General features: G+C 40.5%; 1 pseudogene; it reads left to right on the forward strand.

Moving 5' to 3' along the window:
- Positions 1 to 242,933: 242,933 nt before the first annotated feature.
- Positions 242,934 to 245,921, forward strand: LOC147450467 (uncharacterized; annotated as a pseudogene).
- The last annotated feature ends 42,437 nt before the right edge of the window (positions 245,922 to 288,358 follow it).

The following is a 288,358-nucleotide window of genomic DNA, read 5'->3' on the forward strand; positions in this document are numbered from 1 at the left end:
AGAGAGAGAGAGAGAGAGAGAGAGAGAGAGATTGAATGGATGAGAGATGGAATAAGGGAGAGAGTTGGTGATATAGAAAATATATAATATTTTGTTTAACTTATATTACAATTTAAATCCAGTAATATGTTTTTCCTTCACTATCCCTAAGTATCTCTATCCCCTTAGACTCTCTCTCTCTCTCTCTCTCTCTCTCTCTCTCTCTCTCTCTCTCTCTCTCTCTCAACTATCCCCACTTACTATCTCCGCTTTATCTCATCCCCCTCTCTATCTCCTCTCTCTCTCTCTCTCTCCCCTTCTCCTCAGACTCTCTCTCTCCCTCTCTCTCTCTCTCTCTCTCTCTCTCTCTCTCTCTCTCTCTCTCTCTCTCTCTCTCTCTCTCTCTCTCTCTCTCTCTCTCTCTCTCTCGTGGGGGAGAGTGAATAAGGGTGATTGTGTTAGATTATGGAAGGTGAGGTAAAGCCACAATTTTTTCCAAATAAAGCGTCTCTTGCAATTATATCTTTAGACTTGCCCTTGGTCTCTCTCTCTCTCTCTCTCTCTCTCACTTTCTCTCTCCTATCACTAATGGGCGCTAAGCACCCACTGAGGGCATGAGAGAGAGAGAGAGAGAGAGAGAGAGAGAGAGAGAATAGAGGATTTGAAGAGAGAGGGATAGAGAGATAGATAAAGACTAAAAGCTATTGAAAAAAAGATATTTTTAAATAAAAGAATTGAAATGAATAAAAAAATCTTCCTTGACAAATAAGAATGGTAATTCTCTATTTCTCTCTCTCTCCCTCTCCCCTTCTCTCTGTTTTGCTCAAGCCCGTGACTCTCTCTCTCTATCCCCACCTCTCTCTCTCTATGAGAGAGAGAGAGAGAGAGAGAGAGAGAGAGAGAGAGAGAGAGAGAGAGAGAGAGAGAGAGAGAGAGAGAGAGAGAGGTTTTTATCGTCCTTGGAGGTCAAATATGACCTATGGGACCAAAGTTACATATGATGTAGTATGTGTGTGGTTGATGAGTGACTCTCGATGCTCCAAAATTGTGTTGAAGAGAGTCGCAATGGAGAGCCCAATAGGTCTAAGTCATGGATAAAAATTTGAGGGAAGCAATTTCGGATGTGACCAAAAGCTGAGGACTCTAGTAGTGTGTGGTACTTAGATTCTCGAGCTTGCAGTGAGTATAATGTACACAATTGATTTGACTCTTCTCCATTGCCCCAATGCCTTGTCTCACATCGAAGGGAGTGGGAGCTAAGCCGAATTGTTGCAATAGTGCATATTGCTAACAAGAGGATAGGCTCACGTATGTAAGTGTGAGTACGGTTTCCTCTTTTAGCGAAGAACATGGTTTCGTAGTTGGGGGCAATATGGGTGGCGTAATGTTTGAAGCATGACCCACCAGAATCCTCCCAAGCTGTAATACATTGGCATTTTAGAAAAGCTTCATTCACTTGCGAGTCAATTGAGGCATCTTGTAGCAAGTGTAATGCATCCCATGTCCCAAACCACTTCGTTATGTCGGGCCATCTTCCCTTGGCGTGCAATGCCCCATAAACTACTTTCGTGATCAGCTCACCCGGCACAATGTAGGTGGGGTTCTTGTTGCCCATCTTCACCAGATTATCATGGATATAGGCAACATAGTTGATCACCTTCGGCTTGCTCTTCTGCATTGCCCAGATGAAGGTTGTGGCAATTGCGCCAGGCGGCATTCAATACTTCTGTGGCCTCTTTGTACACATGTGGAAATACTGGTTCTAAAGCTGGCTCATGATCGCTACTTTAGGTTTGCAATGTCTTCAAAGGTGTAATTGCTTTTCTTTTCTGTGTACACCTTGACCTCATCTCTTCTTTTGGTCACACTATCCCCTTTGTTGGAGAGGTCTAGTGCAACTGCCACTACTTTCTCTGTGATTACAATCACAGTGTCTGGATTGCCCTGTAGATCCGTGACTCTGGCCACTCCATCTTCTTTGATTGTATTCACAAACTCCCATACTCTTTTTATGTCAATTCTTGCTGGCATAGCTTCGAAATAGTTATGGAGATCTATTTTCTCCAGGTACTCTGCCATCTTACTTCTGACAAACTCATTGATCTCTCGAGGTAGCATGGGTAGCTCTATTACATTTCCTTCGGTATCCTTGAACACGCCTTGGTAGATCTTTAGATCATTTGACTCTAGCAAGTCCTCTTGAATCCACGTGCTAGTTGGCTTCAGAGTTCCTTCTGGGATGACAAACGGCTCTACTTCTTCCAAGTAACCTTTTATGGTCATCCTCTTCTTCTTTGCCGGTGATTTGCGGCTGCCATAGATCCTGTTGCACTCAATAGTTCGAAGTTAGCGTTTTTTCCATATCAGCTGAGAAACTGAGTTTTAACTATCCAAATGACTTGAAAATTGAAAATAAAACTTAAAAGGAACTTGGGAAACCCTACATGTGCTCATAGTATAATTCTGGCCAAAATTTATCATTTAGACATCCTACGCGTAGGATATCTTTTTCATTAGTTTTTGGTGAAACTTGACATGCTGGTGGTCCTTGGCCTGTGCAACATGGCTATATGATTGGAATTGGGTTTGGGCATCAAAATATGCATTTTTGGACAGATTCAGAATTTAGGTTCACAAATTGGGTAGGATGTCCACAACAGGTGGCAATTGATATTCAAATGGGTTGAAACTTGATATATGGGCTCCTTGCACCGTGGTATGGCTCCCCTGATGTCATTTCTTGCACAGAAGGTCAAACTTATGCTGGAGACATCCTACGCGTAGGATGTCTATTTCATCAAAATAGCTTGATATTGGTTTTGTAGGTAGCCCTTGGCATGTGGAGCATGGCCATGCTCTTTGATTTTGATTTGGACAAGAATTGGTGTTGATAAGAGCATGTGTAGTGTTTTTGGGCTCAAAAAGTGTATCTTGGAGGTGTTGGGGGTCAAAAATGATTAGAATGGCTTGAAACTTGATATATGTGCTCTTGAAGGTGATATGAATAGATCTAGAATTGAAAAACACCCTCTGTAGGCCAAAAATGTCATTTAGACATCCTACGCGTAGGATGCCTATTTCAACATTTTTTGCATGCGACCACACAGATTGGTTGGCAATGTGCCCATGAATGTATTGTGCAAGTTTCATGTGATTTGGTCAAGTTTTGGTAGGTCTATGATCCATTATTGCCTCTATGCCCTGACTTTGCGTTTTTTCATGCATATGAGGTCAATTTTGGTCCAAATGTGATGAAACTTGGTGGCTAGCATGTAAAGGCTATTCAGAAAATGTGTGTGATGAGAAATGTTGGGGTTTGTGCCTAGAAATGGCCTTGAGACATCCCACGCGTAGGATGTCTCCTGCCCTGAGCCCCTTTGAGTCTCTTTTAAGCATTATTTCAACAAAAAAATCAAATTGATAGAAAGAAACTCCCTGTGTGGATTTTCAGAGCCTCCGAGCCTTTTTCTGACGTTTGGAGTGCTTTTCGGCGATGAAATTTCTCGCTGTTGGTCTCCATAGCTTCACGGTCCCTTGGGGATCCTAGCCATATGGTTTTTGTCGACTTTGGCTTCACCGGAGCCCCCTTTGGCAATTTGTCCCTCTAGAAGCACCCGTGGTTGCGTTTTCATGTCATCGATGACTTGTGGTGGTCTACCACCATCGTACTTGGTTGTTGATGGTTTAGAAAAGCCGCTCGTGAAGTTTGGTGGCAAACGGACATGTGGTTTGGCCGCGAGAGCTATTTGACGCTTTGTGTGTCTGATGCCGTCTCTGAAGTTTAGTGCCACTTTGGGTCACATTTTGGTCATGTGGGCTACATAGACTTGTCGAGCATGTCGAGATGCTCCTACCCATGAATTTTGGTAGAATTTGGGGGCCTTTCTGCCAATTTTCCACTTGGTGGCCTCTTGCAGGGCTCTAGGAATTAGGGTTTTTCCCGATGGTTTTCTACTACCTTTGGGCATCCAAGACTGGTCTCCTATTCTAGGGTAAGCTGCCAATGAAGTCTTATTGCTTTTGGGTTAGCCGTTAGGTGGCCACTTCTACATGTAGGTCTCTACTTCCCGCTTTTTGTGTGAACCCTACACTAGTTTTCACGACAAAATGACAAACATGCGCGAAAAGCTCAAGGTGGTGAGCCTACCTCTCATGTCTAAAGTCCGTCGGGTAGTCGTGCGAATCGTAGAAGCTGCTGGAAGTTCCGTTCGCTCTAGGTGGTAGGAGCTCTCTCTCAAAGGTCAATAGTGGAAATGAGCTTAAATATGAAGTGAAAAATTCTTATAATGGGGTCCCCGAACCACTTTTCATGAAATTTGACATGTGCTCCCAACTTCTTGCGAGATGCGGTTTAGGCTCAAAAATTTCTTGATTCGGACTTCATTTGCCCAGTTTCCGAGAAATTTGATGTTTCTGTCAAAATCTGGCCAAAACACGCTTTTTGCTGCAGTCTCATAATTGCACCCCCATTGTACCATAGGTTTTCCTATAGTCACTGATCATCCCCATATTTTTTTTTTCATTACGACCGTTTTTCACCTGCTTTTTGTATTTTTGAAGTTTTTCTGCCAAAAATTAGTAAAATTAAAAAGAAAATAGAAAATTTAACCCAGAAAGTCCCCAAAAATCATAATAAATCAAAAACATCACCGCAAAACAGTATATACACTCACATGCAAATTTTATGGCCGGATTTCTCTGTTTTACCAATATTTTGTCCGAAAATTGGCTATTTTTACTTATATATACACACCTAGGGGCTTGATTTGGTGTTTGACCCCACATAACTGTAGATTCATGTTGTATAAGGGCATATGTACTTGGGTTAGTCCAGAAAATTTTGCAATCAAACAAAAACCCTTAAAAATTAGTCGAAAAACCTGCCCTTTTTTGCTCTTTCTGCCATCGGGTCCACATTTGAGAATGCCTCCCCCCCTCCTAGCTGGAGTCCTCCCGGACGACAAGGTATCGCCTCGGTATATATGCCGTGCACGGGTTGAAAAAATTGTGCTAATGCTTGGCCGTGTAATGTGGCCCAATATAATGTATACTCGGTCAATGCATTGGAAAATTAATGCTGTGCACGAGAAGGGTATAAGCAATATGCTTATTGGCATTCGCCGTCGACGTTTCCTGTTTGTTGTTGATTTGGTCGACTGATTTTCTTTGCAAGTAAAAATTGTAACTCTACTGCTCTTTGTTTGATTGTCTTTCTTGCAAAAGTCGCTTGCTTTGCTGCTACTGTTGATATGGCCATGGTTGTCTCCTTGGAGAGAATTGGCTTGGTTGAAATGGCCGTAGAACTTGTCTCTTTTGCTTTCCATTTGTAGCTTTGTTTTGCCGGTGTTTGTAGGTTTATGGCTACTTTCGCGGTTGTCATTGTTTTGTTGTGGATTGGCACCCACATAAATCGGTTTGCCGGTGTCATATGCTGTTGTCTGCCTTCCGTTGTTGCTTGTACTGAAGGGAGTTCCTGTTGCTTCGGTTTCGGGTACCAGATGCAAGTCGTATTTGAGTTGTTGTTGAGTATTTTCTTTGGGATCCATATTTTTGTTATTCCCTTGGTTTTTGGTTGAACTATCTGTTTCTGTTGAATTCTTCTGTTGTATTTTGGTTTGTCTGCCATGTCACTTTTATCCTTCCGCACCCATACTTGTTTTTCTCGTGTTGGAAATCTTGATCTTTTCACTACGGCGGTCGGTGACTTTTTATGCATGTAGTGAGCATGGTTGGCAGTTCCCTGTTTTTTCTTTAGTGGCACCCTTCCTTTTGGCTCGTTATCCGGTGATCGCATTGCTGGCAGCTGACTCTTCTGGGGTTGCTGAGCAAAGGCTACCACCTGTTGTTCTTGTGCATGCTGAATTTTGACTGCATTCACATTCCAATCTATCTGCACATTATACTCTTTTTGCCAAGGTTGTCCCAACAACATGGGGTGTTGTGTGCTTTCACTTTTAACCACATAAAACTTGTGTGGGTAAATATATTGATGTACTTGTACATGCAATATAGTCTAGCCCACTATCTTTAATGGATGTGATGTACTACTTTCCAGCAGTTGTGGAGTAGGATGAAGTTGACCTGTGGGCTTGAGCTATTTGTATAATCTGTAAGAGATCAAATTTTCTTGAGCTCCAGAATCAAGCAATGCCGTCGATTCAACTTGATTGCTACCCACTTTGACTGCAACTATTGGCTCCACTGTGTCTTCATCAAAATTCGTTAGTCGAATGGCATTTATTCACAATGGTGATCCATATTGTTGTTTTTGTCGTAGAAGCCTTCTTTTTGCAATGCGTTCTTTTGCTTCTGCTTGGGCTTCTTCTCGTACCCTCTGTTTCTCCTTTATCTGTTGTTTTTCTTGATGGATTTGTTGAAGCATCTCCTGTGTTAGTGGTAAATGATATTTCTTTAATAGACACCCACTAATCCAACTTGGCATTTCTTCACCTGCTAATGTAGCAAGCTTGATAGCTCCGCTTTGTGAGAGGTCATTAATCACAAAGGGTCCCATCCCTTGCTTTTTAAGTTTCTTGGCATGTTGCTTCAAGGTATAAACAAGTACATAATCACCTGTTTTGAACTCTTTCGTGCTCACATGCTTGTAAAAAAACTCCTTTTGTCTTCTTTTTTTTGCATAGATTGAAGCTACAACCCTCAAGCGAAGTTCATCTAGCTTTTCAAGATCATCTATTCTTGAAGAGAGCTCATGCCCTGCCCATTCTAAGCGTTTCACTACTCGTAGAGTTGGGATTAAAAACTCTATGGGTAATATAGCATTTAGGCCAAACACCATGTTGTACGATGTTGTACCTATTGATGTTTTGTAAGCTACCCTGTATGCCCATAGTGTTGAGTGTAGCTGCTGATCCCAGTTTGTTCTTGACTCTGATACAATTTTAGTGAGAACCGTGCATAGTGTTTTATTTGTGGCCTCAGCTTGTCCATTTGCCTGTGGATGATATGGAGCAGATTTTCTATGTATGACCATGAATTCCTCTAGCAGATACTTAATGATTTCATTAAGAAAATGTGTTCCTCGATCACTGACAATTTCTATTGGTAACCCGTATCGTACAAAGACATTATCATATAGAAATTGTGCAGTGGTTCGTACGTCTGCTTTTTGTGTTGCCTTGGCTTTCGCCCATTTTGTGAGATAGTCCGTAGCCACAATGATATATTGGGTATGGGTGCAATATGCAGGTGGTGAAATAGGTCCCACAAAATCAATGCCCCATTTTGCAAATGCCCTTGCTCCCATCATTGGCCGTAGTGGCATCTCGTCTCTCTTTATCGGCATCTTGGTGCGTTGACAAGCGTCACAAAGCTTTACAAACTCTTCAGCATCCATATGCAATGTAGGCCACCAGATTCCTGCGGTTAAGAAAAATTTTTCCGTCTTATGCCGAAAAAATGGCCTCCACTTATGCCTCCATGTGCATGTTTTAGAATCAGCAAGTATTCGCTTTCACTTGCACAGATTCTAAGTTGATTGTCCTTTCCTCATTTATAGAGTTGGTTTTCAATTAAACTAAAATCGCGAGCCTCCAGCTCTATAGCCCTTTTTTGTGCTTTTGTTATGTTTTTAGGAAACGTCCTTGTGGTTAAGAAATCAATGATATATTGACTCCATGCAGGTGCAATGTTTACCTGAAACAATGTCGCGTGATCCACTGGTTGTTTGGAATTACATATAGTACAATTGTTAACATAAACATGTGTGTCAGCGTACATAGTTGGCCAATAAGCCCCCAACTGTTTCAGTCTCTGGTGTGTTTTCATTGTTGAACAATGAAATGCACAATCCTGGACATGTGCTTCTTCAAGATAACACTCGAACTCCTCCGGATTTATACACAATCGTAGAATCTGGTCCGAGCCTAGATGATATAGCCTTCCTGCAATTAATTGGAAGTTTTTTTTTTTGTCGAATTGTTTGTTGTTTGGAGCTGTCTTCCCTGTTATCAAATCTACCTCCAAAGGAAAGAATACTAACAATTTCTTGAGACCATTTGGGTATCATTTCAATATTGAAAAGATAAGCATCTGATATGTCATCATCTACTCCTTCATGAGATTCCCCGTTGTGTAGCCTTGAAAGATGATCCGCCCGTAGATGAGTTTTACCCTTTTTGACCACTACCGTGAAATCAAACTCTAGCAATATAATAAACCAACGTACAATTCTCTCGATATTGCATGGTTTATTTACCAGATACAAAAGAGCTTGATGATCTGTGAAGAACACAAATTTGTTTGTGAGTAAATAATGCTGAAATTTCTTTACAGCATAAATCATTCCTAACCCCTCTCTCTCAGTGTGGTTGCGTAGTTCTTTTTTGCATTGTTTAATTGTCAGCTTGCATAACAAACTGGGCAATCCAGTGTTCTGTCTCCAGGTTGAGCAAGAATACTCCCAATTGCATATGCAGATGCATCAATGTGAACATGGAATATGTTTTCCCAATCTGGTGCTTTAAGCAGAGGTGCTGATACAAGGTTTTCTTTCAACTTTTGGAATGAAGTTTCACACTCCTCAGTCCAGTCAAAACTGATCAACAAACGATACAGAGTTTGTGCAATGACTGCATACATATATATGAATCTTCGATAATATCCGCAGTGTCCCATGAAGGATTACACTTGTTTCACATTAGTAAGCCTGGGTAGGTCTACTATGACTTTGATTTTGTCTAGGTCTGTGGTTATGCCATTTTTTGAGACAATGTGTCCTAAGATGCGGCCTTGCCTAACCATAAAAATACAATTTCCCTGGTTAAGACACATTCGATATGTTCGGCATTTTTCAAATACCTTTTGCAAATGGTCAATATGTTCCTCTCGTAGAAGAGAGTGTACACAAAGATCATCCATGTATATTTCTAAGAATATTCTCAGGTATTCCTTAAACGCATGAGTCATTAACCTTTGAAAGGTAGCTGGGGCATTAGTTAAGCCAAAAGGCATAACTCTATACGCATATATTCCCCATTCTGTGGCAAACGTTGTTTTGTGTTGATCCTCTATTGTAATTTCCAGTTGGTTGTATCCTGAAAACCCATCTAGAAAGGAATAAGCCCATTTTCCGGCCACCCTCTCAAGTACATGTTCTGTGATCGACAAGGGATAATTATCCCTTATGTGGCTGCATTTACCTTTTTGAGGTTCACACACACTCGCAAATTTCCGTTCTTTTTGAGGACTACCACAATGGGCGACACCCAATCTGTATGTTCGATTTCGTAGATGAATTCAGCATCCATCAGCTTGTCAATCTCCTCTTTGATTTGTTTAGCAAATGTGTCATTATATGTATAAGGACACTGTTTGCTAGGTTTGGTATCTGATTTCAAAGGAATTGTATGTTGGCATATCGATGGATCAACTCCTTTGAGGTCTTTGTAGGACCATGCAAACACATCTTTATACTTCTTGAGAATTTGTGTTAATCGTTCTTCTTCTTCAGGCTCTAAATCAGTTGCTATATAGACCTGCTGAGGTTTTTCTCCTGGTTCAGCGAGGTCTATCCGTTTTGCATTTTTCGGTCCATCGTAAGATTCCTGGTGTATTCTTTCCCTGACTGGTGGTGTCATGATGATTTTTCTGTCCTGGATGGTGAATTTTCGATAGTGTGATGGTACATTCATGTTTCCTTTTTCCGACTCCTCCTTACCATCACTTTCTCCCTCAGTCGTCCATACCTCTCGTAAAGACCGTTTTAGTTCTTGGTATTCCTTTTTTCGCTCCAATTTGGTCCACTCTAGGTATTTTATTTCTTGTTTTGATTTTTGTGATTTTGTTTCTGTTTTAGCTTTCCGTATTTGTTTTATTTCCTCCTTCGTTCTTTCCCTTTGCCCTCTCGAGAATCTGCCTGATATTTGGTCTTTTACACAATCCTCTGCTTTGACAAGCATTAGATAGTGAGTTTGATCTTTTACCCTAGGCATCGGGTTTTCTCTCATTTTGTTTTCTGCTCGTTTTTTTCTATAGCGTTCTTGGCGTCTAGGGTGCTAATTGGCAAAGTCATAAAACTTGATATTCGCTGTTTTCTCCTCACGCTCGCTTGAGCTGTCTGAACACTCATTGTTCGCATCGTTATTTTCTTCCAGATTCTCAGAGGAGTTATACAACTCTTGTTGTTCTGGTGGTTCTACCATCTCCTCTCCTCCTGGTATAAGGCTCATGGTAATAGGGTAGCACATCATAGCCATCCTTATCACAAAATTTTGTTGTTGGGCTATCTGTAATGATACAGACATCCAATGTTGCTAGTATGTGTTCCCATTCCAGAGGTTCCAAGGAATCTTCAAGAAAAGGTTCCGAAATATAATCCTTGTCCTCAATTGCTCTTTATAAGATGCATTCCTCTCTTTTTAAGCTCCCACAATGTGAAGCTCCGCACATCCATAGCTCTTTTTTTGCCCTAACCATGTTGGGAGTTCTGATCGTGCCACTGTAGCTGAATCAAACTCTTCCACTGGTGTCTGGTTCACATCCTTGTAAGTATGGTCTTTTAGGTGTATTTTGGTTGTTGTCTCGCCATGTCTGAGGTATATGTGGTCGTAACCCCAATCCTAGACCATCTTTAATTGTCGCATGAATGGTCTTCCCAAGATGATCTCGTAATTGTTCTTTTTGTCAAAATTGACTATTGCAAATGTGTGCTCATACTCGATTCCACACGAAGTGACAATTACTTTTTCTAAGAGTCCTAGAGGCTTCTCCATGAACCCATCTGCCAATTGCAATTTCATTCTGGTAGCTCTCAAAGCTGGTTTTTCCCATTTTTTCCAGATTTCCTTGGTGCCGATAGCGACTCCAACTCCACTATCAAGAATAGCTTTGGAAACTACTCCTTGGTCACTACCCTCCTCAATAATCGGTGCTAGTGGATCTAGCCTTGCCCGAGTTACACTCTCCTCGGTGGACACTAAGCTACCCTGATCACGTGCCACCTTTTGGCCTCTAAAAATGTATCTTCCTGATCTTAAATTCATCAAACTTAGCAATGCAATTTATACAAATCCAACCACTCACCTGGCAAAGGATCAGTCTCCGCACAACTTCTTGCTTTGCTGCTGAATATACCTGTACACAAGCGTTTAGTTTTGGCAATCGAATCAAAGCATCTAGCCGCTAGAGGTGATTTTAGTAATGATTGGTATAACTGGAGAGTTACCCTCAATCACTACTATATTTTATACACTTCTAATGTTATGGATTAGGTCTGCTAGTCTGGAACTGTACTTCCCTCGGATGTTGGTCAATTTACCTGAAAAGTCTTAATTCTGTCTTTGCTCCATCAAAAGGTCAAACAAGGTCCAAATTCACTTCTGAAAGAAGTTTTGGAATCCTCAAGTCAAATAGAACATCGCTGTAGAAGCTCAATCAAATTTTCTCTTCACTAAGCCTCAGTAGACATCCTACGCGTAGGATGTCTCCTGTTTTGTTTTGCTTGGATTTTTTGCACTTTGGATTCCCCTTGATGTGCTGAGTCCACGACTGTTTTTACTTTTTGATTGGACACCTAGAAGCTTGTCAATGGATCAGAAACCTGTTCCGACAGCCTACTCCTGGTCTGATCAGTCAAATCAACTCCAATTTGGACCAAAATTGACTAGGAGGCTTGCCTCAGGCTATACAACACCCTGCTATGCCTACAGTCAATATCTGGCTTCAATTTCTTGCTTAAGACATTCTACGTGTAGCATGTCTTTTTGCTCAAAAAGGCTTCAAACTCACAGAATAGACTCCTCTTGAGGGGTTGATCACTTTGGTATGCTCAAATCTGGATTTGGAGTGCCAAATCACCCAAAACACATCCTACGCGTAGGATGTCTTTTTGGCCTGTTTTACCCTAGGCTTGACCCACAACTTCCCCTTGATGTCAGCAACCCAGTGGTATGCTTAGATTTTGGTTTGGATTTCAAAAGTCACCAATTTTAGCTATTCTAGCCTTTTTCAATCAAAAGTGCTAAAGTCTGCTTAGAACCCAATTTTCTCACCCAAATGAGATGAAACCTCTCTCAGTCACTCAATATATCATGCAGATCATGCTCATGCAGGCATCCTATGGTTTTGGTCTTAAAATAATACCTTGGCACAATTTGGATAGGATGTCTGGCAATTTCTTTCTATCTGGCCTTATCCTGTCAAGATATGGTCAAATTTCCACTTTCCAGGTGAAAATAGGGTAAAACCTACCTTCTGGACACACTGGTCAACTCAAAATTCCAAAATTCCCACCAGATTAGCATGTAGACATCCTACGGGTAGGATGTCTCCTAGCTTAAAATTAAATTTTTTCCTGATAGAAATGCTCCTGATGCTCTGCAGCTCTATCAGAAACACTCACAGTAACTTTTGAACTTCACTTCAACTTTCAAACACACTTTTGCATCTTTTACAACCTTGTGATGAACCTAACAGAAACTATAACATGCATGAAGTGCTTTAGATCCTGAATCATGATGTCCTACTTACTCTACTCCTACTCCTCATGTGAAATGGTGATAATGGTGTTTTGGTTGCTTCCTGACCTCTCCAGACTCTCAATCCCTCCTTTCACCACTTCTACCATTCCAACTCCTACTCATCAACACAACTCAACTAAAACTACCTAAGTCTACCTAAGTCGAAGGATCTAGGCAAGACACACGCTCCCTGGACTCCCTTTGATCTTATCTAAATGTAAAATGAGACTCTTGGCAAGCCAAAGAATCCCTATCCTCAAGGATTAGTCTCGATCACCTACCTATGGTTTTCGTCCTCGACAGCGGCGCCAATTTTGGACGGATACACCGCGACGGGCGTCAGCATAGCGAGAACTCACCTAACAAGATTTGTCAGCTAAGGACGAAGTTCGACCCGCAGGCGCGTGGAAGCAAGCATAGGGTGTCAACCTACACTCGACCGACTCCTAACTAATTCCTACAGAAGTCTCTACCCAATGTCTAATCTACAGTCTTCAGGAGTGCGTAAGAGGAGATTTCCTACAACGCTTCCAAGAGCCAAATGTTGAGATGTCGAGCTCTACACCTTGAGCTGGCATCCACTACGGGTCTTGGCCGCTTATGGCATTTACTCACTGGCGCGTTAGGTGATCGACACGGAGGATCTCTGCCAGTGATTCTACAGCTGGACTACACTTATAGTGCCAGCCTAGTACGCTTCTAGCGAGTTCACACTTAGTGACCCCATGTACATATGTGCTACTTTTCAGCTTTAGCACTTAGTCATTTTGTACTCTCTTTTCTGTGAAGAAGAAGAAGAAGCTTTCCATCTTTGTGTGCTTTGTGCTTGTCTTGTGTAGCTCTCTTGCATCCTCCTTCTTTACATGGTATCAGAGCCTGGTGCAGGCAAGAGAGACTAAGAGAGCAAGAGCATCACAATCCCTTCGTTCGCAATCCACGACCAGATGCCGAAGGCGCCTCGCGCAACGAAATTTTTTTTAGGGGTTTTTCGCACAAGTTTCTGAACAGGTCTCCAAAGTGCAGTATACAGAGATTTACTGTACAAGTATAGTGGTTGTATGTACGCTTGATTGTGGACACTCGTTGAGTGTAGGAAGCGTTACAGGTACCACGATAGCAGGGTCAGCAGATTTGCAGGTTTTTGCAGATTGCAGCTATTTTGTCTTAGTGCTTCAAGATGTCTGACGGTTTCAGTCAGATTGTCATTGAGAAGCTTGAGAAAAATAACTACCTTGCATGGAAGTTCAGAATAAAAAATTTCCTAAAAGGAAAAGGTTATTGGGACTATGTAGAAGGAGACAATGAAAAGGAACTAGAGATTCCCGAGGCAAATGCTACAACAGAACAAAGGAAAGCCTTGAGGGACTGGCAACAAGGCCAGAGCAAAGTGATGTATTGGATTTCTATGAGCATCACAGATGGCATGATGGGCTATCTAGAGGATGCTGAAACCCCCGCCATTGCATGGAGAAACTTAGGCAGAGTGTTCGAGGTGAACACCAAGGCCAGGAAGCTTCAACTAAAGTCGGAGCTAAATCAGGTTAAGAGGAACAACCTCTCAATCAATGATTATGCCTTGAAGATCAAGAGTATCATTGAGGCTCTTGGATCTATTAAAGTCTCAGTGGAAGACGATGACATTGTCCGTGCATGCTTGGATGGTCTAGGAGATGAGTATGTACATTTTAGGTCTTCCATGAATACAAGAGACGACATCCCCGTGTTCCAATATTTGATTTCTATGCTTCTTTTTGAGGAGAAGAACCTTGACACATCTTCTTCTCATGGCATAAATAATTCTGAACAGGCCTTCTATTCTAACTCCAACAGAGGTAGAGGTAGAGGTCGTGGTCGAGGCCCAAGGGGTTGCAGGGGCCAATTTCTGGAAGGTCAATCAAATCAAAACAATACAGGTGGCAGGGGAAACCAGTCTCAAGGCAGGGGGAGTCAAAGAGGTCGTGGTGCAAGATCAAGCAGGCAGCAACATACTCCAGATAGAAGAGAATGTTGGACTTGTGGTGAAAGAGGTCACATGTCACGTGACTGTCGAAAGGGAAAAGCAAGTGGAAAGAGAGAACAGGGCAACTATGCATCTACTGGTACAGATGCAGATGACAACAAAAACGAGCGCATGTTTGTTATGCAGCATGTAATGAATACAATGACTGCAGAGAATTCCACCCAAGATGATGTTTGGTATGTGGATTCAGGTGCCTCTAATCACATGACGTCTCGTGGAGAGTGGTTTAGAGATATGCGCAAACCAGATGTGTCAGGCTATGTGCAGACAGGAGATGACACAACTCACCCCATTGCTCATGTAGGAGACATACCTCTAAATACGAAGAGTGGCAAATCAAAGTACTTAGCAGATGTACTTCATGTCCCAAACATTACAAAGAATCTTGTTTCTGTTGGACAAATGGTTGAGCAGGGTTTGCAGTTTCGTTTCAATCCAAATGGATGTTATGTAGAAGATTTCCAGAATGGCTGTAAGCTGATCACAGAGGGCAAATGTGTGGGCAGAATGTTTACGCTGAATGTAGACATGCCTGAGGTAAAAGATGCATTATTTGCACAGGGCACAGGTGTTGTGGCTGATGTTGACATTTGGCACAAACGCATTGGCCATGTCAATGAGCAGAGATTGCGTAGCATGCAATCAAAACAGATTGTAAAAGGTTTGCCCAAATTCAAGGTGGATGGTATGCATAAAGTGTGTGCAGCATGCCAGTTTGGAAAACAGTCAAAGGGCTCATTTCCACATGAGCACAATGTATGTAAAAAGCCACTTGAGGTGGTGCACACAGATGTTTGGGGTCCAACCGATACTGCAAGTATACATGGTTGCAGGTATTATGTCTCTTTCATTGATGACCATACAAGGAAAGTATGGGTCTACTTCATGCGTAACAAAAGTGAAGTGTTTGGTCACTTTCAAGACTTCAAAGTCATGATTGAGAAGGAGACATATATGAAAATCAAGACATTGAGGTCAGATGAAGGGGGAGAGTACTTCTGCAATGATTTTTCAGATTTTCTGCGAATGCATGGTATACGCAGGCAGTTTACATGCAGATATATTCCACAGCAGAATGGGGTCGTAGAAAGGAAAAATAGGCACATTGCAGAGGTTGCACGTGCATTGATGAATGAGAAGAACATGCCTCATCATTTCTGGGCTGAAGCTGTAAATACAGCTGTGTACATTATGAACAGGACACCTACAGCTGCAGTGCATGATGTAACCCCCGAGGAAAAGTTTACAGGTACAAAGCCTGATTTGGCACACTTGAAAGTGTTTGGCTGCATAGCTTACGTGCATGTACCAGATGAATTGCGTAGGAAATTGGATCCTAAAGCAGAGAAATGTATTCTTGTGGGATATTCCCTTGAACAAAAGGGGTACAGGTGCTACAATCCTACTACACGAGAATTACGAGTGAGCAGAGATGTAGTCTTTGATGAGATGAGCAGTTGGTACAGTAATGCACATGGCACTATTGGGGCTGATGTAAAAGATGATGTGGTTGTACAAAATGTGAGGCCACCGTCACAGGTTTTGAGTGGACCACAAGAGTCCTCTTCTTGTGGCTCTGTTGAGAAACCATGGAATGGTAGACTACGTACACAGGTTACTCCACCAACAGGTACAGGGAATGTATCACGAAAAGGAAAGGAAAAGGTTGATGAACCTCCCTTTATGGCTGATGCATCATCAGGTTTTTCACATGTAGATATGGATTCAGATGGTTCTGAACAAAGTCTTGATGAGGAATTTGGAATTCCGGCTGTCAGGACACCTGGTGTAAGGAAAGTACAAGAAGATGCTAGAGGGCAAAGGAGTGACCCAGGACTGCGCAGATCTAATAGAGTCAGAAATCCAGTTCAAAAATTGACTTATGATGGGTATCTAGCCCATCACCAAGCCTACATGGCTAAGGTGATACAGGATGTGGAGCCCACATGTTTTGAGGATGCAGTTGGAAATGTGCATTGGGATGATGCAATGAATGAAGAGATGGCTGCATTGGAAGCAAACAACACATGGGAGTTGGTGCCATTGCCGAGTGGCAAGAAAGCTATTGGATGTAAATGGGTGTATAAAACCAAGAATAAGGCTGATGGTAACATTGAGTGTCACAAGGCAAGGCTGGTCGCAAAGGGTTATGCACAGACGTATGGCATAGACTATGAGGAGACCTTTGCTCCAGTGGCAAAAATGACGACTCTGATAGCTGTCATAGCAGTGGCTGCATCTAGAGGATGGATTATGCATCAAATGGATGTAAAGAATGCCTTCTTGAATGGTGAGTTGCAAGAGGAAGTGTATATGGATCAACCACCTCGTTATGTCAATCCAGGTTACCGAGATTATGTATGCAAACTTCTCAAAGCTTTGTATGGTTTGAAGCAGGGCTCTAGAGCATGGTATGACAGGATTGCCAAGTATCTTGTCAGTATTGGTTTTAGGAGAGCTCATGCTGATCATTCACTCTATGTACGTGAGAGTGATGTGGGGATTGTGGTCATTACCATATATGTAGATGACCTTATTATTGTTGGTGACAATGCTATGGAGATTGACCATGTGAAGGGTCTTCTCAAACAGGAGATTGAAATGAAAGATTTAGGCGAGTTGTGCTACTTTCTTGGCATTGAGGTGATCAGGACTCCAGAGGGTGTATGACTATCACAGAGACAGTATGCTTTGGACATGTTGTCAAAGTATGGTATGACTGATTGTAAGCCAATTTCTATTCCCTTGGATGTGAATGCAAAGCTGAGTGCAGAGAAGGGTGATGTTGTTGAGGATGTCAACATGTTCAAGAAGATTGTGGGTAGTCTAATCTACTTGACTATCACGAGGCTAGACTTGAGATACACAGTAGGCTTGGAGAGTGAGTTCATGCAGCTTCTGAGGAAGCCACATTTGGATGGAGTACGACGCACACTTAGGTATGTGCAAGGTACTCTTGACTACGCATTGTTCTATGCAGCAGATGCACCATTAGCATTGTATGGGTATACAGATGCAGATTGGGCAGGTAGCATTGTTGATAGGAGATCTACGAGTGGCTTCATGTTCTCTTTTGGGAGTGCTGCTGTTACTTGGAGCAGCAAAAAGCAGCCTACGGTTGCTTTATCAAGCACAGAGGCCGAGTACAGAGGTGCAGCAGTTGCGGCGTGAGAGGTAGCTTGGCTACGCACATTACTTGAGGACTTGGGAGTGCAGGTGGACCAACAGATTGTCATCCATTGTGACAACCTCAACAGCATGCAGTTGGCTAGAAACCCAGTGTTTCATGCCAGGACCAAACACATAGAGGTCCATTACCACGACGTTCGAGAGCGAGTGTTGGCGGGCGACATCGACTTGGTCTACGTCAGCACAGAGGAGCAGATAGCGGATATCTTTACCAAGGCCCTCGGAGCTGAGAAGCTTCGACGTTTCCGGACTATGCTTGGACTCTGCGACATGCAGAGCTCGAGGGGGAGTGTTGAGATGCCAAGCTCACACCTTGAGCTGGCATCCACTACGGGTCTTGGCCGCTTACGACATTTACTCATTGGCGCGTTAGGTGACCGACACGGAGGATCTCTGCCAGTGATTCTACAACTGGACTACACTTATAGTGCCAGCCTAGTACGCTTCTAGCGAGTTCACACTTAGTGACCCCATGTACATATGTGCTACTTTTCAGCTTTAGCACTTAGTCATTTTGTACTCTCTTTTCTGTGAAGAAGAAGAAGAAGCTTTCCATCTCTGTGTGCTTTGTGCTTGTCTTGTGTAGCTCTCTTGCATCCACCTTCTTTACACCAAATACCCATCAAACGGTCTCGAAACGCCACAGAACTTGAAGGAGACCCTACTAACACCAATAGGTCGCTCTCCCTAAGGTCCATGAACCAAAATATCAACCCAGAACACCTGGTACAAAATCACGTAGGATGTCTGGCCGTAATTTGCAGGTCATCGTTTCCAAAAACTAAAGTGCCTAATGTGTAGCTCTACTCAATGTGAACGCATGGATATGCTGAAATGCAAAAACGAAAAACATATGCTCACTGAATCACCAGATGAAGCTCGTAGGTCGAGCTCGCAAAACCGGACTGTACGTGCACAATGTAGGTATCGGCGCGTAGCTCTCGTCGGGGGCAACACGCTGCACTTCTTCGCACTCAATTCTGACCATCGGTGCACGCGTAGCGTCAAGATAAATCTCCCACTCTCTCTCTTAAACAGTACGCTCACTCACAGACTTCAAACTTTTTAAAATGACAAAAGGTTCTTCATTAAGGTCAAAAAGGTGGTATATATACCTTACAATTCTCAAACCCTAATGTTCTAATTTCACCATCTTCTCAATCTAAATGTCAAAAATGGGATACAATCTGGAAACTTCTATAAGCGCCAATAATTACAAAGGTGAAAAGTCGGGTTTTCTCAATAAATAAATAATTACAAAAAATAATCTTCCGCCGAGCAATCTTTGTCCGTAGGGTGTGTCCAGCTTCTAACAACTAGCTAGTGCAATGAAGATAGAAACTTCAAGCACTAAGAAAAACACTTATTAAACACAACATCAATTCCCTCATGGTCTTAGACCCAAGACCTCACACACCTTCGAAGATGGTGAGAGCTAGCGGGGTATCAGAGTAGATTGAGAGGAAGAAGGGGTAGTCTTACGAGAAAGACGTACATCTCCTCACATAATTACTCATATTAGCATAGCTTAGATTAGTAATTAGCATGGTAGAGGAGATGAGCATGCATTGAAGCTTGGCTCTTGGTTGGATTTTCATCACAAAGCCAAGGCCTCCCTTCTCATAAGCTTGGAGTAGGTGATAAGCTTTCACTACAAGAGGTTGTGTGCTCTTGTGACGCTGTTAGCGACGGAAATACACTGGGTTTTTATAACCCCCGGCGTCGCTAAAACCGTCGCTACGAGCGTCGCTATGAGAGCGTCGCTATAAGCGTCGCTATATAGAGACGCTCATAACGACGGTTATAGCGACGTTTACACAGAAGACTATAGCGACGCTTATAGCGACGCTACAGAGCCATAAATAGCGACGATTATAGCGACGCCCGAGAGATTTTTTTTTTGGTGACAGGGCATTGAATGCCCTGCCACCCATCAACCATATTGTACTTGATTCACTTTTTAAAAAAAGTGCAAGGGTAGATAATAGACCCAAAATAGTCACCCACAAGACGCATTGTTTGCAAAATTGACAATTGTACACATCATAGGCAAAATGAATTGATTGACAAATGTAATAATGATAATTGTACAACATCATAGGCATAAAGAATTGATTGGCAAAAGGAACTGCGGTGACAAATGTAATAATATACATGGTTCAAAAAGACGTATAAAATCCGTCTCATGATACATAAGCTATGAGAAACCCTAAACTAATGCTATCTAGCTACGGCTAAACTGACGGCGTCTAGTCAGACGTCTCATCGCGTCCAAGCGGCGTATCTGTCGGATTCTGCAAAAAAAGACAATAAGATAGCTTTCAATAAGTATAAACATATAACGACATTTATAAAACAATACAAAAAATAGAAAAGAGTAAACCCTAATGCTAACCATGCCGCTGCGAGAACTGAGAATGTCCATCAGGGCGTTTAAGCACTTCCTGCCTGCGTACTCGCGCTCGTACGGTGTGGGATCACGTCCTGTCATCGACCACTATCCAAACATACAAAGATTTCATTATGTTAGAATTAAAAAACTCATAAACCCTAAACTATCGAACATAAAGAGCAATGCGAAAACACTTACAAAATCGGCCTCAAATGATGCCCATCCACCGCTCCCCAAGTGGTGCGAGCTCCCTGCCTCTACTCGCGCTCGGGCTGCATCCTTTTGTTGCTTCCACTTGTTGGGATTCTCGTGCGCTGCTTTCTTCGCATTCTTCCAATCTTCTTTGGCCAGCCAATCTGGCCTGTTCCATCCATTCTTGATTGATTTTTGCACTTTGGAACGCTTGTGTTTGCAGTATTCGCGCATTCGAATCTTCATCAGGTCTTCATTGAAGTGCCGATCCCGTGTTGGAACGGGAAACTCATCATGAAGTATGTTGATGACTCTGTTTTTTAAATCACTTGGTACTTCACTCCATTTGTTTAGTATGTAGTGTCTAAACAGCTGAGAGCAAAGACCACGCATGCGCGAGATCACCTTCTTGCCGTCATCATCCATGATGATGCCACCGTTGAAGTCGACGGAGTAAGACAAGCCCTCTGGCCGGTGACGCGTGAACCTGGGTGTCCGGGCAGGGGTCTCTAGCGGCGTGTCGATGGGGGTACGGACGTCAGGTGTCTCCACCGGCGTCTGGGCCCCGAAGCGAGGAGTGTCGAGTGGGGTGGCTCTTGGCGGAGTAGGTAGAGGTGTGTAGCTTCTAGGAACAGTCAGCCATGCAAAACCTGGCATAGATGGCGATGCTGTGGCTGGTGTGGGGGCGGGCAAAGAAGGGGGGGGGTAAAGAGCCTCATGGAACACGAGGCGGTGTGGAGGCATCGGTGGCGGAATCCCCACAACAACCGCCACCACCACCACTAGAGCGCCGGTGTCTAGACGAGTGTGAAGCTTGTCTCGTCGACGCCGAAGCTTCGGAGCGCGCCGAATGCTTCGAAAGAGAGGGAGATGCGGATGGAGTAGGAACGCGCGATGATGCGCCAGAGCGATGAAGCTCCACGTACCACTGTCTCTGCTGCGGTGACAAAGAAGAAAGAAACTCCTCATCATCCATACCTGCATTAAACACACGAATATTTAAACTTAATATTGAATGAATAGAGTAGACAATGACACAAAGACCATTAAATACAATGACGTAATGACGCATATAAATACAATGACGCAATGAATTGAGTGATAGAAGAGGCAAGTCGAAAACTCAGAATTTTCAATCAAAAGATGTGAGCGTGAGTAGAAAAGAGCGTTATATACCATGGAAGGTACTTAGAGAGCCAGAGCTTTTACAACACGGAGCAAAATTGTTCAAATACAATATTTGTGGCTTTAAGAGATCCCTCTCTCATCCTCGCATAACTCAGCATAAATTCCTATATCTATATAGAGCTCTCCGTTTAAACACATATCCTCTGTTTCATTTTGTAGCTCCTCTGCATGCACCCCATATAGAGTAGTAGCATCTTGATGCTCGTCTGGCACCACCGCAGCGGCTTCTGATTGAGCATCTTCTCTGATCTCCTCCATTGATGCCGTTGTGATTGGCACATGGTAGCCTTCATACGTCCTTGCACTACGAGGGGCTACCTCTATGACGTACCACCAGTTTGATGTAGACTTTGTAGGATGATATATTACCTGCCAGAGCCACATAACTTACATGAGAGCTTTCAAGCACATAACTTGTAAAAGGGGAATGTTAACTATTTACATACTTACTTGTTCACAATGCTCGGGTAGTACGAAAGTGTCTCTTAGGTCAGTCCATTTCTTAGTAGAATCCACCTCAAGAAAACCAGACTCTCCTCTACGCACAGTAGCGTTGCGACCCTCCATGATTATCTTGAACCATTGCACGTCGAACAAGTCGACAAAAAATCCTCTGTAATCGATCCTCAAAATCTCTTGCAACGTGCCGAAGTAAGTGAGTTCCGCCACCACAGGATCTGCATCAGAGGAACGTCGTCGACTAGACTGTTCAAATTTTTCCATGATTCCACAATCTTGAGTAAAACTCTTTTTGTCGATTCGTTCCACCCTAAAATGTCGACCTTTACACCATGCTGCTGTGTATGACTTATACTACAACGAACAAAGATTATGAGTGGCCGTTCAAACGTTTATAAATAAAGTCACTTGCTAGTCGTACATTGCAAACTTACCTTGGTCGCGCAACCCTGAGAGTACTCCCACTCTTCCTCAGTCACTTCGTCACTGCATTGTTGTGCGCTTTTCAATTGGTTGTGCAACCATCTTAAGCTCATGAAGGTTGGTAGGCTCTCCAGAACCGTCGGATAGTGCATCGGTGGTCGTCTTCCCCGTCTCCACTCGATTCGTGCCCTTTGTCGCTCTTGCTTTGCATCCTCATATTGTGAAATCCACTTTTGCATCACTGGATTGTGAAGCATGCAAAATCGGTTGATTTTAGCCTCTAGATCTTCCGTCATCTTCTTCTCAACACCGAGATTGCACATGACAATCCCAGATATGCGCTCATCATCTATGGTTCGCCATAGCATGTCCCGGGCTTTATCAAATCCGTCTAGCCACTCTCCAATGTACACTAGGGACTCTGATACCAACCAACCTTCTGCCATGCTACCCTCCGGACGTGCCTTTTGACGCACATATCCCTTAAGAGTTTTCATGAAACATTCTAAGAAGAACATCCATCTGGAATGAACTGTGCCAGCTATTTCCACCTCATCAACTATGTGAACAAGAAGATGCACCTGAATGGTTAGCATGGTAGTAGGAAAATGTTTCTCAAACATGCACACAAGCTTCGCAGCATTTAGTTTGGCGAATGGTATGGAGTCTACGTTGATCTCCTTTTGTGAGATCCATTGCACCAGCTTTGCAAGTTTGTAGATTGTGTTACGGATGTCGAGAGACAAACATCCCTCAATGGCAACCGGTAAAATAAACTATAAAGTATGTGCAGCAATGATATTAAAGTCCACATTTTATGCAATGATATTAAAGTCCACTATGAACGTACCTGACACATTTTATGCCAATCGTGTGACTTCAAACCGGTAAGCTTTCCTTCTTTAGTAAAACACGTTCGGAGCGAGTGCATTACGCCAGTGGGGGTCCGCAAAGATCGAATGGTCTCTTTTACTTTGCGTTCTTGGGCTCCTGTGAAAATCCATGGTGCTTTAGGGAGTTTTATCGATCCATCAGACGCTGTTTGCGGCCAATATTGCTCCATACGATCCACATTTCTAAGGTCAACTCTGGCTCCCAAAGTATCTTTCTTGCCGGTCAGATGGTCCCATAGTAGATTACCCACATTCTTGAATATGTGCATTGGATCGAGCAAGTGATTGATCATGAGTCGGGGCCAGTATGGTAACTCGTACCATAGAGATAGTCTCTTCATCCCTGGAGGCAATCCGTCATCACACATCTCCTTCTGCTCTAACCATGCTTGTGCAGACATCCTTGGTGGCTCTCTTCCCAAAAAGCCGTCGCGTAACACATGATTCTCTGGAAGATACGCTTGATGACCTTCGTAGATTTGCTTCTTCAGTGAGGGTGCCCTACGTGCATCCTATGGCAAGAGTTGGCATTCTCATCACTAAAGATGTGAGAGTTAACTTCCGGCGGTGATGCTGCCTCATCTCCATCCACATCTGACGACAGCAATTGGCCCTTTAGACCGTTCTTGCTCTTGTTACTAACTTTGAAGTTAATGTTGAATGACTAGAGGTTGTCTAGATGGTCATTGTGTCGGGGATGTAGTGACTCTTGCCGCCCTGAAGATCCACCTTCTTCCCTATCTTCTAAAGACATTTCACCAGTACTTTTGGATCGACGGAGCCCACCATGAGTGAAGGCAGCAATACCCTATATTCCATTGAGGGCTTTCTTCACCCGCTTCATGCAGGCATCGCAGTCTATGGAGACCTAAATCTAATCTTATATAACGTAAATCTAAATCTAGCGTAAATAAACGTAAATCTAGTTAAAAATAAACCTAAATCTAATCTAATTTAACTTAAATAAACCTAAATCTAATTTAACGTAAGTCTACATCTAACCTAATCTTTAACGTCTTTTAGGATAGTTTCCTACGACGTTATAACTCTCTTCTTCTTGTGTGTGTGCGCGTGTGTGGATGTGTGTGCCAATAAAAAGAGATAAATGGTATAACCTTTCTATCACCCATGCCAAGTATGATAGATTGATTATGCCATTTCCCTCTTGAATAATAGGTCTTGAGTTCAACTCCTCGTCGGCTAGATCTTTATGTCTTTTAATTTTAATTAGTTTCCTACGACGTTAAATTAGTTTCTCTCTCTTTCTCTCTCAATGTGTGTGCATTTTTTTGGATCGTATGCATGTTTTCTCTCTCTTTTCCTCTCTCAATGTGTGCGTTTTTTGTTTATGCATGTTCTCTCTCTCTTTTCCTCTCTCAATGCGTGCGTTTTTTGTTTATGCATGCTCTCTCTCTCTTTTCCTCTCTCAATGTGTGTGTGCATTCTTTGTTTATGTATGTGTGTGTGCGTTTTTGTTTATGTTTGTACTCTCTCTCTCTCTCTCTCTCTCTCTCTCAAAAACACTATGTGTGTGTGTGTATGTGTGTGTGAGAGAGAGAGAGAGAGAGGGAGAGAGAAAGAGGGGAAGGGAACATGAGAATGAGGAGAGGGAAGGAGCATACCTGGCTCTCCTTCCTCTCCTCGTGTGTGTGTGTGTGTGTGTCTGTGTGTGTGGAGAAGAAAGAGAGAGAGAGAGAGAGAGAGAGAGAGAGAGAGAGAGAGAGAGAGAGAGAGAGAGAGAGCGTTACCTGCTCCTTGCTTGAGGGCGCCGAAAAACTCAGATCTGAGATCTGATTTTTTGGGCGCGCTTGGTTATTTTTTTAGCCCAACCGGCGTCGCTATGAGCGTCACAAATTACAAAGAAATTTGCGACGCTCATAGCGACGCCGGGAATTTTTTTTTTGAGCGTCGTTGTGTGAGCGTCGCTAATATGAATAGCCTCTTGTAGTGTTTCCAGTAAAGCTTGAGAAAGAGAGAGAGAGTCTTCTTACTCCACACATGAGCTAGTGTGAGTGTGTAAGTGATAATGCCTTGTAAAATATAGCCCCCTCTCTCTCTTGGTCGACCCCCCTTGCTATTTGCTCTTCCTGACACCCTATTGGACCTCCCGAAGCTTAGCCAATAGGATTTCAGGAGCATAAGTGATAGCTTTCTGACATGTGTCCCCCTTTCCTCTTTTGTGAGAGCTTTAGGTAATTAATTAATGCAACTAAACTCTCATTGGACCCCTTTGCCTCCTGGCCAGGCAAGCCATTGGGCTGCTGAATGCTCATTGGACCCCTTGGGAGACTATCCAATAGTCTTCTAGAGAGCTTAATTCCTATTGGTTCTTTTATTAAGTGTTTTTAAATTAATTAAACTAGATTTACTCTAGCCTAATTCTCATTGGTCCACCTCCATGGCCATCCAATAGGATTTCAGTACACCTTGTGGGCATCTGGGCTAGGGAGCTAACATGTGTCCCTCTTTCCTCTTGTGTACAAAGGAAGCTTGTGAATGTGTGTGCGTGTTTCTCTCTCATCCCCTACTTCTTGGGCTCGCCCCCTCCTATGTAGGAGTTGTGAAGACTTTTTGGGACACACACAAAGCATCCGATTTTCCTAGACTTTTGACCATTGGACACAACCTTTGAATTTTAGAACCTTAGTATTTTGGAAGTCTTAATGGGCTGAACCTTAGGGTCTTTTAATCCCATTGTTGCACATTACTCTTTTGCAGATGCCCCCCCCTTTGGATCCCTATTTTTCCTCCTTTGGATCCCTACTGTGGCCGATCTACCATCTTAACCAATATTCTAGCTTTTTCTCCCATGGTACTTCCCCATATTAAATGATTAGTTTAACATGAGAAAATCATTTAGGAGAATTAGATATTAGTTATTATGACACACATTACAGCCCAAGAAGTGGCGAAGTTCATATTTGAGCACATTTGTTGCTGTTTTGGCACACCTCTGGAGATAATATTTGATAGAGGGCCAGGATTTAGAGGCAATCTGGTGGGAGAACTGATGAAAAAGTTAGGCATTACACGCCGACATTCCACCCCATCCTATCCACAATGCAATGCCCTAGTGGAAAAGGTAAACGACATGATTTGTAAGATCATCACAAAGTAGGTGAATAACCACACAGGTGATTGGGATAAACATCTCATGGACGCTCTTTGGGCTTACTGTAGGACATTCCGAACATCACTAGGTTTCACCCCGTTTCATCTGGTATATGGAAAGGAGGCCATTCTACCCATCGAGGTACAGATAGCCAGCTTGTGAGTCATGGGTAGCCAATTACAGTGCCCAGTTGCCCATCCGCAACCACATCCTGGATCTAGAAAGGCTTCAGCTAGATAGAGAAGATGCAATCAATCACTATGCAACGCAAGCAGAGAGACGTCTACTCACATTCAATCAAGGGCTTAAGGAAAAGGGTCTGGAAAAAGGCATGTTAGTATTGAGATACGACAACAGATTTGACACTAGGAAAGACAAGAAATTTCAACCCAGATGGGAAGGGCCATTCATTGTCAAAAGGCGATACGTCAGTTACGAATTGATGGAAGCAGATGGTAGAATTCACAAGACTAGAGTCAATGGATGGAGGCTCAAGAGGTACTTTTTAAGGTTTGACCCAGAATTCATGCTAGATTTTCCAGAGGAGAGAGAACCCTCCAACTCCACTGCTAGGGAATTAGAAGCACAGCTAGAAGCATAAATGCCTCTAGTCAGAAGGGAGGGCTAATGACGGTCGGTTTTCAAAACCACGGCCACAAGAACCAACCCCAATCGGGGAGGAGCACAATACCAAGAAAACGATTTTAAAAAAAATTGTTTTTTACATTCACCACCACCCCTTCTATGCTTTCCCATAGCGGGCCACCTCTTAGTTTGGCCACACCCGTCCATTATCACACCACACGACACCTCCTCTCTCTCCTGCTCGGCTCCGCCAACTCACCATCTCTCTCTCTCTTGCCTTGCTTCTGTGTCACCTAGCCCAATGGGTGCATAAAACAAGCCTACACCCTCTTTCTTCCACTGGCGGGCTGCCATGCTTGGACAAAAGTCTCCCTCTCTCTCTTTCATTATTCATACTAACTCTCTCTCTCTCTCTCTCTCTCTCTCTCTCTCTCTCTCTCTCTCTCTCTCTCTCTCTCTCTCTCTCTCACCCCTCGTTGCTCGTCCATACTCCCTCTGGCGGGCCGCCGTACCACCCTCTCCTTCTCCCCTCTTGTCCACACTCCCTCGACCTCACCAAGCCCCTCTCCTCCCCTCTTGTCTTTCTCCCTCAAGTGGGCCGCCACTCACCCATGCCCTCTCTCTCTCTCTCTCTCTCTCTCTCTCTCTCTCTCTCTCTCTCTCTCTCTCTCTCTCTCTCTCTCTCTCTCTCTCTCTCTCTCTCGTTCTCTGTGTAAGAGGCCCGCGGGCGGATCCAAGTTTACTCTCTCTCAATCCTTTTCGTTACCTACACCCAACCCACACCCCCACACCCCTCACCCCTCAACCTCACCCTCATCCCCCCATCCCCTCTCCCCCCCCCCCTTGGCCCGCTACCTCTCTCTCTATCCCACCCCGTTGACCCCTCAAGCCCTGACACTAGCGCAACAGATAACAATCTCTCTCTCTCTCTCTAGCTAATCCACACACACACACACACACACACACACTGTGTCACAACAACTAACCATAGCTACACACACACACACACACACACACACACACACACACACACACACACACACACACACACACACACACACACACACACACACACACACACACACACACACACACACACACACACACACACACACACACACACACACACACACACACACACACACACACACACACACACACAGAGTTGGTCATGACTTCTGACCTAGATAGCATCTATGGGGCTCGCTTAAATGTTTGATTGTGGATTTAGGGGATTTTACCTTATGTTTTACATGCTAAATTACTGCCTTGGAGCTGTGGTGACTCTAGTACTTCATCTGGAGGGGGTGGTAGACTATACTCCGAATCACTGTCTAAGCTCAAGCGGTTAAATTGAGCTGTTGCCGGGTAAGGGACTACCCTGTGTTGTACAATTGCTTGATTTATTATCACATTGGTTGATATTAGAGTGTACCAAAAAATTAAAACCCTCCATACTTCTTGTGTTGGCTACCCTATGAAGACTATCTCCTAAAGCTTTAGTCTTTAAAGTTAAAAACCTAATGTCTAGCCCCTCAAAACCTGGGCGGCTTTCATTGTCTTAGCTTTTTATCATGGTGTCGTGACTTTCTTACTGTAGCACCGCCCCGCTCTGATGGAAAGCTGCCTGCCTTGGCTTCCCTACCTACCACTCATGAATAGAATCCTACCCGGATTACCTCGTATACGCATCAGGCTAGGCGGCCGCGGCACCACCTCTAATGAGCATCTGACGGAGTGCATCCGTGCCTCCTCCACTACAAAAGGTGAGGGTATTTTCGCCCCTCACTTAGGCTTGGTCTTCCTTAGCTGCTTGGAAATTTACTTGGCATGGCGACTGCTCACAGGTTTTGTTAAATCTCATAAACTCAAATTTTTGCTGTGATATCTGACTATAAAACAGGAATGTAATAAGAACCTTATTGGAAAAAACTGGTCTTTTGTGGAATCTTTTATCTTCTCACATTGGCAAAGGAGCTTGTTTTGGATGCTTGACTGATACTAATTGCATAAAAGTTGACATTAAAAAGCTAGTAATGATGCATCTCTTGATTACATGGGGTTGGACGCTCAATGCCTCACAGGTTGGGACCATTTTTCTGATGGCTTTTCTACTAGAAAATGACATAAAAACTTTCATACATATGGTTATGATTTTGGTGTTTTGACAACTGATGGTGAATATAAAGCTTGAATACCTGGTGGATGTGCTGGTTATACATGTTTTTTTCTGTTTAAAGGAAGATACTGGTCATTTTTCTGATGATTGCACTGGGTTATGTTACATTCGTTATTAAAAAAGGAGGGGAGCTTATACTAGGCCTGGTCTAGCTGGACTCTACATCTTCAGGCTTAAAATCAGGTGGGATTAAATAATAGATGGTTCTGGTTCTTCCATTGAACAGAGCTGGGCTATAATACATGATTTTTACAAATAGGGTTTTCTTTCTGCATGATACTGATTACATATATTCACTCCAGTTGTTTGGTTGCTACTGTGCTAGAATATCACATCAAATTTATCATACATAGGCTATTTTGATTTTAAGCAGATGGTAAGTATAAAGGCTAAAAGCCTGGTGGTGGTGTTGGTTATGCATGGATTTTTTGGTTACTAGAAAGCTGCCATATTCTGACAGTTATAGTTGTATCTGACTGGATTTTTACCTAATCTTAGCTCCTAGGAGACTATTGTGAGTTTACTAATGCTCACTAACTCCACATTCCTTCAAAATTTCAGGTGGTCTAGAAGTCTAGTGCTATATTGAGAATGATGGCAGGGTTTTTACTACGGCATAATGAAAGAAGAATATGATTATTTTTACTGGCTCCAGTCCTGCTCACTGAATGTAAAAAATTTATTTGTTAACAAGATCCTTATCTCTTGGGTATGGTTGGGGATAGCCGGATCGGGCTCTGATGCTGACTTACAATTACGTGGTTTTTTCCTAGCTTCTGTTTATCACCTAGTTGCCTTGCTTAGTTCTGTGATTCAGACCGGTATGAGTATAATAAGACTTGGGCTGATACTTCCCGGGTTACTTCTCTGGACTAAGGATTCAAATCTTACTAAAGTTTCAAAAGAAACTCATTATAGAAATATTTAATAATGCATTACCTCCTGCATACTATTGATTAACTTATTGACACGAGGTTTAAGTATCGGATGAATGATAACCCTAGTTAATGTCATGTTGATAGCTTGGGGGCACTGCTGTTATGCTACCAAAAGGATATGGGTCACATTATGGTAGGTTCAGTATATGAGGTTTCTTTGTCTTCTTTTTCTGGTACTAACCGATCCTCTGCTACTGGGCTGAAGTATAGCAGATACAAGTAGATTCCCGATACTAGGGTTGCTCGATATTTTAAAGTGTTGACAGTCACTCAAGCTTACTTTATGGTTGTTGGTTTGAGTATTGCATACTAGATCCTACTTGGATCTACTGCTCGGTTTTTTTACTGGTTCTGACTGGATCCTACTTTGATAAACTTAGTTAAAATCTGATGTTTGAAAGCTTGGTAGCTGTACTGGTTCTGGTACCAAAATGGGACTCTAGCAAAATATATGAATAACTCTAGCAAAAAATAAGGATGAAAAATCCTCGAGACTTTAAATATGCAGGACAGTAGCTAGTTTAAATTGTGTAAGTTCGACATGGATAACAACTGATAGATTCTTTGAAGCCTACCATACGTAGACAAGTCTAACATGTCTGTTGTCTTGACTATATGGATGCAGGTGAGAATTCTATCTTGGCTTAAAAAGGTTAAACCTGCTATGCAGTCCGACTTTGGAAGCATTTGATGCTGCAATCGGGATGGTATCATCACAAAAAGAAAAATTCTGTACAGTAGGCCACGTCTGCATGTCAGTGAAAAAAAAACCCCGTAGACTGTGCAACATCAGCCTGGCATCACAATGAGATTTGTATGGCCTACCATGTCAACATCCGTACAATCTGCCACATCAGCATCCGTACTTTGTCTACCACGTTAGTAGTCTGCCACATCACCATTTTGTGACACATTTCTTATTTCAAATTCTAATTCTAAATACTCACAGTCTTAATTCTGGACGTGTTCCTTAAATTGAGTTTAGAATCCAAAAAAATGGCTTGTCAAGCTCGATGCAAACTAGGCTCCAGTGGTGGTTGCTCTCATATGGAAAAATTATGGTTATGACTTTCAACATCGAGCAATGGGCAAGCCACTTCTCGAATGTGCCTTGAGGGATGTTGTTTATTCTGAGAAAGATAGATAGTTGAGGATCCATGATATTTATTTTTGGTTGACCTTGTGCAAGTAGCTAGCTCTTGATCAAACTACAAGATATTTACTGGAAGTCATTCTCTAATCTAAAGACTAAATAAAAGTATGCTCAAGCTAGTGAAAGCATCTTACTTTAGGCATATAAAGACAACTGAATCTATTATTTGATCTTCTGGATCTTGCAATATATTAATATCAATAGAGTCTAGTGCAAGTCTCCTTGAACTATCTGCTAGTGGTACATGTGCTATTAATCCTTCCTTAGATGATAAAATTTTATTGTTGCTGACAACAACGATTTCATGAGTAACAGTGTGGTAGCTCTTAATCTCGTCTTTTAAAGCATTTGCTACTTTTTCTTTCTCTTTTAGTTTCTTCATCTCCCTTATACGCTGGTTTTCTTAATGAGCTCTGGCCCTGTTATTCACATCATGGATGACCTCCACAATCTTCACCTCTGACTGTGGCCTTCATGGAGAAATAAGCAAAATTTCCTTCATTTTCTTGTCTATAAAATTGTTGGGTTGAAGAAGTTTATCATATCTCCACTTTACTCTTGAGGACCGCTTTTCAAATTTTGCTCCACCTCTCTCTTGGTATGCACTTGGTGGTAAGAATTCAAGGACCCTAAGAGGAGGAATGACCCGATGCATGAAAATCACAAAAAATCTATGTATTTATTTTGTACATAGCTATGGTTTTGACACATTTGGATCTCGGAAATAAGGAGAGGTAGGAACAAACCTGATGAAAACAAAAAAAAAAATCACTGGATGTTGATTCTACCTGACGGTCACTATAGGTGAAGAATAAGAGTCAATAGTGAAAGGGAAGAGAATCTTATGCATTATGGAGTTGGAGTCAACAAAATATTATTAAATTCAAGCATAATTCACTTGTGGACACAAGGCTTGCACATGGAGTCAAGAGGGGACCACCTGGAAGACTTTTGGAAGGAAAAATACAGACACATATTTTTGTGGGATTTTCTCTATTTTTTTCATTCCGAATTGGAAAAAGTTTTCAACAGCAAAGTTGTAGGCGTTGAGCCGATCTTTCTGTTCTTATTTTTTTAATAATTTTTACAGCTATGATTTGGGAGATATGGATGAAATGATGGAGCCTATTTGTCCACATGGGAAGAAGTCATGATTATCCAACTCCACATACACAATTTCTTATAGGTTTCTCTCCATTATTGCTATATTTTCTCTTATTCTATCAAGATTCTCTCAAATATTATAAGAAAGCTCTTGGACTCAAGCTATGGAAGGTGGCATGGAGACAAAGCTCGCCATGATGAAGGCGATTAGGAGAAAATTGGTCAACAAGCAGGGCACACGGAGCTTTCTCATTGGGGAAATGCCTCTAACTAAGGTTACTTTGTAATTACTCCTTTTACTCATAATCTCTTCCCTAATCACTCTCTTGGCCTATAAAAGGAGGCCTCCTCTTTTGTAAACACACATTGCACACACACACACACACACACACACACACACACACACACACACACAATCCCATATGCACACTATCCCATACCCACATACCCACACACCTACACATATACACCCTTGTGCTACATGCTAGTAGCATGAACCCTCATCACATAATCACAACACCATCACCATCACCATGGAAAAAATGAGCACCTTGTCTCCACACACTTGTAATGAAGGATTGAAGGCACGATTTCAAGAAGAAGAATGATGGTTACACTCATGATATTCCTCACCACATCAACTCCCATCTCTCCATTATGCATCCTACGGTCTTGTCCCCTTATCATGTTCTTGCCCTATGCTACCCATTGTATTCATTTTTTGCAACCAATCAACACACTCCATCTTGGTGCCATACCTTGTGTTGTTTGGGATACACTTCATTGTGACTATGGTTTATGCTTGTTTCTTTCCATTTTGCTTATGTTGAGGTGTGCGGATTTGCCACCATACACACAATCTCTCTCTCCCTTGCATATTCCTATCATCTTGCTACTTGCATCTTAAGGTGTGCGGACTCACCACTTGTGGTATGAGAAGTGAGCATACTTGCATGTTTCTCTTACCTCATTATCTTCCTTATTACATGCACGAGTAGCAAACCCATTCTCACTCACTCACCATTCCTCTCATCTTGTTTTTCCACCACCGCATCCCACACTTGGGCGTGGATTTTGAAATTGTTTTCCATGGCATGTTTGATTGTGTATATTGATAGCCATTTTCTGGCTCTCCTTAATTTCCATAGTGAGCTACCTCACCCTACCAAAGCACTCCCTATTTGAGTCGCCTTATACCAAAGGATCTACCAAAGAACTGTGAAAGAGAGACTATCTCATGTAAGTTTTGTTGCATGAAGCATGAGTGTGACAAGAAGCCACATAATGAAAATCCTGTCAAGGGACCAGATATCATAGAGGACTCAGAACCACTCTATTTGGAATATATGTCTTTTGATGGTACATGAATGTACCATCATCTTGAGGGAGGGCTAATGATAGCCATTTTTTGGCTCTCCGTAATTGCCATAGTGAGCTACCTCACCCTACCAAAATCACCTAAACACTGTGGCTATCCCTACCTTTTCATTGTACATAGGTGTGTGTGAGTTAGGGGACTTTTCCCATATCTTCTTAAAACTCTCAGCTAGCTGGTCACTGGGCTAGTCGAGCCAAAAAAATATATAAAATTAAAAAATAAATAAATTATGGCCCATTTGTGTGTAAATATTTCATTGTACATAGAGCCTAAATATAGGGAATTTTCATAATTATTTTGATATTTATTTAAATATTTCTACCTAGGTGTGCGTTATTTGCCTATGTATGCTATGTACATTGACTCACCATTATCACAATTTTTCTTACCATTTTACACACTCTTTATTCCATATAGATATATTTTCATGCAAGCTTCTCTTATTTTTTGTGTGAATCCACTCCTAGGAAAAAAACCTCAAAAATACCTTTCACCATCAGTCATTGCCTTTCACTAAATTTCTATTTCCCACAGGTATTATTTCTTACCTCTTGTAAATAGATATACATCAATAAAAAAAAAGAGGGCCCTCCTCATTTGATTCCTTATATTTTCAAATATTTATTTTTATATATAGCCCACACTATTCTAGATTCCATGAATTGTTTATGTATACTAGCCTCTTTTTTCCATCATATCCATTTATTATATTTATGCATAATCCACAGCCATGCATATTTTCAAACCCCTAAGAATCAATTAGGTCATGCTCTAATGCAAGGAGGGGCTCACCTTTGGATTCTTATGCAAATTCAACAAGAAGGGGGTCACTGAAGACTTTTTTTGTGAAGAAAAATAGGTTTTTTGTTGGGATTTTTTATATTCATCTCCACTCCAAATTTGAAGCGGTGATTAGAATACAAAATGTGGACCAAGAGCTGAATAATCATCCCAAAGTTTTTCATAATTTTTGGAGCTACCAAGAGCGAGGTATAATTTTTTGATTGGATCCCAGTCTACCCACTTTTCTCACAAGTAGCCCATAGTCTTCTCTCACCTCTTTCCACACTTCTACACACACACACACACACACACACACACACACACACACACACACACACACACACACACACACACACACACACACACACACACACACACACATTCCTCTCAATCCCTCACTCAAACCTGCACCTTTCATAGTTTCTCTCAGCTTCTTCACCATTAACCTCCCCTCGATCTTACTTCCATAGCTCTCATATGAGCTCTACATGTACATACACCATCTCTATGCCTCTCTCTATTACTTCCAAAGTACAATTCCATCTTATCCCTTCTCTATATACATAAAATTCAGCATGTAAACCATGCTAAACCTGTGCAAATTGAGAGATCAAATCAACCGAATTGCCATTTTCATCGCAATAATCAACCTTGGCGGCGGTGGCATAAAGAAGAGAAGAAGAAGAAGAGGATCGATAGTCATTCTGAGAACCTATACAAGTAAGTCCAAAACTTCTTCAAGCTTCACCATCACAAGGATTTCCTCACTTCATTCAACCATCTTACTTTAACCATCCACCTCATTCTACCCATTGTAAATATATCATTAACTTTCTAGTGATTAATAACACTAACCACTAACATACTAACACAAAATAGCCATTGACCTAACCATAAAAGACATGTCACCTCAAGACATGTGCATAGTAGCTCTCTCTCTCTCTCTCTCTCTCTCTCTCTCTCTCTCTCTCTCTCTCTCTCTCCTTCCTTAAAACTCTACTTTTACCTTATCTACCATCAGTAATGCTCTCTTTTGAGCCCACATCCATGACTCAAGCAGACAAAGAAGGCCCGCAATGTTTTGATATTCACAAAAAATCATAATCCTGATTTGTTAGCTTGTAAATTATGATTTTCAAATAATCTTAATTAGGGTCTCCAACCTATAAATAGGCCCCTCTCCTTCTTATTAAACAAGCCCCAATATCTCACATAGCACCCCAACACTCTATGCATGAGGAGAGACTTAGGCGTAGCAACCACTTTGTGAGCTTCACTTTTGGTGTGAGAGAAGATTTCAAGCTACACATTGCAAGTGAGAGAGAGTGAGTTCCAAAATCTCAAAACCACTATTGTATATGTTCCTCCATCATCAATAAATTGATGTTTGGTGCATCAAAGGTGTGAGTCGACATTCAAATCTTCGTCCTTCCACTTATGCAATACAGTTTGGTGACTTGTGTATTTTAAGTTTGTATCGTTTGATCTTGTTTGAGAAAGTGTTTTAGTGTGTTTTCATTGCCAATTTTGTACGTGTCCATTGTAAGAGGGTATTGTGGTGAGAGGTCTCCCACACCCTAAGATAGTGTGTGTATGCTGGCAATGTTTAGCATTCACTAAGCATTAAGTTATCTTTGTACAAGCTCTACGATAGCATCATAATAAACCATCTCCATTTGCAAGTCACAAAAAAGGTTTTACACAACTTCCATTCCTCTCTCTCTCTCTCTCTCTCTCTCTCTCTCTCTCTCTTCCCTTTGCTCCAGCTCTCTCTGGTCCATTTTGTGTGTGAGGTTGCTTGTGTGTGTTTTGTGGCGCATCTTCTTGGTTGTGACAAAATATCTCTTGCGTCCTAGTTCGCATACCATAACTAGGTGGTGCCCCTATCTTGTTTGGGTTTGGTTGTGGGTTTGTTGTTATGTTGTGCTTGTGGTTACCCCAGCCTCAATTGAGCAGCACGGGAGCCTTGAGGGGTGTTTGGAGGTCGCCTCTCTTGTCGCCCGCCCCGGACCGCCTCAATATGTATGCGTCCTAGCCGCATATCTTGCTAGGTGGTGCCCCTATTGTGTACCTCCCATGATGAGGCTATTGTGCATAGTCTTGGTGTAGAGGCCACCGGGTCTATTTTGCGCTTTCGCCTCTCACTCTTTTCAAGGTTTCACTGTCCTTGTCCATAATGGTTACCTTGTGTGCATGTGTTGCAATAATAGTTATATCATTGAATTATTCAAACAAAAAATCTTTAGCTACCTCTTGAAGTGCCAATAGTGCAACAGGTTTTCACCTCATTGTGCTAAAACATGCCTCCTCACATATTGACCTAACTAGCCTCTGAAATGGAAGCTTTGGTACAAGAAGCCCAATGCATTTCTGAGCCTTCCTAATTTCCTTAAACAGCTTGATGTGTCTTTGTAGCCTCTTCATCCTTGGAGATTTTAAAACCTTCATGGACTTTCCAGGTCTCTTCTTCTTACTGGCATACCTTCCCCCTGCTTTAGCAACCAAACCAGGACCTTTGCCTACCTTCCTAATAGCCTTTGTTCTTGCCATTTCCCTGTAAGACTATAGCCTCTCTCTCTCTCTCTCTAATTCAATCTCTATATCTCTCTCCATGTGACTCTCTCTCTCTCTCTCTCTCTCTCTCTCTCTCTCTCTCTCTCTCTCTCTCTCTCTCTCTCTCAGGACGTGGAAGTATGGCGCAGGGGCGGCTTTTTGAGTCTATCTAAGTTTTCTCAGTGCACCATTCATACAATTTTATTTTTCTAAACTATAGTCTCTAAGTCTCTCTAACTCTCCCTAATTGAGTCTCTCTCTCTCTCTCTCTCTCTCTCTCTCTCTCTCTCTCTCTCTCTCTCTCTAAGAAAGTAGCACTATGGCACGTGCGCTACTTTTTGCGATCGATTGAGTTTTCCCAATGTGCCATAGTGATACTTTCTGCGATAGTTTAGTCTTTCCTCTCTCTCTCTCTCTCTCTCTCTCTCCCCCCCCCCCCCCCCCCCCCCCCCCCCAAACTCTGATTCTCCTCCCTTAGATTATCCACCTCTCTCTCTCTCTCTCTCTCTCTCGTTCTCTCTCATACTTGCAAGTATATGTAGCCTCTAAGTTACTGTGAAGGACAACAAGACCTTCCTCTGTAATTGTCTAACCTCTTGGAATGCAATTGTAACCCTCTTTGGGATGGACCTGTAGTCTCTCATTCACTCTCTCTCTCTCTCTCTCTCTCTCTCTCTCTCTCTATTTGAGTCTCTCTCTGTTTGACATGTCAATAACAAATGTTCTTCTCCCAAGGCATGACCAGAGCGTGGCATACATGGCTCGAATTAGAACTATGATGAGACACATTCATGACCTTAGATAACTTGAGCATTTTAACTTCAAATTTGTCGAACAATAGTGCATTTGGAGCGCATTGCAGAGCTCTTTCCATATATTTTTTACATGATATAGTTTTGAGGTACGTAGATATGGGCAATCCATGCCCCCCCTTTTATGTCCTATTGTTGACTCAAATCTGATTGGTTACTCTTACAAGGCCCCTTTGGGGTTCATATTTTTCCTAATGAAAGAGGATTTTCTCACCAATTGGGGTTTGAAAATAGTGGTAGAAGTGGCAAAGATACCCATAGACATGTCAGTAATCTAGTAGATGGTGGATACCTTTGATGTAGACATAACCACAATCACCATCAATAAATAGCAGATACATATCACTAGTGCTCTGATTGCACACATATTTTCACAAGAAACTCAAGGTTTCAACTACTAAAGAAATCAATACCTTTTTGAAGGAAATCCCAAAGAGAAAGTCTAAAGGGCAAGTAATTCTAGTATCAACTCTCAAATATAAGGTAGCACATAAGTTCACATGAGAAGCTTTGAGCTTAAGAAATAATCCAATTATGTATATTTAGTGTGCTATTGGCTAGAGCCCTCAATAAGAACTTGTTCCAATAATCTAAGCATTATTATGTACACCAGTGTGGTGGCTCAAACAAGTAAGGTCAAAACCCAACATTTTCTTAAACACTGGTAAACCTGAAACTTTTATATGTGTGCCTACCCATCCTAGGATCATTGCACTGGTGCAAAAGAGTGAAGACTAGAAGGCTAGTTTGATTAGTCTGCTTTAGCAACAACTAAGAAACATGGTATGGTAATTGACCAAGTAGGACCATCTAAACCACCCACTAAGAAAGTGAACGTTTGAACTAACCAAAAGGAGTTTTGGGACGTGCTAAAGAGAAAAAAAAAGAAAACATCAAGAACATCTGAGGAAAATCAGGTTGAAGGCCTAGTTGATCTAGTAGGTGGAGCATTAGCCAACACTACCATAGTACCCCTGCTTGGTACTACTCTTAAAACAACTATTAAATTGTATCAAAACCTTAGAAAGCCAACCTAGACAAAAGCCACAAAGCTATATGACAATTCACGACTTTACCAACACGATAGGAGTAGGCACATCTCAATGGAGACATACCTTGCTTTTAGACACCTCCCTAATAGGCTGCAAGTTTTACAGATTTTTCCTCCTATGGGAAAATCTAGGCTGACATATTTAGGAAGTTGGATATACCCTATACTGCTCTAGTTATGAGGTTTCATGGGTGATAAGATGGGTATAGACTCTTTGACAGAGGGATACATTGCTACGATACAAACTAGCTAAAATACTATTGTTAATGCAATTGCCCAAATGTCTGAGATCTAAGGACAAAGTGAGTATACTAAGTTGGTCCAAGTAAAGCAACATCTGACACATGAGAGTAGTACACAACTAAATGGAAACACAAATTACAAAAGCTTAAGAATCTACTAATGGAAGAACAAGAACATGGAGAGCACTATAGGAAATCCATCAACGAGTGGAAAGACAAATATGAAGATTTGGAAGTAGCCCACTCCAATCTGTTTGCTCAAAATAGGAATCTAGTTAGGGATCTTCAAATGAAAATTGTCGAATATGAATCCATTCTCATCAAGAAGCAAAAAAGTACTGATAGCTTGAAAACAATAAATTTTTTAATAAAGCAAGCTATTTAGGACCAATACATCTACTAATCTCTAGTTGACATTACTAATTCCGAAGGGAATATAACTATGAATCTCAAAGAGTTAAGAAGTATAGTGGAGAAATAACCTAGAGAATTGTACTTCCAACTACATCAATGCACTAGCTAACCAGACACTTATTGAACACCTACAAGCAAGCGAGGAGACTCACAATGGTTTAGAAAATGAAGATAGCAAAGATGAAGATGAATCCATTGAGCAAGCGTGATCTAGATTCTTTTCCAAAGTCTAATGATGATGATGATACGGATGCTCTAGATCATAGACAAGTCATTGGTGAGTAGGCTGAGCAAACATCAAATCAATCCAAGGATAAACCTGATCAAAATCTAGATAATCAACATGATTAGACTCTAGATAACCAACATCAGCAAACCCATGAAAACTAGCAGATTGATAAGCTTCTCCTTGCTCATGTGACTTGATTAACACTAATCAAGGCTTAATTCTCTTTCACTATGTCTCTCTCATACTTCTTTTGATTGCTAATGGTGCTTTGATTTGCTAGATCGTAACTAATTAGTGGTTAATAACTCTCTAATCTTGTGTGATTGCCCTTTAATCTTTGTGTGTGCATGTAGATTTGATTGGAGTGTGGATGCTATATAGATCTTGTGCTTGTGATTAGTGTGTTGCATGATAGGATTAGTGATGTGTGCGTCTTGCAATCGTTAGTGTGTGTGATTGGGTTGATTTGAGGTGAAGAGAAGTGGATGTGGAGATTGCCAGACATCGTGGCTTAGCTCCTCCATAGACCAAGAAGCCCACTTCATAGAATTACCGTTTGTGTTGCCATGATTAGCTTACTAATCGGTGAGTGTTTCCATGCCCTAGCCGGGTAGCTCATTCCTCCCGATTGACAATTATTGTTGGTCATTGGAGCTATGCTACGATGGTACCCCCAACATTTGGTGGCATTTTTGGGGATCGATGGCCTACGCTAGTGTAATTGTGGCATAAACGAATGGTTTCCTCACTGATTTCCTCACTAATTCTCCTTGTGTGTTTATGGTTTTGTGAATTTTGGATGTGTGTGTATGAAGCAATGTGTTCAATTTCTCCTAGTTTGTCACCATATCTTGCTAATTGTGTGCCTACACAGTCTAATTTCACACTAATCCCTTGCTAATTTCACTAATTTTTGCTAACTTACACACTAATTTTCTACTAATTGCACTAACATTTTGTGCTTATGCTTTGATATTTGCCCAATTAGAGGATTGGATTGCAGTTTAACATTTCCGGTTTGTGCTAATTGCTTATGATTTGTTGATTTTGGAATGCAAGATTAGGGCTTTGGAGCATCGACCAAAGCGGCTGCACACTGTGTAATCGGCGGTCGGATGGTGCTATTGGACTCAAATCTTGTGCGGTATGCTTCGCCGTTGTCAATTTGATGATTGAGAACTTTTGATTTTGCACATTTGCATGTGGTCATAATGATGAAATTTTCATAGAATTGAATGTGCAAATTGATGGTTTCATGTGCTAATGTGCATTGTGAATTAGCCTAATTGCATGCTTGGATGGACAATTTCAATTGTGTACACTAAAAAAGTGTGTGCATTCTAATTGAGTGTGTGTATTCCTAATTTTATGTGTGTGTGCACTATTTTGCCCTTGTATGTGCACCAAAAAATCAATGTGTGCATAATGATTTTGTTAATTTCATGATTGATTTGTATTGTGGTCATGTCCAATTAGGGATTTGTGGATTCAATTTGTAATTTTAGCAAGATTAACCCTTGTATGTGCGCACCTAAAAGTTGGTAAAAATTGCCAATTATTAGTGTGCGTGCGCCTAAAAAGTGATTAATGTGCATGATTAATTCAAATTTTTATTGAAAATTTGAAGTGTGTAATGGTTAATTGCTGCATTTTTGAGCTCAAAATAGGGTTTTACACACTCCAAATGCGTCAATGTTTGACCTAATTTTACCGGTTTCATTGCCTAGTTTTGGATTTTATTGGTGAAATTTATTGGCAATTGAATCGATGTGATTATTGTGATTTGATTTCGTGGCACTAATCCTCTATGTGTGGGTTTTTTAAAGGATATTTTTCAGATATTTTTTGCAAATTTTGGCATTTTTGGTTAATTTTTGATTAATTTCATAAAAACTAATATCTTACGATCTTGACAAGCTATTTTGTGTGCATGATTATGGCTTGATTTGGAGCACTTGGGTGCCTCCGTTTGTCGTGTTTTGTGCGTTTTGCGATTTTCGTGGGTCAGGTTGTTGATTTTGTTGTAATTGGCATTTTCGACAAAATTGCTATGTTTGGTGTGTTCATGCGTGTCAAAAGTGTTTGTTTGTGATTGCTGATAAGTTTTTGAGATTTATACATTTTTTTGAGAATGTTCTGTAAATTTTTGTTAATTTTTTGGATTTCTGGGTGTTTTTAAGCGTTTTCGGCTAATTTAAATTTGCATTTTCGAGCATTTGAAAATTACAAATTGAAAAATTTGCGTCGACATGAGCGTTGGCGGTTGATCATGAGCTTGGGCGTACGCTAAAACAAGTTTTCAATGTTCGTGCGGACTCAACGAGCAAGTTTCGTATTTTTTGGCGCAAAAAATGAACTCCGACTGTTTATGTATTATGTGAGAATCACCCCTTGCGGTGATGAAAGGTTAAGTAATTTGAAAAAAAACCCTTCCCAACCCATCTTGGGCACGCTCAAGATACCCTCTCTCATCCCCACCCCACTCTCTCTCTCTCTCTCTCTCTCTCTCTCTCTCTCTCTCTCTCGTCTCCTCCCTTGGTCTACAAGCGCTTAAGATAGTCTTCTAATCTCTCCTCTGTCTCTCTTCCTTTGGTTCACACTGAATATACTCTCTCTTTCTCTCTCCTCACACTTTCTCCCTCTTTCTCTCTTTTGATTTGCCTTTCTAGTGTCAACCTCTCTCTCTCTCTCTCTCTCTCTCTCTCTCTCTCTCTCTCTCTCTCAAAACTGCCCCGCCATCAGTGCAGTGGACCCCTTGTGGCATGACCCCACCCACACACACACACAGAAACCCACTCTCTCTCTCTCTCTCTCTCTCTCTCTCTCTCTCTCTCTCTATCTTATTCTCCTCGAGTCCCCGCCATCTGTGTCTACCATCACGCCATAATCTCCTGCTCTGCGTGCTGTCCACGGCCACTGTCTTGTCGTCATCGTGAGGACCACGTGCACCAGTGTCAGCTCTCTCTCACTCTCTCTTCGCGTGACTACCACGTCGGCACTGGCAGCCATTAACGCACTCTCTATTTCTCCGTCTCAGTCGCTGACAGCCCAGTCAACGCCCATCGACTCTCTCTCTCTCTCTCTCTCTCTCTCTCTCTCTCCTCTCTCCTGCCTCGCTTCGCGTGCAGCTACCACGCCATCACTACTATGCCTACCCGCCATACCTTCCACGTCATCGTTGACCACTGACTAGCTCACAACAAGTTTTAGAACTTTTCTCAACATGAGAAAAAGGGCTATTTTCATACCTTGATTCTCACTTTGTAGCGTGGATGTCTCGAGAAGTGAGAAAAATTGAAGACGGAAATATTCGCTACTCAAAAAACGTGAGGGGGTAAATATTCGCTACTTAAAAAAAGAGAGGTGATAAATATTTAGTATCGAAAAGAGGCGATAGTGGAAATTATTCTCTCTTTGAAGCATGAAAAACACTTTTCTCACTTTGAGCAACGACGGTGCCGTCTAAAAATACTTTAAAAATAGAAAAACAAAAAAAACTCAAAAAATGGAAGAATTTTTTTTTACCAAAATTAGATAAATTAAAGGCTTACAAATTGATTAAAAAAGTGGGGAAAAATCCTTAAAATTCACAAAAAAAGAAAAGTCAACCAAAATTCATAAAAAATAATAAATAAAAAACCTTAAAAAATTCACAAAAAACATTAATAACGTCACCAAAAACTCATAAACAAATAAAAAATTACACAAATAAATCACAAAAAACTTAGAAAAATCATAGAAACACTCAAAAAATCCATAAAAAATGGAAAATTCACAAAAAGGTCCTTCAAAAGTATTTTTTTTTCAAAAAATAGAAAATTTAAAAAATCTCACAAAATATGATAAAAATAAAAGGGGAGAGGTCGAAAAAGGAAAAGAGAGCAAAAAAGCCAAAATGCCATGGAGGAACTCATGAGCCACGAGAACCCGAGAGAAACGCCTGAAAATCCCGCAAAATCGAAAAGTGCAAAAATAGCCAAAACGAGCCGTGAGCCGCAAAATTTTCAGAAACTGGGAAAAAAAACGAAACTATGCAAAATTGAGAAATCATATTTGTGTCAAAAGTTGACCGATTAGGAGGCGTTCACACAAAGCTCAGTTTGAAACTAAAATTTGAGCAAAATTTGGCCGTTAGGGCATTGTTCACGCACCGAAATTGCAAATTAGAGTTGAGATGAGCAGGTTTTGGACAAAATTAGCAAAAATTGAGTCGTAAGTCTTTCCAAAGTCTTAAATTTGACCTAGAGTCACGGAAAAACCTTGGGAACCGGGATTTAATCATTTCGGCCAAGAACATCATTGTTCTAACCCAGTCTCGGACAATGTTCCCACAATTCAGTCAAGGAATGCCAGAGGGTATAAGTCATTGTGCACACCACAAATTGACAAATGCAAGTAATTGCTTCGCAAGTTGGGTCTAGAATTAGACAAACAGGAGCACAAATCACATTGGATTGTAGATTAGGCTATTCAAAGCCCAAATTTTCATCATTTCAAAGGAACTGCAGTCAAGTTTGATACATTCAAGCTAGAGTTAACCAACTCTTGGAGTCTAAGGAGCAATCAACTTCCAAGATAGCTTTGACAAAAGCAATCTTGTCAAGCTGATGTAGGAGAAATTCTATTGTACAACATTAGAATCTACTAGAAGATATTTCTTACAGATTAAGCACATAATGGATTCAAGTCAAGCCGAGAGTTCGAGTGCACGAGAACCATAGCTAAAATGTAATAGAGCATATTTTACACCTCTATGGCTACAATGAAGACAAGGTTTTATATGCAGATTCAGAAAGACATAGGTACCTAATGAGCAGCAAAAGCAACAAAGGAGCCAAGATCCTACTAATCACAGTAAAGCTAGATCCAGAGAACTCCAAGGTGTTCACATATTTCAGTGGAGCTGGGTATCACAAGCTCAAAGATGAAGTGCAGATAGAAGTGTAGAAAATTGACCCAAGTGGTTATCCAAACATCTGCACAAGTCAGCAAACCATACAGTTGGTGCATATGCAATCATGATCATTGTACATGGATTACAGTGGTCAGATCTACAGTCGAGAGCCAGGAATGGAAGATCCAATAGATCAGCCAATTGAAGCCAGTCTAATTGGAGAACCAAGTCAAAGAAAACATGAAGGGAAAGATGGAGCAATCTACAGTCTGATGCTCAGAGTTTTAAAAGAAGATGCTGACAACTTGGCAAGCACAAAAGTTGAAACTTCTCAACGAGAGCTTGAGATAGACGAGCCAGTTGAAATACCACTAGTCATGGAATATTAATCGGATTGTGGAAGAAAAAGTGGACATTTTCTTGAAGATTGTCCAAGAAATCCAGACAACATGGACACATCAATTTCCAAGCAAAGTACATAGCAAATTGGAAATATGAATCCCGATGTAAGTGCATCCAACTTGTCACTTTTGATGCAAATAGACGTTCATGCATTACCATTAGAAGCACCAGTAAAAGCACTACAAAGTCAAAATTTACATGAAGATGCACACACACACGAAAAGCTTAAAATTGACTCTTTGAACAACAAATTCCTGCGAATTTGGTCAAAGTGTCCAGTTATCACCGAAGGTCGAAAAGAGTGTAAGGTTTGCAAATGATTCTACATCCACTGCCTCTAGTGTGCAATAATTTACGAGTCTAAGGGACACATCAAAGCGAATACTTTTAGCATTGTATGGTACACATAATTCATATGCACACTATGTAGACCAAAAAGGGAAAATGTACAAAAAGGATCAACCAATGTTTGAATGTCCCACATACCAATTCATAGAATTGTGCCAGTGATAGATAAAAAAGGATGGTTCATTTCAGAGGATAGAATCTATTACAATCCATCCTCTCTAAAGCTGAAAGAAATCACCCAAGTGAACCCATAAATATGTTCAGAGCTAAACTCTCCTCCATAAAAAATCAAGCTTCGACATTGTGATCAAACGAGCATATACTTTGACCAAAAAAACCATAGATATAGATTAGAGTTTAAGATCTATGATGTCTTGGGTCCTAAAACCACAGAAGCTCATATTATAGGAGACCCATGTGATCGACAATATCAAGGTGAAGATAATGCTATCTACATCTTGACTTGGGAAATCATATGTCATGTTTCACGAAGGTACATAGGAAACTATGCAGAAGGTTTACAAATGCCAAACATCAATAGTGGTACCCACAGTGTGCCTTCACAGTCTCAAAAGGTGAGATCAAATCAAAGTCAAATATTCTTGAGCCCAACTCATGGAGAAAGCTTTAGTGATCACCCTAGGAAGGGGGGAGCTGCAAATCCATCAAACTTAGCTCATGTACCAAGAAATGCGACACTAGTTAGAAGCCCTAGATCGTCTAGCCAACAGACGCCTTCAAAGAAAAAACCATTGAAAGATCATATGGTTGTTGGAAGTTTCCAATTGACCCAGATTCCATCAGAATTTGCAGAAAAATGCATCTATGAAGATCATCAGGGACAAAAGTTTTAGCTAATCTCTACAAGTTAGAGGCAAAAGCGAAGCAACCCAATAGTGTTCAAGCATTTTCATGTGACCAAGCTCACATATGCATATTGAAATGCAAATGGCAATGGATATCAGCAGGTTCATGACCTTGTACAAACCCATATAGATGGCTTGACCCAAATCAAAGCCTTATCTGAAGATGGTGCAAAGCCTCAAACTGCCAGAGCAGGAGACAAATTAATAATTCAAAATCAATGGAAGCTAAAGTCCAAAAAGCTACAAAAAATTCAACACCCAAATATCCTCCGAAACAACAAATTCTTCCAGGAAAGTACAATGGATCTTCTAAGATAAAAAATTACTCTAATGCAAGCAGCAGATAATGCTCAACAATTGTAATCAAAAGGTGCAGTAACACCACAAAATGAGCCAACATTGACTAAAATAGGTAGTCAAAGCAAAGAAGATGCAGATCAAGTTCAATCTAAGGACACCACCACAAAAAAATAAAGCAATTTAGAAAGAAATCCTGAGAAGATCAAGTGCAACATTATTGGTGAACATGAAGAAAAGCTATCAAGTGAAGTAAAGCTAGATTTGCAGCTAGACAAGAATCTCATGTCTTTTCGCACTTGGAAAGAATGTGGCAAACCACATCTAGAAGATGCTCCTGAATTCATTAGCATATCTGGAGACAAACTAGCAAAATGCTAGGGAATCATTTTCACCGCCCTTCAAATAGGGTCACAGATCATCATAACCCAATTCCATGTGAGCAGAAGACAAAAGATATAATAGATAACATTATATTGGGAATGCCACTAGCCTCGAAGGTTCTAGAGATACAGAGTTCAATGAAGATGTAGTCATCAGAGACAACCAAGAATGAAGACCAAGACTGGTCACCCGTGGATGATAGCACAAAGTCCTCAAGCACAATCCAAATGGAAACTGATACCAAAGAAGAGATGATTGAAGATGAATCATCTACATCTAGTAGAACTTCAAAAGAGCTTAAAGCAGATCAAGCATCAAGAAGTGGAGACCAAGAGGTAGCCAACAATAGTTACATGTACCATTAATTCCAGATTTAGAGTTGGAAAAGTCACAGGAAACAAAGACAAAGCTTGCACAAAAAGGTAAATCTAAAGTGGACCTTCCACCGACTAACACTGATGGGAGCAAAGCGAACCCCGAACCCCCGACGGCCTCTAAAACACCGGGGACCGAATGGCGCGCCTCGAGCCTGTCATGGTAAAGCAAACAGGGGGCACCACCTAGCTTCAGCGGCTAGGACGCAAACAACACACCACCATAACAAAGTTTTCATCCAAGAGAGATGGATGCTTGGGAGTAATGATGAAGAGGAAAGGGAATAAGATCAAGTGTGTGTGTGTGAGAGAGAGAGAGAGAGAGAGAGAGAGAGAGAGAGAGAGAGAGAGAGAGAGAGAGAGTGAGGGAGGGGGTATAGCGGCTTAGTACTTAGGCACCACAAAAGGATGGCGAATCCGCACACCCTTCACACATACACAAGCTCACTCCAAACACAAGACTAGGTGGCGATTCCGCACACCTCACATGGGCAAAACATTGCAAGAAAACATACTCACAAAACCTCAAGCTTTATTTAGAGAATAAGGCGATGAAATGGGGAGCATAGGGTAGGGGAATGAGAAGGGAGAGCGTGGTAGAGCACATGGCGGATAGGTGGGAGTTGATGGCGAAGACTCGCACGAGGGTTATGGCCATCATCCTTCATTTAGTTTCCCTTCATCTTCCATAGCCCAAGGGTGTAGAGGTCATGCTCAAGACGAGCATGGTGATTGCGGTGATGGTGATGGTGTGGGTGTGTGTGTGTGCACTAGGCACACACAGTGCATAGTGTGTTCTTTGGTGATGTTGTGTGTTTTTGTGTGATGGTGACCCCTGTTTATATAGGGGAGGAGGGGGGGGGGAGAAATTCTAGAATTTAGAAATAAAGAAATCATCATCTACATAGGCCATGTGACTGTGGACCCCACTTGTCTGGCTGTGTGTATATGTGCCAGAATAGCAGTCTCATGAGAGAGAGACTAAGAGAGAGAGATGGGTTGATGAAAAAAAGTGAGAGGTGACATGGAGAATAAAGTAATTACAAGAGGGGAGAGAGAGGAGTGTGTTCAGAGGTGAATCTGTGTGCAGATGTGTGTGAACATAAGAAAAATCAGGTAACCACCGGGTGGGAATGGGTCTGTGGGAACCTTTTTTAGTGAAACTGAGTGTGTGTGAGTGTGGGGGAGGTTATTTAGCTACAAGACAAGAGACATGGCGCCCTTTAGAGAGAGGGGGGGGTATTTGGGTCATGGGATATGATAGGAGAGAGAAAGGGGGGGTGGGGTATACTATTTTGGAAGATAGGGTAAGTTGCATGTGAGTTAGGGTGCATTATTGGTGAGTTAGAATGCATTATTGGTGAGAGGTGGGGTAGCTTGAGGGGAGAGAGAAAGGAGAAAGGACAAGGGGAAGAGAGAGGGGGTTGACCTTTTGAGTGGAGGAGAGGAAAAGGGACACACGGCGGGGCAACAGTGAAGAAAAAGGAGTCAAGGTGGGGATGGGCTGCCCCGCAGGCATGAGGTGGCCTATTTTACCTTTCTCATATATTTACATAATCATACTTTATTTTTTTTCTTACTTTTTCCAATGTCTTTTATCACTCCCTCCCTAAGAGGGGGTTTTCATGGGGTGGGGACGAGAGAAGAGGGGTATGGGAGCTTGGCTTGTGAAAAGCCCCCATCATTAGCCCTCCCCTTTTGGCTAGAGGCATTCATGTCTCTAGCTCATCTGTTTGATCATTATCGTCGGAGGTGGCGGCTGATGGTGTGTCCTCATCTGGAATGTCAATAGGTGGAGCTTGGTCAAATCGAAGAAAATAAGGTTTAAGTCGCCAACCATTACCCTGGTTTTATGAAGTTTTCCATCAGCCTCCATAAGCTGGTAGCTTCCATTGGCATACTTTTTCTTGACGAGGAAAGGACCTTCCCATCGGAGTAGAAGTTTCTTATCCTTGCACGTGTCGAAGCGATTGTCGTAGCAGAGCACCAACATTCCTTCCTTTAATTCTTTTTTCCGGAGATGCTCGTTAAAGCTAAGCCGTCTATGCTCTGCTTGTGCTGCATAATAATTTATTGCTTCTTCTCTGTCCAGCTGCAGTCTTTCCAAGTTGATGATGTGATCTCTCAAATGCATGTTGGGCTGTTGAAGCTGGCTTGCCATTACTCTGAGACTTTGTAGTTGCACTTCAATGGGCAAGATTGCTTCCTTACCAAATACTAGATGATACGGTGTGAATCCCAAGGATGTACGAAATGAAGTTCTGTAGGCCCATAAAGATGGTAGTAGATACTTATCCCAGTCTCCAGGATGATTGTTTACCTGCTTGGTAATAATTTTAGAAACCATTCCATTTACCTTTTCAACTAGGCCATTACATTGAGGGTAATATGGTGAAGAGTGCCTCCTTGTAATGCCCAGTTTCTGCATTAATTCTCCTACCAAGTCTGCTCTAAAACCTGGCCCTCTATCAGAGATGATCTCTAAAGGTGTGCCAAACCTACAGCATATGTGCTCGTAGATAAATTTAGCTACCTCTACCGCTGTGATTCTAGTGGTGGCTGTAGCCTCTGCCCATCTAGTCATGTAGTCGACCCCCATGATAATGTAGAATTTTCATGAGTTGGCCCTAGGTAATGGCCCAATGGCATCGATACCCCATTTTTCAAATGGGCCATATGAGAGAATAGGTGTCTGTGGTTCAGGCATAAGTGACCTAGTGCCGGCCTTTTGACACAACTTACATGTTTTGCACTAGTGGTGTACATCACGGTTGAGGCTAGGCCATATGAAGCCTGCCTGCAAGATTTTCCTACTTGTTATGTCTAGGGCAAAGTGACCACCACAAACCCCGTCGTGACAGCTAGCAATTACTCCCGTGATTTCCTGAGAGAGAGGGACCTTCCTGAGTATTTGGTCCTTACCCTTACAGTACAAACCGTCATTGATGAGTCGATACCTTGTGGCCTTCTGCGTCAGCCATTTCTTCTGTCCCTTTGTTAAATCTGATGGGCATTCCCCTGTTTCCAAAAAATTCATGATGTCAGGCAAGGAATCACTTCCTTGAAATAGAGGGAGCTTTAGTTTTATTGCTCCAACCACCACTTCCTGTAGTCTTTCACTTGCTAGGGCATTTGCTTCTTGGTTTTGAGCCCTTGGGATATGGTGTATTTGAACTTCTTCAAACTTACCCAACAAGGTTTTTACACCACTTAAGTGAGTCCTTAAACTAGGATTCTTGCATGTCCATGCTCCATTTACTTGCCTTACCAGAAGTAGAGCATCCCCAAATACATTAAGGCGTTGTACACCTTGCGAGACGCAGCATTGTAGACCCTTGGTTAGTGATGCATACTCAGCTTCATTGTTAGAATGTGAATCTAACAATTGGCCCAACGAAAATACCTTTGTCCCTTTGTCATCAAAGACCACTATGCCTGCAGCTGCTTTGTCGGACGCTCGCTTGTAGGCTCCATCAAAGTAGAGAGAGTATGCTCCTTCTACCATCGGTGGTACTGGAGGTAATCGGACTTCTCCTTCCTTAGATTTCTTCTCCTTCCTTTCAAAGACTTGATAGGTCATGAGTCCCCCCAAACTTGCCCTTGTCGTGCTTTCTACCTGTACCGTGTAGTCAAACTCTTGCAGACGAACTAGCCATTTAGTAATTCTAGCAGACACATCCATGTGTTGTACAACATAGGGAAATATTTCATCCGTGGTTAGAATCACAAATTTCTTAGGCAGCAAATATGACCTAAACTTTGTAGTTGCAAATCTAAGAGCTAGGACTAAGTGTTCCACATGGGTGAAGCCTTTCTCTCCTGCTGTCATCATTCGACTAGAGAAGTAGATTGGCCTCATGAAAGATGTTGTCGTATCCTTTTGGAGTAGCACAGCCCCCAATGAGTCATCACCAACACTTGAGGTGACATAGAATTTTTTATCCCACTTAGGTGGTGAGATAGTTGGCAGAGTGGCTAAGACCTCCTTTACCTTGTTGTAGTGATGTTCGCTTTCCTCGTCCCAAGTGAAAGTTGATCTTTGAGTGAGTTGTTGCAGTGGTAGAACAAGTTGTGATAGTAGATGTATGAATCTACTTAAGTACCTCACCTTCTGTAGAAAAGAGACCAGTTGACGTGCGGTCGTTGGTGAAGGTAGGGCTATGAGTGCGGACACCTTACTTGGGTCGGCGTTGATACCTTTTGCTGAAATTTCATGGCCTAGTAGAATGACTTTACTCTCCCCAATGTGGCATTTATCCACATTTAATTGCCCACCTAGGCTCTGCAACCTGGCCAAACCTTCAGTTACCTTTTCTAAATGTGAAATACTAGAGCTATATATATACAAAAATCATCAATGAACACTCTTATGGATGTTCCAAAGAACGGTTGAAAAACATATGTGACATATCTCTGGAATGTGGCAGGTGCATTTGTGAGACCAAATGGCATAACCCTGTATGAAAAACAACCCCATGGCGTGATAAAAGTGGTTTTTAGCTGATCTTCCAAGGCTATGCGTATTTGAAAGTATCCAGAATAACCATCACAGACGGTATAGCATTCAAAACCCGCTACTTCATTCAGAATTTCATCCAAGAAAGGGAGAGGAAAGTGGTCTCTCTTTGTAGCTGCATTTAGTGGTTTGTAGTCAACACAGACCCTCCACTTACCATTCTTTTTAGGCGTCACCACTACGGGTGACACCCATTCTGAGTTTTCTACAGGATAGATGAATCTCGCCTCCAGCAGTTTCCTTACCTCGGCCAAGAGTGCCTTTTCTTGTATGACCCCCAATCATCGTAGCTTTTGCACAACTGGTTTTACCCCTTCCTTCAGCTTAATATGATGTTCCACCACTGTAATGCCTGTGATTCTTTCATAGTTGTCAATGAACAGGTTAGGAAATCCCATCAACATTTGCAAAAAACTATCTTTCTCCTCAAGTGTTAATTCTGTAGACAACATACCCTTCAACCTACTTCCTCCTAGGCCAGGTGATTTGCTCTCCTCTTCATTGGGTTGCCCTTTTGGTGATGGATCACCAGTTGTGCTTACCCTTTGTGGATCCTTCATAATGATACCCATCACATCAATGGAACTGTCACTTTCGTCGGTGGATGTGGTCTCCTCCTCAGAACTGGAAGATTCGCTAGTGGTTTCATCTGCCGATGTTTCTAGATTCATTTGCTTCTGCTTGCCAATCCTCATGTCGTAGTAGATTGTCTCCCCTTTCTTACCGGTCATGCGTAGAAGGCCAGTACCCCAGTCCTGTTTTGCCTTCATGGCCATCAACCATGGACTTCCCAAAATTAGTGGATAGCCCTCCCCCTTAGTAGGCATTACAAAAACATCTACCTCTACCTCAGTGTTGAAAGCTTTGATTTTCACGGCACTTACCACACCCACACACTTTACTTTTGCGTTGTTTGCCATCTTTGCCTTGCATGGAGAAGGCCTGTCAACCTGGAGCCCTAATTGAAGCATCATAGCTTCGCTCATTACACAGATTTGTGCACCTCCATCAATGTAGGTGTTTCCAACCCTCTTTCCTTTTATATTTACGTCGACAATTGGAAGGATGTCATCCATGTTGCATCCCGAAATTGCTCCGGCTACCTTTGTTTTGGAGCGTCTTGTACTTACCATTTTAGACCATTGTCACCTTACTTTTGGTGCAAGATGTAGCAGCTGTGGCCATGTAATCTTTGGTCCTTGCTCTGCCACATCCAATGTTAGATCATAGGGCTTTGAACTTTCCCCTAGCTGGAAGTCGGTGATGCCCAATTTCCGTCGTGGCCTGGATGGCCTCTTGCTAGTTTCTCCTCTCATGCTTCTCTCATCATCTGATTGTGTAGCCTTCTCCCTCCTAGCTCTTTTCATAGTCATGGCCTCAAGTGGTTCTAAAAAGGTTACCTTCTCCTTACCCTTGTCCCTCTCCTTTGCTCTGGGTGGATCCACTACTATGGCTTTTCCTTTCTCTTCTAGCCTTATGATGTTTACAGGGTGATCAGGTGGTGGGCTGGTGGAAGAGGTGGAATGGATGCTTGTAGTGGTGTCTGGGGTGCACGTAGAATTTTTGTTGGTGGGGGTGGTGCTCGGGGTGGGGGTGTTCTTTCTGTAGGGGGTGAAAATTGGTTCCTCCTACCTCCTCTATTATAGTTTTGTCGTGGTTTGGGACAGTAGTACATACCGTGACTGTCTTCTCCGCAGTTGTAGCAATGATACTCCCTGTTTTGTTGTCGTGCTCTTCCAGGGTCTTGATCTCTTTCTTGACTCCTCCCTTGTTGTATTAAGTGGACAGACAAATTCTGCAGTTGGTCAGTAATATGGGCCAACATATCTTGTTGGTCATCTCTTACCCCAAGAGCCGGTGGTGGTGGTGGAATGGTGGTTGTCATAGTTGTTGGTCGACGCGATGTTCCTGATTCTGTTGACTCGGTTTCTTTGGCTTTTATTCGCAGCTTCTTGTCTTTAAGGCGAGCAATCTCAACGGCTAACTCGTACGTAGCTGGGAATCTACCTTTCACCTTCTCCTTGAGAAGCGGCCATAAGCCATGCGTGAACCGATCTTTTTTTAGGAAATCGGGTGCAGCTTCCGCCCTAGCCAGTGACTCAACCCACCGTTCCCACAAATCCACAAATTTGGACTCATAGGTGGAATATTCTAAAAGACCCTCCTGCTTCAAGTCTCTCAACTTGTCCCACAACTTTTTTGAAGTGGTACCTCCCCCAAAGCGCCTCTTAGAAGCGGTTTTTAAGGGTTCCCAGTCATCCTTGGTTGCTTGTGGAAGTGCATTGTACCATGATCTAGCTTCTAGCTTCATGAGATGCTTAAAGATTCTAACCCGGGATTCATCCGTATCTTTGTTGCTCACTACACATGCTACTTCAAAGTCATCTAGGAAGTTTGTTACCAAATCCTCCCCCTTCTTTCCTTTAAATGTTGGAAATACTACACTTGCCATGATTACTGAGAGAGAGCTAGAAAGACACACTGCTTAACTTGCAAAAGTTTTTTTCTTCTTTACAAGGAGGCGTGTATACCCTCTTATAGTAGGACATAGATTAAAACTTCAAACGGTACATTGCCTTGTACCAAAGGTAAGACAAATGGTTGATCTGATGCCAGAATCTCCAAAAACCGCTCCCCACCCGGCATGGTGTCAATGACGTGCTGGTAGTGAGCCTTCAAATCCAGTATTACCTTGATTGAGCATACACGTGTTGGTATGTGTGATCTGTCTTGAGGTAGGTTGTACTGATTCATGTGAAGCTTAGAGGTGCTTAGTCACTGTCCAAGCTTGTGGGAGAGGGTGGTGTTCTTTCCTGAAACAAACTCAGTAGATCCCTAGTTTCTCTAGTGCGAGTGTGAACCAATGCTTCCGTTATCTGTGCTGCAGCATCATAGCGACGCTCATAGCGACGCTACAGAGCCATAAATAGCGACGCCCGAGAGAATTTTTTTTTGGTGGCAGGGCATTGAATGCCCTGCCACCCATCAACCATATTGTACTTGATTCACTTTTTAAAAAAAGTGCAAGGGTAGATAATAGACCCAAAATAGTCACCCACAAGACGCATTGTTTGCAAAATTGACAATTGTACACATCATAGGCAAAATGAATTGATTGGCAAATGTAATAATGACAATTGTACAACATCATAGGCATAAAGAATTGATTGGCAAAAGGAACTGCGGTGACAAATGTAATAATATACATGGTTCAAAAAGACGTATAAAATCCGTCTCATGATACATAAGCTATGAGAAACCCTAAACTAATGCTATCTAGCTACGTCTAAACTGACGTCGTCTAGTCAGACGTCTCATCGCGTCCAAGCGACGTCTCATCGCGTCCAAGCGGCGTATCTGTCGGATTCTGCAAAAAAAGACAATAAGACAGCTTTCAGTAAGTATAAACATATAACGACATTTATAAAACAATACAAAAAATAAAAAAGAGTAAACCCTAATACTAACCATGCCGCCGCGAGAACTGAGAATGTCCATCAGAGCGTTTAAGCCCTTCCTGCCTGCGTACTCGCGCTCGTACGGTGTGGGATCACGTCCTGTCATCGACCATTGTCAAAACATACAAAGATTTCATTATGTTAGAATTAAAAAACTCATAAACCCTAAACTATCGAACATAAAGAGCAATGTGAAAACACTTACAAAATCGGCCTCAAATGATGCCCATCCACCGCTCCCAGAGTGGTGCGAGCTCCCTGCCTCTACTCGTGCTCTGGCTGCATCCTTTTGTTGCTTCCACTTGTCGAGATTCTCGCACGCTACTTTCTTCGCATTCTTCCAATCTTCTTTGGCCAGCCAATCTGGCCTGTTCCACCCATTCTTGATTGCTTTTTGCACTTCGGAACGCTTGTGTTTGCAGTATTCGCGCATTCGAATCTTCATCAGGTCTTCATTGAAGCGCTGATCCCGTGTTGGAACGGGAAACTCATCATGAAGTATGTTGATGACTCTGTTTTTTAAATCACTTGGTACTTCACTCCATTTGTTTAGTATGTAGTGTCTAAACAGCTGAGAGCAAAGACCACGCATGCGCGAGATCACCTTCTTGCCGTCATCATCCATGATGATGCCGCCGCTGAAGTCGATGGAGTAAGACAAGCCCTCTGGTGACGCGTGAACCTGGGTGTCCCGGCAGGGGTCTCTAGCGGCGTGTCGATGGGGGTACGGATGTCAGGTGTCTCCACCGGCGTCTGGGCTCCGAAGTGAGGAGTGTCGAGTGGGGTGGCTCCTGGCGGAGTAGGTAGAGGTGTGTAGCTTCTAGGAACAGTCACTCGTACAAAACCTGGCGTAGATGGCGATGCTGTGGCTGGTGTGGGGGCGGGCAAAGAAGGGGAGGGTAAAGAGCCTCGTCGAACACGAGGCGGTGTGGAGGCATTGGTGGCGGAATCCCCACAACAACCGCCACCGCCACCACTAGAGCGCCGGTGTCTAGACGAGTGTGAAGCTCGTCTCGTCGACGCCGAAGCTTTGGAGCGCGCTGAATGCTCCGAAAGAGAGAGAGAGATGCGGATGGAGTAGGAACGCGCGATGATGCACCAGAGCGATGACGCTCCACGTACCACTGTCTCTGTTACGGTGACAAAGAAGAAAGAAACTCCTCATCATCCATACCTGCATTAAACACACGAATATTTAAACTTAATGTTGAATGAATAGAGTAGACAATGACGCAAAGACCATTAAATACAATGACGTAATGACGCATATAAATACAATGACGCAATGAATTGAGTGATAGAAGAGGCAAGTCGAAAACTTAGAATTTTCAATCAAAAGATGTGAGCGCGAGTAGAAAAGAGCGTTATACACCATGGAAGGTACTTAGAGAGCCAGAGCTTTTACAACACGGAGCAAAATTGTTCAAATACAATATTTGTGGCTTTAAGAGATCTCTCTCTCATCCTCCCATAACTCAGCATAACTTCCTATATCTATATAGAGCTCTCCGTTTAAACACATATCCTCTGTTTCATTTTGTAGCTCCTCTGCATGCACCCCATATAGAGTAGTAGCATCTTGATGCTCGTCTGGCACCACCGCATCGGCTTCTGATTGAGCATCTTCTCTGATCTCCTCCATTGATGCCGTTGTGATTGGCACATGGTAGCCTTCATACGTCCTTGCACTACGAGGGGCTACCTCTATGACGTACCACCAGTTTGATGTAGACTTTGTAGGATGATATATTACCTGCCAGAGCCACATAACTTACATGAGAGCTTTCAAGCACATAACTTGTAAAAGGGGGATGTTAACTATTTACATACTTACTTGCTCACAATGCTCGGGTAGTACGAAAGTGTCTCTTAGGTCAGTCCATTTCTTAGTAGAATCCACCTCAAGAAAACCAGACTCTCCTCTACGCACAGTAGCGTTGCGACCCTCCATGATTATCTTGAACCATTGCACGTCAAACAAGTCGACAAAAAATCCTCTGTAATCGATCCTCAAAATCTCTTGCAGCGTGCCGAAGTAAGTGAGTTCCGCCACCACAGGATCTGCATCAGAGGAACATCGTCGACTAGACTGTTCAAATTTTTCCATGATTCCACAATCTTGAGTAAAACGCTTTTTGTCGATTCGTTCCACCCTAAAATGTCAACCTTTACACCATGCTGCTGTGTATGACTTATACTACAACGAACAAAGATTATGAGTGGCCGTTCAAACGTTTATAAATAAAGTCACTTGCTAGTCGTACATTGCAAACTTACCTTGGTCGCGCAACCCCGAGAGTACTCCCACTCTTCCTCAGTCACTTCGTCACCGCATTGTTGTGCGCTTTTCAATTGGTTGTGCAACCATCTTAAGCTCATGAAGGTTGGTAGGCTCTCCAGAACCGCTGGATAGTGCATCGGTGGTCGTCTTCCCCGTCTCCACTCGATTCGTGCCCTTTGTCGCTCTTGCTTTGCATCCTCATATTGTGAAATCCACTTTTGCATCACTGGATTGTGAAGCATGCAAAATTGGTTGATTTTAGCCTCTAGATCTTCCGTCATCTTCTTCTCAACACCGAGATTGCACATGACAATCCCAGATATGCGCTCATCATCTATGGTTCGCCATAGCGTGTCCCAGGCTTTATCAAATCCGTCTAGCCACTCTCCAATGTACACTAGGGACTCTGATACCAACCAACCTTCTGCCATGCTACCCTCCGGACGTGCCTTTTGATGCACATATCCCTTAAGCGTTTTCATGAAACATTCTAAGAAGAACATCCATCTGGAATAAACTGTGCCAGCTATTTCCACCTCATCAACTATGTGAACAAGAAGATGCACCTGAATGGTTAGCATTGTAGTAGGAAAATGTTTCTCAAACATGCACACAAGCTCCGCAACATTTAGTTTGGCGAATGGTATGGAGTCTACGTTGATCTCCTTTTGTGAGATCCATTGCACCAGCTTTGCGAGTTTGTAGATTGTGTTACGGATGTCGAGAGACAAACATCCCTCAATGGCAACCGGTAAAATAAACTGTAAAGTATGTGCAGAAATGATATTAAAGTCCACATTTTATGCAATGATATTAAAGTCCACTATGAATGTACCTGACACATTTTATGCCAATCGTGTGACTTCAAACCGGTAAGCTTTCCTTCTTTAGTAAAACACGTTCGGAGCGAGTGCATTACGCCAGTGGGGGTCCGCAAAGATCGAATGGTCTCTTTTACTTTGCGTTCTTGGGCTCCTGTGAAAATCCATGGTGCTTTAGGGAGTTTTATCGATCCATCAGACGCTGTTTGCGGCCAATATTTCTCCATACGATCCACATTTCTAAGGTCAACTCTGGCTCCCAAAGTATCTTTCTTGCCGGTCAGATGGTCCCATAGTAGATTACCCACATTCTTGAATATGTGCATTGGATCAAGCAAGTGATTGATCATGAGTTGGGGCTAGTATGGTAACTCATACCATAGAGATAGTCTCTTCATCCCTGGAGGCAATCCGTCATCGCACATCTCCTTCTGCTATAACCATGCTTGTGCAGACATCCTTGGTGGCTCTCTTCCCAAAAATCCATCGCGTAACACATGATTCTCTGGAAGATACGCTTGATGACCTTTGTAGATTTGCTTCTTCAGTGAGGGTGCCCTACGTGCATTCAGTCTAGGTCCACATGTGACACATGCTCTGTATCCGCTTGTTTGAAGCCCTGCATGTATACACATGATAATAGATCAACTATGGGAAAAAACAAGATTTACAGTGTCTGAGTGAGGAGTGTCAATAGATAACCTGAGCATTCTGTTAGCCCGGGATAGTCATGCATGGTCCACATTAGAATGCCTCTGATCAAAGCATTATGTCGTCCTGTGTGTCGGCTCATATCCACCACCTCTATGCCAATCCACAATTGTTGTAGCTCTTCCAATAGTGGACGAAGATACACATCCATATTCCCCACTTTATATCGCCCTGGCACAATCAAGCTTAGCCATAGGTGCCCCTTCTTCGTAGTCAACCACGGGGGAATGTTGTAGTTGACGATGACAACGGGCCATACACTGTAAGATGTTGATCTTTGAACAAATGGATTTACGCCATCCATAGCCAGGCCTAAGCGCAAATTTCGAGCTTCCCTGGCAAAATCCGACCATGTTCCATCTATATGTTTCCAGGCTACGCAATCTGCAGGAATTTGTAGCACACCATCCGAAGATTTATTCTCCTCATGCCATGATGCTAGGGCGGCCATGGACTTACATTCGAAGAAATGCTTGATGCGAGGAAGCAGAGGGAAATGTCGCAAAACCTTTTGTGGAATTTTTGTCCCGTGGAGATCTACTCGATATCTTTCAGAATCACATTTCGGACACTTCTCCATGTCTATGTATTCCCCTCTGAAAAGAATGTAGTCATTAGGACAAGCATGGATAGAATTGTAATACATCCCCAAGTTTCGCAAAATCTTTCTTGCTTCATCTTGGGAATCTGGCATCACATTGTCAGCTGGTAGTATGTGCTCTTTCAGCAATCTACACAACATAAAAATATGATACAGTCCTGTAAAAATCTATCAGATCATTATACATTTAGAGTTTTATTAAAGTAAACTAATTGTAATAGATCACCTGAAAAGCGCTGTGACGCTAGTGTCACTCCATCCAAACCTTGCCTGCATGTTGAGAAGAACCAGGAGTGCTTTCAATCTAGACATACGTGCTCCATTATACAATGGCGTATCGGCTTCACTTTTCATATCATCATAGATAAGCCTTTCTGAATCCATGATCGTCTCGATCATTTCATCAATCTCGGGCTCAAACATTGCCTCGTTGGGAATGTGCTCTGCATGATCATCCCCCGAGCTATCAAAGGCTACATCTTGTGGGCTCACATATGCTGCTTGACCAAAGCGCCTGCGAACATGTCTATTGGGTTGCAAGATTGCTGCTTGTTGGCCAGCGTCAGAGTCCGACGAGTTATAATTGGCAACAACTCGATCTATAATAGATGGATCGAACTCGCCAAATTTGCGAACGTGCTGCAAAGAAACACGTCTTGTCCGTCGCACAGCATGCTTGCATTGATTACAAGGACATAAGACCCTCATTGAGAGATAGGTGTTTCGGTTGGACGGTCCCACATCCTCTTCACTACTCATAATGAGGATAAAAAACTTATAACCTCGACAACAAATTTAATATTCTATTGGCATTCTTCGTCTTATCTCTCTCTCTCTCTCTCTCTCTCTCTCTCTCTCTTTACCTCACATTCTCTAGTCATGTCCAATCCCCGCACACCTCGGTCTAGAGGTGCACGGATATCAGAACCACCGGGTTATAATCTCGTCTTTTTTGGTCAATACCTATATTTGTGGGTACAAGAAATCTACACACCCACGTCTACATGATACTGCATGTAGTGGACAAAACCCCTTTGCCTCTTCTCTAGCTGTAGCACTTCACAGCATCTTAACATCTTTTCATAGTAGATCTTTTCATTGTTCGTCTAACTCTAAACCCTAAACCGTAAGTAATTCTTGCGTGGACTCGATCTAACGTAAATAAGCGTAAATCTAAATAAACGTAAATCTAACTAAACATAAACCTAAATCTAATTTAACGTAAGTCTACATCTAACCTAATCTTTAATGTCTTTTGGGATAGTTTCCTACGACATTAAAACTCTCTTCTTCTTGTGTGTGTGTGTGTGTGTGTGTGTGTGGGTAAACCTAAATAAACCTAAGTCTAATCTAATATAACATAAATCTAAATCTAACGTAAATTATGTTATATTAAAAACAAAGAACTAAACTAACAGGGATTATAAGAACCTTAAAACTGATTTAACACATAATTTTTCACATAACTCGGCAAGAGTTGGCATTCTCATCACTAAAGATGTGAGAGTTAACTTCCGACGGTGACGCTGCCTCATCTCCATCCACATCTGACGACAGCAATTGGCCCTTTAGACCGTTCTTGCTCTTGTTACTAACTTTGAAGTTGCTGTTGAATGACTAGAGGTTGTCTAGATGGTCATTGTGTCGGGGATGTAGTGACTCTTGCCGCCCTGAAGATCCACCTTCTTCCCTATCTTCTGAAGACATTTCATCAGTACTTTTGGATCGACGGAGCCCACCATGAGTGAAGGCAGCAATACCCTATATTCCATTGAGGGCCGGGCTTTCTTCACCCGCTTCATGCAGGCATCGCAGTCTATGGAGACCTAAATCTAATCTAATATAACGTAAATCTAAATCTAGCGTAAATAAACGTAAATCTAGTTAAAAATAAACCTAAATCTAATTTAATGTAAGTCTACATATAACCTAATCTTTAACGTCTTTTAAGATAGTTTCCTAGGACGTTATAACTCTCTTCTTCTTGTGTGTGTGCGCGTGTGTGGATGTGTGTGCCAATAAAAAGAGATAAATGGTATAACCTTTCTATCACCCATGCCAAGTATGATAGATTGATTATGCCATTTCCCTCTTGAATAATAGGTCTTGAGTTCAACTCCTCGTTGACTAGATCTTTAGGTCTTTTAATTTTAATTAGTTTCCTACGACGTTAAATTAGTTTCTCTCTCTTTCTCTCTCAATGTGTGTGCGTTTTTTTTTGATCGTATGCATGTTTTCTCTCTCTTTTCCTCTCTCAATGTGTGCGTTTTTTGTTTATGCATGTTCTCTCTCTCTTTTCCTCTCTCAATGCGTGCGTTTTTTGTTTATGCATGCTCTCTCTCTCTTTTCCTCTCTCAATATGTGTGTGCATTCTTTGTTTATGTATGTGTGTGTGCATTTTTGTTTTTGTTTGTACTCTCTCTCTCTCTCTCTCTCTCTCTCTCTCTCTCTCTCAAAAACACTATGTGTGTGTGTGTATGTGTGTGTGTGAGAGAGAGAGAGAGGGAGAGAGAAAGAGGGGAAGGGAACATGAGAATGAGGAGAGGGAAGGAGCATACTTGGATCTCCTTCCTCTCCTTGTGTGTGTGTGTGTGTGTGTGTGTGTGGAGAAGAAAGAGAGAGAGAGAGAGAGAGAGAGAGAGAGGGAGAGCGTTACCTGCTCCTTGCTTGAGGGCGTCGAAAAACTCAGATCTGAGATCTGAGTTTTTGGGCACGCTCGGTTATTTTTTTAGCCCAGCCGGCGTCGCTATGAGCGTCGCAAATTTACAAAGAAAGTTGCGACGCTCATAGCGACGTCGGAAAAAAAAATTTTGAGCGTCGCTGTGTGAGCGTCGCTAATATGAATAGCCTCTTGTAGTGTCTCACTGCAGAAAATTTGTTCCCTTGGGTGTCATCTCAAATGAATCTTAGTACTAGGATCTCTAAGTGGATTATGGAGTTGCAAGAGTTCCAATACTCTTTCAAGGTAGAAGATAGTGTGCGTGCACAATTGGTTTGAAGATGTGTATTAGTCAAGGCATACAACGTCTCATGGTAAAGGGGGATGCACTTCTCATTGTGAAGCAAATCTTAGGCATTTGGGCATGCAAGAATGAAAGCCTCAGGACAAAGGTTCATGCCATTTGTAGGTTGTTTAATCAATTTGAAGAAGTGCAACTATATCATATTCCTAGGAAACAAAATGAAGATGCCGATTTACTTGCACAACAAGTAGTTACATGTGTTGAGAAAGAATTGCAGGTCATCACGGTGGCAGCAGTTGTCAAGCAACCGAGATACCAAAGGTTGGAGTCATTGGCTCAAATTATTGGCTACATTTTTTAGGGTGAGTTTCCACAAGACTTCACTAAAGCTCAGAAGAGGAGACTCATGAAGAAGGCAAGTTTCTATCTCTTCCTAGAAGGATCCCTGTATCAAAGAGGGAAGGATCAAGTGTGCAGGAGAGTACCAACTACCGAGGAAATTCCATCCATTCTGAAAGGTTTGCATGAAGAGGCATGTGGTGGTCATTTTTCCCAAGAGTTAACCGTGAAGAAGATTTTGCTTGCGGGGTATGTTTGGCCAAGCTTACATGTAGATGTCCAACATTGGTGTAAAAGCTGTCACAATTGTCAAGTAAATGGAAATAGAAGGTTGGTGCATGGTCCGAGGCAAATAGTTCTTGCAAATGGACCCTTTGAAAAATGGGGCATCGATGCTATGGGTCCTCTGCCCAGAACAAAAAATGGTAAACTCTACATTCTAGTGGTTGTAGACTATATGACTAGGTGGGTGGAAGCACAAAGTGTGGCAAAGGTAAACGAGAGGATAGTGAGCAAATCTGTCTACACTCACATCTGTTGTAGATTCGGCACACCTTTGGAGATTGTTTCTGATAATGGTCCAGGGTTTAGAAAGGGCTTGCTCACAGAAGTCTGTGAAGAACTTCACATTCTACATCGTCACAGTACACCCTACTATCCCCAATCAAATGGTTTGGTAGAAAAAGCTAATGGTGTCATTGCAGGCATCATTAGAAAGATGGTGAAAAACAAGACAAAGTTGTGGGATGACTTCTTGGACGGTGCCTTATGGGCGTATCGAACCACATATAGCGAAGCCACAGAGTTCACACCATTTCACTTGGTCTATGGTCAAGAGGCTTTGCAGCCTATCGAGCTCAACATCCCAACGATACGGCTTCATGGAAGAGGTGCACAAGATGATCAAGAGGTATGGATGGATAGACTTCTTACACTAGTGGATCTTGAGTGGAAAAGAGAAGCAGCCTATGAGTGCTACAAGAGGAAATCCACACAAGCGAAAGAAAAGCTCGACAAGAAACTAAAGGACAAAGGCATCCATGAAGGAGATCTTGTGCTAAGGTATGACAATCAACTTGAAAATCATTTTGATGCCAAGTTTGAAACTAGATGGCAGGGGCCATACTTAGTCCACAAAGCTTTCAATTCAAGTTACTATCAACTTATGGACTTGAATGGGAAAGAGCACTCCAGGAAGGTAAACAGGTATCGCTTGAAGCCTTATTTGAGTCGCCTTCTACCTAAGGATCTACCAAAGATCTGTCAAAAGGCAACTATCTCATGTAAGTATTGTTCTATGAAGCATGACTGTAACTCGATCAAAAATATCAAGGGGCCAAACAATAAAGATCTTGTCAAGGACTCTGAAGCACTCTCTTTGGAAAAGATGCTTTATGATGGTACATGAATATACCATCATCCTGGGGGAGGGCTAATGATAGCCATTTTTTGGCTCTCCATAATTTCCATAGTGAGTTACCTCACCCTACCAAAATCACCTACACACTATGGCTATCCTTACCATTTCATTGTACATAGACGTGTGTGAGTTAGAGGACTTTCCCTGTATCTCCTTAAAAAACTCTCAATTAGCTAGTCATTGGGCTAGTTGAGCCAAAAAAAATAAAAAAATAAAAAATAAAAGTATATTATGGCCTTTTTTGTGTGTATATATTTCATTGTACATAGGGCCTAATTATAGGGAATTTTCATAATTATTTTGGTATTTATTTAAATATTTCTACCTAGGTGTGCATTATTTTTCTATCTATGCTATGTACATTGACTCACCATTACCACAATTTTTCTTACCATTTTTGCATACTCTTTATTCCATATAGAAATATATTCATGCAAGCTTCTCTTATTTTTGGTGAGAATCCACTCCAAGGAAAAACCTCAAAAAACACCTTTCAGTCATTGCCTTTCACTAAATTCTTATTTCGTAGAGGTATTTTTTCTTATCTCTTGTAAATAAATATACTTCAATAAAAACAAATGAAGGTCCCCTCATTTGATTCCTTATATTTTTATATATATATTTTTTCCATTTTATATTTATATATAGCTGACACCATTCTAGATTCCATAAATTGTTTATATATACTAGCCTGTTTTTTCCCATCATATCCATGTATTATATTTGTGCATAATCCACAACCATGCACATTTTCAAACCTCTAGGAATCAATTATGTCATGCTCTCATGCAAGGAGGGACTCACCTTTGGAGCCATATGCAAATTCAACAAAAGGGGGGCCACGGAAGACTTTTTTGTGAAGAAAAATAGGTATTTTGGTGGGATTTTTAATATCCATCTCCACTCCAAATTTGAAGCGGTGGTCAAAAGAAAAATGTGGACCAAGAGCTGAATAATCACCTCAAACATTTTGGTGATTTTTTGAGCAACCACCGGTGAGCTAGGATTTTTTGAGTGGACCCCAGTCTTCCCACTTTTCTCACAAGTAGCCCATAGTCTTCTCTCACCTCTTTCCACACTTCTACACACACACACACACTCATTCATCTCAATCCCTCACTCAAAACTGTACCTTTCATGGTTTCTCTCACCTTCTTTACCATTAACCTCCCCTCTTACTCCCATAGCTCTCATATGAGCTCTCCATGTACATACACCATCTCTATGCCTCTCTCTATTACTTCCAAAGTACAATTCCATCTTACCCCTTCTATATATACATAAAATTCAGAATGTAAACCATGCTTAACCTCTACAAATTGAGAGATCTCATCGATCGAATTTCCATTTTTCATCGCAATAATCAACCTTGGCGGAAGTGGCGTAAAGAAGACAAGACGAAGAAGAGGATCGATAGTCATTTTGAGAACCTACAAAAGTAAGTCAAAAACTTCTTCAATCTTCACCATTACAAGGATTTCCTCACTTCATTCAACCATCCACCCCATTCTACCCATTTAAATATAACATTAACTTTCTAGTGATTACTAACACTAACCACTAACATACTAACACAAAATAGCCATTGACCTAACCATAAAAGACACCTCACCTCAAGACATGTACATAGTAGCTCTCTCTCTCTCTCTCTCTCTCTCTCTCTCTCTCTTCAAAACTTTACTTTCACTTTATCTACCATCAATAATTCTCTCTTTTGAGCCCACATCCATGACTCAAGCAGACAAAGAAGGCCCGCAATGTGTTGATATTCAGAAAAAATCATAATCCTGATTTGTTAGCTTGTAGTTTAGGATTTCCAAAGAATCTTAATGAGGGTCTCCAACCTATAAATAGGTCCCTCTCCTTCTTGTAAAACAGCCTCCAAGATCTCACATAGCACCCTCTTGTATATGCTCCTTCATCACCAATAAATTGAGGTTTGGTGCATCAAAGGCGTGATTCGACATTCAAATCTTCGTCCTTCCATTTGTACAATACGGTTTGGTGAATTCAAGGTGACTTGTGTATTTTGAGTTTCTATCGGTTGATCTTGTTTTTAGAAAGTGTTTTAGTATGTTTTCATTGCCAATTTTGTATCCATTGTAAGAGCCTATTGTGGTGAGAGGTCTCCCACACCCTAAGACAATGTGTGTGTTCTGGAAATATTTAGCAATCACTAAGCATTGAGTGAGTTTGGTACAAGCTCTACGATAGCATTATAACGAACCATCTCCATTTGCAAGTCACAGACAAGGTATTACACAAGTTCCATTCCTCTCTCTCTCTTCCCTTTACTTTAGCTCTCTCTGGTCCATTTTGTGTGTGTCTTGGTGTAAGGCTTCTTGTGTGTGTTTTGTACCACATCTTCTTGGTTGACAAAATCTCTCTTGTGTCCTAGTTTGCATACCATAACTAGGTGGTGCCCCTATCTTGTTTGGGTTTGGCTGTGGGTTTGTTGTTGTGTTTGTGCTTGTGGTTGCCCCAACCCCAATTGAGCAGCACGGGAGCCTTGAGGGGTGTTTAGAGGTTGCCTCTCTTGTTGCCCGCCCCGGATTGCCTCAGGAGCTACACATGGATGCCTCTTACGAGAGAGGACAGCCCTTTTAGCCTATAAAAGGAATCCTCTTCTACGCATAAAATGTATTGTGGTGTATTGCAAAGTTGATGAAGCAAGGTGTATGTGAGGTGGTGAGAGTGAAGCAAGGCCGGAATTCCATTAAGGGTATAATCCCTTTGTAACCTAATTCTAGTTTAAAGTAGGCTACAAGGATATAATCCCTTTGTAGCCTACTTCTAGTTGGAAGTGCTAAAGCCATTGAGTGGCTGCTTTCCCGTGGATGTAGTCCACATAAGCCAACAAAGTTACCCACACGTGCCACTGAAGAAAGCTTTGTGACGCTTTCAAACACACAAAGGAATTGCGAATGAGCTCAACTCCAATGATGAAATGGAATGGAACTCGAAAGATATTGATCCGTGTTCAGATGTCGAAGAAATTGATGAAATGGTGCTTGTGATTGAGAGGATGGATGAGCTATAAAGTTTGTACTATATTCATAGTTAAATTTGTTATGTAAAAGCTGTGTGGAGTTTAGCTTCACAATCTCTCTCTCTCTCTCTGTCTCTCATTGTCTCTCTTTCTCTCCATCTTCTTTCTATCATTTTTGGAGAGGGAAGGAGAGAGAATAAAACTTACACAATTGCAACAACATCCGACATGTTCATTTGTTCCAACAAATAGAGATTTACTTATCAAAAAGAGGTTTTAGTTACAAATCTTGAGATTTGAGATACAAAAAGAGCTCATTATTGTTTGAGAGATTTAATTTAGATCATGGGTTGGCTCCCCTAAAAGATCAGATATGCAAAATTTTGAATTTGCTGAATGAATCGCTTGGACCAACATTTTCTATCTCTTCTTCGATTTTACAGGCCCATATTTTGCCTCGTATCATGCCAACTTTCTTTTTAGCTCTGCTATACGAGCGTGCAACATGGTTGGTGTCTCTCCTTGACTTGTCAAATCCACACCTTGGGTTGCGAGCTGCTCAATGACTGTTGTTTCTTCAGGCAAATATGTGTAACCCCTTTTGTGAGGAGGGTCTTCTTGATTGGCTTCCTAGACATGAATCTTCTCGATGGGGCGTCCTTTGTCGACGCCTCCTGTAGTGGGATCATCATTCCAATCTACTTTGAGCTGCAATGCATAATAACAATAGCATTGTTGCACAAAGTAAATTGCCACTTGATTATTATTTGGTGGTGATCTGTATATTTGGATAAATCTTGAAAGCATATTTCTCATGAGTACAGTGTGTTGCAAATATGAAAGTTTTAAGGGAGAAGATGCCTTAGCATTTCCACTAACTCGAAACAATGTATTGAGTAAAAAATGATTTGGGCACAGCTGCCTGCATTGCCTGTAATTCAATGGCTCCCCTTGAAGTGCTAATTCGTCCTTGTGGGACGCATCCAAAGTGCTAAGATCTCCTTGATCCACCCGGATCTCTTCCTCTTTGTAAAATTTGTTGTGACAATGCGTGATTAAGTAAAGGATCATCAGGCCGCTTTGCATTCTTGTCGAGAGAAATATCTTCCATATCTGAAATGCAAAACAATAAACTTTAATGAGAAAAGTCTATATATGCACTTAGAAAAGAGAGATGGTTTACAAGATTTTGGCCATCTAACTTGAAATACTTTAAAACCCTAACTTGAAGAACTTTAAAGACTTAACTAAAAATACGATTAACGATCTATTCTAAAATAACACCACACATTGCACACCATCAATGGAAACAAATATTGTTATTGGTATAATCATCAACATGTCTCAAGCCAGATTCGGTTACAACGTGATAGCCAACAACATGGGCTCCATTCAAACGAAGGCTTAAATCCCATATTTTAGGCCTATCTAATAGTTTGGTGAATTTTCCACTCGCAAGATGTGTGTTTATATTTTACAAAAATTTGAGCTTGGGAACCTCAGAGGGCTCTAGAATACACGCAACCAAGCATTTAAGAATATATGACAGACTATATATATCAGATGCTTTGGTGAAAGGAGGAGCATCAGGGAAAATTTGGACTCACAAAGGGGCCTTATAAGGAGTTTGACTTCCTCTCTCATGTCCGAAACGGGCGTGCAATAAAATTTTTGCAAATCAACTCTAAACTTGGCAGAGATTTGGCAGTTAGAATCTACTCTTCAAGCTCTTTCTATTGATATATAGCACTCCATGAGATTCCTCATATTTTGAAAGATTCTATTTTTTATTCTCTAGATTTTAGACGGAGTTGTCACATCACAAGAGAATAAAAAATAGAATCTTTCAAAATATGAATAATCTTGAGGCGTTCTGTATATCAATAGAAAGATCTTGAAGAGTAGATTTTAACTGTCAAATCTCCGCCAAGTTTAGAGTTGATTTGCAAAAAAATTACCGCACGCCCGTTTTGGACATGAGAGAGGAAGTCAAACTCCTTATAAGGCCCCTTTGTGAGCTCTAGTTTGAGGGTTGAGATTTGAGAGCGTGGAAAATGTTGCCAAAGTGTTCGATTGTTTACTTTGTCCGCAGTCCGCGATCCCAGCATACACTCCTCGCTCACCAAAATGTAGTAGAATATTTCTAGTGTGTAGGTCGTTGTGAATGAAATCGTGACTATGCACGAATTTCATTGTTTGCAAAAGAGCGTTGCAGATTGGAAAAATGTTATCTATGAACTGTTGTGCAGTTCCAGATGTGTGTTGAAACTCTCTGATTGCAGGCTTGCTTCCATCATGATGACAGACTTGAATCCACTGCTCAAGGTGACCTCCATTTCAAAGCTTGAAGATCAACATGGGCCTTTTTCTATAACGAACAAGAGCACGGGGCAATATCATTCCACGGTGTTGGACAGTAGTAGCTATTGCTTCCTCTAGCACTATTTGTAAAGTCGGCTTGCTTCCTATCTGGTCCTTGTAGATCTTTGCTGCATAGACAGGATCTCTAAAGAGCGGATGGGCCACTGAAACTTGTTTCCCATTTGCAAAACATCCTTCACCTAGTTGGGGTGCTTGCAGGTGAAAGATATAATGGTCCCCAAGTAAGTGTAGGACAAGAGGACATGTAGTATGATCCAAGTGTATAGCTAAGGGATCGGCACATGAAGGAGGAGGCACATCCTCGTTTGTCCTAGGACGTTTAGAAGAGCCTTCAACCGTATCCTTGCTCTTCAGTTCTAAATGTAGTTGTGACACAAGCTGAATTCACTCTCTGATTCCAAGTTTGGCTTTGATTTTTGGATGAACCATACTCTCAAAGCTTCTAGTGACCTGCCCAATAATTGATTTATTGTGTTGTGCATTACTCCCTTAGTGCGTAGAGCTGGGTCAAATGAAACAGGGAATGCACTGCATAGTTTCAGCCAACACTGCTCCACAAGTTCAATCACAAAATCATCAAACTTTGCCTAAAGTGGATCAAATGCCTGACGCAAATGATCGTCTGAAGCTTCGTAGAGAGATAAAATTAGAGCATCACAAATGATTTTGTGCTACTGACGTGTTAACTTTGTCTCTACCATGACTGAAGCCTAAAAATGCATGAAGCAAATTAAACTAAGGTGGATCCAGAATAGATATAACTTTGACTTATATAATTGTAAATAGAAAAATATAAAAACATTTCATGAACGTTAACAACAACCATCAACGAAAGATCTAAAAATACATAACCCCTCCCTGCAGTGTGACGGAATGCTTAGCAACAACCAGAGACAAAGAATTTATTTAATCAATCTCCTTGCAAACCGATGTGGTAGTCAATAGTAGTCAGGGAAAAAGGATTTAAAATACTTAGCCCCTCCCTGCAGTGCAACATGGTGGTCAGCAACAGTTAGAGACAAGAAATTTATTAAATCCAATCAACCTACAATGCAATGTGATGGTCAGCAATAGCCAAGAGCGAAGGATGTAAGATACCTAACCCCTCCCTGCAGTGCGACGCGGTGGTCAACAACAACCAGAGATGGGAAATCTATTAAATCCAATCTTCCTGCAATGTGATGTGGTGGTGAGAAACATCCAAGAACAAAGGATTTAAAATACCTAACCCCTCCCTGCAGTGCGACGCGGTGATCAAAAACAACCAGAGACGGGGAATCTATTAAATCCAATCTTTCTGCAGTGCGACGTGATGGTCAGCAATAGCCAAGAATGAAGGATTTAAAAACCTTAAACCCCTCCCTGCAGTGCGACACGGTGGTCAAAAACAACCAAAGACGAGAAATCTATTGAATACAATCTTCTTGTGGTGTGATGTGATGGTCTGCAACAACCAAGAATGAAGGATTTAAAACCCCTAAACCCCTCCTTGTAGTGCGACATGGTGGCCAGCAAAACAGACAAGGTCAAGAATCTATTAAACCCAATCTTCCTACAGTGCAATGTAGTGGTCAGCAACAACAACCAGGAATAAAGGATGTAAGATAGTTAATCCCTCCCTACAGTGTGACTCGGTGGTCAGCAACAACCAGAGATGGGAAATTTAATTGCACATCCTAAGCTACTCCCTGCAGTGCAACACGAAGGTCAACAATAGTCAAGGTGAAAGCATCTAAATTCTAAACCCCCCTTGTAGTGTTTCACGAGGATCAACACAGCCAAGGACGGGTGTTTAAACTCTCTCTCTCTTTGCAGTGTGACACGGGGGTCAACACAACCAAAGAGAACGCACTAACCTGCAAACTAACATTGAGGTGGGAGAAATGCTCCACAACAATAGTGCTAGCAAATACATCAGAGAAAAAAACAAAAAATGAAGCAAAAGTGATTACCTGACTACTTCCTCTCTCTCTCTCTCTCTCTCTCTCTCTCTCTCTCTCTCTCTCTCTCTCTCTCTCTCTCTCTCTCTCTCTCTCTCTCTCTCTCTCTCTCTCTCTCTATCTATCTATCTATCTATCTATCTATCTTTGTCCTAAACGTCACTATCGCGGCAGTTCAAACAAACTGTCGTGACGCCTTTTTTTATAAAGTAAAACATATTTTAATCAAAATATATTTTGATTAAAATATGTTTTATTGGATATACGCATATAATACGGATATACAACATATAATATCAAATTATACGAACAATTTTTGTTATATAGACGTTTAAATGTAACTTAGAGGATGATGTGACCTGATCAAAAAATTGAGAAACCTATAGGTCACTCTAAAGTGAGAGGTGTAGCATCATGCCTACTGCACTCCACGAGTTGACCACTAAATTCTAACTCAGCTCTTTGGTGAGAGATATACTACTGCACCACATGAGTGAGAATCTAAGTCTATCCTAAAATCCTTCCCTGCAGTGAGCCAAGTGGCTACACAGCACAAGAAAATCGATTAGATTCTACTCACTTTTGGAGTAGATGGCTACACACTACGAAGTGGCCTATAACCTGCAAGCTAACTTTGTGGTGAGAGAAAAACTAATACACCACACGAGTGTCGCACAACACAAAAAAACAAGTTAGTACACATAAACAAGTTTTAAATTATACCTCAATAGTCTCTATCTGTTGGTAAACGTACTATAGCTCTCCAACTATGCAATCTCTCAACTCCTAGCAAATCAACAAGCAGTCGCTAGTTTTGATCAAAATTGGCGACGATTGCTATTATATAAGTAGTTTTTTTTATCGAAAGATATTTCGATCAAAATATCTTTTGATCAAAAATAAAAAAATACGGCTATTCGGTGATTGTTTGGGATTTTGACATATAATGACGTTTTATACGTATATTTTTTCCAGTATGGGCATATAAATGCAACCCAAAGTATTTGTCCCAACTATCCAGTAGAGATGATAGTATAAGGAGAGCTTGCACTTCATCATCAAAATTGACTTTCACCAATCAAAGTTGACATATGTTGGTGTTAAAGTTGTTTAGGTGTTCTGCAATTGAACCACTCTCTTCCATTTTTAGATTGAATAAGCGCTTCATGAGAAATACCTTATTGGATGCTTTTCTTGTAGAGGCCTTCAAGTGGCTTCATCAAGTCCTCCATGGTCTTCATCTCCAAAATGTTCAAGGCCACCATTGATGCCAAGCTTAGCTGGATTGTTCCTAATGCCTTTCGGTCAAGGACAATCCATGCTTCATCTACCATTGTTGCACGCTTCTTTGCAAGACCGCCTAGTGGCAAATAAAGGGCCTTCTAGTAGAGAGTTTATCTGTGGAGAGAGAGAGAGAGAGAGAGAGAGAGAGAGAGAGAGAGAGAGAGAGAGATTTCCATCTCTGGATGCTCAAGATTGAGAGTCTTTTTGGTGAAGGGGTTTCTTCTAAATATCCGACCAGCGTGTGTGTTTGGGCTATGGGAAAGAATGTGAGGATTGGCTCTGGGTGTGTTTGCCTGAGCCTTGGCCTGAGCCTCATCAACGTTTATTGCCTACTCCTTTGCACACTTGAATCTCGCAAGAACAACCAGCACCAATGGGCATTAACATCTATGGTTCCCAACTCGACTCTAGAAGAAATTTTATCAATATGGATGATCAAGGGATATTGATATGCTTCCATTGCACACTTATGGGCATGTTCGAATGGCTTGTAGGAGTTGTCAAAATCTTTGAACGAAGTGAAAAATTCAAGACATATGGTATATTTCACCCCAGTCCACAAATTAAACACATCAAAAGAGGCAGTGCTAGACTAAGGAATCACATTTATTCAATTATTGGACACTTAGTAACCTTGTTAGATTTTCCATTTAGAAACAATACACCCATATTTGTCTTTTTTGGGCATAACAATACCTTGTTCCACCCACAAACTCTAACCACAATACTTTTATTTTGGAGGGGACAATACAACATGAGTGTCATGTCCTTCCTATAGTTATCTTACACTTTAGTGCAACTCGTTTGGCCTAAATAAAGCTAGAGGAGACCTTTCACAAAAAGTAGTGAATTAGTATTGCTCCTCTTTCTTTTGCAATAGGTTTAACATTATCATGAGTGGAATCAACCAATCGGTATTTTCCCAAGGCTACATTCTCCATTAAAGACATATTTTGTTGTGCAATCTAGATGAGCCTTAAATTTTGTTGATTTCAAGTAACTTAACTTAGTTAATCTATAATGTCTCTTTGCATATAACTTGCCTAATCTTACCAATTGTTTGTGTTAGTTTTGGGTAGAAATATGGCCATGGTAGCTTGTCCTATTAATCATGGGATGCTCTTTTTGCCAAAGACTGTTTTTTGCACCCTTGTGACTTGAATTTTTACATTCTTGAGCTTACTACAAACACTTCTCCTGGTAAAAGTAAAGCTTAAATCCTCAAAAAGAGGATTATTGAAGGACCAAGTTGGCATTGAAGGTTTCTTTTGCCATACCTATTTTATCTTGGAATCTGTAGCTTTGTCAATCAAATTGTCCTTCTTTGACTATAAAGACTCCATTGTCTGCTTGATTATCCAGTTAGGCCTGTTGAAAGGAGTCTATGATGTTGTTGTAGGCCTTTGTTGATAGTTAGCATCTAGCTATTGACTCAAAACATTGAAAGACTTAGGAATCCAAATCTCTTGATGACCTTTGGAACTCCTTTGTTGACTTTTCTTAGCTCTAGGTCTTGTTGAGCTCTTGAGATCTTCATGCAATTTTGTTGTAGTTACAATTGGCCTTTGGTTGAGTGGTAGACATATCTCTATATAGCCTTTATAGAACCTTTGTGCAAGAGGAATATTCTTTGAGATCCGTCTTTTTTTGTATCCCCTTGAGAGTTATGGTAGACTTTAGCATCTAATGTCATTCTATTATAGACTTTCTTCATAGGTATCATAAGATATTGTCGAGGTTGATACCTAGTGAGCTTTCTTTCTTGGGAGGGTCTTGAATTTACTTCATATGCCCTTACCTATGGTTTTGGTACCCATATCTATATGTTACCTCTAAAGTACTCCTGTTATTTTAAGCTCCATTGTGATGCTATCCATCCCATGTGTTTGTCTTTCTGTTCTAATTTGTTGTCTTCAATCCACACTGGATCACTGACTTTTACTGGACTGCTCGGAAAAAACACTTGATTGAATTTCCTTTGCTTTCTTGAGTACTTGCGTTGATATACCTTTGCTTTTTTGGGTGTCTCCTAAGAGGTTTCAGTTGGATCAGCAATTGACTCAAATTTTTGAAAGCCTGACTTGCTTGAAGAAGCTGATCCATGAGGGTTCTTTGATGTAGAGGCATATGATGTCACACCTTATGTGTTGATGGGGGCTTTTCACAAGCCAACCTCCCATACCCCTCTTCTCTCATCCCCACCCCATGAAAACCCCCTCTTAGGGAGGGAGTGATAAAAGACATTGGAAAAAGTAAGAAAAAAAAAAAAGTATGATTATGTAAATATATGAGAAAGGTAAAATAGACCACCTCATGCCTGCAGGGCATCCCATCCCCACCTTGCCTCCTTTTTCTTCACTGTTGCCCCGCCGTGTGTCCCTTTTCCTCTCCTCCACTCAAAAGGTCAACCCCCTCTCTCTTCCCCTTGTCCTTTCTCCTTTCTCTCTCCCCTCAAGCTACCCCACCTCTCACCAATAATGCATTCTAACTCACCAATAATGCACCCTAGCTCACATGCAACTTACCCTATCTTCCAAAATAGTATACCCCACCCCCCCTTTCTCTCTCCTATCATATCCCATGACCCAAATACCCCCCCCTCTCTCTAAAGGGCGCCATGTCTCTTGTCTTGTAGCTAAACAACCTCCCCCACACTCACACACACTCAGTTTCACTAAAAAAGGTTCCCACAGACCCATCCCCACCCGGTGGTTACCTGATTTTTCTTCTGTTCACACACATCTGCACCCAGATTCACCTCTGAATACACTCCTCTCTCTCCCCTCTTGTAATTACTTTATTCTCCATGTCACCTCTCACTTTTTTTCATCAACCCATCTCTCTCTCTTAGTCTCTCTCTCATGAGACTGTTGTTCTGGCACATATACACACAGCCAGACAAGTGGGGCCCACAGTCACATGGCCTATGTAGATAATGATTTCTTCATTTCTAAATTCTAGAATTTCTCCCCCCCCCTCCTCCCCTATATACACAGGGGTCACCATCACACAAAAACACACAACATCACCAAAGAACACACTATGCACTGTGTGTGCCTAGTGCACACACACACACCCACACCATCACCATCACCGCAATCACCATGCTCATCTTGAGCATGACCTCTACACCCTTGGGCTATGGAAGATGAAGAAAAACTAAATGTAGGATGATGGCCATAACCCTCGTGCGAGTCTTCGCCATCAACTCCCACCTATCCGCCATGTGCTCTACCACGCTCTCCCTTCTCATTCCCCTACCCTATGCTCCCCATTTCATCGCCTTATTCTCTAAATAAAGCTTGAGGTTTTGTGAGTATGTTTTCTTGCAATGTTTTGCCCATGTGAGGTGTGCGGAATCGCCACCTAGTCTTGTGTTTGGAGTGAGCTTGTGTATGTGTGAAGGGTGTGTGGATTCGCCATCCTTTTGTGGTGCCTAAGTACTAAGCCGCTATACCCCCTCCCTCTCTCTCTCTCTCTCTCTCTCTCTCTCTCTCTCTCTCTCTCACTTGATCTCATTCCCGTTCCCCTTCATCATTACTCCCAAGCATCCATCTCTCTTGGATGAAAACTTTGTTATGGTGGTGTGTTGTTTGCATCCTAGCCGCTGAAGCGAGGTGGTGCCCCCTGTTTGCTTTACCATGACAGGCTCGAGGCGCGCCATTCGGTCCCCGGTGTTTTAGAGGCCGTCGGGGGTTCGGGGTTCGCTTTGCTCCTGTCATTTGGTGCACCCACTGAGGATCTTTTCATGAAACCCTTTAGTTTACAAGACTGAAACCCCTAAACTATTGTGAATGGATGAATGGCTAGCAGGATTTGCTAATTGGACGACAGAAGAAGAAGAGCTCCAAGCACAACTAGACGAACTTCGCATCTCCATCGAAGCTCGAGTGCCAGGCGTAACGGTAATCGATTTGCAGTGGGAGAGTCAACCAACACGCCAAACCCAGTGGATATACATAGGCCAAGTGCCAAGAAGAAGAAGGAGAAGGTCAAAACCATGTCCGCAACCTACAACCAACCAACAACAACAAAATGGAAGGAGCTCTACAAAATAGAGAATCAACACTATTCTACTTTGAGAATCGGGTAACTCAAGTCACCGAGGTAATTACCACAGTCAGTTTTCAAGTCGCACCATGATTTCTCGTTACTCATGTCAGCATTCTCACAATTCTGCTAAGCCGGGCGAACTGGTAAAAGCGACGCATATAGCGACGCTTATAGCGACGCATATAGCGACGCATATAGCGACGCTCGTAGCGACGGTTTTAGCGATGCCGGGGGTTATAAAAACCCAATGTATTTCCGTCGCTAACAGCGTCACAAGAGCACACAACCTCTTGTAGTGAGAATTACAAAAGGTTTTGGTAGCAAGTAGGATCTGAACTTTCTCACCGCAAACATGAGAGAAAGCATCATGAGTTCTGCCTTCGTGTATCCTCTCTCCAAAGCATTCATGACCCTACTAGCAAAGTAGATGGGTCGCATCCTGGTACTGTGGGGATCTTGTTGTAGCAAAACAACACCAATTGTTTCTTTCCCAACACTAGAGCTAACAAAGAATGTGTACTCCCAACAAGGAGGCATAAGTGGTAGTTCTGAGAGAATGATTTTGATGTTACAAAAATATTCTTCAAGCTCATCAGACCAAAAAAACTCGAGTTGTTGTGTCAACTTTTGCAAAGGGTGAAGTAACTCTGAGGCTAAGTGAATGAATCGTGACATATAATTCACCTTTTGAATGAATGAGATGACCTCTTTGAGATTCTTGGGTGATGGGAGCTCAATAAGAGCCTTTGCCTTTGAAGGATCCACTTCGATGCCTTTATAGGAAATCTTGTGACCGAGCAAGATCACTTCATCCTCACCTATGTGGCATTTTTCCGGGTTCAGTTGACCTCCCATGTCATAAAGCTTCTTCAATCCTTCTTCTACCCTCTGTAGATGCAATGATGTTGAGCTATAAATGCAGAAATCATCAATGAACACCCTAATTGACTTTCCAAAGAATGCTTGAAACACCATGTTCATGAAACGTTGGAAGGTTGCAGGAGCATTTGTCAGGCCAAATGGCATGACTCTAAAACCCTAATTGACTTTCCAAAGAATGCTTGAAACACCATGTTCATGAAACGTTGGAAGGTTGCAGGAGTATTTGTCAGGCCAAATGGCATGACTCTAAAACCCTAATTGACTTTCCAAAGAATGCTTGAAACACCATGTTCATGAAACGTTGGAAGGTTGCAGGAGCATTTGTCAGGCCAAATGGCATGACTCTAAAAGCATAACAACCCCAAGGAGTGATGAAGGTGGTTTCAACTGATCCTCCAATGCGATACCTATTTGAAAGTAACCTGAGTAGCCATCACACACAATGTACTTATCATGACCAGCTACCTCATTTAGTATCTCATCCTAAAATGGAAGGGGAAAGTGATCCCTTTTGGTTGCCTCATTGAGTGGACGGTAATCCACACACACCCTCCACTTGCCGTTTTTCTTGGGAGTGACAACAATGGGAGAGACCCACTCTGAATTCTCCACTGGATAAATGAAACCTGCTGCTCGAAGCTTTCTTACCTCCTTAAGTAAAACCTGCTCCTTGATGACTCCTAGCTTTCGTGGCTTTTGAGCTTTAGGTTTGGCCTCTGGCTTTAGCTCGATCTTGTGTTGAACATCATCTACTCCACGCACGTCGGTGTAGTCTTTAGCAAAAAGCTTAGGAAATTTCCTTAACACACCTTTGAACTCCTCTCTTTCATCCTTTGTAAGTGTTGTAGAAAACATTCCTTCTAACATTCCTTCATCTTCCACATTTTGGTTCTCTTGGGAACCTACCTCCTCCAAACCTTGACAAGAGGTCTCTTGGTTGGTTGGCTTAAAACTTACCCCCATGACTTTGATGGAAGACTCCTCTTCAGTAATGCTGTCGCTACTTTCTTCTTCTGAAGTGTTATTGGTCCAATCTTCTTCCGTCTCACTTTGAGATGATTCTTCATGGAGCTCCTCTTGGAGTTGCTCCTTCATGTCAAAGACAACCTTCTTATGATTTTCATTCCTGCAAATTAAGTTTCCACTCTCCCAATCTTACAAAGTTCGCATTTTCATTAGCCATGGTCTTCCTAGGATAAATGGATAACCACTTCCCTTGGTCAACATAGCATAAAAACCCACCGCCTTCTTAATGCCAAAGGCCTCCACAAAAACATTTTTACAAATGCCTACACACCTAGCTTTGCTATTGCTTGCCATCTTGACTTTGATTTCAGGTGTCTCATGGATGTGCATGCCTAGTCTTTGCATGAGTCCCTTTGTCATGATGCAAATTTGTGCACCCCCATCCACTAGACCTTTCCTAACCAATCTTCCCTTGATGTAACAGTCTAGCACCGGTGTAATGTCCTCATTCATTTCAGCTTGTGCACTTTTTACAACAGGGACACTCTCTTTTACCTTTCTCCTAGTGCTAACTACCCTTGTTAAATCCCTCCTAACTTGTGGACATTATGCAAGAAATTGAGGCCATGAGATATCAGGACCCTTACCTCTCATGTATTCCAACAATTTGTACAGAGCCATACCATGTCCAAGAGGGAAGTCTTGGAGGTTGATACAACGTCGAGTACTCTTCGTTTCCTTGGCCTCCTTTGACTTCTTTTCTCGTCCATGGTCACTTTGTGACACGACTCCTTCTTTTTCCTTACCTTTTCCACGGCCACGCTTAATGCCATTTGCTTCCATATCCACCTCATTGGAATTTTTCACCTCTACCACATGCACATTTGGGTCTGGAAAGGGTGGAACTCCTTCCACTCCTCGTGGAGGTGGTCTTGCTCCATTTTGCCTTTGTAGAAGCCGTGGTTGTTGACTGGTTCCTTCACCTGCATTCATCACTGGGTAATTCAAGTTAGGTCTCCCTGGCTCCCCACGGGGCCAACAATTATACATCCCATGTCCAGACTCTCCGCAATTCCAACATTGCAAGACTCTCCTAGGTCATGGTGGCTCTTGCTCTTCTGACTTCTTTGCTTGTCCCTTGGGACCTACAGCTTGTGCAAGGTGAATTGACAACTTACTTAAGGATTCATTTAACTTTTCAATTACCTCTGCTGTTACCTCCGGAATCTCTCTAGATGTTGATGCTTGCAAATTTCCTTTAGGTCTAGGATCCTCTATTGGAACCTCTCCTCTTAAACACTTGAGTTTCCTATACTTCTCAACAGCCCTAGTTTCAGCTGCGTCAAAGGTAGCAGGTGCACCCGCCTCAACTTTTATCTTGAGTGTGGGAAAGAGACCGGCTATGAACTCTCCTTCTTTAGGAACTCTGCACCATCACCAGGGTTAGCGAAATTTCTCACCCATAAAGCCCAAAGACGTAGAAACTCTTGTTTATACATGTACTAGTCATCTAAGTCTTTTTGTTTGTGAGAAACAATGTCTTGCCATAGCTTTTGAGTGTTTTGGGGATCAAAGAAGTATCTCTTGAAATGGTTCACAACTTCACTATAATTCCCTTTAACTTCCTCAGGCAAAGAGTCAAACCAAGTGCTAGCATCCTTCCTAAGGACTACCTCAAACATTTCTACATGTTCTTGATCAGTTACTATCCTCTTGATATGACAAGACATCTTGAAATTCGCTAAAAACAATTTTCCTCTCCAGGCTCTCCAAAGAAAAGAGGATACCCAAACATTTGGCGTTGGCTTTCCATTGAATTGATTTCAAAGTGACACACGTTTTTGTTTTTCTTTCTTAAAAAGATTTACACAATAATGTTTTCTAACTTGCAATCTATTCTACAAAAAAATAAAGATATTCACATCAAACGACTATGATAATCAATAAGAGGCAGGATGACAGGGTTTGATGATGCGAGAATTTCTCATACTCTTTGAGAACCAAACATGAATACCATACGTTGTTGAAAATGGATTTTTCTACTAATTGCAATGTTTATTCTAATGTGTGGAGTGAAATGGAAGGAGAAAACCTCTATTCCTGGGCCATTATCCATTGTCTATGCATGATTCTATGCATTGGATGCATACTCATTTCCAAGCCATTGCAGCTTGCTAGGAGTAGGCAATATGGATACATGAAGCATCGTGGAACACACATTGATATTCATAGCTAGGAGCGGAATGCAATGTTGAACACCATATGACTCTTCACAATGCCAACTTGTCAAGCAAAGGTTGCTTTGATCAAGCAGTATCGGACAATCGCTAACATTGGATAGTTCAGCTGTAGCTGATATCTCTCTCACTGTCGAGCAATCTTATGATTCTCAATCAGTAGAAAAATTTGGCAAGGCCAATTCCCTATGAAATTTTGACAAGGTCAATCTTTTTCTGCTCGAACATATGTATGTCACCAAGAGCATTTGTTGTGTGTCACCAAGAGCATCTGTTAGCTATGAGCTTTCAGGTAACATTCTTGTATCATTCATTTGATGAACTTAAGTGAAGCAAGGCTTCTAGTTATGTATCTTGCATTGAAACTTCCCACGTTTGGCATATGCTATGAGCAAGCCAAATGTTTGCAGATTATTTCATTCCATATACGACGGATGTATATGATACAAGAGGGCGAATATACATATGCGACAACTCTCTCTCACACGGCAGCTTTGGCTATGAGTCACCTTTATGCGAGCAACAGCTACCAGGTTAGCCAAGTTTAAGTTTTTCCTGTTTTTTCTATGTTTACACTTTACTTGGCAATTACTGTCATTGTGCAAAGCAAAGTGCTTTGGTAATTTTTTCCCTTGTGCCAAGGTACTGCCCTATGACTTGGCATCAAAGGAAGTGGCACACAAGTTTGAAGAATTGGGAAAATAGGGAATATCAGCTCACAGACTCCCGACTAGTTTAGATTGTGCAAGGCAGTTACAGTTTTGGCTCTCACGTTTGAGGCCATCACTTTTTGCCAAGGGCTTCAAATTCTGTATGCACGGCATGCTAGCTAGGTGGATTCACTTTTTCCGCCTCATGAAACACTGGAGGCGGTCCGGGGCGGGCAACAAGAGAGGCGACCTCTAAACACCCCTCAAGGCTCCCGTGCTGCTCAATTGGGGCTGGGGCAACCACAAGCACAACACAACAACAAACCCACAGCCAAACCCAAACAAGATAGGGGCACCACCTAGTTATGGTATGCGAACTAGGACGCAAGTGAGATTTTGGCACAACCAAGAAGATGCACCACACAACACACACAAGCAACCTCACACCAAGACACACATGAAATGGACTAGAGAGAGCTAGAGCAAAGGGAAGAGAGAGAGGAAATGATCTTGCGTAATACCTTATTTGTGACTTGCAAATGGAGATGGTTCGTTATGATGCTATCGTAGAACTTGTACAAAAATCACGCAATGCTTAGTGATTGCTAATCATTTCCAAAACACACACACACTGTCTTAGGGTGTGGGAGACCTCTCACCACAATACCCTCTTACAATGGACACAAAACTGGCAATGCAAAACACACTAAAACACTTTCTAAAATCAAGATCAACCGATAAAACTCAAAATACACAAGTCACCTTGAATTCACCAAACCGTATTGCACAAATGGAAGGACGAAGATTTAAACGTCGAATCACGCCTTTGATGCACCAAACCTCAATTTATTGATGATGAAGGAGCATGTACAATAGTGGTTTTGAGATTTGTGGAACTCACGCTCTCTCACTTGCAATGTGTAGCTCGAAGGCTTCTCTCACACCAAGAGTGAAGCTCACAAGTGGTTGCTACACCTAAGTCTCTCCTCACGCATAGAGTGTTGGGGTGCTGTGTGAGATGTTGGAGGTTGTTTTACAAGAAGGAGAGGGGCCTATTTATAGGTTGGAGACCCCTCATTAAGATTATTGGAAATCCTAATTTACAAGCTAACAAATCAGGATTATGATTTTTTTGAATATCAAAACATTGCGGGCCTTCTTTGTCTGCTTGAGTCATGGGTGTGGGCTCAAAAGAAAGCATTATTGATGGTAGATAAGGTGAAAGTAAGTTTTAAAGAAGGGGAGAGAGAGAGAGAGAGAGAGAGAGAGAGAGAGAGAGAGAGAGAGAGAGTTACTATACATGTCTTGAGGTGAGGTGTCTTTTATGGTTAGGTCAATGCTATTTTGTGTTAGTATGTAAGTCGTTAGTAATCACTAGAAAGTTAATGTTACATTTACAATGGGTAGAGTGAGTTGATTTGATGAAGGAAGAGGGGTGAATTAAAAGAGAATCATTGAGATGGTGAAGCTTTGAAGAAGCTTGAACTCACCCTTGTGTAGATTGTGGAAAAAATGACCGCTGGTCTTCTTCTTCTTCTTCGCTTCTTTACGCCGCCGCCACGGTTGACCACCACGATGAAAAGAGGATTTGTTGATGAAAAATCCTCAATTTGCAGAAGTTATCATGGTTAAGATGCTGAATTTTAGATATTTTAGGAGAGGTAAATGAAATTGTAACATAGAAGTAATAGAGAGAGACATGGAGAGGGTGTATGTATGTAGAGGTTCATAAAAGAACTATAGAGATGAGAGAGAAGGGTAATGGTGAAGAGGGTGGGAGAAGCCATGGAAATTGCAGGTTTGAGTGAGGGAAGGAGAGGGAGGGATGTGTAAGAGTGAGTAGGTGTGTGGAAGGGTGAGAGAAGACTAAGGGCTACTTGTGAGAAAAGTGGGCATGCTTGCATTGATTACAAGGACATAAGACCCTCATTGAGAGATAGGTGTTTCGGTTGGACGGTCCCACATCCTCTTCACTACTCATAATGAGGATAAAAAACTTATAACCTCGACAACAAATTTAATATTCTATTGGCATTCTTCGTCTTATCTCTCTCTCTCTCTCTCTCTCTCTCTCTCTCTCTTTACCTCACATTCTCTAGTCATGTCCAATCCCCGCACACCTCGGTCTAGAGGTGCACGGATATCAGAACCACCGGGTTATAATCTCGTCTTTTTTGGTCAATACCTATATTTGTGGGTACAAGAAATCTACACACCCACGTCTACATGATACTGCATGTAGTGGACAAAACCCCTTTGCCTCTTCTCTAGCTGTAGCACTTCACAGCATCTTAACATCTTTTCATAGTAGATCTTTTCATTGTTCGTCTAACTCTAAACCCTAAACCGTAAGTAATTCTTGCGTGGACTCGATCTAACGTAAATAAGCGTAAATCTAAATAAACGTAAATCTAACTAAACATAAACCTAAATCTAATTTAACGTAAGTCTACATCTAACCTAATCTTTAATGTCTTTTGGGATAGTTTCCTACGACATTAAAACTCTCTTCTTCTTGTGTGTGTGTGTGTGTGTGTGTGTGTGGGTAAACCTAAATAAACCTAAGTCTAATCTAATATAACATAAATCTAAATCTAACGTAAATTATGTTATATTAAAAACAAAGAACTAAACTAACAGGGATTATAAGAACCTTAAAACTGATTTAACACATAATTTTTCACATAACTCGGCAAGAGTTGGCATTCTCATCACTAAAGATGTGAGAGTTAACTTCCGACGGTGACGCTGCCTCATCTCCATCCACATCTGACGACAGCAATTGGCCCTTTAGACCGTTCTTGCTCTTGTTACTAACTTTGAAGTTGCTGTTGAATGACTAGAGGTTGTCTAGATGGTCATTATGTCGGGGATGTAGTGACTCTTGCCGCCCTGAAGATCCACCTTCTTCCCTATCTTCTGAAGACATTTCATCAGTACTTTTGGATCGACGGAGCCCACCATGAGTGAAGGCAGCAATACCCTATATTCCATTGAGGGCCGGGCTTTCTTCACCCGCTTCATGCAGGCATCGCAGTCTATGGAGACCTAAATCTAATCTAATATAACGTAAATCTAAATCTAGCGTAAATAAACGTAAATCTAGTTAAAAATAAACCTAAATCTAATTTAATGTAAGTCTACATATAACCTAATCTTTAACGTCTTTTAAGATAGTTTCCTAGGACGTTATAACTCTCTTCTTCTTGTGTGTGTGCGCGTGTGTGGATGTGTGTGCCAATAAAAAGAGATAAATGGTATAACCTTTCTATCACCCATGCCAAGTATGATAGATTGATTATGCCATTTCCCTCTTGAATAATAGGTCTTGAGTTCAACTCCTCGTTGACTAGATCTTTAGGTCTTTTAATTTTAATTAGTTTCCTACGACGTTAAATTAGTTTCTCTCTCTTTCTCTCTCAATGTGTGTGCGTTTTTTTTTGATCGTATGCATGTTTTCTCTCTCTTTTCCTCTCTCAATGTGTGCGTTTTTTGTTTATGCATGTTCTCTCTCTCTTTTCCTCTCTCAATGCGTGCGTTTTTTGTTTATGCATGCTCTCTCTCTCTTTTCCTCTCTCAATATGTGTGTGCATTCTTTGTTTATGTATGTGTGTGTGCATTTTTGTTTTTGTTTGTACTCTCTCTCTCTCTCTCTCTCTCTCTCTCTCTCTCTCTCAAAAACACTATGTGTGTGTGTGTATGTGTGTGTGAGAGAGAGAGAGAGAGGGAGAGAGAAAGAGGGGAAGGGAACATGAGAATGAGGAGAGGGAAGGAGCATACTTGGATCTCCTTCCTCTCCTTGTGTGTGTGTGTGTGTGTGTGTGTGGAGAAGAAAGAGAGAGAGAGAGAGAGAGAGAGAGAGAGGGAGAGCGTTACCTGCTCCTTGCTTGAGGGCGTCGAAAAACTCAGATCTGAGATCTGAGTTTTTGGGCACGCTCGGTTATTTTTTTAGCCCAGCCGGCGTCGCTATGAGCGTCGCAAATTTACAAAGAAAGTTGCGACGCTCATAGCGACGCCGGAAAAAAAAATTTTGAGCGTCGCTGTGTGAGCGTCGCTAATATGAATAGCCTCTTGTAGTGTCTCACTGCAGAAAATTTGTTCCCTTGGGTGTCATCTCAAATGAATCTTAGTACTAGGATCTCTAAGTGGATTATGGAGTTGCAAGAGTTCCAATACTCTTTCAAGGTAGAAGATAGTGTGCGTGCACAATTGGTTTGAAGATGTGTATTAGTCAAGGCATACAACGTCTCATGGTAAAGGGGGATGCACTTCTCATTGTGAAGCAAATCTTAGGCATTTGGGCATGCAAGAATGAAAGCCTCAGGACAAAGGTTCATGCCATTTGTAGGTTGTTTAATCAATTTGAAGAAGTGCAACTATATCATATTCCTAGGAAACAAAATGAAGATGCCGATTTACTTGCACAACAAGTAGTTACATGTGTTGAGAAAGAATTGCAGGTCATCACGGTGGCAGCAGTTGTCAAGCAACCGAGATACCAAAGGTTGGAGTCATTGGCTCAAATTATTGGCTACATTTTTTAGGGTGAGTTTCCACAAGACTTCACTAAAGCTCAGAAGAGGAGACTCATGAAGAAGGCAAGTTTCTATCTCTTCCTAGAAGGATCCCTGTATCAAAGAGGGAAGGATCAAGTGTGCAGGAGAGTACCAACTACCGAGGAAATTCCATCCATTCTGAAAGGTTTGCATGAAGAGGCATGTGGTGGTCATTTTTCCCAAGAGTTAACCGTGAAGAAGATTTTGCTTGCGGGGTATGTTTGGCCAAGCTTACATGTAGATGTCCAACATTGGTGTAAAAGCTGTCACAATTGTCAAGTAAATGGAAATAGAAGGTTGGTGCATGGTCCGAGGCAAATAGTTCTTGCAAATGGACCCTTTGAAAAATGGGGCATCGATGCTATGGGTCCTCTGCCCAGAACAAAAAATGGTAAACTCTACATTCTAGTGGTTGTAGACTATATGACTAGGTGGGTGGAAGCACAAAGTGTGGCAAAGGTAAACGAGAGGATAGTGAGCAAATCTGTCTACACTCACATCTGTTGTAGATTCGGCACACCTTTGGAGATTGTTTCTGATAATGGTCCAGGGTTTAGAAAGGGCTTGCTCACAGAAGTCTGTGAAGAACTTCACATTCTACATCGTCACAGTACACCCTACTATCCCCAATCAAATGGTTTGGTAGAAAAAGCTAATGGTGTCATTGCAGGCATCATTAGAAAGATGGTGAAAAACAAGACAAAGTTGTGGGATGACTTCTTGGACGGTGCCTTATGGGCGTATCGAACCACATATAGCGAAGCCACAGAGTTCACACCATTTCACTTGGTCTATGGTCAAGAGGCTTTGCAGCCTATCGAGCTCAACATCCCAACGATACGGCTTCATGGAAGAGGTGCACAAGATGATCAAGAGGTATGGATGGATAGACTTCTTACACTAGTGGATCTTGAGTGGAAAAGAGAAGCAGCCTATGAGTGCTACAAGAGGAAATCCACACAAGCGAAAGAAAAGCTCGACAAGAAACTAAAGGACAAAGGCATCCATGAAGGAGATCTTGTGCTAAGGTATGACAATCAACTTGAAAATCGTTTTGATGCCAAGTTTGAAACTAGATGGCAGGGGCCATACTTAGTCCACAAAGCTTTCAATTCAAGTTACTATCAACTTATGGACTTGAATGGGAAAGAGCACTCCAGGAAGGTAAACAGGTATCGCTTGAAGCCTTATTTGAGTCGCCTTCTACCTAAGGATCTACCAAAGATCTGTCAAAAGGCAACTATCTCATGTAAGTATTGTTCTATGAAGCATGACTGTAACTCGATCAAAAATATCAAGGGGCCAAACAATAAAGATCTTGTCAAGGACTCTGAAGCACTCTCTTTGGAAAAGATGCTTTATGATGGTACATGAATATACCATCATCCTGGGGGAGGGCTAATGATAGCCATTTTTTGGCTCTCCATAATTTCCATAGTGAGTTAACTCACCCTACCAAAATCACCTACACACTATGGCTATCCTTACCATTTCATTGTACATAGACGTGTGTGAGTTAGAGGACTTTCCCTGTATCTCCTTAAAAAACTCTCAATTAGCTAGTCATTGGGCTAGTTGAGCCAAAAAAAATAAAAAAATAAAAAATAAAAGTATATTATGGCCTTTTTTGTGTGTATATATTTCATTGTACATAGGGCCTAATTATAGGGAATTTTCATAATCATTTTGGTATTTATTTAAATATTTCTACCTAGGTGTGCATTATTTTTCTATCTATGCTATGTACATTGACTCACCATTACCACAATTTTTCTTACCATTTTTGCATACTCTTTATTCCATATAGAAATATATTCATGCAAGCTTCTCTTATTTTTGGTGAGAATCCACTCCAAGGAAAAACCTCAAAAAACACCTTTCAGTCATTGCCTTTCACTAAATTCTTATTTCGTAGAGGTATTTTTTCTTATCTCTTGTAAATAAATATACTTCAATAAAAACAAATGAAGGTCCCCTCATTTGATTCCTTATATTTTTATATATATATTTTTTCCATTTTATATTTATATATAGCTGACACCATTCTAGATTCCATAAATTGTTTATATATACTAGCCTGTTTTTTCCCATCATATCCATGTATTATATTTGTGCATAATCCACAACCATGCACATTTTCAAACCTCTAGGAATCAATTATGTCATGCTCTCATGCAAGGAGGGACTCACCTTTGGAGCCATATGCAAATTCAACAAAAGGGGGGCCACGGAAGACTTTTTTGTGAAGAAAAATAGGTATTTTGGTGGGATTTTTAATATCCATCTCCACTCCAAATTTGAAGCGGTGGTCAAAAGAAAAATGTGGACCAAGAGCTGAATAATCACCTCAAACATTTTGGTGATTTTTTGAGCAACCACCGGTGAGCTAGGATTTTTTGAGTGGACCCCAGTCTTCCCACTTTTCTCACAAGTAGCCCATAGTCTTCTCTCACCTCTTTCCACACTTCTACACACACACACACACTCATTCATCTCAATCCCTCACTCAAAACTGTACCTTTCATGGTTTCTCTCACCTTCTTTACCATTAACCTCCCCTCTTACTCCCATAGCTCTCATATGAGCTCTCCATGTACATACACCATCTCTATGCCTCTCTCTATTACTTCCAAAGTACAATTCCATCTTACCCCTTCTATATATACATAAAATTCAGAATGTAAACCATGCTTAACCTCTACAAATTGAGAGATCTCATCGATCGAATTTCCATTTTTCATCGCAATAATCAACCTTGGCGGAAGTGGCGTAAAGAAGACAAGACGAAGAAGAGGATCGATAGTCATTTTGAGAACCTACAAAAGTAAGTCAAAAACTTCTTCAATCTTCACCATTACAAGGATTTCCTCACTTCATTCAACCATCCACCCCATTCTACCCATTTAAATATAACATTAACTTTCTAGTGATTACTAACACTAACCACTAACATACTAACACAAAATAGCCATTGACCTAACCATAAAAGACACCTCACCTCAAGACATGTACATAGTAGCTCTCTCTCTCTCTCTCTCTCTCTCTCTCTCTCTTCAAAACTTTACTTTCACTTTATCTACCATCAATAATTCTCTCTTTTGAGCCCACATCCATGACTCAAGCAGACAAAGAAGGCCCGCAATGTGTTGATATTCAGAAAAAATCATAATCCTGATTTGTTAGCTTGTAGTTTAGGATTTCCAAAGAATCTTAATGAGGGTCTCCAACCTATAAATAGGTCCCTCTCCTTCTTGTAAAACAGCCTCCAAGATCTCACATAGCACCCTCTTGTATATGCTCCTTCATCACCAATAAATTGAGGTTTGGTGCATCAAAGGCGTGATTCGACATTCAAATCTTCGTCCTTCCATTTGTACAATACGGTTTGGTGAATTCAAGGTGACTTGTGTATTTTGAGTTTCTATCGGTTGATCTTGTTTTTAGAAAGTGTTTTAGTATGTTTTCATTGCCAATTTTGTATCCATTGTAAGAGCCTATTGTGGTGAGAGGTCTCCCACACCCTAAGACAATGTGTGTGTTCTGGAAATATTTAGCAATCACTAAGCATTGAGTGAGTTTGGTACAAGCTCTACGATAGCATTATAACGAACCATCTCCATTTGCAAGTCACAGACAAGGTATTACACAAGTTCCATTCCTCTCTCTCTCTTCCCTTTACTTTAGCTCTCTCTGGTCCATTTTGTGTGTGTCTTGGTGTAAGGCTTCTTGTGTGTGTTTTGTACCACATCTTCTTGGTTGACAAAATCTCTCTTGTGTCCTAGTTTGCATACCATAACTAGGTGGTGCCCCTATCTTGTTTGGGTTTGGCTGTGGGTTTGTTGTTGTGTTTGTGCTTGTGGTTGCCCCAACCCCAATTGAGCAGCACGGGAGCCTTGAGGGGTGTTTAGAGGTTGCCTCTCTTGTTGCCCGCCCCGGATTGCCTCAGGAGCTACACATGGATGCCTCTTACGAGAGAGGACAGCCCTTTTAGCCTATAAAAGGAATCCTCTTCTACGCATAAAATGTATTGTGGTGTATTGCAAAGTTGATGAAGCAAGGTGTATGTGAGGTGGTGAGAGTGAAGCAAGGCCGGAATTCCATTAAGGGTATAATCCCTTTGTAACCTAATTCTAGTTTAAAGTAGGCTACAAGGATATAATCCCTTTGTAGCCTACTTCTAGTTGGAAGTGCTAAAGCCATTGAGTGGCTGCTTTCCCGTGGATGTAGTCCACATAAGCCAACAAAGTTACCCACACGTGCCACTGAAGAAAGCTTTGTGACGCTTTCAAACACACAAAGGAATTGCGAATGAGCTCAACTCCAATGATGAAATGGAATGGAACTCGAAAGATATTGATCCGTGTTCAGATGTCGAAGAAATTGATGAAATGGTGCTTGTGATTGAGAGGATGGATGAGCTATAAAGTTTGTACTATATTCATAGTTAAATTTGTTATGTAAAAGCTGTGTGGAGTTTAGCTTCACAATCTCTCTCTCTCTCTCTGTCTCTCATTGTCTCTCTTTCTCTCCATCTTCTTTCTATCATTTTTGGAGAGGGAAGGAGAGAGAATAAAACTTACACAATTGCAACAACATCCGACATGTTCATTTGTTCCAACAAATAGAGATTTACTTATCAAAAAGAGGTTTTAGTTACAAATCTTGAGATTTGAGATACAAAAAGAGCTCATTATTGTTTGAGAGATTTAATTTAGATCATGGGTTGGCTCCCCTAAAAGATCAGATATGCAAAATTTTGAATTTGCTGAATGAATCGCTTGGACCAACATTTTCTATCTCTTCTTCGATTTTACAGGCCCATATTTTGCCTCGTATCATGCCAACTTTCTTTTTAGCTCTGCTATACGAGCGTGCAACATGGTTGGTGTCTCTCCTTGACTTGTCAAATCCACACCTTGGGTTGCGAGCTGCTCAATGACTGTTGTTTCTTCAGGCAAATATGTGTAACCCCTTTTGTGAGGAGGGTCTTCTTGATTGGCTTCCTAGACATGAATCTTCTCGATGGGGCGTCCTTTGTCGACGCCTCCTGTAGTGGGATCATCATTCCAATCTACTTTGAGCTGCAATGCATAATAACAATAGCATTGTTGCACAAAGTAAATTGCCACTTGATTATTATTTGGTGGTGATCTGTATATTTGGATAAATCTTGAAAGCATATTTCTCATGAGTACAGTGTGTTGCAAATATGAAAGTTTTAAGGGAGAAGATGCCTTAGCATTTCCACTAACTCGAAACAATGTATTGAGTAAAAAATGATTTGGGCACAGCTGCCTGCATTGCCTGTAATTCAATGGCTCCCCTTGAAGTGCTAATTCGTCCTTGTGGGACGCATCCAAAGTGCTAAGATCTCCTTGATCCACCCGGATCTCTTCCTCTTTGTAAAATTTGTTGTGACAATGCGTGATTAAGTAAAGGATCATCAGGCCGCTTTGCATTCTTGTCGAGAGAAATATCTTCCATATCTGAAATGCAAAACAATAAACTTTAATGAGAAAAGTCTATATATGCACTTAGAAAAGAGAGATGGTTTACAAGATTTTGGCCATCTAACTTGAAATACTTTAAAACCCTAACTTGAAGAACTTTAAAGACTTAACTAAAAATACGATTAACGATCTATTCTAAAATAACACCACACATTGCACACCATCAATGGAAACAAATATTGTTATTGGTATAATCATCAACATGTCTCAAGCCAGATTCGGTTACAACGTGATAGCCAACAACATGGGCTCCATTCAAACGAAGGCTTAAATCCCATATTTTAGGCCTATCTAATAGTTTGGTGAATTTTCCACTCGCAAGATGTGTGTTTATATTTTACAAAAATTTGAGCTTGGGAACCTCAGAGGGCTCTAGAATACACGCAACCAAGCATTTAAGAATATATGACAGACTATATATATCAGATGCTTTGGTGAAAGGAGGAGCATCAGGGAAAATTTGGACTCACAAAGGGGCCTTATAAGGAGTTTGACTTCCTCTCTCATGTCCGAAACGGGCGTGCAATAAAATTTTTGCAAATCAACTCTAAACTTGGCAGAGATTTGGCAGTTAGAATCTACTCTTCAAGCTCTTTCTATTGATATATAGCACTCCATGAGATTCCTCATATTTTGAAAGATTCTATTTTTTATTCTCTAGATTTTAGACGGAGTTGTCACATCACAAGAGAATAAAAAATAGAATCTTTCAAAATATGAATAATCTTGAGGCGTTCTGTATATCAATAGAAAGATCTTGAAGAGTAGATTTTAACTGTCAAATCTCCGCCAAGTTTAGAGTTGATTTGCAAAAAAATTACCGCACGCCCGTTTTGGACATGAGAGAGGAAGTCAAACTCCTTATAAGGCCCCTTTGTGAGCTCTAGTTTGAGGGTTGAGATTTGAGAGCGTGGAAAATGTTGCCAAAGTGTTCGATTGTTTACTTTGTCCGCAGTCCGCGATCCCAGCATACACTCCTCGCTCACCAAAATGTAGTAGAATATTTCTAGTGTGTAGGTCGTTGTGAATGAAATCGTGACTATGCACGAATTTCATTGTTTGCAAAAGAGCGTTGCAGATTGGAAAAATGTTATCTATGAACTGTTGTGCAGTTCCAGATGTGTGTTGAAACTCTCTGATTGCAGGCTTGCTTCCATCATGATGACAGACTTGAATCCACTGCTCAAGGTGACCTCCATTTCAAAGCTTGAAGATCAACATGGGCCTTTTTCTATAACGAACAAGAGCACGGGGCAATATCATTCCACGGTGTTGGACAGTAGTAGCTATTGCTTCCTCTAGCACTATTTGTAAAGTCGGCTTGCTTCCTATCTGGTCCTTGTAGATCTTTGCTGCATAGACAGGATCTCTAAAGAGCGGATGGGCCACTGAAACTTGTTTCCCATTTGCAAAACATCCTTCACCTAGTTGGGGTGCTTGCAGGTGAAAGATATAATGGTCCCCAAGTAAGTGTAGGACAAGAGGACATGTAGTATGATCCAAGTGTATAGCTAAGGGATCGGCACATGAAGGAGGAGGCACATCCTCGTTTGTCCTAGGACGTTTAGAAGAGCCTTCAACCGTATCCTTGCTCTTCAGTTCTAAATGTAGTTGTGACACAAGCTGAATTCACTCTCTGATTCCAAGTTTGGCTTTGATTTTTGGATGAACCATACTCTCAAAGCTTCTAGTGACCTGCCCAATAATTGATTTATTGTGTTGTGCATTACTCCCTTAGTGCGTAGAGCTGGGTCAAATGAAACAGGGAATGCACTGCATAGTTTCAGCCAACACTGCTCCACAAGTTCAATCACAAAATCATCAAACTTTGCCTAAAGTGGATCAAATGCCTGACGCAAATGATCGTCTGAAGCTTCGTAGAGAGATAAAATTAGAGCATCACAAATGATTTTGTGCTACTGACGTGTTAACTTTGTCTCTACCATGACTGAAGCCTAAAAATGCATGAAGCAAATTAAACTAAGGTGGATCCAGAATAGATATAACTTTGACTTATATAATTGTAAATAGAAAAATATAAAAACATTTCATGAACGTTAACAACAACCATCAACGAAAGATCTAAAAATACATAACCCCTCCCTGCAGTGTGACGGAATGCTTAGCAACAACCAGAGACAAAGAATTTATTTAATCAATCTCCTTGCAAACCGATGTGGTAGTCAATAGTAGTCAGGGAAAAAGGATTTAAAATACTTAGCCCCTCCCTGCAGTGCAACATGGTGGTCAGCAACAGTTAGAGACAAGAAATTTATTAAATCCAATCAACCTACAATGCAATGTGATGGTCAGCAATAGCCAAGAGCGAAGGATGTAAGATACCTAACCCCTCCCTGCAGTGCGACGCGGTGGTCAACAACAACCAGAGATGGGAAATCTATTAAATCCAATCTTCCTGCAATGTGATGTGGTGGTGAGAAACATCCAAGAACAAAGGATTTAAAATACCTAACCCCTCCCTGCAGTGCGACGCGGTGATCAAAAACAACCAGAGACGGGGAATCTATTAAATCCAATCTTTCTGCAGTGCGACGTGATGGTCAGCAATAGCCAAGAATGAAGGATTTAAAAACCTTAAACCCCTCCCTGCAGTGCGACACGGTGGTCAAAAACAACCAAAGACGAGAAATCTATTGAATACAATCTTCTTGTGGTGTGATGTGATGGTCTGCAACAACCAAGAATGAAGGATTTAAAACCCCTAAACCCCTCCTTGTAGTGCGACATGGTGGCCAGCAAAACAGACAAGGTCAAGAATCTATTAAACCCAATCTTCCTACAGTGCAATGTAGTGGTCAGCAACAACAACCAGGAATAAAGGATGTAAGATAGTTAATCCCTCCCTACAGTGTGACTCGGTGGTCAGCAACAACCAGAGATGGGAAATTTAATTGCACATCCTAAGCTACTCCCTGCAGTGCAACACGAAGGTCAACAATAGTCAAGGTGAAAGCATCTAAATTCTAAACCCCCCTTGTAGTGTTTCACGAGGATCAACACAGCCAAGGACGGGTGTTTAAACTCTCTCTCTCTTTGCAGTGTGACACGGGGGTCAACACAACCAAAGAGAACGCACTAACCTGCAAACTAACATTGAGGTGGGAGAAATGCTCCACAACAATAGTGCTAGCAAATACATCAGAGAAAAAAACAAAAAATGAAGCAAAAGTGATTACCTGACTACTTCCTCTCTCTCTCTCTCTCTCTCTCTCTCTCTCTCTCTCTCTCTCTCTCTCTCTCTCTCTATCTATCTATCTATCTATCTATCTATCTTTGTCCTAAACGTCACTATCGCGGCAGTTCAAACAAACTGTCGTGACGCCTTTTTTTATAAAGTAAAACATATTTTAATCAAAATATATTTTGATTAAAATATGTTTTATTGGATATACGCATATAATACGGATATACAACATATAATATCAAATTATACGAACAATTTTTGTTATATAGACGTTTAAATGTAACTTAGAGGATGATGTGACCTGATCAAAAAATTGAGAAACCTATAGGTCACTCTAAAGTGAGAGGTGTAGCATCATGCCTACTGCACTCCACGAGTTGACCACTAAATTCTAACTCAGCTCTTTGGTGAGAGATATACTACTGCACCACATGAGTGAGAATCTAAGTCTATCCTAAAATCCTTCCCTGCAGTGAGCCAAGTGGCTACACAGCACAAGAAAATCGATTAGATTCTACTCACTTTTGGAGTAGATGGCTACACACTACGAAGTGGCCTATAACCTGCAAGCTAACTTTGTGGTGAGAGAAAAACTAATACACCACACGAGTGTCGCACAACACAAAAAAACAAGTTAGTACACATAAACAAGTTTTAAATTATACCTCAATAGTCTCTATCTGTTGGTAAACGTACTATAGCTCTCCAACTATGCAATCTCTCAACTCCTAGCAAATCAACAAGCAGTCGCTAGTTTTGATCAAAATTGGCGACGATTGCTATTATATAAGTAGTTTTTTTTATCGAAAGATATTTCGATCAAAATATCTTTTGATCAAAAATAAAAAAATACGGCTATTCGGTGATTGTTTGGGATTTTGACATATAATGACGTTTTATACGTATATTTTTTCCAGTATGGGCATATAAATGCAACCCAAAGTATTTGTCCCAACTATCCAGTAGAGATGATAGTATAAGGAGAGCTTGCACTTCATCATCAAAATTGACTTTCACCAATCAAAGTTGACATATGTTGGTGTTAAAGTTGTTTAGGTGTTCTGCAATTGAACCACTCTCTTCCATTTTTAGATTGAATAAGCGCTTCATGAGAAATACCTTATTGGATGCTTTTCTTGTAGAGGCCTTCAAGTGGCTTCATCAAGTCCTCCATGGTCTTCATCTCCAAAATGTTCAAGGCCACCATTGATGCCAAGCTTAGCTGGATTGTTCCTAATGCCTTTCGGTCAAGGACAATCCATGCTTCATCTACCATTGTTGCACGCTTCTTTGCAAGACCGCCTAGTGGCAAATAAAGGGCCTTCTAGTAGAGAGTTTATCTGTGGAGAGAGAGAGAGAGAGAGAGAGAGAGAGAGAGAGAGAGAGAGAGAGAGAGAGATTTCCATCTCTGGATGCTCAAGATTGAGAGTCTTTTTGGTGAAGGGGTTTCTTCTAAATATCCGACCAGCGTGTGTGTTTGGGCTATGGGAAAGAATGTGAGGATTGGCTCTGGGTGTGTTTGCCTGAGCCTTGGCCTGAGCCTCATCAACGTTTATTGCCTACTCCTTTGCACACTTGAATCTCGCAAGAACAACCAGCACCAATGGGCATTAACATCTATGGTTCCCAACTCGACTCTAGAAGAAATTTTATCAATATGGATGATCAAGGGATATTGATATGCTTCCATTGCACACTTATGGGCATGTTCGAATGGCTTGTAGGAGTTGTCAAAATCTTTGAACGAAGTGAAAAATTCAAGACATATGGTATATTTCACCCCAGTCCACAAATTAAACACATCAAAAGAGGCAGTGCTAGACTAAGGAATCACATTTATTCAATTATTGGACACTTAGTAACCTTGTTAGATTTTCCATTTAGAAACAATACACCCATATTTGTCTTTTTTGGGCATAACAATACCTTGTTCCACCCACAAACTCTAACCACAATACTTTTATTTTGGAGGGGACAATACAACATGAGTGTCATGTCCTTCCTATAGTTATCTTACACTTTAGTGCAACTCGTTTGGCCTAAATAAAGCTAGAGGAGACCTTTCACAAAAAGTAGTGAATTAGTATTGCTCCTCTTTCTTTTGCAATAGGTTTAACATTATCATGAGTGGAATCAACCAATCGGTATTTTCCCAAGGCTACATTCTCCATTAAAGACATATTTTGTTGTGCAATCTAGATGAGCCTTAAATTTTGTTGATTTCAAGTAACTTAACTTAGTTAATCTATAATGTCTCTTTGCATATAACTTGCCTAATCTTACCAATTGTTTGTGTTAGTTTTGGGTAGAAATATGGCCATGGTAGCTTGTCCTATTAATCATGGGATGCTCTTTTTGCCAAAGACTGTTTTTTGCACCCTTGTGACTTGAATTTTTACATTCTTGAGCTTACTACAAACACTTCTCCTGGTAAAAGTAAAGCTTAAATCCTCAAAAAGAGGATTATTGAAGGACCAAGTTGGCATTGAAGGTTTCTTTTGCCATACCTATTTTATCTTGGAATCTGTAGCTTTGTCAATCAAATTGTCCTTCTTTGACTATAAAGACTCCATTGTCTGCTTGATTATCCAGTTAGGCCTGTTGAAAGGAGTCTATGATGTTGTTGTAGGCCTTTGTTGATAGTTAGCATCTAGCTATTGACTCAAAACATTGAAAGACTTAGGAATCCAAATCTCTTGATGACCTTTGGAACTCCTTTGTTGACTTTTCTTAGCTCTAGGTCTTGTTGAGCTCTTGAGATCTTCATGCAATTTTGTTGTAGTTACAATTGGCCTTTGGTTGAGTGGTAGACATATCTCTATATAGCCTTTATAGAACCTTTGTGCAAGAGGAATATTCTTTGAGATCCGTCTTTTTTTGTATCCCCTTGAGAGTTATGGTAGACTTTAGCATCTAATGTCATTCTATTATAGACTTTCTTCATAGGTATCATAAGATATTGTCGAGGTTGATACCTAGTGAGCTTTCTTTCTTGGGAGGGTCTTGAATTTACTTCATATGCCCTTACCTATGGTTTTGGTACCCATATCTATATGTTACCTCTAAAGTACTCCTGTTATTTTAAGCTCCATTGTGATGCTATCCATCCCATGTGTTTGTCTTTCTGTTCTAATTTGTTGTCTTCAATCCACACTGGATCACTGACTTTTACTGGACTGCTCGGAAAAAACACTTGATTGAATTTCCTTTGCTTTCTTGAGTACTTGCGTTGATATACCTTTGCTTTTTTGGGTGTCTCCTAAGAGGTTTCAGTTGGATCAGCAATTGACTCAAATTTTTGAAAGCCTGACTTGCTTGAAGAAGCTGATCCATGAGGGTTCTTTGATGTAGAGGCATATGATGTCACACCTTATGTGTTGATGGGGGCTTTTCACAAGCCAACCTCCCATACCCCTCTTCTCTCATCCCCACCCCATGAAAACCCCCTCTTAGGGAGGGAGTGATAAAAGACATTGGAAAAAGTAAGAAAAAAAAAAAAGTATGATTATGTAAATATATGAGAAAGGTAAAATAGACCACCTCATGCCTGCGGGGCATCCCATCCCCACCTTGCCTCCTTTTTCTTCACTGTTGCCCCGCCGTGTGTCCCTTTTCCTCTCCTCCACTCAAAAGGTCAACCCCCTCTCTCTTCCCCTTGTCCTTTCTCCTTTCTCTCTCCCCTCAAGCTACCCCACCTCTCACCAATAATGCATTCTAACTCACCAATAATGCACCCTAGCTCACATGCAACTTACCCTATCTTCCAAAATAGTATACCCCACCCCCCCTTTCTCTCTCCTATCATATCCCATGACCCAAATACCCCCCCCTCTCTCTAAAGGGCGCCATGTCTCTTGTCTTGTAGCTAAACAACCTCCCCCACACTCACACACACTCAGTTTCACTAAAAAAGGTTCCCACAGACCCATCCCCACCCGGTGGTTACCTGATTTTTCTTCTGTTCACACACATCTGCACCCAGATTCACCTCTGAATACACTCCTCTCTCTCCCCTCTTGTAATTACTTTATTCTCCATGTCACCTCTCACTTTTTTTCATCAACCCATCTCTCTCTCTTAGTCTCTCTCTCATGAGACTGTTGTTCTGGCACATATACACACAGCCAGACAAGTGGGGCCCACAGTCACATGGCCTATGTAGATAATGATTTCTTCATTTCTAAATTCTAGAATTTCTCCCCCCCCCTCCTCCCCTATATACACAGGGGTCACCATCACACAAAAACACACAACATCACCAAAGAACACACTATGCACTGTGTGTGCCTAGTGCACACACACACACCCACACCATCACCATCACCGCAATCACCATGCTCATCTTGAGCATGACCTCTACACCCTTGGGCTATGGAAGATGAAGAAAAACTAAATGTAGGATGATGGCCATAACCCTCGTGCGAGTCTTCGCCATCAACTCCCACCTATCCGCCATGTGCTCTACCACGCTCTCCCTTCTCATTCCCCTACCCTATGCTCCCCATTTCATCGCCTTATTCTCTAAATAAAGCTTGAGGTTTTGTGAGTATGTTTTCTTGCAATGTTTTGCCCATGTGAGGTGTGCGGAATCGCCACCTAGTCTTGTGTTTGGAGTGAGCTTGTGTATGTGTGAAGGGTGTGTGGATTCGCCATCCTTTTGTGGTGCCTAAGTACTAAGCCGCTATACCCCCTCCCTCTCTCTCTCTCTCTCTCTCTCTCTCTCTCTCTCTCTCTCTCTCACTTGATCTCATTCCCGTTCCCCTTCATCATTACTCCCAAGCATCCATCTCTCTTGGATGAAAACTTTGTTATGGTGGTGTGTTGTTTGCATCCTAGCCGCTGAAGCGAGGTGGTGCCCCCTGTTTGCTTTACCATGACAGGCTCGAGGCGCGCCATTCGGTCCCCGGTGTTTTAGAGGCCGTCGGGGGTTCGGGGTTCGCTTTGCTCCTGTCATTTGGTGCACCCACTGAGGATCTTTTCATGAAACCCTTTAGTTTACAAGACTGAAACCCCTAAACTATTGTGAATGGATGAATGGCTAGCAGGATTTGCTAATTGGACGACAGAAGAAGAAGAGCTCCAAGCACAACTAGACGAACTTCGCATCTCCATCGAAGCTCGAGTGCCAGGCGTAACGGTAATCGATTTGCAGTGGGAGAGTCAACCAACACGCCAAACCCAGTGGATATACATAGGCCAAGTGCCAAGAAGAAGAAGGAGAAGGTCAAAACCATGTCCGCAACCTACAACCAACCAACAACAACAAAATGGAAGGAGCTCTACAAAATAGAGAATCAACACTATTCTACTTTGAGAATCGGGTAACTCAAGTCACCGAGGTAATTACCACAGTCAGTTTTCAAGTCGCACCATGATTTCTCGTTACTCATGTCAGCATTCTCACAATTCTGCTAAGCCGGGCGAACTGGTAAAAGCGACGCATATAGCGACGCTTATAGCGACGCATATAGCGACGCATATAGCGACGCTCGTAGCGACGGTTTTAGCGATGCCGGGGGTTATAAAAACCCAATGTATTTCCGTCGCTAACAGCGTCACAAGAGCACACAACCTCTTGTAGTGAGAATTACAAAAGGTTTTGGTAGCAAGTAGGATCTGAACTTTCTCACCGCAAACATGAGAGAAAGCATCATGAGTTCTGCCTTCGTGTATCCTCTCTCCAAAGCATTCATGACCCTACTAGCAAAGTAGATGGGTCGCATCCTGGTACTGTGGGGATCTTGTTGTAGCAAAACAACACCAATTGTTTCTTTCCCAACACTAGAGCTAACAAAGAATGTGTACTCCCAACAAGGAGGCATAAGTGGTAGTTCTGAGAGAATGATTTTGATGTTACAAAAATATTCTTCAAGCTCATCAGACCAAAAAAACTCGAGTTGTTGTGTCAACTTTTGCAAAGGGTGAAGTAACTCTGAGGCTAAGTGAATGAATCGTGACATATAATTCACCTTTTGAATGAATGAGATGACCTCTTTGAGATTCTTGGGTGATGGGAGCTCAATAAGAGCCTTTGCCTTTGAAGGATCCACTTCGATGCCTTTATAGGAAATCTTGTGACCGAGCAAGATCACTTCATCCTCACCTATGTGGCATTTTTCCGGGTTCAGTTGACCTCCCATGTCATAAAGCTTCTTCAATCCTTCTTCTACCCTCTGTAGATGCAATGATGTTGAGCTATAAATGCAGAAATCATCAATGAACACCCTAATTGACTTTCCAAAGAATGCTTGAAACACCATGTTCATGAAACGTTGGAAGGTTGCAGGAGCATTTGTCAGGCCAAATGGCATGACTCTAAAACCCTAATTGACTTTCCAAAGAATGCTTGAAACACCATGTTCATGAAACGTTGGAAGGTTGCAGGAGTATTTGTCAGGCCAAATGGCATGACTCTAAAACCCTAATTGACTTTCCAAAGAATGCTTGAAACACCATGTTCATGAAACGTTGGAAGGTTGCAGGAGCATTTGTCAGGCCAAATGGCATGACTCTAAAAGCATAACAACCCCAAGGAGTGATGAAGGTGGTTTCAACTGATCCTCCAATGCGATACCTATTTGAAAGTAACCTGAGTAGCCATCACACACAATGTACTTATCATGACCAGCTACCTCATTTAGTATCTCATCCTAAAATGGAAGGGGAAAGTGATCCCTTTTGGTTGCCTCATTGAGTGGACGGTAATCCACACACACCCTCCACTTGCCGTTTTTCTTGGGAGTGACAACAATGGGAGAGACCCACTCTGAATTCTCCACTGGATAAATGAAACCTGCTGCTCGAAGCTTTCTTACCTCCTTAAGTAAAACCTGCTCCTTGATGACTCCTAGCTTTCGTGGCTTTTGAGCTTTAGGTTTGGCCTCTGGCTTTAGCTCGATCTTGTGTTGAACATCATCTACTCCACGCACGTCGGTGTAGTCTTTAGCAAAAAGCTTAGGAAATTTCCTTAACACACCTTTGAACTCCTCTCTTTCATCCTTTGTAAGTGTTGTAGAAAACATTCCTTCTAACATTCCTTCATCTTCCACATTTTGGTTCTCTTGGGAACCTACCTCCTCCAAACCTTGACAAGAGGTCTCTTGGTTGGTTGGCTTAAAACTTACCCCCATGACTTTGATGGAAGACTCCTCTTCAGTAATGCTGTCGCTACTTTCTTCTTCTGAAGTGTTATTGGTCCAATCTTCTTCCGTCTCACTTTGAGATGATTCTTCATGGAGCTCCTCTTGGAGTTGCTCCTTCATGTCAAAGACAACCTTCTTATGATTTTCATTCCTGCAAATTAAGTTTCCACTCTCCCAATCTTACAAAGTTCGCATTTTCATTAGCCATGGTCTTCCTAGGATAAATGGATAACCACTTCCCTTGGTCAACATAGCATAAAAACCCACCGCCTTCTTAATGCCAAAGGCCTCCACAAAAACATTTTTACAAATGCCTACACACCTAGCTTTGCTATTGCTTGCCATCTTGACTTTGATTTCAGGTGTCTCATGGATGTGCATGCCTAGTCTTTGCATGAGTCCCTTTGTCATGATGCAAATTTGTGCACCCCCATCCACTAGACCTTTCCTAACCAATCTTCCCTTGATGTAACAGTCTAGCACCGGTGTAATGTCCTCATTCATTTCAGCTTGTGCACTTTTTACAACAGGGACACTCTCTTTTACCTTTCTCCTAGTGCTAACTACCCTTGTTAAATCCCTCCTAACTTGTGGACATTATGCAAGAAATTGAGGCCATGAGATATCAGGACCCTTACCTCTCATGTATTCCAACAATTTGTACAGAGCCATACCATGTCCAAGAGGGAAGTCTTGGAGGTTGATACAACGTCGAGTACTCTTCGTTTCCTTGGCCTCCTTTGACTTCTTTTCTCGTCCATGGTCACTTTGTGACACGACTCCTTCTTTTTCCTTACCTTTTCCACGGCCACGCTTAATGCCATTTGCTTCCATATCCACCTCATTGGAATTTTTCACCTCTACCACATGCACATTTGGGTCTGGAAAGGGTGGAACTCCTTCCACTCCTCGTGGAGGTGGTCTTGCTCCATTTTGCCTTTGTAGAAGCCGTGGTTGTTGACTGGTTCCTTCACCTGCATTCATCACTGGGTAATTCAAGTTAGGTCTCCCTGGCTCCCCACGGGGCCAACAATTATACATCCCATGTCCAGACTCTCCGCAATTCCAACATTGCAAGACTCTCCTAGGTCATGGTGGCTCTTGCTCTTCTGACTTCTTTGCTTGTCCCTTGGGACCTACAGCTTGTGCAAGGTGAATTGACAACTTACTTAAGGATTCATTTAACTTTTCAATTACCTCTGCTGTTACCTCCGGAATCTCTCTAGATGTTGATGCTTGCAAATTTCCTTTAGGTCTAGGATCCTCTATTGGAACCTCTCCTCTTAAACACTTGAGTTTCCTATACTTCTCAACAGCCCTAGTTTCAGCTGCGTCAAAGGTAGCAGGTGCACCCGCCTCAACTTTTATCTTGAGTGTGGGAAAGAGACCGGCTATGAACTCTCCTTCTTTAGGAACTCTGCACCATCACCAGGGTTAGCGAAATTTCTCACCCATAAAGCCCAAAGACGTAGAAACTCTTGTTTATACATGTACTAGTCATCTAAGTCTTTTTGTTTGTGAGAAACAATGTCTTGCCATAGCTTTTGAGTGTTTTGGGGATCAAAGAAGTATCTCTTGAAATGGTTCACAACTTCACTATAATTCCCTTTAACTTCCTCAGGCAAAGAGTCAAACCAAGTGCTAGCATCCTTCCTAAGGACTACCTCAAACATTTCTACATGTTCTTGATCAGTTACTATCCTCTTGATATGACAAGACATCTTGAAATTCGCTAAAAACAATTTTCCTCTCCAGGCTCTCCAAAGAAAAGAGGATACCCAAACATTTGGCGTTGGCTTTCCATTGAATTGATTTCAAAGTGACACACGTTTTTGTTTTTCTTTCTTAAAAAGATTTACACAATAATGTTTTCTAACTTGCAATCTATTCTACAAAAAAATAAAGATATTCACATCAAACGACTATGATAATCAATAAGAGGCAGGATGACAGGGTTTGATGATGCGAGAATTTCTCATACTCTTTGAGAACCAAACATGAATACCATACGTTGTTGAAAATGGATTTTTCTACTAATTGCAATGTTTATTCTAATGTGTGGAGTGAAATGGAAGGAGAAAACCTCTATTCCTGGGCCATTATCCATTGTCTATGCATGATTCTATGCATTGGATGCATACTCATTTCCAAGCCATTGCAGCTTGCTAGGAGTAGGCAATATGGATACATGAAGCATCGTGGAACACACATTGATATTCATAGCTAGGAGCGGAATGCAATGTTGAACACCATATGACTCTTCACAATGCCAACTTGTCAAGCAAAGGTTGCTTTGATCAAGCAGTATCGGACAATCGCTAACATTGGATAGTTCAGCTGTAGCTGATATCTCTCTCACTGTCGAGCAATCTTATGATTCTCAATCAGTAGAAAAATTTGGCAAGGCCAATTCCCTATGAAATTTTGACAAGGTCAATCTTTTTCTGCTCGAACATATGTATGTCACCAAGAGCATTTGTTGTGTGTCACCAAGAGCATCTGTTAGCTATGAGCTTTCAGGTAACATTCTTGTATCATTCATTTGATGAACTTAAGTGAAGCAAGGCTTCTAGTTATGTATCTTGCATTGAAACTTCCCACGTTTGGCATATGCTATGAGCAAGCCAAATGTTTGCAGATTATTTCATTCCATATACGACGGATGTATATGATACAAGAGGGCGAATATACATATGCGACAACTCTCTCTCACACGGCAGCTTTGGCTATGAGTCACCTTTATGCGAGCAACAGCTACCAGGTTAGCCAAGTTTAAGTTTTTCCTGTTTTTTCTATGTTTACACTTTACTTGGCAATTACTGTCATTGTGCAAAGCAAAGTGCTTTGGTAATTTTTTCCCTTGTGCCAAGGTACTGCCCTATGACTTGGCATCAAAGGAAGTGGCACACAAGTTTGAAGAATTGGGAAAATAGGGAATATCAGCTCACAGACTCCCGACTAGTTTAGATTGTGCAAAGCAGTTACAGTTTTGGCTCTCACGTTTGAGGCCATCACTTTTTGCCAAGGGCTTCAAATTCTGTATGCACGGCATGCTAGCTAGGTGGATTCACTTTTTTCGCCTTATGAAACACTGGAGGCGGTCCGGGGCGGGCAACAAGAGAGGCGACCTCTAAACACCCCTCAAGGCTCCCGTGCTGCTCAATTGGGGCTGGGGCAACCACAAGCACAACACAACAACAAACCCACAGCCAAACCCAAACAAGATAGGGGCACCACCTAGTTATGGTATGCGAACTAGGACGCAAGTGAGATTTTGGCACAACCAAGAAGATGCACCACACAACACACACAAGCAACCTCACACCAAGACACACATGAAATGGACTAGAGAGAGCTAGAGCAAAGGGAAGAGAGAGAGGAAATGATCTTGCGTAATACCTTATTTGTGACTTGCAAATGGAGATGGTTCGTTATGATGCTATCGTAGAACTTGTACAAAAATCACGCAATGCTTAGTGATTGCTAATCATTTCCAAAACACACACACACTGTCTTAGGGTGTGGGAGACCTCTCACCACAATACCCTCTTACAATGGACACAAAACTGGCAATGCAAAACACACTAAAACACTTTCTAAAATCAAGATCAACCGATAAAACTCAAAATACACAAGTCACCTTGAATTCACCAAACCGTATTGCACAAATGGAAGGACGAAGATTTAAACGTCGAATCACGCCTTTGATGCACCAAACCTCAATTTATTGATGATGAAGGAGCATGTACAATAGTGGTTTTGAGATTTGTGGAACTCACGCTCTCTCACTTGCAATGTGTAGCTCGAAGGCTTCTCTCACACCAAGAGTGAAGCTCACAAGTGGTTGCTACACCTAAGTCTCTCCTCACGCATAGAGTGTTGGGGTGCTGTGTGAGATGTTGGAGGTTGTTTTACAAGAAGGAGAGGGGCCTATTTATAGGTTGGAGACCCCTCATTAAGATTATTGGAAATCCTAATTTACAAGCTAACAAATCAGGATTATGATTTTTTTGAATATCAAAACATTGCGGGCCTTCTTTGTCTGCTTGAGTCATGGGTGTGGGCTCAAAAGAAAGCATTATTGATGGTAGATAAGGTGAAAGTAAGTTTTAAAGAAGGGGAGAGAGAGAGAGAGAGAGAGAGAGAGAGAGAGAGAGAGAGAGAGAGAGAGTTACTATACATGTCTTGAGGTGAGGTGTCTTTTATGGTTAGGTCAATGCTATTTTGTGTTAGTATGTAAGTCGTTAGTAATCACTAGAAAGTTAATGTTACATTTACAATGGGTAGAGTGAGTTGATTTGATGAAGGAAGAGGGGTGAATTAAAAGAGAATCATTGAGATGGTGAAGCTTTGAAGAAGCTTGAACTCACCCTTGTGTAGATTGTGGAAAAAATGACCGCTGGTCTTCTTCTTCTTCTTCGCTTCTTTACGCCGCCGCCACGGTTGACCACCACGATGAAAAGAGGATTTGTTGATGAAAAATCCTCAATTTGCAGAAGTTATCATGGTTAAGATGCTGAATTTTAGATATTTTAGGAGAGGTAAATGAAATTGTAACATAGAAGTAATAGAGAGAGACATGGAGAGGGTGTATGTATGTAGAGGTTCATAAAAGAACTATAGAGATGAGAGAGAAGGGTAATGGTGAAGAGGGTGGGAGAAGCCATGGAAATTGCAGGTTTGAGTGAGGGAAGGAGAGGGAGGGATGTGTAAGAGTGAGTAGGTGTGTGGAAGGGTGAGAGAAGACTAAGGGCTACTTGTGAGAAAAGTGGGCAGACTGGGGTCCACTCAAAAAATCATAGCTCACCGCTGGTAGCTCCAAAAATCATGAAAAAATTTGAGGTGATTATTCAGAGCGTGGGCTACATTTTCTCTTTTGACCACCACTCCAAATTCGGAGTGGAGATAGGTGCCAAAATTCTCACCAAAAAGCCTGTTTTTTATGCCTGCAAAAGTCTTTTAGTGGCCCCCTCCTTTGTTGAATTTGTACAATGCATCCAAGAGTGAGCCCCTCCTTTGTCATATTATAATACAAAGCATTCAAGCTGCCCTTGACCCATGCATGGAGGAGGATTATTGGTGAAATAAGAAATATATACATGGTGGGACTAGTGTATGGACTATTCATGGACTTTAGCTCAATGAGCACATGGTGTTAGAATAATGAGTAAAAATAATAATACAAATATGGAGGAGTTATGGATATGGAAAGATATTGGAATCATATGATATGGTCCCTCCTTGAATTATTTTGGGTGAAAGAGGAAAAGGTATGCAAGTAAATAATATAATAAAAGTAACCAATGAGTAGAAATCAATTTTTTGTTTTCACGAGGGTGAGGGTGAAAATGTGGGAGTGATTTGTATAAAAGAAAAATCTGAGGTTAGAGTATGTACATATTGGCAAAAAATATAATTATGGTGTAAGAGGATGAAAGAAGGTGTACATAGGTTTAATAAAACACACACCTAAGTAGAAATATTTAAATAAAATACCAAAATAATTATAAAAAATCCCTATATTTAGGCCATATATACAATGAAATATTTACACACAAAGAGGCCATAATATACTTTTATTTTTTTATTTTTTATTTTTTATTTTTTTTTGGCTCACCTAGCCCAGTGACTAGCTAGCTGAGGGTTTTTAAGAAAATATGGGGAAAGTTCCCTAACTCACACACGCCTATATATAGTGAAATGGTAGGGATAGCCACAGTGTTTGGGTGATTTTGGTAGGGTGAGGTAACTCACTATGGAAATTACAGAGAGCCAAAAAACGGCTATCATTAGCCCTCCCCCAGGATGATGGTATATTCATGTACCATCATAGAGCATCTTTTCCAAAGAGAGTGCTTCAGAGTCCTTGACGAGATTTTCATTGATTGGCCCCTTAGAATTTTGGCTGGAGTTACACTCATGCTTCATGTAACAATACTTACATGAGACAGCGGCCTTTGGACAGATCTTTGGTAGATCCTTTGGTAGAAGGCGACTCAAATAGGGCTTCAAGCGATACCCGTTTACCTTCCTGGAGTGCTCTTTACCATTCAAGTCCATAAGCTGATAGTAACTAGAATTGAAAGCCTTCTTGACTATGTATGGCCCTTGCCATCTAGTTTCAAATTTGGCATCAAAACGATTGTCAAGTCGATTGTCATACCTTAGCACAAGATCTCCTTCATTGATGCCTTTGTCCTTCAGTTTCTTGTCGTGCGTTTCTTTCGCTTGTGTGGCTTTCCTCTTGTAGCACTCGTATGCTGCTTCTCTTTTCCACTCAAGCTCCACTAACGTAAGAAGTCGATCCATCCATACCTCTTGATCATCTTGTGCTCCTTTGCCATGAAGTCGCATTGTTGGAATGTTGAGCTCGATAGGCTGCAAAGCCTCTTGACCATAGACCAAGTGAAATGGTGTGAACTCCGTGGCTTCCCTATATGTGGTTCGATACGCCCACAAGGCACCATCCAAGAAGTCATCCCACAACTTTGTCTTGTCTTTCACCATCTTTCTAATGATGCCTGCAATGACACCATTAGCTTTTTCTACCAAACCATTTGATTGGGGATAGTAGGGTGTACTGTGACGATGTAGAATGTGAAGTTCTTCACAGACTTCTGTGAGCAATCCCTTTCTAAACCCTGGACCATTATCAGAAACAATCTCCAAAGGTGTGCCAAATCTACAACAAATGTGAGTGTAGACGAATTTGCTCACTGTCCTCTCATTCACCTTTGCCACACTTTGTGCTTCCACCCACCTAGTCATATAGTCTACAGCCACTAGAATGTAGAGTTTACCATTTTTTGTCCTAGGCAGAGGACCCATAGCATCAATGCCCCACTTTTCAAACGGTCCATTTGCAAGCACGATTTGCCTTGGACCATAAACCAATCTTCTATTCCCATTTACCTGACAATTGTGACAACTTTTACACCAATGTTGGACATCCACATGCAGACTTGGCCAAACATACCCCGCAAGCAAAATCTTCTTCACAGTTGATTCTTGGGCAAAATGACCACCACATGCCTCTTCATGCAAACCTTTTAGAATGGCTGGAATTTCCTCAATAGTTGGTACTCTTTTGCATACTTGATCCTTCCCTTTTTGATAGAGGGAGCCTTCTAGGAAGAGATACATGCTTGCCTTCTTCATGAGTCTCCTCTTCTGAGCCTTCGTGAAGTCTTGTGGAAACTCACCCTCCAAAATGTAGCCGATAATGGGAGCCAATGACTCCAATCCCTGGTATCTCGGTTGCTTGACAGCTTCTGCCACCATGATGACCTGCACTTCTCTCTCAACACATGTAACTGCTTGTTGTGCAAGTAAATCGGCATCTTCATTTTGTTTCCTCGGAATATGATATAGTTGCACTTCTTCAAACTGATTAAACATCCTACGAATGGCATGAACTTTTGTCCTTAAGCTTTCATTCTTGCATGCCCAAATGCCTAAAATCTGTTTAACAATGAGAAGTGCATCTCCTTTTACCATGAGACGTTTTATCCCTTGGCCAATGCACATCTTCAAACCATGAAGTAGTGTGTCGTATTCTGCTTCATTGTTGCTAGTTGAACCTGGTAGATTGACCTTCTCTTTCATGACCACCTCTCCACTTGGGTTGAGCAACACTAGCCCTCCCCCTGCTTTCCCTGTGTCTCGACGAAAAGCTCCATCAAAGAACAAGGTAAAAGCATTGGGAATACTTTTTGGTGGTGGCAATGGTAGGGTCTTTACTTGAGGCACCTTAATTTCCTTCTCATGTACCCTATAAGTGAGAATCCCTGCCAATTGTGCACGCACACTATCTTCTACCTTGAAAGAGTATTGGAACTCTTGCAACTCCATAATCCACTTTGAGATCCTAGTACTAAGATTCATTTGAGATGACACCCAAGGGAACAAATTTTCTGCAGTGAGAATTACAAAAGGTTTTGGTAGTAGGTAGGATCTAAACTTTCTCACCGCAAACATGAGAGAAAGCATCATGAGTTCTGCTTCTGTGTAGTCCCTCTCCAAAGCATTCATGACCCTACTAGCAAAGTAGATGGGTCGCATCCTTGTACTGTGGGGATCTTGTTGTAGCAACACAGCACCAATTGTTTCCCTTCCAACACTAGAGCTAACAAAGAATGTGTACTCCCAACAAGGAGGCATGAGTGTTGGTAGCTCTGACAAAATGACTTTAATGTTACAAAAATACTCTTCAAGCTCATCAGACCATGCAAATTCTACTTGTTGTGTCAACTTTTGCAAAGGATGAAGCAACTCCGAGGCTAAGTGAATGAAGCGTGACATATACTTCACCTTCTGAATGAAAGAGATGACCTCCTTAAGACTCTTCGGTGATGGGAGCTCAATAAGAGCCTTTGCCTTTGAAGGATCCACCTCAATGCCTTTATAGGAAACCTTGTGACCGAGCAAGAGCACTTCATCCTCACCTATGTGGCACTTGTCGGGGTTGAGTTGACCTCCCATGTCGTAGAGCTTCTTTAAACCTTCTTCTACCCTTTGTAGATGCAATGATTTTGAGCTATAAATGCAGAAATCATCAATGAACACCCTAATTGATTTTCCAAAGAATGCTTGAAACACCATGTTCATGAAATGTTGGAATGTTGCAGGAGCATTTGTCAGACCAAATGGCATGACTCTAAAAGCATAACAACCCCAAGGAGTGATAAAGGTGGTTTTCAATTGATCTTCCAATGCGATACCTATTTGAAAGTAGCCTGAGTAGCCATCACACACAGTGTACTTCTCATGACCAGCTACCTCATTTAGTATCTCATCCTGAAATGGGAGGGGAAAGTGATCTCTTTTTGTTGCCTCATTGAGTGGACGGTAATCCACACACACCCTCCACTTTCCGTTTTTCTTAGGAGTGACAACAATAGGAGAGACCCACTCTGAATTCTCCACTGGATAAATGAAACCTGCTGCTAGAAGCTTTCTTACCTCCTTGAGTAGAGCCTGCTCCTTTATAACTCCTAGCCTTCGTAGCTTCTGAGCTTTAGGTGTGGCCTCAGGCTTTAACTCAATCTTGTGTTGAACAACATCTACTCCACGCACATCGGTGGAGTCTTTAGCGAAAAGCCTAGGAAACTTCCTTAGCACACATTTGAACTCCTCTCTTTCATCCTTTGTAAGTGTTGTTGATAGCATACCTTCCAGCATCCCTTCATCTTGAACACCTTCGTTCTCTTGAGGACCTACCTCCTCCAAGCCTTGACAAGAGGTCTCTTGGTTGCTTGGCTTAAACCTTACCCCCATGACTTCGATGGAAGACTCCTCTTCAGTAATGCTGCTGCTACTTTCTTCTTCTGAAGTGCTATCGGTCCAACCTTCTTCCGTCTCACTTTGAGATGATTCTTCATGGAGCTCCTCTTGGCGTTGCTCCTTCATGTCAAAGACAACCTTCTTATGATTGTCATTCCTGCAAATTAATTTCCCACTCTCCCAATCCTGCAAAGCTCGCATTTTCATTAGCCATGGTCTTCCTAGGATAAATGGATAACCACTTCCCTTGGTCGACATAACATAAAAATCCACTGCCTTCTTAATGCCAAAGGCCTCCACAAAAACATTTTTACAAATTCCTATACACCTAGCCTTGCTATTGTTTGCCATTTTCACTTTGATTTCAGGTGTCTCATGGATGTGCATGCCTAGTCTTTGCATGAGTCCCTCTGTCATGATGCAAATTTGTGCACCCCCATCCACTAGACCTTTCCTAACCAATCTCCCTTTGATGTAACAGTCTAGCACCGGTGTAATGTCCTCATTCATTTCAGCTTGTGCAATTTTTACAACAGGCACACTCTCTTTTACCTTTCTCCTAGTGCTAACTGCCCTTGTTAAATCCCTCCTAACTTGTGGACATAATGCAAGAAATTGAGGCCATGAAATATCAGGACCCTTACCTCTCATGTCTTCCAACAAGTTGTACGGAGCCATACCATGTCCAAGAGGGAAGTCTTGGAGGTTGATACGACGTCGAGTCCTCTTGGTTTCCTTTGCCTTCTTGCCTTGTCCATGGTCACTCTGTGATGTGACTCCTTTCTCTTTACCTTTTCGTCGGCCACGCTTAATGCCATTGGCTTCCATGTCAACCTCATTTGAATTTGTCACCTCTACCACATGCACATTTGGATCTGGCAAAGGTGGAACTCCTTCTACCCCTTGTGGAGGTGGTCTTGGTCCATTTGGCCTTTGTAGAAGCCTTGGTTGTTGACCAACTCCTTCTCCTGCATTCATCACTGGGTAATTCAAGTTAGGTCTCCCTGGCTCTCCACGGGGCCAAGGACAATTATACATCCCATGTCCAGACTCTCCGCAATTCCAACATTGCAAGACTCTCCTAGGTCGTGGGTCTCGCTCTTCAGACTTCTTTGCTTGTCCCTTTGGACCTACGGCTTGTGCAAGGTGAATTGACAGGCTGCTTAAGGATTCATTTAACTTCTCAATCACTTCAACCGTTACCTCAGGAAGCTCCTTAGATGTTGATGCTTGTGACTTACCTTTGGGTCTAAGACCTTCTATTGGAACCTCCCCCCTTAAGCACTTGAGTTTCCTATATTTCTCAGCAGCCCTAGTTTCAGCTGCATCAAAGGTAGCAGATGCACCCGCCTCAACTTTTACCTTAAGGTCAGGAAAGAGTCCGGCTATGAACCTCTCCTTCTTTAGAAATTCTGCACCATCACCAGGGTTAGCAACATTTCGTATCCATAGAGCCCAAAGACGTAGGAACTCTTGCTTGTACAAGTAGTAGTCATCTAAGTCTTTTTGCTTATGAGAAACAATGTCTTGCCATAGCTTTTGAGTGTTTTGGGGATCAAAGAAGTATCTCTTGAAATGATTGACAACTTCCATGTAATTTTCTTTAACTTCCTCAGGCAAAGAGTCAAACCAAGTGCTAGCATCTTTCCTAAGGACTACCTCAAACATTTCTACACGTTCTTGATCAGTTACTATCCTCTTGATACGACAAGACATCTTGAAATTTGCCAAAAATAATTCTGCATCCTCTCCAGGCTCTCCAAAGAAAAGAGGATATCCAGACATTTGGCGTTGGTTCTCCATTGAATTGATTTCAAAGTGACGCGTTTTGTTTTTTCTTTCTTTAAAAGATCTACACAATAATATTCTCTAAATTGCAATCTATTCTACAACAAAATAAAAATATTCACATCAAATGACCTATGATAATCAATGAGAGGTAGGATGACAGGATTTGGTGATGCGAGAATTTCTCCTACTCTTTGGGCACCAAACATGAACACCATACGTTGTTGAAAATGGATTTTTCTACTAATTGCAATGTTTATTCTAATGTGTGGAGTGAAATGAAAAGGGAAAACCTCTATTCTTGGGCCATTATCCATTGTCTATGCATGACCTTATGCTTAAAACAAAACAAAAATATAGACGTCCAAACTAAGGTCGTACCTAATGAGAGGCAAAATAAAAGGATTTACTGATGCGTTTATCTCTGCCAACCTAAGAGGACCTAAAATTCTACGAATTACACGTTGAAATTGCAACTTAGTACTAACAATTATGTGTACCTTTTGCCTTGCAATGGGAATGAAGGGATCATACAAATTCTCGTGATTCATGCAAGCTACTTGATTATGCTAAAGGTTGAGCCTACACAAAACATACACAAGCCTGTTCCTCCGTGGGGGCACCAAAATTGGAGGCGGTCCGGGGCGGGCAACAAGAGAGGCGACCTCTAAACACCCCTCAAGGCTCCCGTGCTACTCAATTGGGGCTGGGGCAACCACAAGCACAACACAACAACAAACCCACAGCCCCAAACAAGATAGGGGCACCACCTAGTTATGGTATGCGAACTAGGACGCAAGTGAGATTTTGGCACAACCAAGAAGATGCACCACACAACACACACAAGCAACCTCACACCAAGACACACATGAAATGGACTAGAGAGAGCTAGAGCAAAGGGAAGAGAGAGAGGAAAGGATCTTGCGTAATACCTTATTTGTGACTTGCAAATGGAGATGGTTCGTTATGATGCTATCGTAGAACTTGTACAAAAATCACGCAATGCTTAGTGATTGCTAATCATTTCCAAAACACACACACACTGTCTTAGGGTGTGGGAGACCTCTCACCACAATACCCTCTTACAATGGACACAAAACTGGCAATGAAAAACACACTAAAACACTTTCTAAAATCAAGATCAACCGATAAAACTCAAAATACACAAGTCACCTTGAATTCACCAAACCGTATTGCACAAATGGAAGGACGAAGATTTAAACGTCGAATCACGCCTTTGATGCACCAAACCTCAATTTATTGATGATGAAGGAGCATGTACAATAGTGGTTTTGAGATTTGTGGAACTCACGCTCTCTCACTTGCAATGTGTAGCTCGAAGGCTTCTCTCACACCAAGAGTGAAGCTCACAAGTGGTTGCTACACCTAAGTCTCTCCTCACGCATAGAGTGTTGGGGTGCTGTGTGAGATGTTGGAGGTTGTTTTACAAGAAGGAGAGGGGCCTATTTATAGGTTGGAGACCCCTCATTAAGATTATTGGAAATCCTAATTTACAAGCTAACAAATCAGGATTATGATTTTTTTGAATATCAAAACATTGCGGGCCTTCTTTGTCTGCTTGAGTCATGGGTGTGGGCTCAAAAGAAAGCATTATTGATGGTAGATAAGGTGAAAGTAAGTTTTAAAGAAGGGGGGAGAGAGAGAGAGAGAGAGAGAGAGAGAGAGAGAGAGAGTTACTATACATGTCTTGAGGTGAGGTGTCTTTTATGGTTAGGTCAATGCTATTTTGTGTTAGTATGTAAGTCGTTAGTAATCACTAGAAAGTTAATGTTACATTTACAATGGGTAGAGTGAGTTGATTTGATGAAGGAAGAGGGGTGAATTAAAAGAGAATCATTGAGATGGTGAAGCTTTGAAGAAGCTTGAACTCACCCTTGTGTAGATTGTGGAAAAAATGACCGCTGGTCTTCTTCTTCTTCTTCGCTTCTTTACGCCGCCGCCACGGTTGACCACCACGATGAAAAGAGGATTTGTTGATGAAAAATCCTCAATTTGCAGAAGTTATCATGGTTAAGATGCTGAATTTTAGATATTTTAGGAGAGGTAAATGAAATTGTAACATAGAAGTAATAGAGAGAGACATGGAGAGGGTGTATGTATGTAGAGGTTCATAAAAGAACTATAGGGATGAGAGAGAAGGGTAATGGTGAAGAGGGTGGGAGAAGCCATGGAAATTGCAGGTTTGAGTGAGGGAAGGAGAGGGAGGGATGTGTAAGAGTGAGTAGGTGTGTGGAAGGGTGAGAGAAGACTAAAGGGCTACTTGTGAGAAAAGTGGGCAGACTGGGGTCCACTCAAAAATCATAGCTCACCGCTGGTAGCTCCAAAAATCATGAAACAATTTGAGGTGATTATTCAGAGCGTGGGCTACATTTTCTCTTTTGACCACCGCTCCAAATTCGGAGTGGAGATAGGTGCCAAAATTCTCACCAAAAAGCCTGTTTTTATGCCTGCAAAAGTCTTTTAGTGGCCCCCTCCTTTGTTGAATTTGTACAATGCATCCAAGAGTGAGCCCCTCCTTTGTCATATTATAATACAAAGCATTCAAGCTGCCCTTGACCCATGCATGGAGGAGGATTATTGGTGAAATAAGAAATATATACATGGTGGGACTAGTGTATGGACTATTCATGGACTTTAGCTCAATGAGCACATGGTGTTAGAATAATGAGTAAAAATAATAATAAAAATATGGAGGAGTTATGGATATGGAAAGATATTGGAATCATATGATATGGTCCCTCCTTGAATTATTTTGGGTGAAAGAGGAAAAGGTATGCAAGTAAATAATATAATAAAAGTAACCAATGAGTAGAAATCAATTTTTTGTTTTCACGAGGGTGAGGGTGAAAATGTGGAGTGATTTGTATAAAAGAAAAATCTGAGGTTAGAGTATGTACATATTGGCAAAAAATATAATTATGGTGTAAGAGGATGAAAGAAGGTGTACATAGGTTTAATAAAACACACACCTAAGTAGAAATATTTAAATAAAATACCAAAATAATTATAAAAAATCCCTATATTTAGGCCATATATACAATGAAATATTTACACACAAAGAGGCCATAATATACTTTTATTTTTTTATTTTTTTATTTTTTATTTTTTTTGGCTCACCTAGCCCAGTGACTAGCTAGCTGAGGGTTTTTAAGAAAATATGGGGAAAGTTCCCTAACTCACACACGCCTATATAGTGAAATGGTAGGGATAGCCACAGTGTTTGGGTGATTTTGGTAGGGTGAGTAACTCACTATGGAAATTACAGAGAGCCGAAAAAACGGCTATCATTAGCCCTCCCCCAGGATGATGGTATATTCATGTACCATCATAGAGCATCTTTTCCAAAGAGAGTGCTTCAGAGTCCTTGACGAGATTTCATTGATTGGCCCCTTAGAATTTTGGCTGGAGTTACACTCATGCTTCATGTAACAATACTTACATGAGACAGCGGCCTTTGGACAGATCTTTGGTAGATCCTTTGGTAGAAGGCGACTCAAATAGGGCTTCAAGCGATACCCGTTTACCTTCCTGGAGTGCTCTTTACCATTCAAGTCCATAAGCTGATAGTAACTAGAATTGAAAGCCTTCTTGACTATGTATGGCCCTTGCCATCTAGTTTCAAATTTGGCATCAAAACGATTGTCAAGTCGATTGTCATACCTTAGCACAAGATCTCTTCATTGATGCCTTTGTCCTTCAGTTTCTTGTCGTGCGTTTCTTTCGCTTGTGTGGCTTTCCTCTTGTAGCACTCGTATGCTGCTTCTCTTTTCCACTCAAGCTCCACTAACGTAAGAAGTCGATCCATCCATACCTCTTGATCATCTTGTGCTCCTTTGCCATGAAGTCGCATTGTTGGAATGTTGAGCTCGATAGGCTGCAAAGCCTCTTGACCATAGACCAAGTGAAATGGTGTGAACTCCGTGGCTTCCCTATATGTGGTTCGATATGCCCACAAGGCACCATCCAAGAAGTCATCCCACAACTTTGTCTTGTTTTTCACCATCTTTCTAATGATGCCTGCAATCACACCATTAGCTTTTTCTACCAAACCATTTGATTGGGGATAGTAGGGTGTACTGTGACGATGTAGAATGTGAAGTTCTTCACAGACTTCTGTGAGCAATCCCTTTCTAAACCCTGGACATTATCAGAAACAATCTCCAAAGGTGTGCCAAATCTACAACAAATGTGAGTGTAGACGAATTGCTCACTGTCCTCTCATTCACCTTTGCCACACTTTGTGCTTCCACCCACCTAGTCATATAGTCTACAGCCACTAGAATGTAGAGTTTACCATTTTTTGTCCTAGGCAGAGGACCCATAGCATCAATGCCCCACTTTTCAAACGGTCCATTTGCAAGCACGATTTGCCTTGGACCATAAACCAATCTTCTATTCCCATTTACCTGACAATTGTGACAACTTTTACACCAATGTTGGAACATCCACATGCAACTTGGCCAAACATACCCCGCAAGCAAAATCTTCTTCACAGTTGATTCTTGGGCAAAATGACCACCACATGCCTCTTCATGCAAACCTTTTAGAATGGCTGGAATTTCCTCAATAGTTGGTACTCTTTTGCATACTTGATCCTTCCCTTTTTGATAGAGGGAGCCTTCTAGGAAGAGATACATGCTTGCCTTCTTCATGAGTCTCCTCTTCTGAGCCTTCGTGAAGTCTTGTGGAAACTCACCCTCCAAAATGTAGCCGATAATGGGAGCCAATGACTCCAATCCCTGGTATCTCGGTTGCTTGACAGCTTCTGCCACCATGATGACCTGCACTTCTCTCTCAACACATGTAACTGCTTGTTGTGCAAGTAAATCGGCATCTTCATTTTGTTTCCTCGGAATATGATATAGTTGCACTTCTTCAAACTGATTAAACATCCTACGAATGGCATGAACTTTTGTCCTTAAGCTTTCATTCTTGCATGCCCAAATGCCTAAAATCTGTTTAACAATGAGAAGTGCATCTCCTTTTACCATGAGACGTTTTATCCCTTGGCCAATGCACATCTTCAAACCATGAAGTAGTGTGTCGTATTCTGCTTCATTGTTGCTAGTTGAACCTGGTAGATTGACCTTCTCTTTCATGACCACCTCTCCACTTGGGTTGAGCAACACTAGCCCTCCCCCTGCTTTCCCTGTGTCTCGACGAAAAGCTCCATCAAAGAACAAGGTAAAAGCATTGGGAATACTTTTTGTGGTGGCAATGGTAGGGTCTTTACTTGAGGCACCTTAATTTCCTTCTCATGTACCCTATAAGTGAGAATCCCTGCCAATTGTGCACGCACACTATCTTCTACCTTGAAAGAGTATTGGAACTCTTGCAACTCCATAATCCACTTTGAGATCCTAGTACTAAGATTCATTTGAGATGACACCCAAGGGAACAAATTTCTGCAGTGAGAATTACAAAGGTTTTGGTAGTAGGTAGGATCTAAACTTTCTCACCGCAAACATGAGAGAAAGCATCATGAGTTCTGCTTCTGTGTAGTCCCTCTCCAAAGCATTCATGACCCTACTAGCAAAGTAGATGGGTCGCATCCTTGTACTGTGGGATCTTGTTGTAGCAACACAACACCAATTGTTTCCCTTCCAACACTAGAGCTAACAAAGAATGTGTACTCCCAACAAGGAGGCATGAGTGTTGGTAGCTCTGACAAAATGACTTTAATGTTACAAAAATACTCTTCAAGCTCATCAGACCATGCAAATTCTACTTGTTGTGTCAACTTTTGCAAAGGATGAAGCAACTCCGAGGCTAAGTGAATGAAGCGTGACATATACTTCACCTTCTGAATGAAAGAGATGACCTCCTTAAGACTCTTCGGTGATGGGAGCTCAATAAGAGCCTTTGCCTTTGAAGGATCCACCTCAATGCCTTTATAGGAAACCTTGTGACCGAGCAAGAGCACTTCATCCTCACCTATGTGGCACTTGTCGGGGTTGAGTTGACCTCCCATGTCGTAGAGCTTCTTTAAACCTTCTTCTACCTTTGTAGATGCAATGATTTTGAGCTATAAATACAGAAATCATCAATGAACACCCTAATGGATTTCCAAAGAATGCTTGAAACACCATGTTCATGAAACGTTGGAATGTTGCAGGAGCATTTGTCAGACCAAATGGCATGACTCTAAAAGCATAACAACCCCAAGGAGTGATAAAGTGGTTTTCAATTGATCTTCCAATGCGATACCTATTTGAAAGTAGCCTGAGTAGCCATCACACACAGTGTACTTCTCATGACCAGCTACCTCATTTAGTATCTCATCCTGAAATGGGAGGGGAAAGTGATCTCTTTTTGTTGCCTCATTGAGTGGACGGTAATCCACACACACCCTCCACTTTCCGTTTTTCTTAGGAGTGACAACAATAGGAGAGACCCACTCTGAATTCTCCACTGGATAAATGAAACCTGCTGCTAGAAGCTTTCTTACCTCCTTGAGTAGAGCCTGCTCCTTTATAACTCCTAGCCTTCGTAGCTTCTGAGCTTTAGGTGTGGCCTCAGGCTTTAACTCAATCTTGTGTTGAACAACATCTACTCCACGCACATCGGTGTAGTCTTTAGCGAAAAGCCTAGGAAACTTCCTTAGCACACATTTGAACTCCTCTCTTTCATCCTTTGTAAGTGTTGTTGATAGCATACCTTCCAGCATCCCTTCATCTTGAACACCTTCGTTCTCTTGAGGACCTACCTCCTCCAAGCCTTGACAAGAGGTCTCTTGGTTGCTTGCTTAAACCTTACCCCCATGACTTCGATGGAAGACTCCTCTTCAGTAATGCTGCTGCTACTTTCTTCTTCTGAAGTGCTATCGGTCCAACCTTCTTCCGTCTCACTTTGAGATGATTCTTCATGGAGCTCCTCTTGGCGTTGCTCCTTCATGTCAAAGACAACCTTCTTATGATTGTCATTCCTGCAAATTAATTTCCCACTCTCCCAATCCTGCAAAGCTCGCATTTTCATTAGCCATGGTCTTCCTAGGATAAATGGATAACCACTTCCCTTGGTCGACATAACATAAAAATCCACTGCCTTCTTAATGCCAAGGCCTCCACAAAAACATTTTTACAAATTCCTATACACCTAGCCTTGCTATTGTTTGCCATTTTCACTTTGATTTCAGGTGTCTCATGGATGTGCATGCCTAGTCTTTGCATGAGTCCCTCTGTCATGATGCAAATTTGTGCACCCCCATCCACTAGACCTTTCCTAACCAATCTCCCTTTGATGTAACAGTCTAGCACCGGTGTAATGTCCTCATTCATTTCAGCTTGTGCAATTTTTACAACAGGCACACTCTCTTTTACCTTTCTCCTAGTGCTAACTGCCCTTGTTAAATCCCTCCTAACTTGTGGACATAATGCAAGAAATTGAGGCCATGAAATATCAGGACCCTTACCTCTCATGTCTTCCAACAAGTTGTACGGAGCCATACCATGTCCAAGAGGGAAGTCTTGGAGGTTGATACGACGTCGAGTCCTCTTGGTTTCCTTTGCCTTCTTGCCTTGTCCATGGTCACTCTGTGATGTGACTCCTTTCTCTTTACCTTTTCGTCGGCCACGCTTAATGCCATTGGCTTCCATGTCAACCTCATTTGAATTTGTCACCTCTACCACATGCACATTTGGATCTGGCAAAAGTGGAACTCCTTCTACCCCTTGTGGAGGTGGTCTTGGTCCATTTGGCCTTTGTAGAAGCCTTGGTTGTTGACCAACTCCTTCTCCTGCATTCATCACTGGGTAATTCAAGTTAGGTCTCCCTGGCTCTCCACGGGGCCAAGGACAATTATACATCCCATGTCCAGACTCTCCGCAATTCCAACATTGCAAGACTCTCCTAGGTCGTGGGTCTCGCTCTTCAGACTTCTTTGCTTGTCCCTTTGGACCTACGGCTTGTGCAAGGTGAATTGACAGGCTGCTTAAGGATTCATTTAACTTCTCAATCACTTCAACCGTTACCTCAGGAAGCTCCTTAGATGTTGATGCTTGTGACTTACCTTTGGGTCTAAGACCTTCTATTGGAACCTCCCCCCTTAAGCACTTGAGTTTCCTATATTTCTCAGCAGCCCTAGTTTCAGCTGCATCAAAGGTAGCAGATGCACCCGCCTCAACTTTTACCTTAAGGTCAGGAAAGAGTCCGGCTATGAACCTCTCCTTCTTTAGAAATTCTGCACCATCACCAGGGTTAGCAACATTTCGTATCCATAGAGCCCAAAGACGTAGGAACTCTTGCTTGTACAAGTAGTAGTCATCTAAGTCTTTTTGCTTATGAGAAACAATGTCTTGCCATAGCTTTTGAGTGTTTTGGGGATCAAAGAAGTATCTCTTGAAATGATTGACAACTTCCATGTAATTTTCTTTAACTTCTCAGGCAAAGAGTCAAACCAAGTGCTAGCATCTTTCCTAAGGACTACCTCAAACATTTCTACACGTTCTTGATCAGTTACTATCCTCTTGATACGACAAGACATCTTGAAATTTGCCAAAAATAATTCTGCATCCTCTCCAGGCTCTCCAAAGAAAAGAGGATATCCAGACATTTGGCGTTGGTTCTCCATTGAATTGATTTCAAAGTGACGCGTTTTGTTTTTCTTTCTTTAAAAGATCTACACAATAATATTCTCTAAATTGCAATCTATTCTACAACAAAATAAAAATATTCACATCAAATGACCTATGATAATCAATAAGGTAGATGACAGGAGTTGGTGATGCGAGAATTTCTCCTACTCTTTGGGCACCAAACAAAACACCATACGTTGTTGAAAATGGATTTTCTACAAATTGCAATGTTTATTCTAATGTGTGGAGTGAAATAAAAGGGAAAACCTCTATGCTGGGCCATTATCCATTGTCTATGCATGACCTATGCATAAAACAAAACAAAAATATAGACGTCCAAACTAAGGTCGTACCTAATGAGAGGCAAAATAAAAGGATTTACTGATGCGTTATCTCTGCCAACCTAAGAGGACAAAATTCTACGAATAACTGAAATTGCAACTTAGTACTAAACATTATGTGTACTTTGCTTGCAATGGGAATGAAGGGATCATACAAATCTCGTGATTCATGCAAGCTACTTGATTATGCTAAAGGTTGAGCCTACACAAAACATACACAAGCCTGTTCCTCCGTGGGGGCACCAAAATTGGAGGCGGTCCGGGGCGGGCAACAAGAGAGGCGACCTCTAAAAACCCCTCAAGGCTCCCGTGCTGCTCAATTGGGGCTGGGCAACCACAAGCACAACACAACAACAAACCCACAGCCAAACCCAAACAAGATAGGGGCCCACCTAGTTATGGTATGCGAACTAGGACGCAAGTGAGATTTTGGCACAACCAAGAAGATGCACCACACAACACACACAAGCAACCTCACACCAAGACACACATGAAATGGACTAGAGAGAGCTAGAGCAAAGGGAAGAGAGAGAGGAAAGGATCTTGCGTAATACCTTATTTGTGACTTGCAAATGGAGATGGTTCGTTATGATGCTATCGTAGAACTTGTACAAAAATCACGCAATGCTTAGTGATTGCTAATCATTTCCAAAAACACACACACACTGTCTTAGGGTGTGGGAGACCTCTCACCACAATACCCTCTTACAATGGACACAAAACTGGCAATGAAAAACACACTAAAACACTTTCTAAAATCAAGATCAACCGATAAAACTCAAAATACACAAGTCACCTTGAATTCACCAAACCGTATTGCACAAATGGAAGGACGAAGATTTAAACGTCGAATCACGCCTTTGATGCACCAAACCTCAATTTATTGATGATGAAGGAGCATGTACAATAGTGGTTTTGAGATTTGTGGAACTCACGCTCTCTCACTTGCAATGTGTAGCTCGAAGGCTTCTCTCACACCAAGAGTGAAGCTCACAAGTGGTTGCTACACCTAAGTCTCTCCTCACGCATAGAGTGTTGGGGTGCTGTGTGAGATGTTGGAGGTTGTTTTACAAGAAGGAGAGGGGCCTATTTATAGGTTGGAGACCCCTCATTAAGATTATTGGAAATCCTAATTTACAAGCTAACAAATCAGGATTATGATTTTTTTGAATATCAAAACATTGCGGGCCTTCTTTGTCTGCTTGAGTCATGGGTGTGGGCTCAAAAGAAAGCATTATTGATGGTAGATAAGGTGAAAGTAAGTTTTAAGAAGGGGGGAGAGAGAGAGAGAGAGAGAGAGAGAGAGAGAGAGAGAGAGAGTTACTATACATGTCTTGAGGTGAGGTGTCTTTTATGGTTAGGTCAATGCTATTTTGTGTTAGTATGTAAGTCGTTAGTAATCACTAGAAAGTTAATGTTACATTTACAATGGGTAGAGTGAGTTGATTTGATGAAGGAAGAGGGGTGAATTAAAAGAGAATCATTGAGATGGTGAAGCTTTGAAGAAGCTTGAACTCACCCTTGTGTAGATTGTGGAAAAAATGACCGCTGGTCTTCTTCTTCTTCTTCGCTTCTTTACGCCGCCGCCACGGTTGACCACCACGATGAAAAGAGGATTTGTTGATGAAAAATCCTCAATTTGCAGAAGTTATCATGGTTAAGATGCTGAATTTTAGATATTTTAGGAGAGGTAAATGAAATTGTAACATAGAAGTAATAGAGAGAGACATGGAGAGGGTGTATGTATGTAGAGGTTCATAAAAGAACTATAGGGATGAGAGAGAAGGGTAATGGTGAAGAGGGTGGGAGAAGCCATGGAAATTGCAGGTTTGAGTGAGGGAAGGAGAGGGAGGGATGTGTAAGAGTGAGTAGGTGTGTGGAAGGGTGAGAGAAGACTAAGGGCTACTTGTGAGAAAAGTGGGCAGACTGGGGTCCACTCAAAAAATCATAGCTCACCGCTGGTAGCTCCAAAAATCATGAAAAACTTTGAGGTGATTATTCAGAGCGTGGGCTACATTTTCTCTTTTGACCACCACTCCAAATTCGGAGTGGAGATAGGTGCCAAAATTCTCACCAAAAGACCTGTTTTTTATGCCTGCAAAAGTCTTTTAGTGGCCCCCTCCTTTGTTGAATTTGTACAATGCATCCAAGAGTGAGCCCCTCCTTTGTCATATTATAATACAAAGCATTCAAGTTGCCCTTGACCCATGCATGGAGGAGGATTATTGGTGAAATAAGAAATATATACATGGTGGGACTAGTGTATGGACTATTCATGGACTTTAGCTCAATGAGCACATGGTGTTAGAATAATGAGTAAAAATAATAATACAAATATGGAGGAGTTATGGATATGGAAAGATATTGGAATCATATGATATGGTCCCTCCTTGAATTATTTTGGGTGAAAGAGGAAAAGGTATGCAAGTAAATAATATAATAAAAGTAACCAATGAGTAGAAATCAATTTTTTGTTTTCACGAGGGTGAGGGTGAAAATGTGGGAGTGATTTGTATAAAAGAAAAATCTGAGGTTAGAGTATGTACATATTGGCAAAAAATATAATTATGGTGTAAGAGGATGAAAGAAGGTGTACATAGGTTTAATAAAACACACACCTAAGTAGAAATATTTAAATAAAATACCAAAATAATTATAAAAAATCCCTATATTTAGGCCATATATACAATGAAATATTTACACACAAAGAGGCCATAATATACTTTTATTTTTTTTATTTTTTTTTTATTTTTTTTTGGCTCACCTAGCCCAGTGACTAGCTAGCTGAGGGTTTTTAAGAAAATATGGGGAAAGTTCCCTAACTCACACACGCCTATATATAGTGAAATGGTAGGGATAGCCACAGTGTTTGGGTGATTTTGGTAGGGTGAGGTAACTCACTATGGCAATTACAGAGAGCCAAAAAACGGCTATCAACACGTTTCCGCTATCACCCCAGATACTTTGTCAAGGACAAGATAAGTTCTGGATTGTTTACCATGATTTTTGGGTTGTCACAATCACATATACGGTAAGTGAGCCACTTTGTGACTTGCTTGTGTTTTCCTGCTACCTCTCTCGATGAGAGAGTCATGAGAGAAAACCATTGCATGCTTCTAGGATACGCTTCATGTTCGGCATAAGATGCACAAGAGCATGGCAATCAACTATACACGTCATAGTCGTTCAAGGAAAGTTCCTTAGCCCAGCATGCTCTTCTTTTCTCTCTTTCTTATTTCTCTAGAAGAATAATGAAAACTTTAAGAATATTTTGCTACATGTGTTGCTAGTGAGTCAGCTTGAGCCAAGGTGCTCTAACTCTCAGCTATTAAGTGGCTAAGCCGCCACTCCAATTCGTCTTTATCGGTTCCTCAATTGAATACTCATTTGTTATTGGCATAAGGGCTATGTGCCACACATGCTAAGAGCCATTGTCGGGCCAAGGGTACGACCCATCTATTGGCATTCTTTGGGTGATTGTTTTCAAGAGTAAACATATCTACCCAGGGAAGTATACATCGACATTAATGGACAAGCAAGGGTCTTGTCATTCAGGATGTTTATGGTGTCATGTTTGCAATACATGATTTCAGTGCGACACTCAAGTTGAGTTTTTGATAAATCTTCAACTCACAGCAGTTGATCTCTACAAGGACATATAGATGCAGCAATCATTCGAGACAGCATGGCTGTCCACACGAGCTACGCAGTTCACTTGTGTGGATTTCTTGCTCTCTCTATAGCACTACGGAGTGCTATGGACATACTGTTTTGGGGTACGACCCGGCGGGTGGCTGTTAAATCACCCCGAGGCATTGAGGATCACAGTTTGATCTCTCCCAGTTAGTCTTTCAAGGAAATAATTCTGCAATCTACCACGTGGTAGCGTACAAACTCAACTTTTCAAGTTGATTCCAATCATTATGTACACGGTTAACTATGTTGGTTACCATTACCTGCTAGTTGAGCAGTTTCTACAAAGAGCCTTACCAAGAGGTTTGACTACGTAGATTTTAACCAAAGGGGTTGGATTGAGAAGGCTACACCTATGGTTCCCAGTGCAATACTGTTTGTTTTTTCAGGTAGGAGACGTGCTCCTCTCCGTTTGAATACGGGTAGGTGAAAATTACGTTCAAATCTCCAGGTACGCATCTATTGATTTGGTGTTATTCCTTTTTCAGTATGCTTTACTTGGTTTTTCAAGACGTATCAGTACGCTTTAATGTTACAGAGCCATGCCAAGGGCATGTCGGCACAAAGTATTTTGGGCCAAGTGTCCAATCTATTTTTCTGCCTTATGCTGTTACGAACCTACTTGTAGGGTTCAATTTGGCACATGTTGTCACATGGGATACAGCATTGTCTAGGAACTCCAGGAGTTCAGTTTAGCCAGTGTGGAGCATGATAAAGAGGGTCCCTCTCACTCGCATCGCAGAGTGTTTGTAGTTACCTCCACACACAAGTACATCCTGTACTTGACGAATGTTCTTTTTTAGACATTCTTACATGAGACATATTCCACATGTGGAGGATATCAGTCTCTGGGACTGACAATGGCACCCAATTCTTAATGATGTGTCACGACAAAGTCCCTAGGTGCTGGTCGCATCCATTCATTAAACCAATCGAAGCACACAGTATCAGGTACAATTTCAGTGGCCAGCAGAAATTGTCGGGTACTAAGTATAGACTTTTTGTGATTACAAGTGCTGTGAAACCACCTTAACGGAGGGTTGTTTCTACATATAGAAAAGTCTTCTACGTTCATGAGAATGTCTCATGGTTGGTACCTAGGTGTGACTGGGTTGTCACATTCTATTATGGTCCAACTTTTGCTGCAAAGTATGCTACGCTCATGAGAAGGTCTCATGGTTGGTTCCTAGGTGTGACCGGGTTGTCACATTCTATTATGGTCCAACTTTTGTTGCAAGATTTTCACGTAAGTATAGTGGAAAGTCTCGTCATGGAATTGTGGTTCGGATATCTTTGTGTTAAATGCATGCACACTAGGTGTTGTGGGCCCTAGTGTTTAACAAAAATTTATTCGGAGCGGCATGCAAATTCATGGACTTTATTGTTTCTGCAATTTTTTGCAATGTCAGTGCAATTTCTCTTGCAGATTTTGTATGAGTTTACACCCTGCCATACAAGGTGATGGCTACGTATGGGTGTTTGTGATTGGATGCTTGAAACTCCAATCTGCTTTCAACCTAGTTGGTTGTCTCCATTCCATATCAAGTATATGGCTGGATACTCAATGATTGAGTTATAGTTTGTCGCCAGTCGTGGGCAGCTGTCTGTAAGTGGTTGGGGGCAAGCACCTCACTCTTACTGCTGCTACTCATCCGCGTAGGATGGGCAGCTTACAAGCATTCTATTTAGTACTAAAGGATATACAAAGTGCATATGTTAGTAAAGAACGCTAAAGGATATGCTAAGTGCATACGTTAGCAAGAAGTGAAACAACTAGATCGGTTACCTTTCTGGTTTGGAGTTTGCTTCATATGATGAAAGGCATGTTACGGCTAGTTCTAGTCTCTGCGTGTTATTCTCAAGTTATCAACCTTCATCATCAGTTTGGATGAGGTTGACTATTGGCAAGAAACCACCGCAAGTCAAGGACTTGGTTGCTGCTGATGAGTATGTCAGCATAGTACTTTCATGGAAAGATGAGCCGAGGTTATATTGCACATTCCAGTACCTTCAGAAGTCTGAAACCGGGGTATGCATTTAAACACCTCGACATTGTGATAACTCGTTTAGCATTCTCAAGTGAGTTCTAAATGGAGCCTTCACGCTCTTTTGATTATGGGTCGGTTAACCAAGACGGTTGTACAGGGACAACAATGTGGAAAATCAAGATGTTATTCTTGATTTCATTGAACCTCCCAATGAACCGGGTTCCGATTCACGGGTTCCGATTCAACAAACCGTTGGATCCATGAGGGATGCCTGTTTTGATGAAAATGTACTGGTCCATCAACTTTGGAGGCTTGGTGTGACCAAAAGATGAGAAATTTTACAAGTTTCTTATTTTTCCATGTGTAGTAGGCCTTGAACTATAACCTCATGAAAGGATTTTACAAAATGAGTGGATCTACTATGGTTTTGGAGGTTTTATTCAAAACCCTGAAAGGACACTTTTATGTCCTGTTAGGTTACCAACCTAGCGTTAAGAGAGTGATTGGGGTGGCTCGTCTTATGATGTGTTAAGGTGTAATTTACTCAAGCTATATTCAACAAATGCTAATCTCACTTTGATTGGTCATGACAGATTTGTAAGAAGATATTAGTGCAACAAGTACCCCCTTCTCTCTCTTTCTTACGTATATATTCGTGTTTTGCTTGATCACTATTGATACGTTTCAAAGCAGCCTGAGCACTCTCTCTCTCTCTCTCTCTCTCTCTCTCTCTCTCTCTCTCTCTCTCTCTCTCTCTCTCTCTCTCTCTCTCTCTCTCTCTCTCTCTCTCTCTCTCTATACACGTCCTAGTTCGCATCCAAAACTAGGTGGTGCCCCAAATTTTTGCAGGGTTAGGTTGCGGGTTTGTGTGTGTTTGTTGTTTTTTTCCCACCCAAACCCAACTGAGCAGCACGGGAGCCTAGAGGGGTGCTTAGAGGCCACTCTTCTTGTTGCCCGCCCCGGATCGCCTTAAATTGGTGCCCCCACTGAGGATCAACTTGTGTATGTTTTTGTGTAGGATCAACCTTTAGAATAGTCTAGTAGTGTAAGGTTTCCAGTTTCTGAAAGCTTAGAAATTGTACAAAGCCTGATCAAATTAACTTGGTTGTTAAGAAAACATTGTAGAATGATCCAATTATGGAAAATATTGGTATTTTTGAAATGTAACCAGAGCTTTACTATGGTTAGAATTTTCAGAACCGAATTCTGATAAACTCTGAAAAAGTTTCGGGCTCTGAAAGGTTACACTATGAAATTAATTAGTTAACTAAAATTGAATGGTTTCAGTAATTATTACTACTAAAGACTGTTTATCCTAAGGTTCTAGAAATTGCAGATATTTCCAAGTTTAATAATTAAAAGTCAAGAAAAATAGCAGAAATCGATTTTGGAAGCTGAGGGGACTCTGTGGAGCTATGTGGAACCTGCCTAGGACAGATTTAGCACTAGGTGACGCTAGTTGGAAGCTGGGGGCTTGCTTGAGGTGCCACGACCTACCAGAAACATCCCAGGGACCTTGAAAAGCTATAAATAAACCCCCCTTATTCACAAACAACTAAGACTCTGAGACTTGGAAAATTCTCTCTCATCTAGAGAGACCTCTTCTCAGAAATCACTAGAGAGCAAAGCTCTAGTTGGTTAATCAACGGTAATTAGCACTAACCCTTTTTAATTAGTAGAACTATGTTAATATATTTACATTTTCTTAATTAATTGAAGATTAAACCTATTTATACTCTACTGATTATTGAGATTAAGCTTAGGAATACTAATCTATTTAGTTATTATATTATATTAGGACTGAAATTACTCATTTTAACCATAAATTAATGATAATTATACTAATTAAATTTAGATTGAGATGAGATAATTATCATAGCTGTGTTAGATTGTCAATATGCTAGAAAAATTACCCTTTAATTTTTTGATTAATTTTTGTAATTATTTAAGCAGAATTACACTATTTTTAAGGAAAAAATAAAGGGGAAAATAATCAAACTAATCCAAAAATCTTTGAGATAATTATTAGACGTAAAAATCATCTTAAGAAACCCATGATAATTATCTTAACCTCAGATAATTAGTCTAACTAATTATCTCAGCAGAAAAATATTATTTTTAAGGGAAAATAGAAAACTAATCTAAAAAGCTTTCAGATAATTAGCAGAGGTAAAAATCATCTTAAGAGACCCATGATAATTATCTTAACCTCAGATAATTAGTCTAACTAATTATCTCAGCAGAAAAACACTGTTTTTTAAGGGAAAATAAAAAGAGAAAAATAGCAAACTAATCCAAAAAGCTTTGAGATAATTATCAAAGTTGAAAATCATCTTAAGAAACCCGTGATAATTATCTTAATCTCAGATAATTAGTTTAACTCATTATCTCATCAGAAAAAAAATGTTTTCAAGGGAAAATAAAAGGGGAAAAATAGCAAACTAATCCAACAAGCTTTGAGATAATTATCACAGGTAGAACTCATCTTAACAAACCCATGATAATTATCTTAATATTAGATAATTATTCTAACTAATTATCTCAACAGAAAAATACTATTTTTAAGAAAAAATAGATGATGGAAAATAGCAAACTAATCCAAAAAACTTTGAGATAATTATCAGAGGTAGAATGCATCTTAAGAAACCTGGGATAATTATCTTAATCTCAGAAAACTAGTGTAACTAAGTATCTCAGCAAACAAACTCTATTTTTAAGGGAAAATAAAAGATTAAAAAAAAGAAAAGTAATACAAAAAGCTTTGAGACATTTATCAGAGTTAAAAAAACATCTTAAGGAACCCATGATAATTATCTTAATCTCAGATAACTAGTTTAACTAAATATCTCAGCAGAAAACCACTGTTTTTAAGAAAAAATAAAAGGGGGAAAATATCAAACTAATTCAAAAAGCTTTGAGATATTTATCAAAGGTAAAAAACATCTTAAGGAACCCATGATAATTATCTTAAACTTAAATAATTAGTTTAACTAATTATCTCAGTAGAAAAACACTATTTTTAAGAGAAAATAAAAGGGGGAAAATAGCAAACTAATCCAAAAATATTTGAGATATTTATCAGAGGTAAAAAACATCTTAAGAAATCCATGATAATTATCTTAATCCTAGATAATTAGTTTAACTAATTATCTCATTAGAAAAACATTGTTTTTAAGAATAAATAAAAGGGGGAAAATAGCAAACTAATCCAAAAAGCTTTGAGATATTTTATAAGAGGTAAAACACATCTTAAGGAACCCATGATAATTATCTTAACCTCATATAATTTTTTTAACTAATAGTAACCGATTTTGTGTATAAATCGGGGAAAGGAAAATAGTAAGTTAATTTATATAATTACCCAATAATTACCAAAGGTCAGAAATAACTTTTGAAGGTTGGAAAAATTATCTTAGCCCAAATAATTAATATAACAAATTACCATCGGCCAATATTGCTTAAATTAGACCATAAATCTAGAAGAGAAAAGTTATAAATCAATTTTATGAGTTAGCCAGAAAATTCTTAGAGATATAGCATATCAAATTCCATCTAGGGTAAATAACCCACCAGAAAATAGGTAGCTGATAATTTACTAAGGTCAAAATAGGATATTTTTGGAATATAAACTAAGGAGAAATTTAGTAAAATAGCTCCAATAATTATATGATAATTATGGGAGAATACTAATAGTACTAGGAAGTTATAGGAGAAATATCTCATCCAATATTTAACAAGGATACCTATTTACTCCAAAAATCCTTATTTTTGGATAAAAGGAAGAAAAGAGATTTCTCTGATCGATAAGTCATTTTATAAAGGCTGCTAATATGGCTCCAAAAAGAACGAGAGGAAATCCTCTTTTCGATGAAGAGGATACAATCAACAAAAGAAATAGAGCAACTCATGACCATGAGGCTGGGCCTAGTCATAGGCCTATGGAGGAAAGTCTGCAGACGCCAACGCAGTAGCAAATGGCTGACCAGTCGGGTGGATTTCCATTTTTTTCACTTGAGTCTTTAATTAGATTAAAGTTCATTTATAAATTAACATTGCATACATAAGGATTAGGAAGGATTAACTCGCCGTAAATGGAAGGTGACTTCCAAGAAACCAACAAGCAATGGTTATAAATAGGAAAGAAATGATTGGGCTACGATTGATTGACCTAGGAAAGAAATGTTTGATCATCCTTAAGACAGCTTGTCTCAAGACACCTCTAATTCCTTGGAATATTTTACTCCAGGTAATGAATAATGATGGCAACTCCGCCATGGATGAGTCGGTTTCCTCAATGCGCGTGGAGTCTTTACCCTGTGCTTGTTTTTGCTTGTGGATATTACTTAGGATATCGAGTTTATCATAGAGGAACTGCCCGGTTGTATGGGCAACCGGTTGGCGTATGGGTGTCCGGACTATGGGTGATGGCTTTTTCCATCCCGATTTTTATAAATAAAGAATGGGTGTCCTTTTTTCACCTTGTATAGGTGGTCTTGAAACAAGCCAATACTGGTCAGAGTTACTCCAAAATGACAGTACCTTGTCTTAAGTCTAAAGATGTCTATTTGCTAAAAGAATGTTTTCAATATTGTTTTCAAGGGCTGTTTTAATGAAAATTCAGTTATGAAAGTTAAAAGAAATCGTTATTTTAATTGTGACAAGAATGTGGTAGTAAATAAATAACAAAGCAACATGTGTGAGTGTGGGGTGGTAAGTGGGGATTGACTAAGGTTGTCAATCATGGACGGGTGGACCTGATTAGTCAGGTAACTATCCATTTTCGCGCACTAAAAACATCTAGATACTTCTCCACTTGGAAGAGGAGTCCACCAATGGATGTGCCCTCACATATGTTAGGGGGGGGAAAAGCGTTGGATAAGGAAACCTTAATCCAAATGATGGAAGTTATAAGGCCGAAAAAGTTTTAAAAATTCAAAAAAATTGTTCCGTTTCCACTACGAGACAGGACTAGGTCTTCTTTTAGGGCTATAGACCCAAACCATTGTTAATGGTAAATGTATATTCCCTAGATTCTTCTTGTTTAGAGACTCTGATTTTATTAGGCCTAGAGACCTGCCAAGGATTCCATCCCGTTTTTTGGTGTCGATAGGTTTGGAGTCCTCACAAGTAGTTTGAATGAATCACGAGAATTTGTATGATCCTTTCATTTCCATTGCAAGGAAAAAGGTGCACATAATTGTTAGTACTAAGTTTCAATTTCAAAGAGTAATTCATAGAATTTTGGGCCCTCTTAGGTTGGCCGAGATAAACGCTTTAGTAAATCCTTTTATTTTTCCTCTCATATGGTACGACCTTAGTTTGGACGTCTATATTTTTGTTTTGTTTTAAGCATTAGGTCATGCATAGAGCATGGATAATGGCCCAAGAATAGAGGTTTTTCCCTTCCATTTCACTCCACACATTAGAATAAACAATGCAATTAGTAGAAAGATCCATTTTCAACAACGTATGGTGTTCATGTTTGGTGCCCAAAGAGTAGGAGAAATTCTTGCATCACCAAACCCTGTCATCCTGCCTCTTGTTGATTATCATAGATCATTTGATATGTATATTTTTATTTTGTTGTAGAAAAGATTTCAATTTAGAAAACATTATTGTGTAAATCTTTTTAAGAAAAAAAAAATGTGTGTCACTTTGAAATCAATTTAATGGAAAGCCAACACCAAATGTCTGGATATTCTCTTTTCTTTGGAGAGCTTGGAGAGGATGCAAAATTATTTTTAGCGAATTTCAAGATGTCTTGTCGTATCAAGAGGATAGTAACTGATCAAGAACATGTAGAAATGTTTGAGGTGGTCCTTAAGAAAGATGCTAGCACTTGGTTTGACTCTTGCCTGAGGAAGTTAAGGGGAATTACAGAGAAGTTTTGAATCATTTCAAGAGATACTTCTTTCATCCCCAAAACACTCAAAAACTATGGCAAGACATTGTTTTTCATAAGCAAAAAGACTTAGATGACTACTACTTGTACAAGCAAGAGTTTCTACGTCTTTGAGCCCTATGGATACGAAATGTTTCTAACCCTGGTGATGGTGCAGAATTTCTAAAGAAGGAGAGGCTCATAGCCGGACTCTTTCTTGATCTTAAGGTAAAAGTGGAGGCGGATGCACCTACCACCTATGATGCAATTGAAATTAGACCTTCCAGCAAGAAGTATAGGAAACTCAAGTGCCTAAGGGGAGAGGCTCCAATAGAAGGTCTTATACCCAAAGGTAGGTCACAAGCATCGACATCTAGGGAGCTTCCTGAGGTAACGATTGAAGTGATTGAGAAGTTAAATGAATCTTTAAGCATCCTATCAATTCACCTTGCACAAGCTGTAGGTCCAAAGGGACAAGCAAAGAAGTCAAAAGAGAGAGAGCCACGACCTAGGAGATTCTTACGCTGTTGGAATTGCGGAGAGTATGGACATGGGATGTATAATTGTCCTTGGCCCCGTGGGGAGCTAGGGAGACCTAACTTGAATTACCCAGTGATGAATGCAGGTGAAGGAACTGGTCAACAACCAAGGCTTCTACAAAAGCCAAATGGAGCAAGACCACCTCCACAAGGGGTAGAAGGAGTTCCACCTTTGCCAGATCCAAATGTGCATGTGGTAGAGGTGACAAATTCAAATGAGGTTGACATGGAAGCAAATGGCATTAAGCGTGGCCGAGTAAAAGGTAAGGAAAACAAAGGAGTCACATCTCAGAGTGACCATGGACAAGGCAAGAAGGCAAAGGAGACCAAGGAAGCCAAGAGGACTCGAGGTCGTATCAACCTCCAAGACTTCCCTCTTAGACATGGTATGGCTCCATACAACCTGTTGGAAGAAATAAGAGGTAGGGGCCCTGATATCTCATGGCCTCAATTTCTTGCATTATGTCCACAAGTTAGAAGGGATTTAACGAAGGCAGTTAGCACTAGGAGAAAGGTAAAATAGAGTGTGTCTATTGTAAAAATTGCACAAGCTGAAATGAATGAGGATATTACACATGTGCTAGATTTTTATATCAAAGGGAGGTTGCTTAGGAGAGGTCTAGTGGATGAGGGTGCACAAATTTTCATCATGATAGAAGGACTTATGCAAAGACTAGGCATGCACATCCATGAGACACCTGAAATCAAAGTCAAGATGGAAAACAATAGCAAGGCTAGGTGTGTAGGCATTTGTAAAAATGTTTTTGTGGAGGCCTTTGGCATTAAGAAGGAAGTGGAATTTTATGTTATGTCAACCAAGGGAAGTGACTACCTGTATATCCTAGGAAGACCATGGTTTTAATGAAAATGAAAGCTTTGTAGGATTGGAAAAGTGGAAAGTTGATCTGCAGGAATTACAATCATAAGAAGGTTGTCTTTGACATGAAAGAGCAACGTCAAGAGGAGCTCCATGAAGAATCGTCACAAAGTGAGATGGAGGAAGACTAGAGTGATAGCACTTCAGAAGAAGAAGGTAACGGTAGCACTATGGAAGAGGAGTCTTCCATTGAATTCATGGGGGTAAGGTTTAAGCCAAGCAACCAAGAGACCTCTTGCCCAGGCTTGGAGGAGGTAGGTCCTCAAGAGAATGAAGGTGTGCAAGACGAAGGGATGCTAGAAGGTATGCTATCAACAACACTTACAAAGGATGAAAGAGAGGAGTTCAAATGTGTGCTAAGGAAATTTCTTAGGCTTTTTGCTAAAGACTACACCGATGTGCATAGAGTAGATGATGTTCAACACAAGATTGAGGTAAAGCCAGAGGCCACACCTAAGGCTCAAAAGCTATGAAGGCTAGGAGTCATCAAGGAGCAGGATTTACTCAGGGAGGTAAGAAAGAGTGGGTCTCTCCCATTGTTGTCACTCCCAAGAAGAACGGAAAGTGGAGGGTGTGTGTGGATTACCGTTCCCTTGGGTGTCATCTCAAATGAATCTTAGTATTAGGATCTCAAAGTGGATTATGGAGTTGCAAGAGTTTCAATACTCTTTCAAGGTAGAAGATAGTGTGCGTGGACAATTGGCAGGGATTCTCACTTATAGGGTACATGAGAAGGAGATTAAGGTGCCTGAAGTAAAGACCCTACCATTGCCACCACCTAAAAGTGTCCCTAATGCCTTTACCTTGTTTTTTGATGGAGCTTTTCGATGAGCCATAGGAAAAGAAGGGGGAGGGCTAGTGTTGCTCAACCCAAGAGGAGAGGTGGTCATGAAAGAGAAGGTCAATCTACGATGTTCAAGTAGCAACAATGAAGCAGAATATGACACACTAATTCATGGTTTAAAAATGTGCATTGGACAAGGTATACAACGTCTCATGGTAAAAGGGGATGCACTTCTCATTGTGAAGAAGATTTTAGGCATTTGTGCATGCAAAAATGAAAGACTAAGAACAAAAGTTCATTCCATTTATAGGTTTTTTAATCAATTTAAAGAAGTGCAATTATATCATATTACTAGGAAACAAAATGAAGATGCCAATTAACTTGCACAACAAGCAGTTACAGGTGTTGAGAAAGAAGTGACAGGTCATCATGATAGCAGCATCGATCAAGCAGCTGAGGTACCCGGGATTGGAGTCATTGGCTCCCATTATTGGCTACATTTTGGAGGGCGAGTTTCCACAAGACTTCACAAAAGCTCAGAAGAGGAGACTCAAGAAGAAGGCAAGCGTGTATCTCTTCCTAGAAGGATCCCTCTATCAAAGAGGGAAGGATCAAGTGTGCAGAAGAGTACCAACTATCGAGGAAATTCCAGCCATTCTAAAGCGTTTGCATGAAGAGGCATGTGGTGGACATTTTTCCCAAGAGTTAACTTTGAAGAATATTTTGCTTGTGGGGTATGTTTGGCCAATTCTACATGTGGATGTCCAACATTGGTGTAAAAGTTGTCACAATTGTCAGGTAAATGGGAATAGAAGATTGGTATATGGTCCAAGGCAAATCGTGCTTGCAAATGGACCCTTTCAAAAGTGGGGCATTGATACTATGGTCCTCTGCCTAGGATAAAAAATGGTAAACTCTACATTCTAGTGGTTGTAGACTATATGACTAGGTGTGTGGAAGCACAAAGTGTGGCAAAGGTATATGAGAGGACAGTGAGAAAATTCATCTACACTCACATTAGTTGTAGATTTGCAACACCTTTGGAGATTGTTTGTGATAATGGTCCAGGGTTTAGAAAGGGCTTGCTCACAGAAGTCTGTGAAGAACTTCACATTCTACATCACCACAGTACACCCTACTATCCCCAGTTAATCCCCAGTCAAATGGTTTGGTTGAAAAGGCTAATGGTGTCATTGCAGGCATCATTAGAAAGATGGTGAAAAACAAGACAAAGTTGTGGGATGACTTCTTGGATGGTGCCTTGTGGGCATATCAAACCACATATAGGGAATCCATGGAGTTCACACCATTTCACTTGGTCTATGGTCAAGAGGCTTTGCAGCCTATCAAGCTCAACATTCCCACAATGCAGCTTCATAGCAGAGGTGCACACGATAACCAAGAAGCATGTATGGATCGACTTCTTACCTTAGCTAAGCTTGAGTGGAAAAGAGAAGCAGCTTACAAGCGCTACAAAAGAAAAGCTACACAAGCAAAGGAGAAGCTTGACAAGAAACTCAAGGACAAAGGCATCAAGGAAGGAGAGCTTATGCTAAGGTATAACAATCGACTTTGAAAATTGTTTTGATGCCAAGTTTGAAACTAGATGGCAGGGACCGTACATATTCAAGAAGGCTTTCAATTCAAGTTATTATTATCTTATGGACTTGAATGGTACATATTCAAGAAGGCTTTCAATTCAAGTTACTATTAGCTTATGGACTTGAATAGCAGGGATGGTACATAGTCAAGAAGGCTTTCAATTCAATTTACTATCAGCTTATGGACTTGAATGATAAAGAGCACTCCAGGAACGTAAATGGGTATTGCCTAAAGCCTTATTTGAGTCGCCTTCTACCAAAGGATCTACCAAAGATATGTCAAAAGGCAACTATCTCATGTAAGTTTTGTTACATGAAGCATGAGTGTAACTCAAGTCAAAATTCCAAGGGGCCAAACAATGAAAATCTTGTCAAGGACTCAGAAGCACTCTCTTTGGAATAGATGCTTTATGATAGTACACCATCATCCTGGGGGAGGGCTAATGATAGCCATTTTTCGGCTATTCAAAATTGCCATAGTGAGCTACCTCACCCTACCAAATCACTCAAACACTGTGGTTATCCTCACCCTTTCACTGTACATAAGCGTGTGTGAGTTAGGAGACTTTTTCTATATCTCCTTAAAAACCCTCAATTAGCTAGTCACTAGGCTAGTTGAGCCAAAATTTATATATATATATATATATATATATATATATATATATATATATATATATATATAATATATATATATATAATATATATAAAATAAAAGTATATTATGGTCTCTTTGTATGTAAATATTTCATTATATATAGGACCTAAATATAAGGACTTTTCATAATTATTTTGGTATTTATTTAAATATTTCTACCGAGGTGTGTGTTATTTACTTATGTATGCTATGTACATTGACTCACCATTACCACAATTTTTCTTACAATTTAGCATACTCTTTATTCCATATAGAAATATTTTCATGCAAGCTTCTCTTAGTTTTGGTGTAGCTCCACCCCAACACAAATCCAAAAAACTAGTTTTATTTGTGTGTATATATTTTCACTATTGTGATTTTTCCCTTCCTACAATAATTCTCTTTTACTCTCATAAATTAGAACACAAAAAATATTCATCTTTTTATGGTAGCCTCATAATGAGAGATATTTACTTTTAAAGTTGACCCGTTTATATTTTTCCACCTATACTATTTATATTTTGACATATACATATTTTTTGGACCCCTCAATATTTGGTTTCCTTAGTTGTATAATTCACTTATATCATGATCTCAGCAATATCTTCAATTATAGACCCACAAATTAAGGTCAAGGATATGTGACATGCATCACTTTTAGAGACATTCAAAAGAATCATCCAAAGAGGGACCCCACAAGGACTTTGTGCAGTGGAAGAAAACAATCAATTTTGCTAAACTTTTAAAGGCCACTTGCTCTCCGAATTTGAAAAGGTGATAAAGATAAGAATTGTAGTTCATGAGCTGAACTTTTACCTCAAATGTTTTCATATTTTTTTGAGCTACAACCTATGAGCTATGATTTTATTGGTGGATCCCAGTTTGCCCATGCCATGCAGCCACACTCCCTCTTCCACTTTATCATTTTTCTCTTTCACACACACTTCTCCACTCATCATCCCCACCTCTCTCACCTCTCCTCTCTACACCCTACTCACCTTCTCCTCAACCTTTAAGAATAAGAGAAACCATGGTGAACCCATGCCTCCTACACACACTTCCATTCCAAAATTGACCACCTAGTCTCATTTTTCCTCCTCCAAATTACCCATATCTGTCAAAAAAACCCGCCAAAAAACCACAAAATTCAGCCTCTTCTCTTGAAGAACAGCATCATGGTGATTGATTACTCATCTTCAATTGCCTTGGCTCCCAAGGAAGGCCAAGAGTGGATTAAAAACATAATATCAAAGCTAGTGGACCATCAACAAGCGTCAAAATCGGCCCTACTCAAGACACTTGGAACATCAACATTGTAAGAAATCTATCTTTTCTTACTCCTTAAGCATTTTTCTTTCTTATTTGCATCCTACATGGATACTCCCATTGTAAATATCCAAATCCATTTGTAAATCAATAAAAATACTAACTCTACTAATCTACTAACACTAACCCACTATGAAAAGTCCTATCACCTCCATTTCTCTCCTCTCTCTCTTATTCATCTATCCCCACCAACTTCTTGATAATTCCAAGCAAAAAAAAGATAAAATGCTTAAAATCTAACCCAACCATGGTTAGAGGAGTAACCCTAGTCCTCAAAAATGCTATAAAAGGAGGGTGTAGCTAGCACAAAAAAGGGGGAAGCCATAAGCAAGAGCACTATGGTATAGCTTTAAAAGCCAAGCTCAATCTCTTGAAAATGAGCGCTTGAGTGGAATCTCATTGGCTTACGCACATGCATGTGTTGTATTAGGGGTGATTAGCAAGGGAGATCTATGCCATTGTAAGAGAGAGTGATCATTTAATTGAGAGTAGGAAGCCTATATTTCTCCCACAAGTGTAAGCCCAACTTTTGTTGAATCAAGGAGGGTGGATTTGGACTAATCATGGCTACTTTGTCTCTCTTCCAACGTGAAGTCATGGACAAAAATGATGTGTAAGTGTCTTGGTGCTTTATTTAAGTTCTTGATAGCTTGTCTCTAGGTGTTGTTATCAATTTGACCATAAATCCCACATGTTGTAAGAAGGCGACAAGGTGGAGAGGACTGCCCTGGCCTTAAGACAGTGATTGGGGTGGCTTGTCTTGTGATGTGTTGTGGTGTAATTTACTCAAGCTATGTTGAAAAAATGCTAATCTCACTTTGATTGGTCATTACAGGTTTGTGAGAAGGTATTAGTGCAACAAGTACCCCCTTCCCCCTTCTCTCTCTTTCTTACTTATATATTCGTGTTTTGCTTGATCACTGTCGATATGTTTCAAAGCAGCCCGAGCACTCTCTCTCTCTCTCTCTCTCTCTCTCTCTCCTCTCCTCTCTCTCTCTCTCTCTCTCTCTCTCTCTCTCTCTCTCTCTCCTCTCTCCTCTCTCTCTCTCTCTCTCTCTCTCTCGCTACGCGTCCTAGTTCGCATCCAAAACTAGGTGGTGCCCCAAATTTGTGTAGGGTTAGGTTGTGGGTTTGTGTGTGTGTTTGTTGTTTTTTTCCCACCTCAACCCAATTGAGCAGCACGAGAGCCTAGAGGGGTGCTTACAGGCCACTCTTGTTGTTGCCCGCCCCAGACCACCTCACTAGATAGAGATTACACCATAAAGGGGAACACACATACCCCATTGGGATTCCTTGTTTTTGATAAAAAAATGTAATCTCCTAATTTAGATACACAATTGTCTAATAAAAAATGGTTCAAAGTGATGAATAATTCAAATGACCATGTACTCTCTTTATGTTTTTTGTGAGAACAGTATTTTTACGAGATTTTTTAAACCCTTTATAACCCATTCCGCTAAGTAATTTAATAATACGTTCCAGTGTGTCAACCAATCCAAAATATTATATATTTTTGACCAACCAGTAATCATTTCTTTTTCCAGTTTAATAAGGTCTAAAGGGAGCATAGGAATAGGGTTAAGTCCTTTACGAAAAAAGTCTTGTAGCATGACATGTCTGCCAATGCTAGTGTCAGTTGTAATAACGTGTATTCCAAAGGGTAAAATATTTTTTTTAAATTTAGCAAACCTATTAAGAAATGGTTTATATAAAATATTGTTTAAATTTCTAGTGTACTTACAACCAAATTTAATATTGAAGTATGCTAAAGTTCTAGGTATGCCAATAAATTTCAAGACCTCTTGGTAAAAAACAAAAGGTTCTACAAAATCCAAAAATTTATTACAAAAAACTATATGTATGAATCTTACTTTTGAATTATAGTTTCTAATCATATGTTTGAGTGAGTTAGCTTTAATAAGGATAGTCCAAACCTATTCCTCATTTGAAAAGAACTCCAAAGTTTTCGATGTATCCCCAATATCTTTAGTAACTCGAAATTGTCGAGGTTTCTTATGTGCAGTAGAAGATGTGCTACCAGATGTATGTAGAATCTTCTTCGTGGGTTCCTTGCCTTTCAGAGGTCTGAGGATATTCTTTATGGTATTGGCTATGGGTGTGTTGGCAAGCCTGGGTACCAGAGAATTTCCTAGAGAATATAAGACTAGCCCACGTGTAGCCTCAAGCATATGTTCATGAAAATGATAGTAGACTAGAATAGCATGTCGTACTTCCAAAAGTAAAGTAGCCACCCATGCTATAAATGCATATACTTGTGCAAGCCCGGATGTGAAGGGAAAAAACTTCGGTGAATTTTGAAACACATCCACAATAGATGGTCAACCCACAATATAGATGCATTATAGGTTGAATTAGGGTCAAGTTTTTTGCATGCACACTTGACAAACGGTCTCTAACCCGATCTGCAAGGGATAGCCCTTTTGTTCTTGCCACTAGAGATGAATTAGAGCACTTGTTCGAGTCTACGAGAGCCAAAGAGATCTATTGAAGCTCAAAAGATAGATCAGTAGACAAAAGATATTTAGCTTGTGAAGTTGTGGTTCTACACTATTCCACCAGTTCTATAGGAATACTGTAGAGTAAGGCCAAAGAACTAATCTAAAAAGGTGCACAATGGTTGATAAGCTCAAAGTTCCAAAGTTGGTTGTCGAGCCAAATAGAATCCAACTCAACTTGTCTAGGGGGAATGAGAGGGACAACACAGAAAAGATATGTGAAATAAACTTTTTAGGCTTAAAAGATGTTGGAGTGCATGCAAGGGCAAAGAGGTCTTCTTGTTCTTGTGGATCAAGGAGATCAAAGTCTAGTAGGAGAGGGTTGATCACATTCTCAGATTGTTTTATTTCTAAAGGCAACACAGGGATGTTATTGATAAAATAAATTTTGTTTACAATAGTAGGGAGAGATGAAAAGTAAAAATCAAAATCAGAGCTATCTTGAGCATGAATAAATGGAACATTAAGTAAGAAATTCTCAAATAGATAAAGAAGGCTAGCAGGATCTTTTCTAGAGGATACAAGATGAGAGATCCAATCATTAACTGAAGCATTGTTAAGTACCACTAGATAAGACTTCAAATTCAAACTCTAAAAGTCTTTTATGGAACTCTGGTGCTTTGAAACATGAGAGAATACATTGTGTGGTAGTAGGTGAAATTGGTATCCTCTGCTTTCTAGTATAGCCCAGTTTTGTTAGAGAGGAGATCCATCCTACCTACTATGATGACATTCATATTAGTAAGCAATTAGGCAAAGATTTGGTAATTAATATAATTTATTTATACACGATCAATCGGCCAAGAGTGATCAGGGAGACAGTATGGTGTGTGTGTTTATTATGAAAATCCCCTTTGATATACAAACTGTATAATTAAATTACATTAAATACCAACAAAGTACAAAACACTTGTGATATATGACAAACCATTTTTATTAATAATGATCCAAATACAACAGTTTGGTAACAAGGTTGTGGCGACGAATCCTCTAAGGACCAAGACTGGGGTTTATAGCTGCCACAGTCCAACAAGACAGATGTATTAGAACACACCATGGCATTGTGGGAAGACAGGTACAAGGCAACATCAGCCTCTTGTCATCGCATTGTCAATCCCATAAAGCATCCACCGCACACTAAAATCTTAATACAATGAAATTTATTCAAGATATTGTACAACATTCTTGGATTTTCGGACAAGAAATGGTCTAGTCCTAGAGATGGTTATGTCATTTGTATTGTGAATAACTACCAAGGGGTTTTGTTCCTACCTACTACATTCTAAAATCATTTTCTCATTGATAATTTCCTTCTTGACAGGATCCGTACAAACACTCAATCTAGCAATGCATTTGTAATTGATTTCCATGCCTTTGGCTTGGTCCTGAAATACATACCTATTTATGAGATATTGGTAACAATTGGAAAAAAAAATTCCATTTAACATTTAAGTCAAAATTCTCAAACAAATTCAAATGATTATTAAAAATTTGTATTCGTCTACTTAAGTATGTCTATGCTGCTTATCTCCTACCAGATATAGTTTTCAGTTTTTGAGACTCTTGGTTCAGATTAGGAGACATATGCTTTAAAAAATTCAAGTCATATGTTTACTTTAACAGAAATGTTAATAATAAGATTATCTCTATGTGAATAATGTCCAGCTAACGCACTTGATCCTCTACTTGGTTGGGAACCATTATCACAAAATGTTAGAAAAACCAAATCAAAACAAAAGCGAGGAAGCGGTCTATCAGATAATGATAATTATAGCCAACATATTATACCCAATTGTCAGCATTAAGAGTATTTGTATGTGGTAAATGACCAGCTTACATATATGACCCGCAATGCGGTTGTGATCCTTACCATATTTATGTACTAAAATAGTTATAATAACAAATTCTAAAGCAATGCACGTATCATAATATTCAAGTATTTATTCTCCAAACGAAGTAGAAAAAATCAAGGGCATAATAGACAATGAGACCATATCCAGCATAATGGATATATGTTGCAAAAAACAAAAATCATAATCAGAGAATAGCAGATATAACGTTTAGACAGTACCACAATGTTTTCCCATAATCATCTAATGTCAGATAATACCATATTATCATAAGACGTCTCCTGCAAAAAACTTGACAGAATTTTGTTTGTTTTTCGAGTCTATTTTAAAAAAAAAACATATCTCCACATATAATCACTATGTATACATCTCATTTCAAGAGGATTCTTCACTTTCCTCCAATATTACAACCCAAATAGAAACCATATACCATGTTATTTTCCAACCTATCATTACACAAATCAGGTTCGGATTAACGAGTACCAAGAGTATGCCAAATCTCAAAACCATTTTTCAAATTGTATCAAGTTTCCAAATCATTAGATCACTTCAAGCAAACAAAGTGTTTTTGTTAGAGACGTATCATTTTTAGTTTTTGTAGGTTAACCTGCTTTTTTAACAAAACTGTATAACCTACTAACATGATGTATAATGAAAAATATATATCAGCCAATAAAATTACCAAAACCGCCAGAAACCAAATGATCTTAGTAGGTATATACATCCTACCTGATGAGTTGGAGCAGAAGCCATATGAAAGTGCGCTACAATATATTTCGGATGGCAGAGATTTTTCCCTTCCTGATTCAGCAAGAGACACGACTGCGCTTGCCAAGACCTGAAGGTGAAGTAGAGATAAAACGGAGACTGTGCAGTTGTGCGTGTGTATGTATGTGTGTAGATTGGTGACTGAAATGGAGATAGAACTCGCTGGCAAAAATTGTTGAACGTGCAAGGGGTGTGTGTGTGTGAGTAGGTGTGTGTGTGTGTGTGTGAGACTGTCATTTTAGAACGCCAATGCTGTGAAAAACAACTAGCAATTAACTATGCAGATGTGAGTGTGTATCCTTTGCAAGGCTCAGTGCATGCAAATACTCGATTATTCATGTGTTTATATAATACCAAGCAAAAAATGCATCCGTGCCTACGACCCAAATGGGTAGCAATAACACTAATATGCTATTTTTAACTTGGACAACCACTTCACCCAGTAGCCATCTAGCTTGGGAAAGCCGAGTATAAGGAATATGGTAAGCATTCAATAACCAAGCTATATTAATTTGAGGAAATCCAAAAAGGTAATCCATCTAAATATCCAAAGTCATCTCAAGTGAATTACAAGCCCAGTAGGGAATAACATTTTAGGGATGAAATTAAAAACCGTTGTATTTATTGGAAAGCCCATATTCCACTCTATTTACAAGGTGGGTAAAGTTTTGCAAATAAGTAACCATTTCTCATGATATATCGTATCTCTGATCCCAGTAATTTTCCGATCATATGCTGCCCAAAGGATTTCCTGTGGACCCCATACTTCTTTAATCAATTTCTGTTTGTATCTGCAATTAATTAATCATGTTAGATTTAGACTCCCTTATGATACAAGGTATCCAAACAATTCCAGCATATTATATTATATTTTTATCTGGCTTTAAAGGTCAAAACATGTATGGTACTATGCATAAAAGTAGTTGGTTTTCTTGTAACCATTCAAAATCCACCAGTGCTATGAGTGTTTGTATGTGTGTGCGCGCACGCATGCTTGAATATTAGGGTCTGACTTTTGTCAGGATATGCATTGTGATTACGCAAAGGGTTGCTCTTCAGATAAGAAATCAGGACCCACCAATGTAATGAGTGTGTGTGTGTGTGTGTGTGTGTGTGTGTGTGTGTGTGTGTGTGTGAGAGAGAGAGAGAGAGAGAGAGAGAGAGAGAGAGAGAGAGAGAGAGAGAGAGAGAGAGAGAGAGAGAGAGAGAGAGAGAGAGAGAGAGAGAGAGAGATTCCATTATCATCCTCGGAGGTCAAATATGACCTATGAGACCAAGAAAATGTGTACAATAGAGGCTCCTCTATCTAAAAGGGTACAATGTCTGCAATGACACATATAGATGTGGTGGGGGGAGGGGCTAGGGGGTTGATACAACAAATGTTGCTTATGGGGGTAGGGGTGGCTAAGGGGGAGGAAAGGGATGTCAGGTGGGTTTTTGTGTTCGAAACTCCTCAATCATGGCTCTATCACCACGATAGATGACGTAATTACATGCGGCTCGTACATCTCGTACCTCTGCAGCTCTTGCTTGTTTATCTTGAGTTGGGCAGGGGTTAGAGCCTCACTAATCCATATGGTTGTTCCCTTGAGAAGATGTTGATTTCATGACAACTAATTGCAGACGGAAGCCTAGGTTAGACAATTCTATGTTTTTTGTTGTTTTTCCATGTTTACACTTTACTTGGCAACTATTGTTGTTGTGCAAAGCAAAGTGCTTTGGTAGTTTTCCACGAAACAAGGCTTCTCCCTTGTGCCGAGATACTACCCATAGACTTGGAATCAAGGGCATTGGCACATAAGTATGGGGAATCAAGGGCATTGGCACCTCACAACATCCCTACCAATCTAGATTGTGCAAGGCACTTATGGTTTTGGCTATTACGTTTGAGGCCATCACTGTAACCAAGGGCTTACAATTCTGCATGCAAGACATGCTAGCTAGGTGGATTCAATTCTACCGCCTCATGAATTACGCTTCCGCTATCACACTCGTAACGCTGTGAGGGACAAGATACACTATGGATTGTTTCACATCATTTTCATTTATGTTTTCTCAGTTGTTGTTCATGCACAACACCACAAAAAGGAACCTACATCTAGACTTAATTCACCGGCAAACTACCATATTTAATTCCTTTTCGTACAGTCACGATCCCATACACGGTAGGTGGGTCAAGATGTGACTTGTGCTTTTTGTTAGCTCTCTCGATGAGAGCGTTACACAGGCAGATTGTTGCATGCTTATAAGATAAGTTGCATGCTAGGCATAAGATGCAGAAGAGCATGGGAACAGACTTTACACATTCATTGTAGTTTAAGGAAACTTCCTCAGCCCAGCATTCTCTCTTTCTTTATTTCTATCTTTCCTAAATTCTTTAAGGGAATAATGCAAACCTACTAAATAATATTTTGATATATGTTTTGGTTGTGAGTCGTTCTGAGCCAAGATGCTCTAACTCTCTACCAGAAAGTAGAAAAGACACCACCCAAGGTTCGTACATTGACCACTAAGTGGCATAAGGGCTATGAGCCACAACGGTTAAGAGCCATCGGTTTTTTCAGTGGGGTAAGACCCAACTGTTTGCATTCCTTGGGTGATTGTTCTCCAGCTTGAATAGATTTACCCAGGGGAGTACCCATCGATGATAATGGACAAGCCAAATTCTTGCCATTAATATTGTTTTGGGTGTGACGCTCGAGTTGAGTGTCTGATCCTCTTAAACTTACATCAGTTGATCTATACCATGAAGTATAGATGCAAGAAACATTTCAAACAGCATGGTTGTCCATAAGATTTAGGAGTCCTGCTCTACGTGGACCTCTTGCTCTCTCTATAGCACTACGAGTGTCTATGAAAGCACAGTTTTGGGGTAAGACCCAGCAGGTGATTACTAAATCACTCCATAGGCATTGAGGATCACAACTTGATCTATCATAGTTACACTTTCAAGGAAAGAAGTCCACAATCTACCACAGGGTAGTGGAAAAATTCAACTTTTCCAGTTGATTCCAATGGGATGTTTCAGCTAGAAGGATTTCATCCAACTTTCTCTTTAGCCACGTGACAAGGTCATGTAAGAGCTTGAGCAAGTGTTGTTACTTTCTCCTTTCATTGTTTAGCAGATACCATGCTAGGTTTGATTGTTTTTGAAACAGTTACAGACCTACATGGTAGGGTTCTGTTTGGCACATGTTGTCGCATGGGACACAACATGGTCTAGGAACTCAAGGAGTTTGGTTTAGCCAGTGTGGAGCATGGATAATGAGGGTCTCTCTCACGCACGTCGCATGCGTGTTTATAGTTACCTCCACACCCAAGTACATATTGTACTTGCATGATGTTCTCTTTTTAAACATCCTTACATGAGACATATTCCACATGTGGAGAATATGAGTCTTTGGGACTGACAGTGGTGCCGCTACTTCAATTATGTGTCGCGACGATGTCCCTCGGTGCTGGCCACATCTGTTTTCTAGACCAATTTTAGCACCACGTATCAGGAGCAATTTTGGTGGCCAAAAATTGTCGGATACTTAGAATGACTTGTTAAGGTACAAGTGCAACATGCATATTCATCAAGTTGTTGCTTATGAAGCATTTTGCACTCTATGTGCAGTATCTCTATGAGATTAATTTTGGGTCTACCGATCACCAATAGAGGTCATGGCTCGGTTTGGGTGCTTATGGATTTTTCAAGTTACCACGATGGTTATTCAGGACATTGTTGATTCCCCATTTACTAATCATCTGGGATGATTGTCTGTAAACCGTGGGGAAAACACGCCTCAGTATTGTCAGTTATCCAAGGGGATAGGCAGATTACGAAGTGTAATCTTGTGCTAAAACATATGCAAAGCGCGTATATTAGCACCAAGCAATCCAATTAATAAGCATTTATTGCTCTACTTGGAGTTTTCTTACCATAAGTTAAAGCATGTTAGCGACTAGGCTTAGTATTTTCATGTATAAGTCAGATTCTCAACCGTGAACACTAACTATAGTGGGGTTGTTTACTCATGAAATTTGAGAACAAGTCAAGGACTTAAACTTGGCCGATGAGTTACGTCAGCAAGTTACTTTCAAGGAAAGTGAAAAGAGGTACTCTTTGGGTACATCTTAGTTGTGATTACTCACTTAGCTACTCAAGTGATTTCTACATGGAGTTTACACGCTATATTATCTATGCGACGCTTACACCAAGACGGTTGCAACAGGACAACAATATGGAAAATCAAGATGTTACTCTTGGTTTCATTGAATCTCCTACTGAAATGTGTTCTGGTCAAGCAAATAGCTGCATCCCTGCAGGATGCCCCTTTGGAAAGCATTAGTGCATCATCACTCTTGTTTTCGAGGACAAAAACACTTCTCCAAGGGGGGAGTAATGTCATGCCAAGGGCAATGCCCGGTGGTGAAGGACCAGGCCCAAGGGGCCGGCTGCAAGTGTGGATAGGGAATGAGGCCCAAGGGGCTATTTAATGGGAGGTTGGGAGGTTCATTCCTAGGAAGTCCCACCAGCGGCCTTTCAATGGAGATCCTACTTCTGTGCATAGTGACCATTGGAGTCAGCGTGTGTGCATGACTTCTCTTTCAAGTGCTCCCCCTGATAGTGACTTCTCAGTGCTCTTTTATAGATGCAGGTTGCATTAGTTTAGTATAAATTGATTAGGTTTAGGGCCCTAAGCTAGAGAGACAAAGCACGCACCTCGATCTCGGATGGTTGGTTGGTGCTTTGTTTTGGGAGAAATAAGAAATGATATTCTCCTAGGTGGGCCTTTGTGACCATCACCTAGAGAGAGGTGGAATATACCAAATGTTTCTTTTACAAATTTTTGGTTTGGAAAATGAAAAATGAATTACCCTACGGAAGTTTACTGAGGAAATGCGTCATGGATGAGATGCCGACAAATCGCAATCTTTATTGGTGCATTGGTGTAGCGCGCTCGTCGATTTCGGTTCTGGCTAACATGCCTTTGGCGTCATTCTTTGATTTGTTATCGCCATCGCATGTTTTGGGTCCGTTTGTCGATGCGTCAATGTCCATTCCCTTTGTTTTTTTGCTTCATGTGCGTGCTATGTGTGTGCGTTGGTTGTGTATGTGTGACTGCGTGCGTGCGCTTATGCGTGTAGTGTATGTATATGTGTGTACATGTACGTGTTTGTGAGTGTGGGTGTGTGTGCATGCAAAGAGAGAGAGAGTGTGTAGGTGAGTGTGTGAGTGTGAGTGTGTGTATGAGGATTTGTGTGTGTGTGTGTGTGTGTGTGTGTGTAGGAGAAAGAGAGAGATGAATTCTACTGGCTGCTGAGAGAGAGAGAGAGAGAGAGAGAGAGAGAGAGAGAGAGAGAGAGATCTGATGGACAGAGAGAGAGAGGTGTGTGTGTGGGTGAAGGTGTGTATAAGGGTGGGGAAACGAGAGAGAGAGAGAGAGAGAGAGAGAGAGAGAGAGAGAGAGAGAGAGAGGTTCCAAGCTGGGGCGGCCCCCTCTGTGAACGCAAGAACAAAGGGAGGGGGGGGGGGTGGTAGCCTTCAACAAAGAAAAAAATTGGTTTTTTTCTTTACTCTTATTAAGCTCCCCTCTTGGGGGTTTGTTCCCATGGCCAAGGCTTTTGAAAGCCGGCCATCATTAGCCCTCCCCTTCTGGCTAGAGGTATTCATGCCTCTAGCTCTGCTTCTGATTCTCTAGCAGTAGAGTTGGAGGGTTCTCCCTCCTCTGGAATATCTATCATGAACTCTCGATCAAACCTTAAGAAGTACCTTTTGAGCCTTCATCCATTGAGTCTGGTCTTGTGAATTTGACCATCTACCTCCATCAACTTGTAGCTACCATTGGTGTATCTCCTTTTGAGGATGAATGGCCCTTCCCATCTGGTTGAAACTTCTTATCTTTCGTAGTGTTGAATCTGTTGTCGTATCTCAATACTAACATGCCTTTCTTCAGACCCTTTTCTTAATCCCTTGATTGAATGTGAGTTGGTGTCATTCTGCTGGCGTCGAATAGTAGTTGATGGAATCTTCCCTGTCTAGCTCAAGCCTTTCTAGATCCAAGTTATGGTTGCGGAGATGGGCAATTGGGCTCTGTAATTTACTAGCCATGACTCGCAAGCTGGCTATCTGTACCTCCATAGGTAGAATGGCCTCTTTTCCATATACCAGATGGAAAAGGGTGAAACCTAGTGCTGTTCGAAATGTCGTGCGCTAGGCCCAAAGAGCGGCCATGAGATGCTTATCCCAATCACTTGTGTGGTTATTCACCTGCTTTGTGATGATCTTACAGATCATGCCATTTACCTTGTCCACTAGACCATTACACTGTGGATAGTATGGAGTGGAGTGTCGGCGTGTGATGCCTAACTTTTTCATCAGTTCTCCCACCAAGTTGCCTCTGAAACCTGGCCCTCTATCAAATATTATCTCCAGAGGTGTGAAAAACGACAGCAGATGTGCTCAAATATGAACTTCTCCACTTCTTGGGTTGTAATTCATGTGGTGGTTGCTGCTTCCGCTCATCGGGTCATGTAGTCTACACCAACTAGAATATACAGTTTACCCAATTGGGCCCTTGGTAAAGGACAAATTGCATCTATCCCCTATTGGGGTATAAAGCCCAATGTTGTTGCCCAGGTAAGTGGGTGGTCTGCCAGGTATGTACACATATTCTTTTGTTAAAACCTAATAAGAACTCACTATGCTCTACACATGACAGTAGAGTGAGTTCACCATATTGTCGTGCTCTTCTTCTCGCACTCTCTCTTGTGTCGCACTTCCGGTCATACTCCTTCAACTGGTATCAGAGCTCAGATCGAGGCTCGAGGCAGCATTGTAGAAGGCCAGAGTCACCTGCTCAGATTGGAGTGAGATTCGACAGGAGAAGACACGGCCCCAATTTCATTCTGAGGTCATCTCGGCCACCGTTCGGCTTCGACAAAGTTCTGCGCAGGCCATTTTCGACTACGTGGTCTCAGGGGGTGCAGATCCAACTCTGCGAATTTGGGGTTTCGGCCTACGACTACAAGTGCTGAGGATATATGCACTTCCAGAGTGCTGATTTGTGGCTATCTACACAACGAAATACAGCTCAGTTCTCGGAGGCGTGTCACATACGACATGGGCACATCTACACACAGACTGTAGGCGACATCCACTAGATCATCAGGTAGCTTGTGTTTGCTGCTTGATATTCTAGATTTCATCCTGACATTGCAGGTACTTCCACATGGGATGTATTGTCAGAGATGATGTATGTCTGTTGAGGGTTTGTTGGCTGTGAGTCACGAAGCAAACAACCGCCGCAGCGATTACAGCATACAGTGGGAAATTTGTGGATGTATGACTTTGTGGGAAGTCTATGTACTGTCAAATTTACTGCAGATTTTGTTGAGGGTCGAGTGAGGTTTTATTGAGTTGGGGGATTCTCGAATGTTGAGATCCTTTCGGTGATACAGGTCTTGGAGCGATCCCTCGAGCACCCTTAGATAGGCAACTAGGATGTATTGACTGTGAGTTAGACAGTTGGGATTGCATCTTTGCTTTACTGCTGTTGAGGCATTGTCGCAGTCTATGCTTACAAGAGAGTGACAGGACAGTGAGAGACAGTATAGGTGCAGGATAAGTTTTACCTTTAGCTTACAGTGTTAGAGAGACAGTGTTTTTGAGTTGTTTTTTGGTATGTTTTTAGTACACTAGAGCCATTTTACAAAGGAGACTCTGCCGAAATTTCTGCAAAATCTGAAGCTTTCTTGGTTCATTTGACAGGTTAATATTGGTTCAGAGGTCAGTTTACAGGGGAAACTCTGCCGAATTTTTCCCAGGAAAGTAAACTACTGTGAAGCGTAGCTATGGCTGGATCACAGTACACTTCTCTTTACAATATCAAGAAGCTGGATGGAACCAATTTCCCATTGTGGAAGAAGCAGATTTGGCACGTGTTGGTACAAAAGAAGCAGATAAAACCTATAAAGCTCAAGGGGATAAAACCAGAAGATATGGACGAAGATGAATGGAGCGAAATGGATGAATTGGCACTTTCTACCATTATACTGACTTTGGCAGAAAGCGTTTACTTTAATGTAGCAGACGAGATGTCGGCTTATGAAGCATGGACAAAGCTGAGTGATCTTTATGAGAAGCAGAGTGCAGCTTCACAGGTATACTGGCTTAAGAAGCTTGTTGACTTGAAGATGAAAGAAGGGACACCTATGTCCAATCATCTAAATGAATTCAACACTATCTACAGTCAGTTGTCAACTCAAGGTGTCAAGTTTGATGAACCTGTTAGAGCTATGTTCCTATTGATCACATTGCCGGAAATTTGGGAAACTTTTCGCACAACTTTGAGTAATTCTGCACCTCCAGATGGTTTGACCATAGCAGGTGTAGAAGGCAGTCTGCTTACTGAAGAAACCAACAGAAAGACAATGGACAAAGGCAAAGGAACAGCCTTTTTTGTCAGGGGAAGGACCAAAGACAAGGACAAGGGTGGAAAGAGGAATCAGTCTCGTAGCAAGTCCCGCAGTGCTAAAGGCAAGAGTGACATAGAATGCTACCATTGTGGCAAGAAGGGTCACATGAAAAGAGACTGCAGAGAATGGAAAGCAAAAAAAGGCAAAGAGAAATCCGAATACCATGGTGAGAAGAACAAGTCCTCAATGAAGATTCAAAAAATAAATGTGACAAACATTGTTGCAGAGGATGACAGTCTAGTGGCAGGAGACATCTACTTCTTGAAGAATACAATGGACTCAGCTCTTCTTACAGCATCTGATGGACATGCACTGAGTGACTGGATTATAGACTCAAGGGCATCACTTCATGTGTCTCGAAACAAGGAGTGGTTTACCTCTTATGTGACCACTTAAGATCATGTTCGGCTAGGCAATGGGCAGATATTTGAGATCTTAGGTGTTGGAGATGTTCAATTAAAGTTTCAGAATGGCTCTTCTTTCACGTTGAAGAATGTGAGACATGTTCCCGCAATTACAAAGAGCTTGATTAGCACAGGTTTACTTGATGATGCTGGCTACATCACCACTTTTGGAAAGAACATGTGGAAGATATCCAAGGGTTCTATGACAATAGCACATGGTGGGGGCAACGTTTCAGTAAAACACCATTCAAGTCCAACAAAATCGTCAACATGGACTTCTTTGACATTATTGGGCTTGAGCTAACGGCATCAAATTGATCATCTTGCACTTCTTTTTCAAGTTGTAATCCATCATCCATTGGAGTGGTTGAAGTCTGGACGACTTTACATGATTTATGTATCAAATGTCTCTAAAAATGTAATCAATGTAACCGAGCAGCCGAACATTTCTTTGTGGCATAGCCCGTTAGGACATATGTCCAAGAAGGGAATGGAAATCTTGTCTCGTTCTGGTTATTTGCTTGACTTTTCATTTAATGACTTTGAATTCTATGAACATTGTTTGTATGGTAAGCAAACACAGCAGCCACATAAGCATAGAAGTAGTAGAAGAGATACACAATTGGCACTTGTTCATAGTGATTTGTGTGGACCTATGCCTAACCTATCTCTAGGGGCAGCTTCTTACTTTATGACATTTATAGATGATTACTCGAGGAAAGTATGGGTTTACTTTCTCAAGCACAAGGATGAAGCGTTTAGTGTTTTCAAAACGTTTGTGACACTTGTGGAGAATCAGAGTGGTAAGAAGCTTAAATGATTATGCACTGACAATGGTGGAGAGTATGTTTCAAAGGCCTTTCAGGACTTTTGTGAGTCAAAAGGTATAAAACGTGAACTTACTACTCCTTACAATCCTCCTCAAAATGGTGTTGCTGAGAGGATGAATAGGACCATACAACAGGAGGTCAGAAGTATGTTGTCTAATGCACAGCTGCCAAATGGGTTTTGGGCTGAAGCTGTATCAACAGTTGTTCATCTTATAAATAGATCTCCTAGCAAGGTTTTGCAGAAGGATTCAGTGGCAGAGATGGTATGGTCAGGCAAAATGGCCTCATACAAGCATCTGAGAGTATTTGGCTGTGAGGCATATACTCATGTTCCAAAGGAATTTAGGAACAAACTTGAGCCAAAGAGTAGAAAGTGCATCTTTCTATAATGAAGCCAAATATCATTCTAAACCAGAGAGGGTTGAGGAGATTAGAAGAGTTGTCTTCCAAGAAGATGGACCTGCACGTGCAAGACAAAATGTCAGGTCTCAAGAGGAGCAAGGACAGGATAGAGTGGAACCACAGGTTGTGGCAGCCTTAGCCACCTATTTTGCGTAAATCGGGACGTATCTCATGACCTCCTGATCGGTTTGTTCCATCTATGAACTATGTCATGTTGACTGATTGCAATGAGCCTTCATGTTACAAGGAAGCAGTGCAAATAAAGGACTCCGGGAATTGGCAATTGGCCATGCAGTCAGAGATGACAGCTCTGCATAAAAACCAGACATGGAAGCTAGTTAAATTACCACAGGGAAAAAAGGCTCTACCTTGTAGATGGGTTTACAAGTATAAAATCACCACTCATGATAGTCAGCCAAAGTACAAAGCAAGGCTTGTTGCCAAGGGCTTTAAGCAAGAACAAGGCATTGACTTTGATGAAGTCTTCTCTCTGGTGGTCAAGATGACTACATTGAGATTCTTTCTTGCATTGGTTGCCATATTAGATTTGGTGTTGCACCAAATGGATGTCAAGACAGCGTTCTTGCATGGTGATTTAGATGTGGAAATTTACATGCAGCGGCCAGAAGGGTTTGTTGACAAAGGCAAGGAAGATTTGGTATGCCAGTTGTTGTTAAAGAGTCTTTATGGCTTAAAACAATCACCGAGGACGTGGTACCATAAGTTCCACAAGTTTATGCTTTCTCAAGGCTACAAACGTAGTGAGTTCGATCACTGTCTATATACAAAGAAGGCTAAGGATGGCAGTTGGCTGATCCTTATTTTGTATGTGGATGACATGCTGATTGCTGGCAAGCACTTGGAAGAAATTTCAGCTTTGAAGTCAAAGATGGCAAAATCGTTTGACATGAAAGACATGGGTGAGGCAAGTCATATACTTGGTATGCGCATTGAGAGAGACAGATCACAGAAGTTGATTTGGTTATCTCAAACAGAGTATATTGACAAGGTTTTGCAATGTTTCAATATGGAGAAGGGAAAGGCATTCAGTGTTCCATTGCCCCATATGTAAAACTTAGCAAACAAGATTGTCCCGTGTCTGAGAAAGAACAGGCTGAAATGGATAAGATTCCATATGTGTCTGCAGTGGGTAGTTTGATGTATGCAATGATTGCTACTCACCCAGACATTGCATTTGCAGTGGGAGTAGTAAGTCGATACATGTCAAACCCAGGCAAGAAACATTGGGAGGCAGTGAAAGGAATATTGAGATACCTGAAAGCTACAAAGAGTATGCGTATATGCTATGGGAGTCAGGAGCTAAGTGTAAAGGGTTTTACAGACTCAGATTATGCAGGTGACTTACACAACCGAAGGTCTATGTCATGGTATGTCTTTACATTGGCTGGTGGAGCAGTATCATGGCGTTCTAGATTACAAGATTGTGTTACTCAGTCTACTACAAAGGCTGAATATGTTACAGCATCAGAGGCATGCAAAGAATCAATTTGGCTTAATTGACTAGTAATAGATTTGGGAATCAAAGAAGAGATGCCTGTGTTATGTTGTGATAGTCAGAGTGCTATACAATTGGCTCGCAATCCAGTTTATCACTCAAAGACAAATCATGTGGGTGTGAAATATCATTTCATCAGGGAAATGCTCGAGGGTAAGAAAATTCAGCTTGTCAAGGTTCACACCACAGAAATCGTGTTGATCTACTTACAAAAGGACTTACCTCAAAGAGCTTTGCGCATTTCCACAAGCAGTTAGGTGTAGGGTAGTACATCACTTCTCTACATCTCTTGTATATTAGCTTGTATAGTAGATTCTATCACACTTAAAGTACCACATTGGACTTTAAGTGGGAGGTTGTTGGGGTATAAAGCCCAATGTGGTCACCCAGGTAAGTGGGTGGGCCACCAGGTATGTACACATATTCTTTTGTTAAAACCTAATAAGAACTCACTATGCTCTACACATGACAGTAGAGTGAGTTCACCATATCGTCGTGCTCTTCTTCTTGCACTCTCCCTCGTGTCGCACTTCCGCTCGTACTCCTTCATACCCCACTTCTCGAACGGGCCATACGAGATGATAGGAATTTGTGGCTCATAGGTTAGTGTCCGATCACTGGATACTTGACAAGCTCTGCATGTTTTACACCAATGATGCACATTCCTGTTCAGACTAGGCCAAGAGAATCCTGCCTGTAGAATCTTCCTACTAGTAATATCTAGAGCAAAGTGGCCGCCGCAAACACCATCATGGAAACTTGAGATCACCTCCATGATTTCACTAGAGATTGGCACTCGCATGAGGATCTGGTCTTTGCCCTTGCAATACAAGGTGTTGTTTATAAGGCGGTATCTTGTTGCCTTTTGGACAAGCCATTGTTTTTGGCCCTTGGTATACCCTTCAGGACATTCTCCTATATCTAAGAAGGTAATGATCTCAAGCATAGCATCACTACCCTGAAACAGGGGCAACTTCAGTTTGATTGCTCATATGGGAGCATCTTGTATTCTTTCCTTGGCTAGAGCATCTGCTTCTTGACTTTCTGCCATCCTAGGGACATGAAATAATTGCACTGCTTCAAACTTCCTTAAAATATCCTTAACTTGGCATAATTGGCCAATCAAAACCTGATTTTTACAAATCCAAGTGCCATTTATCTGCTTTATCAAGAGCATGGCATCACCAAACACATTTAGGCATTGAACCCCTTGCAAACACATTTTTCTAATCCAAGAATTAGGGCCACATACTCTGCTTCGTTGTTGGAGTGGGAGTGTAGTAACTTCCCAATAGAGAAGGTCTTTTCCTTTTGCTCATTGAAAATGATGATGCTAGCTGCAGCTTGGTCTACTTTCCTTTTGTAAGTTCCATCAAAGAAAAGAGAGTGAGCTCCTTCTAGCTTAGGAACTTCTACCATTGGTGTCACTCCCTTGCCTCCTCTTTTGACCTTTAACTTCTTCTCATAGTGACGATGAGTAAGAATACCTGCTAGACTAGCTCTTGTGGAGTTCTCCACTTGCATAGTGTAATCAAACTCTTGTAATCTAATGAGCCACTTGGAGATACTATATGAGACATCCATGTTTTGCATTACATACGAAAAGACTTCTTCCATTGTTAGAATTACAAAGGGTCTAAGCAATAGATAAGAGCGGAAGTTTGTAGTGGCAAACATCAATGCAAGAACCATGTGCTCTACCATGGTGAATCCTGTTTTTGATAGGGTCATGACACGACTAGAGAAGTAGATAGCACACATGAAAGAGGTTTGGGGGTCCTTCTGCATTAGTACAGCCCCAAGTGTATCACTTCCTACACTGGGGTTAACATAAAATGGCAACTTGTTTCTATGGGTGACTTGTTGTAAAGGGAGAACCACTTGAGAGAGCAAGTGAATGAACCTGCTCAGATACCTTACCTTCTGAAGGAAAGAGACCAATTTCTTAGCTGTTGTGGGTGATGACAAAGATACTAAATCTTGAACCTTGCTTGGGTCAGCCTCAATTCCTTTGGCTAAAATTACATGGTCGAGAAGAGTGACCTTGCTTTCACCAATGTGACACTTATCTATGTTAAGCTGGCCACCCAAGGCTTGCAGCCTAGCCAGGCCATCATAGACCTTGCTCAAATGGAGGGAGTGAGAGCTGTAGATACCGAAATCATCTATGAAAACCCGTATTGACTTACCAAAGTATGGCTAGAAGACAAAAGTTACATAGCATTGGAATGTGGCCGAGGAGCATTGGTGAGGCCAAAAGGCATCACTTTGTAAGCAAAACATCCCCATGGTGTTATGAAGGTTGTCTTTTTCTGGTCTTCTTCTAGTATACTAATCTGGAAGTAGCCTGAGTAGCCATCACATACTGTGTAGCACTCATGACCTACTACCTCGTTGAGAATCTCGTCTTGGAATGGGAGGGGAAAATGATCCCTCTTTGTTGCTGCATTGAGAGGTTTGTAGTCTACACAAACTCTCCACTTACCGTTATTCTTTGGCATGACCACCACTAGAGAGACCTACTCTGAGTCTTCAATGGGGTAAATGAAACCTGCCTGTAGCAAATTCCTTACCTCTTTGAGCAATGCTTCTTGCTAAACTACCCCAAGCCTTCTGAAATTTTGCACTATAGCCTTGCTTCCTTCCTTGACTCTCCACTTACCGTTCTTCTTTGGCATGACCACCACTGGAGAGACCTACTTTGAGTCTTCAATGGGGTAAATGAAACCTGCCTGTAGAAAATTCATTACCTCTTTGAGCAATGCTTCTTCCTAAACTACCCCAAGCCTTCTGAGATTTTTCACTATAGGCTTTCTTCCTTCCTTGAGTCTTATGCGGTGTTGCACCACTGTGATGCCTGTGATCTTGTCATAACCATCAATGAAAAGTGTGGTGAAGTTACCGAGCATAGAGATGTATTCTTCTCTCTCTTCACTAGCTAACTCATTGGAGAGCATCCGATGTAACCTACTTGTATCCACCAAGGGTAGTGTACCTGATGGTCCCTCTTTGTTATCCGGTGGTGCTTTAGACTCTATCAATCTCTTTAGATCTCTGAGGATGACTCCCATCACTTCGATGCTACTGTCGCTCTCCTCAATTGTTATCATCTCTTCTCTCGAGGTGGTCAAAGAGTCACTGGTGAATTCATCTTCCGATTCTTCCAAGATCATGTTGCATTGCTTCCCAATCTTCATGTTGTATAATATGGACTTCCCATTAGCATCCTTAATCTAGATCATTCCGATACTCCAGTCTTGCTTAGCCTCCATAGCCATGAGCCATGGTCTTTCGATAATGATAGGGTAGCCCTCCCCTTTGTGTGGCATGACAAAAATGTCTACCTCCACTTCCGTGTTGAATGCCTTCACCTTGACTACATTCACAATGCCTATGCATTTCACTTTGAAGTTATTTTCCATTTTAGCTCGGCAGGGTGCCAACCTACTTACCTCTAGGCCTAGATGGTGCATCATTTTCTCACTCATGACACATATTTGTGCACCGCCATCTATGTAGATGTTTGAGATGCGTTGCCCCTTGATGTGGGCCTCCATGATAGGTAGGATGTCATCTAGATTCCTCCCAGAGATAGCCCCAACTATCTTTGGTCTTGACTTTCTACTACTTACCATCTTCGTCCATTGCCCAGGGGATTCACTATTAGTAATGGGGGGATGTCACCTGCGTGCATCAAAAGTAGAGAAACCCTCCTATGTACGGTATCTTACATGCTAACCTACCCCTCTACATACGGACAAGATACGGACGTTCTCGCAATGACCCATCTCCCCTCATACGGACTTCGTACGGAATGCAATGACCCACTATTTTATGTATGCTAGCAACACAACAATTTTAGAAGCACATGCTTTTGCAAAAATACACTAGTATGGCTGGCCGCCTCCAGGGGCTCTCTCTCTCTCTCTCTCTCTCTCTCTCTCTCTCTCTCTCTCTCTCTCTCCCCTTGTCCCTGGCTGTGTCTTTGAGATCCCGACGCCCAGCTTAACTCGAGCAGCAGGCGGCCATGTTGGGCAACATGGAAGTTGGAAGGTCTAGGAGGCTCAAGTGTGGGAACTGAGAAATGGAGGTCGAGAAAGAAAGGAGAGTGGGAAGCTAGCAAGCAGCTCTTGAGAGGGAGGTGGGCCAGTGAGTAGCTCCTTGCACAGGTGCATACTGGTTGTAGTTACTGATAGTGTGAAGGTTGAGAGGGCTTACGAAGAAAGGATCGGATGCGAGAGGAGAAGTTGCAGCCCATTACCAACTTGCACACATTGCTAGCTCACTTGCAGACAGGGTGCTACTGGCGAGCTTTAAGACAGAGAGGCCAGGGTGCTGTTGGCAACCTGTGAGAGAGAGAGAGAGAGAGAGAGAGAGAGAGAGAGAGAGAGAGAGAGAGAGAGAGAGAGAGAGAGAGAGAGAGAGAGAGAGAGAGAGAGAGAGAGAGAGAGAGCGCTTTAAGAAAACCTACTGCAACATCGTCCAAACACTCATCCCATTTGGCTTTTCTTATTAATATAAGATAAGAAGTGTTCTGCTACAGTATCCCGCATTTCAAGGGACCACTCACCCGCAACCCGAGACCTGCTCACTCAATGTATCATCAACCCAAGGTCGTGCAGGGCAACGATGAGGATGGGGGAGAGAGCCAGGGAGAAGAAATGGGAAAGCAGATAAGCAAGAGGGGTAGGGTTGAAGTAGCCTCTCACCCCGCAGTTCTATGGAGGCCACCAACCTCTTCCCCACAAGCCACACCTCAATATTAGTGAGCATTAGTGTGCGCGTAGGTCAAGGAATGGGTTGTTATAGTATTGCAAATTAATAGACCATTGGCCTCTAATCAAGGCATAGGGATGGGGGGATGTAGTGGCTAATAGAGCCTCTACAAAATCTATCACAACTCAAGGCAACAATATAGGCATAGGTTGTGCCTGCAAAGCAGTGATGCATCAGTAGCAAGGCCTACATGGGCGGAAGCCAACACTATATTGGCCATAGGGTAGTGCTTCCATAGCCCATGTTCAAGGGAGGGGTGCCATGTTAAGGAGATGAAAGGGATGGGGTAAAGACAGACCTTTCATCCCATGATTGCAAGAAATTACCCAATACATATCATTTAGCATTTACTAATTTCCATCACTTTTACTTCTCTGCATCTATTCATACGGCCACCAGTGCCCAACAACTATGTCACAATCACATCCTTTTTTCGCGGAAGCCTTTGCTTTGGTGTTTGCCAGCCACTCCATTCGAATGATGAGTAGCATTCTTCCTCTGGTTTAGGCTGATGTTTATTACATGGAATTATACCAGGGTCCCTACCAGATGACACCAGATGTAAAAGCTATTGTAACCACCAAGATTGATATACCACCAAAGTGTGAAAATTCTTTCACCAGGTGCCTTCCAACAAAAATACCAAACACCAATACAGGGACTAGGATGAGAACCAAAGTCAGCAGCAATGATGCAACATCAGGCCCAAAAATCAGCCTTCCACCAAATACGAACCCATTGCTGCCCTTCCAAGTCTTATAGACACACTTAACATCAACTGAAGTTTTGGTAGGGCTGGGCAAGCCTTTGAACGTCTGCTGCGATCTTGTTTGCATATCCATTCTGAAAACATCAAGCAGAACCTTGTCTTGCTAACTCTCCAAAGTGGGCATTTTTGCATGAAGAGGCCGTGTCCCATGCATCAGGCCCTGTCCAACAGCTGCATGCATTCATCTTAACGAGATTCCCTTGGAACAATGCCTCCAAACTTCATTAAGAAGTTAGACATGCAAGCGGTACCTATGGGGATTTGACCTCCCTTTTGTTGTTCAATGTTGCAAGCGCTACCGCGACAACGGCGCTGCAGTAGGTGAGGCCCAACTCAAAAAAACTGAGCTACCAATGGCCTATCCTTTGCAGACTCTCTCTCTCTCTCTCTCTCTCTCTCTCTCTCTCTCTCTCTCTCCAATGAAGCAAAAACAAAGAAACTCTTGCAACAAATTGAAAAACAACAGAAAAAAAACAGAGCAGGGGCTGACAAAACAAACAGCGCGAGAGGAAGAGACAAAAACCTCAAGCAGCACAACGATTTTGACTTCGATGACGGCTCTCGCAATAGCAGATCCTTTGCGTAGCTATAGCAGAGGGAAGGATGGTGAGAGAGGGGACGGGTCTCTCTCTCTCTCTCTCTCTCTCTCCCCTCTCTTGCAGGAGGTGAACATTGCCCGTGCTGCGCTTGTTGCTCGCCTAAGTTCTCTCGCTCCATCATTTCTCCCCTGCACAGAAAGCGACCAGGTTTGCAACGTTTGCCTTCCCTCACAGATTTTCAGGATAAAACACTAAATGAGTCCAGATTCACACATAGGGCAAGGCAAATTCAAACTAGGGACCTGGGCGATAGCAAAAAATATACAACGAGTGAGGTTTTGTGGCTTCACACATCAAAGACATGAACTAGCCTCCAATATAGTGGACACGTCGACTCCAAATAGATCCTCAATCACTAGAGAACAACTACAATGCCACATACATATACAAGGCAACTAGGAGATCACTGAGGTACAGAGAGACATGACATGAGAGAGAGAGAGAGAGAGAGAGATCTTGGAAAGGCTCCCCATACTGATAAAAAACCTCAAATACAAGTGACCAATGGTGGTATTGCATAGATTTGGCATGCCCTTGATGGATAGACCTTGATCATACATCTTGAGCATCTAGAGAACAACTACAATGCCACATACATATACAAGGCAACTGAGAGATCACTGAGGTACAGAGAGACATGACATGAGAGAGAGAGAGAGAGAGATCTTGGAAAGGCTCCCCATACTGATAAAAAACCTCAAATACAAGTGACCAATGGTGGTATTGCATAGATTTGGCATGCCCTTGATGGATAGACCTTGATCATACATCTTGAGCATCTAGAGAACAACTACAATGCCACATACATATACAAGGCAACTGAGAGATCACTGAGGTACAGAGAGACATGACATGAGAGAGAGAGAGAGAGAGATCTTGGAAAGGCTCCCCATACTGATAAAAAACCTCAAATACAAGTGACCAATGGTGGTATTGCATAGATTTGGCATGCCCTTGATGGATAGACCTTGATCATACATCTTGAGCATCTCCTCCTAGCAAGAGAATTGATCTAGATCTCAGATGAGAAACTCGGTGACTACATGACCACAAAGCCTATATAAGGTTGTCCGGAGGAGGGAATTGCATTGTAGAGAGGTCGCCCAAGATTGCCCCTATTGCCCAACAAAAATGCTAGACAAATTTAGAAAATGCCACAAGGCTCATCAAAAATGCTAATTGCTTGCCAAGTGCGCTAATCAGTAAATTGCCCTACGCAGACTTTGATAAATAAGTAAAACAAATACCTAAAATCCAAAATAAATAGTGGAATCACTTTGAGTAGTTCACTTGAGATGCCAAAACTCTAACACCCTCTCTGCAGCTCATAGTGGACATAAGAGACCAAGTCAATGAAGAAGCTATGCCCTTGTGCCATGATTACAAGTATTTTGTAATGTTTGTACATTTTTACGAACTCCCTCCCCCTTTGTCTATAGTGTAGAGAGAGATAACATTTACTTATCTTTTCTACATTGGGAAGCTTTCTCTACCGTTGTTGACCATGGTGCAACGTAACAACAATATGGCGATCAACCCCAAGATATTTTACATAGGGTAGCCGATAAAGTTCTAGTTGTCCTTAAGAATGACAACACCAAGGATCTAGATGAGAAGAAAGAGTGTGGAAAGCTACTAAACAATGCACGCATAGGCAAAGATTGGGAAACTTATTATAGATTACAATGATGGTTGTAAAGTTGGTACAGTGGGTGCAGGAGAAGCTCTTGATCATGCCATTGGTGTTTCTTATGCTTCTTGTCTTTCGCCTTTCCCTTAGCTTCAAGGCTGATGACACTCACTGCTTGGTTTCCAGTAGGTGGTGGGGGTAGAGGTGGAATTAGAGGTTGCAATGGTGGTGGTGGTTGTACGGGCGGTCGTAGGATTTGGACCGGTGGAATCAGCTCTGGTTGCCTGGGCAGTGGCGGCCTCGCCCTTGGTGGAGAAATCTGATTCTGCCTTACTCCTCTATTGAAGTCTTTCCTTCTTGGATGAGGAAATTAGTACATACCATGGCCGTCCTCTCCACAATTGTAACAATGGTAGTCCTGATTCTATCTTTGCTTCCCTCTTTCTTGCTCTAGATTTCTGGCAGGTACATGCACTTGCTGCACCAGATGTACTGAGAGATTTCCTAACAGGTTGGTGATCCGGTTGAGCAAGTATTGTTGATCTTCAGTCGGTTCATATGACTGATTCCTCTGGACAGCTGTTGCAAGTGCGGCTAGTTGTGGTCGGGCCCTACCCGGTTCCTCTTCCTCGGTAGTTTTGGCTTGTAGATTCAATTTTTTATCTTTAAGGCGGGCTACTTCAACTGCTACCTCATATGGAGCAGGAAACCTTCCCTTCACCTTCTCTTTAAGAATTGGCCATAAACCAGCCACAAATAGGTCTTTCTCTTAGCGATGCAACCCATCGTCCCCATAGATCCACGAACTTTGATTTGTATGCTACATATTCAGCCATACTTCCTTAATTCAACCCCATCAGCAATTGCCTTAATTTCTCGGATTTAGTGCCTTCTCCAAAGCACCTTAGAAATGCTACTCTTAGCAGGTCCCACCTCTCCTTGGTGGCTCGCACCAAGGCTTTGTACCATGAACTTGCTTCCACTTTCATTAACAGTGGAAAAATACACAGACGCGAAGCATCGTCATCCCTTCCAGAGACGACACATGCTATTTCAAGATTATAATCCAAAGCATCTTCCCCCACCTTACCCGTGCAGGTTGGGAAGGAAACTTTTGCCATTGCAAAACACGATTTTCAAACTCTTTTTTTTTTCTTAAACACAAGTAGCCTAGTGGCTTATAGCGGCTTCTTACAAGGTTGGGTGGATAGATCAAAATAGGATGAAAATTGAAACATTAAAGGAGTGATGGTAGTCCAACACGGGGAGGATAATGGGATTTGAGGAGCTAAGGATCTCTCCTAGCACCACAGCACCAAACAAAAACACAACCTTCTGCTGATAGAAGATCTTCCTATCTACATATATATGTATGTGCATGTGTTGCACAAATCTAAACGAAAAAGCGGTTGGTCCGTTATCCATGATGCACAGAGTGTAGAGTACTCACTTATACCCTTACCATGCTAGTATTGACAAGTCGGCACATCCACAAGAGGCCATTGCCCTTCATAGGCTCCACCTTCCCTTCATTGCTCAGCACGTATAGATACAAGCAAGACAATTGTGTCTTGTACAGTGATAGTCAAAGTGCCATTCATCTTGCAAAACATTCAGCCTTTCCCTCAAGGACAAAACACATTGAGGTGAGATATTACTTCATACGTACTCTTTTGGAAAAGGGATAGCTAAATCTACGAAAGGTGCACACAAGTGAAAATCATGTAGACATGTTTGCAAAGGTGGTCAACAAAAGGAGAAGTTGGGCTTTTTCTTATCTTCAATCGGCATTCAGGGATAAGAAGCCAGGATGGAAATCAATCACAGGTTTGGTGTGGAGATCAGTCGCCAAGTGGGAGATTGTTAAGTATGGGGCCTGATTTACCCCTGGTGATTTTTAGAATTAAAATGCACATTTGTAAGGCCCCGTTATGGGGAGAAGCCATCGTGCGTGAAGAAAAATCACTCACTAAAAAACCAAAAAGTCACGCCTTGAGACATTCGTATTGCAGTTTTAGAAGCATATGTAGCTTTACCGGTAGTAAAAGATTCTATTTTTGCAGTAAAAGAGTTTGCCAAAATGTCCCTTTTCACTGGAATATTATGGTCAGACGGTAGCCGAAAAATGGTCGAGAAACGGCCATTCGGTTGGCCGGGTGGCCGATGGCCGGTAGTCAATGGTCGGTGGCCGATGGTCCGAAGTCAATGGCCAATGGCCGATTTCAAGGCGAACTTGTCTTCTCAAGAGAGCCCACACATGGGTGCATTGGTGAATCTACACAAGGGAAGTGATAGCTGTTTTTCGGCTCTCCATAATTGCCATAGTGAGTTACATCACCCTACCAAAATCACCTACACACTATGGCTATCCTTACCATTTCATTGTACATAGGCGTGTGTGAGTTAGGGGACTTTCCTGGTATCTCCTTAAAAAACTCTCAATTAGCTAGTCATTGGGCTAGTTGAGCCAAAAAAAATAAATAATAAAAAATAAAAGTATATTATGGCCTTTTTTGTGTGTATATTTTTCATTGTACATAGGGCCTAAATATAGGGAATTTTCATAATTATTTTGGTATTTATTTAAATATTTCTACCTAGGTGTGCGTTATTTTTCAATGTATTCTATGTCACTACAAGAGATTGTGTGCTCTTGTGACGCTATTAGCGACGGAAATACACAAGGTTTTTATAACCCCCGGCGTCGCTAAAACCGTCGTTAATAGCGTCGCTACGAGAGCGTCGCTATAACCGTCGCTATATGCGTCGCTATGAGCGTCGCTATATAGAGATGCTCATAGCGACGATTATAGCAACGGTTACACAGAAGTCTATAGCGACGCTACAGAGCCATAAATAGCGACGGTTATAGCGACGCCCGAGAGAAAAAAAAATTTGGTGACAGGGCATTGAATGCCCTGCCACCCATCAACCATATTGTACTTGATTCACTTTTTAAAAAAAGTGCAAGGGTAGATAATAGACCCAAAATAGTCACCCACAAGACGCATTGTTTGCAAAATTGACAAGCGTAAAATTGACAATTGTACACATCATAGGCAAAATGAATTGATTGGCAAATGTAATAATGACAATTGTACAACATCATAGGCATAAAGAATTGATTGGCAAAATGAACTGCGGTGACAAATGTAATAATATACATGGTTCAAAAAGACATACAAAATCCATCTCATGATACATAAGCTATGAGAAACCCTAAACTAATGCTATCTAGCTACGGCTAAACTGACGTCGTCTAGTCAGACGTCTCATCGCGTCCAAGCGGCGTATCTGTCGGATTCTGCAAAAAAAAGACAATAAGACAGCTTTCAGTAAGTATAAACATATAACGACATTTATAAAACGTTACTTGCTCCTTGCTTAAGGGCACCGAAAAACTCAGATCTGAGATCTGAGTTTTTGGGCGCTCTCGGTTATTTTTTTAGCCCAGTCGGCGTCGCTATGAGCGTCGCAAATTTACAAAGAAATTTGCGACGCTCATAGCGACGCCGGGAAAAAATAAATTAAGCATCGCTGTGTGAGCGTCGCTAATATGAATAGCCTCTTGTAGTGTGTACATTGACTCACCATTACCACAATTTTTCTTACCATTTTTGCATACTCTTTATTCCATATAGAAATATATTCATCCAAGCTTCTCTTATTTTTGGTAAGAATCCACTCCAAGGAAACACCTCAAAAAACACCTTTCACCATCAGTCATTGCCTTTCACTAAATTCTTATTTCCTAGAGGTATTTTTTCTTATCTCTTGTAGATAAATATACTTCAATAAAAACAAATGAGGGTCCCCTCATTTGAATCCTTATATTTTCATATATATCTTTTTTTAATTTTATATTTATATATAGCTGACACCATTCTAGATTCCATAAATTGTTTATATATACTAGCCTATTTTTTCTCATCATATCCATGTATTATATTTGTGCATAATCCACAACCATGCACATTTTCAAACCCCTATGAATCAATTATGTCATCCTCTCATGCAAGGAAGGGCTCACCTTTGGAGCCATATGCAAATTCAAGAAAAGGGGGGCCACGGAAGACTTTTTTGTGAAGAAAAACAGGTATTTTGGTGGGATTTTTAATATCCATCTCCACTCTAAATTTGAAGCGGTGGTCAAAAGAGAAAATGTGGACCAAGAGCTGAATAATCACCTCAAACATTTTGGTGATTTTTTGAGCAACCACCAGTGAGCTAGGAGTTTTTGAGTGGACCCTAGTCTGCCCACTTTTCTCACAAGTAGCCCATAGTTTTCTCTCACCTCTTTCCACACTTCTACACACACACACACACTCATTCATCTCAATCCCTCACTCAAAACTGCAACTTTCATGGTTTCTCTCACCTTCTTCACCATTAACCTCCCCTCTTACTCCCATAGCTCTCATATGAGCCCTCCATGTACATACACCATCTCTATGCCTCTCTCTATTACTTCCAAAGTACAATTCCATCTTACCCCTTCTATATATACATAAAATTCAGCATGTAAACCATGATTAACCTCTGCAAATTGAGAGATCTCATCGACCGAATTTCCATTTTTCATCGCAATAATCAACCTTGGCGGCAGTGGCGTAAAGAAGACAAGACGAAGAAGAGGATCCATAGTCATTTTGAGAACCTACACAAGTAAGTCAAAAACTTCTTCAAGCTTCACCATTACAAGGATTTCCTCACTTCATTCAACCATCCACCCCATTCTACCCATTGTAAATATAACATTAACTTTCTAGTGATTACTAATACTAACCACTAACATACTAACACAAAATAGCCATTGACCTAACCATAAAAGACACCTCATCTCAAGACATGTGCATAGTAACTCTCTCTCTCTCTCTCTCTCTCTCTCTCCCTCCTTCTTCAAAACTTTACTTTCACTTTATCTACCATCAATAATGCTCTCTTTTGAGCCCACATCCATGACTCAAGCAGACAAAGAAGGCCCGCAATGTTTTGATATTCAGAAAAAATCATAATCTTGATTTGTTAGCTTGTAATTTAGGATTTCCAAATAATCTTAATGAGGGTCTCCAACCTATAAATAGGCCCCTCTCCTTCTTGTAAAACAGCCTTCAAGATCTCACATAGCACTCCAACACTCTATGCGTGAGGAGAGACTTAGGCGTAGCAACCACTTTGTGAGCTTCACTCTTGGTGTGAGAGAAGCTTTCAAGCTACACATTGCAAGTGAGAGAGCATGAGTTCAAAAATCTCAAAACCACTCTTGTATATGCTCCTTCATCACCAATAAATTGAGGTTTGGTGCATCAAAGGCGTGATTCGACATTCAAATCTTCGTCCTTCCATTTGTGCAATACGGTTTGGTGAATTCAAGGTGACTTGTGTATTTTGAGTTTCTATCGGTTGATCTTGTTTTTAGAAAGTGTTTTAGTATGTTTTCATTGCCAATTTTGTATCCATTGTAAGAGGCTATTGTGGTGAGAGGTCTCCCACACCCTAAGACAGTGTGTGTGTTCTGGAAATGTTTAGCAATCACTAAGCATTGAGTGAGTTTGGTACAAGCTCTACGATAGCATTATAACGAACCATCTCCATTTGCAAGTCACAGACAAGGTATTACACAAGTTCCATTCCTCTCTCTCTCTTCCCTTTACTTTAGCTCTCTCTGGTCCATTTTGTGTGTGTCTTGGTGTAAGGCTGCTTGTGTGTGTTTTGTACCACATCTTCTTGGTTGACAAAATCTCTCTTGCGTCCTAGTTCGCATACCATAACTAGGTGGTGCCCCTATCTTGTTTGGGTTTGGCTGTGGGTTTGTTGTTCTGTTTGTGCTTGTGATTGCCCCAGCCCCAATTGACCAGCACGGGAGCCTTGAGGGGTGTTTAGAGGTTTCCTCTCTTGTTTTCCGCCCCGGACCGCCTCAATTTTGGTTCCCCCACTAAGGACGGCTTGTGTATGTTGTTGCGAATACTTAGCTTTTAGAGTAATCAAGTAGCGTGCATGAATCACAAAAATTTGTATGACCCGTTTGTTCCTATTGCAAGGCAAAAGGTGCATATCATTGTAAGCGCAAAATTAAAATTTCAACGAGTAATTCATAGAATTTTAGGTCCTCAATAAATCCTTTTATTTTGCCTCTTATTAGGTATTGGAATGTCGCTATAGAAAGCCTTGCTCCTGGAATGTAGCTGATGGTAAACAATTACTTGAAATGATAATTACCGATCGGCCTTGCCGAATACAGTGATCGGATAGGTCACAGGCCCTACCTGAGTTGCCTTTGTATCAACAATCAACCTCCGATGAACGTGTGTTGTCAAAGTATTGTGTACTCAAGCCGTGCTTGATGTTGATCCCTCAACCAAACAGTGGTTTGTGGGAAACAAAACAATCAACAAAAGTTGAATGCTACGGAACTGTCACAAGACATGCACATAGCATGTGTGAAAACGTGATCAAACCAAAACAAAAGCTACTGCATACCTGGTTGATCATGTGATTCGACCTGTCAGTCAGTGTGTCCATGGACCTCAAAGCGCAGCCGAGCTTACGAAGAAGCTTTTCAGCACCTGCCGATCGGTTACAGCTCGCCCTTGACGACACCCTTGCTGAGTCTGAAGCCATGCTCGAGTGCCGAGAACCATAGCTGATAGATCTCTTGCATATTGTCATGTACTGCAAAACCTTCACAATGTTGCACTCACAATCATTGCTCAAGTCAAGAAGGCCGAGCGTAGACACAAGCTCTTGGTTTTTAGGAAATTGGGGATGTCCAACTTTTGGGTACTTTAATGTGAAACAAAAGAAAGAAGCTATGGCGGTTTGCTGCAAACAGCGCAGATGGAGAAGAAATGCTCACACAGCTCCATGTAGAGCTTTTCGGCCCTACTCGCAGAAACGAAACATGATGTACATGCTGGGGCGATCCCATTTAGATTTAGTCCCGCTTCGAAACATGCAGGCCACGCTCCTCACTTTTGCAGACAAGGGTCGTTGCCCACGGAAATTTCCGTCATCCTCTCCCCGGCTTGTGCAGGCTGCCGCTTCCATGGCCCTCCTCTTGCATGCTTCATGCATGGCGCCCATCTCCTTCCTCCTTCCTCCAGGCAAGAGCCATGCTGAGCATACATGAACGAGAGAGAGAGAGAGAGGGATTTCCTTCTTCTTTGATTGAGAGAGAGAGAGAGAGTCCTTTTTCCTCCTCCATGGCTCTCCCCTCCCCGTGAGCTCTGATACCAGTGTAAGAACCCCAGGAGCTAGAGATCTGGATCCACCTCCCAACCACCCATACCTATAGGCTCTTAGCCCTAGGATCCCCTGTCCACACTACTAGCTGGTCTGTGGCTGGGGTCCGTGACCCCCCTTAGGGTAGGGCCCTGCCCGTAGGACCCGTGTCCTGACAATCTTGGGGACAAAGATGAAGTGCTAAATACAGCAAACATGAAAAAACTGGGTTCAACATTATGAGTTGTAGAATCCCATAGAAACTATTCGATATCTAGCCAAATTTGATCCTTATGACTAGATATGGTTACTACCTACAAAATGCATGTAGTTGTCACAACAAACTAACAATATTGACAAAGCTATACTTGATATACTAGAATATTTTGTTTTCTTCTATAATTGAAAAAATCAACCATCGTTGTCTACTATGCAAAATAGGGTATTAGGTGCCCCAAAACTCAAGGAATATTAGCTTTATCTTACAATATGCGACATAGAAAATCAAAACTGCATTTGGATATCATGAAAGCCACCAAAAAAATCATAGAAGAGCTAAAATTGGCTAAAAAACAGGATTTGACAATTTTTGTAATTTCGTCATAACTTACAACTTTAACATTTATTTCTCCCTAGAAGCATCAGGACATGTTGAGGACTAATAAAGATAGTTCTCTAGCATTATAGACCTCACAAACATGAGTTCTAGAGTGGTATAGTTGCAAAAAGTTGAAAAAAGCCAAATTTGGGATCCGTTTTTTCACACAGTTTAGGTTGTGAAATGTTGTGCAAGGTCAAGATTAAAGATGGAAGTGATATTCCAAAAAAATGTCGAGTTTTTTTCAGCTCATGAGACAACTTTCTAGACAGATAGCACCTCAAAATCCATTTTGAAACTCTTGACATAATTCAAGTAAAATGGTCACTTAACAGGACATAAAAGTGTCTCAGGACATAAAAGTGTCCCATTACCAACCTAGTGTTAAGGCCAGGGGAGTCCTCTCCACCCTGTCGCCCTCTTACAACATGTGGGATTTATAACTAAATTGATAACAACACCCGGAGACAAGCTATCAAGAACTTAAATAAAACACCAAGACACTTACACATCATTGTTGTCCATGACTTCACGTTGGAAGAGAGACAAAGTAGCCATATCCACCCTCCTTGATTCGGCAAATGTTGGGCTTATACTTGTAGGATAAATACAGGCTTCCTACTCTCAATTACACGATCACTCTCTCTTACAATGGCATAGAGCTCCCTTGCTAATCACCCCTAATACAACACATGCATGTGCATAAGGCAATGAGATTCCACTCAAGAGCGCCTTCGCAAGAGATAAAGCTATAGCATAGTGATCTTGCTTATGGCTTCCCCATTTTTTGTGCTAGCTACACCCTCCTTTTATAGCATTTTTGAGGACTAGGGTGGACTTTTCATAGTGGGTTAGTGCTAGTAGATTAGTAGAGTTAGTATTTTTATTGATTTACAAATGGATTTGGATATTTACAATGAGAGTATCCATGTAGGATGCAAATAAGAAAGAAAAATGCTTAAGGAGTAAGAAAAGATAGATTTATTACAATGTTGATGCTCCAAGTGTCTTGAGTAGGGCCAATTTTGACGCTTGTTGATGGTCCACTAGCCTTGACGGTATGTTTTTTATCCACTCTTGGCCTTCCTTGGGAGCCAATGTAATTGAAGATGAGTAATCAATCACCGTGATTCTGTTCTTCAAGAGAAGAGGCTGAATTTTGTGGTTTTTTTGACAGATATGGGTAATTTGGAGGAGGAAAAATGAGACTAGGTGGTCAATTTTGGAATGGAAGTGTGTGTAGGAGGCATGGGTTCACCATGGTTTCTCTTATTCTTAAAGGTTGAGGAGAAGGTGAGTAGGGTGCAGAGAGGAGAGGTGAGAGAGGTGGGGATGATGAGTGGAGAAGTGTGTGTGAAAGAGAAAAATGATAAAGTGGAAGAGGGAGTGTGGCTGCATGGCATGGGCAAACTGGGATCCACCAATAAAATCATAGCTCATAGGTTGTAGCTCAAAAAAATATGAAAACATTTGAGGTAAAAGTTCAGCTCATGAACTACAATTCTTATCTTTATCACCTTTTCAAATTCGGAGAGCAAGTGGCCTTTAAAAATTTAGCAAAATTGATTGTTTTCTTCCACTGCACAAAGTCCTTGTGGGGTCCCTCTTTGTATGATTCTTTTGAATGCCTCCGAGAGTGAGTCCTCCATAATGCATGCATGCATGCCACATATCCTTGACGTTATTTCGTGGGTCTATAATTGAAGATATTGTTGACATCATGATATAAGTGAATAATACAACTAAGAAAATCAAATATTGAGGGGTCCAAAAAATATGTACATGTCAAAATAATATAGGTGGAAAAATATAAAGGGGTCAACTTTAAAAGTAAATCTCTCTCATTATGAGGCTACCATAAAAAGATGAATATTTTTGGTGTTCTAATTTATGAGAGTAAAAGAGAATTATTGTAGGAAGGGAAAAATCACAATATAAGTGAAAATATATACACACAAATAAAACTAGTTTTTTTGGATTTGTGTTGGGATGGAGTTACACCAAAACTAAGAGAAGCTTGCATGCAAATATTTCTATATGGAATAAAGAGTATGCAAAATGGTAAGAAAAATTGTGGTAATGGTGAGTCAATGTACATAGCATACATAGGAAAATAACACAAACCTAGGTAGAAATATTTAAATAAATGCCAAAAATAATTATGAAAAATCCTTATATTTAGGCCTTATATATAATGAGATATTTACACACTTTTTTGTTTTTTGGGCTCAACTAGCCCAGTGACTAGCTAATTGAGGTTTTTTAAGGAGATATGGAAAAAGTCCCCTAACCCACATACGCCTATGTACAATAAAAGTCCCCTAACCCACACACGCCTATGTACAATAAAAGGGTGAGGATAACCACAGTGTTTGAGTGATTTGGTAGGGTGAGGTAGCTCACTATGGAAATTTTGAATAGCCGAAAAACGGCTATCACTATCATGGTTTGAATTGGATTATATCAGAAAGTTATCAAGACATCAAAAAAACGACATGTTACAAGCATTTCTATATTCATGCAAATTCTTGGACGATCTTCTCTTCATTAATAATCGATTTATATTGAAATGCCTAAACCATAATAGATCTCTTTCAGATGAGGACCGCTTTTCTATTTACCCACTTGATATTATCAATATCAAGCCCACTTTTGACAACCACATCACTTCATACTTAAGTACTACTATCAAGTTGGTTCGTCCCTTTATTGGGGAATTTGAAACATTCACATGCTGGAAAAAAGACATATTACAAGGTGACCATGTGAACTTTATTCATGCACATAGTAACATACCAAAATGAATGGCTGAAAAAGTTTGTGGAATAAAAAAACAAACAAAATGTTGTCGAATGTTTTGGAGGAGACGTCTTATGACAATATGGTATTATCTGACTTTAGATGATAAGGTTATGGGAACAAATTGTGGTACTGTCTAAATGTTATAGCTACTATTCTTTGATTATGATTTCTGTTTTTTGCAACATATATCCATTATGCTGGATATGGTCTCATTGTCTATTATGCCCCTGTTATTTCCTACTTGGTATAGAGAATAAATAATTGAATATTATGATATCTTCTTTTCTTTAGAATTTGTTATTATAACTGTTTTAGTACATAAATATGGTAAGGATCACAATCGAGTTGCGCCTCATATGTGTTAGATGGTCATTTACCGCATACAAATACTCGTAATATTGAAAATTGGGTATAATATGCTAGCTATAATTATCATTATCTGATAGAAACCTTCTTTGCTTTTGTTTTGATTTGGTTTTTCTAACATTTTGTGATAATGGTTCCCAACCAAGTATAGGCTCAAGTGCATTAGCTTGACATTAACCACATAGAGATAATATTATTATTAATATTTTTGGTAAAGTAAACATATGACTGGAATTTTTTACAGCATATGTCTCCTAATCTAAACTAAGAGTCTCAAAAAATGGAAACTATGTCTGGTAGGAGATAAGGAACATACACATACTTAAGTAGACGGATACACATTTGTAATAATCATTTGAATTTGTTTGAGAATTTTGATTCAAATGTTAAATGGAATTTTTTTTCCAATTGTTGCCAATATCTCATAAATAGGTATGTATTTCACAACCAAGCTAAAGGCATGGAATTCAATTATTCAATTACAAATGTACTACTAGAATGAGTGTTTGTACCGATCCTGTCAGGATGGCAATTATCAATGAGAAAATAATTTAAGAACGTAGCAAGCAGGAAAAAAACCCCTTGGTAGTTATTCACAATACATATGACATAACATATCTAGGACTAGACCATTTCTTGCCCGAAAAGCCAAGAATGTTGTACAATATCTTGAATAAATTTCATTGTCCTAACAATTTATTGTGCGGTGGATGCTTTATGGGATTTGACATCGATGACATGCGGCTGATGTTGCCTTGTACCTATCTTCCCACAATGTCATGTTGTGTTCTAATACATCTGTCTTGCTGGATGGTGGTACGTATAAACCTCAGTCTTGTTCCTTAGAGGATTCGTCGCCACAACCTTGTTACCATACTGCTGTATTTGGATCATTATTAATAAAAATGGTTTGTCATATATCACAAGTGTTTCGTAATTTTTTGGTATTTAATGTAATTTAATTATACAAAAAAGGGATTTTCATAATAAACACACACACACACACACACACACACACACACACACACACACACACACACACACACACACACACACAAGGATAAGTGTACACCTAAATGAATTTTCATCAAGGTTAGTGATAACAAAAAGAGATATTAAAATATTTATAAACCAAGATAATCCAAAACATCTTTGTCAAAGGTCTAATTCCTACCCAATCTATATCAACTTCGCCAGCTACAATATGTGGCAAAAAATGTGTCACAAAATTGTACAATCATGGAATTTACTTTAAGTTTGGATATGTGTGTTCACGGCTAAGAGCAATGTAGATGTTTTCATGAAGAACTCTCAAGAAAATGAATTACAAGTGCTTGCAAGCCAGATAAGATTTTTTCTTGGCCTCCCTATCGGCGGTGAAATCAGAGCATGCGCAGTAGGGCTCATCCTTGATGTGCACCTCATACACCCCCACATGTCCATCTTCTGTGTGATGATCAACCTTGAAGACTTCATGTGCTTTGACTACAATGCCTTTCTCTTCAATCACCTTAGCCTTTAAACAAAGAGCAAGACCAATTTTCTTAGTTGCTTCCTCTAAATGGAAGTCCAAAATTCAACTCTTATGCCATTTCTTAGTATTGAACCACTGCTACTTGCTTTTGTTGAAGCAAAAGAGGAATCACCTCCACCCCTGGGAGGATTTTGCATTGTTGTATCACTCTCTCAATCATTTCCAACTTTCTCCACTTGAAAAGTAGTACCTGAACTTCTTCATCAGTGAGATTTGTTCCTAGATTAACTGGCCAAGTTGTTGGAGGAGGAGCTGGCCTTGGTTCTTTATTATGATCCACCACATAGAAATATATAACATGTCTGGATAGAGCAAAAAAAAACCACTATCTCAGTATCCCATTTGGATGTTTTCTATACCCCTCAAAGGATGGTGCAAGAGTCCCTTTTCTACATGCCACAATATTTTATCCACATCTTTTTCCACCGCTGGGGGTGCCATTGCATGTCACACGACTTCTGAGAGGGGTTCTTCGGATTGCCCACATAGCTTCATTGAACTTTCGTTCCAAAACACAAAAAATTGTCTTCTCTTCGGAATTCTCACTCCCATCTACTAAATTGAATCTTCTGTGAAAATGATCTTCCTTGGCCTTCCGTGTGTTGTGTGGTCTTGTTTTTTTGCATTGTACTCTAGCCTAGGTGTCAATTCATCCTCAACATCAATCAAAATCGATGGCCCTTGCTTTTGCCGAACGGTTTCTTTGTCTCCTTCAAAAGGGTTGTGAGCTTTATGCATGGGTTCTAGATGTAGCCTCATTTACTACTCTTATCACTTGTGTTAGACTAGAGGAAACTCTTTCCTTGAGCCTTCCTAGTGGAGGACCTGTTGGGTTCCAAGCCCAAAATTTGGTTCAATGGTATCATCCGGTGGGAACATCTTCCAAACACATGCAGTTAGCAAAGTTAGTTTTTCATGGAAGGTTTACTCTATATATATGTAACTCCTTTTTTAATCAAGAATATACAATAGCGTGTGTTTTACTTACTGTGTCGACTCTCTCTCTCTCTCTCTCTCTCTCTCATTCACCTCCTTCTTTTCTCTTCCTCACCTTGCCATGGATTCTTGCCGCTGGAATCCACCCTAGCCACGCTACCCCATTAACTGGTATCAGATCATCATCGTCATCCCACAATAGTCTAGGTGGCACCTCCAAACGATATCAAAATCTGGAGGTGCCATTGTCGTCATTACGTAGGAATTTTAGGTGAGCAAAGGCCCCTGTCAAAGAGTATTACCTAGTGGTTGCATGCTAGCGTTCTAAAACGCAGAAGAAAAACGAGGAGACGTTGTTGAGCGAGGCAGTCATCTCCTAGGAAACATATCAAAACACCTACAAAATGAAGGCAAAAACAACCATAGTATTCTAAAACGCTACCCAAAGTAGTGACGACCAAGAGAATTGCATCAAGAAAGCAAAGAGGATCCCTACACATCAGCATCTTAGAACGCCTTGTAGGATAGCTACTTGAACTTGGCTAGCTTCTAGGCATCTCAAAACGCTGTCTACAGTGGGCAGAACAAGACAAGGTACAAACGGTGGTAGGAAAGCTACATGTAGATCAAAATGTTGCATACTATAGAGGTTGAAGTAGTAGCGTTTCAAAATGTTTGTATGCAAGAAACCTGTAGGGGTTAGAACTTCAAAGTGAGCATAGATTTGGACTAAAAACATCAAAGAGAGTGCATGGTTCAAGTTTGAGTCATTTCTAAGAAATTAGACATCATACACGTATGATGTCTACATACCAATTTTAGTGCTTAGATTGAGAATTTTCTTCTCGAGAAGCCTTTCTGGTTATCCTAGCATTTCATTTGTCTTATCAGATCAAGGTTTGGATCTCATATAAGGATCTTCTCTAAAAATACAATAATAAGTTAGGATTACTGATTTGACAAAGAATTGCAAAGTCAAAGTTTTATACAGATAGCCAGAACCAAGGACCTTGCAAGTTGGTAAACACTTGAAATTGCAAAGTATACCAATTCGAAAAGAGGCTTAGAAGCAAACGCGGACAAAGGAACAACTGCAAGTAGACTTCTAAGGTAAGAGGTTTGGGTTGATAGTTGTTTGTGTAATGAATTTGATGAATTTGAGATCCGGAAGTTATATTCAAAGAGAACAGAGAGTGGCCAGAGATCAAGTAAGGTTAGTGTTGATAGAAGAGAGTGTAAGTCAAGAAAGGATAGATCCCTTAGCACCAATCATAAGAGAGGGAACTGATACAGACACCTCTTCCGAAGGATCATATTAGTGAATGGATAACCAAAAACTTGGAGGTTTCTAGTAGCAAGGGACCATGGGGGGTAACACTTCTTAAGGGAACCAATGACCATGGGGACCTGATGTATGTTGATGTTCGAGGACGTCAATGCATTTGTATTGAAGAACGACTAGTGAGAGGATTAAGAGTAATCATGGTAACTAGCAACGGTGATAGGCTTCGCAATGAGGAGGGAAACCACTATCTCATTGTGGAAGACCCAAAAAGTTACAATCGATATGGAGACAACATAACAAAAGGGAAGATTGCCATGGAGAATCAAGAGATACTTCCTAAACTCACTCTTTCCAGAGCCTGCTACATTCATGACAATATTGGGATTTACGAGCACGAGGAAGGAAGAGTCACCTCTTACTACCAATGCATGGAGCCCCAAGTGAATGAGTTAAGCATGGACAAAGTCCTGTACTTGTTTTCATATGAGTTTATAACAGGAAACCATATTATTTTTGTCGATAAGTACAAACGAGAATAGGAGCCAATTCACCCAAACGACGTAGGGAGAGTGATAACGCCAGAATTGATGGCACAAGCTTTGGTAGGGAAGCAAAAGCCCATAGAAGCCCCAATCAAGTCTACAAATCCCTTCTCAAATGATTATGACACCACATCACAATTGAATAAACAAACCCTACCTAACCCTCAGAACTCACAAGCATTGCCCCTATCATTTTAAGCATAGCTCGAGCAGTTTGCAACACCAAACATGAACACAAAGGGGGGTGGATAACATGCCGTGTCTCGGCTAGAAGCACCACAAAGACCACCACTTCATTGGAAATACTAGGATGAGAGTAGAACAAGAACGCTAAATATGATCAAGACTAACGCATCACAACTAGGACAAGAAGAAAGAAGCCAAGAAGAAGAACGAAAACTTGCTAGACCAGTCATGAACTATGTAAGAGCCAAAGAATTGGATAGAAGTTCTAGCTCCCACACCGATAATCCCACCAAGGCATGAAACTAAAGGGATCATCGAGAATCCGCAACTCAAATAGAAAATCCAAGGGTAGTGATGAATACCACATATCAGGCATCTGAGGGTTTTCATCCTATGATACTATAGGCCTACAGAGAGGATAATGGAATAGAAGAGATCTAGAGACAAATACGAGAAGAAAACGATGAGAAAGAGTTGAGTCAAAGAGTCAACCAAACCAATAAGGAGAGGGATGTTTTTATTCCACCTATTGAAGAGTTTGAGGCAAGATCTCAAGCAGAGTTGGACATTCTCTCATATTGGGGGGATACGGGATCATTACTATCCTTAGAGAGTCAACCCCAATTATTGAAAACCTTACCCTCATACATGGGAGAGTATGAAACCAAGTCAGATGTGAAGGTGGTGCCATCACAAAGACTCTCGTCAAGTGACTTATACTATTATGCTAACAGAGCTCCTCTGGATAAGACCAAACATGTGGGTGGCTGTTGGAAAATTCTTGAACAAGTTTGGGGTAAAAGATCCTACATCACAGATTCAAGAAAAGATCTGAGATCTCGAAAAACCTCAATTGAACACAAGACATGTACCATTAAACAAGGTTGGTGAGTATTGCAAGGGTGAAGATCGGAAAACTATGCTTCCAGTAGAATTCCAAGGTGTAACAACCATGGAAATTCTCAATAGTGGACCTGGTGTTGCTATCGCCAACAAGAAAATTTGGAAAAAATGGGGAAAACCTCCCTTGAGAGCTACCAGAATGAGATTGAAACTAGCAGACGTGTACATGAAGAAACCCCTGGGACTTCTAGAGAAAATGATTGTTACTTCTTCTAGCATTGAATATGAGCATACCTTTGCTATAGTTGAATTTGACAAGAAGAACAATTGCAACATCATACTTGGATGGCCATTTATGAAACAACTTAAGATGGTTCAAGAATGGGGATATGATCATATATATACCTCAGACACATGGAAACTATGACGCGCATAAACCTTAAAGACCATAGCTACAAAGAGGTGAACCGAACCCAAGTAGAGGAGTTTGATTCAGTTACAATAGTAGGATCATAGCTTCTAGCTTGGTTAGGCAAGCCCAAAGAGCTATGGATGTGCGGTGCATAACATTGTGGGAGTTTGAAACGAGAAGAATGTATTCTAAAAAGGGTCCTTAAAGATAAGAAATATGTTCCTGAACCTTTTCCTGAATAAGTGAGCCATTATAATGGACTCACATTCTAGCAACTCTAGATGTGTGTGCTATTTTAGATGGCCCCACAACAAATTTTTGTGACACAAACGGTTATGACGTGGTTCCATACTATATGGTCAATATAGTAAACGCGAATGATGAGAAATTAGCCCTAGAAGAACTTGAAGATGATCAATTGGCAAGTGTTGAAGATGAGGAAGAAGAGTTTTATGACTCCCTAGAGCATTTTGAATGAGAGGATGAAGTGGATAATGAATGATCTTACAAACCAAGTGAGTAGGAAGAAAGGATAGCATATGTCAGGCTTTATGAATTTTCAAATCAGAAACCTAGACATCAAGAATGCTACAAGAAAAGAAGAGCTGAAACCAAGTCAAGGGAGAACCGTATGCCTAGAATAAGGGGAAAAGCATAGTTTTTGATGCTCGTAAAACCTGAAGATTGTGTTAAGGACAAGATATCTGGAAGGTTCTCTAAATCTTAAGATCCAAAAACAAAAGAGAGCATAAAGGACCTTTGAAAAAAAACCAGAAAGTCAAAATCTGAAACAAAACCCAAACAAACAAAATAACTAGCATTAAACAAGTTTAAAGAAACTAAATGAACCAAGGTGGAGAGAAAGAATAAATACTGAGAGCTTAAGAAGAATCTCAAGGAGGTATGGAAAAATTAAGGGATGTGATGTGTGTTAGCATACCAAAGTACCGATATGGAGAGATGAGATGCCTCTAAGGCCAATGATGGGAGCCAATGGCTAAGTAGGGTATAGATTTAGAAAAATATATATTTGTGAACACTAAATTCTAATTGAATTAGAATTTAGTGAACACTAAATTCTAATTGAATTAGTGTGTAATCTAGCAAAAATATATATTTGTGAACACTAAATTCTAATTGAACACTAAATTAGAATTTAGTGTTCACAAATATATATTTGTGAACTAGATTTAGTAAAATATATATTTGTGAACACTAAATTCTAATTGAATTAGTGTGTAATCTAGCAAAAATTAGTAAAATTAGAGAGTGATTTTTTAAAAATTAGAGTATATAAATACAAAACTAAAGAGAGGAATTGAAATCAAAAAATTAAACACATTGAATCATGCACACATATCCAAAATCCATAAATCAACCAATGAACATACCACATTAGGTATGTAATTAATGAGAGGAAATATTTTCTAGAATACCAAGATTATCCCAGTAGACAATGACGTTGAATGTTAGAATCTTAAAGAAAGATAAAAAACTATTACAAACAAAGTAATTAAGGAGAATTTAGTTATGTGGAGAGATAATCCCACTGAAAACGCTACTTGGAAACTTGAAGTTTATTGTTGCAAAGAATTCCCTAACTTCGGTTGAGATGGGGACATCTCAAATTCTTAAGTTGGGGTGATTGTAAGGTTTCCACCTTTTTGGGAATTAGAAAAAGAGCTTGATTTTTAATTGAGAGTATTGTATATCAAAACTAGCAAATCCTTAACCTGAAACTAGTCAAAAATGGTATTTTTGGAATCTCAAGCATGACAATAGCACGGTTTTTCATCACTCTTAAGGGGTATTGTATCTTGAAAAATCTCCAGGTCTATTCCCTTAAGGTCTTTATATGACCATGCAAACACATCCTTATATTGCTTGAGCATGGCTATCAATAGTTGTTCCTCCTCGTTTGAAAGAACCGTGGCAATATAAACTGGTTTTGGCTCTTCTCCAAGTTCAGCTAAATCAATTCTTTTGGAATTTTTTGGACTATCATAAGATGTTCTTGGTTCCCTCAACTCTCGTATAGGTTGTTGAACAACATTCTTTCTATCTTGTATTGTATACCTAGTGTAATGTAGTGGTGCATCAAATTTGTCCGTGTTCGAGTACTGACCACTTTTACTATGGTGGCGGTGTCCCTGGGTTAAAATTTTTCTACATCCTCTTTGCTTTGACCACTTGCTTCAATTGACGTTGATTTGTTCTGCTGTAATATTGCACATTTTGATTGAAAAAGTTGAGCATTGTCTACATGTGTTTGCATAATCTTTGATCTTAAAAGATCCACTGTACTTTTTGGTAGTATTTGTCTCTTTGGGGGAGATTTTGGTGGTGACCTTTGTGTAGATTTTTGAACTTTAGCTTCATTTGTAGGGGTTTGTACAAAGACATGGAATTGCTGATATTTAGTGCCATCTACATCTCGATATGTACATGTGAGTTTGGTCACTTGCGATTGCTTGAATACTATGGGATTTGTAGGCTTTTGACTTTGACTTATGGAAGGCAACTGAAACTTTTGTCCTTGGTGATCTTCATAGAAGCATTTGTCAATAGATTCAAATGGAATTTGGGTCAATCAGGAACTTCCAACAACCATATGGTATTTCAATGGTTTATGATTTACAGGAGTCCTGGCTAGAAGTTCTAAGGATTGTAACTGGTGTCGTGTTTCCTGGTACGAGAGCTGAGTTTACTAGAGTTGCAGCTTCCCCCTTCCTAGGGTGGTTACTACATGAAACTGCAATTTGGCTTATTTTGGGCACTACTAGTAGATTAGTTTATCTCTGCTTCCAGGTTTGAATTTTTGTGGATGTCCAAGGGGTTTCTTGGTTCTTGACATGCATTATAGATCCCCCCTTCCTAGGATTCTCACTAGGCCTTTGTTCAAGAATAGGGTTTAACCTTATATTACTAATGTTTGGCATGATTAGTTGATCTGGCATTAACATGTTTCCATCAATGGAGCTTATATATCTCCTAGCAACATGGCATATCTTCCCTTTGGAAAAACTATAGGCAGCATTATCTCGTCCTCAATACACTCTTTCTTGTGGATCTCCTATGATTTGAGCAATAGTGCTATCAAGACCAATGACATTATCAATTGTGGGCTCACTCCGATACTTATGGTCTTGTTGATCAAAATAGATATTTGTTTGGGAAACATGTCAAAGCTTGACCTCGCTTGGGTAGTTGTTTGGATTTTGTATACATTTATGGACTCAATGGGGTGACACCACTCAGCCTAAGTGGGGTTATGAAGAAACTTTTATATTCATCACATCTAAACCACTTGATCTCGTATAGGATACACTTCTACTATTTGGAAATTTTTCCCTTCATATATGAAAGGTTTCTTTTGGTACAGGCTTCCATCTTGGTCCAGATAGATGGCATGATAATCATGTCTACCATACAAAAATAGCAACATTCATGTCTATGTGTCTTTTGTCCCCATAGGTGATAACAAATAACCAGATTTTGATGCAACATCATTTGCAAACCTTACTATTTTAGTGCTTTCTTGCGCTTTTCCAATGTTGAGAATCAAGTCATGCACAAAATGATTGATTTGTGATTCCATTTTTGACCCTCGAGGAGTTGGTGAGCTAGCATGCAACTGTGGTGCCTCCTGTGCACTTAATGATGCTCTTGGATCTGGTATCTGGATGTTGTGGTTGGGTTAGGTGCACTTATCTGTGGACTCTCGCTTCCAATTGGGTCTTCTTCTTGAGCATTAGGGAACTCAAATAATGGTTTGGTGGTAGTTTTCTTTGTTGATTCTACTCTTGGCTCTGAGTGTGGTCTGCAATGACATTTTCCCTATTGATTGGATTCTAGGACAATCCTTTGAAAAAATTCCACCTTTTCTTTCAAAATCTGAGAAATACACCATGACTAATGGTATTTCAATCAGTTCGTCCATCTCAAGATCTTGCTGAGAAGTTGTCGCTTCTGTGTTTGCCAAGTTGTCAACATCTTCTTTCAAAACACTTAGCATCAGGCTATAGACTGCTTTGTCTTGACCTTTATAATTCCTTTGACCTGGTTCTCCAATTAAACTGGCTTCTATTGGATTTTCCAATCGTGGCCCTCGACTGTAGATTGGACCATTGTAATCCATGTACAAGGATCCTAATTGCATATGCACCAATTGTATGGTTTGCTGGCTTGTGCAGATGTGTGGATAACCACTTGGGTCAATTTTTTGAACTTCTATATGCACTTTATCTTTGAGCTTGCAATACCTAACTCTGTTGAAGTCTGTAATCAATTATGATAAAATCGGCCTCCAAAATTGAAAAACACACAAAACTCAACCATTGAGGGTAGAGAAGCGCTCAAAATCATGCCATAATCATGCACACAAAACAACTCATCAAGATTGCAAATTATCAATTTTTTATGGAATCAATCAAAAATTAATGCCAAAATTAAGAAAAATGTACAATAATTATCCAAAAAATTCTCTACACATAGATGAATGGTGTAGCCAAATTAAACACATCGATTCATTTTCTAATTAATTTTACTAATGAAAACCAAAACGAGGCAATTAAAACAGACAAAATTAGGTTAATAATTGACACAATCGGAGTGTGTGAATCCCTATTTTGAGCTAAAAAATGCAGCAATTAACCATTACACAGATCAAATTTTGCAATCAAACATCGGATTAATCATGCACATTAATCAAAATTTATGCACACACACTAATAATTAGCAGTTTTTACCAGTTTTTAGGTGCACATACACAAGCGTTAATCGTGTAGAAATTGAAAATTGAACACACAATTCTCTAATTGGGCACGACCACATCAAAAATCAATCATCACATTAGCCAAATCCTTGTGCTCACATTGATTTTTAGGTACACACACAAGTGAAAATAGTGCGCGCACACCTAAAATTAGGTATACACACACTTAAAAGAGTGCACACATACTTAATTAGAATGCACACATTTGCAATTAGATCAATTAGGTATACAATTAGCAATGTAAAATCAGCAATTAGCAAATGAACTTATCAATTTCATGCGCATCCAATCTGGAAAATTTTGGCATTACGACGGCATGAAATTGGACATATAAAAAATTTCCATAGCATCAACATGGTGTTGCATCATCATCATAGCATCTCTACACATGTCTAGCATACTAGGGAGGTTGAGGATACCACCTTGTTTACCTTTCCAGTGAAGATATATTGATGAATGGTTGGACTCCTTGGAAGCTCCAATCCCTACACTTGCCCTCAAAATTTTTTAAAAATTGGTAGTTGATTAGCACAAAATAATATGATTAGAGTGCAATTGAAGCCTCTAATTAGGAAAATATCTATGTGTAGACTCCAAATGCTAATCCAATTAGTAGAAAATTAGTGTGTAAATTAGCCAAAATTAGTGAAATTAGTAAAAGATTAGTGTAAAATTAGAGTGTGTAGATACACAATTAGCAAGATATGGTATCAGATTAGGAAAAATTGAACACATTGTCTCATGCACACACATCCAAAACCCACAAAACAAATACACAAGTGAAATTAGTAAAAACATTAGTGAGAAAATCTATCCAATTATGCCATAATTACACTAGCGTAGGCCATTGATCCTAAGCAACGATGCCAAATGTTGAGGGTACCATCGTGTCATAGCTTCAATGACCAACAATAATTGTCAATCCAGAGAGATGAGCTACCCGGCTAGGGCATGGAAACACTGACACGATTAGTGAGCTAATCATGGAAACACGAATGGTGACTCTATGAGGTGAGCTTCTGGGACTATGGAGGAGCTAAGCCACAACATCTGACAATATCCACATCCACTTCTTTTCACCAAAAAATCAACCCAATCACACATACTAATGATTTCAAAGACGCACACGTCACTATTCCCATCATGCAACACATTAATCACAAGTGCACATACATAGATCCATTGAGCATCCATACTCTAATCAAACCTACATGCACACACAAATAATAGAGGTTAATTACACAAGATTAGAGTGGGATTAACCACTAATTAGCTAAGATCAAGCAAATCAAGCATCATTAACAATCACAAGGGAGTATGAAAGAGGCATAGTGAAAGAGAATTAAGCATTGATTAGTGTTAATCAGATCACATGAGCAGGAGAAGCTCAAGGACTCCATATCCAGATATCTCATGAGCTCTCACTAGAGAGTGGTCTCAACAATGAGTTTGAGAACCCTAATTCCATTTACACGCTCCCTTATCTCCCCTTGCATGAGAACCATGGGCCACCATGTGCACACAAAAAAACTGACCAGGTTCAATGTATCTGGCCTTTAAGGCTTGCATGCCACTCATTTTGGGTCAAAAAGAGGTGGTTGAGGAGTCCAGAAGCTCCATAGACATTCCTTTGTGTTGTGTGAGAGCCTCTCTACCCCCAGAGCCTATATAAACACATGTCGAACTTCATTTTCTACACAATTGTTGCAGGTACCAAGATGCTACTGAAATCTGTAGCTGCATATTTCTTGAGCCAACAAGTGAGAGTTCTCCAAGAATCTCAAGGCTACACATTAGGTCTTCTCTAGGGCTCTAAAGCTAACCCTAAGGGCTTGACCTAGCCACTCTCATCTTCTCTAGGATGCTCGACTCTCCCCTTAGTATCCCTATCATCTACGTGTGACAACGGGGCTTGGGAGAGCTAGATTTCTTCTCTTCTCTATTCACAAGCAACCAAGAAACCAAAGTGCCAATTCCTAAGTGGCATAAGCATCCAATGAGTTGCAAAGAGGGCCTGTAATCTACATATTTTTAATACAAGTTCCTTTTGAGGGGGGGTCGGCCTCATATATCCGGCCCTCAACAATGTGTCGTTGATTTTTGTTATTCAATTGCTCTCTCCCTGTTATTGATGTTGCTAGTTTGGAAATTAAATTCCACTTAATTGCCAAGTTTATTTCCAATTTAGTTTCATTGGTATCAGAGCATCAATGCTGTCTTCTCTTTCTGAAGGAGAGAGCGGTTTACCACACAATGGCAAGGAGTGTTTGTCGATAACTTAGCCTAAGGGTATAAAGGAGTTATTATCCATCTCCGCCTGTGCAAAGAGATTGTGGGGAGCTGTTGACTTAATAATGCACTCTTACGGGAGGTATCTATGGTTTTAGCACTATTGAGAAATCAGAATAACCCTCGTAGCTCTTACCGTCAACTGGATTCAACACTGTTAACCCTCCTAGTCTAGCCTAAGTTACTGGATTAACAACCGCAAAGGCCACAAGTGTGTTTGATGGGACAAGAAACATGGGAGAGCCATCATCATCTTGGAAAAATTTCAATTTCCATGATGATGAGGGGAGCGCACAAGGCATGCACAACTGAAGTTGCTTCTCGCAAAGTTACAAGAAGCTCAATCTAATCCTCATCTTAAGTCCTCTTTCAACAATTTATTGATGATAGAGAACTTGGTGTTGACACCTGCTCGAAGGTTTCCTTTCAGTATGGAACCTTTCAATATGGAAACTTTCTGTATGGAACCTTTACATACAAATTTTATGGAAGGGATTCCGATGGATCATGGACCTATGCCAGATGTTGGTAATATCAACGAGAATTCACATGGTTATCCAAATCATAAAGGCAAGGCTCTCAAGGAGAGAGAATTACCAAAGGAAGATGAACCACCTACCTCTCGAGGAAGGAAGAAGGAACATTCTCGAGAGCGCCATATCAGGAGGGCGAAGAAGAGGATTTTCTGATGATTCTTCATCCTCCACAAGTGGTCGTAGCTCACATGGTCGATTTCCTAAGAAGAGGAGAAAATCACCCTCTCCTCCTTGTAGTCTGGCTTCAACATCGGCCGATGATGAACACTCTTCTAGTGATGCTACTTCATCTCGCAAAGGCAGGCACCCACGGAAAAAGCGGCATGACTGGAAGAGATCAAAGAAGCTTCGTAAGTTCAAGGAAGGTGGGAAGAGCCTCACTTTCAAAACCTATGATGGTACATATGAGAATGTGGACAAGGTTCTCACTTTCATACAACAATTCGATGAGGCTTTTGAAGGTGAAGACTTTACGGAATCTTCCAAGCTTCATAACGTCGAGATGCATCTCACAAAGTCGGCTCGACATTGGTGATGTACTCTGCGTGCCTAGAGAAAAGATTCAAAGACTTGGAAGGCATGTAGAACCACCATCATGAAGCAATTTCTTGATGATGATGTGGAGGACAACGTACTCACATCTTGGCGTGGCCTTAAATTTCATGAAGGTGAGTCCCTCCAGAGTTACACAGAGAAGTTTTGGGACACATGTGTCAAAGCTACAGTCTATATAAAAATCAATTTTGATGAGAAGAAGCAACAACTTTGTGCCCATTTATCCGAAGATATGCGCACCTATGTGCATGCACTCTGACCTAAGACTATTGCTGCAGTGATCCACTATACAAGAGTGGCTCACAAGATCTTCAAGTCAAAGACTCCTCACAAGGGAGACAAGGGTAATGGTAGCTCAAACACTAATTCAAGTGCAAAGAAGCAAGCTACCCCAAAGACCTATCAAGGAAAGAACCGTCGTCTCTCACCTGAAGAGATGGAGTGTTATCAAAAAGAGAATCGTTGTTTCAAATGTGGAACTACATGACACTCCAATCGTGAATGTCCACAATGCAACACAAACTGCGAGCCTCCTAAGGTAAGCAATGTTATAACTACTCCTCATGATGATTCTCTAGATGCTAATCAATTATGCTATGTGTGGGGTAAGATCTGTGATCAAAACACTTTGATTTTAATGGATCCAAGTTCAACACACAACATAATTTCAAGGGAGTTAGCAGAGAAGCTAGGAATAAAGGCAGGAGAGATTGAAGAAGCTCAAGGTGCATTCAAAGGACAAGAAGTGCTAGTCACTCCATTGATAGGAAAACTTAGAGTTCATATACAAAGTTATGTAGAGCCAGAGGAATTTCATATCACTCCTCTTTCATCCCAAGATGTTATTCTAGGTGCTCCATAGTTTTATATGATATCTGCTAGGCTTATTTATCCTGAAAGAGTTATTACCTTTTCTCATAAAAGCAAACATCATGTTATCCGTACACAGAAGAAAGGGGATACCATACCCTTAATTAATCATGTAGGTTTCAATAAATCAATGAAATCATCTCTTTTCACTTATATGATTTTTGTAAAAGATCTTAATTCTACATTTGATGATGCTATTGAATCTCTTTCAAAGTCAGATGCTATTTTTAAGTCTTTCTTAAATGAGCATGCACACTGGTTTTCTGAAACCATACCTGTTGAGTTACCACCGAGGGCCGTTTTTCAAATTTTGCTTTAGCTCTCTCTTGGTATGCACTTGATGCATGAAAATCACAAAAAAACATATGTATTTATTTTGTACATAGCTATGGTTTTGACACGTTTGGATCTCGGAATAACGAGAGGTAGGAACAAACCCTATGAAAAGCAAAATCACTGGATGGTGATTCTACCCGATAGTCACTACTTGATGGTCACTACAAGTGAAGAGTAAAAGTCAATAGTAAAAGGGAGGATAATCTTATGCATTATGGAGTTGGATTCAACAAAATATTATCAAATTCAAGCATAATTCACTTGTGGACACAAGGCTTGCACATGAACTCAAGAGGGGACCACTTGGAAGACTTTTGGAATGGAAAAGATGGACACATATTTTTGTGGGATTTTTCTCTATTTTTTCCATTCCGAATTGGAAAAAGTTCTAAACAGCAAAGTTGTAGGCGTTGAGCTGATCTTTTGGTCCATATTTTTTTAATAATTTTTGGAGCTACGATTTGGGAGGTATGGAAAAAATGGTGGAGCCTATCTGTCCACATGGGAAGAAGTCATGATTATCCAACTCCACACACACAATTTCTTATAGGTTTCTCACCATTATTGCTCTATTTTCTCTTATTTTATCAAGATTCTCTCAAATATTATAAGGAAGCTCTTGGACTCAAGCTATGGAAGGTGGCATGGAGACAAAGCTTGCCATGATGAAGGCGATTAGGAGGAAATTGGTCAATAAGCAAGGCACACGGAGCTCTCTCATCGGGGGAATGCCTCTAACTGAGGTTACTCTGTAATAAATCCTCTTTCTCATAATCTCTTCCCTAATCACTCTCTTGGCCTATAAAAGGAGGCTTCTCTTTTGTAAACATCAGACACACTACACACACACACACACTATCCCATACCTACACACCCTTGTGCTACATGCTAGTAGCATGAACCCTAATCACATAATCACAACACCATCACCATCACCATGCATAAATGAGCACCATATCTCCAAACACTTGTAATGAAGGATTGAAGGCACTATTTCAAGAAGAAGAATGATGGCTATACTCATGATATTCCTCGCCATCAACTCCCATCCCTCCATTATGCTTCATACGGTCTTGTCCCCTTCTCATCTTCTTTCCCTATGCTACCTATTGTATTCACCTTTTGCAAGCAATCAACACACTCCATCTTGGTGCCATAGCTTGTGTCATTTTGGATACACTTCATTGTGACTATAGTTTAGGCTTGTTCTTTCCATTTTTCTTATGTTAAGGTGTGAGGATTCGTGACCATATACACACACTCTCTCTCCCTCTCATATTCCCATCATCTTGCTACTTGCATCTTAAGGTGTACGGATTCACCACCTCTGGTATGAGAAATGAGCATACTTGCATGTATCCCTTACCACATTATCTTCCTTACTACAAGCACGAGTAGCAAACCCATTCTCACTCACTCACCACTCCTCTCATCTTGTTTTCCAACCACCCCATCCCATTTGTGGGAGCGATGGGTTGCCTCATTGGAGGAAGGTGAAGGAGCACCTAATTTTATGAAGAAAGACCGTTTCATTGTGGTCACAGCTTAAAGAGAAGGTGAAGGGGAGATTCCCTGCAACATATGAGTTGGCACTGAAAGTTGATCACCTTAAAGACAAGAAGTTGCACATGCAAGAAAGATTAAATGAGTAGGAGGAATCAAGCTTAGTCCGACTAACCCCAGTGAATGCAACAACCGCTCAGAGAACACAACCACAAGAGGCATCAAAAGAGCCGCAAGACCTGTTGAGTCGCATCACTACTCAGCTTGAGAATCTATCTGTGCATTTGGTGCAACAAGGGCATACACACAATCGCAATCAAGAGCAAGGGAGAGGACAACAAAGGCAAAACAAAGAATACCACTGCTACAATTGTGGGGAGAATTTCCATGGCATGTATTACTGCCCACACCCAAGAAGGCAAAATTTCAACAAAGGAGCCAAACAAAACCAGGTTTCACCACTGAGAGCAAGACCACCACCACTGAGGGCACCACAACAAGCACCACCCGTGAAAATCCTACAACCACCCATTCAACCACATCCACCATCACCACCACAATCTCTCATTTCACCCTTACCCCCACCACCAGTTGACAATCAGGCAGTAAGTGTCATCAGTCTTGAAGGTAAGGGAAAGAAGAAAGTGGAGGAGGATATCAAGGGAGTGGCAAAAGGTAAGACCAAGTTTAAAGGAGTAGATGCCATGGGGGTAAAGCATGCTAGGCATGGTGAATCTTTCCAAAAGGAAGAAAATATGAAAACTAAAGGGGAATCTAGCAAAAAGCCGTCCAAGTCACAACGTAAAATTGACATTGTAGATTTATCTTTGGGTGAATGTTCTAAACCATATGATTTGGTTCAAGATGTTTCTGTACAAGGCCCAAAAATTACCTGGCCCCAGTTATTCCACCTAGCACCTAGGGTGAGGAGACAATGGACACAAGATGACCAAAGCCAAGAATAGCTGGGGCTATCTCTGGGAGGAATCTAGATGACATACTACCAGTGATGGATGCTCACATAAAATGGCAACACATCTCCAATATCTACATCAATGGTGGTGCACAAATATGCGTCATGAGTGAAAAAATGATTCACCGTTTGGGTTTAGAGGTGTGTAGGCCGGCATGATGCGGAGCCAAAATGGTAAATAATGTAAAAGTTCAATGTGTTGGTGTTATGAATGCAGTTAGGATAAAGGAGTTCAACATCGAGGTAGATGTGGGCATCTTTGTCATGCCACACAAAGGGGAGGGCTATCCTATCATTCTAGGGAGGCCTTGGCTTATGGCTATGAGAGCTAAGCAGGACTGGGACACCGGCATAATCCAAATGAAGGATGCCAAAGGGAAGCCAATACTTTATGACATGAAGACCGGTCGGCAACGCGACATGGACCTAGAAACCTCTATGGATGAGTTTTCTAGTGGTGACTCTTCAACCACTTCAGAGGAGGAGTCAACAGTAACTGAAGAAAGAGACAATAGAATTGAGGTGATGGGGGTCATTCTCAAGGACCCTAAGAGGATGGATCAACCTTATTCCTCATCATCAAACCAAGGGGAAACACCAGGTATACAACCTCTGGTAGAAGCAAGTAGGCTACATCGAATGCTCTCTAGTGAGTTGTGTGGGAAGGAGCGTGATGATTATATTTTGATGCTAAGTAATTTTACCACATTGTTCATTGATGAATATGATAAAATCATTGGCATCACAGTAGTTCAACATCACATTAAGCTCAAGGAGGGTAGTAAACCTGTAGTGTAGAAGCTCAAACGGCTAGGAGTAATTCAACAAGACGCCTTGCTCAAAGAGGTAAGGAAACTCATAGAAGAAAGTTTCATCTATTCTATTGAAGACTCAGAGTGGGTTTCTCTGGTGGTAATCACACCAAAGAAGAATGGTAAATAGAGGGTTTGTGTTGATTAAAAGCCCCTTAATGCATCCACAAAGATGGACCATTTTCCTCTTCCTTTTCAAGATGAAATTCTCAATGAGGTATGTCATAATAACTAATATCTAATTCTTATAAATGATTTTATCGTGTTAAATTGATCATTTAATATGGGAAAGTACCAAGGGAGAAAAAGTTAGAATATTGGTTAAGCTGGCAGACCGGCCACAATAGGGATCCAAAGGAGGGAAAATAGGGATCCAAAGGGGGGGCCATCTGCAAAAGAGCAATGTGCAACAATGGGATTCAAAGACCCTAAGGTTCAGCCCATTAAGACTTCCAAAATGCTAAGGTTCCAAAAATCAAAGGTTGTGTCCAGTGGTCAAGCTTAGAAAAATTGGATGCTTTGTGTATGTACAAAAAAGTCTTCATGATTCCTAAATAGGAGGGGGCGAGCCCTGTAAGTAGGGGATGAGAGAGAAACACACACACACACACTCACTCACAAGCTTCCTTTACACAAAGGGAATGAGGGACACACGTCAGTTCTCTAGCCCAGATGCCCACAAGGTGCACACAAATCCTATTGGATGGCCACGGAGGTGGACCAATGAGAATTAGGCTAGAGTAAATCTAGCTTAAATAATTTGAAAACACTTAATAAAAGAACCAATAAGAATTAAGCTCTCTAGAAGACTTTTAGGAGACAAAGGTGTCCAATGAGAGTTTAGTTGCATTATTTAATTACCTGAATCTCTCACAAAAGGGGAAAGGGGGACGCATGTCACAAGGCTATCACTTATTATGCCTCTTAACTCCTATTGGCTAAGCTTGGAAAGGTCCAATGGGAAGCCAATAGGAGGAATTAGAAAGAGGGGTCGACCAAGATGAGAGGGGGGGGGCTGATTTGTAAAGGCATTATCACACACACTCACAGAATCTCATGTGTAAAGCAAGAAGACTCTCTCTCTCTCTCTCCTTCTCAAGCGTTAGTGGAAAGCTCATCATCTACTCTAAGCTTGTGATAAGGGAGGCCTACACCAAAAACTCTTGGCTTTGTGATGCAAATCCAACCAAGAGCCAAGCTTCAATGCATGCTCATCTCCTCTACCATGATAATTACTAATCTATGCTAAGCTTTTATGAGTGATTATGTGGGGAGATCTATTTCTTTCTTGTAAGACTACTCCTTCCTCTCATTCTACTCTCATACCCCGCTAGCTCTCACCATCTTCGAAGGTGTGTGAGGTCTTGGGTTTGAGACCGTGAGGGAATTGATGTGTGTTTTATAAGTGTTTTCTTAGTGCTTGAAGCTTCCATCTTCATTGCACTAGCTAGTTATTGAAGGAACACAAAGAATTGTATTGTAAAATGTCTCCCTTGATGGGGGAAACCTATAATACAAAGCCTTTTGGAGGGGGGGCCGGCTCCATGTAAATCCGGTCCTCAACTGTTGTCAATAGATTAATTTCTCTCTCTTTTGAAGTATTGTTCATGCCTATCTAACTAGGTGTTATGCTTTTTGTTGCTCTCTCCACCCAAGCACTCTTGCTATGCTCATTAGGAGTTTATTCTAATGAAATGCTCACTATGTTCATGTTATTTTCCGCTACACACAAGTTACTAGGCCATTAAATGTTACAAGGTAGAAGGACATGAGCCCTACATGGTATGTGATGGCTACTCAGGCTACTTCCAAATTAGCATCACTCAAGAAAATCAAAAGAAGACAACCTTCATCACACCATGGGGATGTTTTGCTTACAGATTTATGCCTTTTGGTCTCACCAATGGTCCAACCACTTTTCAACGCTATGTGACATTTGTTTTTCAACCATTCTTTGGAAAATAAATCTATGTTTTTATTGATGAGTTTTGTATCTATAGCTCCGACTCTCTTCATTTGGAGAAAGTTTATGAAGGTCTAGCTAGGTTGCAAGATTTGGGTGGCCAACTCAATGTGGAGAAATGCCACATTGGTGAAAGCAAGGTTACTCTTCTTGGCCATGTGATCTCTACCAAGGGCATTGAAGCTAACCCAAGCAAGGTTCAAGCCTTGGTGGCTTTGACCTCTCCCACCACAACAAAGCAGTTGGTCTCTTTTCTTCAAAAGGTGAGGTATTTGAGTAGGTTCATTCACCTACTCTCTCAAGTGGTTGTCCCTTTACAACAAGCTACCCATCAAGAGATCTTCACTTGGAGTGAAGAAAATGAACAACAATTCAATGAGGTAAAAAAAATTCTAGCCTCACTTCCCACCATTGCACCTCCAAAGTGGGACAAGCCATTTTATGTAAACCCTAGTGTGGACAATGACACACTTGGGGTGGTATTGATGCAAAAGTATCCTCAAACTTCTTTCATGTGTCCTATCTACTTCTCTAGCCACATGATGACTCCATCAAAAAAGGGATACACGACAGTGGAGCACATGGTGCTTACATTAATGTTTGCTACCACCAAATTTTTCTCTTATTTATTGTCTAGACCATTCATAATCTTAAAAATGGAATAAGTATTTCCTCATGTAATGCAACACATGGATGTTTCTTCTAGGATTTCCAAATGGCTCACAAGGTTGCAAGAGTTTGACTACACAATGCAAGTGGAGAGCTCCACAAGAGCTAGTCTAGGAGGCATTCTCACTCATCGCCACTATGAAAAGAAGCTGAAGATCAAGACAAGTGACAAAGAAGTAACACCCGTTGTCAGGAGTTTTTTGGAGCAAGGGATTGCGCATATGTACATACCCATGCATGGTGCATCGAATAAAGGATTGCCCATTTTCCAGAGCCAAGTGGTTACGTGGGGCCCACATGTGTACAGGTAGGACAGCATGTACATAGTGCAGTGATTTTACTATTATCAATACTAGTGTGTTTTTTCTACAATAAGGAGGAGTTGGTAGCGCGTAAAACTTCTCGAGGAAGCTATCCGCGGGCCGACGACGTGAGGTCAGCAGGTGCGTCAGATGGCATCTAGTGGCGTCAGGAGGGCGAACGAGGTCAATATTTGCACGCGGATGAGGACGGACACAACGTGGGTGTTTTCTGGTGAGAGTTATGCAGAAAATTCATCATTAGGATCACTTTTTGGGGCCACTTCACGTGGTGGCGAGATGCATTATTGGAAAAAAGCTGAGTGCCAGGTGTGCGAATGATGCAAAAAGGTGACAACTATGCACTGTGAGGTCAGTTTTTGGCCTGCTGTTCAGGGTCCGTTTCAGGTCATCTAAAAGGCCAAGGGTGCCCAACGAAAAAAGCTAAGTGTGGGAACTGAAAAAACTGAGAGAAGACCAGAAAAAACGTGGAGAAGAGAGGAGGAACAGCCGCAGCTGTGTTTTTTGCTCATTTTGGAGCTTATTTTGGCCGTAAACTGCTCATCCGAGGTCGGATTTGAGCACTTTGACATTGTAGACTGGGGTTTTGGGCCGTTCCAGACGCGATTGCGCTGTCCATTTTGCCAAATTCCTCACTCTTTTCCTGCTATTTTTCTGTGTAAGTATCTCCTATGAGCGAAGTTTCTGCTCTAGTTTGTGATTGTATCTAGTATCTTGTACCCATATTGTGTGAGCTGTTTGCCCCATTGGTGTTGGCCCAAGCTCATTTGTATCTAAACATCGAAAATTCTCCTCTTTTGAGCTGAGTTTTTTGGGTGTGTGTGTGCGTGTGTGTGTGTGTGTGGAGTGGGCAAGTGGATAGTCTCTTTCCTCTCACTCCAGAGGTGTGTTCCCTGTCTCGGCCAGGTGTGTTGTGTAAGACGAGTGGTGTCCCCTAGTGTGTGTGTGTATCTTCCCAAGAGTGTGTGTCGGGTCGTTAGCGCGTGTGTGTTTTCATCCCGCTCACATTCTTTTGGTGCCCCGACGGAGGATCTTCTTCGAGTACCTTTTGCTTCGAGCTTCGAGCTTCGAGCTTCGGGATTACAGGTTGCAGGTTGCAGATTACAGGTTACAAGTTACAGGGACAGGTACAGGTACAGGTGATTCACACAGGTACAGGTAGTTGGAGTACAGTGATATACTAGCAGTGATGTCACTTGCAGTTGTTGTGGGAATGCATCACTTGGCGCCTATTTGAGCGCATTGTCTGCTGGATTGTACGTTACTTGTGGAAACTGCCATTGTACGCATTTGTGGAGCCATTCTTGGTTGTATTTGGCAATCCCAGCCATTTCTGAGACTTGTTCTGGAAGATAGTCATTTCTGAGACTTGACTATATGCGATTTGCATTAGCCTTCGTGTGAGGGTCGATAGCGTGAGGTTTTATTGAGCTGTGGGATTCTCAAATGTAGAGATCCTTTCGGTGATACAGGTAGCTGGAGCACCCTTCTTGTGACCTCGCCATAGGCTATGTACTAGTGAGTCCTACTTGATGCTCGGGTTCTATTGTTGATAGTTTATGCATACATAGACAGTCTATATTTTGGGTTCCTACTGCGCTACTTCTAGGGAAACTCTGTCGAAATTTTCCCAAGTTATGATGGCTGGTTTTTTGGTATTTTGAGCCATTTATGCTGTTATGCTGCTGAAATTTTGGCAAAATCAGAGGTTGAGTCAGGTGTGCCTTCTTGGGAGTTTCATGGTTGGCTTTAACGGATGATCAAAATGGCCCTCAGTTCACTCCTTTTCATTTAACTCAAAGAATTCAGATTAATGTTCATGTGTCCAGGAAGATCTTTTTCCAGCAGCGCATAGTCTTTATGTTTGGGCCAAGAAGATTGAGAGAGATCTTGGAATGTCCTTTGCCTGTTGTCATTCCGATGATTAACTATGAAAACTCATTTGATGTGCATGTGTTTGTCCTTATCTAAAGCTGAGCTCCATTGAAGTTTCTGGGGATTGGGTAGTCAAAAGTTTTGGGTTCTTGCACGTGTGTTCAAAGGGGTTCTCAAAGCATTGTAACTTGGGTAGCCATGGCTTTCTCTTATCCGGAGTTTCATGGAAGAAGTGATGAAGATGTGGAAGAATTTTTGGAAAAGATGGAGGTTGCCTGCATTAGCAACCAGATTCATGACCCTATGCAAATGTTACGCCTTCTCCAAATTTGTTTGAAGAGTGATGCACGAGTTTGGTCTAAAGCATTTGAAGAGGAGTTGCGTGTGGCTGATCCACCTGTAAGGTTGAGTTGGGACAATCTACGACATGGGTTGGAAGTGGAGTTTGTGAAGATAGAAGATCCTGACAAGGTGTGGCAAGAAGTACAGGCTTTGGTGCAAAAGGAAGGTGAGCCAGTAGATGCGTACATACGTAAGTTTTCATTGGCATGGGAGCGAATGTGCAAGGCTTTAGCACCACAGGTACCCCCGCCTGACATGATGAAGAAGGACAGGTTCTTGGCTGGTCTTTGGGAGAATATACGTTGGAGAGTGGAGCTAAAGAAGCCTAGGACATATGAGGATGCAGTAGAGGTAGCAAGGAACAAAGAGTGGAAGCTGAGGAAAATGAGCCAATTAGGGGTGGAGTCTTTGCCAATGAGGTCTGAATTTCAGCCTATGGACTCTTTACAAGGTCATATGTCAGGGGTTCATCATGAACCAGTGGTTCCTGTTACTACTCAGGCTATGCCAACAGTGGTCACTACAGCAGTGCAAGATGATGGGCTAAGGCAAGACATGAGGCAAATGGTAGATTTGATGAAGAATCTCAGCCTAAACATGCTAGGTCAAGTGGGAAATAATCGAGGTCGAGGGAGGTTTGCAAATCAGCCGGGAGGTGAAGAAAGGCCTAGGAATGGTGTTCGACAAAGCAATGGTAGGTTTTGGAGGCACACGCCCACATGTTATAATTGTGGAGAGTTGGGTCACATCAGCCTGCAATGTGATAAGCCACCAAGGATGGGGGGAGACATGTATCCATTGCCAAGACAGGTGTTAACTAGGTCAAATGATTATGGCATCGAAATTAAGGGAGACGAAGGAACCAGTGGACTGACCCAGGAGGAAAAGGGAAAGACAAAAGTGCTAAGTGTAGTCACCTTGGAGAAGGCATCAAAGCTAGAGGATACATTAGTGATGCCTATTGGGAAGAGGACCACAGAGGATAAGGAAGGAAGAAGTGCCCCAGGTCCTAGTAAGAAGAGAGGAAAGAGCCATGAAGGCGAGGATGTCAAGGCCAAGAGGAAAAGGAGAGCTCGTCGAAAGTTTCATGTTTCAGATTTTCCACTAGGGGATGGGCAATTAAGCTATGACTTGAAGGAGGATCTGACGAGCAGGAAGGCAGAGGTTACTTTTGGGCAGCTTATAGAGATGGTGCCTAAGCTAAAGCGACAGTGGAAGAGGATGGTTAACCCAATGGAGAAAGAGCCAGAGAGAGGCTCAGTGAAGGTGTTGGCAATGGACGAGCTACCAGACATTTGTCCAATAGTAGATGTGTGGCATAAAAGGAAAAATTTGGGACAAGGTTATGTGGATGGCGGAGCCCAAATATGTGTCATAACACACTCATGCGTTGAGAAGATGGGTCTCACAGTGGCTGGGGTGTCAGGTTTTCGGATCAGATTGGCAAACCATCAAAAAGTAAAATGCTTGGGTGTTGTAAAGAGCTTAGAAGTGGAGGCATATGATGCAAAGGCAGTGGTTGATTTTCATGTGATGCCAGCAGGGTTGGGAGCATATCCTATTATAATGGGCAGAACATGGTTACGTGCAGTGGGAGCTGTCCAAGATTGGCGACATGGTACGATTAGCCTCTATGGAAAGACAGGTACCAAGAAGCTTTATAATATGGACACAAGGAAATGATTAGAGGAGCTTTATGAAGATGAGGATGAGTCTAGTGATGAAGACTCTTCCACGGTGACAGATGAGGACAGTGATAGCACTACCAGCAGTGATGAGGATGTTGATGTTTCATTTCTTTTTATGGACAAAGAAATCCAGGAGGATGGTTTAGTTGCATTTGCGAATGAGGATGAAAGTGAAGGGCCTTATGAAGTGATTGAAGGGCTGATGCAAACCAAGGTTGAGTTTTCAAAGAAGCAGGAATTGATGACACAAATGATCAGTGGAGACCTCTCATCTATGGAGAAGGAGATATATTTGCACATGCAGGTCTATGCCAAAGTAATTGATGATTTTCTTGATGGGAGGTTGATAAATGGCATCTCTACAGGTTTTCCTTGGGAACCACGTGAAACCTTGATTAAGCTTTTGATGCAAGGAATGCCAAGTGTTTTTGTGTGGGATCCAGGTGGAATGAGCATCTACTAGTGTTGTTGCTGTTGAGCATGAATTCTCTAGCAGGCTAGGGGGTGGGCAAATTATGTCAGGAGTTTTTTGGAGCAAGGGATTGCGCATATGTACATACCCATGCATGGTGCATCGAATAAAGGATTGCCCATTTTCCAGAGCCAAGTGGTTACGTGGGGCCCACATGTGTACAGGTAGGACAGCATGTACATAGTGCAGTGATTTTACTATTATCAATACTAGTGTGTTTTTTCTACAATAAGGAGGAGTTGGTAGCGCGTAAAACTTCTCGAGGAAGCTATCCGCGGGCCGACGACGTGAGGTCAGCAGGTGCGTCAGATGGCATCTAGTGGCGTCAGGAGGGCGAACGAGGTCAATATTTGCACGCGGATGAGGACGGACACAACGTGGGTGTTTTCTGGTGAGAGTTATGCAGAAAATTCATCATTAGGATCACTTTTTGGGGCCACTTCACGTGGTGGCGAGATGCATTATTGGAAAAAAGCTGAGTGCCAGGTGTGCGAATGATGCAAAAAGGTGACAACTATGCACTGCGAGGTCAGTTTTTGGCCTGCTGTTCAGGGTCCGTTTCAGGTCATCTAAAAGGCCAAGGGTGCCCAACGAAAAAAGCTAAGTGTGGGAACTGAAAAAACTGAGAGAAGACCAGAAAAAACGTGGAGAAGAGAGGAGGAACAGCCGCAGCTGTGTTTTTTGCTCATTTTGGAGCTTATTTTGGCCGTAAACTGCTCATCCGAGGTCGGATTTGAGCACTTTGACATTGTAGACTGGGGTTTTGGGCCGTTCCAGACGCGATTGCGCTGTCCATTTTGCCAAATTCCTCACTCTTTTCCTGCTATTTTTCTGTGTAAGTATCTCCTATGAGCGAAGTTTCTGCTCTAGTTTGTGATTGTATCTGGTATCTTTTACCCATATTGTGTGAGCTGTTTGCCCCATTGGTGTTGGCCCAAGCTCATTTGTATCTAAACATCAGAAATTCTCCTCTTTTGAGCTGAGTTTTTTGGCTATGTGTGTGTGTGTGTGTGTCTGTGTGGAGTGGGCAAGTGGATAGTCTCTTTCCTCTCACTCCAGAGGTGTGTTCCCTGTCTCGGCCAGGTGTGTTGTGTAAGCCGAGTGGTGCCCCCTAGTGTGTGTGTGTATCTTCCCAAGAGTGTGTGTCGGGTCGTTATAGAGGCGCTGTGTGTGTTTTCATCCCGCTCACACCGTGTTGGAAGTCCCTAAGATAGAGAGGGCTCACTCTCTTTTCTTTGATGGAGCCTATAAGAGGAAAGTGGACAAAGCTGCAGTGGGCATTGTCATCTTCAACCAAAAAAAGAGAAAGGTAGTCTCCGTTGGGCATCTCTTGGACTCCCACTCCAATAATGAGGCAGAATATGCAGCCTTAACTCTTGGGTTAGAGTGGTGTGTAACACAAGGTATTCATCGGTTAAATGTATTTGTTGATGCCATGCTTTTAATAAAATAAATACAAGGAACTTGAGCTCGTAAAAATCATGGCTACCCGGACTTATGCTCCACCAGAGCTCGCATCAATGTATTATGTAGCTAATCAAGGTGTCAGACCTCCCATGGTAAGACCCATGATGAAGCCAAGAGCAGGAAACTCTCATAACTGTTGTGCTGATGATCATTGGAAAAATGAATATCCAGAGCCTGACAAAAACCTCAAACTAGTTGAAGCCTATTGCATACAATGTTGCAAAAAAGGAGGACACTTTCCGGAAGATTGTCCTAAAAATCCCTTGAACAAGGGCAAAACCGTAGTAAACGTAGTCCAAGTGATACCTAGTGGCTCATTAGAGAGTGAAACGATTGTTCCAATCAAGGTAATCACTAGAGCCCAGGCCAAGAAAAAGAAACACAACTCCTCTAATGATTCAAAAAATACTAAATTTTCCTCTCAAAGAATCTAAAGGAGCAGAAGCAAAAGATATGAGATGAGAAAAAAAAACAACGGGTTGAAATCGAGGAGAAAGCAAAGAAGCTCTTCCAGGAAAATTTGAAAGAAACTAGAAGTGAATTTAAGGATACAACCGTGAAATCTGGAGGATCCATTCTGGTTGATAAAATTTTTGAGCCTATTAATGCCGCTTTGGAAGTCTACCAAGCAGGACTTAAAGCAGGCCAAAACATGGAAAACAAATGAAAAAACTATCCTTCTCTAGACATGGAAGCAGCTAAGTTGGAAGCTTATCAAAATTTGGTAAGAATCATGCAAGCAATGCTGAAAAAACAAAAACCAAAGCTTGAAAGTATTGCAAAACCTGAAGATCTTGTGGTAAAAGAAACGAAAGAAAAATCGGATATGGTGGCAGATTCCTAGCTTGAAACAAAAGAACCAAAACTTATAGTGCCGGACAACGAAGATGCCTTAGACGGAATTCCATTCGTAGAGGAAGACTGGCCAGGATACTTATGGGAAAAAGTTTGAGAGATCAATGATGGGAGCCTAACTCTAAAGTCAACTCCTATAGAGGAAGTATGGTTGGATAATCTACATTCTGATATGAACATGGATATACAATCCTTGTACGGGGATTGCGGATTGGAAGCTTCAGGAATGTCGAAACCATTGACCTTGAAAACATAACCTTCCTACTTGGGAGATAACGAAGATGAATCCATCGTGTGTAATACCACTCAAGTAAAAAGAGCTAAACAGACCCTAGAAGTAGACAACATTCATTCAATCATATCTACACCTATCCAACGCACTTTTACCTTGGGAGAGCTGTTAAAACTCAGACCATACTTATGGAATGATTTATAGAAAACCATAGAGAAGGTGGGGATAACGGGGTTCATCTCAAAAAATTTGGAAAATTTGAAAAATGAAATGGACAACAAAGAGATTCGATATGTTCCCATGAACAAAGTCAGAGAATATTACAAAGGGGAAGAAGGAAACACCACCCTTCCAGTGAAATATAATGACATTGAAACCATGGCAATACTGGATAGTGGATCAGGCATAGCCATAGCCACTAAAGTAGTATGGGAATCTTGGGGACAACAAGCCATTAGACAAACTCGAATGAAATTGCAATTGGCTGACGGACACATTGAAAGACCATTAGGGCTGCTTGAAAAAGTGATAGTCAATTCCTATGGAATTGAGTATCAACACACTTTTTCCATAGTAGAATTATGATAAAAACTCAACTATGAAATCATATTGGGAAGACCTTTCATGCGGTACGTACAACTTATCCAAGATTGGGGAAACAATTATAGAGCAAGTGGGATTTATAACAAGAGTAAATCTAAAAGATCACACTTATAGAGATGTCTTGAAAACACACATCCAAGAGTTTGTTTCAGTCTCTTCGACTAAAACTAAACTTCCATCCTGTTAAACAAGGACACTCCTATTTGGATGTGTGGAGCTTCAGAAAATGAAAGCTTACGACGAGAATAATGTCTCCTAGAAAGGGATTGCACAGATGAAGCCTATGTACCTGAACCCTTTCCAGAGCATTTATTTGAGCCATTTGAGTGGATTCAAATTTTAGCGACAATGGATGTATGTGTGAATACGTCTTTGCCTACTCAATTTTGTAATGAGGATGTCTACGGCATAATTCCCATCCAAATGATTTCAATCCTCAACATTGAAGACAAAGATGAGGAACCTAAGGACTTAATGAAAGCTCAACAAGTCTTTTCAGACGTCTACTACGATGCAGCAGATGAGTTCGAAGAACACTCAGCTACTTCAGAAGATTCGGGGTCAGAAAAAGAACATATAAGAGCTAAGCTACTCTTAAAAGGAGGGGAGGAAAAGTTTTTTGACTTTCCTAACCAGAAATCAAGAAGACAAAAATGGTATAGATGAAAAAGAGACGCCATAAATGTGAAAACACGACCTATGCCATCAGTCTCCAGTAAAACACAATTCCTGATGCAGATAGAGGCAAATGATTGTGTCAAGGACAAAATCACTGGTAGATATCCTTCAAATGAAAAGCCAAAAATGTCAAAATCATCGAGGAAAACAAGGAAGGATACTCAAGAAGAATCACAGGATAAGAAACCAACCATGACATGAGTTGAGCGGAAAAAGAATTATCAAGAGTTGAAAAAAGCTCTAAAGGAGATATATACGACTGAAATGGAAACCACAGAAGAGGATGGTAAAGAAGTAATGAATGTGCCATCCTACTACAAAAAATATACTCTCCAAGATCGGAAAATCATAGTCCAACAACCTGTTAGGGAACTACAAAAACAGGGCGAGTCTTACGAAGGACCTGAAAACGCTAAAAAGATAGACTTGGTTGAACCGAGAGAAGAGCCTAGACCTGCTTACATTGCGAATGACCTAACAAAAGAAGAAGAAGATCTCTTGCTGAGCTTGTTAAAGGAACATCGAGATATTTTCACTTGGTCTTACAAGGATATCAAGGATGTTGATCCAAAAATCTGTCAACATACCATACCCATGAGAGATGATGTGAAACCAAGTAGAAAAAGGCCATACACGTATAATGAAACATTTTCCAGGAAGATAAAAGAAGAGATTGAAAAACTAAAGGAACCCGAATTCATTTACGAGAGTTGTAGAAAAAGAAGCTTACAGCTTCTTAGATGGTTTTTTGGGATACAATCAACTTTTGGTTGACCTAAAAGATCAACATAAAATTGCTTTTGCAACAGAATGGGATACATTTTCCTATCGGGTTATGCCGTTTGGGTTAACTAATGCTCCAGCCACATTTCAAAGGTTGATGAGCCATGCTTTCAAAGAATATATTAGGAAATTATTAGAAGTATATATGGATGATCTATGCGTACATTCATCAATCCGGGCTGGTCATTTTGAACACCTCAAAAAGGTATTCAAAAAATGTAGACTTTATAGGATTTGCTTAAATCCAGAAAAGTGCACATTCATAAGTAGACAAGGAAAAATTCTTGGACATATAGTGTCTAAAAACGGCATAGCTACTGATATTGAAAAGATTAATGTCATTGCTGGTTTGCCTAGACCAACAACAGTCAAGGGGGTACAAGCCTTCATGGGGCATTGTGGATATTACCGACGGTTCATCTATATGTACGCTATAATTGCAAAACTCATGTATAGCTTGATTACACACTTTGAGTGGATTGAGGCATGTGAAGAATCCTTCATGAAGCCTCTCACCTCATCTCCAATATTGAAAGCACCAGATTGGAATAAGGGATTCCATGTACATGTAGATGCTTCCAATTTTGCTATCTGTTGTATACTAGCTCAACCAGGAGACGGGAAAATTGACTTTCCTATCTCTTATGCTAGCCGACAATTGAACATGGTTGAAAGGAATTACACTACCACTGAAAGGGAAGGACTAGGAATGATCTATGCCATTAAAAAGTATAGACATTACCTATTAGCCAAGAAGTTTGTGTTCTTTGTGGACCACCAAGATTTGTTGTATTTGGTCAACAAGCCATGCAGCACAGGAAGCATTAGGGAAAATTTGGACTCACAAAGGGGCCTTATAAGGAGTTTGACTTCCTCTCTCATGTCCAAAACGGACGTGTGGTAAAACTTTTGCAAATCAACTCTAATCTTGGCGGAGATTTGACAGTTAGAGTCTACTCTTCAATCTCTTTCTATTGATATATAGCATGCCACGAGATTCTTCATATTTTGAAAGATTCTATTTTTGATTCTCCTGTGATGTGAGAGCTCCGTCTAGAATCTAGAGAATAAAAAATAGAATCTTTCAAAATATGAGGAATCTCATGGCGTGCTATATATCAATAGAAAGAGCTTGAAGAGTAGATTCTAACTACCAAATCTCCGCCAAGTTTAGAGTTGATTTGCAAAAATTTTACCACACGCCCGTTTTGGACATGAGAGAGGAAGTCAAACTCCTTATAAGGCCCTGTTATGAGTCCAAAATCTCCCTAATGAATAGTGAGATGGTTCATTATTCTTCTAGATAGTTACTCCACTTAGTTACTCCACCTGCAAGACCACCGCAAGAGCGATCTTGATGGCAGGCACATGGTGGCCAACACTTTTTGCAGATGCTAAAGAATATGTTCGAAGGTGTGATGCTTGTCAACGAGCAAAAAAGCCAACACGTGTTGATAGCATGCCCTTAAGACCAATGATGGGAGGTAGAGCTTTTGCAAAATGGGGTATAGACTTTGTTGGGCTGATACACCCACCTGTTTATAGAACCCAAGCTCAATATATTATTGTAGCTATGGATTACTTGACCAAGTGGGCCGAGGCTAAAGCAACTCAAAAGAATGATGCCAGAACCACTGCCGCATTCTTATATGAGTATGTGTTCACAAGATATGGACTGCCAATAGAAATTTTCAGTGATCGAGGGACTCATTTCCTCAATGAGGTAATCGAGTATTTTCTTAATGAGTTTATGGTCATCCATAACAAATCAGCTCCCTATCACCCGCAAGCAAACGGACAAGCTGAGCATACGAACAAAATCCTTAGCTCGGTATTGACTAAAGTGGCTAGTTCAGGAAGGACAGACTGGGAAATGAATCTCCATGTAGCTCTATGGGCTTATCGAGTTTCATTCAAAACAGCTTTAAATGCTACACCCTTTAACCTTGTTTATGGTCTTAATGTCATACTGCCAATAGAATTTCTATTGCCGACATTAAGGGTAGCACAAAATCTTGAATGGACTGGACATGAATTGTCAGAAAGACTTCTAGATTTGGAAAAGCTAGATGAGCAAAGGCTAACTGCTGTAGCTCATATCTATGCATAGAAGCAAAAACAAAAATAGTTTTTTGATTCCCACTTAATCACCAAAATCTTCAAGAAAGGGGACTTAGTTTTAGTCTATTCCCTTAAGCAACACATTCCCAAGTTTAAGAAAAAGGGAAACGAACCGTTTATCATCGAAGATGTGTCTCCAAGTGGAGCAGTAAAATTGTCCACCCTAGATGGTGAAGCAATGGCTAATTGGATTAGTGGATGTCGTTTAAAGAAATACAATCTGCCACTAACCAATGAATTGCTAGAAAGAATGCATGCAGCCAAGCAAAGGAGTATTAAACGACAGCAGGTTATTGATGAAGCCCAATAAGAAGCTTGGCTTTGGGTACTCAAACGAAAAGCTGATCTCAAGAGTCAATAGATACCGATTCCCATCAACACTCTGGAAATAGATGACCGACAATGGGAATTGCCGAAAAATTCCATACCAATAGATGAAGAATAGTTAGACGGAATGGATCTGCACATCAAAGTACAACTCAACAATCATAGCACCAATGTTTTTGTCAACACAGGAGCTAGAGTAAATGCAGTCAGTTATTCCACATACAAGAAGGCAACAAGTCAAGCATTGACAGCAGGAATAGCGACTATCAAAGGATGCAACAAGAACCCAACACCAACATTGAGACTAGTCAACTTGAACATGATAGTACATGGATGTTCATGTCCTCATCAATTTGTATTCTTACCAGATGAACACATGAATGAGACGATGATTCTTGGAATTCCCTGGATGTGGACATACAAGGAAGTACCAGACTGGGATACGAATCAACTCAAGCTATCACCGAAAGGCAGCCAACTCATTATTCCAATTGCACCAAGCAAGGAGGAATGGAAAAGAAGCAATCAGCAGACCAAACCACTAAGTATTCAATCTTCTCCATCCCCTTGACAAGCAAATTCTACAAGTAGCATGCAAGAAGGCAGGAATATTTGGGTACCAAAAGCATAGCTTAAAGACAAGTAGAGTCAAATCTGGGTGCCTAAATCTTCACCACAACAAAACAAAAGAAGGTTCCAAGGGTAAAGACACAGAGACGAGCATCTCCGAGCAAGGAACCTAACATGAAATGGGTTTGGAAGAAAAAGGAGCACTTATCTTCTCCACAATCTGTTCCAATCAAGCAATGGAGAGTAAAGTCTCAAAAGACTCCACCACACCATACATCACAAAGAAAACCAAGATACCAATGGCAAGAAAAAGCTCAACAACAGACAAAAGTGCTACCAACAAATCAAGCAATCAGCGTGCCAAAGCATCTTGATGGTACAATCAAACAGAGAGCACACAAGCTACGAGATTTTCTCTTTAGAAGAAATCAGCAGCAAACCTCGACATCAAAAACCCTTGAGTTAATTACTCAAGACCCAACTCTTTCACAACATATTGGTTTGAATTGCATTGATCTTCAAAGCATAGTAGAGCCAACCATGGCTATGCATAGACACGATTGTTCAACCCATGCACACAGTCGTCCCGGAGTACGCCATCTAGGAGGGGTGGAAGGGCATTAAGTAATTAAGGGCAATGTTTGAAGAGATAGGAAAAATTTCGATGTTAACGTGTGATTTTTTGCAAAATCACCTAATAATACCCTTATAATACATCATCAAGGGGAAATTCACTGATAATATCTTCCCGATGAGTGTAAATAGTGTATATACTATCCAAAAATCATTAAAAAAAAGTCCTTTTTGGTTATTTTTCATCATTTTTCTTAATATTGAGACTTAAAAATGGAGAAATCCAACAAAAAACAATAAAAATGTGTTTTTCAATGGATTTTCTTAATTATTGGAATTTCACTTTACTTTTTTAGAGCATTTTGCTATTTTCTTTGATTTTTTCAAATAAACAGGTCAAAAATTAATAATAAATAGCAGGGAGGCTCAGATGGAAAAACGAAAGACACGATGGTGGTCAGAAAGATAGGACAGACAAGCACAAAAATTTTCAATGAAATCAGAAGATGGAAGCGGGAAGTCTAAAATAAGCCAGGCCTACTTTTGCAAAATTCTTGCAGAATGAGCTAGAGGAATCCGATCAGAGAAATTTTTGAGTCTAACATAGATTTCACGGCCTAGTAGGACTAACGGGGGAATCTGGGGAAATTTGGTTTGTAAAGTCCGGGTATAGATATCCAAGGTAGGCTAAAACCACCTCATTTCCACTTGCAGCCTTTGTAGAGAGAAATTTCGGCCTCTTTCGCGCGACTTTTCTGGAGCCCACAATTGACCATTTTCAGCACAGTCTCACACGATACATGAGGGGTAAGTTCTTTACTCGTCAATGATCCATTTTGTACGGCCGGTAGCTAGTCTAAAGCCCTAGAAAAAACACTAGAAATCGAGCAGTGCACGAAGACCTACGACCTAAAACTGACCATAGCGGCCTGCCAACTCGACCAAATCAGATGGGATTTGAACCATAGCATGCCCTAACATAATAGAACCTTTCTATATCATCAGTTGACCATTCGTTAGGGGTCGAGGGGGTCCCCAGTAGAAAAGCTAGGTTTGTGGCAAATGCCAGAATTCGGACTTGACTCCACAGATGGCTTGCTTATGAGGTCCATATACAATGTATATAATTGGTTTGGTGAAATCGATCAAGCAAAGCCATCGAAAAGCAAAAAATGGCTCGAAGGTTATAAAACGTCAAATTTGACATACAGGGTCAAACTGACTCCAAATGAGTCAGAAGTGGACGAGTTGCTTCACGACTATGTTGCGGACAAGTTCAAAGCCTCAAAGTTGACTGACCAACCCAACATGTAGTGTAGTCACAAAAAACGGTGATTTCAAAGTCGACAAAGCACAAAGTGATGCCGGCATGACCAAACTTGACCAAATTCAATTTAGGACTTGTATTAGGTGTATGGAATATGTCTAGGTCAAAATTTGTGAGTTTTGCAAAGAAATTGTCACTGTTGTAAATAATTGTGATTATTTACTTTTGCATTAGTTTGGCTTGGAAATTGTCACCTCACCTCACCTATCATGTGTACACACCTAATGCATGCCAAAAATCAAGTACGCGCCAAAATGACCACCCATTACTTGGAAAATTGTCAAAAACCGCAAAGAAGTCTTTGCAAGCCAATTTCTTGGTTATGGACTACATTTCTTGATCCAAATCACCTTATATCTCATATACAAGGTCTATACAATGCCTGGAAACCAGTTTGTACCAAAAAATGTTAATTTTGGAAGAAAAATTAATAATCGTGATTATTTAGTTTCTGGTCAAAATTGGGGAATTTTGATATTTTTCCATCATACATCCAAATTACATGATGTGCTAAACCCACTAGCCAAGTTTGAACCAATTTGGAGCCCAAAATCTCAACTTTCCTTTATATCTACTGTTTTAGAGACCTAAAGCCAAAATCTGGTACCATTTTCACCCTATGCATCCAAATGAGCCCATATTTCACTCAGAGCATGTATTTGGTATATACTTCAAGCCTATGAAGCCAAGTTTGCAAAAATTTGAAAAATTTCCTTAGCTGTAAATAATCGAAATTATTTACTTTGGTTGCAAAAATTTGTTTTGACTTCACAGTTTTGTTTCTTGCATGTTTTTATGCATCATTGCTTGTTCAAAAATTGATTTGAAGAAAATTGGACCAAAATTGTCAGCATTTCAGAATAAAGGACATTTCAGAGAAAATTCTGACAAATCTGCTAACTTTGCACTCTATTCACTGAACAGGAGCCATGCAAGCAGTAGAGAGGGCCAAGAAGAAGCTCAACCAAAAGGAAAAGCTATAGGAACTGCCCGCTTATCAACTAGACCCCGAGTCAGTCAAAGCAGCCAAGGCATCATACCTTTCCAGAGAAAAGTTAAAAGAGCATCACACTACAGTCTTCACTGGCAGGTTCAAAAGTGAAGAGGGGCATCAGGTGGAGTTTCAACTCATACCCAAAGAAGTCTATGATGTAGCCGCAAAGCTAGAGATAAAAGAGGCTAACCGCAGGCTGGGACTCAGGGATTTCTACGACCAAGAGCCTTGCGGAGTGGATTTTCAGAAATCTTACGAGCTTCTCCACAATTAAAGAAGATGGAACCGCACAGATATCTGACCCCCAAGGGAACAAGGTCGAAGTAGTGATAACAAAAGATATAGTGGAAGAGGCACTCAGATTGCCCAGAGAAGGAATGACCTTGCATGCAAGGGATAGAAAAACAGACGGAACCTTTACCAAAGAGACAATCGCGACTACCTTCGCTGATTTAACCACCAACACTTCCATTTTTTGGCAAAAAGGCCACCGAGGTACACTACACCAAATCACGTAGTTTTCACCACATTCACTCAAGTTCTCAAGTCGACGACAAGGCAACCAGTGGACCACGCGCATTATGTCATGACCACCTTGAAGGGAACCAAAAAAGAAGGAAAAATCACTTACTTGGGTGATCCAAAGGTCTTGACGAGGATAGCATACCATGCCATCGGCATGGTCAACAATCTACCACCTGCTCTTGACCAGAACACCTGGATATTGGTAGCACAACCCTCTCCAAGAGCTACAAGGTCAGGAAAGAGAGCTTATAAATCCGATGAAGAATCATTTGATAGCTCGTCGGAAAGGCATAGCAGCGAGAGCTCTAACAACGAGGAAAAGAGATCTCGTAGAGAAGAAATGAAAAGAGAAGTTGTGGCCGCCCACCAAGAAGAGCCTGCACAAAAACAAGCACGCTTTGAAAGACAGAAAGAGGCCTACCAATGCAGTAGACAAACACAAGGGAAGGACCCAGAGAAATGGGTGCCTGCTGGACTTAAAGGCCCAAGGAAGAAACATCATACAAGAAAGGAGACTGAAGATCCGACAGAGAGATTGGAAAGAATGTACCAAGAAGCAGAGGCCCTAAAGCTGAAGGAAGCTGAAGAAGCGACAAGGAAAGAAAAAGAGGTGGAGGAACAAAGACAAGCCGAGGAGACAGCTAGAGAAGAGGCACAAGAACAAGGTTACGAGTCTCCCAGACCCACCTCACCGCCTACCGAACAACAGGACCATCCAATGCCTAGCCCACCACCATCACCCGAGAAAGAGGAAGCCAAAGATTCTGAGTCCACCAAAGAAACAGAATCCACTCAAGAAGTTGACCAGCACGAGAGACGAAAAGAGAAAGAAGATGATTCGGAACAAGAGAAGGCCATCGAAGATACTCAAAAGCCTGAAGAGAAAAAGGCAAGTGAATCTGCACAAGAGGCTGATAAAAAAAAAGATCCAGAAAAAGGGTCTACCACTGCACAAGAGAAAGAACCCAAGCAAGAGAAGCAAGCAAGTCTGGCACCAGAAGAGACAACAACATCTGGTCCAACACCCTCTACTTCCAACATGAAACCACCGAGGCAACAAAGCCTCAGGATGACGAAGCAAAAGACCAACCCTCTACCTCCACATAAGAAGAACCAGCAGCTATGATGCAACAGAAAGACACACATGAGTTTTCAGGCACATGTCAGCTGGCAAGACAGGATGATTGGTAGTCGAATGACGAAGTTACACTGCAAGTAAACGAATATACAAGGTAGATGCAAGACATGATGAAGAGACTCCGTTTAGCAGCACTGAGCCGCAACACAAAGGCCAAAGAGCTTGAGATGGTGATTGACGCTCTCCAAGAAGACTTAGAAGACAAGATGATTTGTCATCACCGATCTTCAGAGGCAAGTGCAGGAGATGAAGGAAGAAACTGAACAGCATCAGCTAGCCAAAGATAGGCAACAAAAAGAAATGGAGGAGTTAGGAGATCTACTCACTAAACTATCCGATGCCTGCAAAGCAAAAGACGAGTAGCTGGCAGAAGTGACAAATGAACTTCTTACGAAATCCTTGTCAGCTCAAAAAATTCAAGTGCAATTAGATGTTGCAAATGCCTCATGACAGTACTCTGAATAGCAGATCAACGATCAAGAAATCTTCTTATGGAAAATCAGAGAAAATCCAGCCGTGGCCTCGATCAAAGGAACAGATGAAGTGTACAAGGCACTAGAAAAGAAGAATAAAGATCTTGAGTTGGAATTAAAGCTAGAACAATCACAACGCAAGGACCTAATGCGGGTTCAGAGAGAAGAGGAGCTCCTAAAGTAAATAGCAGAGCTCAAGCAAGTTAACCAACTCCTCAGAGATGGAAAACCAGACACGCAGGAAGAGGCAGGCACTTCAGAGCCACCGCAGATAGACATACCCTCGGTCTCATTTGCTGAGTTTGAGACATAGTCAACAGTAGAGCCGAGTGGTGAAGAGGATTTCCAGGTTCACATCACAGATGCAGACATAGTGCCAATGGTCCAACTGTCAAAAGCTGAAGAAGACGCACTGAAAGAGAATATCACCCTAGAGGTAGATGAGCAGTGGAAAGCCGCAATGGATTGGGAGTTGAGAGTATTACACTTTGTCAACGTCACTCAACTCACTCCCAATCAAATCAATGCACAATGGCATCAACAATCCCTTCAATACCCTCTCATCAAAGTGGAATTACTACAGGTGAAAGAGAGGTTGTACAAAGATATGCAAGAAGATGGCGTAGATAAAGACCAGCCAAAGTGGAGGTTAAGCTGGTTGAACAAGAATCCGAGATACCTGATTCTGTTCACAAGAGCACCTGCAGCCCTTCAAAGAGATCCAACTTTCTGTTCTGTACCTAGAGTAAGGACATGACAAGCGCATGAAGCATTGACAAAGAAGAGGCCAACTTGGCTTAACTACCCCAGACTGCCAACTCCAGAGAGAGGACAAGCAACAGAGGAATACATGGTGAAAACCCTAACGAGCGCCATGTAGTACTTCAAGAGTCTACTAGATCTCTCCTGTGCCATGTTATATAAAATCTGCAGAATGTTGCTCACATGCATGCAAGTCTTTAATGATCCTGAGGAAGCAGGAGCCCCATGGATATCATTTTTAGAAAGTAACAAGGGGTTATGCTATGATCTGAGTAGTCAGCCTTTGAAAGAACTCCTTTACTGCCTCTATGCCAGATATATGTTCTTGGCATCGAATAATATTTTGGCATTTGAAGAAGCTTTCTACATTGGATTCTTCACCTAGCGAACGAAGATATTTGCGCCGGTGATGAGCAACCTTACATCCAGGTTTGTAGGCTACTCAGTGGAGGTGGAGATGAAGAATAAAGTGACCATGCAATTTCTACAAGTGCCAGACAAAGAAAGAAAAATCAGATACTAGAAGGCACTGGATGCGCTTAAAGACCACCTCGCCAGCCATCAACCCGAAGACTATTTCAGCCAATAAAGATGTGTCAAGGGACAACACAGGTGAGGAGGGGGGGAATGTTAGTAGCAAGCTAACACGGACACCATTTTTCGGAGTTCTCTATTATTTCGATAAATCGGGAATATTGTAACTCCTACTTTCTAGGATAAACTCTGTAATTAATGAACCAGGGCTACAAGCTTCCAGATTGTATCAGCCAATCATTACCCAACTTTGATAGAACTCCATATTATTAGTTTTAACCACCCAAAAACCTTGGCTAAGGTATAAAAGCCAATTTTTGTAAGTTTCTGGATAAGAAATACATAGCGTGAGCTAACGACACTCACTCCTCTCCTTCTCGCACTTTCTACTCCCTCCCCAGTTGTCACATTGCGATTGCGTTTGTTGCATTGCAACTGCAGGTAAGAGCTCTACGCATTGACGTAAACACATCACTGTATTTCGTAGCTTTCGACGTCGTTGACCCGCGGCCTAATTTCATCATAACTAGGAATTTACACTTTTAAATCAAAAAATAAGCATAGGCGAGGTATTGGGGCATCATTGCTAAGCATTTAGATGCATTCTGGGTCAAAAATGACTAGGTCAAAAATCCACTGCTGTTAATAATTGCGATTTTGTAACTTGACCTAAAGTGGGGTTTGAGACCATAAGCATGTGTGTTTAGGTCTTATAAACTTTTCCTAGAAGTTTCGTTACGTTTGGATGTCATTTGATGTTGTAACGGATGTGATGTGTTTGCCGATGAGCAATTGGCTTTTGGTGATTTCAGTCACTTGAGTGTAGCTTGAGTTAGATCCGAGTTGTTAGTTGATTTTCAAGAGATTGATAACCTCTTGTAGCCTCTATGAGCTAGTCGAGTCAGCTTTCTCCCATGGATTGACAATTTAATCGTAGTTCTTGCTAATACTGCAATAAGATAGGATGGTGAGGTTAGACATGCGTCCCACACAAACCAGCATTACATTGATCAGAGGTCTTCTTTGAACATTTGACCAGCCATCACTCACAATTGTGTATCCTGAAAGAAAAATATTCCCAAGTATTATTTTGCCAACACGCTCTTTGACTTCGATGTAACATTTGTCCAAGAAAACATTTCGTATCGTGTGATAAGAAGGAGCTAAAAATCCAAGGCCAAAATCACTGATTTTCTTCCAAGCAGTTTTCCAATGATTATTGTCTACCATGACCAAAGCACTTACAATGAAGAATATTGCTTTGGCGAGTGCAGTTTATGCTTCTTATAGAGATTGCATTTGAAAGCTTGATGTAACGATTTTTGACGCATTTGACTAAGTCCACCTTCATTGTGACGCTTAAAAGAAACGCTGCTTGAAATTTACTCCACCTGCGCAAGCTGTTTTCCAAGGTTAGTTGGCATCACCACAAGATCTGCGAAGTTAATATTTGGCTCTGACTACTCTTGACTTACAGTCATAGAGCTATATATCTGTTGTCTCTTGCCACTCTTTTTGGTGGCGAGCTCTTCTCTCAAACGCTTTGCAATTGTAGGTGTCTGAGGATGTTCACATTTCTTACAACTCTTTTTAATGCTACCCAAAAAATGGTCCCTAATATGTGGTGCACCGCCTGATTTTGTTGTGAGACAAAATTTACATTGCCACTCCATATATCAGCCGCATATGTTGTGAGCATAATCCCACTCTTTGCCAGAAGCTTTTTTATTCTTTGGCTTCTTCGTACCACTTGTGCCCACATTTTTCTCCATTGCTTTAAAAATAAAATTGAAGACAAATGAACCAAATGTTCAATTTTTAAAACATTTTTCTTATTTTCAATATATATTAAAAAACCATTCACTATGAAAGTAACCATGAAGCACTATATGAAATTTTCAATGCACGCTAGTCAATCCACATATCGATCACCTATGTTGTGAGCAAACATACACATTGCAATACACTCTATGCACGGCATAATGACTACGACAATGCTATGACTTTTTCAATGAGATTATTATTATGATGATTATTTATATGTCCACCTTGATTTGCAAACAATAAGACACATACATTTCAAATGCTACAAAAAATAATCTACTTCTACACTAAGCGATGTCAGTTGTTTGCAAAAAACAAACGAAAGCAATTAAATATATGATTGGTCATTTCATGCACTAATAATCTATCATAATAGATAATGCACTCTCTGTATGAACCAATGCATGAACTAACGCAAATAAATCTTCAATATAATCACACAATTGAGGACTACTTGTACCCAATGAAGGATTGTAGTCCCCTTATGCAAACAATTCAATATATAAAATCTATTTTCACCCAATTAAGGATTATAGCTCTTATATTGTGGAGTGACAATGTATATCAACTCAAATCTATGATGGTGAAAAATGAAAGACTTCAAGGATCTTTATATGCCCAGTACACTAGTATAGGACATCCAACCCTCGGCTATCGACTCGTCATTTACATATGCTCATCTTTTAAAACCAATTACAGCCCTCATTTGGACCAATGGCTTTGTCACAATGAGCATGGCTCTCCAAATTTTCAATTGTTTTGGTTTTGTACCTTTATGTTCGGTAAAGGAATTAAAAATTTTTAGAAGTGGTTACCGAATTAAGAATCAAGTTTGCCCCAAAAAAAGGACCTGTGACTCTGTAACCTTAGGTCGATTCACAAGGAGATGACTATACCTGGCACTTGGATACACTCCCCAAGGATTTTTCTAGCTAAAGGACTGCAATTAGCACACTTTTTACTATATATAATAACTCTCGCCGGCAGGCTAATTCATTTTTCCAACGGGCTCGCCGGGAAAATGAAGTAGCCCGGCCGGATCCACAGGGAAAAATCAAAACTCCGGTGAGCTAACCGGCTCTATGGGTTTTTGCAAGTCATAATCAAAGTCACGTTAACAATTGACATGATCACGTGATTTTTTTGTGTAAATAGTGGAGTTATTCACGTAATCACACGATCGTGATTACGTCAATGAAATCCCTCTTCTGAAGCTCCAAAATCATTTTGCTGGCACTATTAAGTAAATTTATTTTCCATTTTCAATGCCGATTGTATTATTTTTAAATGTTTTAATACTTAATTTTCATGTGGTGTTTGCTTGAAATGTTGAAGGTTACTATCTTAAAAGTTCTTACCCTCAAACAACGTCCTTCCTACATCAAGAGATGAAGTGAAAAAGATGTTGAGCAAGCTTGATCTCAATTACAACACCATACACGCATGTCCCAACGATTTTATGTTGTATAGAGATGAATACAAAAATGAAAAGGCATGTCCAAAATGTAAAACATCTCTTCATAAAGATACGAGTGGATAGATCCCTTGTAAGGTGCTTCGACATTTTTAGTTGGAACCCCATACACAACACATATTTCGAATCCCAACATTAGCACGACTTATGGAACGGGGAGAAAAATGCAAGTACAAATGGGATTACGAGAATTCCCTAGGATTTTTCTGCTTTCAAACATATCAATACAAAATGGCCTGAGTTTGAAACAAAATCATGAGACATTAAGATGGGAGTTGGCTTGGATGGTGTGAATCCATTCTCTATGCACTCAAGTAGATGGTCTACTTGGCCAGTAGTTCTAGTTAACTACAATCTTCCACCCTGTATTTGATTTAAAAAAGAGCATTTACTCTTGTCTCTCATCTACATATTCTATTTTTTCCATTAGCCTTATCCCATCCTCGTCTCTGTCGGATACAGAGCCACCACATGACACTCTCTCTATCTCTTGCACTCTCTGTGTTCAAGCCCGCAGGCATAGCAAATTCCTCTCTCTCTCTATACACCCACACCCACACACACACCACCTCTCTCACCCCAGCTTCTCCCTCCCTCGCCATCTCTCTCCCGCCCTCTCTGCTTCTCTCTCCCTTCGTCAGCCCGCAGGCAACGCAGCAGAGAGCCATCCATCTCTCTCTCTCAACACACAAACACAAACACACACACACACACACTCACACACCCCATGCCTTTCCACCCCCTCTTACACCCTCACACTCTCTCTCTCTCTCTCTCATGCTAGATGCCGCCAGCACGTAAAATAAACATAATATATATATATATATATAAGTAAATATATATACTTTCTCTTGATCTCGTTCACACACACACACACTCTCGTTTACACACTACCCCCTACACACACACACGACCTCAAGCCATACGCACACACACTCACAATACTTTTTAGATAAAAAAACACACATATTAAAAACGTACTCACATGTGCATACACTCACAAGCACACACGCCTACACCCATGAACATAAACATACGAACTCGCATGCATATACGCACACACCGGAAAATAGAAAAAGAAGGAAGGAATCGACGCCGATAACAAAAAGAATAAAGGAAGGCCAAGTCGCGCGTCGCCGATATGGAAACAAGAAAAGGAGCCAAAGGCATGCCCCGACCGGCCCCAAAATTGGCGAACACACTACATCGACATACCAGCTAGGCCCGTCGTTCATTGATATCTTGTCCACGATGCACCTTTGCAGTAATATCCGTAGGTTATCATTACTTTTCCTGTTTAAAGCCAAATATCATAAAAAATCCCAATTGTAAATTGTCACCTCTCTCTAGGTGATGGCCACAAAGGTCCACCTAGGAGTTTTCATTTTTAAAATTCCCCAAGACAAAGCAAGGGTCAACCATCTGGGACCCACCGCCTTGCTTTGTCTCCCCTGATTAAGGCCCTAATCTACTCAGACCGCGCTAAACCTAAAGCAGCCAGCACCTATAAAAAGACACTGAGAGGTCACTATTGGGGGGGGGTCAACACTTGCTAGCATTTTGGTGGGAGAGAGTGGCAACACTTGCAGCAATAGACATGGGATTTAGAGTAGAATTTTGGGGATTAGCATTATGTGAAGAAGCCATGTCTAGGCCTTGACTCGAATGGTCTCCACACATTCACGCTAGCAGAAATCTCCGGGTCTATGAGTCACCTCTAGAGAACGCACTATTAGGCTCACTATCTCTCTCTATTTCTTTGTCACCATGGTTGCTACCTCGCCAAAGACAAGTTTGCTATAAATAGTGCAAAACCCTATTATTCTCCCCATATTGGATTACCACCACTCTTTCAATGTTTCCATTTTTATCATGTTTTAAATCCATCCACCCAACCCTGTAAAAAGCCGCTATGCACCCCTGAGTCATTTGTGAAAAAAAAAGTTTGTAATTTCCGGCTTATTGATTTACCATCATGGCAAGTTTTGCATTTACAACATTTAAAGGAAAGAAGAGGGAGGATTTGGTAACAGATTTCTTAGATGACTTTGAAGTAGCATGTGTAGTAAGCAACAAGGATATAGATGAATCCCTGGTTAGAATCTTTAAGCATCTCATGAAGCTAGAAGCTAGGTCGTGGTATAATTCACTTCCACAAGTAACTAAGGATGACTGGGAGCCCTTAAAAACTACTTTTAAGAGGCGCTTTGGGGGAGGTACCACTTCAGAGAAGCTGTGGGACAAGTTGAGAGACCTGAAGCAGGAGGGTCTTTTAGAGTATGCCACCTATGAGTCCAAGTTTGTGGATTTGTGGGAACGGTGGGTTGAGTCATTGGCAAGAGGAGAAGCTACACCCAACTTCCTAAAAAAGGACCGGTTCACACATGGCTTGTGGCCTCTTCTCAAAGAGAAGGTGAAGGGTAGATTCCCGGATACGTATGAGTTAGCTGTCGAGATTGCTCGCCTTAAGGACAAGAAGCTGCGGATGAAAGCCAAAGAAACCGAGTCAATAGAAGCAAGAACATCGTGTCGACCAACAACCACGGCAACCACCATTCCTCCACCACCACCGGACCGTGGGGTAAGAAATGACCAACAAGATATGTTGGCCCACATTACTGACCAACTGCAGAATTTGTCTGTCCACTTGATATAGCAAGGAAGGAATCAGGAGAGAGATTAAGACCCGGGGAGAGCACGACAACAAAACCAAGAATACCACTACTACAATTGCAGGTAAGACGGCCATGGCATGTATTACTGCCCACATCCAAGAAGGCAGAACTTTAATAGAAGAGGAAGACATAATCAGATCTCTCCACCAAGGCCAAGATCACCATCGCCCAGGCAACCAATCCCACCTGTTCAAATCCCACCACTAGCCGTGCAACCACAGGAAGTCCCACCAGTTCAAGTCCTACAGCCACCAATACAACCACCGCCACAATCACCACTTACACTCATCCTACGCCCACCACCAATTCGCACACTAAGTTTCATTGGTCTTGAAAAAGAGGTGAAGATGAAGATAACAGAAGAAGGATCAAGCGAGGAGTTTGTTCAAAGGACTGAAGCAGTGGAACAAGAGGTGAAAGAATCAAAAGATGCTACCCCAGTGAGGGAGGTAAGTCAATAAAATCATGTTACCAATGTCAATATATCTCTAGCCTTGGATGAAATAGACACCAAAGTGATCAATCAACAACATTGGGAAGTAAGGGTAAGAAGGTGTAAAGTGTTGATCAGGCCTCGTCAGAGTAAGAGGAATGCAAAGAGCATGGAGAAAACAAGAGAAGAGGAAGACCAGTCTGCTAGCAAGGCTTTGCAAAAGATGGACAACGCATCGAGCAAAGGGGAGGGCTTTGAAAACAGAAGCCTGCGCACCAGCATGGACCAAGAACAGGGTGGCAAGTTGAAAGCATCCTGCATCAAGGAAGTTTCACCAGAGGACCATAACGAAGAGGTAAGTATAAATGAAGGTTTGGAGCTGGATATTGTTCTAGAGGCTTGGCAATTGAGCAAGACCATATTGTGTAGTGTCATAGACCTGGAGATGGGTAATGCCTCTACTCTATTGAAAGGTGTTATAAACTTGGAGATGGGTAATGCCTCCAGTTTATGTGAGGGTGTTCGGAGTAAGTTTGATGATCAACATGTTGCAAATATTTTAATGATGTTCCAGACTCCTCCACAAAGCAGCATTGTGTTTACATGGGATGTATCAGACCTATGGTTATGGATAACCACTAGAACATATAGAGGTAAGATCGGCATGGAAATAAAAGTTAAGGAGCCATGGATAGACAAAAGGCTAATGGAGGACAAGAATGAGGGCCTCATTCCCAATTTGGTGCAATTTTTTACAAATAGTGCATCCTCTCTTTTGAGAGAGGTGAGTAGATTACGCTTTTATTTAAGCCGCAAGGTATGTGTCTTACTATCAACATCACAAAAGATAGCTGACATGTTTAGACACACCCAAGGGGACCATGATATGCTTGATGGCTTTTCCAGTTGTGGCAATAAGCAAGATTTTGAAGACAAATGGAGCTCACCACACCAACAAGGCAGCCGTATATGGTGGATTCTTGGCACACTCTTGGGAATCATAATTTTCAAATCTGCCCTTGCAAGAGCCAAGATGCTCATTTTTCCTCTTGCTACTAGTGGTTACAAATTTGGTCCCATTTTCCATGCAAATTTTATTATTCAGACACTGCAGACAATGATCCTATTCTTCACTTCAGATCCAGGAGGACACTGGCATAAAGTTCTGAAAGCCATGGGCTTCCCATTTAATCAGCCTGCAGTATTCAAAGGAACAGGATATCATCCGGACCTCTTGCAAATTCATGGATATCCTAGAAATCTCACCAATGGCCAAATGGAACGGCTAGTTCAGAAGGCAACTCACTATCGGCCCCTACAGATCAACTGAAGAAGAATCAAAGTTAGGGCTACAGACATGAATACCTCTAGCCAAAAAGGGCAGAGCTAATGATAGCCGTTTTTCGGAAAGCAAGAAAAAAAATGGATCCTTTCTCTACCTGAAGCACAACAACACCACCGGAGGGCTTGGCAATGCCCCAGTTGATTGGTGGGCCATGAATGGCGCATTTTAACCCTTCATCTGCAAATCTCGAGTAATCCTGCTTACACTTTGACTAGGCGGACCCACCATGCCACGCTTGTGGCCCTTCTCTCTCTCTCTCTTCCCCTGCCATGACCCACGCATCCTAGATCTGGAGGCACCCCTAGCCATGGTGCGTCATTGTCCACCCATTAACCCCAGTTTTTATTCAAAACCAAGGCCGCAAGAACCAACCCCAATCGAGGAGGAGCACAACAACCGAACAAAACAATAAAAAAGTTGTTTTTTTTAACATTCACCACCCCCTTCTATGCTTGGCCACAACAGACCGCCACCAATTTGGCCACACCTATCTCCATTATCACCAGAGGACAGAGGTCTCTCTATCTCCTGCTCGGCTCCACCAATCCACCATCTCTCTTATCCTTGCCCCTGTGTCACCTAGCCCAAAGAGCGCGTTTGCCGCTGGCTTTTTTCCACTGGCGGGCCGCCGTACTTTTACAAAGTCTCTCTCTCTCTCTCTCTCTCTTTCATTATTTTCCACACTATGTCTCTCTTGCCCCTCCTCGCTTGTCTTTCTCCCTCTGACAGGGCCGCCATACCTCACCCACCCTCTCCTCTTGTCCACACTCCCTCGACCTCACTCTCCCCTCCTGTTTTCCTTCCACTGGCGGGCCACCACTCACCGAAGCCCTCTCTCTCTTTCTCTCTCTCTCACTCTCAAAGTCTCTCTCTCTCTCTCTCTCTCTCTCTCTCTCTCTCTCTCTCTCTCTCTCTCTCTCTCTCTCTCTCTCTCTCTCCATCTTAACCCAACACACTCAGCCGCATTTCCCCCCTGGCCCACTGCTTCTCTTCCCCACCTTGTTGACAACCCCCCCCCCCCCCCCCCTTCCCTCGCTCATTTGGCCATGCACCCTCGAGCCCGCCATCTCTCTCTCTCTCTCTCTCTCTCTCTCTCTCTCACGCTCCCATTTAGGACATGCAGCACAGCTACAACTCTCTCTCTCTCTCTCACTCCTTATTCACACATACACACACACTACCCCCCCATACCCCTCATCCCCTCTTCGTCTCTGCCAGATACAAAGCCGCCACATGACACTCTCTCTCTCTCTCGCACTCTCTGTGTTCAAGCCCGCAGGCGTAGCAAATTCCTCTCTCTCTCTCTCTCTCTCTCTATATATATATATATACACACACACACACCCACACACACACCACCTCTCTCACCCCACCTTCTCCCTCCCTCGCCATCTCGCTCGCACCCTCAATGCTTCTCTCTCCCCTCGTCAGCCCAGAGGCAGCGTAGCACAGAGCCATCCATCTCTCTCTCTCAACACACACACACAAACACACACACACCCCATGCCTTCCCACCCCCTCTCACACCCTCACGGACTCTCTCTCTCTCTCTCTCTCTCTCACTCACTCATGCTCTATGTAGACGTCACCAACAGGTAAAATAAAAATAATATATATATATATATCAGGAAATATATATACTTTCTCTTTCTCCCATTCACACACACACACGCTCATTTACACACTACCCCCTGCACACACTTATACACACACACACGACCCCGAGCCATACGCCACACAATCACAATACTTTAAAAAAAAAAAGCCCCACACATTACATACGTACTCACAAGCACACACGCCTCTACACACACATTACATACGTACTAACAAGCACACACGCCCACACGCACACATTGGAAAATAGAAAAAGAACGAAGGAATCGACGCCGATAACAAAAAGAATAAAGGAAGGCCAAGTCGCGCGTCTCCGACACCGAAACAAGAAAAGGTGCCGAAGGCATGCCTCGGCCGGCCCCAAAATTGGTGAACCCACTACATCGACGCACCAACTAGGCCCGCCGTTTGCCGGTATCTCGTCCATGACGCACCTTCCCAGTAATATCCGTAGGTTATCATTACTTTTCCAGTTTAAAGACAAATCTTGTAAAAAATCCCAATTGTAAATTGTCACCTCTCTCTAGGTGATGGCCACAAAGGCCCACCTAGGAGTTTTCATTTTTAAAATTCCCCAAGACAAAGCAAGGGTCAACCATCTGGGACCCGCCTCCTTGCTTTGTCTCCCCTAATTAAGGCCCTAATCTAATCAGACCGCCCTAAACCTAAAGCAACAAGCACCTATAAAAAGGCACTAAGAGGTCACTATTGGGGGGGGGGGGGGGGGGTCCGCACTTGGTAGCATTTTGGTGGGAGAGAGTGGAAACACTTGCATCAAGAGACAGAGGATTTAGTGTAGCATTTTGGGGATTAGAATTATGTGAAGAAGCCATGTCTACGCCTTGACTCCATTGGTTTCCACACACTCACGCTAGCAGAAATCTCCAGGTCTATGAGTCACCTCTAGAGAACGCACTATTAGGCTCACTATCTCTCTCTATTTCTCTGTCGCCATGGTTGCTACCTCTCCAAAGATAAGTTTGCTATAAATAGTGCATTAAATCAATTTTTCCCTCACACCCCCGAGGGATTTTCAACACTTGCGTCATTTCTCTCTCTCTCTCTCTCTCTCTCTCTCTCTCTTTCTCTATCTCTCTCTCTCTCTCTCTCTCTCTCTCTCTCTCTCTCTCTCTCTCTCTCTCTCTCTCTCTCTCTCTCTCTCTCTCTCTCTCTCTCTCTCTCTCTCTCTCTCTCTCTCTCTCTCTCGGTGTGCAAAGTTTTGTATTACTTCGAATCACCATCGTCCTCGTCCTATCCGCTCAAAATCTAGGTGGTGCCCGTGTTTACTTCACCGTGACTGGCTCAGTGTGCATCGGCTCCTGGCATTTGAGGCCGTCGGGGTTTGTGTCGCGCTTTGCGCTTGTCAATGCGTTTTCTTTAAGAGTGCCATGCGCTCCTCTTTGGTCTTGAAAACAAGGCTCCCTTGGTTGGCGCAAGGATCGCGATCGTCATTCTCTTCCCACCAGGAATAGGGCAATCCACCGATGCGTACAGTCAACGCAAGGCCTTCCCAACGACGACGTTCTTGTAGACACTCCTCCACTTTGAAGGGGATGGTGGAAGCATTTGCTTGGATTTGGGTGGCTAATAAAGCCACATTCTGGGTGAATGTGTGCTCTACTTCTTTGGCCTTTGCTAAGATGCGGTCAGTGTCCGCTAGCTTCTGAGATTTTCCAAGGAAAAAAATAACTGAGAGAGAGAGAGAGAGAGAGAGAGAGAGAGAGAGAGAGAGAGAGAGAGAGAGAGAGAGAGAGAGAGAGAGAGAGAGAGAGAGAGAGAGAGAGAGAGAGAGAGAGAGAGAGAGAGAGAGAGAGAGAAAGAGGCAGAGGCCGACATAGGGTCAAGGGAGAGAAAAAGGAGGAAAAGAGACAGTGATAATGATGATGTGGGAGCGAGGTGTGCCAATAAAAAAAAATGAGAGAGAGAGAGAGAGAGAGAGAGAGAGAGAGAGAGAGAGAGAGAGAGAGAGAGAGAGAGAGAGAGAGAGAGAGAGAGAGAGAGAGAGAGAGGCCGAGGCCGACATAGGGTCAAGGGAGAGAAAAAAGGAGGAAAAGAGACAGTGATAATGATGATGTGGGAGCAAGGTGTGCCAATAAAACAAAATGAGAGAGAGAGAGAGAGAGAGAGAGAGAGAGAGAGAGAGAGAGAGAGAGACCGCCGGAGGATCAAGAGAGAGAGTAAAGTTGAAGAGAGGAAAGAATCTTTTGGGAATCTGCACTCCAGACTCCAAAAAAGTGCTCGCTACAAAATATCCCCCCTTTCCACTAATTGGATAATAATAGTGATAGAAGCAGCATATGGTTGTCGTAAAAGAGCGTGTCCTACCTTGTTGTTTTTGCCAATGTGTTATTTGCTTTTGATTGCATTAATGGAGAGTACACACAATGCAAACACTCAATGCAACTCTACCACCTCAAATTGGGTTTATCATTGCGTTAACTCTTTGTAATGAAGCACCTTCGACATTGATTTGATGCATCTTTGAATCCATCTTGATGTGGGCTGTCAATGGCCTCCAATGGGATCAAATGCACACGCGATGTGAGAGGAATAAAGAGCTGAAAACACAAATCTCCACGTTGCCTGGTCAGCAATGGAGCACTCAATGTCGGTAAGGAAAATGGTCGAGCAGAAGCTGAATAGGCTGCCAAAGTATTGGAGCATAATGGGACAATTGCGTGCACAACCGATCCGACGAGGGACAGTGGACTGAGATCCAAAAATGCTGGTCAACCTACTACAAATGGCTTAGTATGTGATGAAATCTAAAAATGCTGGTTAATCTGCTATGGTTGAGAGCACGGGCTGATTTTAAACAAAAACACTAGGCCAATGTGCTACCAATTGCTAGCGCTTGGGCTGATCTGCAATGGTGATCCCAAGGCTAGCTAGCTGGAGCAAAATACTAGCTAATCAGAGGAAAAATGTTGGGCTAAATTGTGCCAAAAACTCTATGGTTACTTGCTTCCCTTTGGGTGGGTAGCAATAGTGACGGAAGAAGCCTATGGTTGTCATAAAAGAGCGTCTGCTACCTTGTTATTTTTGCCTTCAAATGAGTTGATGTGAAAGTGAAAGAGGGATACAAAAGCGGCCCATCACTTCTCAGATATTTGGTTTAGTCCATAAAGTAACGAAGGCTCTGATTATCAGTGTCAACCACAAACTCAACTTTAGTGAGGTAGTGCTTCCAAGCAATGGCAGCATCTAATACATCAAGTAATTCCTTCTCAGACATTACCTGGCCGTTCCTCAACCTCTAGGCGCCAACTCTCGTAGGTCATTACATGTGCATCCTGCTCTAGTACTGCTCCCAAGCTGAAATGATATGTTCAAGATAGTGATTTGTTTCAGGAAAATATCACTCTTCTTTCTGTTTATAACCAATTTATGGTTGCCGAACTCCTCAAATACCAAAGCTACATGGCTCGATGTTCATCTTCATTCTTGGAGAATATAATCAAGTCATCAAAGAAAGCGCCAACAAAATTTGGATGTTTTTTAAAAGTATGCTCCATCATTCAATTGAAGGTGGTAGGGGCATTTGTCTGCCCTAGCGCTATCTTGTGGCAACACGAGGCACAACATTTTGTCCTCAAATCTCCAATTTTCAGCCCATTGCAGCAAATCAGCCAGCGTTTGCAAATTTCAATCCATTCCCTCACAACGGAACGGCTTGGAAACTGTGTCAGGGACTCTCTTGTCGCTATCCGGTTCGTAGGAATCCCATTGAGCTTCTCCTTGGTCATTTCCTTTGCCAACATGCATCAAGTGCTCCATTGATTCCTGAAAAAGAAACAAAAGCAGTTGTTTCATCACATCATCCATCATACAACAAGATTGAGATCTGCATTTTCAGCCCTTTATTCCTCTCACATCGATTGCACATTTCAGCCCATTATTGGCCATTGGCAAGCTCACATTGAGACGGATTCAAAGGTGCATCAAATCACCCCTAGAGGTGCTTCATTACAAAGAGTTACTACGACAACAGTCCCCATTTGAGTTGGTAGAGTTACATTGAGTCTTGCATTGTGTTGTGTAGACTAATACCTAAAAGTAAAGAGCCGAGTACATAAACTCCAAGTAAGAATATTAGAAATTCAACAACTTCATAATATACATTCATAGAGAAATGAAAATAGCTTTTTAAAGATACATTCAAGGAAGAATTACTACTTCTCTATCACAACCAAATATAATCTCTCGCTGCTCACTAGTGATGTCTTCTCCCTCCAGAATTTCATCTTTGATATGTTTAGATAACCATGAAAGAATGGATGGAGGTTCAGTCTTGGTAGATTTTCCAGCTCTTCCCCTTCTTTGTGGGTTGCAAACTTCCTGGTACTCTTTGACAAATCTTTCTATACATTGTGAGTTGTAAATAACAGATGTGGATATGTTTAAGCGTTCTACAACTATGAGCTTACGAGGAATGCCCTTGCCACATACCACCTCATTTGACAATGTAGGAGACTCTTGTTTTGTCCATCTCCAAGGAGCAGCTATATCAACATGCTCAAGGTACTCTCAAAGTAAATACATGCACTCTCTAAGCACCCATCCCTCAGCCATTAAACCCTCTAGTCATGCTCTTTGGCGAGCAAGCCCCTTTAAAAATCCTAGAAGTCTTTGAACCCAAAACATCCAATGAGTGCTAACAACACCTACAACCTCTATCTCATCCACGAGATGAATGATTGTGTGGACTATGCTGATGAAGAGATGCATTAAAAGAGTATGCACCTGTTCTTACCTCCAAAAATATTGACATGATTAATTAAAGAATACAATCTATCCGCACATTCACGGGATATGGTGCCTCATTGAAGAATACAGTCACTATGGATGACATGATTCTTTCAAACTTGAAGACACATAATTGGCATAATTTTAACAAGGTAACCCAATATTTTTTTAATCGTAACAACTCCTTCCTCCAACCAAGAGATACTAATTTGACTATAAATTGATACATGTAGCATGTTCTCCCCCTTGTTATTGATGGTTGCTTACCGAAAGATATTATCTATCATTTAGGAAAGCTAGCAAGGTATATGTATAGCTTGCGGGTGTTTGTATATGTACTTTTAATAAACATTTCACACATTGTTCTTCTATTTTTTAATACATGGATCACATCTAAGGAGATTGATACAAGTTCAATACCACAAAAGAAAAGAAAATGAATTGAGATCATTTGTTTGGTAGAGAAAGTTACCGATGTCTTTTTTTGATATGAGCTACTTCTGTGTCTTTTAAACCAATACGATGTTTCCACAAAGAGTGGCCTACATTTTTTACTATATGCATATGATCATGAATATGAGTGATCTTCAAATTATTCCAATACTCCAAAGAAAACCATACAGAGATAGAGGGAGCTAGAGAGGGTTGTCCTCGAGATTGATCATCATCGCCGACGCTTGCAATCTCCAACTCTAGAACAATAATGGACCCTTCGGTCCACTTTACATACATATCTATGGGTGTCGTATACTTTGGACATCATCTAGTCTCGGTCTTTATATTGAAATGTCTAGTTTGTGTGCTTCAACGTAGAAAATGATTTTTGGGTAAGAATCGTCCATATGTATCAAATTTCTGAAATTTACATGTCTATATACGATGTTATTTAGTTTTTTGCTTAATCAATTTGTTTATTCTTAAATGCTAAGTATGTCTTACAAAATATTAAATTTGATTTTTTTATATGAAATGCTTATTCTTGTGTCTATGTGATAAGTTCCAGAGTATGTTGTTGAAAATGACCTTCTCATGGCATCTCACGTATGTCAATTAAGTGCATGAAACTCGTTTATAAGAGTGTTTGGAGCTATGAGAGATTAAAGAAACTATATGGTTTGCATTTTGACAAAGAGAATGATGTTTTCAATGATGATGATGATGGAATGAATGAGTTTATTAATGATTGGTACGAAGAAAGTGAAACATGTAATAATAAAAGTTTTCTTATAGAGAAACCATTTGAGAAAATCTACAAAGGTGCAAATTTATCACGATTAAGTGCAAGTTTGCTTATTCTGAAGCAGGGATTTAATATTTACGTAATTACCAAAAACTTTGTGTGATCACAAGGTCTTATTGGCACATTTACATGATTACACTTAACATGATCACAAACAATCCGATCAAGGGCGACCTGGAAACCCACTAAAATCCCGTCGGGGTTTTATATTTTCCCTGCAAGCCCGCCTCTGAAACTGAAAAGCCCGGCGGGCTCGCAGAATTATATATATAGGGCCTAGATCGGGCCCGTTGGGCCTTATTCTTTATCTTGAGAGAGAGAGAGAGAGAGAGAGAGAGAGAGAGAGAGAGAGAGAGAGAGAGAGAGAGAGAGAGAGAGAGAGAGAGACCTCCTTTGCACGTATTTCAAGAGGAGAGAGGAGAGGGAGAGAGGGGGTCGTGTGGGAGCGTGCTCTACGTCACAATTCTGCACGACAATAGTAGAGTACCTGACCACCCGACCCAGGTTTAGTGTTGTGTGTGTGTATACGTTGTGTGGTAGTGTGCCTTTTGTCATATTGCACGACAGTCATAAGGTACCTTACCACACAATGGGAGTGTGTGTGTAAGTTGTTCTACGGAACAATGCTTACCACGGGGGCATCACCTCAGCGACACAGGGAAGATGGTGTGCTTGTGATAAGTATTGGCTTACTGTCTGGGTACTACATCGATAATGCAACGAATCTAGTATCCTTATTGTAAGTCAACCTCCCTTCCCCTTTCCACAAAAAAATATGGGCATCGATCGGTAACGCGGCTATATGATGCTCGCATGCAAGCCATTATTTTTCCTTAGATTCAAGTGGCACTCGATCGATAACATGGTTAATTGAGTGTCGTTTGTTAGAAGTATATGTTTTTTCATAAATGTGGCATTCAAGTCGTTAACCCGGCCGTATGAACGTCATATAATTTTTATATGCATGTGCAGCTAATTTTTTAAGAATTAAGTATATGAAATACTTGGTCGGTAACGCGGCTGTGAAGAGTATTTCATATACAAATGTTTGAATTGTTTGATTTTTTTGTTTTTAAATGATCTTATGAAATTATATACTAGCTAATCATATTCAAAAGAATTCTTAATTCATCATTCATCGCTATTTTAAATGCTAAATATTCATCAATCATCACAATTTGCATGTTACATATTCATCAATCATCAATCATTCATCGCTATTTTAAACGTTAAATATTCATCATTCATCAATCATCAATCATTGCTATTTTAAATGTTAAATAATCCTCATTCATCAATATGTTTATTCATCAATCATCACAATTTGCATCTTAAATATTCACTTTTATCTTTTTAAAGTACCCCAAGCATCATCGCTATTTTTATGGCTATAATTACATAAATTCTTTGTAAAAAAAAAATTGCACACAATTTACATGTTTTTTAAACAATGTATCTTTTTAAAGAGCATCAATCATCATCTCTATTTTAAATACTACATTTACATTAATTCTATGTAAAAAAGTGTGTGAGAACAATTTGCATGTCAAATATTAATTTCTATCTTTTTAAAGAGCAAGACATTCTTTGCAATTTTCTAGCCCGATTTGTATACTTCCAATGTTTTAAATGAGCTAAAATAAAATTGACAATATATTGTTTTAGATTTTTAACATGTTCTGTTAGATCTGGACAATTTTATTAGGAATGACATATTTATTGTATTTTACACGAGCAAACATACCATTTAAAGTCAAAATTATTATCAGCCTGAATAAATATAATCTTGCTGAATTTTTTGAAGTCTCAGTGTGTGCTTTGTTTGAACTAGTGTTTGCGCACTGTGAAAAATATAAGGTAAAAATTCACTCTGTGCTGAAATGTTCCAGATTGTTAACATGCATTGTTTCATCTGGATAAACTTCTTATAAACCACTTGTTTGCTGTGCATTCTACACGTGTAATAGATTGCAGTTTAAGGTGAAGATTGATTAAAGCACACTCTATATTTCTATGCACATTTCTTAAAGTCTTCAAGTCATGGTTGAGAGTTTGCTTGAATTTGTGTGAGAGTGTTAGTGCAGTGTGCAACCATGAATTTTTGTTTGATATGTTGTTTTTTATTGTCCAGTACAAAAATGACGCCAGAACAAAAGAAAAGTATTATGCGTGTCTTTGAAAAAGAATATATTTTGGCAATATCATCATGTGCAGATGGTCGCATACAGCAGATTAGTGAAATTGGTAAGTACAACAAAAATGATCTAATTTGGCTACGAAAAAATTTATAAGTACAACAAAATTAATCTAATTCTAGTAGAACTTTTAGAAAAGAACTTGAAACGAAGTGCATTAGCGGTGTATGAGATCAAAAGTTGAGAATTTTTCAAACCTAGGCCTCATAAAAATGATCGCAATTATTTTCTTTAACCTTAAATTGTAACATTGTGACCAATAGAGTATACCACGGTTACAAAATTGGGAAATAAGCGCATATTTTTAGTTTTGTATCATTTGGAGCAAGAGAGTAAAAATTATGTCCAATTTTCTTTGAAGTCCGTTTGCAATAGCAAAAAGAGAGCTAAACACTTGATTCCAAACTTTGTGAAACTTTTCCAAGGGGCTTGTTGTTGTGACCATTAGCTAGTAGAGCAAGTGTTGAGCCAAATAGAAGAGTCAGACTAGCAAATTTTCAAAAATGGGTTAAAAAATACAATGGATATAGAGATACATATGAACACTTAGTTAACTTCAAGAAGAAAGGATTCTTGACTTCCATATATACACATTTTGAAGGATTCAAAATGACTCTGGAGGGTAAGACATTGACTTATTGGTTTTATAACATAAACCCAAGAACAATCATGGATTTAACAATGTTGGCAAAAACATTTGTGGAAACTTGTTCAAAAATTAAGATTAATCACAATACAATAGCCCAAATCTATAACTTTAAACAAAAACATGGTGAGTCTATGAGAGATCGTGCAAGTATAATAATAAAAAATATTGCTAGATGCTCCAATTATTAATTTGAGCTGAGGAATGGCAAGTTTTGTTATTTCTTGGGGGTTTGCATAACAAAGAACTGCTGCATGTTATGCTCTACAACATGAAACATATAACCCTGGAAGTATGCGTTCTTGATGCAATTGAGGCTAGAAGATAATTGTGACATCTTCAATAAAGAGAGTATTGTAAAGGATACTCAAAGAAAGAAAACTACATCAACAATACCATCTTAAGTAGGACCATCTGTTGCTGCTCCTCTAATTGCTATAGAAGATATTCTCAAGTGAATGAATGAGATGATGAATAATATCCAATAACTACCAGCAATGGGACCAAGACAAGGAACACTACAAGGTTAGCCAGTGGGACCAATGAAACCACAAAAAGTTCTATAGAGGGTAAATGGACTAACCATAAGATCCACAAGTGCTATTACTGACCAAAATATGATTTCAATGTGCAATACTTTGCCGATGAGACCACATGGAGAACCGATGTATAGGTACCCTCCTAACATTGCACAAGTGAAAAACTTACCCATGGCCATGGAAAGACCACAACCTATACTAAATCAACAATCATCACTACAAGGAAAGGATGCAATACCAACCTAGTATATGATCAAGAGGGATTGGTGGATGAGCAAGACTAAGTACTATTTAAACTATATATGGAATTTAATTTTCTACCATGGTAGTGGAGGAAGAATAGTAGCGATCCGAGGCGGGCAACAAGAGACGCAACCTCTAATTACTTCTCAAGGCTCCCATGCTACTTAAATAGGACTAGGAAAAACACAAACAACCACAAAAAAAACAAACCCACATCTAGACCTAGACAAGAAAAGGGGCACCACCTAGTTGTAGATGTGAACTAGGATGCAAGTGAACTCTCCTTACAACCAATTGCACCAAGGGAAGGGGACACAAAATAACCATACACACCAAACATAGACATTTATAGCCTTAAGAAATTGTGTGAGAGTTAGATAGATAGCACAAATCAACTTGAGAAACTAAGATCCCAGTCTTACACACTAGATGCACTAATTGCGGTAGGGTTACGGGAGACCTCTCACCATACCACCCTCTTACAAATAATGCTTAGGCAACAAATCAACAAACTCTCAACACAACAAGCATCAAATAACAACCACAACCTCTAATGATGAAATTCAACTTAGACAAGACATCGAGCCAATTTTCCAAGTCAATTTTGGAGAGAAGAGTTGTATCCATGGTAGATAATTGCACCCAAACTATCAATCTTATTTATGAACAAGAGCAAGCTACAAATGTGATAGAGAGTATGACCTGCATTGTCATGCAACTCCGCTTCCATGATGGAAAAAAGAGCAAAGAAATGCAAGCTAAGATTCTTTGAAGCCTACACATTTATTGAGAAGTAATCAGGGATTGTTAACAAGTCAAGTTTAATGATTAATGTATGTCAGATGTGGCTTAAAAGGGCTAACCAATTCCTTAATGATGCTAAAAAAGAGTATGCTTGACGTGATTACATATGAGAGTTTATGATCTAGAACTGCAGTGCTTGAAGTATTTGGTGTTGGTCTGACCCTGACCCTACCACGTCATAGGCGGGGTGTCATGCCGCCGTGACAAGCATTAGAGGGAATTTTTCTTTTTAAAGCCAAAAATAGGGAAGTTTTTTGGGGCATCAACGAGCATCAAGGAGGGGAATTGCGTAGGGGAAGAACGGTAGGAACGGAGCAAGAGGGGCTTGCCAGCTCTCTCAAGCGAGTCTCTCTCTCTCTCTCTCTCTCTCTCTCTCTCTCTCTCTCTCTCTCTCTCTCTCTCTCTCTCTCTCTCTCTCTCCCTTATAGTGAAGGAGGGCATGAACGAATGAGGGCAATGAGTAAAAAGGAAGACCATTGCGTAGAGTAAGGAGAGGACATGAATGCAAGGAAGATTTTGTGTTGCGCTCTCGGTTCTCGAATTAACGAGCATCTCTCTCTTGGTTCTCGAATTAAGGAGCATCTCTCTAACGCTCTCAAAACTAGGTATAAGCAAGAGAAAAAGCATTGAAGAAAGATCTCTCTCTCTCTTGTGCATGAGAAAGGGATTCGACCTAAGGAAGCAAGAGGGAAGCTCAACGCAGGGCAAGCAAGGAGTTTCTCTCTCTCTTTTGTAGATGAGCTAGCAGGAAGTGACTCTCTCTCGTGGATCATAAGCAAGAGGAAAGCACAAAGGCCAACATAGAGGAGTTCTTCATCATAATCATTAGCTCAAGCTTGTTTGTCATGTTTATCAATTTTTGAGCCGTTAATGGCCCGCGTAATCATGTAAAGGGAGATTAAACTCCTATTTGTTAGTTATTCCAAGTGTTGATGTTGCTAACAGCTCACCTTGGCTATTGATCAAAATGTACTCAAAGCTTGAATGGATTAATTGCAGATTACGATGATTGCTAGAGCCATTTGCATCTATTTTTCTCGTTCTCTCTCTTTCACTGCACCTCTCACAGGCAGAGTCCTGGCCCCTACCCGGCTCACGTTTCGAACCCATATCCTCCGACATCTTTGGTAAACCTGACGTGAAACGAGCCGGGTGGGAGGTATAGATGGAAAATTTAGAGCACATGATGCAGATAATTCTAGAGAAGTGCAAACGGTTTTGATGATAAGTCAACAATTCCATATTTTTTAAAGATGCTTTAATTGGTTTAAGGATCTCTGCTTGAAATGGAGACCGTTGTCGGGGGGTATGTATTCTAAACATGAGCCGGGAAGGCGTCGGGCCTCTAGCTGTGAGAGGTGTGAAAGAGAGAGAACAAGAGACACTAACAGATTTGGCAATCACTGTAACCATCAATTAATTGAATAATGCTTTGAGTACAAATTAATCCTTAGCCAAGGAGGGCTGTTAACAACGCCGTCACTTGGATCATCTCCTAATTAGGAGTTTAAGCTCCCATTTTATAGGATTAATAATGGGCTGTTAATGACACCAAGACTTAACAAAATGTTTATTCAATCTCTAGCTACTGACGGTAATGAAAATTCTCTTCTGCCAATTTAACTACTTTAACTGCCCTGTGGATTCTACAAGATTCAGTTTGGTTCACTACCTCAATTTTCATGTTTCCTGCTCTATTTGCTTTGCACTACCTTAATTGCCGCTTATAAATTTTGATTCCCCTCTAATCCACTTGCTCTGATTCCCTTCAGGATCTGTATGCCCTTGATGATTTGTACTATGCCCTTGGAGATTTGTATTACCGAGCTCGATGGAGTGAGCTTACTTTCTCCTTAAGGAATAAGGGAGAGTCAAATTGCTTCACCAGGGTCGAGAGAGATTTCCTTTTATTCGCTTTGATCCGAGGACGAGAGAAAGAGATCCTCCCTTTTCTTGCTTTGCTTCACCTCACCTCTCCGAGAGTCTTACTTCTCAAGCACGAGAGAGAGAGATTCCTTTGCTTGCCAAGGACGAGAGCGAGAGAAAGCTTGAGAGAGCTTTGATTCCTTTGCTAGCCGATGACGAGAGCGAGAGAAAGAGCTTTTCCTTCTCATCACCCTAAAACAACCCATCTTCTTCTCGTCATGCCCTCTCGTTACCTCTTCGAGCTCACGATCTCCTTGCTTTGCTAGGCCGAGGAAAAGCCGAGAGAGAGATTTCCCTTCTTCACCTTCCGAGCTCCCTTGGTCTTCCCTCCTCTTCCACCGTCACAAATCCCACACCCTTCTTACGTTATCCCCTCTTCACGTCCTCTTTTCCTCCCCTTGCATGCCCTACAAAGAACCCCTATGTTAAGGTTTCCCCCTCCCTTAGCAACAACGACGGCACTGTCGTTGCTAGGGAGCACGAAAACACCCTCCTGATGATGTGGCATGGCGGATGTCAAGGCGCACAGAACACGACAGAAATGGCCCCAAATGTGGTCGCATTGCCGAGCTGAGCAGATCTCGTTTCTTGGTCGTACTCATTGGAGCTTCCATGTGGCCGCTATGTCCGCCTCAAGGCTTACACTACTCCTTGCTTGCTGCCGCCATGCCGTGGCTCATATGTACATGCTTAAATTGATTGTGACAATCCACACACATGTTAGTAATCAAGACTTTCAATGGAATGTGAAGTAGATCCACCACTTGGCCATTCTAGACATAGCTTGGCTTAAAACTAATTCTCTTGAAACCATTACACTTGGACAAGTTAATCACATCAAATGCCCTTTTCACATCCATAATATTTTTATTCCTCATAACAACTAAATGATAAACTAAACAAATCATTATAGATTTTAATTCTTATATAGTGCTAAAAGCATGGCTAACAATCTAGAGTACACATGAGTTAGTCATCTCAAATACTTTTCTTGTTATCATGAAAATTATTCTAAAATTATCTAGGATTATTACCATATGAGACATTTTCCAAACATTGCGTTCAACAAATCTTACTTTAGAGATGTTTCTTAACCATGTGATAAACTTACTTAAGAAACAACACTTGATTAGAGAAGGATGTCCTTCATTATATCATACTTTTGAGTTGCAATGTTACTATTATATAAAGAACTTAAAAACATGCTATAGTAAGAATATAACTTTTCTATAGAAAAATTAGTTTGTTAAATCTTTGAGTCCCCTTAAAATAGGGTGCACTCTACATAGCACTTCATTCACCAAAAAAAATCTTAAAATGACCACTAAATTGATTATCAAAATATTCTACAATGTCTTGCAATAGCCAAAAAGGATTACAAGTCTCCTTTCCATCCACAAAGTTTGATGCACTATCATTGAATCAATCCAAACTTTTCCTTCTTGATAAGTACACATTTGTGACATAGTTTGTCTCAGGATCTTCAAACATTTTGAAAATTGTGTTGCATGTACAATCCCTTCGTTCTGGAGCATGTAACCACCCTAGCAACCAAGGTATCATGGTTGTCTCCAAGAAGCTTTGAAGTTCTAGCGGTGACTGTCTCCACATTTTTGGACAGATAAGGTATGTGCCTTGCATATTCCACATAACTCTATATGGGCTATCATCAAAAATCAAAGTATTCCCTGCATGTAAATCAAGAAACATATCCCATACCAATGACAAATTCTTGTGGTACACTCTTTTATACCCCAACATAATATTTGGATTTTGGCAATTCTTGTTAATCAAGAGCATCATAAATTGGCTATGATGGCTAGGAAAACATGTTTGAATGATATGATGAGCTTTTTTAAGGTTGTAACAACTCCAGATCCAAACCTCAAAGTACTGAAAGCTAAAGTCTAAAAAGACATCTACATCAGGGCGTATAGCAAAACAAATTTAGTTTTCTTTTATGAGGCGCATGTGGCCAGTCCATGATGGAACAACATCACCATGTGGAATTTCAATCGATTTAAGTAGTAGTCCTTCAATGTCCAAGAAAAGGAATCTTCTTCGTTTCTTGAGCATAAGTGGCATCTGACTAAAGGATGAAAAATATTCTTTTGAAGGTCCCTTAGAAGTACATGAGTCCTCATGGATTGAAGAAGATCTCCATCCCAATAAAGATATACTTTTTGGTTTTGAGTCTGCATTGGAAACATGGAAAATTAGCCAAGACTGTATAGTTTCTAGTGTAAATGCACACATAAGCAAGAAAGAACATATTTGTATTTAATCTAGCCTAGAATAAATAAATTACTAATATAGATTACACATGCATCCAATAAAGAAGATAATGATAAGTTTTACATTCTCCAATAGTTGAATCCTTGTATGGTTTGCAATCTAGATTGGCCACCTGTCCATTCTAGGTTAGTTTTTGGCTACGATACACAATACACATGAATCTGAAATAACATAAAAGCATGATTTTCTTGGGAAAGAACGATAGAAATAATAGAAAAAATGAGTGTGGATTGGATGGGTGATCAATCTATGTGTAGATATGTACATGTAACAACATACGACCATCACTTGATCTAAAATGGACAGGTGGTCAATCTAGACAACATATGTAACTCTTAAAGAACATGGTTATGCATGTATTTCTTAGAAAAGAGCGCATTCACATATGACCATCACCTGACCTAGAATGGACATGTGGTCAATCTCAAGTGCATCGATGCATAACAAAGTACATCCCACCATAAGCTATAGCGTGGAATGGAGAGATGGCTATAATACACAATACATGTGAATATGAAATAACATACAAGCATGCTTTTCTTGGGAACAAAAAATAGAAAATATAGGAGAAATGATCATGGATTGGACAAGTAGACAATGTATGTATAGATATGCACATGTAACAACATACAACCATCACCTGACCTAGAATGGATGGGTGGTCAATGTTGATAACACATGTGACTATTAAAGAACATTGTTATGCATGTCACTCTAAGAAAAGAGCACATTCACATATGACCGTCACCTGACCTAGAATGGACATGTGGCCAATCTCAATAGCACATATACATAACAAAGTACATCCCACCATAGCCTAGCCTGGAAGGGACAAATGGCTAAGATACACAATACACATGAATATGAAAAAACATACAAGCCTGCTTTTCTTGGGAAAGAAAGATAGACAATGTAAAAAAAATGAACCTCGATTGGACATGTGGTCAATCTATGTGTAGATATACACATGTAACAAAAAATGACCATCTGCATTTGACCTAAAATGGACAGGTGGTCAATCTAGATAACACATGTGACTATTAAAGAACATGGTTATGCATGTCATTATTAGAAAAAATCACATTCATATATGACCATCACCAGACCTAGAATAGGTAGGTGGCCAATTTGAATAGCACATATACATAACAAAGTACATCCCACCATAACCTAGCCTCGTAGGGACAAATGACTAAGATACACAAAACACATGAATATGAAAGAACGTACAAGCATGCCTTTTTTGGGAAAGAAAGATAGAAAATATAGAAAAAATGAACTTGGATTGATCATGTGGTAAATCTATGTGTAGATATACACATGTAACAACATACAACCATCAGTTGACCTAGAAGGGATAGGTGGTCAATCTAAACAACACATGTGCCTATTAAAGAATATTGTTAATGCGTGTATTGAGAAAATGCACATATGACCATCACTTGACCTAGAATTGACCACTTTTTTATTCATCTAGCCTAGAATGGATAGAAGGCTAATCTAACGTATGCATATTGACGAATTTTCTATTTTAGACATGATACTTTGCTAAATTTATCAAAAACTGAATCTCTTCATGAGCTTGGTCATTGCATGTTGAACTTATTTTGACGTTACTTCACCATTATCTATCTACCACTTAGTATTTTAAACCTTTCAAAGAAATATTTTGCATAAAATTCCAAGAAAACCATGCAGCCTCTCTCAATAAAACCACTTATAAATTTGAAATTGGCAACTTGGTCTTGTTGGATCAACCACTTGGTCATTCTAGATTAAAAATATTGACCTTCATAGTCTAGAGAAATCTATTGTGAGAAACTATGAAAATTATCAAACTCCATTTGTGATTTCTTAATGTCCTAGGCCTCCTTCTTGATTAAAATTTAGTACGTGGATTTCTACAGTGAACAAAGTTTCTACAACTAATTATAGAATAACCCAAGTTACATATTATAACAAGTGATATTGGAAAACCCAACAAAGCAAAACGACGTGTTAATACAAAATATTCTTGGGAATATGAAATTGTGTTCTTAATACATGTCTACAATCACATTAAAGTATCCAATCTGCTGCAAGTCTCTACAGATCATGCTTCAAATCTTCTAGCATACTCCCTAAAGGAAATCTGCAAGAATAAACACAATCAATTTTCAATCATAATGTTTACACTATATAACTTCTAGTGTAAATTAAGAGTATGGCTAGGATTGAGCATTACCTAAGAGTCCCTTATCAAGTTTCAGAAAATTGTGCTAAAATAACAACTTCTTGATAAAGGATCTTGCAGATACAGCCTTCAAGGGTGCAATTGTGCAACCTAGTTTCCTTGCTAATGAAATCAATTGAGGCCCCTTCATGGTGTTAATAGTTGAGGCCTCTTTTGACAATATCTCTCCTATCTTCTTCCTTTCTATTTATTGCTTGTAGCTACTTGAGTTTTTTTATCCCTCTTGTATGTCAATAGCATTATCTATTGGCAACCTACCTATTTAAACTTCTTGCATTGACCATTTTGCATTAGGTTCTCTCTAATATGCAATGACAGCATAATACTTGCTATCATTGGAAACTGGGGGTTGTCCATACAAGTCGCATTCAATAGCTGCACGAACATCCCTGGCTTCATCAAGCTTTAATAAATAAGGAAGTAGCTCACCCATGAGAACATTGTCCATGTTCTTTTTCTCATCAAACATCATTGAGAATATGCACTTGTTTGCTGGTGAAACACAACCCTTGTATGAGGAGTCATCAATAAGAATTGTTTGTTGAGGATCACATTCAAACTGAAAGGACATTTTGGCTAGTGGCTTAAACATTGCTTGCACATTTGGATTGTCCGATCGATATAGGTTCTCAAGAACAAAGCAAGATTCTTGACCCCACACTGCAAAGAATGGTAATATTGTCTCTACCCTATTTGTCAATGTCCTTACAATTTGGAGAACATTAGCTAGTTTAGCTGTTGACCAAATTCCCACATTGAATCTTTGTAATATAAACTATAGAAACTCAAGACATCTTGGCCTAAGAACAATATATCCTCTAGAGTCTAGTTGAATAGACTCATGAAGGTTGGATGATATGTGTTGTCTAGATTGACCACCTGTCCATTCTAGGTCAAGTGATGGTCATATGTTGTTACATGTGTATATATACACATGTAACAACATATAGATTGTGTATATATACACATAGATTGACCACATGTCCAATCTAGGTTCATTTTTTATCTTTATAGTTAGATATGCTGTCTAGATTGACCACCTATCCATTCTAGGTCAAGTGATGGTCCTATGTTGTTGTATGTGTATTTCTCTACAGAGATTGACCACCTGTCCAATCCAGACTCACTTTTTCTATATCTTCTATCTTTCTTTCTTAAGCAAACCATGCTTGTATGTTATTTCATACACGTGTATGTTCTTACATAAGTATATCTACACCTAGATTGACCACTTGTCCAATCTAGACTCATTTTTCCTATATTTTCTTTCTTTCTTTTCCTAGAAAAGTGTGTTTGTATGTTCTTCATATTCACGTGTATTGAATATCTTAGTCATCTATCCATTCCACACTTGGTTATGGTGAAATGTACTTTGTTAAGCATATATGCACTTTAGATTGGCCATTTGTCCATTCTAGCTCAAGTGATGGTCATATGTGAATGTGCTTTTTTCTAGGAAATACATGCATAACCATGTTCTTTAATAGGAACATGTGTTGTCTAGATTGACCACCTGTCCATTCTAGGTCAAGTGATGGTCGTATTATATTACATGTGTATATATATATATATATATATATAGATTGACCACATGTCCAATCTAGGTTCATTTTTTATCTTTATAGTCAGATGTGTTGTCTACATTGACCACCTATCCATTCTAGGTCAAGTGATGGCCGTATGTTGTTGTATGTGCATATCTCCACAGAGATTGACCACCTGTCCAATCCAGACTCATTTTCTCTATATCTTCTATATTTCTTTCCCAAGAAAAGGATGCTTGTATTTTATTTCATACACATGTGTATGTTCTTACATAGGTATATCTGCACCTAGATTGACCACTTGTCCAATCCAAACTCATTTTTTCTATATTTTCTATCTTTCTTTCCCTATAAAAGTGTGCTTGTATGTTCTTTCCTCAAATTAGATTAAGTACGTAATTATGACATGTTTTTCAGGGTAGAAATGTCTCAAGTGAGAACCTCAAATAAGAGAAAAGTAACTACCATTCCACTCAGCATTGACCTTGCTACCAATGAGCCTCGTCCATGGTTCCTCGATATTTATGGAGTACAAGGTGCTCAATATCATAAAGTACATTTGTTTCTTGCCTCAGAATAAGATAACAATGTATTTGAGGATCTAGGCCAAGTAGTTGCAGTAGGTGTATCAACCGTTGAAGGACATCCTAGCATTGAGTGCATTAACATTTAAGTTCCAGGGAATATAGAGTATTTCGTATCTCCAAAGGCATGTTTCGCTCAATGCATGGTAAAAGATAAAGAGGTGAATATGTTCTCTAGAGGTTGGAATGCAGACATGGATCCTACACAGGTGACTGCAGACACTCTTCATGACTCCATTGTCCAGAGTGTGAAGAATAAGAAGCTTTCCACCAAGAGTCCAAGGCCAAAATCTTCTCATCCAAAAGCAAAGAGGGTCAAGGCTCATATTGTTGCAGGGTCCAAAGCGGTGGATGAGTCAAATCTAGATGCTTCACAAGAAGGTACAAGCAACCAGCCTCACTTAAGGTTTGTGGAGCCTGATTGTTTAGAGAAAGAGGTTCAAAAGGCAAAGAAAAGCGATATTGGAGGCATGGAGAAGTATTCAGCATATGTTCCATTCAAGTATATAGAGTATGAAATTCCAGTGACCAATTGTTTTCTTGCTCCTAATCATTATAATTCTTGCCAACTTGATGAGGAGCAGCTAAATAATTGCATGCTTTTCTTTGCTGCAAGTGCAAATAGGCCTTTATCATGTGCCTATTTGATGCCTGTCAAAAATTGTGGTCAAAGGACATGAATCCCAATGAGGCCATCAGAGATTGAAGAAGTCAAGCTAAAATACTATAGGTATATATGCAGCAAAAATGCTGAGAGTTCAAGAAATGATGAAGGGGGGTGGATCACAAGAGCTCATTGCAGTGTATGCTCAACCAAAGGCCCGCAATATTGTTGTAGATCCATCTTCACATGTTGCTATCGCTATATTTGGTATTGCAAATGAACAAGCAAAGGCCTTGTATGTGAAGCAACCATATAGTGTCATACTGAAGCGCTTACGTGATCAATGGAGATTTAACGGTTGTCCTGCAAGGCCACCACTTGGTGTCGTGGAGGGACTTTCATCTCGCAGCAAATGGAATGTAAGTGATAAATTTCTAATCCCTTAGCATTTATCTTTTTCACTAGAAACATAGGACACTATGCAAGTTTGATAGCCAATTTTTGATTTCTCTAAATTCTTTGTGTAGGCATTTTTAACACTAGAATGGTAACCTAACATGACATAAAAGTGTCCTTTTAGGGCTTTGGGAAAAATTTCCAAAACCATAGTAGATCCACTTATTTTGAAAAATCCTTTCATGAGCTTATAGTTCAATAACTGTTACATATGGAAAAAATGAGAAACTTGTAATTTTTCTCATCCCTTGGTCACTACAAGCCTCCAAAGTTGATGGACCAGTGCATTTTGCCCAAAATAGTAATTTCTTACGGTTGATTGCATATAAATAAGAGTGGAGATTTTTGTAGGACATGAGATAAAATGCCTCGTTAACTTCAATGGGTTGGTGACCAAAACATATGGTTGCTTTTACCTCACTATTTTCTTTTTGGGAAAAAAATAGGTACAAAAAAGTTGCATTTTTTCCATTCTGCGGACCTATCATCAAAGTTTCTACAGTCACGCTCAATACAGATACTATATACATGTTTTCTTAGTTCCCTTTGGGCCTCTGGATTCAAAAGGAGCCATGGAGAATTTCAAAAGGATAATGGATCTCTTAGAATTGGAACCTTGGGGGCAATGATAAAGTGCTAAATATAACAAACATGAAAAAACTGGGTTTAGCATTATGACCTCTAGAAACCCATAGAAACTACTCAATATCTAGCCAAGTTTGTAGTCTATGATTAGATATGGTTACTACCTAACAAAATACACACAATTTGCCTAAGAAACTAGCAATATTGAGAAAGTTATACTTGCTACTCTAAAATGTATCGTATTCTTCAGCAAATCAAAAAACTCAACCATCATCATATATTGTTCTATATAGCATATTAGGTCCCCCAAAACTCAAGGAATATTAGCTTTATGTTATAAATTACACTTACACCATCAAAATTGAATTTGGATATCAAGAAAGCCACCAAAAAAATCATAAAAGTGCTAATTTTGGCCAAAAAACAGGATTATGCAATTCTTGTAAATTGGTCATAACTTTCAATTTTAACACTTTGCTCTCCCTACAAGCATCAAAACATGTTGTTAACTATGAAGGCCTAACCTCTAGCCATCTTAACCTCACAAACATGAAGTTTAGAGTGGTATAGTTGCCAAAAATTGAAAAAAAGCCAAAAACAGGACCCGTTTTTTCACACTGTTTAGGTTCAAAAATGTTGTGCAAGAGTAAGGTTAATGGTGAAATCAATACTCAAAAAAAAATGCTAAGGTTTTTTCAGCTCATAATGCAACTTTGTGGATATATAGCACCTAAAAATTCATTTTCATACTCTTCAAATAATTCAAGCAAAATGGTCACTTAACATCACACAAAAGTGTCCAAGGACATATAAGTGTCTTGTTACCATTCTAGTGTTAAGAATGGCCAGAATATGTGTTGGAGCATCCTCTATTACAAAGCAAGATCACATGGAGACTTATTATGATGTCATCTTTAATGAATGGCAAGATATTATAATAGAATTGGAATAAGAGAATAAGAAACCAAGTGCTACATTATTTAGGTATCTAGCTGGTTTGGATGAAGAAGAGGTTAAGAAGCTACAAGCAGAAATAAGAGATGGCACAATTGTGTTGTCAAAGGGCATAAAGGACACAAACATCATGGACATGCTTGAAAGAATCAAACAACTCAAGCAAGATCGTATCATTCAGGATGCCTTGCTTACGGAGTTTAACTCTCTCAATGAAGATGCAAAGTGAAATACTTGGGAGGATCTTGTCTTGATGTATAACATCAATGATGTTGTGTATATGAAGTTTCTTGAGCTTTGTGATATATGGATCAAGACACAATTAAAGGGAGGAATCAAGAAGATTGACTTTCCACAGAGTGCAAGAAAGTATGTTGAGTGGACAATCAATCTACACAAAGAGCAAGTAAACACAACAGATGTTCCTTGGAGGATTTATGTCGTAAACCTTCATATTGAAGGTTCTTCATGCTTGGAGCGTCACCTTTGCAACCTAGTGCCCATAGGACTTTGTGTATTGGACAGATCAGAGGCCTTTAAGAGAAACACACATTGGCATGAGGATCGATACAAAGATCTCTGTAGTGGGATGATGTCCATCAGTGGAGGTTTAGAAGAAGCACACTATGTGCTTCTTGCTTTCTTAAACATAATAGATTTTGTGCAATTGCACTTTATACATTGGACACCAAGTTGTTGTCACATGTACAATATAGATTGGTCATGTCACCTTTTAACCATATGTAGGTATTAATAATTGCAATGTTGGACACTTGTCCTCTCTAGATTGGCCACTTGTCCATTCCAAGACAGGTGGGTGCCACTACTTTATCTCTTTTATAGATGTGCACTCTAAATTTCCCACTTGGTCATTCTAATGGTATGAATAACTCCATTGTTGTTGGATACTTGCCCTCGTAGATCAATCACCTATTCGTGCTAAGATATGTGCACATCAATACTTTATCCTCTGTGTATATGTGCACTCTAGAGTAGCCACCTCATCATTCTAATGGCATGAATAACTCCATTGTGTTCGGATACCTTCTCTTGTAGATCATCCACCTATCCATTCTGAGATAGGTGGGTATCACTACTGTATCTCTTGCGTAGATGCGCACTTAAGAGTGACCACCTGGTTGTTCTAATAGTATAAATAGCTCCATTGATGTTCAATAGTTGCACTTTGTAGATTGGCCACATGTCCATTCTAAGATAGGTGGATGTCACTACTATATCTCTTATGCAAATAGGCATTCTAGACAGACCACCTAGCTGTTCTAATAGTATGATTAACTCAAGTGTTGTTGGATATCTACCCTTTCTAGATTGGCCACAAGTCCATTCCAGGATAGTGGGTGTCTCTACAATCTCTCTTATGCAAGTAGGCACTGTAGAGTTGGCACGAGGTCATTCTAATGGTATGAATCACTACATTGTTTCTATGGGATACTTTACCTCTATAGATTGGCCACATATCTTTTTTGGGATAGGTAGATGCCACTACATTCTCTCTTGTGAGAGGATGAGTCTGGATTGGTCACCTAGTCATTCTAGTGGTATAAATAAGTGCATGTTGGACTTTGACCATTGTAGATTGGCCACATGTGTCCACTAGGCAAGGTGGGTGTCACCATATTCTCTCTTGAGTAGAGGTGTTGTCTAGATTGGCCACTTGATCAATTTAATGCTATAAATATCGGGACTCTTTGCTGAAAATTTCTCCATCCTGCCCATAGCCATTCTACGATTCTAGTTATCATTAATAACTCCATTGTAATACATTCCCTCAAAATACTCAGCCATGAAAATTAAAACCTAAATCCTAGATCCCAATTTGTAGATCTACACACCCTAGGTTGTAATTAGACTATAGATAGTAATCCATGATAGGAGAATCCTAGACCTAGCCCCAATTCAATAACCTTAATTCAAACTTATCCCCAATTCAATAACCCCAAAACATAGTTTCTTATCTTGAAGTAGAAAACTTAAAACCCATTCTCAAAATTCTATACCTCAAAAGACTTGCTGAAGGATTATGTTTGTTTTGCTTGTATGTTAGAAAGGGTTCTATCTCCCTCGTTTCATGTCAGTATGTTAGGAAGGGTTTTACATCCCTAGGTCCATGTCCCTAATATATGCACTCGCATCTCATAGCCGTGAAGCAAAAAAATTGAAATTCCTAATTTTGTCACATATATCATCTAAATTTTCCATTGATAGCCAAAAATATTTAGCAATTTTTTCACAAACTCTAAATTGTTTGTATTTTTCCTTGGATGGTTGGTTTATCACATTCTAGAACAACTTGCATCCCATTCTTAAAGAAGGGGTGCTATTGGTTCAAGGCGTTACACTTGTGGTAGGTTTTATGCAATCTTTGGAGATGCATACAACATCCTATGGAGACCATTGTGAGAGAGACGTGTCATCTGAGAGACCATAGGAACTGTAGGAGATCTATTGCACGAGGATCAAGGTGGATTCACGCTACATACAGTAGATTTGTGAGAAAATCAGGCCGCGGTGACAAATCGAGAAACGCCAAAACAACAACAACAGATACAATAGCAGCAACATCACTAGCAGGAAGAACAACAACATCGGCAAAGACAGCAGCAGCAACATCACTAGCAGGAAGAACAACAACATCAACAAAGAAAGCAGCAGCAACATCGCTAGGAGGAAGAACAACAACATCATCAAAGATAGCAGTAACAAAGATACACAATACGCATAAATATAAAAGAACATACAAGCATGTTTTTCTTACAAAAGAGATGGAAAATCTAGAAAAAATGAACTTGGAATGGGCAGGTGGTCAATTTAGGGGCATAGATGCATGTGGTCAGGTAATTCATCTAGGTCAGGTGATGATCAACTTCATGTAATTCATCTAGGTCAGGTGATGGTCATATGTAGCTGTAACAAACTAATGTTTTTTGTAGACAAGTTATCTTCTTACTATAGCATGTTTCTAAGATCTTTATATATGACCATCACTTGACCTGGAATGGAAAAGTAGCCAATCTAGGCAACACATATGCACATGTAACAACATATGACCACCCATCACCTGACCTAGAATGGACAAGTGGCCAGTCTAGGCAACACATGTGTAAATGTAAAATTTATGAACATTGCCTAACCTAGAATGGAAAGATGGCCAATCTAGGCAACACATGTGACTATTAAAGAACATACATTCACATATAACCATCACTTAACCTAGAATAGACAGGTGGCCAATCTGAAGTGCACATATGCAGAACAAAGTAAATTCCACCATAACCTAGCCTAGAATGGATAGATGGCTAATATACACAATACACATGAATATAGAAGAACATATAAGCATGCTTTTCTTAGAAAAGAGAGATGGAAAATCTAGAAAATTGAACCTGGAATGGACATGTGGTCAATCTAGGGGAACATATACACATGTAACAACATATGACAATCACTTGACCTGGAATGGATAGGTGACCAATCTAGACAATACATGTGACTATTAAAGAACATAATTACACAGGTCTTTGATAGAAAAGGTCACATTCACATATGACATCACCTGACTTAGAATGGATAGGTGGCCACTCTAACCAATCTTGAAAACCACATGTTACCAAAATTGGAAAGATGGCCACTCTGGAGAAAATCACATGTGTCTTGATATCTTGACGTCCACCTTACCAACCTTACTAAGAATGGATAGACGACCAATCTAGAGAAAACCACATGTTTCTTTACTAAGAACCAAATGGCCATTCTAGAGTGTACTTTTGTCTGAACAAGAACATATATATATGTGTTGATACATTAAAAGAAAGGGCATAGAAAGAACATACTAGCATGCTTTTTTAGTGAAACAGAGTCGGACAATCTAGCAAAAACTAACCTAGAATGGACATGTGGTCAATCTAGAGAGCATGTATGCATAGGAATCACCACATTAGCATCACCTAACCTAGAATGGACAAGTGGTCAATCTAGATAGCACATGTAGCAATAAAAGACCACAAACTAAGAAAGAGTAATTACATGTGCCTTAGAAAATGAACATGTGTCAAAAGACATTGGTCCAAGCAAAAAATCATAGCATCCTTCTAATCTAGTATGAAAACACATGTATTTCCTGAAAAGGGCACATTCATATATGACCATTATCTGACAATTCTTTGATAGGTGTCCAATCTTAAGTGTACATATGCAGAACAAATTACATCCCACCACAACCTAATTTCAATACACATGAATATGAAAGAACATGCAAGCATGATTTTCTTAGGAAAGAAAGATGGAAAATCTAGAAAAAATGAACCTAGAATGGACGGGTGGTCAATCTAGGTGCACACTTGCACATGAAAAAACATATGTCCATCATTTGAGGTAGAATGGATAGGTAGCCAATCTAAAGTGCAAACATATTTACCTCTATCTATCAATTACAGCTAGTGCACAAAATACAAAACTTTTTCATTTATCTTTCTTAGAAAATTTGAACCTAGATCAATGGACAAGTGGACAATTTAGGTGCACACCCGGTGCATATATGCACACGTAACAACATATGGTCATAACTTGACCTAGAATGGACAAGTGACCAATCTAGGCAACACATGTGATTATTAAAGAACATTGTTATGTATGTCCTTTTTTTAAAAGTACACATTCACATATGACAATCATCTAACCCAGAATGGACAGGTGGCCATTCTGAAGTGTACATATGCAAAACAAAGTACATCCCACCAAAAGCAGAATCTAGGCACATTTGAACTCTAGATTTATCAGAAGTTCATTCTAAGTTTGGAATATGTCAATTTTCTTAGAGAATGTGCTCTACATTTTCCACATGCAATCTAGAATAGGTAAACATAATTAGGTTTAACTTGTTGCCATTTGAAAACGTCCATTGGATTCTAATATAAGCATGAATTTCACTACAAAATAAAAGCATGGTAAGTTCAAGTTTAAGCCACCCACCTTGGAATGGGTTAATGCCTTTATGATCTTCCTTAGGCATAGGTAACTCTAGACTGACCACTTATCCATTATAGGATAAGAAATTAAGGTGGCATTTCTAGCGTGTGAATCCTCAATGCCTTATTTTTTTCACTGCATTTTCTTGCTTTGTATGTTTCAAGAACTACCTTCATTATCTTTTTTTCTTGATACCCTCAAATGATATTGTATTTTCTTTACCTTGTGTCTTGTTTCTCTACCTTTTCTAATTGTTTTGACTAATTTTGAAATATTGTTACTTTGTTTCCTTTAGATACAGGACATGACATGGTTGCTACATCCACGCTCTCAGCACAAACACTAGGTAAATATTCCCTAATATGCACATTGATGGAAGCCTTGAAACCCATTTAAACTATTTGAAATATATTGTAGGCGAAAAAATTGATCAACAAGTGGGAGATGGTAGCAATAATGCTATGTTGGTTTGTCTAGTGGCAATTAAAGAACATTGTTATGCATGTATTTCCTAGAAAAGAGCACATTCACATATGACCATCACTTGAGCTAGAATTGACAGATGGCCAATCTAAAGTGCACATATGATTAACAAAGTACATTCAACAATAACCTAGCATGGAATGGACAAATAACTAAGACATTCAATACACATGAATATGAAGAATATAGAAGCACACTTTTCTAGCAAAAGAAACATAGAAAATATAGAAAAAATGACTTTGGATTGGACAAGTGGTCAATCTAGGTGCAGATATACCTATGTAAGAACATACACATGTGTATGAAATAACATACAAGCATGATTTTCTTGGGAAAGAAAGATAGAAAACATAGAAAAAATAAGCGTGGATTGGACAGGTGGTCAATCTATGTGGAGATATGCACATACAACAACATACAACCATCACTTGACCTGGAATGGACAAGTGGTCAATCTAGACAATACATGTGCCTATTAAAGAACATGGTCATGCATGTCTTACCTAGAAAAGAACACATTCACATATGACCATCACTTGAGCTAGAATGGACACTGGCCAATCTAAAGTGCACGTATTCTTAACAAAGTACATTCCACCATAACCGAGCATGGAATGGATAGATGACTAAGATATTCAATACACATGAATAAGAAATAATATACAAGCACACTTTTCTGGGGAAAGAAAGATAGAAATATAGAAAAAATGATTTTGGATTGGACAAGTGGTCAATCTAGGTGCAGATATACCTATGTAAGAACATACACATGTGTATGAAATAACATACAAGCATCCTTTCCTTGGGAAAGAAAGATAGAAGATATAGAAAAAATGAGTCTTGATTGGACAGGTGGTCAATCTAGACATCTGACTATAAAGATAAAAAATGAACCTAGATTAGACATGTGGTCAATCTATGTGTATATATACACATGTAACAACATACGACCATCACTTGACCTAGAATGGACAGGTGGTAAATCTAGACAACACATGTGCCTATTAAAGAACATGGTTATGCATGTCTTTCCTAGAAAAGAGCACATTCACATATGACCATCACTTGCGCTACAATGGACAGATGGCCAATCTAAAGTGCACATATCCTTTAAAACAAATTACATTCCACCATAACCTAGCGTGGAATGGATAGATAACTAAGACATTCAATACACATGAATATGAAGAACATAGAAGCACAGTTTTCTAGAGAAGGAAACATAGAAAATATAGAAAAAATGAGTTTGGATTGGACAAGTGGTCAATCTAGGTGCATATATACATATTAAGAGCATACACATGTGTATGAAATAACATACAAGCATGATTTTCTTGGGAAAGAAAGATAGAAGATATAGAAAAAATAAGTGTGGATTGGACAGGTGGTCAATCTATGTGGAGATATGCACATACAACTATCACTTAACCTGGAATGGACAAGTGGTCAATATAGACAACACACGTGCCTAGTAAAGAACATGGTCATGCATGTCTTACCTAAAAAAGAGCACATTCACATATGACCATCACTTGAGCTAGAATGGACAGTGGCCAATCTAAAGTGCACACATGCTTAACAAAGTACATTCCACCATAACCTAGCATGGAATGGATAGATGATTAAGATATTCAATAGACATGAATATAAAAGAATATACAACCACACTTTTCTAGGGAAAGAAAGATAGAAAATATAGAAAAAATGATTTTGGATTGGACAAGTGGTCAATCTAGGTGCAGATATACCTATGTAAGAACATACACATGTGTATGAAATAACATACAAGCATGCTTTCCTTGGGAAAGAAAGATAGAAGATATAGAAAAAATGAGTCTTGCTTGGATAGGTGGTCAATCTAGACATTTGACTGTAAAGATAAAAAATGAACCTAGATTAGGCATGTGGTCAATCTATGTGTATATATACACATGTAACAACATACGACCATCACTTGACTTAGAATGGATAGGTGGTAAATCTAGACAACACTTGTGCCTATTAAAGAACATGGTTATGCATGTCTTTCCTAGAAAAGAGCACATTCACATATGAACATCACCTGCGCTAGAATGGACAGATGGCCAATCTAAAGTGCACATATTCTTAACAAATTACATTCCACCATAACCTAGCGTGGAATGGACAGATAACTAAGACATTCAATACACATGAATATGAAGAACATAGAAGCACACTTTTCTAGACAAAGAAACATAGAAAATATAGAAAAAATGAGTTTGGATTGGACAAGTGGTCAATCTAGGTGCAGATATACCTATGTAAGAACATACACATGTGAATGAAATAACATACAAGCATGCTTTCCTTGGGAAACAAAGATAGAAGATATAGAAAACATAAGTGTGGATTGGATAGGTGGTCAATCTAGGTGCAGATATACCTATGTAGTAAGAACATACACATGTGTATGAAATAACATACAAGCATGCTTTCCTTGGGAAATAAAGATAGAAGATAAAGAAAAAATAAGTGTGGATTGGACAGGTGGTCAATCTCTGTTGAGAAATGCACATACAACAACATATGACCATCACTTGACCTAGAATGGAGAGGTGGTCAATGTATACAACACATCTGACTACTATGAAGATAAAAAATGAACCTAGATTGGACATGTGGTAAATCTATGTGTATTTCTACACATGTAACATCATACAACCATCACTTGACCTAGAATGGATAGGTGGTCAATCTAGACAACACATGTGCACATGGTTATGCATGTCTTTCCTAGAAAAGAGCACATTCATATATGACCATCACTTGACCTACAATGGACAATTATAAAATACCATAAATACACATCTTGAAATCACCTATATATAAGGAACAAATGCCAATGTTAAGAATGCACGTATGCCAAGAAGACCCTATTACAATCCATCTATCCTAGAATGGACAAGTGGTCAATCTAGTGTGCACATGTTATTGGAAATATGCAGTATAGATTGTTCACTTCCCCATGTCTAGCCTATTGGAAGGCCATTATTGCAAGAGACAATGCACCCAAAGAGATATCATTCCAACTACACGTATTTAAATTCAAATTTCTCTCCAAAATTCAGAATTTCCTCCAAAAGTCAAATATTGGCCAATTTAAATTTAAACCAAGAAACCCCTATCTCCTTCTCTCTTCCCCCCAAAGGAGCCTATATTGTCACTCTCCCTCTCCTTCTCCCTCTAGATATCTTAGAATGGACAAGTGGTCAATCTAGTATGCACATGTTAGTGGACATATGTAGTGTAGATTGTTTACTTCTCTATGTCTAGCTATTGGAAGGCCATTATTGCAAGAAACAATGCACCCCAAGAGAAGATAGCATTCAACCTACATGTATTTAAATTCAAATTTCCCTCCAAAATTCAAATATTGGCCAATTTGAATTTAAACCAAGAAACCCCTATCTCCTTCTCTCTTCCCCCCAAAGAAGCCCATATTGTCACTCTCCCTCTGTGTCTCCCACTAGATATCCTAGAATGGACGAGTGGTCAGTCTTTTGTGCACATGCTATTGGACATGTGGTGTAGATTGTTCACTTCGCTTGTCTAGCCTATTGAAAGGCCATTACAGCTACACCTATTTTGATTCAAATTTCCCCCAAAAATTGAATCTTGAATTTGAATTTAAACCAAGAAACCCCTATCTCCTTCTCTCTTCCCCCCAAAGAAGCCCATATTGTCACTCCCTTTCTCTCTCCCCCTCTCTTTCTCCCTCTGTCACTCACTCGTTTTCACTCTTTCTCCCTCTTTATCTTTCTACTTTCCTCTCTCTTTTATCATGTGTGTAACAAAGGTGTAGCTAGTGGTGATAAAAAATCAAAAGCATTGGTTAAACAGAGCACGTGCAAGCATATACAGGTGCATATCTAACTCTTTTTATTACATATATGTTTTTTAAATACTCGATGTATGATTATGTTTTTTAATTAGATTACTAATTTGAATAACTATGTATTAATAAGTAGCTACAAGCAAGAATTAGAGATGAAAGGTAGTATTTTCGCCTTTTTTACATTGAAATACAAGCTCATATTCATACTCCAACTTAAATTATATAGCCTGAAAATTTGAAAAACAAGAGAAGAGACTAAAGACTTGCCTATTTTTTATTGTGTGTGTTATTGTCTTCGTCGTTGTTGTTGTTGACGTTGTTGCTGTTGTTGATTGTTGTTGTTGTTGTCGTTGCTGCTGTTGTCGTTTTTGTCGTTGGTGTCGCTGCTGTGAACCCTAAACTGTTGTTCTTACTGCTATCTTTGCTGATGTTGTTGTTCTTCTTGCTAGTGATGTTGCTGCTGCTTTCTTTGTTGATGTTTTTGTTCTTCATGCTAGTGATGTTGGTGCTGTTGTCTTTGCCGATGATGTTGTTTTTCCTGCTAGTGATGTTGCTGCTATTGTATCTACTGTTGTTGTTCTGGCATTTCTTGATTTGTCACCGCGGCCTAATTTTCTCACAAATCTGCCGTATGTAGCGCGAAGCCACCTTGATCCGCATGCAATAGCTCTCCTACAGCTCATGTGGTCTCTCAGATGACGCGGCTCTCTCACAATCGTCTCCATAGGATGTATGCATCTCCAAAGATTGCATAAAACCTACCACAAGTGTAACGCCCTGAATCGATAGCACCGCTTCTTTAAGAATGGGATGCAAGTTGTTATAGAATGTGATAAACCAACCATTTAAAAAGAAAATACAAACAATTTAGAGTTTGTGAAAAAATTGTTAAATATTTTTGGCTGTCAATGGAAACTTTAGATGATATATGTGACAAACTTAGGAATTTCAAAATTTTTGCTTCACTGCTATGAGATGCAAGTGCATATATTTAGGGACATGGACCTAGGGATGTAAAACCCTTCCTAACATACTGACATGAAACGAGGGAGATAGAACCCTTTCTAACATACAAGAAAAACAAACATAATCCTTCAGCAAGTCTTTTGAGGTATAGAATTTTGAGAATGGGTTTTAAGTTTTGTACTTCAAGATAAGAAACTATGGTTTGTGGTTATTGAATTGGGGCTAAGTTTGAATTGGGGCTAGGTCTAGGATTCTCCTATCTTGGATTACTATCTATAGTCTAATTACTATCTAGGGTGTGTAGATCTACAAATTGTGATCTAGGGTTTAGGTTTTAATTTTCATGGTTGAGTATTTTGAGGGAATGTATTACAATGGAGTTATTAATGATAATTAGAATCGTAGAATGGCTATGGGCACAATGGAGAAAGTTTCAGCAAAGAGTCTCGATATTTATAGCATTAAATTGATCAAGTGGACAATCTAGACAACACCTCTACTCAAGAGAGAATATGGTGACACCCACCTTGCTTACAATGGACACATGTGGCCAATCTAAAATATTCAAAGTCCAACATGCACTTATTTATACCAATAGAATGACTAGGTGACCAATCTAGACAGATTCTCTCACAAGAGAGAATGTAGTGGCATCCACCTATTCCAAAAAAGATATGTGGCCAATCTATAGAGGTAAAGTATCCCATAGAAACAATGTAGTGATTCATACCATTAGAATGACCTCGTGCCAACTCTACAGTGCCTACTTGCATAAGAGAGATTGTAGAGACACCCACTATCCTGGAATGGACATGTGGCCAATCTACAAAGGGTAGATATCCAACAACACTAGGTGGTCAGTCTAGAATGCCTATTTGCATAAGAGATATAGTAGTGACACCCACCTATCTTAGAATGGACATGTGGCCAATCTACAAAGGGAAACTATTCAACGTCAATGGGGCTATTTATACTATGAGAACAACTAGGTGGTCACTCTCAAGTGCGCATCTACGCAAGAGATAGAGTAGTGATCTACAAGAGCAGGTATCCAAACACAATGGATTTATTCATGCCATTAGAATGATGAGGTGGCTACTCTAGAGTGCACATATACACAAAGGATAAAGTATTGATGTGCACATATCTTAGCACGGATAGGTGATTGATCTACGAGGGCAGGTATCCAACAACAATGGAGTTATTAATACCATTAGAATGACCAAGTGGTCAATTTAGAGTGCACATCTATAAAAGAGATAAAGTAGTGGCACCCACCTGTGTTGGAATGGACAAGTGGCCAATCTATATTGTACATGTGACAACAACTTGGTGTCCAATGTATAAAGTGCAAGCGTACAAATGGAGACGCTTGCACATACATATCCCTATAATAAGTAAGTGCACATGGTATGCATTGACAACTATTGGACAAGTTGCCAATCTTGAGTGCATGTGTCCAAGTAAGAACATATCAATGATGTGTATTCAAAAAGAACATTGAAATGAATAAGTGGTCAATCTAGAGGGACAAAGTTACAAAGGATAAAAGCACTAGCTAATGTAAAGTGCACATGCACAAAACAAAGAACTGTTTGATAAGCGCTAAACATAGAATGGATAGGTGGCCAATCTAGAGTTCACATATGCAAAAGGAAGAGAAAATCCTACCACCACCCAAATTAGAATGGACAAGTGGCTATTCTAGATAGCTCATGTGAAAATGAAAGAACACAATTACATGTGTCTTTCCTAAAAAAAGAGACATCAATAATCTAGAGAAAACCAACTAGCTTAGGGACGAGCACACAAAAGGACAACCATAATAACCTCGCCTATAATTCACCAACAATAGAAAAATGGAAAATTTTTAAAGTGTACATGCCACAAGATAGAATTTCTTGATATTCACCTAAATAGCAAGCATGGACAGGTGGCCAGTGTATAATACACTTTTGACTCAACAAGGAACCTAGACAAATGTATAAATCCAAAATAAACGTAGGTGCACAATCTAGAGAGAATCATAGAAGAGACAAGTACCCAGACTAGAGAACAAATTGAAGGAACCTATCCTAGATTTGACAAATGACTAATCCATAGAGCACGTATGACCATAACACATTCAATCACCTGTCCTAGAATGGACATGTGTCCAATCTAGGTAGCACATGATTATTAAAGACATAACCTAGAGAAAACTAATCTACAATGGACATGTGATAGCTAACCTACATGACACATATGCACAAGGAAGAACATTATACCATCAAATGACCTAGAATGGACATGTGGTCAATCTAGACAATACATGTGACTATCAAATAACATGATTAATATGTCTTTTTTAAGAGAGTGAGAGAGGAAAACAATCTAGAGCAAACAAAGAATGGAAAACTGGACAACCTAAACTGTAGATATGTACAAATTTGATTTTATTGTTTCCAAGCTATAGCATGGATCTCTCAATGCTATATAGGTTCACACAAGAAACAAGATCTTGACATCCGTCTAAACAATGAGCATGCTAATTTCAAATCTAGAGATATGTGCACATGTTCTAAAGTCCTTCAGACTAATATGAAATAAAAGATGCCAATATAGTGTTCACAATAATATTAGCAAGTGTATTCATAGGAATGGAGGGTCATTGATCTCCATATATAGAAACTTGTTCTTTTTAATTTTGACATGTTAAATCGATTGCTTTTAGGATGGATTTCAATATGGAGAAAAGGTGCATCTACTTCTACAAAATGAAATTGTTGCAGTTGGATCTATTTGTAGAATAGATCCCAATGCAACATGTGGTGGTTACTTACTTATCACCCGAGTCAATCAAAAGTGTTTCATGCATTGATTCCTGTCGAAAAAGATGTTGTCAGCTTGTCGATCGTGAAGTATTGATGCATATTCGACAACAATTTTGGGGTCAATCTCAAAATTCACGCACAAACTATATCTATGATTTTCTCTCAATATGTTATGATCATCAAAATTCAAACAAAAAAATGCAATACCAATTTCGGTTGAATGGGATTTCCATCTGTTGTTGCAGAGCATGGTATGAAATGCATGGAATACCAAAGACATCATTTTATCACTATAAGGAAAAAATTGAACTGGGAATACGTCAATATGTGCATGGAAACACAGGTGTATTGAGGAGGGGACTTGATTATACTAGCAAGGCCAGATCAATACTTGATGAGTTTGTGGAAAAGAACTCTTAACGGATGCCGCACAAAAGTAGGACCTTATTGGATGGATCAAGGGAAACTCAGTTGGTGATACCATCCACTTATAAGCAGGTTGACATTTTAAATGAAGTTAACACTACTCTTGAACAACTTGGATGTGACCAAAGGCTATCTAAATCCTCATTTTCTAGGATTTGGAACAAGGAATACCCACATGTATCCCTAACAAAGACAAGTGAGTTCTCTAAGTGAAACTTGTGTAGCTCAATCAAGGCAAGGCTAGAGGCAAAACCTACTCTTCAAGAAAGATTAGTAATCTTGCAAGAAAGAGAAATTCATATGGCACAACAAAAAAGCTGTAGAAGCTTATACTATGCATGGCTAACATTGTCTGAAACCCAGCCTCAAAAATATTTATGTATCATCCATGATAAGATGGACCAAAAGAAGACTGCCATACCAAGGCTACATGTTGTGCCTAAGGGTGTAGATTCAAGGTATAACTTGCAGGTGGCATTGATTGGTATGATAACACATGGACATGCAGCTGGCTATTATGAACACTTTGTTTTACATGGTTTATGGCCATTTGACCCAAACCTCACAATTGGATCAATAGCATCATGTTTTCATAGCTTAGAGTGAGAGGATCAACACCCTCTTGGTGATTTGTCTACAAGTGGACTTCCAAGGAGTAATGTCTGCTCTAAACTCAAGGGATTCCTTAGACTACCACAATATGGTTGATGGAAAATGTTCTAGCATGCAAACACATGAAGGTAACCCAACAACTAATACAAGTTCCTTTCATACATTGCCAGAGAACTTGTTATTGCAACTAGATAATTGTGTTGGAGAAAATACAAATCAACATCTTTTTGCATATTTATCCTTGCTAGTTGCAAGGGGAATTTTCAAGACTATCCAATTGGGATAGTTGCGGGTCTCACAGACTTACACTTTGACACATTTGATGGATACATTAAGAATAAGCTCAACAACTTCTCCAACTCCATTTTCGCTTGGGGAGGTACCGGATTTCAAGAAGTATTGTGATGGCTATATTTGTGATGGTCAAGATGCACTTGTAGGACATTAAAAACCCCTTTGGTTTAGGTTCTTAATGCAAGATGAGACACCAGTTATGCAATATAAAGCTCATGTAGTTGTTCCTAATTGGAGTGGAAGCATTCCAATATGGAAGAAAGATGCTAGTGGAAAGACAATGCTACCACAAGGGAATCCACCTCTTGTACCAATGGAGAATTTCATAAAGGCACATGAGGAGGTCATGTTGGGTCTAAAGAACTATGTTAAATTTTGGCAAAATCTAGGGAATGGTTCATTTGTGCCAAGATATTATCGTCCTATGATAGAGTATAGGAATAAATTGATTGAAGGGCTTCACAAGCCAAACTTGACCCAAAATATATACTTTGAGAATTTTTGGCCACGATCTCAAGGATTTCATCAAGCTGATGATGTTGTCACAATTCAACAACAAGAGGTAGAAAGATTCTTTAGACTTGAGGAATATAATGATCATTATTGCGGGCCTCAGCGAGAAAAACCAAGGCAGGAGCTTAATCCTATTCTAGATGTAAATAAAGGTGACTTTCTATTGCTATGGCCAAGTGACCCAGAGATATATCCCATTTGGCTTGCTACAACTTTGTCTAACATTGACAAGGATCCCTCATCTCCAAATTATTAAAATCTATATATTCAATATTGGGAACCTTGTGTAAGAAAGAGTGGGTTGACAGATGCACAGGCATATGCCAATTGTTGGAATGGATTTTGGATGCTCAATGATAAAGACCAACTAGCATGGGAAAATGTAGATGCAATTGTTTGGTCTTGGAGATCAAGAAAGAAAGGTCCATTTTTCAAAATTAAGATACGTAAAAAGACATGCAATGAAAGCAAAAACCTGTTTGGGCCTACTTGAGGTGCAAGAACAAGGAAATTGTTGGAATTAGGGTTGCAGAGAAATGCACACATCTTGGAGAAGATGAAGGAAGTTCAAGGCACACAATAGAGAGTGTATTACTTAGTGTGCAATGGAAAGATAGATAGCCCTAGAGTGATGGGCGTATATACAATGCACGGGGGAAAAAATCTCCTAAAGAGGGAAAAAATGCCCCGGTGGTCCTAGTGTGTTCACATACATCACTGCCACATTTATATGGTAACGAATCCCGCTTGGAGTGATGCGGTGAACGAGAGCTGGCACATGAGTAAAGGGAGGTGCCATGCCCTGAGGATAGGATCAGTCCACAAAGGGGAGTAAGCCCAAAGCTTCTCATGAGACAATGCCTTTGTGAAAAGATCTGCAAGGTTATCCTGTGTTGGCACATAAGCCACGCTGGTCTCTCCTACTGAGAGCCTCTCCCTGACATAGTGGTAATGCACCTCAATGTGCTTTGTGCGAGCATGAAAAACTGGGTTCCTCGCAATTGCCAATGTGCTCTGACTGTCAGTGTAGATAGTGTTGGCAGTGTCTTGTCCAACACCCAAATCAGCCATAAGGCGTCTGAGCCATACACACTCAATCGTAGCTGTGAAGATTGCCCTGTACTCAGCCTCACAACTCGAAGTGGCCACATTAGGTTTCTTCTTGCTCAACCATGATATACATGAACTTCCAAGCATGAAACAAAAACCTGATGTGGACACTAGTGTGTCAAAACAACCAGCCCAATCTAAGTCCGAAAAAGCATGTAAGTCTGGCGGCAATGATCCCCCCTTGGGATAAAAAAATCCAAGATGTAAAGTGCCACTAAGGTAGCGGAAAATCCTCTTGACAGCCTGCCAATGTTTAGACCCTGGGCTAGGCATAAATCTGCTGACCTATGAGACTTCAAACTGAATATCTCGCCTTGTGTTGCATACATAAATGAGGCATCCAACAGTAGTTTGGTAAAGAGTGACATCAGTAGGATCGCCAGCATCATGTAGACTCAATTTCAAACTTGTTTCCATGGGAGTGGCAATAGGTTTGCAATCCTCAAGTCCAAACTTACATAGCAATGTCTCTATGTAACTTTTCTGACACAAGGCAATACCACCATCACACTGCTTAAACTGTATACCCAAGTAATGATGCAACAGCCCCAAATCTTTCATCTTGAAAGTAGCATTCAAATCAGCCTTAAATTCAGCAATATGTCTCTCATTTGGTCCAGTGATCAGCAAATCATCAACATAAAGAACCACAATGAGAAGTGCATCACCCTCACGCTTTACATACAATGTGCTTTCTGTTGGACTGTTACGAAATCCTTGTTTGACCAAATGAGTGTCCGCTTTCTCATACCAAGCACGAGGAGATTGCTTCAATCCATACAAAGCCTTGTTACATTTGCACACTTTGTCCTCTTGTCCTTTTATTACAAAACCGCAAGGCTGCGTTACATAAACTTCCTCAAATATGTCACCATTCAAGAAAGCAGTAACAATGTTTGATTGATGTACATCCCAACCAAAATGAGTTGCCAATGCACATAGAAAATTCACAGTAGTCATACGACAAGTGGGAGCAAAAGTCTCTTCATAATCTATGCCCTTTTGTTGTGCATAACCCTTTGCAACAAGTCGAGCCTTATGGCAATCGATCTCACCATCCGGCTTGCGTTTCAACTTGTAAACGCACTTCGTACCAATGGACTTTTTGCCAGGAGGAAAATCACATAAAGTCCATGTGTCATTTTTTATAAGTGCATCATATTCTAATTGCATGGCAGCCATCCAATTTTCTAAGTTCTGTGCTTCATCAAAAGACAGAGGCTCCTCAACATCATGTAAGCTAGACACAGCCAAAGCATAACAATCTGATGCATAAGATGCATGGCGAGAGCCTGAACAAGTACGACTAGACAAAGGTGCATCCAATTTACTGTCACGCAAAGTGTGCACCAGTTATTTTGGCATACCTCTAGCCTGCTCATTTTCAGCCCTTTCCCATCAAGTACATCATGTACATCTGCATCAGTAATAGGATGATCTAAAACATTTTTAAAAACCCCCATAGGCTGTACATTTTCCTCATTGGAACTTACATTCGTATTTCCACCAGTGAAAAGAGGCAACAAAGTGTCATAAATGTCATGTGAGCTTACATTCCTGTCTCTAGTACATGACAACAAGGGCTGAATAGAATCTTCCACAAACACTACATCCCGTGAAACCAAAATACATTTTGTTTGCGGATGATACAACCTGTAACCTTTGCTTTCAGCACTATAACCAACAAAAATACATTGACAGCCTTATCATCCAATTTTTTGGGCTGCACTTGTGGCACCAAATCATATGCCAAACAGCCAAAAACACGCATGTGCTCAATAGAAGGCTTTCTATCATGCCATGCTTCATATGGAGTAATAGACTGCAAAGCTTTCGTAGGACACCTGTTTAGTACATAAGTGGCACACATGATGGCCTCAAGCCAAAAAGAATGCGGCAAAGCTTGACTTTTGACCATACATCATGCCATTTTCGTAAGTGACCCGTTTTTCCTCTCATCAACGCCATTTTGTTGAGGTGTATAAGGCACTGTACATTGGTGTTTTATCCCACGACTAGCCAGAAATGCATTAAATTCATGAGACATATACTCCCCCCCTCGATCAAAACGAAGGGTGCCCATAGTACATTTTGAGACATTTTCAGCCATAGCCAGAAATTGTTTGAAGCACATAAAAACTTCGGACTTCGCTTTAAGCGGAAATACCCATGCATGCCTGGAGTAATCATCAATGAAAGTCACGAAGTACAGGTAATTGCCCAAGCATGGAGTTTGCATGGGCCCACAAACATCACTATGCACAAGTTGCAACCTGCATGTGGCCCAAACTGAACTATCCTTTGGAAACTTAGAACGCTGCATTTTACCCAAAATACAGCCTTCACAAACATGTTTGATAGGTGCTTCAAGAGGCGGCAAAGAAGCAACCATATCAGATTTCTGCAAACGCAGCAAGCTGGCAAAATTCAGATGACCAAAACGTGCATGCCAAAGTTTTGTATCTGAAATAGCCCTTGAATCTGCAACAACATTTGCAAAATTTTGTCCACACTTGTCATACAAAGTGAGCTTATACAACCCACGGCACAAAAGCCCAGATGCAACAATTTCATCACCAAAACTGAGATCATGAACTGTACATCTGTCATCCACAAATTTGACTACAAGTCCAAGTCTAGCAAGTGCGGATACAGACAAGAGATTCTTCTTGATCCCAGGTACATAAAGTGCATCAGCAAGTGTGAAAGAACTTCCATTAGCAGCAGTAAGCACAATCTTTCCAACTCCCTGAATTAGATAAGAGGCATTGTTGGCACAAGTGACTGAATTCCCATGAGGGACATACTCGAGAGAGGTAAAAAATTCACGATGTGAGGTAATGTGGTTTGTAGCACCACTATCAAAATACCACACATGTGAATCTGCAGCAACTGACAAGCATGCATCATGGACAGCAGGATTGTAAGTGCACTCTGCACTAAAAGCCCATTCTGCATCAACATTAGCATTACAGTCTCCTTTTACAGAAGACTCAACAATGGCTGCATTTGTAGTGGAACCAACATTTGTAGTGGAACCACCCTCTTTCTTCTTAGCCTCTTTGGCCTTCAACTTAGGACACGACTTGATCAAGTGATCAATAGCTTTACAATAATGGCAACGCATCTTCCTTTTTCCCTTATCACCAGAATTTCCAGACAAAGTGCTGCCAGCAAAAGCATTAGGAACAGAATTTTTTCCACTCGTAGCAGAACCATAAGACGTGGCTGCATTGTTGTTACCACCCTTTCTTTGAGAAGAAATAAAAGCCTGTTCAACTGCACGCTGTCTAGTCCTGTTTTTTCTGGAAAGTGACTCTTGCAACAGCAATGTGCATAATGCATCAAAATTGACAACTTCTAGATTTCCTTGGTTCATAAGTCTCCAAGTACTAGCAAAAGTCTGGTAAGAATCTGGTAAGGCATCAAAAACAGTCTGCACAAGTGAACTGTCTGAAATGACTTCACCTGCAGAAATAAGTTGCTCATTGATATCCTTGACACTAGCAAGGAAAGTGTCCATATCATCTTCCTCATGCATAATCTTCGACTCCAGCTCTTTACGATGCAAAGCAATTTTAGCCTCATTGCGACTTGCATAAAGACCAGCCAAGACATCCCAAGCCTGTTTTGCAAATTTCGTTGAACGGATGTGAGGAACAATGGTGCGCTTCACAGACAACGCAATCAATGCATGAGCCTGCGCATCCTTAACATCCCAACGAGCTTGTTCTGCCGTAGGCAAAACAACTCTAACAACAGCAATCCTTGCAGCAAGACCTGCAACATCCTCAACATCGCCTACATCCTCAGAACCAGGACGTACATCAATGCTCTGCACAATGTTCCAGACGCCCTTTGACACAAGTACATGTTGCATCATATAATCCCACATAGGGAAGTTGTCCCCATCCAACCTGTCCTCAGCAGCGCACATCTGTGTTGTTGTCAGCCATGGTAAATGTTGCACTTGATGTGAAAATTGTCTGAAAATAGGAGAACGGAGCGGGAACAACACGTTCTATATAGCACAAACCGTAGAAGACTATAAGTCACCTGTTATGAAGAAAATGGCACTGACAGAAATTCTGCACAAAATGACGAAATTGCCTGTGTAGACATGCCTGTAGTGGAAACGGAGGCCGAAATGAGCCCAAATCAAAATCTGAGCAGACCAAGCTTTTCGAGCTCTCCCAAGGTATTTCTCGACCGGCGAACGCTCGCCAAAGCTCACTGAAATCGGAGAAAGTGAGCAGTCAAGTACTGGAGCAGCTGGCGACTAAGCCCGGGAGGACGCAACCTGCTCTAATACCAATTGTTGGAATTAGGGTTGCGGAGAAATGCACACATCTTGGAGAAGACAAAGGAAGCTGAAGGCACACAATAGAGAGTGTATTACTTAGTGTGCAATGGAAAGATAGATAGCCCTAGAGTGATGGGCGTATATACAATGCATGGGGAAAAAACCTCCTAAAGAGGGAAAAAATGCCCCGGCGGTCCTACTGTGTTCACACACATCACTACCACATGTATATCGTAACTGAAATGAATTGGATGGTGACTCCACTGGGGAGTAGCACATTGTAAATTCCAATGTATCTCCATGAAAAGTTTCATTTCTCCATAATGGTAAGTATAGTGATCTTGCAGGTTGTATTTCTCTTGGCTTGAAAATATAATAATGGGTCAAACTTTCGTCCATTTGTTGTCATCATTGTCATAAGTGTAGAATGGTGTTTATCAACACCACAATGGTGTTCATTGATACCACAATGACATTCATCAACTCCGTCATGGTGTTTATTGACACCACAGTGGTGTTCTTTGGACACCACAATGACATTCATCAACTCCATCGTGGTGTTTATTGACACCACCAATCTGCTTCATTATCAATTGTATGCTTGAACACTAAGGTCAAGGCAATTGAGGAATTGCCGATACCAACAAAAAAAAAGTATGAGAGATACGAGGAGTATTTTAGGATTAACACATTATAAATGAGCACATATTAAGCGTGATGTCTAACTCAACTAACAAAAAAAAGGGATTTGTATAATTTGAAGCATGTCAAGCTACATTTGAAACACTGAAAGAAGAGAGATTGAAATTTATATTATGAAGATTCTAGAATTAAGAAAAACTTCTTTGGTTTTATCTAATGCAAGGAGAGAGAAAATAGGATGTGTTTTATATGAGAAGGCATGATTTGAACTATCCTATGCATGATTGAGAATTAGTTAAAAAATATATCTTCACTTGTTCATTACTCAATAACAGGCAAAAGCGATGACTTCAACTAATATGTGAGTACAATTTTGATTTGAAATATTTGGATTGAGAGTATGATTGAGACAAGGTCACCAATGCCTTGATTCAAAGACCGATATGTAATATCATTTATGTGTTTTGTAGTGATTTGATTGATTAGGTTGGATGCGAAGTGAATAATGATCGTTTCTACTCTATCATTATCTCTTATCAAAATCCTCATGTGGGAGAGAGGTTTGAGAGAAAATTTTGTTTGCACAAGGATAACTTGTATTATAATGATTGTTTATGTGTGTCTATAAATTCTTCTTTTTGAAACATCAAATTTTATAGGAATGTCAAAATATATTCTTTTTAAGGTAATCTTGTTTTAAACAAAAGATATGAGATAGTGAAATAGTAATTTTAAGGATAAAATTAGAAATTATTTTGATTGTAGAGTTGGATATCTTAGAAGTGGAATTCTTCTTAAAGTTTTGGTTAAGTAAGATGTATCCTGTAAAAGATGCCTCTTGCCTTAACTTCGATGTTTTGTATGTTGAAAACCCTTGCTTCCAACTCTGAGGACAGAGTTAATTTTGATAAGGGGAGAATGTAATAGGACTTATTTATGAAAATTCTTAAAGTCGAAAAGAATGTAGTAGGCCATATCTTTCGTTTAGCACGATTGAAAAGATTGTTGAATAGTCTATTAGATAGAGCTTATATGAATGAGTTTAAGATATTAAAAGAGAAAATATATTCTTTTCTTTTTAAATAATACACTAAATATATATTTTATAAATATTAATGAATAACAGATAGTCTGTTTATGAACAATATAAGAAAAACATAGTAATAAATTGAGGTTTTTATTAATATCAATGTTTTATTTTTATGTGTTTCAGTTGTGTTTTTAGCCAAAAAAGAAGGAGGTTTTTCACAATTTTGTTCGCGTAGCTTTGTAGACCAAACCTATTCCCGTCGGTTGAGTACCTGCGGAAGCTTATATTCTGAGTTTTAATGACAAAGTTATGACAAAAACAAATTGCCAGCAGCAGCAGGGTAGCCTACAAGTAGCAACATGTTAGCTTACAAACGAATATACACATGTAATATCTCTTTTGTTTCATCCAATCAAGAAGTGATTTCACTCTTTTATGATGGTACAAAATGATGGTTTGAATTTGATTATCACGTCTCTTTGGTTGCACGAGTATGCTCTTTTGGCTATTTTGTAGACGATGTAGAAACCAATGTGTGAACCAAGATTTGTGCAAGGTGTCATGATATTGGGATTGTGATCGTGTTGCAATTCTGATTATGATCATTGTTGCCATCACGAGATTGAGATTGAGAGTGTGATTGTGATTGAGATTGATGTTGGGGTATAAAGCCCAATGTGGTCGCCCAGGTAAGTGGACGGGCCGCCAGGTATGTACACATATTCTTTTGTAAAAACCTAATAAGAACTCACTATGTTCTACACATTACAGTAGAGCGAGTTCACCATATCGTCGTGCTCTTCTTCTCGCACTCTCTCTCGCGTCGCACTTTCGCTCGTACTCCTTCAACTGGTATCAGAGCTCAGATCGAGGCTCGGGGCAGCACTGCAAGAGGCTAGAGTCACCAACTCAGATTGGAGTGAAATTTGACAGGCAAAGACACGGCCCCAAATCTTATGGGTAATCTTGTAGGGCTTGGTGTGCTCAGAATTTCATTCTGAGGTCATCTCGCTCACCGTTCGGCTTTGACAAAGTTCTGCGCATGCCATTTTCGACTACGTGGTCTCAGCGGATGCAGATCCGACTCTGCAAATTTGGGGTTTTCGGCCTACGACTGCAGGTGATGAGGATATCTACACTCCCAGAGTGTTGATTTGTGGCTGTCTACACATCGAACGACGGCTCACAGTTCTTGGAGGCATGTCACATACGACACGGGCGCATCTACACACAGACTATAGGCGACATCGACTAGTTCATCGGGTAGCTTGTGTTTGCTGCTTGATATTCTAGATTTCATCCTGACATTGTAGGTACTTCCACATGGGATGTATTGTCAGAGATGATGTATGTCTGTTGAGGGTTTGCTGGCTGTGAGTCACGCAGCAAACAACCGCCGCAGTGGTTACAGCATACAGTGGGAAATTTGTGGCAAGTGTATGTACTGTCAGATTTACTGCAGCCTTTGTTGAGGGTCGAGTGAGGTTTTACTGAGCTGGGGGATTCTTGAATTTTGAGATCCTTTCGGTGATACAGGTCTTGGAGCGATCCCTTGAGCACCCTTAGATAGGCAGCTAGGATGTATTGACTGTGAGTTGGACAGTTGGGATTGCATCTTTGCTTTACTGCCGTTGAGAAACTCTGCCGAATTTTTCCCTAGAAAGTAAACTACTGTGAAGCGTAGCTATGGCTGGATCACAGGACACTGCTCTTTACAATATCAAGAAGCTGGATGGAACCAATTTCCCATTGTGGAAGAAGCAGATTTGGCAGGTGTTGGTACAAAAGAAGTAGATAAAACCTATAAAGCTCAAGGGGATAAAACCAGAAGATATGGACGAAGATGAATGGAGGGAAATGGATGACTTGGCACTTTCTACCATTATGCTGACTTTGGCAGAAAGTGTTTACTTCAATGTAGCAGACGAGATCTCGGCTTATCAAGCATGGTTAAAGCTGAGTGATCTTTATGAGAAGCAGAGTGCAGCTTCACAGGTATACTGGCTTAAGAAGCTTGTTGAATTGAAGATGAAAGAAGGGGGACCTATGTCCAATCATTTGAATGAATTCAACACAATCTATAGTCAGTTGTCAGCTCAAGGTGTCAAGTTTGATGAACCTGTTAGAGCTATGTTCCTGTTGATCACATTGCCGGAAAATTAGGACACTTTTTGCACAGCTTTGAGTAATTATGCACCTCCAGATGGTTTGAACATAACAGGTGTAGAAGGAAGTCTGCTTACTGAAGAAACCAATAGAAAGACAATGGACAAAGGCAAAGGAACAGCCTTAGTTGTCAGGGGAAGGACCAAAGAAAAGTACAAAGGTGGAAAGAGGAATCAGTCTCATAGCAAGTCCCGCAGTGCTAAAGGCAAGAGTGACGTAGAATGCTACCATTGTGGCAAGAAGGGTCACATGAAAAGAGACTGCAGAGAATGGAAAGCAGAAAAAGGCAAAGAGAAAGCTGAAGACCATGGTGAGAAGAACAAGTCCTCAATGAAGATTCAAGAAATAAATGTGACAAACACTGTTGCAGAGGATGACAGTCTAGTGTCAGGAGACATCTACTTCTTGAAGAATACAATGGACTCATCCCCTTTTACAGCATCTGATGGAAATGCACTGAGTGACTAGATTATAGACTCAGGGGCATCACTTCATGTGTCTCCAAACAAGGAGTGGTTTACCTCTTATGTGACCACTAAAGATCATGTTTGGCTAGGCAATGGGCAGACATGTGAGATCTTAGGTGTTGGAGATGTTCAATTGAAGTTTCAGACTGGCTCTTCTTTCACGCTGAAGAATGTGACACATGTTCCCGCAATTACAAAGAGCTTGATCAACACAGGTTTACTTGATGATGCTGGCTACGTCACCACTTTTGGACAGAACATGTGGAAGATATCCAAGGGTTCTATGACAGTAGCACATGGAGTAAAGTCTGGAGGACTTTACATGATTTATGTATCAAATGTCTCTAAAAATGTAATCAATGTAACCGAGCAGTCGAACGTTTCTTTGTGGCATAGCCGGTTAGGACATATGTCCAAGAAGGGAATGGAGATCTTGTCTCGTTCTTGTTATTTGCCTGGCTTTTCATTTAATGATTTTGAATTCTGTGAACATTGTCTGTATGGTAAGCAAACAAAACATCCACATAAGCATAGAAGCAGTAGAAGAGATACACAGTTGGCACTTGTTCATAGTGATTTGTGTGGACCTATGCCTAACCTATCTCTAGGGGGAGCTTCTTACTTTATGACATTTATAGATGATTACTCAAGGAAAGTATGGGTTTACTTTCTCAAGCACAAGGATGAAGCGTTTAGTGTTTTTAAAATGTTTGTGACACTTCTGGAGAATCAGAGTGGCAAGAAGCTTAAATGCTTACGCACTGACAATGGTGGAGAGTATGTTTCAAAGGCCTTTCAGGACTTTTGTGAGTCAAAAGGTATAAAATGTGAACTTACTGCTCCTTACAATCCTCCTCAAAATGGTGTTGCTGAGAGGATGAATAGGACCATACAAGAGAAGGTCAGAAGTATGTTGTCTAATGCACAGATGCCAAATGGGTTTTGGGTTGAAGCTCTATCAACAACTATTCATCTTGTAAATAGATCTCCTAGCAAGGTTTTGCAGAAGGATTCAGTGCCAGAGATGGTATGGTCAAGCAAAATTCCCTCATACAAGCATCTCAGAGTCTTTGGCTGTGAGGCATATACTCACGTTCCAAAGGAATTTAGGAACAAACTTGAGCCAAAGAGTAGAAAGTGCATCTTTCTAGGCTATGGTAATTCTGGTGAGATGGGGTACAGACTTTGGGATCCCGAATCCAGAAAGGTTGTCCGCAGCAATGATGTTCACTTTAATGAGTCCAAATATCATTCTAAACCAGAGAGGGTTGAGGAGATTAGAAGAGTTGTCTTCCAAGAAGATGGACCTGCACGTGCAAGACAAAATGTCAGGGCTCAAGAGGAGCAAGGACAGGATAGAGTGGAACCACAGGTTGTGGCTGAGCCTGAGCCACCTATTGTGCGTAGATCTGGACATGTCACGCGACCTCCTGATAGGTTTGTTCCATCTAAGAACTATGTCATGTTGACTGATTGCAATGAGCCTTCATGTTACAAGGAAGCAGTGAAAATGAAGGACTCCGGGAATTGGCAATTGGCCATGCAGTCAGAGATGACAGCTCTGCATAAAAACAAGACATGGAAGCTAGTTAAATTACCACAGGGCAAAAAGGCTCTACCTTGTAAATGGTTTTACAGGTATAAGATCACCGCTCATGATAGTCAGCCAAAGTTCAAAGCAAGGCTTGTTGCCAAGGGCTTTAAGCAAGAACAAGGCATTGAATTTGATGAAGTCTTCTCTCTGGTGGTCAAGATGACTACATTGAGATGCTTTCTTGCATTGGTTTCCATATTAGATTTGGTGTTGCACCAAATGGATGTCAAGACAGCGTTCTTGCATGGTGATATAGATGTGGAAATTTACATGCAGCAGCCAGAAGGGTTTGTTGAGAAAGGCAAGGAAGATTGGGCATGCCAGTTGTTAAAGAGTCTTTATGGCTTAAAACAATCACCGAGGGCATGGTACCATAAATTCCACAAGTTTATGCTTTCTCAAGGCTACAAACGTAGTGAGTTCGATCACTGTCTATATACAAAGAAGGCTAAGGATGGTAGTTGGATGATCCTTATTTTGTATGTGGATGACATGTTGATTGCTGGCAAGCACTTGGAAGAAATTTCAGCTTTGAAGTCAAAGATGGAAAAATCGTTTGACATGAAAGACATGGGTGAGGCAAGTCATATACTTGGTATGCACATTGAGAGAGACAGATCAAAGAAGTTGATTTGGTTATCTCAAACAAAGTATATTGACAAGGTTTTGCAACGTTTCAATATGGAGAAGGGAAAGGCACTGAGTGTTCCATTGCCACCATATGTGAAACTTAGCAAACAAGATTGTCATGTGTCTGAGGAAGAACAGACTGAAATGGATAAGATTCCATATGCATCTGCAGTGGGTAGTTTGATGTATGCAATGATTGCTACTTGCCCAGACATTGCATTTGTAGTGGGAGTAGTAAGTCGATACATGTCAAACCCAGGCAAGAAACATTGGGAGGCAGTGAAAGGAATATTGAGATACCTGAAAGCTACAAAGAGTATGCGTATATGCTTTGGGAGTCAGGAGCTAAGTGTAAAGGGTTTTACAGAATCAGATTATGCAGGTGACTTAGACAACCGAAGGTCTACGTCAGGGTATGTCTTTACATTGGCTGGTGGAGCAGTATCATGGCGTTCTAGATTACAAGATTGTGTTACTCAGTCTACTATAGAGGCTGAATATGTTGCAGCGTCAGAGGCATGCAAAGAATCAATTTGGCTTAATCGACTAGTAGCAGACTTGGGAATCAAAGAAGAGATGCCTGTGTTATATTGTGATAGTCAAAGTTCTATACAATTGGCTCGCAATCTAGTTTATCACTCAAAGACAAAGCATGTGGATGTGAAGTATCATTTCATCAGGGAAATGCTCAAGGATAAGCAACTTCAGCTTGTCAAAGTTCACACCATAGAAAATCCTATTGATCTACTTACAAAAGGACTTCCCTCAGAGAGCTTTGCGCATTTTTGCAAGCAGTTAGTTGTAGGGTAGTACATCACTTCTCTACATCTCTTGTATATTAGCTTGTATAGTAGCTTCTCTCACACTTAAAGTACCACATTGGACTTTAAGTGGGAGGTTGTTGGGGTATAAAGCCCAATGTGGTCGCCCAAGTAAGTGGGCGGGCTGCCAAGTATGTACACATATTCTTTTGTAAAAACCTAATAAGAACTCACTATGCTCTACACATTACAGTAGAGCGAGTTCACCATATCGTCGTGCTCTTCTTTTCGCACTCTCTCTCGCGTCGCACTTCCTCTCGTACTCCTTCAGTTGAGAGTGAGAGTGTGATTATGCACAAGATTGAGATTGAGATTTCAATTGGGATTGAGAGTGAGAGTGTGATTGAGATTGAGATTAAGATAGCTCGAGTGTGGTCAGGAGGTTATGAAACGAGCAATGCTCCTCTTGTAATGATTACCTTACATCCATATAGATTCTTTATTTCATGTATTTATTCGGCGTACTCTGTATTTTCCATTATCAATGTATTTTGCTCTCCCCTATTGCGTCACAGTGGTTATAACAACCTTAGTCTTGGAATACAACAAACCGTTAAATATTGATTTACCATAGTATGACTCACCATAATCCGATGTATTACAATCCAACAAAGTATATCCGACTGACAAACAAACTACATCCGAGTTGACCAAATAATTGACATACTAGTGTGCATGTCACATCCCGGTGGTGGATTTCATAGAAATCCGACTCGGATCCACACATCCCATGATCAAAGTCAAATGCCTTATCATATTCCCCCAAGAATCCCTAGTTACTATATAGCATAAAGTATAGTGCCTGGAACGTAATCCAAGATATACAAATACACCATAGAACACTACGACAAACTCAGTGCTAGGATCTTCATATGAAGCAAAGTGTAGTGCCTAGTACTTAAACAAAGGTACACAAAATACATCATAGATAGAAACTAAACATTGCCCAAACATTCCCCAAGGGATTATATCAGATGAGCCAATTCATGAATCTTTTGAGTACAAAGGTTAATGAGATATATGTGAGCTAAAATAGATCATTGTGCCAAGGTTGAGAGAACATCATAAAGAGATACAACCACCTCAAATCATACAAAATATACTAAGCATATTAGTAGACACCATCTTCCATGAGCATTATCCAACCTTGTTAGCAAAAGAATAGCTAACAAACATGGTCTCTATCTCTATGTTGCATACATCTCCATCTCCTTTATGAACTTCAACCTCAATAAAATCATTAGCTTTGAGATAACATGATTCAATGAGAGTAAAAGCATTTACATTGTCAATCAGGATCAGCATTACTTGACCATCAAACATCATAGCATGGATAATCAAACAAGCCCCATCATGCTTGAAAAAATTCATTGTGTGGATAGATATGTCACTTATCCCATCACACAATATATCATCAAGTAAAACACCATAAGAAATTAGAATGTAAGGTAACTCCTCATGAGCTTCATCACAAAGAACCTAATTTTCTTTAACCAAATATTCCTCAAAATATTTCTTTCTTCATACACATCAATATTAGATCCATCCATATCATAAGACATAAGTGAAAGCACATCAAATTCAGACACACTGTTCTCATTAGTATTGTGAGTATGAATCTCAGCCAATGGATGAATAGTGGTAGGTGTGAGTAAGATATTATGTGGGGTACCCTTTTGTCTCTCTTGGCTCTTTAGGTCCTCTCTCCATATCCCAATATCCATCCTCTCTCCTATCTCATCCTAGGGTAGAGATATTATCCACATCATCCATCTCCCCATCAACATGTTTTTGATTGGAAACATCCCCCATGAATGTATTTCTCCTCTTCTCAACATGAGTAAAAGAAGACCTTGCATATGCATTAGACATGACATACATGAAATTTACCAATGGATGATCCTCAATCACTCCATGATTATTACCCTCTAGTGACAAAATAACAGAATGAAAAGACTCTTGTGTGGTCGCTTGAATCTTCTTCTCCTCCATCTTTGGCATCCCCTCATGTTGTCTTATGGTCACCATGCTATCACATGCATCATCATCCTCTTCCTCACTTGACTCAAACTTATCCCCAAAAACATCTTTTAATTTTCCACATGCTTTACACAATTGACACATCTTTTTCCTACTTGCACATGACTAACGACTCTTCCCTTTATTATTATCAAGCCAATCATATGCACTCTCCAACTCATACTCCAAGTCATCTAACTTGTCTAATGCACTCTTCATATCTTCAAAACATGATGCTTTATGCAAGTTTTTGACAACATTTTGAAGCTTTCTATACAATTTGACCATGCACCATTTCTTGCATTTCTCTGGCTTTGAGCACTCATCAACCTTGCATGTACACCCATAACTTTCATGATAAATGCTCATGAAAAACTCACATATCTTCTTTTCTCCATTTTAGCAATATGGAGAAAATGAAATAGAAATCAACATACCAATGGTGCTAGCAAGCACTCCGTTCAAGATTTCTTCAAATCTTGATAACTTGCCACCTCAAATTGTGCTATTGAGACACATTCCACTTCAGATGCAGCTATAAAATGTGATTACGAGATTTTGATTCAGCTTCACAAACAAAGTCCGATTCAACAGCTTCAAGGTGAATATGCAGTTTTAAATTCAACAAATTGCAGCTTCTCTTCATCAGCATCAAATTCAACATCAAATTTTTTGTGTCTAATTTTAGGAGATTGAAATGTACAAATTCTTCTTTATACAAGTTGGCCATTGTTTGAAAAGATGAGAAAAGAGGAGTAGTGTTGATTTGTACGCCGCTACCAAAATATGAATGTTGAATCCCTACTGCATCTGAATGCTTTAATTGAATTTATGCTGCATCTAAATGCTTTAGTTGAATCTGTGATGCACCTGAATGCTGTAATTGAATATGTGATGCACCTGAATGCTGTTTTAACAATGATTGACTCTGCTACATCTATATATTTCTTGAATTTGAGTGCTATCAAAACCGAAATGTTGAATCTCTTCGTGGAGAAAGCCTGTGCAACCTAAGAGCATCCAAGCACATGAAAAAATCTTGCAATGGCTTGCCTCCACCTTCTTGGCCGTTTCACAATGCGCAGAAAATACAAAGCATTGGTTTGTTACATATGCAATGGAGCACAACGTGAAGAGGTTACCCAAGGTGGTTGCGCTTCTTGGCTTCATTAGAGAAAGAGGTGATTCATGGCTGCCATCCACTTCTCTGAAGACCTAGTCACGCTCACAATTCTCCCATGAAGAGAAAAACCAGTAGGATTGACAAATGTGTTGTGGTTCATCAACACAGAGAAAACTGAACCAAAGTACTACCCTTAACCTCACATAACTCAAGACTACATTCAAATACAACAAAGTGATACACAGAAGAGATATGATAGAGCAAGAATGTAACTCAGAACAGAACTTATACCCACTCTATTCATCAAGAAAAGAACTAAAACCTCAACCCATTACAGTCGGAACCATACAAGCGTAGAGTGAGCTTATAAGCCTGCTTCACCTGAATGTGGTTATAACAACCTCAGTCTTGGAATACAACCAACTGTTAAATAGCAGATTTACCACAATACGACTGACCATAATCCAATCTATTACAATCCGACAAAGTATATCCAACTAATCAACAAACTACATCCGATTGACCAAATAATTGACATACTAGTGTGCATGTCAACAACCATTAGAAAAGACTATGGCCGACATTAGGTACCTTAGACCTTAGGCAAGGTCTAAGGTACCTTAGACCTTAGGGAAGCTAGGGCTGAGCTTGAGGTGCTTAGTGACTAAGGTGCTTGAGGTGCTTGAGTCAACATAGACTCCTACAAAGGAGGAGGCGAACCCTATATGTAGGGAGATCAGAGAGAACACACACACACACACACTGAGGGTCACCCAAGCCATAAGAGGCAAAGAGGACACATGTCAAGCCCCTAGCTACGTTGCCCTCATGGTGTGCCAGAATCCTATTGGATGGCCTAAAGGGAGGTCCAATGAGAATTTAGATTAATTAAATAATTAATTGAGCTCTCTCTCTCTCAAAGGGGGAAAGGAGGACACTTGTCCAAATGCTACACTACCTTCTTGTTATGCATGAGGCCTCTCATTGGCTAGGGCTAGAGGTGGACCAATCACATGCATCCCATCACATAAATTAGCAAAAAGGTAGCAAAACTTAAACTTGAAGGTCACTCACTCCAACATCTTAGTCAAGACTCAAATGCAACATTTACACTTGTAAAAACAATGTAACAAATAAAAATAATTTTATTTATTCTTGGTAAGGTACATGAATATGTAAAGATTTAATAAACCAATCCTTCAATTTCATAATCAAAGTCCTATCCTTAAATTTGCTAGCATCTTGTGAACTTAAATCTATGTCATCATCCTTATATGACACCCCACGAGAAATATTTGTTGATGTCACCAAAATGGAATTAGGTACTATGTCAAATTCTCTAGAGTGTTTTAAATGTCATATTATTTATTAAAATTAGAATTCTTGGAAGGAAAATATCTCTCTCTCACCACAGCTAGAGTGAGAGATGTCAGTAGCTGTATGTGAGCACACATAAATGGGATATGAACTTAATAAGAATGATTGAGGTATGGCTAATAGAATTAAATGAGCCTTGAAACATTCAAAAGCTATTACAAATAATCCTAGGGATTCTTACAAACTTTTTTGAGAATCAAAAGACCTAAAAATGACCTTAGAATGATTACCTAATGGCCCGAGAAGCTCTTGTAAATGGGAAAAAGGGATTAAACGACATTAATTAAATATGAAATTTTTAGAAAACTATAGAGAATCAATTTGCAATCCCAACATAATTTTCAAGGCTTAAAACAGGTTCAAAATTATTTCTGCACGTCAATTTTTGGGTCTTCGAACACCCGAGGTGGGAGTAGGGACCTAAGAGACTGACTTGGGGAGCACACAGGCCATGCACACAAAAGAAGGTGTAGAGTGAAAAGGAGATTTTAAGTGAAAAACAATTACTTCTATATTTGGGATGCATGCATACAAGGAGAAAGAGAGAAAGAGAATTCCGAAATCGCATGCATTGTACTTTCCCAGGAGGAATCGACTTCTTGACCCTCCACGAGGAAGATGAGTGCTTTGAGAGTATCCACAATACATTGACTATTGTTTTACCCCCGTTTCAAAGTCAACAAATTAAGCCATCAAAATATCTATTAGAGCAAAGCTGTAGAAGATACACTCTTGCCCTCTTTTATCCAAAAAGCTTCTATTTATTTCACTAATTAATCTCAAATTACCCTTCTCCTCTCAATCCAAGTGGTTGAACGACCTTGCAAACGTGGGTAGAATCAATTGGAAACAACAAACAATTCTTTTAAGCTTCCGATTAGGGATTGAGGAGGATTAAGCCTTCTCAAGTTTATGCTAATTGTACAAGGGCTTGGTAAGACGATCGTCCATATGATGTAATTTTCTTAATTGCAATAAAGATTCCTTTGAGGAGAATTGGCCTCAATGAATCCAACCCTCTGTGTGGTGTCTGTGTACGAATTCAATTGTGTGTGTGTGTATAATTAAGTTTAATCATGATTATGCATGTCAATTCTACATTAAAATCTCACTAGAACCATTGCATGAATTAATTGAATTGACTAATTTGGCTTCAATTGGTGAAATTGCGTAAATGAAATTTATATGAGCTTATCGCTCATTAATGTCTTTCTTATAAAAGTAGTCATTAGGACCCATCCTAAGTTGATATGCTTTGACAAAATTCCAAACACATCTAGGTTTCTCAAACTCATTACAGGTGATGATAGCATTATGGAGATTGTACTTAATGATAGGGCCCTATATCTCATTAAACCAGTCTTGAAGTACATGCTAGAAATGGTTGCCACATCTTGTCTTTTGCCAAGTCTTGAATATGTTCTTCGTACAAAATGAATACCCTTGATTAATCATAAAGTGTTCTTAGCGAGAATAATTTTCCATGGCTAGACTTTGATTGGTGAGCAAAGCTTTACATAGAGAACATTTGTTTGCAATGCAATTTCCTCCTCTTGAAGCTTCTTCTTGGCCCAAAGTTATGGATCAAACACATATTTAATTGGTACTCAAATTTGATGTTCTAGTTGAGCATCAATACATAGTTACTATGCTATGTATAGGAGTTTGGTACAAGATAGTCTGTATTCCCCTTTAAAACACAAACTACTTCAACTCTTTAATAAGCATTGAACCCAGCTGCATATTTTAAAAAGGACTTCTTTGCAAGATTCCAAGATAATTTATTTGAATGGTTTAAAAGGTCCATCTTGACACAAGAGAAATAGATGGATGCCTTAGTATACAAGGATACCAAAATTGACTTTATGTTCTTTATTCACAACAATTTAAGAAAGGTACATCATTAAATCTTTTGTGGAGTTAATTTCTTTTGAATACTCTTTGTTCCTTTTTATTAGAAAATTCCTCACTTCCTTCTTACAATACTCTAAGTCTATAATTATCCTTTAATATTATTTTTTTCCACAACAAATATAAGTGTGTCAATTTTCTTGGAAACCTTAGTATATCTAGCCATCTAAAAGATAAATCTCAAGTAATAATGCATTTTTCTAGCCTTGTTGGCTCTTATAAGTGCTCACAAATCTTGGGTGGTGGAAAATTCTCACTGGCTTCTCTCGATGATGGTTGCATGCGCAACTCCTAAATCAAATAACTTCTTAGCCCTCCAACATGCATGCACTCCCTCAATCCATTAGCTACTCAGCTGCTTGATCACACACGAGTTGTGTTGCATGACTTAAATGTAATTTTTTGGTTATTTATATCCTTTGTGTTGCAAAATGTAGGAAAAAAAAGAAGCCAAAAATAAGGAACCTTACACATAGGTTGGGATACGTTTCATGCCATGGCTGACATGCAATTGATTTTGCTAGTTTGAAATCCCTTTACTCCAAACCCTCCAAGGAAAAGAAATTGTATGCATGCAAAGCATGAAATAGCATCTAGGAACATAAGTACCTATGCATATAAACTTAATAAAACTTGCATGTGTCAATTAAGTATGCATGTAAACATAATTAAACTTGCAAATGCTGATTAAGTATACATGTAAACATAATAAAACTTGTATGCATGATAATTAACCATCAAGATAATTAAGTGTCATCAAAATCAAGCAAATGATGACAAAATACTATTTCATGATGGAAGTTATAGCCATAAAAAATGGCTTGATTGAAAATAGCTATGATACCAATGTGAGACTATCATAGCACTTCCAAGACCGAGCCTCAATGAGAGCCCCCATCGAGCTCTCCCTAAATTAGATAGGCTAGAGACTAGCTACTAACCTCCCATCCAACCTCGGGGGGTGCACTATGTAATCATGTTAATGTATAACGTGAGTTCGAAAGGAGGTGTTTTAAAATACAAAAGAAATAGGAAATTTAACATAGGTACATTAAAATATGGGGTTTTGATATTCAATTTTGGAAAAAAAAACCTAAAATAAGGAATCATTTTATTCATTCATACATGTTAAAAGAGGGGTTTTCTTAATACCCCGTGAACGCACGTTAGATAGGGGGGTACTCAACAGTGAACCAACCGAGGATCCAGCTATATAGGCCCTTGCCTATAGATAGCCCTTGTACATGCCAGTTGCAAAAAATGGATAGAGTAACCCCTTCCCAATACATATAATCAAAGAAATAAAATAGACAAGAGGGCTTGAAAATGGGCAAAAAATGGATGGGATTTTCTCCTCAAACAATGAACAAAATATGTGATGAACACAATGCCTGAATTTGGCTATGACAAGAGCCATGAAATATAGTGGGTCACTCAAAATACAACATTGGGGTAAGATTTGTATTTATAGAGCATTGGCATGTATACGATAGATCTTGAAATGTGGACATGAAAAGGAGGGAGCTTATGTTCACCTACAAACATATGTATAGAAAGAAATAGAGGTCACTTAGCGAATCAAGGGCTCTACAATAATATTGCAACCTCCTAATATTAGCCAAAGATGACTCCACAAAGCTACTCTTCTCACTCGCCTCAATTTATATGCAAAGTGTGGCACCCTCACCAAAGCAAATTAAGTATTTTGATAAGCTTTCCCTTCTCTATGTTGTCACCTTGGCTACACATCTTACAATAGATGCATCTTTCCATGGTCCCCATGAAACATGTTTTGGTGGGTAGCTGTAATATTTTAAGCCTTGAAACATTTCAATCATGAGCTAAAACACATGCCCTTTCATTGAATCATAGTTTCAAGTTTTACGATCTTTCAAAATCCAGGTATGCATGTTGAGATCTGCATTTATTTGTGAAACATTTTGTGGTGAAACACCACGTTTTAAAGAGATGAAATGTTTTAGTCTAAGAACATTCCATGTCAACATTGGTCTTCCTCCCATGCAATTTATTTGGATTGTACTCCTTTTGAAAATGTAATGTTTTTGCGAAACTATACTTTTTTCTATTGGCCTAAGCAGCAAGACTGATAGGACCCACAAATTCTAGCCATGCCATAGAAACTTGGGAGGCATTCTTGCATGCTAGCTCGTCTTGGAAGCCCACCATTGATAGACATCACAATTGTTGGCATAAGCAATTGCATCTCAAAATACATAGGGCCACAATGACAATTCCACAATATTTGTTGCATGATAATGTGGCTTGGATAACGACTCCCTACCATGACACTATGTGCTTCCCCTAAAATGCTCTCCACTTCATGTGGAGACATGCACTTGCCTCTTTGGAAATTGATCCATTTTGGTTGTGAGCATTTGATTCTTGGTATTTTTGTAACAAAACACTGGGTACTTAAGAGGCATTGTAGTTCTTTCTTTGATATTTGCAATAGTAGATATGTTTCTTTATTGTTATAAATATTTTTTCTCCATGCTCTCTATTTTTGATCTATTGCTAAGTCATGCCTCATCAGGTTTGGTATGTGAAATGCTTAGTATTTAGGTTTGTCTATGCACCCTTTTTTGTTTTGAAAAGGACGAATTAAGAGAAAACTAGGGATTTTAAAATGTCTTGAGAGGTTGTGAGGATAGTTAAGGGGGTGTAATGGATGAGTGAACATGAGAATTAAACGATGGAAGAGGTACACTTCAATAGATCATATACCAAAAAGAAAAAAAATAGGAAGCTTGGAGAGTTCAAAACCCCTAGAGGAATCAATTCCTCAAGCAAAAGTATTTTCTAAAGTGCATTCAACCAAAGGGCTAGATTTTGATCCATTTGGATATGATGCAAGCATTAGAAGAGAAGGAACTTAAAGCCAATGGAGTAGGCAGGCTCTAATGGGGAGAAATCTTTAGCAAATTTGACAGAGACAACACTCTCCAAGTAGAATTTTTCAAGTTTTTTTTTTCAATTGGTAGGAGATGCAACAACAAGACCACTAGTAGTAAAAATGAAATTGCAATTCTTTGATCCACTTAAAGGGAAACCAAAGCCAAAGCCTAAGGCGAGCCAGTTTCCTCAAAGACAAGTAAACATTGCCAAATCAATCTCCAATCTTAAAGTTGTTGAGATATCAAGATCAATACATGGTGCACCTGTATGACTTCTTGCCTACATTTATCACTAGAATGAGGTAGCAAACATGAGGATCATTTCCAATGGTACTATAGATAGACTTCGTTGACATGGTCTACCTACCAATAGTGATAGCCACACACTTAGCCAACTCACTCACTGGTAGTTTCACATCGACTATTGTACATACCTCTTATTACATTGTATTTCCTTCTCATGTTGTGTAGATCTTATCACCATTTTGAGCAATGAAGCAGAAGAAGTAGCTTTGTGCCTTCATTTCTGTTCTGTGCTCTCTTGGTTGTGTGCATGTGTGCTTGGGAAGAGGTCAAGCTCTCTCCTTCTCTATCTCTTTACATGGTATCCGAGCTTAGTTTTGGCTAAGGAGCTATGATCGGCAAGTACGAGGAATGGAAGAAGCAATTGAGGGTAAGGGTTTCTCCATTCTCCTCCCTCGTTTATTGGTAGTACACCCACCTCTGGGATTGTTGGGAGGCATCTGTGATGAACTTTGATTTTGATGATTTCTTTGGGAGATTGGGTGACTCATGATTCTAGATAGTCCTTTGTTATAAACCTTTGCATCCAAATTTCCATTTCGGGTGCATTTTGGCCCCCGTTTGGAACTACAGTGCATTCATGTGGAGAATTGCACTAGTTTGGGTTTCCACAAATCTCACATTTTGGTGTGGCAAAATGCTGAGGTGGTGCTGTGATGTTTACAACTATAGTATAGTAGTGTGAAGTGTTATATGGGGTGTATGTATGCATAGTAAGGTCAAAGGTGTGTAGGGTTCAAGTTTTTTACAAACATGTCTAACAACCATGGATTGAATGTTATTTATCAATGAGAAGCTAGATAAGAAGAACTTCCATGCGTGGAAGTTCAAAATGACCAATTTTCTTATGGGTGTTAGGTAAACCCAAGCTTCATTAAGAATCTACTCTCGTGTGTGCAACACCTCTTATGATTTAATAGCCATGTGTCAACCCAAGGCATCACTTCATGCATGTCAACCACTTAGCATCCTATGTGTCAACCTACTTGTCATAAGGCTACATCCCTCACTATGCCTATTGATAGCCGTTTTTTCGGTTCTTTGTAATTGCCACAGTGAGTTACCTCACCCTACCAAAATCACCCAAACATTGTGGCTATCCCTACCATTTCACTGTACATAGGCGTGCGTGAGTCACGGGACTTTTCCCATATCTTCTTAAAAAACCCTCAGCTAGCTAGTCACTGGGCTAGGTGAGCCAAAAAAAAAAAAAAAGTATATTATGGCCTCTTTGTGTGTAAATATTTCATTGTATATATGGCCTAAATATAGGGATTTTTAATAATTATTTTGGTATTTTATTTAAATATTTCTACTTAGGTGTGTGTTTTATTAAACCTATGTACACCTTCTTTCATCCTCTTACACCATAATTATATATATATATATATATTTTTTGCCAATATGTACATACTCTAACCTCATATTTTTCCTTTATACAAATCACTCCCACATTTTCACCCTCACCCTCGTGAAAACAAAAAATTGATTTCTACTCATTGGTTACTTTTATTATATTATTTACTTGCATACCTTTTCCTCTTTCACCCAAAATAATTCAAGGAGGGACCATATCATATGATTCCAATATCTTTCCATATCCATAACTCCTCCATATTTTTATTATTATTTTTACTCATTATTCTAACACCATGTGCTCATTGAGCTAAAGTCCATGAATAGTCCATACACTAGTCCCACCATGTATATATTTCTTATTTCACCAATAATCCTCCTCCATGCATGGGTCAAGGGCAACTTGAATGCTTTGTATTATAATATGACAAAGGAGGGGCTCACTCTTGGATGCATTGTACAAATTCAACAAAGGAGGGGACCACTAAAAGACTTTTGCAGGCATAAAAAACAGGCTTTTTGGTGATAATTTTGGCACCTATCTCCACTCTGAATTTGGAGCGGTAGTCAAAAGAGAAAATGTAGCCCACGCTCTGAATAATCACCCCAAATTTTTTCATGATTTTTGGAGCTACCAGCTGTGAGCTATGATTTTTTTAGTGGACCCCAGTTTTCCCATGGTATGCAGCCACACTCTCTCTTCCACTTTATCATTTTCCTCTTTCACACACACTTCTCCACTCATCATCCCCATCTCTCTCACCACTCCTCTCTGCACACTACTCACCTTCTTCTCAACCTTGAAGAATAAAGAAAGCCATGGTGAACTCATACCTCCCCACACACAATTCCATTCCAAAATTGACCACCTAGACTCATTGTCTTTTTCCTCCTCCAAATTACCCATATCTATCAAAAAAACCACAAAATTCAGCCTCTTCTCTTAAAAAGACAGCATCATGGTGGTTGATTACTCAGCTTCAATTACCTTGTCTCTCAAGGAAGGTCAAGAGTGGAGAAGAAATGTACCGTCAAAGCTAGTGGACCGTCAACAAGCGTCAAAATTGGCCCTACTCAAGACACTTGGAGCATCAACCTTGTAAGAAATCCACCTTTTCTTACCTCTTAAGAGTTTTTTCTTCCTTATTTGTATCCTACATGGATACTCCCATTGTAAATATTCAATTCCATTTGTAAATTTAATACTGACTCTACTAACACTAACCCACTATGAAAAGTCCTATCACCTCCATTTCTCTCCTCTCTCTTTTCCCACCAACTTCTGATAATTCCAAGCAAAAGAAATTAGATAAATTGCTGAAAATCTAACTCAACCATGGTTAGAGGAGTAACCCTAAGCCTTCAAAATTGGTATAAAAGAGGGTGTAGCTAGCATAAAAAGGGGAAGCCATAAGCAAGAGCACTATGCTATAGCTTGAGAAGCCAAGCTCAACCTCTCTAGAAGGAGCTCTTGAGTGGAAGCTCATTGTCTTATGCATGTGCATGTGTTGTAATAGGGGATTAGCAAGGGAAATCTATGCCATTGTAAGAGAGAGAGTGATCATTCAATTGAGAAGTAGAAATCTATCATTTCTCCTACTAGTGTAAGCCCAACATTTGCTGAATCAAGGAGGGTGGATTTGGACTAAGCTTGGATATTTGTCTCCCTTCCAACGTGAAGTGATGGAAAACAATGATGCGTAAGTGTCTGTGGGTGTTTTTGTTAAGTTCTTGATAGCTTGTTCTCTGGTGTTGTCATCAACCTAGCCATAAATCCCACATACTGTAAGAGGGCGACAGGGTGGAGAGGACTCCCCTGGCTTTAAGACAGTGATTGGGGTGGCTTTTCTATGATGTTTGTTGTGTGAAATTTATGCAAGCTATGTTGAACAAAGTACTAATCTCACTTTGATTTGTCATGACAGATTTGTAAGAAGGTATAAATGCAACAAGCACCCCCTCCCCCTTTCTCTCTCTTTCCTTAAATATATAGTTGTGTTTGCTTGATCATTGCCGATACGTTTCAAAGCAGCCCGAGCACTATCTCTCTCTCTCTCTCTCTCTCGTGTTTTAGTGTATGAGAGTATTCCATTGGTGTTAGGGTTAGTGTAAATTCCTTGCTTGTTTTGTGGGTTGCTCTAACGATTCTCCTCTTTTGCGTCCTAGTTTGCTCTTAAACTAGGTGGTGCCCCTTGTGTAGTTGGGATTTGGCGTGTGGGTTTGTTGTGTTTTGTTTGTGTTGTGTGTGCCAGCCCCCATTGAGCAGCACGGGAGCCTTGAAGGGTGTCTAGAGCCACTCTTCTTGTTGCCCGCCCCGGACCGCCTCTCAATTTTGGTGCCCCCACTGAGGACGGCTTGTGTATTTTTGTGTAGAATCAACCTTTAGCATAGTCAAGTAGTTTGCATGAATCACGAAGCTTTGTATGATCCCTTCATTCCATTGCCATGCAAAGCAGAAGTACACATAATTGTTAGTACTAAGTTGCAATTTCAACGTGTCCATTATCGTAGAATTTTTAGGTCCTCTTAGGTTGGCCGAGATAAACGCTTCAGTAAATCCTTTTATTTTGCCTCTCATTAGGTACGACCTTAGCTAGTTGGGACGTCTATATTTTTGTTTTGTTTTAAGCATTAGGACATGCATAGGCCATGGATAATGGCCCAGGAATAGAGGTTTTTCCCCTTACATTTTACTCTCACACATTAGAATAAACGTTGCAATTAGTAGAAAGATCCATTTTCAACAACGAATGGTGTTCATGTTTGGTGCCCAAAGAGCAGGAGAAATTCTTGCATCACCAAACCCTGTCATTCTACCTCTCATCAACTACCACACTTCTTTTGATGTACATGTGTTCATTTTATTTTAAAATGAAGTGCAGCCCGGCAAAGTAGTGTGTATGTTTGTTTTTTTTTTCTTTGTCCAAGTTGTTACAAGAAACAAAAAAACGATCATTTGTTCTAACTGGGAATGTGTGTGCAGTGAAAGTTCAATCCTTAGAGATCTAGCTCTATTACCAATTGAGTTGCAGGAGCAAGTAGTAAGGCGTCTCCCTCATAACAAAGGGGTGGTGAAGTTAAGACGGAAGGTCCTCCTACGCGTTGATTCCATTTTCCTCTTGTTGTTAGGCACTAAGGAAGACCGCGCATTCATCCAACTAGTGTGTGCCCTAAGATTGGTAAATAGAGTGAAATTTGGCGTTTGGCGAGTGCATTTCACCATTGAGGAAGACTCTTCAGGAAACTTGCGGCCAGAGTTCATGCTTCATAGACTCACATTTGGTGAATTTTTCCCTCATTTGCGTCTTATTAATAGTCTTCCTTTCGCTTTCAACAAAGGAGATAGGGAGCTATTCAGAGCTTGTCTTAATAAAGAGAGCATAGAGAAGATTGCAAATTGTATAAATTCTCATCCTTCTCTACTTTCTATGACACTTTGTTCATAGAGACATTGTAAATCTCTTTATGCTTTTGAATGATTTAACCATAACCCTAAGGAGTTTTTGTCCAGGAATTTTGTAGCACAAGTGGAGTCTTTAAATCTTGCAAACTTGATTGGACTTGATGAGGATGTTCTTTATGAAATTGTGAGAAGGTTGCCTCACTCCGACTGTGTGGAACTCGAAGGAAAGGAGCTCCTAGTCAATTGCTACTTTTCTCACGGCCTTCGACGAGCATGAAGATCTAGTTTTTATACAAACCGCTTGTGCATTGGGAATTGTAGAGCAAGTGCAATTTATCATTTGGGACGTGGTTGCTCTCTTTGGATCCAGAAAAGAAGTTCTAGAGATTTCTGTTTATCGCCTTAGCTTTGAAGAATTTCAACCCTTCTTAGAGCTCATCAATAGTCTACCCTTTTTGTTTTGATCAAACAAATCGAGACCTTATTGAAGCTTGGATAGCTGAAGAAGAAAACCTAGAGTGTATTTTCTCACTTCTTCATTTGCGGG

Source organism: Adiantum capillus-veneris, chromosome 9 (assembly GCF_014529385.1).
Source record: "Adiantum capillus-veneris isolate H3 chromosome 9, ASM1452938v2, whole genome shotgun sequence".
NCBI classification, from domain to species: Eukaryota; Viridiplantae; Streptophyta; class Polypodiopsida; order Polypodiales; family Pteridaceae; genus Adiantum; species Adiantum capillus-veneris.